Genomic DNA, 276069 nt, shown 5'->3' with positions numbered 1-276069 from the left:
AGGAAACCCGCCCCCAAGGCCGTGCCCGGGGCTGTCATACCTGTCTATCCGTCAAGGTCAAACGACCCTGTCTGAAGGGAAGCCCAGCTTTCCCACAAGGCAGGGCCTGTCTGCAGGCCTCATGGTAGCAGCTCCCCCCACAGCCTGCACCACCGCCAACTGACCTGCGCAGTTTCTCTGCTGCACCAGCATCTGTTTGAGCTCGCTGAACTCACTGGAGCCTTCCGTGGACTCCTCCAGCGCGTTCTCCTGTTCCTGCATGTCCAGGTCCGGCTGCTCTCCGCACGGGTCACCCAGCTCCGAGTCCTGGAAGCCGTGCTCTTCCACCTGCCCCATCAGGGGCTCCGGCGTCTCCAGACTCTCGGAGCCCTCGTCGTTGGTTTGCACCTCGATCTTGATCACGATCCCATCGTGTGCTGCAGAGGCGGGGGGGTGGGGAGGGGGAGAGGGCAGAAAAACCCAGAACACGTTCATTGCACGAGGTTTCTGCAGCATAGGATTTACATCTCAAAAATTCTCATTTTAGAGACCAGGAGAACTGTAATGCGGGGTCGAGTGAGCAGACACAGGTTTCTTGTACATCAGTACAAACTGGAGTAAAGTGAAAATAGATGTGGAGCTTGTATTCCATGACCCCTACAACTTTAACAACAGTATTATCAGGGGTTTTTTTTGTTTGTTTTTTTGAACAAACGGAATCTTAATTCCGTTTCCTGGGTCAGGCCAGTCAAAGTCAGCAGTTTCCCCCCCTCACGGTCCAGGTGAATAATGAAAAGGCTAGTCACCTCCTCACCCTGCCCACCTTCCTAGCCCAGGCCCCTGGGGTCCGATTCAGACAGGCCCGACACCCCCGAATGCCTTCCCAGCTCACAGTTACAAGCACGCACGCACACGCACACACGCACACACACACACACACGCACGCACTTGGAGCTCTCAGCTTTGTTTTAAAACAGCCTCTGATTACACACGTTGCCCTTTTTTTTTTTTTTTTTTTTTTAATTTGCCCAGAGGTCTGCAGGTAACTTCTCATGTCAACACACACGGGCATCATTTGACATAAATGGGACTTCGCATGTAATCTTTGAGCGCGGCATGTTTTCTCTTTCGCTCGGCCTCCTCTTCCCCTCCCTTCCCGTTTCACAGCTGCGACCTGCCCAGGCCAGCCCTGCCAGCAACCTAGCATTTTCCTCTGCACTTTTCTAGGGATTTATGGCAAACATTTATGTCTATCTGTTTTTCTCTTCTGGCCATTATTAGTTTTTAAAAAATGGGCACCTACACAGTTCTCTCCCTCCACTTCCTCACTTAGCTGTCTTGTAGAAATCGCTGCAAAGCAATTCTGGAGGCCACCGCCTTCCTCCCCAGTGCTGTCCGCCGCCCGCGGTGAGGCCGGCAGCGCGTCCCGCCGTCCGCTCCGGAGGCACCGGCGCTGTTTTGTTCCGGCCCTTCGCATGCTGAACTATCCCGCGATCACAGGTGGATTTGCATGTCTCACTATGAAACAGGGGTTTAGATTTCCATGCGAGTCCCGGGAGTGGGGCCGTAGAGTCAAAGGTGTGGTTATTTTTAATCTGACAGATGTCACGAACCGCTCTTGAACAAGGCTGCGACAATCCATGGTTCCACCAGCCCGGCGGGAGCCCAGCCTCCTCCCCGCCTCCCTGCTGGGGACAGACGCCACTGCTCTTTCATATTTTCCTCAGTCAGACGGGTGTACGTTGGTAATTTTCTGATACTTCAATCCCACTTTCCTGATGAGGGTCATCGGATATTGTTTCTTTTCCTTGTTGGCCTTTTCAAGACGATTCCATATCAACTGTGTTCTGTTCTCGTCAACTGGTGAGAGTTCTTTGGTTCCTGTGCTAAAGATAACCCGTTTTCTCTTATCAGCATTTCAAACAGTCCCCAAATCTAGCATCTGTCTGTTGACTCTGAGCCATCTCTTATCAGACTACTTTCTTCAAGTCTTCCCGTGGTCACACATGTCTGTCTGTCTTTTATGGCTTCTGGGTTTTCTTCGTTAAGAGGGTCTCCTCTGCTCCTGGAAGGTTCACAGGGTCTCCTGGAGTGTGTCTCAAGCTTTTTATTGCTTTATTATATACATTAAGGCTTTTGCTCCATCTGAAATTTATTTTTATTTTGTGTGGAGTGTGAGGTAGGGGTTAAGCTTTACTTTCTTCCCCGTGGAGAGAGCTGTGCCAGCAGAAACTCCCTCACAGCTTGAAAATCACTTTTTTGTTTTGTTTTTAAAGATTTTATTTATTTATTTGACAGGCAGAGATCACAAGTAGGCAGAGAGGCAGGCAGAGAGAGAGGGGGAAGCAGGCTCCCTGCTGAGAAGAGAGCCTGATGTGGGGCTCGATCCCAGGACCCTGAGATCATGACCCGAGACCAAGGCAGAGGCCCAACCCACTGAGCCACCCAGGTGCCCTGAAAAATCACTTTGTTAATGAAGGAAATTATAAACGTGTAGCCCATCAGCAGACGCATTTATTCCTTTACTGAATTCACTGAAGCACCGGTTACTTACTGAGCACCAACGATGTGCGACGGGGTCTTCTAATGACGTGGAAGACACCGGTGCACATAAGAGAGCTCCCCACCCTCATACACCTTACCCAAGGCAATAAACCGAATTCATACATTGTATGGGGGTGTCCGAAGGTGGTAAGTACTGTGGAAAGAGGAAAGACACCAGAAACCTCGGAAACTAACCCAACCGTCCGTGCCCACGGAAAGCCTGCCCGCTCTCAGCCATGCCCACTCGTGATCCCCAAGCTAGAAGCCGGGAAACCAGACCCACGCAGCAGGCGGGCAGCTGATGCCACAGGACCCGAACTGGGCTCTCCTTGGTGCCCAGCAATCCTTTCACTCTCCTCGGACCTGCCACCCAATCTCCTGCCGGCCACGGGGAGCAGCAAAATATAAAGCAGCTGGACGGTCCCGTCGCCTCGGCCACAGCCTTAAACCCGGACCCTGCCTGCCTTTCCCTACAACCAAGTTTCTGAAACCTCTTCCTCCTATTCTCGGTCTCACAAGAAGATGAGGTCACCCTCCCTCCATCCCTGTTCACTCCTGCTCCAGCTCCAAGTCACCCCGCTGACTCCCCTTTTCTCTCCCACCTGGGGAGGCACCATGGTGGCGGGGCGGGGGCGGGGACGCCTCTGCTCACTGCCTTAGCCCGCCCCGTTCCTGGGGCCATCGCGCTCCCCCTGCAGTGCCCGCTTCTCGCTCTGCAATCCCTACAGCCACCAGCACAACCGGGACCCCAGCATCATAAAAATGCCTTCCCTCGCTTCACAAACTCCTGAAGACATTTTGCTTGCCTTCCCCCTCTAAAGCGGTTTTCAAACACGAAGCACCCCTTCGCACTTTTTTGAATAAACATATAAAACGCTTCAGTAACTGCAAAAGATATCTTTTCTGGCGTACTATAAATATTGAGGGTTTGAAATAAACTTCCATCACTCTTGAATGTCACCAGTAGGATCTGAGAACAGCGGCAATTTTCGACCCTCTATTATTCACTTAAAACCTACATGAACAAGTTCTTCTTTGATAGTTGGAATTTTTCTATCATTCCTTTTCACCTTGAACTTCTATTTCCATTTCCACTTTGCCCACAGAATTTTATCCCAATAGAACATCTTTTTATGCTGAGAAGCCTTTTACTGGTCTCCTGGTCTACCACTCTGCTGCAAAAATGTGTATGTAAATTGAAAGATTAATTTTGCTTTCATTTCTAATAACCATGGGGCTCTAAGTGTTGACTGTTTTCCTGTCTTAAGTTATCCTTCGTTATTAGTAGTATATAATGATACACAGATACTCAAGATAGAAAACTAAAAACTTGTTGGAAACAGCTCTTATGAGGATGGAGAGGAATTTTTTGTCCCCTAATTAGTTTGCTTATCTGAGAATGAATATTCTTATCACATGATTGAGACAAGAGTTCAGAATCCAATCTGTTCCTATTTTTCATTTTCATGAACACAAGCATTGGCAAAGCTCATTTACATAGACATATAGATGGGCTGGCAGGGGCTCTGTTGTGGAATCGTCACTTGATTCTCTGAATTTGCTCTGAATTATAATGCTATGAAAGCACATGGTTAACACAGCATCAAAAATTGTTTCTAATGACCTATTAGCTGACAACTTAATTAGGTTCTCTTTCAATTTTGTTAAAAGCAAAGTATTGCAAGGGATCTAACTTGCAAAAGAATTCGCCATCCAGAGGTGCCTGGGTGGCTCAGTGGGTTAAACCTCTGCCTTCGGCTCAGGTCATGGTTTCAGGGTCCTGGGATCGAGTCCCACATCGGGCTCTCTGCTCAGCGGGGAGCCTGCTTCCCACTGCCCCCTCGCTGCCTACTTGTGATCTCTCTCTGTCAAATAAATAAAATCTTGAAAAAAAAAAAAAAAAGAACTTGCCATCCAGGCCCCAGGGCGCTACGTTTGTGGTCACGTGCCCCTACGGTCTGGACTGTCTCCATAACCCAGACGGCTTTTTATAGATCGGAGAACTACTCCCTGGTAAGATGGGGACCGGGGAGGGGTGCGGCTGATGAGGACGAGCTGCATGTGTTGTGTGCCCTCACTGAGGAGTTTTATGAATGAGAACAGATCAACTAAGGACTTACTGAACCATCAAAGCCATCTATGTCATGTCCCTCTTGGGAAGTCTCCGTGCGCCTCTAGGGGCATTGGTACTCCAGCTCGAGACTGCTGCCTTCCAGGACCCGCCCCGACTTCAAGACCTTATCGGCCAAACCTCTTACGATGCTCTCAGCTGCACGGAACGGTGCCCCTCTCCATGGTGTTTACTTTTCCCTCCCCTTGCAAGGTGCTGCATTTACTCATCTGCAAGCCTCTCCTCCATTTGTTAGACAGCAGGGAAGCCAGTGGTCTCCCACCAAAAAGGTTTCCCCACCCCACACAACTTTTGAAAGAGTACTGACACCCTGACTGCACTTCTAAGCAGCGATGTGTTCTCCCATTAAGAAAAAAATTAAAGACACATATCTTGTGTCTTCTACCTTTATGATCAAAGGTAGAACTTCAAGCCACTGGGGAAAAGTTGTCAATAAAGGGGGTGGGAATGAAGGAGGGAGGGGCGACAACTGGCGTCACGTCAAAGTAAATCACTGGTGAAACAAAACTTTAGACGCAAATAATAAACTCATCCTAGTGTCAGGGAAAAACCAGTTTCTCTCCTATTTCTTTACGACCATGAACTGAGGAACGGGCTATTCCCAGCCCCCGGGACTCTAGATCCTCCTTCTGGAAGCTTCTGGTTGGTCACAGCAGACGTCATAGGTGCCCAACACATACCAACTCTCATTTTCAGGTGTACATTTTTTTGGGAAGAATTTCTGTAGCTTTGCCTTGACGTTGTTTGGTGATAAGGAACTGATCTAATTGGTGCTTGGTTTGTGATCTCTGTAACTACATTTATTCCTGAGAACACTTGCAAGATGGGAAATAAAGAAAAAAATCAACCCTACGAATTATTTCCAAATGTATCATGTGTTTGTGAGCACTACATTTAATAGTTAATGAAGCTGATATAATGTTCTATTTCCAGACACTTAGTAAAAATACTTGACTATTTGCCTTTTGGAATTTTCTTTTTGTTTTCTGGAGCAAGAAATATTTTATTTCAGATTTCAAGTATTTTTAGACTTTTTAAAAAGCTCATAGGCCCAAGACCTGTAATCATGTTTACTGAATAAAAAGGGCTAAGTTAAGTATTTCTATACTTAATATGAAACCCAGATGCCATAAAGCTAGTTATGGGTAAATATGAATACATAGAAACTTAAAACTGATAAAATCTGAACATACAAAAATTCAAAATATCCATTCCACACACACACACACAAATACTAAATACAAAGGTAAACCATATATTCAAAACACAGGGGCACCTGAGTGGCTCAGTCGGTTAAGCGTCTGCCTTTTGCTCGGGTCATGACCCCAGGGTCCGAGGATGGAGCTGGCATCAGAGCAGGGAGCCCGCTTCTCCCTCTCCACCCTGTTCACGCGGTCTCTTTCTCAAATAAACTAATAAATAACTATATCTGCATGCATGGGATAACTTAAAAAAAAATTTTTTTTTTAAAGATTTTATTTATTTGACAGAGAGAAATCACAAGTAGATGGAGAGGCAGGCAGAGAGAGAGAGAGGGAAGCAGGCTCCCTGCTGAGCAGAGAGCCCGATGCGGAACTCGATCCCGGGACCCTGAGATCATGACCTGAGCCGAAGGCAGCGGGTTAACCCATTAAGCCACCCAGGCGCCCTAAAAAAAATTTTTTAAGACATTTTATTTCTGCAAGAGAGCGAGCAAGTGCACACCCACTCGTGTCCCAGGACCTGAGATGAAGCCAGACGCTTAAGCAACTGAGCCACGCAGGTGCCCAATATCCTTAACTTTTAAAAAGCTTTTACAGATCGATGATAAAATGATGGATAATCCAAAAGGACCATGACCAGAAGATCATTCCTAAGATAAGACATCCTTCTTATCAATAAAGGTATGAAAATAGGCGCAATAGAAGTTGAGTGAAAGCATCAAAATACTATCTTTTCTACCCATCACCATGGCAAATAATAACAAGATAAATAAAACCCACTACGGGCCCGGGTATGGGGAGAGAGGCAGTCTCACGTCTGTGTACAAACCGGAGGTGTAGTAATTAGCACAACTGCTTTGAGGGACATTTTTTTTTAATATCTTTTTTTTAAAAGATTTTATTTATTTATTTGTCAGAGAGAGAGAGTGCACAAGCAGGCGAAGTGGTAGGGAGAGGCAGAGGGAGAAGCAGGCTCCCCGATGAGTAAGGAGCCCAATGTGGGACTCGATCCCAGGACACTGGGATCATGACCTGAGCATGAAGGCAGCGGCTTAACTCACTGAGCCACCCAGGCGCCCATGTTTTGAGGGACATTTTAAAATAAATATCAAATTTTTAAATGGGTCTATCCTTGGACCCAGAAAGTCTATTTGTTTTTTGTTTTGTTTTGTTTTGAAGATCTGATTTATTATTTGAGAGACGGAGAGAGCAGGGGGAGAGACAGATGGAGAGTCTCAAGCAAACTCCGCAGTGAGCAGGAGCCTGACTAGGGGCTCAAGTCCCAGGACTCTGGGATCATGACCTGAGCCAAAAGCAGATGCTTAACCAACAAGCCATGCAGGCGTCCCCACATACCTTTTTAAAAAACATTTTAAAAATCGGGGCACCGGGCTGGCTCAGTCCAAAGAGCGTGTGACTCTTGATCTCTGGGTCCTGAGTTCGAGCCCCAGGTTGAGTGCAGAGATTACTTAAATAAATGAACTTTAAAAAAATAAAGAAAAAAAAAATTTTTAAATGCATTAAGAAAGACTTTAAGGATATGCCAAAAACTTTAAAAATCTAACAAAGCGCAGCCATAAAGATGCTGGAAAGCCAATGTCGACCATCATTTCTCTGTTTTGAGCTGGTGAAGAAGGTTAATGTGGCAACACGGTTTTTACTTTCCAGTAAGTCTCTGAAGTTTCATCAGCATAATTCAGAAGGAATCAATGCAGAGAGGGAAAGCGTCGCATTATTCTCTTCACTGAATTCCTTCCAATTATGGGCTTGAGACTTTGGCTCTGTCCCTCCCCCTGCTCGTGATCTCTCTCTCTCTCTCTCTGAAATAAACAAATAAACTCTTTAAAAAGTTACACATGCACACATGTTGAGGGTTAGTTTCTCAAAACTTGTTTTGATTTTTATTTTTAAAAATTTTTTAAAATAAACATTTATTTTGAGATATTTCTAGATTTACAGAAGAACTGTGACATTAGTACGGAGGAACTCCTTTTGTGACATCACTTTAAGCCTGCTGTGGTCTCCTTGGATTTATTTTATCATTTTCAGGTTTAGGTCACAAAGCTAATCCTCCTCTTAGGGATAAATGTGAAAGTGAACCTTGACACAGAAACTTTACTCTGTCGTTAACATCCATGATACTGTTTTTACATGAAGTTTAAAAAAAATTCTTTAAGATTTTATTTATTTGAGAGAGAGAGCGAGCTCACAGAAGGAGAAGCAGACTCCCCACAGAGCAGGGAGCCCAACAGGGGGCTCTGGGATCATGACCTGAGCTGAAGGCAGACGCTTAACCCACTGAGCCACCCAGACGCCCCACATGAAGTTTTTTTAACGTTACCAAAGCTTTAACAATTTTCAGCACTTGTTTTTAGAAAGTTCTCCTCCACGCCCAGCCGCACTTCCCCAGAGCAACACTTCCAATCCCTCCGGCTGACTCTTCTGTTATCCCCTTCATAACTCTAAGGAACACTCCTCTTGCTACTCCTTGAATTATCTTTCTTTCCTTTTTCAAAGATTTTATTCGTCAGAGTACGCGCGAGAGCAAACATGTGCTTGTGCACAGGCGGAGGAGCAGAGGGAGAAGCAGGCTCCCCGCTGAGCAGGGAGCCTGAAGTGGGGCTCGATCCCAGGACCTAGAATCATGACCTGAGCCCAAGGCAGATGCTTAACCCACTGAACCACCCAGGTGCCCCCGGAAGCATCATACTTTTGTGTCGTGGATGTATTCGAAAAGTCCCTCGAATTTTCAGGGTAAACATCACCTGTCGGCTTCCAAGAGCTGGACAGGAGGCCCTCTCTCCCCGTCCAGGCGAATCTCTTCCGAATCCCCGAGCCTTCCATTTTAGTTTGCAAGTCCGCTTGGAGGAATTTCGGGCATTTACATTATTAGATCACATAAATGTTATAAAACATTGGACCATGGAGTATACCATAGCTATTTTCTATGTCTTTTGCTTTCGCTGGAGCTCACAATTCTTTCCTTGGCTCAGCTTACGAATTTCCTTAAGTCAGCTTCAAACTCCCCCATCTCTTCTGTCTCTCCTCAAAGCATTCGGACATAATGGGTATTTCTCAGTTTCATCGACTTGGGAGAACAATTTTCTACAACCTCCTGATGTGCCCCAGTGTGGACTGGTTGCCTCCAGGTGCACAGCTGTCTTCTTGCGATCCCCCTTGGGACCACCCCCCTCGCCTCACTTCTGCTAGAACTCCCAACACATCTTTCTTTGTGTAAGCAACTTGCCTCCCCCAGTTGGAGGAAGGGTGCACAGGAGACGACCTTGAAAATGTCTTGATTTCATCTCTCACATTTAATTCGAATCATCTGGCCGATATAAAACTCTAGAATGGTTGGAAAATATTTTCCAATTTTGAAATTTTAGAGAATTTTAAAGGTATTGCTCTACTGTCCTTTCCCGATATCACTGAAAAGTCCAAAGCCATTTTAATTCTTGTTCCTTTGTATGAGCTTTTTTTTTTCCTCTCCGAAGACTTGTGGGATCATTTTGACCTCAGCTGCCCGGAAATTTCTTGCTGATGTATCGAAGGCACGAGTCTGTTTTCATCCACTGTTCTGGATATTTGCTGGGCTCTTTCAATCTAGAAAACCGTGTCTTTCAGTGCTGAGAATTTTCCTTGAATTACTGCATTGCTAATTCCTTCTTCCCTATTTTTGCTATTTTTTTCCCTTTCCTTTCCTGTTCTTTTCTTTTCTCCCTTCTTCCTTTTGTGGTTGTTGATATTCCTATTATCTGGATGTTGGACTTCCATCCTTTACTTTTTAAAATTCTGTCACTACTTTCTTTTTTGTCTTGTGCTCTATTTTCTGGGACATGTGCTCAACTTTATCTTCTAACACTGCTAGCTGGGAGTTTTTAATCTGTAGTCTTTTTAAATTCCCAGAGTTCCTTTCTATTCTTTTTTTTATAAGCATCATACTTAAAAAATATTTTCTTTATTTATTTAACAGAGAGAGAGGGCAAAGCAGGGAGCCAGGGGACAGAAGGAGAAGCAGGCGCCCCGCTGAGCAGGGAGCCCGATGCGGGACTCAATCCCAGGACCCTGGGATCATGACCTGAGCCAAAAGCAGATGCTTAACCCACTGAGCCACCAAGGTGCCCCAATAAGCATTATACTGTCGTGTCATGGATGTATTCACTTCTTTTATCTCCTTATGGAATGTGAAATACATATGTTATAGATATTACATAAACAAATATATACATATGTGTTTAAACCCAGTTTTAAAAATCTCTCTGCATAGTCTCTGTTTCCTTGAAATTTATTTTTTCTGCTTTCTTTTCCTTTGCTCTTTCTATATTAGAGGCTTTCCCCAAATGTCTGCAGTAATGGTTATCTACTTATATTTAAAAGTAGAACACTCAAAAGAGATTGAAAAGTTTGGTGCCTTTAAGTAGGGCTTACTGGTGATGGGCTTCCCACTGGGATGGCTTGGCTGAGTCATTTCCTGGGTAGATGCCATGGGCTGGTCCCCGAAGTCTCCAGGCAAAACGCATCCAGTATGCTGCCTGGGGGTTTCATCCTGGATGTCTGCTACGACTTGTGAGCCAGGTTGGGAGGAAGGCTGGAGATCTCAGTACCTGCATGTCACGCTTCACTGCCTACCTTGCAGCCAGCGTGGTGTCCTGCCCTCCAGGGGCCCGGTGTCGCCTTCAGACATGGTCTTGTTCACCTTCTCCAGAGAAGTAGGCGCAGCTGTCCAGCAGGGCTGGGAGAGGCAGATGCTGGCGAGGGACCGAGGGAGGCCGTAGAGGGAGGTGAAAGGCGTCTGCCCCATCTTCTGTTTTTAAGCCCACCTTTGCCCCATTTCCCGAGGTACCTCCGGTCTCCGCTCCTGCTCCTTCCCGAGTCTGCAGTAGGGAATGGGGGTGCAGTGCACACGGAGTTTCTCTTCTGCATTCCCCAATCCCAATTTTGGATGTAGCTTTCTAAATCAGTGATCACCCAGCCATCTCCTCGTAGGGCTTCCAGAATGTGCTTGCTGTTGTCTCCCTGCACACTCCTTCTAAAAGCCCTTCGCTCTTGCTTTAGAAGGATTCTGAGAGGTAGGAGTAAACACATGTTCAACCTGCCATCTTTAACTCGAAGTCTTTCTTCATGTGTGTGTTTTTTTAATTATTTTTACTGAATAAGTAATACATACTTACTCGAGAACATTCTACAAAGCATAAAGAAATATGATTTTGTTACATTTCCATTCAATTTTTTCCCCCTATCTTTTGTTTACATCCCGGACTTCAAGTTACATTTCCATTTCTCCAGCAGTCACTTCCCCTATCGACGGATCCTGGTCATCAGCGTCACGTGAGCAAAGCCCACCTGAAGCAAACAAGGTCGGCCCCCAGCTCAGGCCCATATGTGCGCCCCCCCCGATCACGGCTACCCTTGAAACAGCGAGGATGCGTGCTGGCTCCCTCCCCTCCCCGGCCGCTCAGCCCGCTCTGAGGGGCTTCTGCCCCATCACACCACCAGGTCACGGTTGCTGCCCACCTGCACGACCCGCGGATGAGTCAGTCTTTGCCTTACTAAGCCACACCGCGGAATTCAGCACGGCTGACCACAGCCCCTCCTTCTGGAAACCCTCTTCTCTTGAAAGACCCCACGACGCACTACCCTAACTTCGCGCGCTCTACCGCCTGAGCCAGCCAGGGCCCCAACTATCCTCCTGTCTTGCCACCTTTCTGACCAGTCCTTCCATTTCCTCCGGTTCCTCTGCCTCCTCCTTCCTTCTCCAACTCCTTCAACAGCGGTTCTCCGCCTTGGCTGCGTGTGAGAATCATCCTGGAACCATTTTAAAGAACATTAACGCCTGGGCCCCTACCCAGACCAGTATATTCCAAATCTGCTCTAAAAGTCAGGGCTCCCAAGGGGATGGCCTGTGCTCTCTCCGGTCTCCCTTTCCAGACCGGGTCTATGCTACCAATGCCCAAATGTCTGTCTCTAGCTCAGATCTCGGCTTTTAACGCTTCCAGACTTTCTTCCCTCCAGTGAATTCTCCTCCAGGCACCTGGGACTCCCACTCGCCCTTTAGGTTCCCACTAGAAAGTCGTCCATGCTGTGGGTCTCAAGGGCCCGGATGCTTGCCTTCACAGCACCACTGCCCGCCTTAATGTGCGGTTGGCGGGGGATGGGGTTAGTTATTACTGTCAGTCTCCTGACGTCCTGCCTGGTCCAGAAAAACCCCTGAAGGGGTGCCTGGGTGGCTCTGTTGATAAGCATCTGCCTTCAGCTTAGGTCATGATCTCCGGGTCCTGGGATTGAGCCCCGAGTCGGGCTCCCAGCTCAGCGGAGAGTCTGCTTCTTCCTCTGCCACTCCCCCTGCTTGTGCTTGCTAATAAATAAAATCTTAAAAGCAAAAACAAGAACTAAAGAATGAACATGCAAATGAAACGGGGTATAAAAACTTCATTGATGATTTCAGTGGCTATATGAGAGTCTGCATAATGTAATATAGTATCTGTCCATCTTAATCCACAGTTTGGATTTTTTTTTTTAAGATTTTGTTTATTTATTTGATAGAAAGAGACACAGCAAGAAAGGGAACTCAAGCAGGGGGTGTGGGAGAAGGAGAATCAGGCTTCCCACTGAGCAGGGAGCCCGAAGAGGGGCTCAATCTGAGGACCCTGGGATCATGACCCGAGCCAAAGGCAGCCGTTTAACAACTGAGCCACCCAGGTGCCCCCACGGTTTGGATTATTTTCCTAGTGCTAGAGACTCTCAGAAAGCAAAGGACATTCTTAGGTCAAGTATATGAACATTTTTAATATTTAAAACATATTTTAAGACTAAAAAAATATCAAATTGCTTTTCACAAAGACTGAGACCTTGGATTCCAGCCATGCCTTCTGGTTTGATTTTACTCTCCAGTAATTTGTTAGGTAAAAATGGAAGCTGGCTTCCCCAGACCTTCGTTACCCTCCTTCGAGGGCCATGAATGGGAGCCCCTGCTTGAGTGTTTTGAGAGCAGGGTCGATATCAGAAGCATTTTTGCCCTCAGGGATCCAAACCATAAAAAAATGGGTTTATTGAATACATTCACTTAGCCAGTTCATAAAATTGTCATGTTCAGTGTACTTGGAACTCTGGAAAAATCTCAGGTTTCTAGGCTTTTCCCCACCAGTATCGCACCAGAGCCAGTTCTGCAGCCCCCCTTCTAAGGGGTGAGATGTGGGAGCTCTGGTAACAGGCTCTGCTAAGGGCAGGATCACAGAACAATCCTGCTCTCCAGCAGCCAGGGCCCTGGTCACACACGGAGGTGCGAGCCCCCAGCTGGCCCTGTGTGGCGGGGGTTCCCATGCCCTCCCCTGTGCTCCCTCCCGTCTGGGCTCCAAGCGTCTGGGGATGGTCCGTGGAACAAATGGCACATTCCAGCCACACAAGGCAGCCTCTGTGATGCTCGGGCCGCGGACGCACGTGTACCACAACAAATCCGGCCTCAGTGGGCTGAGGTTTTTTGCTTTCGATTCTGGCCCTGCTCTGTGGGAGGCCCGTCTGTGATGAGGGTGTGAACAAGCAGACAGGGGCAGGGGACAGAGGCTGTCGTCCCAGCGTGTGTGAGAGAATGCGCGCGGAGCAGTACCTAGACCACAGAACCCCACCGGGACATCAGATTTTAGGGGATCTACCCTGACCCACTTGCCCAGATTCTCATTCTCTGCCTCCCAGGCCTGGTTCTTACTTCTTCTGCTTTGAATTTCTCTCTTTTTCCCACGTGATCCTTGTTTTTGTCTGTGGCCACTCAAACTTGTGGACACAGACTTATTTTTTTCTAAACACACACCATACTTTGTTCCCAAGTCCCCAGTCTCACCTGCTTTTATTTTTTATTTTTTTAAAAGATTATTTATTTATTAATTTATCTGACAGAGAGATCACAAGTAGGCATAGAGGCAGGCAGAGAGAGAGGAAGGGAAGCAGGTTCCCCACCAAGCAGAGAGCCTGATGCAAGGCTTGATCCCAGGACCCTGAGATCATGACCTGAGCCGAAGGCAGAGGCTTAACCCACTGAGCCACCCAGGCGCCCCTCACCTGCTTTTAAATCCTGATTTTTGTCTGCCAGAATGAACCAAGACTGGCCTCTACTCTCAACTTAAATCTCTCGCAAATCTCCAGGAAGGAGGGGTACTGGATTGCTCTGAGGGATGCCGGCACTTATTTTTCCAGAGGCTTCTGTCTCTTCTGTCACTTACAGCTCTCAGTCACCAGAGCTGACTTCACCCTAGATGTTGCTGGACCTCCTGTGAGGATCCAGCTGACAGGTCCCAGAACCAACGACATGATTTCGTAACTAGACCTGGCCTCTGGCTCTGGTGAGTTCTCCGGCTGGATTATCCTTTTAACAAAGACAGGATCACCCATGATGTCTGGCTGTGAAGGACAAGGATTGGCTTCCACTGCAGACCTTCAAGGTAGATGATTCAAGTCCAAAGGCAATTCCAAAGCAGGAGCTCCACAAACAGACCACGCTCCGCAAGAGCTCCAGCAGGGCAGGCACGTGGGCCACGGACACGGGGGCTGGCGAGGGCCGACGCCTACGCAGAATGACCGCGCCTGGGGTTTACTGGCTGCCAGTACAGCCCAGTCACCCCATCAGGCCCTAGAGACTAGGACCCGTCCTATTTTACGGATGGGGAAAATAAGCTTCCCCAAAAGGCCAAGTTATCTTAATCAGACCGCCGGTGAGCATAGAAGCCGGGATTCAAAAACGCAGGTATCTGACGCCAGGGTCCACACTTGAGACACACGCCTTTCCGCGGCCTCTGTCACACCAGCCCATCCACACACCATTCTGCACATCGCACAACGTCTCCCGTCCAGTCTGTCTGTCCCTATCCCTCCACTGACCGGCTGCAGGATGGGGGTGAGCATCTTTCTCTGGAATGCTCCACAAGGCACCATCTCTAGCACCCTGACAAGTGACCGCTTTTCTTTCAGTTCTGGTTTTGTTTCCTGCCAAGAGTGGGGGTGACACCTGGTCATGTCAGAAACTCCCCAAGATGATGAACCCAACGGTGCCCTAATTTCCCAGCCACTTGGGCCACTGGTGGGGGCAGGGGGTCAAGGAGGCGTCAGGCAGGTCTCGCGCCTGCAGGCCTCCTTCCCGCACACATCTGCTAACACAGCCCTCCGGGGTCTGCTGCGGGTGGCGACACCCCACGCCGGGCCTCCTGAGGGCTGGAAGACCTGGAAGGCAGCGCTCTGGGCCACCCAAGAGCCACTCACCAGCACTGGGATCTGCGGGCGTCTCGCCTTCCTCGGAGTCCTCCTGCTCCTGCACGGTCGGCCTCTCCCCACGCTCCATCTGCGACATGAGGTCTGGTTTGGAAATTGCATAGTCTGGGCAGAAGGAAGGAAAGAAGGCATGCTATGTGGTGAGGTTGTAAAGGTGTCACCTGTGTGAGTGGGACACGAGGAGGAGCCCCGCGGTCAGTGGCAATGCTGGAAAAGAGATGCGCCCGGTTCCCAGCCCTCCTCCTGAAGGCCCCCGCGGTGTGTAGGCCTGTGCGTGCATGTGGGAGGGGCCTGCACGCGTGCGGGGCAGGGGGCAGCAGCCACGTGCACACCAGCAGGAAGTGACCCTGTCGCTGGTGGCCGGGGCGGCGACATGTCATGCCTTTTCATGACAAAGGCACACAAGAGAGTTGAAATTTTATAGGGTAAAAAAAATGAATCCTGACAAAAATCCAGAAGCTAAAACTCTAAGCACGGATAGTGTCCCTCACATTTAAAAAAGTTTAAAGCTCTCTGGAAATGAAGTTACCGGATGAAGACACGCGGAGGAGACGCGTGGAGGAGACGCATACGCGTGTGCGCCCACACATGGCTTCTTTGTAAATGGTTAACATCCGTTATTCTATCTAAAGAGCCACCACGATTCGTACAAGATAAAAAAGCAACTGTAAAGAGGTAATTCATAGAAGAAATGCAAATGGCCAGTAAAGACAAGAAAAGATGCACTAGCTCACTACTCATCAAAAAAAAAAAAAAAAAAAAAAAAACCCATATGAAAATAATGAGGTGTCATTCTTCACTCATCAGAAAGGACGACTATTTAAAACAAGGCCATCAGTTTGAGCCCCGGCATGCAGAGACAGCACTGCCACGCTCAGGGGCGTGAAGGTCACAGCCTTCGGGAGAAGTAGCCACAATACTGTGAGCGGGCCTCCTCTTCGCCCAGGAGACGCCCTCTTCAGAAGCTGTCCTCCGGCGGTACCCAGACAGGAGCACATGGACACATGGGGACGCGGAGTCCGGACTCGGCAGCAGGCAGGAGATGCAATCAGCCTACTCCCTGTCCACAGCGAGAAGGTCAGACGCCCAGCGGCTCCCTGGAGGGCCACACATCCTTCTGAATAGGACTACCTGTGCAACTGTGGAAAGCGGCCTAGGGCCCATCCTTCGATAGAGTAAGTCACTGGTCCCCATCCGTGCAGGCCACAGGCGGCCTGTGCCCAAGCTTGTGTTTGCACGTGCATAACTGAGGATGGGAAACAACGCAGGCCGAAGGGATTGTGCTGGTTACCTCTGGGGGGGCACGGGGGTTGCTCTTTATTCTATAAATCTAAATGGTTAAATTTTCAACAATTTCAATAAACTGAAATTTCAATTATGCATATACTTTAAAAAGAAAAGAAAAAACGAGTCAAATAGAAGAAAGTTCTCTTAATGGAGAGGTATGTGGATATTCAATGAACAATTCTAGTAAGAATCCAAGTTTCTAAGCGTAGACTTGCACATGTAAATGTTTTCCTTTTATTGCATGCACAAAGAGTTCCCCACACCAGACAGAAGAATATGTATAAAAATGAAGTATATTCTCCCAGGTTTTCCTCCTGAAATACTCTTATTAATGGAAACAACAAGAATGCACAGACTTCTGGGGAAGAGAGTCCTTGGTGAGACTGTGACCTGCTGGTGGAACCCAGCATGAGCATCGACCCCCCGGGTCACAGCCTCCTCTCTGCACAGAGGAGATAAGAACCCGGGGGATGCAGGCTCTCCATCAGTGACAGTGTTCAGTCACCTGAATGGGCGAAGGGGAGCGAGGGCTCATGCCTGTCCCAGTGCCCTCTCGGGAGAAGTGGGGATTAAGTAACTTGATTCTCATAAAGCCCTTCGCACTCTGCTTTGTAACAATTTCCTGGACAGACTCATTAAACATATAGGTACAGAGCCAGGAGGAAATAATGTAGAGGTGGGACCCTGACATCTGTCTCCTTCCCACCTGTCCCCGTGGCTTCTCAGTGGAGTGGTGCTCTGTCTACACGCTCTCCTCATCTCTGCTACCCTGGTGCCTGGGGCTGTTTGTGCTAACTCGTCGTGAACCAGTTAGAAAAACTGAAATTCGGTTTTTCTTGTTTCTGAGTATTGGGAGGACTGGCACTCAGAACTCCCCACGTCTCCAAATGAACCTCAGGCTCGTGTCCAGGAAGCCCCCCAGCGTGGGTGCACCTTCTCCTTACCCATAGAAACCAGAGACTCGTAGTTGCCCCGCATCACGTTCTTGTAGAGCTCTTTCTGCCACTCGGACAGGTTCCCCCACTCCTGCTCGGAGAAGTGGACGGCGACATCATCGAAGGTGACAGGAACCTGGAACCACACAAACTCAGCTTGGACCACCTGGACAGCAGTCATGGGCCCTCAGCCGCCAAATCCCAAGGTAACAAATAGCTCTCAGCCCCAGGCCCTGGCTCAATGTCCTTCTCCCGGGGGTGGGTCTTCACCGCAGGCCTCTCTAGAAATCTGGCCTGACTTCAGCCACTGTCCTGGCCCCACAGAGTAAGGGTCTTGTTTTGTCTGGTCTGTTTTTCTGTCTAATGGGATAATCCTTGCGGCTACAAAGCATGGTCTGCAGACCAGCAGCATTGACACCGGGGAATTTGCTAGAAATGCAGACCCCCAGGCCCCAATCTAGACCCACTAATCAGATTCTGCATTTAGTAAGATCGCCACACTAACATTTGAGAAGGTCTGGCATAGAGAATGCAGTCCAAGTTCTGTCCCTACATAAGGCTGTGTATAGGGACAACACACGAAGAACAGAAAGAAAACCAGTCCACATTCCAGTTCAGGATCTTCTGGGAAAATAATATTAAAACCTAACTATTCTCTAGTTTTTTAGGATTTCTCTTGAAATCACATTTTTACTGGCATTAACATAATTTCTAAGTCAACTGATAAAAACGTGGAGCAGGACAGAGCCCCAGAACCTTCCACCAAGGTCTCCGTCCACCTCTGACAATGAACTCCCAACGTTCACACCAAATCCCACTCACTGTGACCTGAACGCCCTTCGGAACTGACCATCCCTGATCACTAGGAGGTCCTCTGACCTGTTTACCCAGGGCTTAACCAACAGGACAAACGCGATGTTGGCGTGTCTTGTGCTTGGTGAAGTCATGCTAGCAACTAGGTGTCATTATATCTGTCTCCTTAACCACCTCTTTTTCCTTCTTTTATATGAAATTCCTAAAGCACATGCAATTCGGATCCCTCCTTGGGAGGCCCCGGTTGGGATGGCTTTACCTTGGGGACCTCTCCATTGCTGCCCGGGGGCAGGCGCAGGATCCAGAAATTTCGGTTTTTCAGCAGGTTCTCCATGTTCTCCAGCCGCCTCTGCAGCAGCCCGTACTCCTGCAGCAGGGTCCCCAGGACAACCCACTTGCTCTCTAGGTGGTTTGCAAACTCCACGGCCGTCTTCTCGCAGTCCGCCAGCTTCTTCTCGGCCGTCCCCGTCCGCCCCTCCAGGGTCAGGAGCCGCATGGCCTGGGCCTCCAGTTTCCTCTCCACCGCTTGGACGGCAGCCCACACGGCCAAGCGGGTGATCTCCGCCGTAGGGAGTGGTGTGTCCTTCTGGGCTGCAGAAGAGATCTGGAAGGGAGTATCTTTTTGGGATACGGGGCTCTGAAGCAGGGGGTCCATGTCAGTCTCCGGCACTGTGGGGGAAAGGGACAGGGGGTCTTTCTCGGGAACTTCAGGCGAGTGGAGTGGGGCTTCTTGGTGGGGGGTGGAGTGGGACAGAAGTGATATTTCCTGTTCAGCAGCAGCTGGGGGTGGATACTGGGTCTCTTCTTGGGAAGTCAGGGGACCCTGGAGATGAGTCTCTTGCTCAGAAGCGGCCGGATACAGGAGTGAGGGTCCCTTCTGGAGAACATGCGGCATTCGGCCAGAGGTCTCTAGCTTGGGAGTCTGGGGCAGGGAGCCTTGTCGGGGAATGGGGGGAGACGAAGAAGGAATCTCTTTGGGGGGAAGAACGCGGGACTGAAACAGAGTTTCTCGGGGGATTCCGGTAGGGGCCTGACGTGGGGTTTCTTCTTGCAGAACACTGGGGAATGACAGAGGTGACGAGCGTTGGGTCTCCATGTCCAGCTGCTGGACCTGTGTTCAAGGAGAGAAAGGACAGGATTGAAGGCCACAGAATCCAGATGGCAAAGTAAATGCCAAAGATCGGCACCCACCGAAAAGGGTCATGGGTTTCCTGGTAATGAGATACATTGCGCGGACACGGGTCTCTTCTTGAGAGCCTAGAGCTGATTTAGGTATCAATTATGAAACTATTATTAACAACAAAGAAAAGGTGGCCACCGTCTGTGTTGGTAGAGCTGTCTCTTTCTTCACAACACACATCTCACGGGGACCACCCAGGACTAGAAGTGGACCAGAGGACAAGATACAGGCCTCTGCTCTCGGTCCTGTTCCCGCCGACTGCTGCCGGCTCACTCGGCCTCTCTGTTCTCCCTGTCCTTGCCCATAACACAAGGACAGTATCTGACACACCTGCCACCTCACGGAGTTTGAGCACAGAGCATCAAAGAAAATAAGACTTTGTAAACCACAAGAGCAGAACTGTCAGTGCCGGGCACCGTTATGACCCCCAGACTCCCAGCAAGGTGGGAGGAGACCCCAGCGGGGCTACTAAAGGACGTCCCTCGACGAGGAACTTGACATGTGGCCCCACTGCTCCTGCTTGTGTCAGGAGGCAGTCCCTGTGCCCTCTGTCTTAAGGGCAAACTTAGGGGAAACCTTAAGTTTCCCCGACTCTGATCAAAGCTGAACTGTGGACTTATCAATACAATTTCACCAAGCATGTCTACGGAGAGAGGCCAAATGGGCTTCTGGGTATCCCAGGCAGACAGAGAGAAGAGACACCCTGCCCGAGCCAGGCCAGGGGACAGTAGTTCAGCCCCTTGTACGCGGGAGCCAAAGTGCCCAGGGCCGATGGTCCCTACTGCAGGAGGCGCGCTCTGGTGGTCTGAGTTCCTCCCTGTGGTCTGTGAGGTGGGGAAGGAGAAGCAGAGGCCTGGAGAGGCTGGAAATGGAGCGGAAGTCAGCCATTCTGTGACCCTCGTCAAGACTGGTGGGGCGACTAGAACTGACATAAAGACTGACTCCTTTGGGGATTTTCATTCTTCACTCTCTCCCTGTTCCCCACCTTAGCCAGATTCGTGTTGGGAGAATTCTTGTGTCACCAGGGAGGTGAAGCCAAGATCTTCTGAGTGGCCAGCTCTGGGTTTACTGAGCCCATCAACAGCGCTATCGGAACCGAACCGAAGTTCTTCTATAACACGTTTGTCCAATTGCTCGTATCTTCCTTCAACCAATCTGCTGAAGGACCCACTGCTGGGCCACGTACAAGTGGTCTTTAATGTAACTGGAAGCCCCATTCTCTTCGTTTGAAAGGGAGCATATCCAGTCTGACCCAGAGTATATGCTCAATGAATGTCTGCTGACTGAATGAACAATATAAATGATTGGGTCACGTGAAAAAACAATGTTAGGGGACAGCATGACATTGCTTCGGTCATCTGTCAGAGCCGTCTCAACTAATTTGTGTCTCCTACCACTTTCCTTCCTTCACTTGCTCATTCATTCACTTACGAGGCCTTCACCGAGACTGCACCACACGTTAAGCCAAGAATTGGAAACCGAAGGCCTGTGCAGGCAGAATGTTCTCAAGGTAGTATGATCCAATAGTTCTGCAGCTAACCAGATGTGAGAGCTTATTAGTCAGATAACAGCTAACAGTTAGTCAGCACTTACTGTGCGCCCTGAACTGTGTTAAGCATTTCAAAGGGCTATCTCTCACGTCATCCTCAGGAAGCCCTATGAAACTGGGACTCTGAGAACTGTTACCCACACTTAGCAAAGGGAGGCGTGGAAGTTTGGAGAGGCCAACCCGCTCGCCCAAGGTCACACCGCAGGCTGGCCGCAAGACACCGTAGGTTGCCTCTGGGCCTCAGCTGTCAACCCAGGTAGCAGGTCAGGTTAAGTGTTCTGAATCCTTTCTGCCTCTAAAATTCAGAGAAGCCTGGAGAGTAAACACAGACCCGTGGGAGGGTCTATGGTTGGCAAGGCCTTACCCATAAAGACATTTCATAGACCCCTTTGAAAACTAATGAAAATTGTGGATTCTCTCCCTCAAAAAACTAACAAAACAAAACAAAACAAAAACACAGGCGGGCACACACACACACAATTCTGCAAACACTTTCAAGGGGTTCACAGACCCCAAAACCTGGAGATCATCAAGCTACGTCTCAACTTGTCACAGGTAAGGGCAGACAGGACAGCCCTCTGGGACAGGAGCCTCAGATGCCAGGGGAAAATGACCAGCATAACGGAACACAATAGGCACATTATGGCCCTGTCCTTCGAGGGGGGATTAGGGTATTTGCCTACAACTAATGGGAAGGAAAAATCCCTGGAGGCCAAGTTAGTCTCCCTGAGTAATACACGGGTTTAACTAAAACAATGAAAAAACTAATTATAACAATAAAAAACTCCAGTATAGTACCTAAAGCCAGCAGAGTAAGATACGGTTACCAACTAGTCTAATCAGAGCTCAAAGGAAAATACCATTTCTTTGCTGTTACTAGACTGGCTCTCTCCACTTCCAGATTTGGAGGACTGTAGAGGGTTGAGGGGGGCACAGGAACATACCTGTCCTCTACCCCTAAATTAAAGCCCCTTGCTATAATGTCCTCCGTGTCAGTAAACCTGTGGCTCAATTTTACCCTAAGCATAGAGGGATGGAGCTATAAATATAGTATCTAAGATTAATAAGCTTGCATTCTCAAACTGTTGTGGGCAGGGGGAGAATTCTAGACTATAGATCATAGGATTTAACCCACCCTCCCTGCCTCGTGCATCCCAAGTGGATGGGGTCCCCAGGACTCATGCATATCAGCAGAAAAAAATACATCACCATTCATACCGATTTATAAAAAAGCCATGCCATTTTCTTGAATGACCCAGTGTGGTTAACTCAGAATTATATACCATTCAAGGGCCCTGGAGACCAAAGCCCAGAGGTAGGCATTTTTAAATCTCCATTTTGCTGTATTTTTCCAATAGATGATTACTATTTTTATTGAACCAGGAGGCTCTTTAGAAAGCATGTATCCCGACCCCCTCCACACAACAGTAAACTGAGGCTCACAGGCGCTGACTCCCAGCAGCCATCCTGCTCTCCAGCACGGCCACCGCATCTCAAAAGAGCAGGTCTGCGGGGAGATTTCAGGGCTGGTTTTTCAGAATGGCCCACTAAGCAGGACCACCGGCCACGAAACCCTTAGGAGCTCGCTCCCCAGACCCCATCCGTCTGGACACCCAAAATCTGGCGGGGGGGGGGGGCTCCAGACGCAGAAGCTGGAGGCCCAGGCGCCGAGCCCGAGGGTCACCTGCTCCCCACGACGCAACCGCTCGGCCGAGCCTCTCACCACGCCGTCACCTCCCCCCCCGACGGGCCGCGTCCACCGCGCGCCGGGCCAGGCCCCTAACCCAGGCGAGGCCGCCACCAGAGCCGCCCCCTCCCCGTCCAGGCCCGCGGCCCGAGAAGGCTGGCATTTCTGGGGACGCGGGCACCGGGCCACGGAGGATTCGCTACGTGACCTTGGGGCAGGCCGGGCAGGTCGCCGCCAGGAGTCTGTGCCTCAGTGTCTCCGCTCTGCGAAATGGGGAGAGCCGCGTCAGCGCCGCGCTCCGGCCGCGGGAGGCTCGGCGGGGGCGAGCTCTGCGGAAAACGTGCGGCGGCAACCCCGACGGACGCAGCGCCGGCTCCGCAGGGAGCGAGGCGCGCCGCCCCGGGCGCCCACCTCCGGGCCCGCGAGCGTGCCAGGCCCCGGCGTCCCCGAAGCCTCGCCCGGACGGCGGCCGGATCCTCGGCCCCGCTCCCATCCCGCAGCCCGCCCCCCCCCGCCGCCCCCGTTAAGGGGCGCGCGAGCCCGCCGGCCCCCCCCAACCCCCCACGTCGCGGCGTTTCTGTCCCTTACCGAGACCCCAGGCCGGGCCGCCGAGCCCGGGACGCGCAGGCCGTCCCCCGGGCCCCGAGTCCGCGCGTCCGTGCGCGCGCGGGCCGCCCTCACCGGAGCCGGGGCCGCCTCGGCCATGGCCGTGCGCTGTCCGGCCCGGCCCGGAGTCGCCGCCGCCGCCGCCGCCGCGCGGCCCCGCGCAGGCCGGCCCCCCGGCCTCTCCGCAGGCGGCGCCCGCCCGGTCCTGCCTTCCCCCGCCCGGGCTCGCGCGGCCGTCGGGCCCGGCCTGCTCAGGGCGGGCGGGGACGGAGCGGCCGAGCCGGGCGGCGGCGTCGGAGCGGGGCGCGCGGCGGTGCGGGCGGCCGGGCGGGCTGCGCCCCGGCCGCGAGCTGGGCCCCGGCCCTCAGCACCGGCCCCCGGCCCGCGCGCGGCCCCTCTGCGGCCGCGGCTGCGACCCCGGCTCCGGCCCCGGCCCCGGCTGCGAGCTGCGCTGCCGTCCCGGCGCCTCTTCAGCAGGGGAGCTGCACAGCAGCTGCCATGTTGATACAAACTGCATCCTGGGAGGCATGTCCCTCTCAGGCCGTTTAAAGAGAAACACTCCGAGGCTCGTCGGAGGCTGCAGGAACCCAGACAGCTCCATCTACAGCCGGTAGGAGCGAACAGTGTCGAGCGAGCAGCCGGGCGGCGACGGACACGCCCTGAGCCCCGGGCCAGCCCGTCGTGGAGCCCGGGCCGAACCGCGCGGCCTGCCCCCCCCCCAGCCGCCCCCAGCCGCCCCCCCCGCCCAGCTCGGCCTCTCACCTGGGGTCCTCGCCTCCCCGGGCAGCCTCGGGCGAGACCCGGAGGCGGGAGAGCCGCGCACAAACCGCCGCGCGCGGCCGAGGCGACGTGCTGGGGTCTGGAGGCGGCTTGATTGGCTCCGACAGCCTTCCTCCCGCCGGATCCCCCTGCTCCTCTCAAACCCAGAACCCGGGTCGTTCCCTTTCAAAACCTGCGCTCACAAAGGGATCTAAGAAACCCGTCACACCAAAGCGAGCCCGGGTTCATGTGACCAGCTCTGTGCAGTCCGGGTTCCAGGGAAGCGGACTGTGGTTCCAAGGGTAACAAGGGGGTTGGGTGCTTTTGTGAAATGCCCGAGTGTTGTTTTCGACAGGAGAGGACACAATTCCGAGAATCATAGAGTGCTGGGGCTGGAAGGGGCCGGACCCGGCATTTGGGAGGAAACTGAGGCCAAGTGGGAAGGGACATGTTTACCCCAAGTTGCCTTCCAGCCCCTTGCAGGAATGCTCTTTATAACCTTGAGAGATATCCCAAAAGAAAGGGTAGAGAGCTTGGAGTTGGCGGCTCCCTTTCCTGGACAGGTTCACGCACACCCATATTTATGGAACATCTAGCAAGAGGCAAAAACTAGAAATGAAATGGGGGTGAGGGGCGAGGAAGAGAGAAAGTACAGGCAGGCCTCCTGGATACACGTGAGAAAACCCAACTGGAACTAACTTGAGTGGGGGAGGGGGGAGAAAAGTAGAATATTTTTGTTCACCTAATGGGACCCCAGGGAGGCCAGGGGTGGAGCTGCCTTAGAAGGCGGCAGGAGCAGGGCTCAGTCCGCGGGCGGTGTAGATAGATGTCTCTTTAAGAGTGGAAAGTTATGGATACAGATAAGGGCAGGGCCTGTCCATTTCCTTCCCTTCCCAGAGGTTGGAGATCCCACCTATGTCTTGGTGCATCAGTAAACAGGGCATGCCACTGGTTTGGGTATTTTAAATGTTTATGTGAATGATGTAATTCATTCCATATCAGGTTGCAGGTTTTTTTTTTTTTTTTAAGCATCATTGTTTTTGAGATACAGTCCTGTTTAAACAAGAATATCTGGTTCATTCATTTTAACCACCGTATAGTATTTCATTGAATAAATAAAGTCCAGTTAACTTCCCCCTCCACCGGGGATGAAAACAAACCTGCTGGCAGCAACATGTGTGTTCATGTCTCATTGCCTATGTTTGAGCTTCTCTGGGAACGACCCCCAGACACAGAAGAGGGGGTGACAGGAGCGCCTGCCTCTTCCCTAAATTCAACAAATTGCTCATCAGTGAGATGGTGCCCAGTGACACTCCCACCAGCGGGGCATGGGGTCCTGTTTCCACAGCCTTACCAACACTTACTGATAATGGACTGTGAACCCTGCCAACACGATGAGTTTGAATTGAAATGATAGTTATTTTACTTTAAATTGATATTTCTTTCTTTTTTTTTTTTTTTAAGATTATATCCATTTATGTGACAGAGAGAGATATCACAAGTAGGCAGACAGGCAGGCGGGGGCGGGGGGGGGCAGGCTCCCCGCCAAGGCCCGATGCAGGGCTCCATCCCAGGACCCTGGGATCATGACCCGAGATGAAGGCAGAGGCCTAACCCACAGAGCCACCCAGGCGCCCCTATATTGATATTTCTATGTCCCTGATTATTAAGAGAATGGAACATCTTTTCACATTTCCTAGACACTTGGTCTCTTCAAATTTTCTCTCCATTTCCTTTGCCAGTGTTTCTGTTGTGAAGTCTTTTCTTATTGTTGTTGTTGTTGTTTTTAAGATTTTATTTATTTGACAGACAGAGATCACAAGTGGGGGTGGGGGAGAGCTGGCTCCCCGCTGAGCAGAGAGCCTGATGCGGGGCTCGATCTCAGGACCCTGGGATCATGACCTGAGCCGAAGGCAGAGGCTTTAACCCACTGAGCCACTCAGGCGCCCCTCTTATTGGTTTATAGGTGCTTTTTAAAAGAATGTATTAGGGATATGAACCCTGTCACCAGACTCAACATGCTTACTGATAGGATTGTATTTCCATCGACTGTCTTACTAGTTGTTTACTTTGTTTTCCAGGTCTTCGGCAATTTCTTTCTCTTTCTTTTGTTCCTTCTTTCTTTGCCTACATTTGGATGGAGTATTTCTTTTTTTAGTAATTCTGTTTTCACTGTACAGTTATTATTAGTTATGCCTCATTTTTCATGGTTGCCCTAAGTTTTAACACATACAGCTTTAATTTTTAACAGCCTACCTCCTGTGAATTTTACCCCCTCACCATGCTGCGTTAATCTGTGCGTTAATCTTAAAGCAGGTTACCCACCGTCCTTGTGTTATTGGTAGCATACATTTTATGTTTCCAAATGTTACCAGCAGGAAGGGAGTCCTCTAACTTTGTTCTTGTTTTTCAAAATTGTTTTGGATCATTTGGGATGCCTTGAACTTCCCTTTGAATTTTAGGGTCAGCTTGTCCATTTCTGCAACTAAGCCAGCTAGAATTTTGATGGGGCCAGGAAATCAACTAATCAGCTCCTGTCCCACGGAGAAACACCTAGATGAATGAACGTATGATCATTCTTTTTCAGACAAATGTAAGATGAGACGTTCAGTACTAATTTTGGATTTCTTGTTACCAAAATAAAATGAAAGACTTCAATCACCCAAGAGTTAATTAACTGCTTGAATTTATTTTTCTTTGTCTTTTAGCATATGTGAAAAGTGGAAAAATAAAAATATGTCTTCCTTTTGACATGTTTAACACGAAGTTACTTTTATAACTGCATATCCTCTCAGTGTATTCCCCCCTCAAGATTACTAGTTGTATATTTGATGATATTAAATAAATATCCTGTAATCAGCTGAACTTTTTTGCTATAAACTTTTTACAGTAGGAATTGTTCCAAAAACCAGACATGTATTTTTTTTAAAAGATTTTATTTACTTATTTGACAGAGAGCCAGAGAGCACAAATGGGGGGAGAATGGCCCAGAGAGAGGGAGAAGCAGGCTCCCCGATAAGCAGAGAGCCCAGTGTGGGGTTCGATGCGGGGCTCGATCCCAGGATCATGACATGAGCCAAAGGCAGGTGCTTAACCCTCTGAGCCACCCAGGCTCTCCCGAAAACCAAACATGGAAAGCAGTGATAAGATGAAAGCTTGCAGCTCTCTTGCTTACATGTTTGTAGAGCATGCAATTTTTAAAAAAGATTTATTTATTTATTTGAGAGAGCATGAGAGAGAGAGAGAGAGAGAGAGCAGGCACTTGCACACACACAGTTGAGGGGGCGGAGAGAAGATCTGAAGCGGACTCCGTGCTCAGCGTGGAGTCCTATGCAGGGCTGGATCTCACAGCCGGGAAATCGTGAGCCGAAACCAAGAGTGCGCCACTTAACTGACTGGGTCACCCAGGAGTTCCAGAGCATGCGACTCTTGACCTTGGGGTTGTGAGCTCGAACCCATGTTCAGTGTAGAGATAACTTAAGAATAAAACCTTTTTAAAAAACCGAATGGGAGCAAAAGGTGGTTTTTTCCCCTTAAATCATTCTTCTCTTTCACAAACACTTTGTGTATTTTATTATTTCTAATTTATTACGCTGTGATTATGAGAAGGGGTCTGAATAGAATTGGTTATTTGGAATGTGTTGTGATTTGCTTTGCAGCCAGTTTTTGTAAACATTTCATATATACTTGTACATAGAATCTCTAATTGTTTGGATAAAATTAGATAGGTTTTTCAAATAGTCTAGATTCTTACTAATTTTTTGTTTGTTTTATCAAATAGAGGTATATAGAAATGTCCCATTGTGATTTTTTTCCAGAATTTTCATCATAATTCTGTCATTTTTTGCTTTATATGTCCCGAGTCCATGCTGTTAGGTACATTAGAGCTTTTTTTTTTTTTTTAATAATACAGTGATCCTTTTTATCCTAGTAATGCCTCTTGCGTTAAAGTCTGCTTTGTCTAAAGGTATTTACTAGTCCGTTTCCTTTAGAAAATTTACTAGTCCGTTTCCTTTAGATGAGTGTTTGCTACGAGAGCTTTTCTCCCCCAACTCTTTACTTTGCACCGTGTTGTACTTTCTTTTTTTTTTTTTTTTTAAGATTTATTTATTTATTTGATAGACAGAGATCACAAGTAGGCAGAGAGGCAGAGAGAGAGGAGGAAGCAGGCTCCCTGCTGAGCAGGGAGCCCGATGTGTGGCTTGATCTCAGGACCCTGGGATCATGACCCGAGCCGAAAGCAGAGGCTTTAACCCACTGAGCCACCCAGGCGCCCCATGCACCGTGTTGTACTTTCAAGTCTTACTCTTGTCTCTTGAAAACAGCATGTGACAAGACAGCAAGTGCCATTTTGTCCTCGTCTGGGGATCGAGGCGAAGGCCCCCACAGTTCACTTTCTGTGGCCAGACTGGGACAGTCACTCTCCTGCGGAGCTTTACCAGGAAACACCCCTTGGAACTGATACGCCCTCTCCATGCACGTGCACACACACAGAGGACTAGAGAGAAGGCCGTTGTTGGCCATCCTCCCCTTCCTGAGCAGTCAGTGTCCTCTGTGGAGCCCAGGACTTCGCTCATTGCTCTTTCTAGGCTCCCTCTTCCTTCATAGGGAAGAAGAGGAGCCCTTGCTCTGTGTCCCCCAAAGTCCCTGAAGTCTGCGAGCACACTGGCACATGGACGCAGATGGCTTTCTATTTTAAAAGATTTTATTTATTTATTTGACAGAGATCACAAGCAGGCAGAGAGGCAGGCAGAGAGAGAGGAGAAAGCAGGCCCCCCGTTGAGCAGAGAGCCCCATGCGGGACTCAATCCCAGGACCCTGGGATCACGACCTGAGCCGAAGGCAGAGGCTTTAACCGACTGAGCCACCCAGGTGCCCGGCAGACGGCTTTTTAAAAGTTTTATTTTTTTTAAGATTTTATTTGACACAGAGAGAGAGAGAGAGAGAGAACAAGTGCGCACAAACAGGGGGAGAGGCAGGCAAAGGGAGAAGCAGGCTCCCCACAGAGCAGAGAGCTTGAAGTGGGACTCGATCCCAGGACCCTAGGATCATGACCTGAGCCGAAGGTAGACGCTTTACCAACTGAGACACCCAGGCGCCCCACAGATGGCTTTTAATGTAGAGATTGTTGAAGGCTTAAAGACATCACAGGGAAAAGGAGGGGCTAGTCCCACCCTGCTCCAGTTCCCCTGGAACCCCAGTGGAGCAATGTACGACCCAAGCCACTTCCTTGCCCTCTTGTAGAGGAAGCACAGCAGGTGGGGGGCGGGGGACCCTTGGGGTGCCCACATGCCACAGACCATATCATGGGGGGCCATTTCTGGGAAGAGTCAGGGGCAGACATTTCTTGATATCCCTCTGGAAATGCTTCTCCATGTCAGAGGAACTGGGGGTAAAGCTGAGTACTACCCCATCCCCCCTCCCCCTCCTGGACACCACTGGACCAGCTGAGCCCCACAGTCCCAGGCGGAACCAAACTGAAGTTTCTATGGCAACACACACGAGCATGTCCTCCCTCATGTCCTTCTGGAACTCTCCATGCATTGGCCAAAAGTGAGGCTTTGTGAAGACCCAAGTTGGAATCCAGGTGAAGTGTGGGAAGACCGGAGAGAGAAAGGAGGAAGGATTTGAGGACTAGACCTCGTGCTCTCTGCACCCCAAGCTGCTGGGGCCCCAGACAGATGGAGCCCGACGGGTGGAGGGGACACGCGTTCTGCCTGAGACTGCCACTGACGTTCAAACAGGGTTCAGACTGAGGCTGGAATGAGACTTTTCTGGTGAGGGCAAGTTATGAAACATGATGGACTTTTGACAACATGTCATCATGGTACCAAACAGCCACCGAGAGGAGGGCTGACATAGTGCAATCATGGGGCAGTCGTTGGAGAATAGAAGATCTATGCCCCAACGAATATTTCTCACTACAGCTGCAACACATAGAGATGGATCTTTGTTCAGCTTTACAATCTGATAATGTGTGTTTCGACTGATGAACTTATTTTTTCTATTCATAGTGAATAGAGAGACCTATTTGGGTTTTTTCTGTCACCTTATTTTGTGATCTTTACCGTAACGTTGCTCCTTTCCCCTGTCTGTTAGATGAATCAAGTTTTCCTAATTCACCATCCCTCCCCCTGCTAGGAGCCACTCTACTCCTATTCTTTCAGGGGCTATTAGGAACATTTAAGTAGGTCTGATTGACTCACAAATATGTATGATTGCCCTTCTCTGGAAATCACAAGGACCAAAGGATGCTTTCACTGGCCGCCTGCTCTGTCTTGCACGTGGTCTGGTGTTGTAGATACTTTGTTTTATATCTCCCAAATTTATCTTTATTATTGTTTTATGAAGTCCATGTATGTTAATATACACCCATATTTACTATGTTTCCCCTCTCATGATTCTCCTTATGATTGTTCCTCCTCTGTACTGGGTTTTTCTTCTTCCCAAAGACAGTCCTCAGCCATTTATCGTTATCTATGACTGCTTCCTTCTCAGTTTTTACCTTCTAACAAACGTCTTTATTTGGCGTTGGTTGTGTGCGATAATTGAGCAGGGTACAAAATCTAGGTTGACGGTTTTCCCCTCGCCACTTTGCAGGTGTTAGCTCATTGTCTTCTGACCTCTGTTATTGTCCTAGAAGATTCTACAGTCTTCGTTGACTCTTTTTCCTTTCATGTCAATCTGTCTTTTTCTCTGGCAGCTTTTAGGATTTTCCTTTTGTTTTTGGTGGTTCTAGTTTCACCACGATTTTTTAATTTTTAATTTATTTTAATTTTTTTTATTTTTTAAAGATTTTATTTATTTATTTGACAGACAGAGATCACAAGTAGGCAGAGAGGCAGGCAAGGAGATGGGGGGAAGCAGGCTCCCCACTGAGCAGAGAGCTTGATGCGGGGCTCGATCCCAGGACCCTGGGATCATGATCAGAGCAGAAGGCAGATGCTTTAACCCACTGAGTCACCCAGGCGCCCTTCACCACGATTTTTTTAATGTGTGGCTTTGCCTTTGGGCCTCTTGAATTTGAGGATTTATGTCTTCCAAGTCTTGGAGATTGCCAGCCATTCTTTTAAAAATGTATTTCCTCCTAATTTCTTAATTACTTCTTTCTAGATGAGAAAATCTGTTTAGATAAGTGTATGGAAGGTGTTTTTGTCTATGTTTTTAAACATGTCATATATCTCCATTCATGATTTTCTCTTTCATTCTGGGTATTTTTCTCATCTGTAGCTCATTTCACTAATTCTTTTTGGCTGTGTCTTGGTCAACTGTTTAACCAGTCCGCTGAGTTTTAAAAGTTTCAGTGACTTTTATTTCCAGAAATTTTTTTTTTTTTCAAATGTTACTTTCTTTTTAACGGTATCTTGCTTTTTCTTAAGGTTTGATTTGTTTCTATTTACCAGGTTTTCCCCATGCTTCTTCTTCTACTTTCTGCTCTCTGTTAGTTTTGGGAGCATTATAAAACTATCCATGTTACATTCAATCTTGAATAATCTGTACATGAATTCAGGTTCTTAAATTTTGATCCCGGTGTTTGTTGTCTCACTAATGGTGGACTGTGTCCTTGTGGGTTTTGTAATTTGTGATTGTGAGCTTATAGTGAGCCAGACTTGTGGTCTGGACTGTGGGATAGTTCCTCCTGTTTTGGCATTTCCTCAGCCAGAAACCACAAGCACTCTCATTGGCCCTTATCCAGGTATTATGTCAATTGGCCAGCCCTGTGGGTAATGTAAATTTGGATTCCAGCCTCCATGGTGTACAAGCTGTGGTTTTAGATTCTTAATGATGATGCTGCCCTGCCCACTGCCATCACCCAGAGCCCAGCCCGAGGCATAAGCTTTTTGTCATTTGTGACGGCCATGGTGTTCTGCCACACAGATCTTTCAGAATTTACCATCTAGCTACAAGGAATGCAGTTAGACCACAGCTCAGGTCATTAATGCCTTCCGGAAATGCCTTGGCTTTCAAGCTAAGTCCATGCTGTCCTTGGGCAGCGCCAACCAGTGTGGGAGCAGGTAAAGTGCAAGGGTCTGGGTGTTTCTGCTCAACACAGGACTCCCCTAACAGGAATTATTTGCTCTAGAATCCTTTGGTTGGCTCAAACTCTGTCAGAACCACAGTGTGTTCTGTTCCTGCTGCCCAAACCTGCTTGTACTCCTCTTCCCTTCCATGGAGGTTAGGTCTGTGTCCTGGTCTGAGACTTTGTCTGCGAAATCCTGCTTCCTTCTGCCTTTACCATTTATAGTGTCATTGTGCAGTAAACGTCCTGCACTTCAGTATGTGTGTGACTGAAGCGAGCCCAGTGTCCTGTTGTCTGAAACTATGTTTCAGCATCTGCTTCCTGAGGACCACCCAGCACATCGTCTTTTGGAGTTGGGTGTGTTTTTTCTGAACCATGTATTTTCTGAAGTCGAGGTCTTTAGAGGACGTTCTCTGGATGAAGTGTCAGCTCAGACTCTGATCTTCACGGTCCCAAGGCCTCTATACCCTTCTCTTCACCCCACCCTGTTAGACGCAGCCACTGTTCACCTGCTTACGACCTGGATGTAGTTTTGTCTTCATTTCTGGTACACTAGGATTTCCCTTTATTCCTTTCTGAGCTCTGTATTTAAAATTATGTTTCTTATATCCCATCTGGAATTTGCAGATGTTTCTATCAGGTTCTACAACCCACAATATTTGCATTTATTCTTTTTTGCCCTATTTTTAAAGACAGATTATTTAAGTGTATATGTTTAATGCCTAAGTGGCGCTTCTAATGTGTTTAAGTAATCATGTATAATTTGCACAAGACTCGGGGTTAAAAGGAGCTTGACAATCACATCAAATCAGGAACTTTGTTTCTAGCTGTCAGGGAATAAAGTCTGCCTTAGGATTTGTGTAAGTGTTCTGCCTCGTCTTTATACATACACCTTTATACACATTTCCGGGAAAACATTATATACAAAGTAGGGGAGAGTCTAATGTGAAGACTGAAGGAGTGCAAACCAGGTCTATGAGAAACGGGAGGCATCACTGCCACCTGCAGAGACCGGCGACAGCTGGTGATGCTGAGCCATCTTCTGAGGTGTAAGGAGTGTACCAGGTGCACTGTGGAGCCAATGGGGCGGTCAACGCCATGAAGTGGGAACAGCATGTGCAGAGACATGGAACAGCACAGTGCTCAGGGAAGAGGTAGTTCAGTTTAGGCAGAAGATGAATATATGGAGAAGCTGCCCTCACGAGGGGTCGGCTATGCAGGCCTAAAATTGGGATTTTCAGCAGTAGGTCATAGGGGTCCTTGAAGGGCTTTAAGCCAGGGAGTGAGAGTGCTCGGATTTCCCAGTTAGAAAGGTCACCCCGGTTCTGTATGAGGGACGGAGTGGGGGCAGGATGGGCTGGGTGTTCCACCCTCGAGGTCCAGGAGGATTCTGGCGAGCCTTCAGTGATGTGGAATAAAGACTGACGAACGCCAGAGAGGAGAGAGAGAAGGTGACAGGAACCCCGAGAGGGAGGGGTGTCTGCCCGGGAATGGAGACAAAACAGAGTGAAAGTTAAAGGGGCCAGTCCTCACTGGTCTTGACGCTGTTGCAATGGTTCCGGCACGGTTGACCCCTCTTGTCTTAAGGCCACCTGGGAACAGGACAAAGATACAGGACTGCTATGGAACAACGGAAAGTCGAAAGGGATGGGGACCACCTTTGGACAAGAATGAAGTCACAGAAAGATCAAAGCAAAGAAAGCTGTCGGGAGGAGGCGGCCGCAGGTGGGTGGGTTTCCATGGGCAGCCGAGGGCGGCTGAGATGAGGGAGGGGCGGGGCATGACGACCGTCAAGCGTTCTCACTCACGCACATTACTTTGATGCCAGAACGTAGGACATTTCACGGAGGACATGGCCTGGCCTTGGACAGGAGTTGGGGATTGCCCTGGGATTTGGAATGTGTAGTAAGCGGAACACGACCCCCCAAAGAGTCCACATCCTGATCCCTAGAACCTGTGAGTATGGTGCCTTACATGGTGTGTCTGGGTGGCTCAGTCGGTTAAGCATCTATGTCTCAGGTCATGATCCTAGGGTCCTGGATTGAGCCCCGCGTCCAGCTCTCTGCTCGGTGGGGAGTCTGCTTCTCCCTCTGTCCCTCCACCCCTGCCTGTGCTTTCTCTCTCTCTCACTCATTCTCTGTCTGAAAAAAAAAAAAAAATGATAGTGCCTCACATGGCAAAAGGGACTTTGCAGGTGTGATTAATTTAGGATCTCTAAATGAAGTGATTATTCTGGATTATCCTGGTGGGCCCAGAGTCCGTTGCAAGATGCTGAGAGCGAGGCAGGTGAGTCCAGGTCAGAAAACGATGTGATGATAGAAGCAGAGCTTGGAGTGACTGCCTCAGGAGACGAGGGCCACGAACCAAGCGTGGCCTCTACAAGTGGGAGAAGGCGAGGCCGTGGATTCTTCACTGGACCCAGGAGGAACGCAGCCCTGTTGACACCTTGATTTTAGCCCCCTAAGGCTCAGTTTGGACTTCTGACCTCCAGAAGTATGAAACGGATCTCTCCTGACTTAAGCCACAAAGTTTGTGGTCCTTTTCCCTAGCAGCAAGAGGACACTAAGACCAGAAGAGACCACAGTGCTCTGGCCTAAGCGGGGGGGGGGGGGGGGGGGGGGGGGGGCCCAAGGTGCTGACCTGGTCTCCTTAACTGTTCACCGAGTGTCCCTTCGGGGTATTGATACTGAACTTAACCCTCTGCCCCCACGAAACCCCATCCTCCCCAAGTTCCCTGTTTTGAGAGTACACCCGAGCCAGGGCCTTGGGAGTCGTCTACTGAGTGGAACACTACATGGCTGAGGGCTTTGGCGTGAGGCATGGGATTCCCGCAGCACCCGGGCGTGTGGCGGGAGGGCGTGTGTGAACGGCCGAGCATGGTGGTGGGCTGGAGGCTTGGTGAGCGGGGCAGGCACCAGAAGTGTTCCTTGTTCTTTTCCCAGGACTGAAGACATGTCCTGCGGGGGGGCGGGGGGGGGCGACAAGAAGCGTGTGGGCGACATCGGGGCTGTGGGTCCCAGGAGGGATGCCATCACCACAATGGGCGTGGGTGAGACCCACTTCCACTCTCTCTCCATGTCCTACTCCCATGCCCTTGGGGCAATTTTACGCAGATTTTATTTTACATTTTCATTTTCTTAAAAAGACAAAGATCAAAATGTGACAACGACTGACCACAAGAGAGAAAACATGAACAATCATTAACTCTGGTTGATGGGAACGTGGGTGTGAGCCCGGCTCAGACGCCACCGGCCGAATACAATGACCCCAGGCATCGCTGGTCCTTTCTTTGCTCCTGGCCAGCCAAGACAAGACTCGGGGAGAGAACATCCAGCATCTGGTGTTCTCTGACATACTGCTTTTCTCTCCCAGACCTATTTTCTTCATGTACATTGTACAGAATTATATAAAGCCAAATTACACCGACATTATTATATTCTGAAGCACAGTGACCGGCTGTGCTACGGTTTTCCCCTCCACAGAATCAAACTTCTCTGGATTCTTCCACTCCTAGCTCTCAGGGACGGTGGCCTCCATGACCTGAGGTGACCTGTGCAGGGGCGGGGCGTGAGAGAGCTGGCCACCCAGCTCCCTGGTGAGAAGGGTCTGGAGGCATCAGGGCTGAAGACACGGGTCTAAAAATGCAACCAACCAAAGCGCCTTGGTGCTGGTTAGGTTTTATTTTAACAGGATGTTTCCTCTTCGTTTGTTTTTCAAAATATCAGTTATATCAATATTAGAAGTGTAAACAGGTACAAAATATACAGTACATAGAAACAATTTTCTTAACTAGTCTATTGCCTAATAAAAGTACGCACGAGGGAGCTGACGGAACGGAAGCCATGGTTTCTCGCTCCTCAGGGGAGACAAGTCACCCATTTGGGGCGAGGGAACCGGCGGCTGCTCCAACAAAACGGGAATGGATACTTGTGTGGTGGGGACGGCACTGTGGTAGAATCAAGAAACCTGGGCTGTTTCTAGCTCGACCTCGAAGATGTCAGATGGGGAGTGAGCAAGCCCTTGGCCCTTGCCCAGGCTCTCGGACCTGCCACCGAGCACACTCACCAAAGAGGCCAGCGCTCAGCGACGTCTTGACGCCCGCCGACTCTGCTCTGGCAGATGTGACACAAATCTTAAGAGGGCAAAGACGAAACCCTTCCCTCCCCCAGACTGATGCTCCGGGAAGATGAGCCGCGTCTAGTCCGTAGTCCTCCTCGCCCGTGGGCAAGGCACCGCGCACTTGACTGAGCCGGGCGGGGTGTGTCCCCCTCGAGGAATTTACTTCCTCGTCTCTAACAGGAAAGAACACTTGTCCTGCGTGCTTCACAAGGTCACAGTCATCAAATGAGATGCGAAGTGAAAGCATTTTGACAATGAAACACTACACAGAGAGAAAAGGAAAGAGAAGCATTTCTCTGGAGTGGAAAGCAGCCCCGCTCAGGGGCGGGCAGGCCAGCTTTGTTCCTGGCTCTACTGGTAGGTGACGGTGACGGCCAAGGCTTCCACTTGCCGGCCTCAGCTGCCTCGTCTCTGCAGCCCTCACACTGGGTTTTCAGGTGACTCTCCGTTAGAAGGCTCTGAGTCACCTAACAGGGTCACACCACCCAGATCCCTTTCCATAGGGGTGGCAGATGGCCCGTAATAGGCCAGCACTTTGGGGGGCCTTTTCAGATTGAGGAGAGCTGGGAAATAGGACTGGCTGCTGCTGGGCAAGTCCTTCTCCCAGCTGACAGCAGGTGCGGAGCAGGTCTCCACACTGCAGAGCAGGTGCTGACCGGACGAGTTGCAGCCCCAGCGGCCTGGAGTACAGCTTGGGGGGGGCCAGAGGTGTCTCACCTCCACCGAGCTCTGTGCAACCATCAGCCCATCCCTAGGAGTCAGTGGTGCGAGGGAAGGACCCTCCTCACCTGTGTCCCCAGTCGGCCAACTCAGGGCACACTCACTGTCAGACTTGGTAAGGACACAGGCCACACAAACACGCGCTCCGGAAACCAAAAGTACACTCTAAACTGGTGCTACGACTATTTTCCAGCTTTTTTCGTCAAGAATTAAAAAAAAAAAAAAAAAAAGTTTTCATAATTAAATTACTTAAGATTCTATGCTGCTCAGTTTCACAATCAGAGAATTCTACTTTGTTTAGAGGTGGAGGCCGGATCGTTTTCTTTTTCCAGTGATCAGTTCAATAACGTGGAAATCTGCTTCCCCCAGACCCCGTTCCCACCTCAGCCTTCCCCACCACCCCGCAGTCTGCAACAGGGGCGTCCGAGACACGCGCGGCCTGCGGGGGAGGGGGTGTGTGTGCCTCACAGGTCCGCGCCGTCGCTGGGTCCCAGGACGCTCAGGCCACAAGTCCAGTCGGTCACAAGGTCTGTGGAGGCCAAGGGTCCTTTAGAAGCCGGGCTCTTGAAGGGGTCCGGGGGCCCGGCCGGGAGCGGCGGCAGCGGCGGGCCGCGCGCCGGGGCCTTGGCCCCCGCCGCGTGGTTGCGCTGGTGCTTGCGCAGGTGGTCCTTGCGGATGAAGCTCTTGCCGCACACGGTGCAGGTGAAGGGCCGCACGCCCGTGTGCGTCCGGTAGTGGTCGATGAGCTTGGAGCGCTCGGTGAAGCGCTTCTCGCACTCGGTGCAGGGGAAGGGCCGCTCGCCGGTGTGCAGCATGCGGTGGCGGATGAGGTGCGCGGGCCGCGTGAAGCAGCGGCCGCACTCCCCGCACCGCAGCGCGCTGCCGTCCCGCGCCCCGCCGCCCGCCGCCGCCGCCGCCGCCGCCGCCCCGGGCGCCCCCTCGGGCAGCCCGCAGCCGCGCTGGTGCGCGCTCAGGCTGACCTGCAGCTGGAAGCTCTTCCCGCACGTGGCGCACGTGAAGGGCCGCCCGCCAGGGGGCGCCGCCGGGTGCTTCTTCAGGCCCGGCTTGTGGCCGAAGCCTTTGGTCCGGCCGGGGTATTTACACGGCTCTCCGAAGGGCCTCGGGGCCTGGCCGGGGTCCAGCACGGCCTCCCCGTTGTCGGGGGAGCTGTAGGGCACCCCCTCGGGCCCAGTCCTCGGGTTCAGGCCCACGGGCGGTTTGCACCGGAAATTCCAGCCCCACCGGACCCCCCCAAAGAGCCAGTCCCCAGGGGGCGCCTCTTCCTGGGCCACCGCGGGGCTGAGCTCGCCCATGTCTCGCTCGGGCCGGGCGGGCTCTCTCAGGCCCAGCCCGGGGTCCTGGCTGGGGAAGGAGCTGCCCTGGCTCTCCCAGGCTCCTTCCTGGACGGGGCTAGGGAAAAACCTCGTGGCTTGGCCTGGTCCGAACAGGGTCGCGTGAGCCTCTAGGTCAGTGGGGTGCACGGGTGTGGCCACCACCTCCTCCTCCTGGACTTCTGTCTTGATCACAATTTTTACATCTGCTGAGAAAGAGAGAAAGACCCCGTCTCGTTCTGTCCCCACACCTGCTTAGAGAAGGAAGCCCGGGCACTCTCACGGGGCCAGTCCGCAGCTACTCAAGCCCTACTCCTCTGAGCCCCTCCCGGTGGGCCTGGGGCTGCCCCAGTCGGTGGGGAAGGACCTGCACAGGCAAAGCCAGAAGCACAGCAGCTCACCACACCCCAGGTTCACTCTGGCTATTAAGGCTCATCATGCTTGTCTCCTGGGGCTGCCCACAGGTGGCCAAGTAACCAAGACACAGAAGCCCCGTGGTGGGCTCAGGGGGATGTGCAATTGTGCTGTGCCCTCCCCCCAGCTGCGGGATTCAGGCAGCTCTCCGACCTGTGAGGAACCCATTTCACAGGTCTGTCTGAGCATTAAACCGGGTGACCTGTCTGAAAACACTCAGCATGCTATTTGGAAGGCAGCAAGCATTCAGTGAACGAGGCCAGCTTGCTCATGGAAAAGGTGTCAGTGAAATAGTACCGATGTGTTTGAGTTTATATAAATGTACTTGAATCTCACATCCTGAAGTTTTAGATCATGCACCTAGGCTTCTAGCACATTCTGGGGGTGGGGCTAAAATATGATGGAAATGTTTAAGTAACAGACAACCGGCTGTCAAAACAGAAGTAAATAGAAAGCCAATACATAAATTTGGCTGTTGTTCCTCCCGATTCTGGCCTTCAGACACCTGTCTTTCGCCGTGCTGGTACCTAAGAAGCGGTTCTGGTTTGCTTTTGGTTTTGCGATGCCGGCGAGGAGCCAGGATTGCTGAGCCTGAGCAGAAGGTACGTCCTCGTAAGGGATCAGCTTCCCAGGGCTGACTGGTTAAGACCACATGAAAAAGGGACAGCTGGAAACATTCTCGAGAAAGGCTGTCCAAGCTTAAGAATTTAGAAGGTGATCAAGGACAGACTGACAGCGTCCCAACATCACAGACACCTAACAGCCTGTTGGCCAAAAGGTCAGGGCAGTTCACCAGTAACAGTGAGGGCCCCAGGCAGCCTCCCAGGAAGACGCGACCCTTTCCCGTCCTCTCTCGGCCCCGTACCTTCTGTGGAGGCCGCGGTGTTGAGCTTCAGTGTCCCGTCTGAGCACGCCGAAGAGGGATGGTGGGGAGGGAGGTCCGCCTGCCAGGAAGTGGGTGGGATAGTGGTTGAAAAGTTGGAGTGGACGCCTGCAATGAAGAGAGATCAGAGCCTGTGGGTTAGGGGAAGGAAGGGGGAACCCCTGTGAAAGGAAGGGCAGGCTGGACCCTCGGATCCCAGCGGGGCCTTTGCTGCGGAAGCATAACGGCCCTGCCCTCTCCCGCACCCAGTTCTCTTTTGCCCCTTCTCTGAGGCCCCAGGAAGCTCAGATGTTATTTATTTCATACACGCCTCTCGAATGTGAGGCATCTGGTGATGTGAAAGCCCACGGGTGGAGGCAAGAGCAGGAGTGCGGCTGGAGAAGGTCAGGCCGAGAGATACCAAGATAGGGGCATCATCAAAGCTACGGTGGGGCCTGCAGAACATCATCTGGTACAGCCCTCTGCCTCCAGGTGGGAAAACTTCCCCGTGAGTCAGGCCAGATGTGCGAGAGCCCGCAGTGCTTCCAGAAGCTCCTTCCCCACACCCTGCCCTTTGTTGTGGCATCTCGTTCCTGGTGTCTGCTCTGGGTGCGGCCACTCACCAGAGGCAGCATCTGTCGAGACGTCTCCTGCTCCCGAGTCCAGCTGGCTGAGGCCCCATGGCTCCTCCCCGATATCCGGCTGTCCGGCTGCCCACGCCTCTACCCCCAGCGCCTGCTGCTCCTGGAGCTGGAGCTCGCCCTCCTGCTTGATCTGCATTAAGAGGTCAGGGGCAGGAACTGGGGGCCCCGAGCCTAAAAAAGGGAAAGGGTGTGAACATACAGCATCAGGGTCGCTCGGGCATGGGGTGGACACACATCCAGCCACAGATGTGGACACAGGGGCTTACAGGGGTCAAGCAGCAAGAGAACCCAGTCGGAATGGAAGGCCAGAACAGCAGGGACCTAGGGCCTTCTGGGCGAAGCTTGAGGTCATGTGGTACTGAGCACAGGGTAGGGCGGGAAAGCATTCTCGGGGCTGGACCTCTGGACCATCCACGCAGAAGACTGGGTTGCTCTTGGCAACTCCTGCCCTCGCTTTTCACACAGAAATGCTACGTAGTCACCCCAAGTATAGTCCCTTCACCTCCCCCCACCTGTATATAAGTGAGCAGAAAAGAGAGATCCCAGATATAAGAATCAAAGAGCAAATGCAAAGTCAATCCAGAGTTCACACAGAAGCCAAGCGACCCAGCGAATTGCTGAAACAGGACGTGGGCCTTAGGGGCTGAGCTTTGATGCCCAAGCAAGGCTCGGAGCCCCGCTGAGTTGCCTGCCTGAGCCCAGGAGCCTCGGTCCTAGTGAGCTGAGGACTAGAAAAACTCCAGCCACCCGAGGGCGCTACCAGGAAGCTGCCACCTGTCTAGGGCCATGCGTGGGCCAGCCGCCCTGAGAAAGCGAACTTCCCCGTGTCCACACTGAATCCATACCCCCCACATGGTGCAGAGAACTGACGCCAGGAAATGCACGGAAACACTGGCTGACCGCCCCAGCAACCTGGGAGGCCACCCCCCAGCACAGGCAAATGCAAACCTACCCTCCAGGGACACCCCCACAACTCAGGTCCCCATGAAAAAAACTAAATTTACAACCAGAAGAGGAGCCAAATGACATGAGAGTCATGGCCGAACTGACTCCCAAGAACTACAGGAAAAAGGACATGCGGAAGGGCACAGGGACCGAAGTCCCAGCCTGGGAGCTGATGCACCGAAGCCTGTGCCCAAGGCTGTCCCTGCCGGGTCACACCACACAGTGGCTGAAAGCCTCCAGGCTGAGGCCGTGGTGGCCCCAAGGACCAGCAGAGTCAGACAGAGTGTCTCAGGAGGAAAGCATTTTCCACCGTTTGCAGGCGCTGCAGGGCTCACAACTACAGATCACCAGCTCAACCAGAAAAGTGGCCACCTCTGGGGGTTGGAGAGGTCCTACGCCACAGGACCTGGCCCGCAGAGACATGGGATACTGGAATTATCACACACAGACTATAAAGTTTAATATATTTGGAAAAATAAAAAGGGGGAAGAGTCTGATAGATAAGAGACTACCCAAACTGACCAATCAGAGTTTGAAAAAAGAAGAAACTCGAGCTTTGGAATTGTAAAATAAAATCACTGGAATTTAAAAATCCAGTCTATAGGGGAAACGAGAAAGAAAACAACGGAGCCAAGGATGGTGAGCTAATTAGAAGACACATAAGAAATGATGGACAGAGCCGAATATACGAAGACACGTGCGCTGTTACGAAGGGTAGTATGAAAACATTCCAAATACACAAGCAGGGAGAAGGCGGGTAAGGCGATATTCAGAGAGAGAAGCTGCAAAATTTCCCAATCAGTGTAAGGAGGCTGGACCGGCACTGTCCATTGGAGAAACCGTGCAGGCCACACCGCTCATTCTAGGTTTTCTAGTAGTTATGTTAAAATAAATAAATAAAAGGTGAAATTAATGTTAAATAATATATTTTACTTAACCCGATATGTCCAAAATGTTCACCATTTGTATATTTTGTCTTTACAGCACTTGAAAAAAAGGTTTTATCTGTTTATCTGGGAGAGAGAGAACAGGAAATGGGGGTGCAGGGAGAAGCAGAGTCCCTGCTGAGCGGACACTTGCCCCACTGAGCCACCCAGGCACCCCTTTTACAGTAGCTTTTTTTTTTTTTTTTAAGATTTTATTTATTTGACAGGCAGAGATTACAAGTAGGCAGAGAGGCAGGCAGAGAGTGAGGAGGAAGCAGGCTCCCTGCTGAGCAGAGAACCCAGTGCGAGGCTCCATCCCAGGACCCTGGGATCATGACCTGAGCTAAAGGCAGTGGCTTTAACCCACTGAGCCAGCCAGGCGCCCCAAAGATTTTATTTATTAGAGAGAGAATGAGAGAGAAAGAGCATGGGAGCAGGGAGGGTCAGAGGGAGAAGCAGACTCCTCACCACCAAGCAGGGAGCCCAATGTGGGACTTGATCCCGGGACTCCAGGATCATGACCTGAGCGGAAGGCAGCTGCTTAACCAACTGAGCCAGTCAGGCGCCCCTTTGCAGCACTTTTTAAGTGACCAAAAGCCACATGTGGCTAGTGGCCACCATTCTAGACACACTAAAAACTGGCAAGAAAACTAGCTGTATGCTGTTTGCAAAAGACGCACCTAAAACAGAAGGATGCAAGAGCAGAGTAAAAGAATAAAAGCCAGAATAAAGACTTCTTTTAAAAAAATGTAGTCAGGGGCATCTGGGTGGCTCAGTGGGTTAAAGCCTCTGCCTTCAGCTCAGGTCATGATCCCAGGGTTCTGGGATTGAGTCCTGCATTGGGATCTCTGCTCAGCAGGGAGCCTGCTTCCCCTTTCTCTCTCTCTGCCTGCCTCTCTACCTACTTTGATCTGTCAAATAAATAAATAAAATCTTAAAAAATAAATAAAAATAAAAAAGATGTAATTAAACCGTATCAGAAGAAATTGATTTTGAAAAGAGAGGTATCACAGAAATACAAAAAGGGTCACTGTGCAATGTTACACTGACCAGAAAGAGAAAAGAATTCTAAACGTTTTATCTAATAATTTGGCTTCAAAATAATAAAGCAAAACTCCAGGAGAAATAAACAGCTCCCAACTTCTCAGCGGCTGGTTTCAGCACACCTGTTTTTGTAACTGATAAATTAGCTGACTCTGGGTTATAGGAAATTCAAGTGACACTATTAGTGAACCTGATCACACAGACGTAGCAGAATCTAAAGACAAGGAACACACACGTTTTTCAAGCCACACAGAAGTCAGGAAAAATGAACGTTCGAGAGCATAAAATGAACTTTGGTAAATTTTAAAAGATTTATACTTTATGCACTTATTTTCTAACTATAATATTAAGTCAGAAATCAAGAACAAATATCCCAAACTCCTCATTGGTACTAAAACTTAAAAATATGTATGTTTTCTAAATAATCCAAGGCTCTAAGGACAAATGATAATGAAAATGAGAAGATATGTGGACCCCAATGCTAATAAAGATAATATTTATCAAAAGATGTGGGCTGCATCTACAATGGTACTTAGAGGGTATTTTATGACCTTGTATGTTTATATTATGAAAGAGAAAACAGGTAGAAAATTAAGGGTCAAGTAATCAATGCCACTCTACTGACTTTAGGATGAGAAGTCCCCCCACTGGACCACAGTGAAGGAGCTTATCCCCAGCAAAACAACAGAGAGGGCCTGGCCCCTGGGGGGAGCCGATTGCCCACGGGGAGGAGGATGGGTGGGTGAGGACTGTGCTTGTCCACCTCTGCTCCCGCACTCTCTAATGATGAGCTACGTTCCTGGTGGGCCTCCTGGACAGATGCCCAAGGGTGGGGGGCGGCGTGTCACAGAACTGAGCCCGTTGTGGATGAGAACAAGGCCCCGGGGAAAAAGGATTCCCTGCCTCGCAGCTCCCTGCAGACATCAGCAACAAACAAAAACCATGTTAAAAAAAAGGCACCACTGGGGTGCCTGGGTGCCTCAGTCGGTTACGCTTCCAATTCTTGACAGGCAGATGAGATCAAGCCCTGTGTCAGGCTCTATGCTGGGCACAGAGCCTACTTAAGATTCTCTCTCTCCCTTTGCTCCCTCCCTCCCAGCTCTCAAACTCTCTCTGAAAACAAACCAAACCAAACCGAACCAAAAACCAAACCAAAACAAAAAGACAATACCACTGACAATAGCAATTTGTTAAAAATACAAAAAAAAAAAAATCTAAAAAAATAAAAACTAAAAATGATACAAGGAACCTAGGAATACATCTAACAACAAAAAGCTGTACAAGATCTTCTTTGGAGAAAGTTCTACAACTTCATGGAGGCACATGAGACAGATATACTAAATGGAGGGGGCTTAGGACATTCCCCCCAAAACGTGCTTCAATACAGCAAAGGGGTCCTTTCTCTCCAATGTGATTAGTAGAGTGAATGCAAGCCTGAGCACTGTGCCATCTGCAAGTCTCACAGAACTTGTTACAGGGTCATTAGGAAGGTGACCCCCGAAGAGCAAAGGAAAAGAAGACCCGAAGTGCTACTGAGAAAGAGCCAGGGTCCCGGCTGCCCCTGCCACTAAGAGCTTGAATGTGAAAGGCAGACCTTTGAGAGCTGAATATGAGATAGTGGATTACTGCCTTGAGGTAGGGGAAGTTTCTTTCCTTTTTTTTTTTTTTTAGGATTTTATTTATTTATTTGACAGAGATCACAAGTAGGCAGAGAGGCAGGCAGAGAGAGAGAGGGGGAAGCAGACTCCCTGCTGAGCAGAGAGCCCGATGCGGGGCTCGATCCCAAGACCCTGGGATCGTGACCTGAGCCAAAGGCAGAGGCTTTAACCCACTGAGCCACTCAGGCACCCCTAGGGGAAATTTCTTAATTGTTTACGACATGAAAATGACAAACCATAAAGGTAAAATCCAAGTATATTAAAATCAAAAGCCTCTGTTTTTTAAATATACCATAAAGGGGGAAGATACTGGCAATACACACACCTGAGAAAGAGATTAATATTCAGAACAAGAAAGAAGCTCCAACTAGTCAATAAGTAGAGGGAAAACAAAAGAAAACAGACAAAAGGGATACACAGGTTCTTCCAGAGAAGAGAGACAAGTGGCCTATACACAGAGGATATAACGTTCAATCTCATTAATTGGGAAAATGCACATTTTAAAATAGGAATTTTCCAGGGCTGGCGAGGATGAGTGCCGGCGGGCGGCCAGGCGCCCCGTGGGCAGGTGCCGTACAGAGCGCTCAGACGTGACCTGGAGAAGCTGAACACGCGTCTTTCCTACGAGCCGGCAGTTCCACCCCCGAGCCTACACCTAGAGAAACTTCTACACATGCTTCACAATTTTCACAACAGCATCGTTCCTAAAAGGAAACACGTTAGAAACAGCACGGACGCCCACCGACAGAAGGATGCATGCCCCGTGTCGCCATCGTAAAGCAGAAAACCAGAGAGCGGTGACAAGGAACGAGGGCAGCTGTGCTGTGTCAACACAGAGCGACTCCCAGAAGGGAGGGCCCGTGAGAGAAGCAGTGTTATTTAGGAATATCTACATACACACGTAAGGAATCAAAATGTAAAGAAAAGCAAGGGACTGATCACACCTCCTTCTGAATTTTCTGGTTGTCTGGAAAAGGGAAGGGGGGGAACCGGCTCAGAGACGGACCACGGGGCCATGGAAGGTTCTGGCTGTGATCGGTTTCTGATGCTGGGGTTTTGAGAATGTGGGTGTTGACTCTTATTCTTTAAGGATTACATGGATTTTGTTCTGTACGTAGATTTTTTTTTTTAAAGATTTTTGTTTATTTGTCAGAGAGAGGGAGTGTAAGTAGGGGGAGCAGCAGGCAGAGGGAGAAGCAGGCTCCCTGCTATGCGGACTTCTAGCCCAGGACCTTGGGATCATAACCTGAGCCAATGGCAGACACTTTACTGACTGAGCCACCTAGGTGTCCCATGTCTATAAACTTTTTTTTTTTTAAGATTTTATTTATTTATTTGACAGAGAGAGATCACAAGCAGGCAGAGAGGCAGGCAGAGAGAGAGGAGGAAGCAGGCTCCCTGCTGAGCAGAGAGCCCGATGCGGGACTCGATCCCAGGACCCTGAGACCATGACCTGAGCAGAAGGCAGCAGCTTCAGCCACTGAGACGCCCAGGCGCCCCAGTTAATAAGGATATCATTAAAAGTCTATGGCAGGGGACACCTGGGTCGTTCAGTGGGTTAAGCCTCTGTCTTTGGCTCTGGTGATGATCTCAGGATCCTGGGATCGAGCCCCGCATCGGGCTCTCTGCTTAGCGGGGAGCCTGCTCCCACCACCCCCACACTCCGCCTACTTGTGATCTCTGTCTCTCTGTCAAATAAATAAATAAAATCTAAAAAAGTCTATGGCAAAAACCATCCTTACCGCCCAGACCTTTGAAGCACCTCACAGAGAAGGACGCTGGGACCAAGTGACAATATCCTGGACAAATTGCCAAAGAAGAAGAATAAAGTTATAACAATTTTAAAAGAAGAGATAACTTTGGTGTTATTTGAGGAAGGTAAAACTGTCTACAGAACAAAATCCATGAGAATCTCAAGTGACAGGTCCATTACTAGAAATAATAAGGAGGCTGAGCAAAAGGAGTCTTTTACTAAAGGAAGCTAACAGCAGAGCTATAGACTTGTAATAACTATTTAAGATACAGTGAATGTGAAAATGCCATCCACAATAGAAACCACGATTGGAGAAAACCGTGAAGCTGCTTCAGGCCACTCAGCCTTCAGTCAGTGAGTCTGCCCATGGGGAGAGGGGCTCATATGCTCACGTTGTGAGGAAGCGAGTTCTCCAGAAATGAAATGACAAAGTCAATGCAGTTCCCATCAAAATTCCCACAGGATTTTCCGAGAACCTGACATCATGATTCTGAGACTCATTGAGAACAGGTCTAAGAATAGTCCAGGAAAGTTTCGAAGGGCAAGTAGGGAAGGCTTAGGCTCCTAGATAAGAGAGCTTCTTATGAAGCTAAAACAGGGAGTGTTGGCACAGAGACAAAGACCAAAAAAAAAAAAAAAACAACAAATAAAGAGCCCAGAAACCAAGTGCGTGCACGGGAACCTGGTTCATGACCAAACTGGCGTTATTATAAATCACTGGCGAAAAGACAGAATATTCAGCAGATTTTGTTGGGAAATCAGATGTCCTTGTGGGGAAAAAAATTTAAATTCTCCCTCATAACCTACACAAGTATTAATTCTTTTTAAAAAAATTATTTATTTATTTGACAGAGAGAGACACAGTACGAGAGGGAACACAAGCAGAGGGAGTGGGAGAGGGAGAAGCAGGCTTCCCGCTGAGCAGGGAGCCCGATGCGGGGCTCGATCCCAGGACCCTGAGATCATGACCTGAGCCGAAGGCAGATGCCTGACTACTGAGCCACCCAGGAACCCCACAAATACTAATTTTTGATAGACTAAAGACTTCAATGTGCAAAGCAAAACTTTAAAAGTTTCGTAAGAAAATGGAGAAGAATGTCCTTCTGACCCGCAGTGCAGTAGGGAAGGCTGTCCTAAGATAGAAAAAGCAGATCATAAAGGAAAACACTGGTAAGTTTGATTGTACCCAAAATGACAACTTCTAGACAGGCACGACAAAGTTAAAAGACCTGCCACAGGCTGAGAGAAGATATTTGTGATGCAAATAACAGACAAAGTGTTTGGATCCAGAACCTACAGACAGAAGTCTGAATCAGTAAGAGAGTGAAAAGCAACAGTAGAAAAACAGAAAAAGACAATTCATTGAAGAAACCAGATACGTGTGAAAAGGGTGCTTCGCTTCACTGAGAGTCAGGGAAAGGCGAATTAAAACACGATGCTGTGCCAACCTCCATCAGATCGGCCAGGAGCTACTGCTGAAGGAGGGCAAGGATGTGAGACAACGGGCACTCCTGGCTGCTGACGGGAGCAGGACCAGCTGCGTAACCATGGCAATGGTGGAGGTGCAGACAAGCATGCCTGGCGGTGCAGGGGGTCCCCCGGCCTGTTCCCTGGAGAGGCCGCAGCACACGGACACAGACAGACAGGGGTGACTGCCCACTGCGGCACCACTGGTGAGAGTGAAAAACCAGAAACAGCTGAAGTGCATATCAACAGACCAGTGGAGAACAAGCTGGAACATAGTTGCTTTGGGGATACTAAGCATCTGTTAAAATGAATGAACTTGATCTATCTGCATCAACAGAGACAGATCTGAAATCCATGGTACCGAGTGGTCAATATACTGACATTGATACCATTTCTCAAAACACACAAAACCATATTATATTGCTTATGGCTACAGGTGGACCTAACAGTTTTAAATGAAAGTTTTAAAAGGCTGATGGAGAAGGAAAACATCCACTTTAGGACTACGAGTTACCCTGGGGAGGAGTGAGATTAGGAAATCTAACAAGGAATTCACCACACATATTTTTACACAAAAATATTTTAAATTACGTAACTACATACATTTGACAAATATCTGTTGAATTTCTACTCAGCGCTAGGCAGTTCGAGGTGCCTGGAATGATCACATGAACAAAAGACATAAAAGTGCTTGTCCTCTTGAAATTTACACCCTCCTGGGGAGAGCCTGCCGGCCATACAGTCATCTGCAAATGTGAAATCTATCATCTCTTCTCTCTGAAATTTACATGCTGTCTGTATCCCTATTGATTCTGTAAATGTGAAATATATGTCACAATCTAGAAATACACACAATAGATGATGCTCTCTGCTGTGGAACCAACCAAAGCAGGGAAAGGAGACTGGAAATTCTGGGTGGGAACAGGGGGACACAATTTTAAATAAGGTGATGATTTAAATGTTAAATAAGAGCTCTGAAGGAGGTAATGGATGGAGCCGGGGTCGGCGGGGGACCTGAAGGGCGTTACTGGCAGAGGGCACTGCAGGTGCAAAGGCTCAGGGACTAGAGCAGCCTGGAGCACTGGGGGAAGCAGCAGGAGGACAGTACGGCTGGAACAGGAGGAGCGAGACGCAACCGGAAGCATGAGCCAGAGTCTCTGAGTCCGTGGGAAGCCAGGAAGGGGTTTTGAAGGAAAGGGCGTAGGGCTTTCTCTGAGCGATTAGAGCAGGAGAGGGGAGGGTGGTCGGGAGGTGACCACAGGAAACGATGGGCTCGGGTGGCAGGGTAGAGGAGACGGGGTGGGACAGCATTCCGGAGTGCTCGCTACTAGATCTCCGATGGCTGTATGTGTGAGAAAGGGCCGAGGCTGACCCCTGGGTCTCGCCTGCAGCTGGAGGGTGGGCAGTGGTCTACTACAGCAGGAGAGACCTGGGGGTGGGGGACGAGGGGAGGAGGAGCTCCGCTGGTCGAGTGCTTGGCATAAGATGTCTATCCCACCTGGGTCGGGGACAGACCAGGCAGCCAGGTGTGATTTCAGGGAGAAGCCCAGCAGGGGACACACTGCAGAAGCTGTTGGCATGCAGAGCCTACCACACAGAGAGAATGGAGGGCACCCCGACGCTTAGAGACCAGAAAGAGCATTGGGAAATAGCAAAGGGAAGGTGTTAAGTAAGCCAGGAGGACACCAGGAGGGGGAGGCATCCTGTCAAAGCGGCGAATCTGGGAAGAGAGCCATCAACGGTGGCAAATGATGTCACCAATGGTTAAGACCAGACCTTTAATGCTATATGGGCCCCTGTGGCCCGACAGAGGTGCTGATGGAAGGACCTCTGGAGTGGAAGAGGAAGGGGAGAAAGCAGGCACTGAAGGAGAGCACTCCTGGGGCACGGGACACAGGAGGGCAGAAGAGGGGCGGCTGCTACAGGGCTGTGCCGTCACAAGGGGTCGGTGTTCAAATCGAGCAAGCGATGGCAGGGGCAGATGATGGGAAGGATGGGGGGTGTGGGTCCTTGCTAAGGTGGCCTGGACCGGATCTAGTGCCCAGTGGAGGGCGCCTTCGGCAGGAGGTCTGACCGTGGTGGCAAACACGCAGAATAGTGCGCGGGTGCAACCGACAAGCTGGTGGGGTAGGGGGGCTGTGAATATCGTTTCTTTCTTTCTTTCTTTCTTTTTTTCCCCAATTAAACAGTATTTGTTCAACATGAAAACCTTTCTAAGCTCATGGGCCACAGTTTGCCAACCTCTGCACAGCTGACTGGACCAAGGAGACACCCTGGGACTGCAGGTAAGAAAAAGCGAGCTGTGGGGAGGGCTCTTCAGCCATGTGCAGCTGCGTGGGAGCAGGTGCAGGACAGGGAGATGGACTTCACCAGCATTATGGTCCTGCTGGATACTGGGGTCAGGGCACTGGGCGGCTGAACTCAAAGTGAGGGGAGGTGAGGGTGCATCACTCTCAGCAAAAGGGGAATGACCTGGGTGGGGGCATGGAGAGGGAGTGGAGGCTGGGGTGTTCCCAGTGCACAGAGCACCTTCTGTGCCCTTGCCAGCCACAGTGGTAAGAGCAGGGATGCGGTCTGCAGGAGGCGGCAGGAAGACAAGAAGCATCTGAATGAAAGGTGGGGGTTTCCAGGGAGAAGGGGAGACCAGCAGGAAGCCATATGGAGGAGCAGGGACACTGCTGCCAAGGCCGGGGCTAGAGGGACATGGGAAAGGGGTGCTCTGCAGCCAATGCCAGGCCCTGGAAAGAACCAGGACTCGCGGACAAGGATGGGTGGGGATGCTCCAGGAAGAGCCTGCACATTTGAGGTCTTGCTGGGGACTGAGCTCCCCAAAGCACGGAGGGAGAATTTAGGAACCGAAAAGAAGCAGAGAGGAGGTCTGGTGGGGGGATGCACGAGCGGGGGGGGGGGGGGGTTCCGGAGTGAGCTGGGGTCGGACTTCTCCCGCAGAGGTTAGGGCAGGGGTAACGGGGCTCTTGCTATGGGGCTTGAGGCAGAAAGTGGAGTCTGTGTCGGAGGGGAGGGTGTGTGGGGGTGTCGCCAGTAGCCACCGTATTTCTGTGCCCCTCTCCACCCTCTCGATGGCAGCGTGCGAACCGGAGAGGCCTCCCCGGAGATGGTGTGGGTCAAGTGAACCAAGCCCACCGTGGACCTCCCTCCCAGGCTTGGAGGCCGGGCTCGGCGTCCGTGCCCTCTTCTCCATTCAGACTCTGCAGCGCTCTGCTGAGTATCCTTCCGTCCTCCACTTCCAGCTCTGTCCCTGGCACCTAGCAAAGTCTCAAAGGACATCCGTGGAGGCGAGCGCCCCTGGTAAGCGCGCTCGGGAGCGTGGACCGCCTGGCCAGCTCTGCGCATGCGCTGCTCGGCAGCGGGACCCTAACTTGCGGTCCCCTGCGAACCCGGGAGACGTGTGTCATTAATCACAAATGAAACACAGTGAGGCTCTTTAGCAACACAGGTGTTCGGACGCCAGGAAAAAACCCAAGGCAGGTGGGACAGACACCGCGGTTTTGTGCGGAAAGCAGGCTCGGGCCTGCAGGGGTGGGCGTGGGGTGGGGTCTCCTCCTGGCTTCTCTCACGCATCCTTCTGTCTCTCCCTTGGATTTCAGAGGTGCTGGCTAGCTCCAGAAAAATCCGAAGCAGTAATACCAGGTATCCAGATTCACCTTAAATGAGTCTGTCGCCCTAATCGTGTTGAAACATGTGGCCAGCCAATGGGACTGGCTCCTGGTCAGGGGCGATGCTGGCTCTTCATAGAACTGGAAGGAATTACATTTTGTCTCCGACCCACTCCTACCTTCCCTGTGAGTGTCCTGCCCCCTCCTTCCCTGACTGTGTGTACTGGCTCTATCTCTTTGCTAAAAGACTAAGTTTGTCACTTGCTTCCGTGCTGGGAAGTATTCCTAGAGTGTTAGGAGCACAGGTTACAGGTCATAACTCAACTATTAAAAAACTTAGATTTAAAACTTTCAAGTCTGAGGTTTCTCCTCAGCTCTTCCTGAAGAGTCATGCCCTCCCTGACCCCTGCTTTCCTGTTTCCAGCGGCCTGCCTGGTCTCCTGCCCTTCTCTCAGCCCCTCACCTGGACTCGGGTCCACAGGAACATCTGGAACCTTGGGGCCAGGGCGACGCCAGCTGCACGGCTCCTTCCCCGGTTCAGTCTGGGAGAGGACCTCAGGCTTGGAGATGGCGTAGTCTGAGGAAGGACATAAAGGTTAGCTTTCGCCATGTGGTTCCATTCAGAGCTGGTGACAGGCAGCCTGGGAATCCACGGGTGGCCCAGAATCGAAACTTCTAGATTAGTACAGAGCACTGGTTCTCAACCATGGGCAATTTTGTCTCCTGGGAGACATTCCGCAGTCTGGAGCCATTTTTGATGGTCATGACTGGGGGTTGGGGGTGAGGTGCTCCTGGCATTGGTGCGTCTAGGCCAGGATGTTGTGGAACATCCCACACGGCACAGAAGAGCCCCACGACAACCAATCATCTGGCCCCAAAGTCCGTGCCCAGGTGAAGACACTCTGGTAGGGTCTCCCGTTAAGAAGTGGTGTGTTTCTTTAAACTGAAATCTACCATCGCGCCTGCCCCTGTTCCCACCATCACTGAGCAGGCCTTACTGCCTCCAGATCTGGGGTCACACAGAAACCATCCCAAGAGGAAAGCAGCTCAGGGAGGAACAACCTCCTGGGGCCACTGCACACAGACAGTGACAACGGCCCCAGGGGTCTGAGGGAGCAGAGCCTTGAGGCATGAAGAGAGCGCTGGCACGGGAAGCATGGTCTGCCCGTCTTCTCCACTAACCACTAACTCAGCAGAAAGGCCACATACTCCTGTAAGAGAAGGCTAAAGGAATGTGGACCTGACAGCAGCCCGAGGCTTCAGAGCAGGCCCCCTGAGGAGGAGAGCGGCCCCGTCCTGGACCTGACAGCAGCCCGAGGCTTCAGACTTTGTCGCGGCAGGACGGAGATGTCCATGCTCCATGCCTGGTTAGAGAAACGCCACCACCCCTCTCTGTGTGGCCACCCACGAATGTCACCAGGTAGAGGGAGTTTTCAACTCGGGTCACCTGGTGCTCATCTTTAGTAGGAGGAGAAGAAAACTCCTTGCATGGTCAGAGCTTTCTAGTGATTTACACATTGTTGCGACGAAAACCACCAGCATGGAGAGGTAGGTCTGGGGACTCCCAAAGTCACATGTAACAGAATGAGTGTCATGCCTTACCCAGGGACACCAGCGTCTCGTAGTTGCCCCGCATCACGTGCTTGTAGAGCTCCTTCTGCCACTCGTCCAGCTTGCCCCACTCCTGCTCGGAGAAATACACGGCCACGTCATCAAAGGTCACGGGCACCTGGAACCACAAGGGTCACGCATGCTCACCCACACACTTCCAGGCACGGTCCCTCGGGCTGTCCCACCCCAGGGGCCCGAGGGATACCTTGGGGGCCTCCCCCTTGCTGCCGGGGGGCAGGCGCAGGATCCAGAAATTTCGGTTCCTCAGCAGGTTCTCCATGTTCTCCAGCCGCCTCTGCAGCAGCCCGTACTCCTGCAGCAGGGTCCCCAGCACGGCCCACTTGCCCTCCAGCTGGTTCCCGAACTCCACGGCCGTCTTCTCGCAGTCCGCCAGCTTCTTCTCGGCCATCCCCGTCCGACCTTCTAGCGAAAGCAAGCGGGCAGCCTGCGATTCGATCTTCCTTTCCATGGCCTGAATTGTGGCTGCCATCGTCCATGGAGAAATCTTTCAGAAACAAAGAGAAGTGCACCCTCATTCAGCCCCTCTCCCCTGGGTGCTGGGGAGCTGGGCGGCTGGGGGGGGGGCACAGAGCTCGGATTAAAAGTGGGAATGCCCTGGGCCACAAGCCCGATCTCAGCCCAGGATGGGCTTCTCAGGGTAACTCAGATTCGGCCATCATCTGGGCAGGTGCCTTCTTACCAGGGGGGCTGAGCTCGCCCGGACTGGGGACCTCTCGCATCTCCCCGAGCTGACTCCCTGAACCCAGCTTTTGCAGCAGAGTGCGTGGCCCGTGGAAGGTGCTCCGTGCACTTCTGCTAAATAAACAGCGCCTTTGCACTGCTGGGGCATTTCAGGGGATAAATAGTAAACTGCAGATTCACCAGCGCCCAGCCTGCACCTCCCATCATAATGGCGCAGGACCGTGTACGGACGATGACCTCGCAAAAACCAAAAAACAAAACAAAACAGCTGGTTCACTGAACCGGCACAAACATGAGCATTGCTCAACTGTTTTTTATTTTGTTTTGTTTTGAAGCATCTCTTAAAAGCGTCTCTTTTTAATAAACATAAAAATCAAACAGCTAATCCTTCTCCCCCCAGTGCCATCTGATTTTGCCCCCTCCTGTTACTTTTCCTTAAACTAACAATCACCGTTACTGCAAATCTCCGCCAGCCAAGAGTTAGACTTTTTGACCCACGTGGCAGGCATGAGTCAAGGGGACAAAATCAACACGGGTCCGCTGGGCCCTCTGAGACTCTGTTTCTCTCGATGTGCTCACCACTCCCAAGGGGAAAACTAGTCTGACATCTGTAGCTCCTCGGGGAGAAGGGACACACCTTACAGGCTGGGTGAGGAAGGTAAAACATATGCCATAAGGTCAGACTTTAATGCGTATGACTTCCTTGTTGCTGGAAACTTCACACGTAGCCTGAGTGACCTGAGAGGTGGCAGTTGGGAGACCGCGAGGAAAGGGCACATTTTCACTTGAGGAGGGGCCAAACCGGCCGACCCACCCACATGTGACGGTGGGCCCTCTGGGTCAGAGAGGAGGTCCAGATATCTGCACTTTCTTCTGGCTGTGCCTGAGGACGCATGTCTCCTTAGAACATTCTGGAAACTATTCCCAAACAATAGTAAAACTATAGAAGCGACTAGTAGGGAACAGTGTGGGCTCATCTGGAGAAAGGCTCGGAGAACTACAGCATGGGTGGAAAAGAGTAAGCGGAGAGTGTGAGCAGTGGCCCAAAACACTGTCGAGCCCAGTTAGAGCTTCCGTGGTTGTTTGGAGCGAGACCGCACGAGGTGACCTCTGACCTGAGGAAGGAAGGGGTTTCGCTGGGGAGGAGCTGGTGGGCAGAGGGCTGTGGTGGGTGAGACTCTTACTCTCAGGAGGCAGGTGTTTCTGCCCCCAGGCTGCAGGGCCTGGCGCTGGACTGGTCCCTGGGCCACCCTCCATGGCAGCCGCTACCCTTCCCTTGCCCACTTGTCCTTTCTGATCAGTCCCTGCCACCTGACTCCAGCCTCCAAGAGCCTGCTCCAGAAGTCACCCAGCTCCCCAGCTACTGAAATCCTATTCAGCCTCCGAGTGCCCTTGCCTGCCACAGGACGGCAACCTTTGTGCTGCAGGAAAAAGACACCTCCATAAACCCCTTTATAAGACGTCAGGCACACACAGTGTGCCTACCATTTCAACAGGCGCAGGGAGCCCTAGGGCCTCTGCACTATTTAGTGCGAGGTGGTGACCGTTTCTGCGCAGGCCCAGCTCCATACTAAATGGTGGGTGGGTAATATGGGGCTGCCCTCCGACTCCCGCCAGGGAAGCAGAAATCCTATGCTTGTGAGGAGCCCATGGTAGGAGAACTCAAAATCCATCCAGGACCGCCCCTGCCCCCCCCCCCCCAGGATGAAGTCCAGGCATTAAAAGCCCTTCCAAGTCTCCCTGCAGCCTTCTCTCCCACTGCCTCCTCACCAAAACCATCTTCCAAGGAGCAGGGACTGGATTCCGGTCCTTGAACCCGCTGGGCACTGCCTTCTCTCTGAGCGCAAGCTGTCCTTCCTACCTGGAAAGCTGCACCGGTCCACTCGGCCGGATGAAATCCTAGCCTTCCTTAAAAGCCCAGCTCAAATCACAGCAGCACAGGCCGCGAAGGGGTGCCAGCGCCTCCCTCTCCTTCCCCTGCCCTCCCGCAGCACCTTTCTGCCTCAGTGCCAGAACCACTCACTCACTGTTTGCACCATGCTCACCAGTGTACCTGTCTGCTTCCCCCAACACACAATGTGTCCCTGAATACAGACCAGCTGTGCCTTTTCACACACTTTCTAGCTGGGCGATCCTAGGCAAGTTAACTTCTCCAGGCCTCGGGTTTTTCCTTTGTATGACGGAACGAGCACCTACCCCACAGGTTTGTTGTGAGGACAAAATAATGCCTAACAGGGCTGGTGCCTGCCCGCTTCTACGAGAAGGAGCAGCTGTCTTCCGGCCCGACCTCGATCCTCGATCGGGCCGGGCACTCGGCGTGTGCGGAATCGAAGCCGCTTCGGACACCTCCCAGGTGCCACCAGGCCGCTTGGGGGAGCTGGGGGGTAGGGACCGCTGAGGCAGAGCGGTGGGCAGAGAAAGGAGACGCGGGGTGGGAGGCGCGGAGAGGAAGGGGCCAGCGGATGGGGCGGGGGCAGGAAGCCGCGGAGGGCTGCAGGAACTCGGCGTGGGGCGGCCTCCGCTGCGGGGTCGGCCGGGTCCGCCCTGCCCCGGCTCGGCCGCGAATGGGGGGCCCGGCCGGCGGGCGCCGTAGGCCCCGGCGGACCCCGCGCTCCGCCCGCCGGAGCCCAGGCCCGGCGGCCCGGCCCGGCCCACGGAGCCCCTCCCCAGGGCCTGCGGCGCCGAGTGCTGGGCCCGGGCCCCGAGTCCGCGCGTCCGTGCGCGCGGGCCGCCCTTACCGGAGCCGCGGCCGCCTCGGCCATGGCCGTGCGCTGTCCGGCCCGGCCCGGAGGAAGTCGCCGCCGCCGCTGCCGCCGCCGCCGCCGCCGCCGCGCGGCTCCACGCAGGCCGACCCCCGGCCTCTCCGCAGGCGGCGCCCGCCCGGCCCTGCCTTCCCCGCCCGCGTCGCCGCGCTCCTCGCTGGCCGGCCCGCGCCGCTCCGCCCGCAGACGCGCCGCCGCCGTCAGCGCCCGGCCGGTCCACACTGCATCCTGGGAGCCGGCGCAGGCCCGTGAGGCTTCCTGGAGGCAGCGCGGCCGCACAGCCCCACCTGCAGCCGGGAGAGGCGAACGGCAGGCGCGGCGCCCGCCCCGCCCCGCCCCGCCCCGCCCCGCGGCCAGCCGACCCACCCACCCGCCGGTCCACCGGCCCGCGGATCCGTGGATCTCCCGGCCCGGCCACCCACCGGCCTCCCGAATCCGCGACCGCCCGACCCCGGACCCACAGACTCCCCCCGCCCCGACCTCCCGACCCCCGAGCGCCGAACTCCCGACCTCCCGACCTCTGACCCCACCCCGACCCCCCGACTCCCCGACTCCACCAGTCCACGAGCCCGCCGACCCCTCCGACACCCTGACTCACTGACCCACAGGTCCACCGGCCTCCCCACCCGCCGACCCACTTGGATCCACAGGTCCACCGACCCACAGGCCAGCCGCCCACCAGCCTCCCGACCCCCTGAACCACCACCTATGCTGTTCGGCCCACAGGTTTCTGGATCCCCGGACCCACCGCCCCCCCCCCGCAACGCTGCCCCACCCACTGGCCCCTGCGCCCCCCCCGCCAGACCCACATGCCTACAGATCCCCCCACCCCACGACCCCTCCGCCCCGACCCACCGACCCACCGGCCTCCGGCCCGGCGTGCGCGGATGCACCGCCTGGACCCCACGCCGACCTGCCTCCTGCCCGCCTCCCGCTCCGGAGCCTACGCACCCCCGAGGGACTCGCTTACTAAAAGGAAACTCCCGGCTCCAGGGACCAGCCTCGCCGGGCCGGGTGACCGCGGCGACAGCCCCAGAAGACCCTTGCCTTCCCCCACAGGGCATCCGCCACGTCGTCTCCGAGGCTTTAGGTCTTTGCCAGGCAATTTGGGCTTTTCATGTATTTATTTGTTTATTGGGACAGCTGTAACTCAACGTCTGTCTTGGTGTGAAAGACAATAAATTCTTCCAACGACAGGAAAGTAGTTCGGTAAATCCCGGTGGACTGCCACTTCGAACTTTCCGTAATGTGTTTCTTATTTATAACAAATATTTCTAAGTGAAATGAACACAATACCATATTTATAATTGTTTTGGTGAAGAACTTGCTGTGGGAAGGCGTTCGTGGTATTTTAAGAGGAGAAGTCTGTCCAGAATGATCTCAGTTTTGTGTAAAAGAAAAAAACACCAGCGCGTCTGGAAGCCTACAGAGCAACACAAGTTAGCTTCCTTTTTCTTGCACAGTGAGACCACGGGCTGTTGTTTATACGTCTTCTAGCATTTTTTTTTCAATTCCCGTTTTTATTTTGTAGCAATAAGAATAGAATTTTTTAAACAAAAAGGAGGCAAAAATTAAATAAATAATTGGGAAAACTCCTTAAGAGGCAAACCCAGGCTAGCGGGATCGAAGGAGCCTTTGAATGGGGCCCCCATGTGGTCACAAAGACGCATTTCAAACTTGCTGAGTTTCCTCTAAGAGGGACTCTTTCCTAAAAAGCAACCTGTGCCCCACATGGTCCAGACCTCTCTACTGGGGTCTAGCTTTGGGGTCTAGCAGGTGGGGGGTCTTCTCATGCTCTTTGCTTTGTCTCCATGAGCCTGGCCGGAAGCCACGCAATGGGGATCACCCAGGATGCATTTTTCTCTATGTGAAAAAGTAGAATCTCCCCAGGGTTAGGGGGAGAGTCACTCCAGAATCTGCTCCCCGAGCCTGATTTTCTTTTTCTTATTGATGCTAACTAAGCCTGGCTGTTTTCAGATGCCCCCAGCTCTTGAAGGTTGCCCCTCAAATGTAGGGATGGGGTGGGCGAAGGATAGGGGATTGCCACATTGGAGCGCATGGCTCCCTTTTGCCTTTTGGAATAAGTCCCTGAAAGGCTATCGCAGCCGCACTCCCTGTGGGAGAGTGTTCCTGAACTGCCCATGGTCCTTTTCCGATTTGTGTTTCTTCTTATAGCTTTGTTTCCACAGGATTCCTTCCCCTCCCAAATCACACATTTCCTCTGCCAGGGTGGACCCACCTTTTATGGGCTTGAAATGGTTATATCTTATACGATTTAGAGAATATTATTAAGAAAAAAACTTCACAAAATTGCAAATGTAAAAGTAGATGCAGAGCTGGTGCCAGGCAGGTGATCTGAATCTTAAGATTTATTAGCTTCACGGTAAGGTCCTTGATTGAAAAACTACACGAAACAAAAACAGCCATGGGAACATACCCAAGCCTGTCTAAGTTGGGACGTGTGCCCTGGGGTTATTGCGGGAGGAAGTGGGAGTCAAGAGAAATAATGAAAGTTCTGCCATTGGCTGGCGCAGATCTCCAGGCAAGACCGCCGGCCTCGCATACGTACAGTGAAAGATTGGACGGGGCTCTTCTGTGACTTTCCTGGGCCTGGCCTTCCTACCACCACCAATTTGCTTTGACCCAAGTGAAGACCGCTGTGTCCGTTCCCACCGTGGGCTCCATGCTGGACCCTGCATGATAGCTTGTTCATAGTCACGATACCACACGTTGGTTCCTGGATTACTTTGGAGAAGGGGGTTTCCTCCTTTTCGAGGAAGCAGAGGTGTTACCTGCACGGTGATAGGGCCCCTTAGGGTCCTGGGCTTCCCTGATGCAATGTGTCACCGCCTCAACGTAGGGGTGTGAGTAGCGTGGGGCGGGGCACAGCCCGTGCCTCGGGAATGAATTCTTCCCAGGACGGAGGAGCTGATCGTGGGGGTTCCCACCTCCAACAAAGGGTGCCCCTTCCCAGCAGAGTTGAAAGCCACACCCATCTGAACCGGCCGGCGGTTGGACCCATTCAGCTTTGTACTTTCCAAGGCTGGCAAACTGCCTAGGACACAACAAGGAAGAAAGTGTGGGTGTGCACGTGTGTGTGTTATGTGTGTATAGTTTCCTCTGTGTTTTCCAAACAGGGCAGACCTTTTAAAGTAGATGAACATTCGAACCGGATCTTGAAGGATGGGCAGAACTTTCATAAGCCGAGAGCATTTCGGACCCGAGGGCGGTAGTAGAAATGTTAGCTGGGGGAGCCGCAGAGAAAAAAAATGGGGGCCGGAAGGTACAAAGCATGTTTAGAAGGAACACGGTCATGGTCCCGGTTGGCTAGGACTTGAAACCACAAGGGAGAAGAGGCTGGGCCATATTGTGATAAGCTTCTACAAACTTCGTTCAGGCCAAGGAGCTGGATTCAGTTGGGGCTGAGCATGAATGAGCCATCTGTGAGGCGGACGGGGACACTGACCTGCGGCCGTGACAGTGCCGGGAGGGTTGAGGACGTCTGGCTAAATGCAGCGGGAGCCGGAACAGGAAGGAAGGAACAATCGAGAGAGAGAGAGAGAGAGAGAGAGAGAGAGAGAGAACGAGCTGTAAATGATACGCAGTAATTAAGTGGAGACGCTGTGAGCAAGGATTGCAGCCAGCGCTGAGCGGCTGTGCGTGTGCGTGTGCGTGTGTGTGTGCGTGTGTGAACAGGGGGGGGGCATGCTTGCAGTAGAAACAGAGTGAGTGCGAACGAGCTAGTTTTCAGGAACGTGACTTTAAAGTTCCACTTTTGAAATGTGCCATTTCTGGGTAGAAACTGCCTATCCTAGTGGATTCTCAGACCAGCTCTGTGTGTGGGAAAGCTGGTGAAGGGGACGGATTTCTGGATCCCTCCCAGATGTACAGAAGCAAAATCCCCAGGGGGATAGGTCCTGAGTGTTGTGGGGGAATCTTTTTTAAGAAAGAAAATCTATTTTTAACAGGCTTCTAGCAGGGGGTGGGTGCAGGGGCCGGGCTGGGGCTCTGATGCCCGGCCGCGGGAAAGAATGAGCGGCCCAACCTGCCACCTAAGACAAGAATCCCTTGCGAAGCCTCCCTTGCTGGCTCTCTCCAGCCTCTGTTTAAAGAAAGAGTAAAGATAACCTCTCCCCCCGTTCGATTAAGTTTTATTTAATTAATTTATTTATTTGAGAGAGACGGAGAGAGAGCATGAGCAAGCATGAGTCGGGGTGGGGGAAGGGCAGAGGGAGAGGGAGAGTCTGAGAATCTCAAACAGACTCGGCACCAGCCATGGCCATGGAGCCCGACGCAGGGCTTGATCTCATGACCCTGAGATCTGGACCTGAGCCAAAACCAAGAGTCAGCCACTCAGCTGACTGAGCCAACCAGGCACTCCATTTTTTAAAAACTTTTTTACTTACTTATTTATTTTACCTCTCTGCCCCTTAGATTCATACACAAGACCTTCTGTCCTTCTCCCTCCATTTCCAACTTGATGGTGCGGTCTGTCTGCACATGCGTTGAAGCCGGCGTGAGGATTTCCATGCCTGTGCCTTTCCTCATATTCTTTCCTCTCCCTTTTATCCACACGGAGCGCCCCCAGTCTGTCCCAGACCAGCTCATGCCCCCAAGTCTCCTACAAAGCCTTTCCATTCCCATCAAATCTGCCGTGAACTCTGCCTTGGTCAAGCTCACAGCTTCATATTGGTACCATTCATTTGGGACTTCACGAAAAATGATAACACAAGGTCACTGTGTCCTGACTTGCCTCAGATTATAGGCTCCTGACAGCACGGGCTGTTTTTTCTTTTTGTCTCCTCTGCCATGCTTGCTAGGGTAGGTTAACAGAGCACGTTGCAATCCCATGTATTAATCTTGATTTTTTTTCTGTGGTGTGATGAGTGAGGGTCTCATGAACGCATCACCCACTGCTGGTCCATTCCCATGGCTGCTCCTGTCAACTCTCCCCTTCTAGAAAAATCCAAGGTGGGTGGTCATGGATCGTCTGCAGCTCATTTAGCAGGAGGGGGTGGGGAACAGGGGAGCACGAGATCCTCCGTCATCCCAGGGGACTGGAGAGACCTGAAGCTTGTGGTTCAGACTGCCCAGATGTAGGGGCTGCTGAGTCAGGAGCCCCTGTTGTACTGCCTATGCTGGGACAGGTACAGCCGTGTGCAGGCACCTCCATTTTTCCAGCTGCTCTCTTGGGACTAAGCACACAGCCCCAAGGTTCAGTGTTAGACCTTTCCGAAAGGTTGTGGTAGTCCTTACTGCTGGTCCCCAGATATTTCTGGCTGGCTCCCCCAAGGGACATGGCTGGATTGTGTTTCCTGCCTCTTCTGGTTGGGTCTGGTCAATGAGTTGTCATTTCTGCACTGAGCACTTCCTGGTAAGTTGGAGCCTTCCAGAGATTTCTTTCCCTCCATGATGGTGCTCAGCAATATTTGAGAAGGGGGCTGTTCTCTCAGCTTGCATCCTGGAGGGAGGAGACACTGGATAGGACCCTCAGCCAACCCAGTAACAGGAACATAAACAAACAAACAAAGAAACAGAGCCCCTTTGCTGTAATAAGTCCCACAGTTTGGGGGTCGATAGCTACCGCAGCTTAACCTCGCCCATCCTGGACCTGGTGGAGGTTGGCCAGGCACGAGCACAGGTGTCCTCGGTTGCAGGTGGTGTCTGCTCAAGGCTGACTTCTCACCCCTGCAGGGAAAAGAAGGGACTCCTGGGCTCCTACAGAAAATGCTGCCCTGTAGGTCCGAGCAGCAAAGTGCTGGAGGATTCACAGCTGCCTCTGGACTTCCTCCGAGGGGCCGTGCCAGGGCCTCTCCTAACACCAGGACAATCCATGACAACCTTGGAGTTCCTTTATAACACTCCGATGCTTGTTTGAATTTTAAAAGATTGTTTGGACTTATTGACTACTGGAAAAAAAAAATATGATGATTCAAAGCTTCAAGGCCTTTCTCTTGTTCCCACCCCCTCATCACTTGGGGCCCCCAGTAGTGGTGGTGGGGAGGGCCATGCTTCGGAGAGAGCTAGCTCTGGGGTCTCAAGTGCTGCTGAGTTTCCGTTCTTTTTTTCTTTAGATTTGCTTATATATTTGAGAGAGAGTGAGCGAGGGAGAGAGAGCAGGGGCAGAGGAGAGAATGTCCAAGCAGACTCCTGCTGCGTGTGGAGCCCTACACGGGGCTCGGTCTCAGGAGCCATGAGATCAGGACCTGAGCCGAATCCAAGAGCTGGATGCCTAACCGACTGAGCCACCCAGCCGTCCCTGGTTTCCATTCTCAGCCAACCTGGAGGTCAGCCCCTGAGGTGGCTTAAGAGAGCTGGGGTAAGGGACACCTGGGAGGCTCAGTTGGTTAGGCGTCTGCTTAACGATCCCGGGATCGAGTCCCACATTGGGGTCCCTGCTCAGTGGGGAGCCTGCTTCTCCATCTGCAGGCTGCTCCCCATGCTTGTGCTTTCTCTCTAATAACTAAATAAGATCTTAAAAAGAGAGAGAGAGAGAGCGCGTGAGCAAGCTGGATTAAGGTGGGTATGTAGCAAATGTGTAGAGGAAGTTTCAGGGCCCTGACATCTGTGATTGCCCTTCATACTTTCTAGGACCTTTTGTAGCCTCAGTTATTCTAATACACTGATGTCAGAACTTGTCTACGCTGCGGGTGCCAGTGACTGATGACAGCCGAGAGAGTGACCCCTCATCCCAGGGCCCCTGCACCTTCCACGGGGACAGAGCTCTCAGCCTCAGGAATGAAGGCTTGAACCCTAGAGCATTCCAGGCTTCCTCAATAGAGGGAAAGGCTCTGGATCTGGGTTCTCTGGGGCAGAAGTGAGGTCACTCGGAGCTGGTAAAAATGAGGAGCATAGCAAAAGAAGGTAGGTGGGCCTTCCTTTAAGCAAACTCCACATGTGGAAAAATCCAGACTTATATGAAACAAGCATCAGAGTTTGTTTTTAAGTTTATTTTAAACAGTCAGTAACTGAAGTTATTGAATAGTTCCCCACAGCTTTTGAAAATAGGAGAATTAGATTTCTCACCATGTACATTAAAGAACACTTACTGTGCAGAACATGGCCCACCCCGGGAAAGACATTATTAATTACAATAGAATCAAGCTTATTACTAGATTCTGACTCATTTTTACGAGAGATTTTGAAGTTTTATAAGGCTAACCCTTGAGTCATTCATTCTGGGTGACCTCGTAATGAATACAATACTGCCTTATGGTTTTTGGGGGTGGGGGGAACCTGTCACTTCAAAGACTAGTCACCTCAAATTAGGAGTATTTTATAGGGACACCGAGTTATTTCTAGCTTGGCCAGGGACAAAAGCCACTCAGTAGAAATGAGTCAACAAGTCCATACTGAGTTACTAGCAGAGTCTCAGCCCGGTACTGGGCAGGAGGAGTATATAGTCAAGGTGACCATATTTTCTAAACAAAACCCCCAGGGTTTTAGTATCACAGAGGATTTTTATGTCACTTATGGGCGCTAAGAGATAGTCTGGGAGGTATAATTTGGACCTCAGCTCTAGAAAATCTGGAAACAATTGAATAGGTTCCTGTGGTAAAAGAGTATATCTGAAAATATAACTGTCCAAGGGGGACACCCGGGTGGCTCAGTGGGTTAAGCCTCTGCCTTCGGCTCAGGTCATGATCCCAGGGTCCTGGGATCGAGCTCCGCATCAAGCTCCCTGGTCCACGGCGAGCCTGCTTCTTCCTCTCCCTCTGCCTGCTGCTCCCCTGCTTTTGCTCTCTCTCTCTCTCTCTAACAAGTAAATACATAAAGTCTTTTTTAAAAAACCTCAAAAACTGTCCGAGGAAAACCAGCACACAAGTTTATTTGTTCAACAAAAACCACTTGGGGTTCAGCACAATGATGACAGGTGCATCACTACCTAAAAGGAGCGCCCTGTTCGGTGCGGGACGGATGTGGACATGAGCAATGAGAAGAGGATAAATCCGGAAACAAACCCGGGAGAGGGAAAGGGGGCTACATCTTGCCTGGAGGGTTGGGGTGGGCAGAGAAGGCTTCTCGAAGCCACTGCCTGAGCCCAACAGTGAAGGGCCAGCAGGAGTTTGCAAAGCAGACGAGGCTGGGGAAAGAACATTCCAGACAGGAATCAGAATGTCTGAAGCACGAGGGGGCAGAAAATTAAACAACACACTTCTAAATAATTCATGGAAACTGGAAAATACTTCGAAATGAATGATAATTAAATAGAATGTATAAAAAGTTTGCATTTTCCAGCTCAAATCACATTTAGATAGAAATTTAAATCCTTAAATGCACATATTAGAAAAAGAAGAAAGGCGGCGCCTGGGTGGCTCAGTGGGTTAAAGCCTCTGCCTTCGGCTCAGGTCATGATCCCAGGGTCCTGGGATAGAGCCCCACGTCGGGTTCTCTGCTCAGCGGGGAGCCTACTTCTCCCTCTCTCTCTGCCTGCCTCTCTGCCTGTCAAAAAAAAAAAATCTTTAATAAAAAAGAAAAAGAGGGCACCTGGGTGGCTCAGTAGGTTGGGCCTCTGCCTTCTGCTTGGGTCATGATCCCAGGGTCCCGGGATCGAGCCGCACATTGGGCTCTCAGCTCGGCGGCGAGCCTGCTTCCCCCCCCTCTCTGCCTGCCTCTCTGCCTACTTGTGATCTCTCTCTGTAAAATAAGTAAATAAAAATCTTTACAAAAAAGAAAGAAATAGAAGAAAGGCTGAGAAATCAGTAATCTAAATGACCATTTCAAGAAATTAGAAAAAGAACAACAAATTAACCCCCCCCAAATGCAGAAAGAATGAAATCATAAAGATAAGAACAGAAAACAAGTGTTCCTGGCAAAGCCAAAGTTGGTCATTGAATAAGCCAAAAAAATCGATAAGCCATTAGCAAGAGTGATCAAGAGAAAAAGAGAGAAGGTACATATGGATAATATGAAGGCTGACAAGTGAGGGCTCCCTGGCAGGCTCAGTCGGTAGACCTCAGGGGCGGGCTCAAGCTGCACATCGGACGTGGAGCCTGCTTAAAAAAAGCGGGGGAGGGGATGACAAATGAGCGAATACTTTAGCTCCCGGAGACACCAAAGCGGTATAAGAGGAATATTACGAACAACTCGATGCCAAGACATCTGAAACATTAGATGGAATTTTCAACGAATTGTTGAATTCCCTGAAAAACACAATTTATTAAAACTGACCAAGAAGAAATAGAAACTTGAAAATTTTCATATCTATTAAATAGACTCCTGAACTAGAAATGTTCCCAGAAGGAAAACTTGAGGCTCAGATGGCTTCACTGGAGAATTCTTCCAAATATAAGGAAGAACTAATAGCAAACACATATACGGTCTTCCAGAGAGTTAGAAAAATGGGGAACACTCCCTAACATATTTTATGAGGCCGATGTAATGCTGACATTTAAACCCAACAAGGTCAGAATGGACTAGTAGAGGCCAGTCTTTCTTATGACCTAGATGCAGCTGAGAATATCTAAATGAATAAAACATCGTGACCAATCAGATTTAGTCCAGGAACAAATCAAGGTTGATTTACCATTGATCAATAGAATTCATCACATTAATAGAATAAGGGAGGAGAATCACACAATCATTTTCATAGACGCAGAAACAGCATTTGAAAAACTCAACGTCTCTTCATGATGTAGAAGCACTTAGCATACTACTCATGGGCAGTGTAGTTTCTTAGAGCTGCTGTAACAAAGAGCCTCAGACTTGGGGACTTAAAACAACCCACATTTATTATTTTATACTTCTGTAGGCTGCAAGTCCAAAATCAGTTTCACTGTGCTGACCTGAAGGTATCCCCAGGCCCCAGAGAAAGAATCCATCCCTCGCCCCTTCTGGCGTCTGGTGGCTGCCTCCCTCCAGTCTTGGCCTCCAGGTCATATTTCCTTCTCCTATTTTGTCCGTGTCACGTCTTCTTCTGCCTCCCTCCTATAGTACACTTGTGATTGCATTCAGGGCCACTCAGATTATCTAGCATAATCTCCCATTCCAAGACCTTAACTTAATCACCTCTGCTAAGACATTTTTTTCCCCATATAACATAACATTTACAGGTTTCGAGGATTAGGACTTGTGATCTTTGGGGGCCTTTACTCAGCCCTCCGTGGAAGGTAATGTTATTAACCTGATAAAGGGGGTTAGAAGATTTTCATAGTAAGCATCACATTTAATGAGATACTGCAAGGTTTTCCTTTGAGACTAGGAAAGAGGAAAGGACCTCCACGGTCACCACTTTTATTCAACTATGTTTCCAAGGTCCTGGCTAGTACAGTAAGGAGAAAGAAAAAAAGAAAAAGCACAGATAATAAGAAAGGAAAAAATAAGATTGCCATTAATTACAGTTGATAGTATTGTGTGTGCGGAAAATCCAAAAGAATATACAGATGAGGACGCCTGGGTGGCTCAGTTGGTTACACGTCTGCCTTTGGCTTGGGTCATGATCTTAGGGATCAAGCCCCGCGTTGGGCTCCTTGCTCAGCGGGGACCCTGCTTCTCCCTGCGCCTGCTGCTCCCTCTGCTTGTGCTAGCTTTTTCTCTCTCTCTGACAAATAAATAATAAATAAATAAAATCTTAAAAAAAGAATATATAGGGGAGGAGTCAAGATGGCGGAGAAGTAGCAAGCTGAGACTGCTTCAGCTAGCCGGAGATCAGCTAGATAGCTTATCTAAAGATTGCAAACACCTGAAAATCCATCGGCAGATCGAAGAGAAGAAGAACAGCAATTCTGGAAACAGAAAATCAGCCACTTTCTGAAAGGTAGGACCAGCGGAGAAGTGAATCCAAAGCGACGGGAAGCTAGACCCCGGGGGGAGGGGCCGGCTCCCGGCAAGCGGCGGAGCAACCGCGCACAAAATCAGGACTTTTAAAAGTCTGTTCCGCTGAGGGACATCGCTCCAGAGGCTAAACCGGGGCGAAGCCCACGCGGGGTCAGCGTGGCCTCAGGTCCCGCAGGGTCACAGAAGGATCGGGGGTGTCTGAGTGTCGCAGAGCTTGCGGGTATTGGAACGGGAAAGCCGGCTACAGAGACAGAGCCGACAGTAAGCTCCCAGCTCGGGGTTACCTTGAGCCGGTCGCAGGCTCGGTGAGCTCGGAGCGCGGCCGGAGGTCAGGCAGACGGGAGTAACTGGGCGCTGTTCTCTGAGGGTGCACTGAGGAGTGGGGCCCTGGGCTCTCGGCTCCTCCGGGCCGGAGACCAGGAGGCCGCCATTTGTATTCCCGTCCTCTGGAACTCTACGGAAAGCGCTCAGGGAACAAAAGCTCCTGAAAGCAAACCCGAGCGGATTACTCACCCCGGCCCCGGGTAAGGGCGGTGTAATTCCGCCTGGGGCAAAGACACTTGAGAATCACTACAACAGGCCCCTCCCCCAGAAGAACAACAAGAAATCCAGCCGAGACCAAGTTCACCTACCAAGGAGTGCGGTTTCAATACCAAGGAGAGCAGCAGAATTCCAGAGGAGGAGAAAGCCAAGCACGGAACTCATGGCTTTTTTCCTGTGATTTTTTTTAGTCTTGCAGTTAATTTAATTTTTTCTTTTTCATTTTTTTTTTTTTTCTCGCCTTCGGGTAAAATTTTATTTTTTTTAACTGTTACCTTTTCTCTTTTTAACGATTTTTTACTAGTTTATCTAATATATATATATATATATATATTTTTTACATTTTTCTTAGGTGTTTTTTCTTTTTTTAAAATTCTTTTCTTTTCTTTTTTTTTTTTTCTTTTTTTTTTTTTTTTTTTTTTTTTTTTTTTTTTTTTTTTTTTCTTTTTTTTTTCTCTCTTCCTTTTTGAACCTCTTTTTATCCCCTTTCTCCCCACTCACGATTTTGGATCTCTTCTAATTTGGTTAAAGCATATTTTCCTGGGGTTGTTGCCACCCTTTTAGTATTTTACTTGCCCCTTCATTTACTCTTATCTGGACAAAAAATGACAAGACGGAAAAATTCAACACAAAAAAAAGAACAAGAGGCAGTACCGAAGGCTAGGGACCTAATCAATACAGACATCGGTAATATGTCAGATCTAGAGTTCAGAATGACAATTCTCAAGGTTCTAGCCGGGCTCGAAAAAAGGCATGGAAGATATTAGAGAAACCCTCTCGAGAGATATAAAAGCCCTTTCTGGAGAAATAAAAGAACTAAAATCTAACCAAGGTGAAATCAAAAAAGCTATTAATGAGGTGCAATCAAAAATGGAGGCTCTCACTGCTAGGATAAATGAGGCAGAAGACAGAATTAGTGATATAGAAGACCAAATGACAGAGAATAAAGAAGCTGATCAAAAGAGGGACAAACAGCTACTGGACCACGAGGGGAGAATTCGAGAGATAAGTGACACCATAAGACGAAACAACATTAGAATAATTGGGATTCCAGAAGAAGAAGAAAGTGAGAGGGGAGCAGAAGGTATACTGGAGAGAATTATTGGGGAGAATTTCCCCAATATGGCAAAGGGAACGAGCATCAAAATTCAGGAGGTTCAGAGAATGCCCCTCAAAATCAATAAGAATAGGCCCACACCTCGTCACCTAATAGTAAAATTTACAAGTCTCAATGACAAAGAGAAAATCCTGAAAGCAGCCCGGGAAAAGAAGTCTGTAACATACAATGGTAAAAATATTAGATTGGCAGCTGACTTATCCACAGAGACCTGGCAGGCCAGAAAGAGCTGGCATGATATTTTCAGAGCACTAAACGAGAAAAACATGGAGCCAAGAATACTATATCCAGCTAGGCTATCATTGAAAATAGAAGGAGAGATTAAAAGCTTCCAGGACAAACAACAACTGAAAGAATTTGCAAATACCAAACCAGCTCTACAGGAAATCTTGAAAGGGGTCCTCTAAGCAAAGAGAGAGCCTACAAGTGGTAGATCAGAAAGGAACAGAGACCATATACAGTAACAGTCACCTTACAGGCAATACAATGGCACTAAATTCATATCTCTCAATAGTTACCCTGAATGTGAATGGGCTAAATGCCCCTGTCAAAAGACACAGGGTATCAGAATGGATAAAAAAAACAAAACCCATCTATATGTTGCCTCCAAGAAACACATTTTAAGCCCGAAGACACCTCCAGATTTAAAGTGAGGGGGTGGAAAAGAATTTACCATGCTAATGGACATCAGAAGAAAGCAGGAGTGGCAATCCTTATATCAGATCAATTAGATTTTAAGCCAAAGACTATAATAAGAGATGAGGAAGGACACTATATCATACTCAAAGGGTCTGTCCAACAAGAAGATTTAACAATTTTAAATATCTATGCCCCCAATGTGGGAGCAGCCAACTATATAAACCAATTAATAACAAAATCAAAGAAACACATCAACAATAATACAATGATAGTAGGGGACTTTAACACTCCCCTCACTGAAATGGACAGGTCATCCAAGCAAAAGATCAGCAAGGATATAAAGGCCTTAAATGACACACTGGACCAGATGGACATCACAGATATATTCAGAATATTTCATCCCAAAGCAACAGAATACACATTCTTCTCTAGTGCACATGGAACATTCTCCAGAATAGATCACATCCTCGGTCCTAAATCAGGACTCAACCGTTATCAAAAGATTGGGATCATTCCCTGCATATTTTCAGACCACAATGCTCTAAAGCTAGAACTCAACCACAAAAGGAAGTTTGGAAAGAACCCAAATACATGGAGACTAAACAGTATCCTTCTAAAGAATGAATGGGTCAACCGGGAAATTAAAGAAGAATTGAAAAAAATCATGGAAACAAATGATAATGAAAACACAACGGTTCAAAATCTGTGGGACACAACAAAGGCAGTCCTGAGAGGAAAATATATAGCGGTACAAGCCTTTCTCAAGAAACAAGAAAGGTCTCAGGTACACAACCTAACCCTACACCTAAAGGAGCTGGAGAAAGAACAAGAAAGAAACCCTAAGCCCAGCAGGAGAAGAGAAATCATAAAGATCAGAGCAGAAATCAATGAAATAGAAACCAAAAAAACAATAGAACAAATCAACGAAACTAGGAGCTGGTTCTTTGAAAGAATTAATAAAATTGATAAACCCCTGGCCCGACTTATCAAAAAGAAAAGAGAAAGGACCCAAATAAATAAAATCATGAATGAAAGAGGAGAGATCACAACTAACACCAAAGAAATACAAACTATTATAAGAACATACTATGAGCAACTCTACGGCAATAAATTTGACAATCTGGAAGAAATGGATGCATTCCTAGAAACATATAAACTACCACAACTGAACCAGGAAGAAATAGAAAGCCTGAACAGACCCATAACCAGTAAGGAGATTGAAACAGTCATTAAAAATCTCCAAACAAACAAAAGCCCAGGGCCAGACGGCTTTCCGGGGGAATTCTACCAAACATTTAAAGAAGAACTAATTCCTATTCTCCTGAAACTGTTCCAAAAAATAGAAATGGAAGGAAAAACTTCCAAACTCATTTTATGAGGCCAGCATCACCTTGATCCCCAAACCAGACAAGGATCCCACCAAAAAAGAGAGCTATAGACCGATATCCTTGATGAACACAGATGCGAAAATACTCAACAAAATACTAGCCAATAGGATTCAACAGTACATTAAAAAGATTATTCACCACGACCAAGTGGGATTTATTCCAGGGCTGCAAGGTTGGTTCAACATCCGCAAATCAGTCAATGTGATACAACACATCAATAAAAGAAAGAACAAGAACCATATGATACTCTCAATAGATGCTGAAAAAGCATTTGACAAAGTACAACATCCCTTCCTGATCAAAACTCTTCAAAGTGTAGGGATAGAGGGCACATACCTCAATATCATCAAAGCCATCTATGAAAAACCCACCGCAAATATCATTCTCAATGGAGAAAAACTGAAAGCTTTTCCGCTAAGGTCAGGAACACGGCAGGGATGTCCATTATCACCACTGCTATTCAACATTGTACTAGAGGTCCTAGCCTCAGCAATCAGACAACAAAAGGAAATTAAAGGCATCCAAATCGGCAAAGAAGAAGTCAAATTATCACTCTTCGCAGATGATATGATACTATATGTGGAAAACCCAAAAGACTCCACTCCAAAACTGCTAGAACTTATACAGGAATTCAGTAAAGTGTCAGGATATAAAATCAATGCACAGAAATCAGTTGCATTTCTCTACACCAACAGCAAGACAGAAGAAAGAGATATTAAGGAGTCAATCCCATTTACAATTGCATCCAAAACCATAAGATACCTAGGAATAAACCTAACCAAAGAGACACAGAATCTATACTCAGAAAACTATAAAGTACTCATGAAAGAAATTGAGGAAGACACAAAGAAATGGAAAAATGTTCCATGCTCCTGGATTGGAAGAATAAATATTGTGAAAATGTCTATGCTACCTAAAGCAATCTACACATTTAATGCAATTCCTATCAAAGTACCATCCATCTTTTTCAAAGAAATGGAACAAATAATTCTAAAATTTATATGGAACCAGAAAAGACCTCGAATAGCCAAAGGGATATTGAAAAAGAAAGCCAACGTTGGTGGCATCACAATTCCGGACTTCAAGCTCTATTACAAAGCTGTCATCATCAAGACAGCATGGTACTGGCACAAAAACAGACACATAGATCAATGGAACAGAATAGAGAGCCCAGAAATAGACCCTCAAATCTATGGTCAACTAATCTTCGACAAAGCAGGAAAGAATGTCCAATGGAAAAAAAAAGACAGCCTTTTCAATAAATGGTGCTGGGAAAATTGGACAGCCACATGCAGAAAAATGAAATTGGACCATTTCCTTACACCACACACAAAAATAGACTCAAAATGGATGAAGGACCTCAATGTACGAAAGGAATCCATCAAAATCCTTGAGAACACGGGCAGCAACCTCTTCGACCTCTGCCGCAGCAACATCCTCCTAGGAACAACGCAAAAGGCAAGGGAAGCAAGGGAAAAAATGAACTACTGGGATTTCATCAAGATCAAAAGCTTTTGCACAGCAAAGGAAACAGTTAACAAAATCAAAAGACAACTGACAGAATGGGAGAAGATATTTGCAAACGACATATCAGATAAAGGACTAGTGTCCAGAATCTATAAAGAACTTAGCAAACTCAACACCCAAAGAACAAATAATCCAATCAAGAAATGGGCAGAAGACATGAACAGACATTTCTGCAAAGAAGACATCCAGATGGCCAACAGACACATGAAAAAGTGCTCCATATCACTCGGCATCAGGGAAATACAAATCAAAACCACAATGAGATATCACCTCACACCAGTCAGAATGGCTAAAATCAACAAGTCAGGAAATGACAGATGCTGGCGAGGATGCGGAGAAAGGGGAACCCTCCTACACTGTTGGTGGGAATGCAAGCTGGTGCAGCCACTCTGGAAAACAGCATGGAGGTTCCTCAAAATGTTGAAAATAGAACTGCCCTATGACCCCGCAATTGCACTATTGGGTATTTACCCTAAAGATACAAATGTAGTGATCCAAAGGGACACATGCACCCGAATGTTTATAGCAGCAATGTCCACAATAGCCAAACTATGGAAAGAACCTAGATGTCCATCAACAGATGAATGGATCAAGAAGATGTGGTATATATACACAATGGAATACTATGCAGCCATCAAAAGAAATGAAATCTTGCCATTTGCAACAACATGGATGGAACTAGAGCGTATCATGCTTAGCGAAATAAGTCAAGCAGAGAAAGACAACTATCATATGATCTCCCTGATATGAGGAAGTGGTGATGCAACATGGAGGCTTAAGTGGGTAGAAGAATAAATGAAACAAGATGGGATTGGGAGGGAGACAAACCATAAGTGACTCTTAATCTCACAAAACAAACTGAGGGTTGCCGGGGGGAGGGGGTTTGGGAGAAGGGGGTGGGATTATGGACATTGGGGAGGGTATGTGATTTGGTGAGTGCTGTGAAGTGTGTAAACCTGGTGATTCACAGACCTGTACCCCTGGGGATAAAAATATATGTTTATAAAAATAAAAAAATTAAAAAAAAAAAAAAAAAAAAAAAAAAGAATATATAGAAGAACCACTGGAATTAAGTGAATTTTCCAGATCACTGGATACAAGATGACAAGACAAAAATCAATTCTATTTCCATATGACAGAAATTTAAAAGGTAGAAAAACCACGAACAGTGCTATTCCAATATCATACAAAAAACCAACTACTGAGGAATAAAAATAAAGATGTATAATCTCTACAGAAACCTGTAAACCACCACTGAGAAAAACTAAAGACCTAAAAAGTAGCGGGATATACTAAGTTAGTAGAATGAAAGGCTGAGAAAAGCAACAAAAACAGTTCTCCACCCATCTTTACAGATTTGAATAATCTCAACCAAAATCACATAATTTTTTTGTGGATATTGACACATTGATTCGAAAATTTTTATGGGCGTGCAGAAGGCCAGGAAGAGTAATGCACTCGTGAAGAACAGAGCTGGGTGAACTGTACCACTAGAGTTGGCATATACGGTAATCAGATGGCGTGGTAATGATGGGCGAGAAATTATGTGGATCTATGGGGCAAAAGAGAAAGTCCAGAAAATATGTGGGGACCTGGTGCACTTGGTGCACAGAGTAATGAGGGAAAGACTGGCTTTTCTGACGTGCGCCGCTGGGTTAGTTGGATAAACCATGTAGAAGAAGGTCTACACTCTCATCCCGTACATGAAAATCAATTCGCGGTAGACCGTAGCTCTGCATGTAAATAAATAAATAAATAAATAAAATAATATGTTTCTGGAAGAAACCTGAAAAGCATATCTTTGTGATCCGATGAAAATGTAATGATTTACTCATGAGAATGCAGAAAGCATGAAACATCAAGGGGGCTACTGATAAATCAGACCATCGCAGTTAAGAATTCAGTTCATCAAAAGACAGCTTTAAGAAAGCTGAAGGTCGGTGTCGGAGCCGCTGCTGCCAAGTCCAGATTCAGTCTCGCGCGCCGCTGACGCTCGCCCTCCCGACGTGCACTCCCGATTCCTTTTGGTTCTAAGTCCAAAATGGCAACTCTCAAAGACCAGCTGATACAGAATCTTCTTAAGGAAGAACATGTCCCCCAAAATAAGATTACAGTTGTTGGGGTTGGTGCTGTTGGCATGGCTTGTGCCATCAGTATCTTAATGAAGGACTTGGCAGATGAACTTGCTCTTGTTGATGTCATGGAAGACAAACTGAAGGGAGAGATGATGGATCTCCAGCATGGAAGCCTTTTCCTTAGAACACCAAAAATTGTCTCTGGCAAAGACTATAATGTGACCGCAAACTCCAAGTTGGTTATTATCACAGCTGGGGCACGTCAGCAAGAGGGAGAAAGCCGTCTTAATTTGGTCCAGCGTAACGTGAACATCTTTAAGTTCATCATTCCTAATGTTGTCAAATACAGCCCAAACTGCAAGTTGCTTGTTGTTTCCAATCCAGTGGATATCTTGACCTATGTGGCTTGGAAGATAAGTGGCTTTCCCAAAAACCGTGTTATTGGAAGTGGTTGCAATCTGGATTCAGCCCGGTTCCGTTACCTAATGGGGGAAAGGTTGGGAGTTCACCCGTTAAGCTGTCACGGTGGATCCTCGGGGAGCATGGAGACTCCAGTGTGCCTGTATGGAGTGGAGTAAACATTGCTGGTGTGTCTCTGAAGAATCTGCACCCTGACTTAGGCACTGATGCAGATAAGGAACAGTGGAAAGAGGTTCACAAACAGGTGGTTGACAGTGCTTATGAGGTGATCAAACTGAAAGGCTACACTTCCTGGGCCATTGGACTGTCTGTGGCAGATTTGGCAGAAAGTATAATGAAGAATCTTAGGCGGGTGCATCCAATTTCCACCATAATTAAGGGTCTCTATGGAATTAAAGATGATGTCTTCCTTAGTGTTCCTTGCATCTTGGGACAGAATGGAATTTCAGATGTTGTGAAGGTGACTCTAACTACTGAGGAAGAGGCCCGTTTGAAGAAGAGTGCAGATACACTCTGGGGGATCCAAAAGGAGCTGCAGTTTTAAAGTTTTCTAATGTACCACTTCCCTGTCTAGACTACGACAGGGTTTTAGTTGGAGGTTGTGTACATTGTCCTTATTATCTGATCTGTTACTTAAATAATATCAAAATGGCGTAAAGAAAAAAACATCAGTTTCCTAAATTTCTAAATACGAATGGTTCAGTAAACCCTGCAGCTATACCCTGATGCTGGATGATACCTGCCTTTATAGTCCTAAATGGGTTCATCTCAGAGGCACCACTGCCAATATTGCATATGCAGCAGGTGCTCTTCAAACCAGATGAATATTTCCTGTGTGTTCTAGGACTTCAGGTTCCTTCACCCAACATGCCTAGTCCATCTTTTCCAGTCAGTCACATCCTGGGCTCCAACGTATAAATTCATTATTGCATGTATCGTGCGTAACTGTTCGAAAGGATCTTCGTGTACCATGTATGTCAGAATATAGTGTACATTGCCATATAATGTAAAAAGACCATACAACCAACTAAGTGTTGTTGTACCAACTAAAATACCAAATAAAATTTGAACAGTAACTTTAAAAAAAAAAAAAAAAGAAAGCTGAAGGTCAAAGAGAAGATATTTGCGATGCATATAATTAACAAAGGACTTGTATCCAAATATAAAAGTAATGCCTACGAATCAGTGAGAATAAAGACAGACAACCCTACAGAAAAATGGGAGTGGAGCAGGCATTTCACAAAAGACACTGTCCAAATGGCCAATAAATTGGTAGATACAACCATCCAGGAAAGTTGCATGTCATTAACTACGGAAACAGAACGGTTGCCTAGCTGTGATCCAGTAACTGTGCTCCTAACAGAAGTGCACATACGAGTTCATCAAAAACAGGCACAAGAGTTTTCTTAGCTGCCTTTTCGTAATAGCAACAACTGGCCGGCAACAACTTAAATCTTCTTTAACAGGAACTTAGATAAATAATGAATATTCCTCTAGCAGAATACTATACAGCTATAGCAGGCAACAAACCTTTCTTACACGTGCTGGTGCGGAAGGATACCACAAGCAAGAAAGGGAGGCAGACGCGTCAAATCCAAAACTAGGACACGGACGGGGCCAGAAGTTAGAAGAGCGGTTGCTTTGGTGAGAGGCTGTTAACAACTGGGAGGAGGTACAGGTGTGGGTTTTGGGTTACCGGTAATGATGTTTCTTCTTTTTGTTTATAAAGGAAGTTCTAAACATAATCTAACTTTTTATTTCAAAAAGTCTCAAATCTATAGGAAAGTTATAAAAAATTGGTACAATGAACATTTTAATACCTACCGGGGTCACCAGTTGCTAACATTTTGCCACATTTGCTCTATGTGTGCGTGTGTGTATGTGTGTATGGGGTTTTGTTCCTGACTCCTTGGAGAACTAGACTAGAGTCTAAGAACAAAGGCGTTCTACCTAATCACAACACACACGGGAGGCTCGTCAATCTTGCGATCCAGGATTTATCACGCAATCCATAGTCTATATTTCTCAATTCTCCCGATGACATCGTCATTAGCTGCCTTTTCTTTCCAGCATAGGCTGCCGTCAAGGCTCGCGTACTCTATGTGGTGGTCCGCGAGTTTAGAGTGCTTCCATCCGGTCTTCGGTGTTCTTTTGTGAAAATGACAGCTTTGAAGAGTCCCCCTCGGGCGATTGGCAGAATGGTCCCTGCGATCAGCTTTCACAAGATAGCATGGCTGGATCTCGCCAAGAGTATGTAAAGTCCACGAAGAGGCCCAAGGATGTGTTAACAGTTAGGATAATGGTTTACTTTTAGAGAGAAGGATTTGTCTGATCGTTTCCTCATTATCTGAAGTTCAATATTTTGGCAAAATGACTACATAGGTGATACTATGTCCTTCTCACGTTTTATGTTATATTTATGTCTATGTGTTATATGTGTGTGTGTGTGTGTGTACATATATATATTTATCTTATGTCCGTGCGTTGCCGAAAAAGGCAATGATGCCACTTGGCTCCGCTACTGATGAAGCTGAATTTGATGATTCTGTTAAAATGATGGTTGACGGATTTTTCTGTACCCTGTTTCCCAACCATCCTCACCTTGCAAAGTTAGCATCCTTTAATCATTCTTACCAAGATCGATTACTACACTGATGGTCATAAAATGGTGATTTGATATTTCTATCAGTCCTTTTACATCGATTAGTTGACGTTTTGGGAAAGAACAGCTTTCCTTTCTCCACCTACAATTTTTTAAAAACCCTATTCACGGATTCTTTGATGAGCTATCACAATTCCTATCTTTGTTCGGATGCTCAAATTGTTCCAAATTGAGCTAGCACGAGGCCTTTTCATGTGAGCCCTGCATTCTGTTGACTTATACTGACTAGTTGGGACCTTCTCAAATTTTGTGGCATGAGATGTTGCATTGTTCACTTGCTGGGTTTCTTGCCTGGAAACCATCCATTTCTCCAAGAGTTTCTGGTTCCTTTTAACGGTATTTAGTAACCACAATACAGGCATTAGGAGTGCTCATTGACACCATGTCATTTCCAGCCATTTTTGGCGGGGTGTGTCAGGAAATGCTTGTGTGCACACGTGGGCACATCCGTGTGTATCACACTGTTGTTGACAATTCCAGTCCCTCTCTAGGGGGAATTCCAGTTCCTTGCCTTCCTCCACTCCACATTAATATCTCCTGCCCCCCACAGTGAGAGCCCTGGTTCCCCCAAATATCAATATATTTACTCGTTTGCTCAAAAATAGATTTTGGAAGTTATAAAGTAACTTGCCAAGTGAAGTTCAATGTCTTGTTGTAGTTCAAAATCTATCTATCTATCTATCTATCTATATAGCAGTGAGAATTTTTTTTTTTTTTTTGTGGTCCTGTTATCAATATGACATACCACTAGGCTTTTGGGTTTTGTTTCTGTTTGTTTTTAGGTTTATTCCCTTCTACTTATTGTGGGGTTTTTTTGTTTGTTTTTGAAATGTAAAACATTAAAATGACTCACAAGTCAAGGCATTATGACCATGTCCACTCGGGGAAGAGTCAGGGAAATGAAAGCATATATCCAAAGATTTGCCCATGAATGTTTATAAGAAGCTTTATTTATGAGATCCAGACACTGGAAGTAACACAAAAGACCAGAATAGGTGAGTGGTGAGTGTTAATAGAGCCCTACCATAGGACAGTACCCAGCAAGGGAAAGAAATGAACTATTGACACACATGACAACAGGGACAAATCCCAAAGCATTTCTGCTGAGTGAAAGAAGCTAGACAAAAAAGTACATAAAGCGTAATTCCACTTTTATCCTAGAAAATGCAAAATAAGCGAGAGCAACAGAAGGCAATTGGAGAGTGCTTTGTTTTGCTTGTTCCTGCCAGCGTAACCCTAGGGATGATCCTTTCCACACGGACAATATGGGTTCTGGTTGCTGGCTTTCTTTGGGCGCTCCTGAACCAGGCTGATAGGTAGTGCTCCCCCGGGAGATGCCCCGGTAGCCCTGAGATCCCAGCACCCCATCCTGAGACACCAACACCCCTTACGGGCCAGTCTGAGCCCCCCCCCCCCCCCCGCCCTCTCCGGAGCCCCGCCTCCAGCCTTCTCCATCCCAATAACTGCAAGCTCCTCCCTGTTTCCCTCCCAGCTCCTGGGGTTAGAAGCCTGCCTTGCCCTGCTCTTCTCTATCCTTGAGCGTCCTAAGAAGGACTGAACCAATTCCCCCCATCAGGTTCTCTCCGTTGAAATGCCCAGTGTAATTTCTGATTTCTGACTGTACCTTCCCCCAGCAAATCTCTCCTGATGTGTGACTCGCCTTTTCACTTTTTTTCTGGAAGCTTTGAGTACAGAGAAGGTAGTTCATTTTAATGAACTAGAATGCATCATGGATCCTTTATTCATGGGTTCTAGGCGTGTGTCTTAAGGAAGACATCCTTCTACGCCAAGTTCCTTCAGGGTGTTTCTCTTATATTTTCTTCTAAAAGTTTAAAAGCTGTGTCTTTTATATCCAAGTCTTCCATCCACTTGGGGATTATTTTGTGCATGGGTATCCCGCTGTCCCGGCGCCCATGTTGGGAAGCACATCCTTTCCCGCTCTCAGCCTGCCATGCCACCTTCCCCATAGAGCAAGTTTCTCTCTATGGATGGCTTCATTTCTGGAATCTTCAACCTGCTTTATTGGTCTTGTGTGTCTGTCCTCGTGTCAGTACTACACACTGCCTTGCAGCTCTAGGATAAGTTTTCATATCTAATAGGGCTAGTTTTCATGTCTAGCTCATTTTCTTTAGGAAAACCCCTATCTGTCCCCAGCCCTTTCTCTTCCTGCATAATTTTTAGCACTAGAATGTCAAACACTATGGTAATCCTGATTGGGATTTTGATTGATATGGCATTAAATCTACAGATGAATTTGGGGAGCATTAACATCTTTACCAAATTATTATTTTGTCCTATCCAAAAACATAGCATATTTCTTTGTTCACTTAGGTCTCCTTTAATGTCTTTCAAGGAAACTTAAAAATGGTCTAAACGAAGGTTTTGGGGGCACCTGGGTGGCTCGGTCGGTTGGGCATCTGCCTTCGACTCAGGTCATGGTCTCAGGGTCCTGGTCTGCTTCCTTCTGCACCTCCCCTCTGCCTGTGCGTTCATGTCCGCGCGCGCGCGCGCTCTCTCTCTCAAATGAATAAATAAAATCTTAAAAAAAAAAAAAGGATTTGTACAGCTTAAATTTGTTCCTAGGGATCCTGTATTTTTCTTACAGTTTTAAATGACATCTTTTCAAATATTTTATTTCTAATTCTTCATTACTGGTGTACAGAAGTAGATTTGATTATAATACCTTTATGTTTTATCCTGAAGTTTATTAAACTTGATAATTCAAATAATTTGTGGTTATTTTCTGGTGGGAAAATCATAGTATCCATGAATAATGGCCGTTTCATTTCTTCCATTCCATTCCCCGCCCCTTCTTTTGCCCTAACACACGGTCTCTGGGTTTAGGTACAATCCTTTCCTTGCTTCTCGCTCTTGAGAGAAGGCTTCCAACATTGCCCCACGGAGTATCGTGACTCGTGGAGGGGGTCTTTGTTGGTGTATTGTTGTTGGCGCTCTCCTAATGGATTTTGTGAGTCTCTCTCTCTCTCTTTTTTTAACAAGAGGAATTTTAGTTTGGGGATTTCTCTGATTCCTTCCTGCCTTTTCCCTTCTCAGTAAGAGGAGAAAGTTGCTAAGAGAGCCGGAAGACCAGCAAAGGGAGAGCCGCTGGTAAGGGCGTGGTGTGGCCAGGAACCAGCTCATCTCTGGCTAGAATGAGGGGCGCCCCAACTTGGGGGAAGGGGGTGCCGAAGTTTAAAGGGACAGACACCAAAACACCAGCGGTGTTGCTTTGGCTGGTGGCGTCTCAGATAATCTGTATTTACTCCATACTTAAATGCCTTTGTGAAGTTTGCTATCTGTACATCCATCCAACAAATTTATCATCTGCTAATTTTGATGCTTAATGTCATGGTGGGCGCTGTAGAAAATGGGGAGGTACTGCTTTTCATTTTTTCAACAGGAGGGTTTATTACCCATGGAATAAATGTAAGGACTAGACTCCATTGGAAGAATGACAGGGAGATACTCCTCTTCCCCGGGGCTTTCCTTTGCAAGTCTCTGTGCCCTGCAGAGTGCTGGTTTCCCCGACACACACAAGCCAGGCACTCTCATGGCCTCTTGTGGCCCTCTGGGCGGGTGTCTTTTCTCTATGCTTTTGAAGTCAATGGTCTTTTGATCTTGGTGGTGTGTTGGCCAGGGGCCAGCCAGGTTCATTCGCTGGGGCTGCAGTGCTGGGCCTCAGGGCAAGGGTCCGTCCAGCAGAGGCATCTCGGGCCCTGGTTCTCGTGCACAGTCCCTGCTACTCCTCTCCAGCTGTGCTGACCTTCTGGTGGGAGGCTCCTTGGGACAGTTGGGACAGCTTCCTGGGTCCTAGAATGGGGGGTTGAGACCTCTCTGGCTAAATAATTCCAGTAATTTGTCTGGGTTCAGTCCGGACCCTGCCAAAGGTCAGGAGGTGGTGGTGGCGAGAACACAGAGCAGGGGGAGATGAGCAAAGAAGCCGGGACCCATCCAGCGGTGAGGGGGAGGGTGCAGAAGGCAGGCTACAAGGAGCCGGAGCTTGCTGCCGACCACCAGGAAGGCAGAAGGGGTCCAGCTCTTCGCAGTGAGTTTCCAAGTAGCGCCTTCAAAGTGGGGCTAAGAAAAACCAGGCTGCAAGATTGTGAGCCAAGAAGTTTCTGGGAGCTAGCGTTAGGTAGGGGTGATCTCTGTTGCGGGGCGGAACAGGACCAAAAGGCGCTCATTTCTTAAAGGGAAACTTTCTAGAATTCAATAGAAATTTCAGTGCATAGGGAAGCTGGATGTTGCAGCGCAGGTGAAAAGGAATTTATTAGGCTCCTAGTAAAGCAGGGGGTATAGCTCAGGGGCAGAGCATTTGACTGCAGATCAAGAGGTCCCCGGTTCAAATCCGGGTGCCCCCTGACTCAAGTTTACTTTTAGTAGCTACACCAAATGGTACCTTCAGCCTGGCCCCTGATGTTTGGCAGACTGGGACAAAGGAAAGTCCCAGAACCAGGAATGTGGTACAAGCCATGGTCATGTTGTGCTGTTAAGATGATATAAAGACTCAAGGTGTCTGAGCAGGAGAATTACCAGGGAACATGGGGAAACACATTCAGTTCCCAGGCCCCCAGTCCAGAGAGTCTGGCTTACTGGCCTGAGCTGGGGCCCGAGGAGCTTGATTTCTCAATGACCCCCTCCTCCTTCCTTTTCATCCACCCACATCACGGAAACACTAGATAATTCTTCTGGGCTGCACCACTTAGCAGCTGCTGTTCCGGAGCATTCTAAATGCCTTTCTAGGGTAGCATCGGGGCATGTAGATGTCTTGGTCCTACACTGGGGGGAGGGAAAGCGGCAGGGCTGCCAGGAGGAGATGGGCAGGAATGGATCCAGCCTGCGGTGGAGCTGGTCTCATGGGCTGACCGAACAGAAACAGAGGTGTTGATGGGGCGACACAGGTGCTTAGGAGCCAGCTAGAACTGGGGCACAAGAGGAGACAGGGGGTCTATCTACAGATCAAGTGGTCTCTCATTCAATCCACATGACTCCTACCCTATTCAGGTTTTTACTTCCGAAGAACTGCCTTTCCGCCACTGGGTCCTGCGAACTTGAGTTTTCCTGCAAGGAGAGAAGGGAGCTCGGATGGTATAGATCTTGGCCAGAGAGCCTCTCCAGCTTCTTGTGGCTGCAGGTGAACTTCTCCGGGACTGACCGAGACCCCCTGTTAACACTTGCCCTTAGAGCCTTGCAGATGTCACCACACATCTGCATACCTGCACACCATACCTCTGTGGCAGGGAGAATGGAGCTTCGACTCCTGCACGCACTCCATCCCTGCTGAGCACAGGACTGTGCCCACAGCAGATCCCTAGGGCTCCGGTGGCTCTGCCCTGGATGCTCTGCACGGAAGTACGTGCACAGAGCAAGGGACCTTAAGGAAAGGCAGCGAGGGGGCCCTTCAGGGAGCATGCTGACTGCCAGGAGCTGGCTTCTGCCTTCGAAGGGCTGTAAGCCACCTCACTCATGAGGCCCTGTGCCACCCTGGGGCTACTTCTCTGCCCCCTGCATCCATACAGGGACTCCGGGGAACGCATTGTGGGATATCTGCTTTCCACGTGCCTGTCTCTGCTGCTAAGATGGAAAGCCCCCACCAGGGTGAGTACGCCGCAGCATGTTTTCTCAGGAAGATGAACAAGGTGACCCGGTTAGGGAGCTCTTTAATGCTGGCTGGTGGAATTTCGGAGGCAGACTGGAAAGGCAGTGGTTTCAGTTCTGTTCTAATTAATGCTCAGTTATGTTCTGTGCCGGCATCTAGATGGTGGACCAGTTGTCCCTCGAGGGCGTTCACATTTCAGGTCAATATTCCCACGTCATGATCACATGGCGGGGTATTTCTCGCCCAGTCATTCCTGCAAGCTGTATCAGACTTCAAGGTGTCAATTTACTGCTCTGTTTCATTCCACTTGAAATTCTCATCCAGGACATCAGGAAACCTCTCACTCTATTTGACCTCACTCTAATTGACCTCTTCAGACTCAAAGGCAACAGCTAAAAGCAAAAATCTAAAGTCAGTCCTGCATAATCCCTGGCAGGTCCCCCCCCCAAACAAGGGAATGATAATAGTCCGTCATAATATCATTGTAGCTACAATCTGCTTAGTCCCATAAAATATTACCCTAAGAGACAAATGCCGTTATGTGGTAAGGGGTAAGGTGGTTTCTTTGCATGTTTTGAAGACTGTGGAAGGAAGCTGGTGCCTCCTCCAGGAAGCCTTCTTGGTTCTTACAGAGATGCAGGAAGGGGTAATCAGGGCGGGAGAAAGAGCTTACACAATGGTGGGACATAAAGTGCCCCCAGGGGTGTCCTAAGTGCCTGGGGACAAAGAGAAGGAGGGGTGGGCTGGAGCTCCAAGGGAAACAGGGACCAGAGGTTGAAGGGCTTTATATTCAAGGCTCAGAATTTTGTTTTAGTCTACTGAAACCCTCCATCCTTTCTCAGCCCTCCAGACTTTTCTTTCCCGCCTCTGCTCTTTGCAACCATTTTTACTTCTCACTGAGGTCAGGTCACTCTGCTCTGGTGGGAGAGACACTGCATTGCCCCTCAGACCACTCTGCCCTTTCTCCTCCAGAGGAGAACCTGGTGGTACTATTTAATCAACATTATTTCCTGAAGGCCCAAGGCATAAACGTGTCTTTTTAAGATAAGCCAGGAGTCTCTGGGAAGCTACATTTGTTGGATGAGGGCCCATGAGTGGAGCCAGGAGGGAAAGGAGTTTGCCACAAGGAACTCATCTTTCTGAGGCCAGAGTAGACCTTGTCAAGGTTCCAAACTGTGTGGTTTTTATTTGTAAACTTTACGGATTCATGATGCAGAAGATGCAAAGTAGTGAGATGTTCAGAACCGTCTGTGTGCATGTTAAGTCAGACTACATGAGAGGCACTCGGAATCGAAGCAGACCTCTTGGTCTGCACTCTTACCCTAGAAGCCGAGACCCAGGGTCTTGTTGTTCTGTTGCTTTTCCTTTGTTCTCAGTGTGCCTTCCAGCTCACCGCAGGCCTGTTCCTTTGCTAGGCAGCCTCCTTACCTGCCCTCCGCTCCACACCCCCGACCCCCAACCCGTGTCCCCATCCTGGCCTTCAGCAGTCCCTCCTCATCCCTGACATCCCCATCAGCCAGGAGGGAGTGGGGGGTGGAGAAGCTAGAGTTGCTTCCTTGGAGCTCATTTTGGCTCTTGGGGTAGCTAGGGAGTGATTAAAGGTTGTGGAAAATCTTAGATATTCCAAGAAAACTAAGCAGTTGAAACATGAGGTTATCACTAACTCCAGGAAAAACAAAAAGTTTTACCAGAATTCTTAGTTCCACTTAGCACTATGAAAACTATTAACTAGTAACAGTGAAAATATCAAACATGGAAACATAGAAAATTATTTATCCAAAAGTTGAGATATAGTTATAACAGAAAATTGAGAAAGGAAGGAGACATATAAGTTATAGTCTTCATCATAAAAGTAAGACAATTGATGTTGAAACTTGATTAAGTTAGATGTTGCATATTAGGAGATATTTATATTATTTGAAATCATGGCAGCAAAGAGACTAAAAGAAACAGACAAAACAGTAAAGGGTGGTTGCCTCTGGGTGGCAAGAGGGAGATACAAAGAATTGAGTGTTTTGTGAAAAGCTTTAAAAACACTATCTGACTTAAAAATAATTTCATAAGATACTTCAATAAGGGGTTCCTGGGTGGCTCAGTGGGTTAAGCCTCTGCCTTGGGCTCAGGTCATGGTCCCAGGGTCCTGGGATTGAGCCCAGCATTGGGCCCACTTCTCTGCCTGACTCTTTGCCTACTTGTGATCTCTGTCTGTCAAATAAATAAATAAACTCTTAAAAAAAGATACTTCAATGGGCGCCTGGGTGGCTCAGTGGGTTAAGCCGCTGCCTTCGGCTCAGGTCATGATCCCAGGGTCCTGGGATCGAGTCCCGCATCGGGCTCTCTGCTCAGCAGGGAGCCTGCTTCCTCCTCTCTCTCTGCCTGCCTCTCTGCCTACTTGTGATCTCTCTCTGTCAAATAAATAAATAAAATCTTTAAAAAAAAAAAGATACTTCAATAAAAGCACAAAATATTATATTAAAAACATCCGTGTTCTGTGGGTGGAGGTGTAGCTCAGGATAGAGCTTTCCATTGTAGCTCAGGAGTTCTCTGGCTCTGTGTAGTCCTCATGTCTCCATGATTTTCTAGGACAACGCCTTGGTCCAGGTCAGGGACTGGAAATTTCACTAACCTCTCCAGCTATCACCCTCCAGGTTTGGTGAATAAACACGCACACTGGAGAGACATTTTCAGATGTAAGTACTGCGTGTGTCTCCAAGAGGATAGGCGGATCTCTTCAAGTTGCTGTTTTGTGGTATAGAATAAGAGAAACTCAGACAAGTGAATCTTAAAAACCCTTCCAGTAGTTAAAGTCAATGCTCCTTCTGGCTGCTGCTGTCATCACAGACTGAAGAATAGGGGGACATGCAGGCGTGTGGAGGGGAGAGGCTGGGGGCTCTGGGGACTGGGCAAGGACCTTTCTGGGGTGAGTTTGTGGAGGAATAAATTGCTGGTTTGATCAACTCTCTGGAGACAAGTAGAAACTCCCCATGTGTTATAGGAGTTGTGGGTGTGACTATGAAGGTGAAAGGTGCTTATTAGATACCCATACAAAGCAGGGGGGTATAGCTCAGGGGTAGAGCATTTGACTGCAGATCAAGAGGTCCCTGGTTCAAATCCAGGTGCCCCCTGCCCTATTGTTTTTCCTATTCACAGCTGTTGCCCATATTCCAATTTCCTTTCACCCATGCTAATTATGACCCTTCCTGAAATTGGAAGCCACAGGTCAGCCCTTGCACAAAGGCAGTCTAGGTGGATTGCCCCTTACATGTTTGCCTATACCAATGCTCTGGATATCTCTCTTGGCATCTATCTTTTTCTCCTTTCTCTTTATATCTAATTTCTTCCACTCTATTGGGTCTTCAAAGAGAAGGCAGAGACACATGCTGGGAATTCTGCTGAGCTTTTCCAGGGCAGACCAGAGATCAGACAGTACTTCTCAGGATCAGACAGTAAATGGTAACCTTAAATAATCGCCCTCACCTCTCCTTCCCAGCAAAAAGAGTTTGGCACAGTGGAGTCATGGTGAGCCCTACAGAGACAAATCATAGCATCCAGGTTCTCTCCATGTATGATAGACATTTCCCTCTGGGGATCTGGTTTGTCCCACACCAGTGCCCACTTCAACCTTCTGGGTCTAAAGCCTGGCTTAGCTACTCAGACAAGGTTTGCTCCCAACTCTTGGAGCTCTGCAACACTGTCTGAATTAAGAGTCCATTTCTGCTTTCACTGAAGGGAGAAAACTAAAGAGTGGGGACCCTGATGGGGTGGGTAGTTTTGGAGACAGCTGGCCAGGTCCTGGGCTAAATAAAAAAGGCAATGGGAAATGGATTGGAGGTTCTCCAGGCAGCCTCTCTCCTTTTTTCCTCACCAATGATGCACAGGGGACGGAGGCCTGGGAAGCCGCAGGGCTGAAGGAAGATGTCTTGCCATGAACCAGGTCTGGCAGTTTCCAGAAAGCCAGTCCTGGAAGGGGGCCATTTTCCAGAACTGAGTGTTATAAAACAGATGATGAAAGGTATTACTTATGAGGTTTCTGTAGCCTGGGGGTATAGCTCAGGGGTAGAGCATTTGACTGCAGATCAAGAGGTCCCTGGTTCAAATCCGGGTGCCCCCTTATTTATGTGTAAGTCCATCCTCCTGCTTCCCAGTTAAGAAGAAAGGCACCAGGAAGCTGTGCACGGATCCATCCATACTCACTGACCACCAGCGATTGGCCAGTGCCAAGCTCTTTGCCATGCTTCAGAGTTGCGAAGACAAGTTATTCCTTGCATACATCCAGCAGCAATAGGAAGACCCCAAAAGTTCCTGTGGGAAGTCTGGTTTGATTCTAGGGGTCACTGCTGGGGTGAGGTAGGGAGTGTCACCCCAGGTAAGTGGCTCCCAGTCTCCCTTGTGCCTCCGGTTTTACATCTATTAAATGGGGGTAGTACCACCTCATAGGGGGTGTGTGTGTGTGTGTGTGTGTGTGTGTGTGTGTTAAAGAGAGAGAGAGAGAGAGAGAGAAGTTAAAGCATTTAGAACACCACCTAGAACACAGATGTCAGTTGTTATTATTAGCTGCAAATCTGCCCTCAGGTAAATGGACAGATGGCGGCTGTGTGTCCTTTCATTATTGAACTATTTTGGAGAGTGTCTGCTAAAGACAAGGATTTTGGTCTTTGTGGATATTGTGTTATTCTTTCCAGTGGATGTGGAACTCTAGGACCAATGTCCTCTAGAGAAGTTCATAAAACCAGGCCACCAGGGATGAGGGGGTCCTTGTCTCTGTTCCCTGTGGCAGAGATGCTATGATTGGTCGACTAGAGACTTCTTTCCAGTCTCTAAAGAGTTGTTCCTATAAACCCAGTTTTTTGTAATAGAATCCCTGAATCTCTGTTGAGCTCATAGCATTTGGACCAACAGCCCACTTATGTCTGTGGACTCCAGGGCCAGTGAAAGATAGAGACCATCCTCTACAGTTTCTTGTAAACATTAAGGGAATGGAAGCGTGTTGAATGGCAGTGTGGTTACACCTGACCTTGTCTGCTCTCCTTGAATCAAAGTGGCCGGGGGGGCCTGGGTCTGTGGTTTTGATGGAGAAAGGGTAATCTGGTGCCTGCTGAAAACCAAGCAAGCAAGTCAGAACCTTTTCTTGGTAACAGGTTCGCCAGCTCTTGGGCTAAACTGAAAAGGCAATGGGTTGGGGGTTCTTCAGGTGGCTTCTCTCTTTTCCTTGCTAATGACCTCACCAGAGACTGAGGCCTGGGAAGCTACAGGGCTGAGAGAGGATGTCTTACTATGAACCAGGTGTGGCAACTTCTAGAAAGTCAGTTCTGGAAGGGGGCCATGATTTCATTTTGCAGAGCTGAGTGTTACCAAAGAGACAACGAAAGGTATTAATTACATAGAGTCTACAGCCTGGGGGTATAGCTCAGGGGTAGAGCATTTGACTGCAGATCAAGAGGTCCCTGGTTCAAATCCAGGTGCCCCCTTATTTATGTGCCAAGGGTTTGCATTGGAACTGGATTGCAATGGGCATGGCATCCTGCATTCTGGTCTGCAGGGTTCCTGCAGAGACTTATGTTCTTGTCACATAGGACTCTTAGGGACCGGTGTGTTTGGGGAGAGACTAGGTGAGGGAGGTCTTGGGTTGACACAGCTGTGGTTCAAGGCCATGCTCTCTCCTCTGAGCCTCACACATACCCAGTCAACCTATAACACACCTCCAGTGATCTTCGTTTTCTCTTTTTGCTGCTCTCTCTCCCATTGCCAAGGCCAAGGCCAAGGTAGACCTCAACTACTTCCTGCAGGCCTTCTGAGTCTATTAGCTTATGGGAATAATTGTGGGCTGACATCTCAAACAGATCTCCTGCCCACCTCAGAGAGCCATGGAATTGGGAGAAAAGTCACCTGGTTGTTGAAGAGGCCCTGGGCTCCTGAGTCAGACAAGGACTCAGAGCTGGAAACTTACCTGGGTGCAGAAGTTTCCTGATCTCCACAGCTCACCCACTTACTGAGGGAGAGAGATCTTGACATTGAAAAACAGTTCAATGAACAGAATGTAGAGTGAGTAGTGGGCATGAAGATGAGATCCAGAGACCTTTCAGTCTCCTGTCTTGTGTACTAGATCTAAGCTATTAGGTGTCCTGTCTCCCCACAGAGGAATGAGTATATGTTCCCAGCAAGTACCTTTCCTGTGTTGAAGCCACCTAGGTGGTTTTCCCATCCTGAGTAAGCAGGGCTGACCTGTAGGGAGCAGGCATGCTGCCCACTGAAAATGTGCCTGTCTTTCTGGTGCATATGCCCCCTTACCCCTGGGTTCCCCTGGGCCACCTGGGAGCCCTCTGGCAGCAGCTCTGCAGCCTCCCCTCCCCCAACCCTCTCTCTCCCTGGGGCAGGACAAAACCCCAGAGAGCAATCAGCCCTCTCAGTTAAATTCCTCAAATGTTTCTTATGCTGAGCAAGAGGCCAGGCCTGGGGGTCCAGAGATGAGGGAAATCTACTCAGATGTTTTCCTTCCTCACTCTTTTTAGAGGCTCTCCTTCTTGTGAGGAAGAGTGATTTGCAACATAAAATATATTAGCTAGAGAGGAGCCTGGCCACTCCGGGCTGACTCAGTGAGGGCTCTGCAGAGATGGTGGGGTCAGTTGGGTCTGGATGGTGAATGTCAGGCAGTGTGTGGGGAGCACATGCACAAAGAAACAAAGATGTCATGTGTTTGGAGCATTTTATGGCTCTAGAAGGTATGCAAGGGTACCGGTTTGCAAGTACTTATGTGTGCAGAGTGGGTGCACACGTGTGTGTCTGTGCACATGGTGACTATGCAGGGGACAGGGTGGAGGGCACATGACTGTGACCTAATGTCAGACACGGACATTCAGCAGAGGAGGGTCTGTTTGTAAGGGAGGTTTTGGAATTCAGACTTCGTTCTGTGGGTCATAAGGAGTCCTGCAGACTGCCAAGAAATAGCAAGGCCAGTCCCTTCATTTCAGGACATCACTTAAGAGACATTACAGAGAGTGCTTACATGACTGAGTTTGCCAAAGGACCCTTCCTTATCTAGTATTATTTTTTGAGCACCTTACTATGTGCTAGTACCATGTCTAGCTGCTTACCTGAAGTTAACCATATTTGTTGCAAGAAACTTGTCCTTGTTTAAGATGAGGAAACTGAAGCTAACAGAGTTAAAAAAAAAAAAAAAAAAGCCTGCCCAGTGACACAGATGGAGTAAGGAAGTGGATGCAGAAAAGAAAAGGAATTCCAGAGAAGCTTTCAGGATAAAATATACAGGTCCTGGTGACAGATGAGATGTACAGGATGAGGAATCGTGTGAGAAAGTAGAGTTGGAGAATGAGGACTACTTTTGTCCAGAGAGAGAAGTAAAGAGGAGCTACAGGGAAGGTGGAAAACCTAATCTAATTTAGGCTAGAGATAGGAGCAGGTTTTTGGCCAGGGGAAAGAACAAGATGGAGAAAGAATTGAGTCAGTTCAGTCATGGGGACCAGAGTGCGGATGGAGTGGTTTACTTGGAAGGGGGGATGGGCATGCTTTCCTTGAGACGAACAGGAAAGAAGAAAGGTGAAGACAGGGGCCTCTGAGATGTGGTGGGAAACCAAAGAGCTGCTGTCTTGTTGCTTCTGTCCTGTCTGTTAAGCAGGGGTAGCGTCTTATGCTGGAATGAGGGGCAGAAGGTGGGGAGGGAAGCATGTCCCTGTAATTGAAACAAAGGAGTCAGGTATCTGCTGTGGGGTGGGGTGTAGCTTAATTGGAGCTATGATCGGGTTCTGCATCTCCGTGAGTCCACTGTTTGTGGACAGTGAGAAAATTGCTGTCCCCTAGAGACACTTGTCTCCACCCAGGTCAGCACAGGAAAAGTGCTAATGATTTTATTCTCTAGCTCCTTGTTTTTTATTCTAGGCAAAAGCCAATCCCAAGAGTCTAGGTCACTCTCAGTAGCAGATAAAGTTGCTGGTTCCCTTGCATACACTCTGGTTCCAGGGTCTGTCAGCCCACACTCACCATCTTTTGTGTGATCCTATCATCAAGAGAAATCTGTTAGCTCCATGGACTCCTGCAGATTTTTACCAGTTCCATTCCATGGTGCAGGGATCTCATCTCTCAACTCCCGGGGTCTCTTCCTATAGTTGCCAAAAGGAGATAGGAAGAGAGAGCAAAAGAACCTAGAACTTGAAGGACAAAGAAGATAGACAATTTAAGCCAAACTGTTATCAGTACTAACATTAAATGTAAATGTATAAAATACCACAGTAAAAAGACAAAGAATGTAACTAGATTAAAAAAAAAGAACAACTATAGGATGTTCCCATAAGATAGGTAGAAAACATAAGGATATAAATATATTAAAAATAAAAGGACAGAAAGAGATGTAATTATAATAAATATATATCAGGTAGCTATATTAATACCAGACAAATAATTTTTGAGGCAAAAATTATTACAAGAGATAAGGATGATCATTTTGTATTGATAAAAAAGTTTAATTCACCAACTAGGTACCACAATTCTAAATCTGATGCACCTAAAAAAAAGTCTCAAAACATATGAAGCAGAAATTAACAGATTAAAAAGGAGAGATGAACAACTTTCCAATTGTGTGAGAGATCTTTAAAACCCTCTTTTGTGAACTGAAAGGACTTGCAGAGATAATATCAGAAAGATATAAAAGATTTGAACAACATGATTAATAAACAGGATTAACACATAAAGAACCTCACACTCAACAATTAGAGAACATGCATTTTTTTCCCCCAGTCACTCATGGACATTTCACACAAACTGACCATATTCTGAGTGTAAAGCAAGTCTTAACTAACGCTAAAGTATTTCAATCACAACAAATGTGTAGCCTGACCAAATTAAATTAAAATTCAAGTAACGATAAATAACGAGAAACCTAACAAATAACTAGAAAATCCCCATCTTCTTAGAAATTAAAAACTATACGTCTAAATAATCCAGGGGCCAAAAGAGAAATTGCGACCGAGTCAGAACTACATGATGATGAATATACCAGATACTGAAACTTGTCAGCTGCAACAGTGACAGTGTGCAGAGAGCAATTTAAACCTTTCCTGCACCCACATCTTTGTGAAAAGAAGAAGGTGAAAATTAATTAACTCTGAATCTATCCCAAAAAAGATAAAAAAGGGCCATAAAGGGGTGTCTGAGTGGCTCATTTCGTTCAGCAACTGACTCCTGATTTTGTCTTAGGTCTTGATCTTGTGGTCATGAGATCCAGCCCCATGTCAGACTCACGTGCTGGGTAGGCATGGAGTCTGCTTGGGATTCTCTCTTGCTCTCCCTCTGCATCTGTCTCATCCTCTCTAAAAATAAAAAATTAAAAAATTAAGCAAAAATGGAAAGGGACAATAAAGCCAAAGGAAAAATAAAAAAAGTAATAAATATGAATTAATGAAAGCATAAATTGATTAAATAGAAAACAGAGAAGTAAGAGATTGCGCCAATGAAGCAAAAGTTGTTCTTTGAAACAAATAATAAAAATGATAACCCAGACAAGACTGACAAAGGAAAAAAAGAAAACGCTAATAATCAATATGAGAGATATTTGAAAGGATACATTATTACAATTTCTAAAGACATTAAGAGGATCATAGGATTATGTTATGAATGACTTTGTGCCAATAAGATATAATATTCAGGTGGAATGGAAAATTTTCTAGGACAATACAACTTACACCAATAGAATGAGTGAGTTTAGCTGGCCTGAGGTGGGTCAGTGGAAAGTTCCACAATTTTAGCTGATTGAGGTGCCAGTATATTGACTTCCTACCCAATGAATGGCAAAGCTCCTCACTCTCCTGTCCCCCAACAAGATCATTTCCTACACCAAAACTTCTGCTTTTCTGTGGTCCCTCCAAACTTCCTTGTAAATTCATGATATCCATATCTACATATAGCCAATGAAGGGTTTGTATCCACAACAAAAAGAAATTGGACAAAACAAGAAGAAGAATACAGACAACCCCACAGAAAAACGAACAAGAGATTTGAATAGGCCCTTCACAAAAGTACACACCCACATGACCCATCAGGATATGAGAAGATGCTCAAATGTTCATTAGTCTTTGGGGAGATGTGGTGGAAATCACAAGGAGATAGAATTAGATTCTCACCAGAATTGTTAAAATGGAGAAGACTGGTGGTACTGAGCATTGTGAGAATATGGAGCAGTAGTAAGTTTCCTATGTTGTCTATAAGAGTACAGTTTGATATAACCGCTTCAGAAAACTAGCATTATCAGTTAGAGTTGAAACTGTGAATGCTCTCTTATTCAGCAAATCTATTCCAAACTATATACTTTAGAGTGCACGTACATAAAAGAAGGTTCATACCAGCATTTCTCTTAATAGCTCCCAACTGGAAACAGCTTGAATGCCCATCAGCAGTAGCACAGATAAATAAATCACGGTACAGTCATACACTGGAATGCCAAACAGGAATCAAAAAGAACACATGACTGTCATGGTGGCCAAACATGTGTGAGTCTTAGAAACCTAAGGTTGGGTGAGAGAAGCCAGACTCAAAAGAATAAATCCAAAATCAGGCAAAATTGATCCCTGGCGAAGGAATGGTGGTTATCTTTGGGGAGAGGAGGCAGTTGGGAGGGGTGCAAAGAAACCCTAAAAATGCTAGAAATTTTCTGTCTTGATTTGGGTGGTGGTTTTGGATGAACGTGTATGTCAGCATTCATTGAGCTGTACGTTTAGAATTTGTGTGCTTTGCGTAAATCACACTTCAACAGGAAGTAAGTAAAAACAAGTTAATTGCATCTTTCATTTTGAGAATGTCTTGATTAGTTTTTCAAATATATGTGATCATTTCTGAGTCTTCTGCTCCTCAGTTTTGATCTCATTTCTCTCTTTTAAGATCCTCATTGATTTATTCAAATGTCAAAGGTGGAGTCTTTGCAGGTCCAAGTCCAGTGTTTCCTATTTCATTGACTCTCACGGATATTAGGTAGTTTCCTTGTGCATTTTTAAATTTGCTCAGCAAACAGTGACATAGAGCTTCCCAAGTGCCAGTCCTGATTCAAGTGTTTAATGTGGACTAACTCATTTGATCTATCCACCTGTCCATCAAGTATATGCTATTATCATTTCACAGCTTATGCAGTGAGGCATAGAGAGGGGAAGTAGCTGGCTAGAAGGCGCACAGCTGGGGCAAGACTTGGAGCAAGGCTCTCTGCCTTCAGAGCCGATGCCGTGGGCCTCTAGGCAATGCTGCTTCTCACACACTTGGGTTTGTTAAAACCGGGGATCTTGCTGGCACTCAGTCTCTGGCCTCTGGGGAGTTCTGCGCTCTTGCAGGTTCATGAATCTTTCCATTTGACCTGGCAGTCAGCCCTTTTGGGCAGAAACAAGAAATCCTGGGGACTTTAGCATCATGGTAGAAATCAGTGTAAAGATGAGAGTTTCTGCAGCCTCCTGGCCAGGACGGGGAAAGAGAAGCTTCCAGTGGACTTTTGAGGAGATTGCCAGACATCCAGGCTGGTGGGTAGGAGGGGGAAATGCCAGTAGTGGGGAGAGACAGTTTGCAGAAGAGAAAGTTTGACAGCTCCCATGACAGCAGTGGGGGCAGGGACTTGGGATGGCTGGTGATGCAAAGATGCAAATCAAAGTAAGTTTATCTCCTGGACAGGATCAGGCATGGCCCACAGATCAGAATGCTGCCAGGTCAAATGGGGTTCTTTTCTAGTAACATTTCTTGGTCCTTGAATTACATTAGCATAGGTCGGTTCGTGCTTTTGGGGATGCCTAACTCTTCTGCCGTCTACTTCTGACCACTTTTTGGAGTGGTTCATTCTCCGTCTATACTAACTGAAGAAGGGGTTGCTGGGAGGGTCACCTTGTGTCCTAGACCATGATTTGGTAGAGAGTACCCTGAACCAAATGTCAGCCCACGAGGGTGGTGAGGGTCAGACCTTCATGACATGGGTTTGGACAGACACTCAATCATGTTAAGTTTCTGGTTTTCAGGTTCTCACCAGGACGGGCATGGGGATCTGCCTCCCCATGCCATTCTAGCAGCCATCTTTAAAGCTTCTCCAGGCTGCTGCCTGCCCCTAGGGGCTGTAGGCCAGGAGGACATAGGCTGGGGGCTTTTGGGGGAGGGAGCCCATTGCCTGATATGCAGCATGTTGGTGCATTTTCACCCAAACAGGCCAGGCAGTTCCTGAGAGAGGTACTTCAGAAGGCGTTACTCATCCCTGTACAGGTAGTCTGGGTGTGGCTACACAGATGAAGAATATTAATTAAGTCACCCCATAGCAGGAGGGGGTATAGCTCAGGGGTAGAGCATTTGACTGCAGATCAAGAGGTCCCCAGTTCAAATCTGGGTGCCCCCTATTTATTCTTAATTTAAACTGAAGCTGCATTTTTAAAAGCTTCCTCTTCCTTATTAGACGTCAATGTGAAGTTGTTTTCCCCTGAAACCATCCAGTGGTGGACCTTAATACCATAGTTGCTCTGTCTGCCCAGCTCCTTGTGTTCTGGGTCTCCTCTGATTCATCCCTAAGTGGGCAGCATCAGTGATCTGATGTGGACAGTATCTTCCAGGGACAGTCCCCGTCTCTGCCTTTGTGTCCTCAGGGCTCCCCCTTCTCAATTCAGGCTTTCTGTGAATGGGGTGGATGGGGTCTTCTCTTTCCAAGCCAAAGGGCTGGGATCTGTGGCTCCCATGTTCACGTGCACGTTGAGGAACTACTGAAGACGTTCGTATGTCTTCTTCAAGCTTTACAAGTAAACTTCTGCATAAGGGACCACTGAATTATATCATCCATCTCCAAACTAGAGAGTGTATTGACTTTCTGTGGTTTGGAAAAGGAGCATCTGGGCATGTGGGTAGACAATCTCAGAGTTCATTCTGAGTTCTGAGATACGGCATGGGATTCACAAGTGATTTCTATGACGTCTTACACCAATCATCTTTTATGACCTTTCTCCCAACTCCCTAAAACACATTTCACCACCCTCTAGGCTTTGATCAATAGCAGAATTCTACACTTTTGATGGGCTAAAAACGGGTTTTCATAATAAATTATTTGACAGCAAGAAAGCTTCAATCCCTTTACACAGGATGGTGGGAAAAGGCAGCAGAGAAGCTACTGTGGTTGGACTTTGTCTAACTCGGTCAGCTGGCCCAGAGCTCTCTGTCTGACACCCCGGGTTGAAAATATTCTCTATCCTGAGTTCTGTTATCAGCATTACAGCATGAGGGCCTGAAAAAACAAAACTTCTTTTATCCTCAGGGATGTGTTTTGGAGTTTCCCTTTCATTGAAGCTGATTCTTTTTTGTTAGAGAAAGACTCAAATTTCTGACTTAGTGCTTATTTTTCCAGTTCCATAAACACTTAGAACTTTGGCCGAGAGCCGGGTGGCTTGTCCCTTTCCTGTCCCTGCCCTCCCACGACACCTTCTGATACTGAAAATGACGTCTGGTGGCAGCCTCTGTCCATTTCCTCCTCCTCCCCGTGGGGCCTTCCATAATTGTGTAGGACCTGTTTCTGTTTCTTGCCCTTCCCAAGAGCTCCCGAGTGGCCCCCACCCCCGGATTGAGCCCTTTTCCTCTTATGGGAGAGAGCCTGTGTATATGAGGCCATGTATATGATTTTCATCGCTAAGCTGGGGCTGGTCCCTTCTTCAGTTGTCTTGCTCTGACTGTGAATATGACAACCTTTCTCTACCTTTGGAAATGTCATTCTTTGACTTTATTGTGAGTCTCTGATGGCCTAGGAGGCGAGGTTTCTCCTCATTATTTTCAGACTCCTACACAGTCTGTATGCCTGTTGGGAGCACCCTCCCCATACCCTGGGAACCGTATACTTGGATCATAGAGGCCTCTGGGGAGGCTGACAGGTCAGGGCGGAGACGGCAAGTGTGGAAGAGGGCAGTGTGGCTGAGGGGCTGGGCTGTGCTGGGGTCCCCAGAGGTAGTGAGCTAGTCCTTTGCTCTCAGAACTACCAAGGACATTATGCATCCTAGCTGAGTGGACAGTGGACTCTTGCTATGTGAAACCACAGCAACAGTGCTGGAGGGGAGGGGTTAGAAATGACAAATTCCTGCAACCACCACAGACAGAAGTGGAGAGGGAAGTACAGGCCAGGAGGGGCTTGGGGTTTGGGGCCAACAGGAGTCTAGGCTTCCCTAGAGGGAGATACAAAATGATCATCTTTATCTCTTGTAATGATTTTTGCCTCAAAAATTATTTGTCTGGTATTAATATAGCTACCTGATATATATTTATCATAATTACATCTCTTTCTGTCCTTTTATTTTTAATATATTTATATCCTTATGTTTTCTACCTATCTTACGTGAACATCCTATAGTAGTTCTTTTTTTTTTAAATCCAGTTACATTCTTTGTCTTTCTACTGTGGTATTTTATACATTTACATTTAATGTTAGTACTGATAACAGTTTGGCTTAAATTGTCTATCTTCTTTGTCCTTCAAGTTCTAGGTTCTTTTGCTCTCTTTTCCTGTCTCCTTTTGGCAACTATAGGAAGAGACCCCGGGAGTTGAGAGATGAGATCCCTGCACCGTGGAATGGAACTGGTAAAAATCCGCAGGAGTCCATGGAGCTAACAGATAGCTCTTGATGATAGGATCACACAAAAGTTGGTGAGTGTGGGGCTGACAGACCCTGGAACCAGAGTGTATGCAAGGGAACCAGCAACTTTATCTGCTACTGAGAGTGACCTAGACTCTTGGGATTGGCTTTGCCTAGAATAAAAAACAAGGAGCTAGAGAATAAAATCATTAGCACTTTTCCTGTGCTGACCTGGGTGGAGACAGGTGTCTCTAGGGAACAGCAATTTTCTCACTGTCCACAAAAGGTGGACCCACAGAGATGCAGAACCCAATCATAGCTCCAATTAAGCTACATCCCACCCCACAGCAGATACCTGACTCCTTTGTTTCAATTACAGGGACATGCTTCCCTCCCCACCTTCTGCCCCTCATTCCAGCACAAGACGCTACCCCTGCTTAACAGACAGGACAGAAGCAGCAAGACGGCAGATCCTTGGTTTCCTCCCATAGGACAGGGACACTGATGACCAGGACACTGATGACGCCCACTTAGGGATGAATCAGAGGAGACCCAGAACTCAAGGATGGTTTCAGGGGAAAACAACTTCACACTGACGCCTAATAAGGAAGAGGAAGCTTTTAAAAATGCAGCTTCAGTTTAAATTAGGAATAAATAGGGGGCACCCAGATTTGAACTGGGGACCTCTTGATCTGCAGTCAAATGCTCTACCCCTGAGCTATACCCCCTCCTGCTATGGGGTGACTTAATTAATATTCTTCATCTGTGTAGCCACACCCAGACTACCTGTACAGGGATGAGTAACGCCTTCTGAAGTACCTCTCTCAGGAACTGCCTGGCCTGCCAACATGCTGCATACCAGGCAGCGGGCTCCCTCCGAGGGAGGAATCAGGATGTGTGTAGCTGCAGAACACAGGAAAGGAAAGAATATTTTTAGTGCTTTCTCTCAGTTATTTTTAGCCACTCAGTACCTACAAGGCTGGAGTGTGTAGGCATGTGGGTTATTATTACATGTGTAAATTGGAAAATGAAAGAATCCCCCCCCCCTCATTGGCAGTAGTTGTTTGGTTTATTTTCTCCCACAGGAGATTATATATATATATATTACAGATATGCTATATATAACACATACATAAATATAAAAATTTATATTTAAATATATATTTTTAGGGCTGCCTGGGTGGCGCCATTGGTTGTGCGTCCAACTTGGTTCTGCCTCAGGTTGTGATCTCTGGGGAGGGGAATCAAGCCCTGCGTCAGGCTCCCTGCTCAGCACAGAGTCAGCTTGAGAGTCCCTTTCCCTCTCTCTCTGCCCCTCCCCACCTCTCTCTCAAAAAAATTTCTGATACATATATATAAATTTAATGTATGTTTATATGTAAATACCTTTGTATGTGTGTATAATCTTTTTTAAAGAAGATTTTATTTATTTATTTATTTGAGAGAGAAACAGAGACAGAACATGAGCAGGGGGCAGGGGCAGAGGGAGAGGGACAAGCAGACCCCCCAGTGAGCAGGGGGCCCTACGAGGGGCTCCATCTCAGCACTCTGAGATCATGATCTGAACCAAAGGCAGGCGCTTAGCTGACTGGGCCACCCAGGCGCTCCTTAATATATAATAATATATTTCTATGGTATCTTTCTAAAGGTCCAAATGAGTTCACATCATACATATGCCAGGCAACTTGCCTTTGGCCCTTAGTGATATTGTTTAAGCGTCTTTCCAAGATCGTACTCCGGACCTCTGTCATCTGTTTCTGTTGTATCATACCCTATCCTGTGACTGCTTTGTGACCTACTCCCAGTCAGTGGAGAGTTAGGTGGTTTCTAGTTTATTGCTAAAGCACAAAAAGGCAAAAGTTGTAACGAGTCTCCACAGATGTGGATCTCTGTGCACTCACCTGAGTATTTCTGATGGATAAATCCCCAGGAGTGGAACTTTCCTAGAGTATAATTTCTCCTCAGTATCTTTTCTTTTTTTAAAACAAAGGTCACAAGCTCAACATGGAAAACTTGAAAGATAAATAAAAGTGCAGAAAAAAAGCTGAGATCATCTACAATTTCTCTCAGACACACTGTTTTGTAACCTGCCTTTTCTTTTTTTTAATCTTTATTTTTTTTATAAACATATAATGTATTTTTATCCCCAGGGGTACAGGTCTGTGAATCGCCAGGTTTACACACTTCACAGCACTCACCATAGCACATACTTTCCCCAATGTCCATAACCCCACCCCTCTCTCCCGAACCCCCCTCCTCCCAGCAACCCTCAGTTTGTGAGATTAAGAGTCACTTATGGTTTGTCTCCCTCCCAATCCCATCTTGTTTCATTTCTTCTCCTGCCCCCCTAACCCCTCACATTGCATCTCCACTTCCTCATATCAGGGAGATCATGTGATAGTTGTCCTTAGGGAGATCATGTGATAGTTGTCCTTAGGGAGATCATGTGATAGTTGTCCTTCTCCGATTGACTTATTTCACTAAGCATGATACCCTCTAGTTCCATCCACGCCGTCACAAATGGGAAGATTTCATTTCTTTTGATGGCTGCATAGTATTCCATTGTGTATATATACCACATCTTCTTGATCCATTCATCTGTTGACGGACATTTAGGTTCTTTCCATAGTTTGGCTATTGTAGACATGCTGGTGCACGTGCCCTTTCGGATCACTACTTTTGTATCTTTAGGGTAAATACCCAGTAGTGCAATTGCTGGGTCATAGGTAGGTCTATTTTCAACTTTTTGAGGAGCCTCCCTGCTGTTTTCCAGAGTGGTTGCACCAGCTTGCATTGTAACCTGCCTTTTCACATGGCATATTAACACAGATGTTCTTTAAAAAAAAAAAAAAAAAAAAAGATTTGTTTATTTATTTGAGAGAGAGTGAGCACGAGCCAGGGTGGGCAGAGGAGGAGGGGCAGAGGGAGAGGCAGAATCCCCCCTGAGCAGAGAGCCCAATCCCAGGACTCCAGCACCCTGATCTGAGCTGAAGGCAGACGCCTAACGGATTGAGCTACCCAGGCGCCCCTTATGGGCGTTCTTCTGTGTCATTAAGTAACCATTGGACATGGGCTCTGAACCTTTGAACCTTCCCTCAGCACAGGGAAGGTGCTGTCATCGGCCACAGTTATGTCACCGTCCCAGTGTCCCTGACATGCTCAAAAGCCCTTAGTGTTGAAGAGAGTGATCTGGATGGTTTTAAAGCTCTGCCCACCTGTAAAGGTCATCAAGGCGACTGGGGGCGTCCTCAGACAGGTGCATATAGTAGAGAGGTGGGAAGAGGGAGGGCTGGGATCCCCCACGAGGAAGACACGAGCTGAGAGAAGCAGAGCTGTATGGGAAATGCCAACCAGCAAAACTGAACCGTGATGTAGCAACACAGGTAAAAGTGTGACTTAGACCATCCTATCAGGTGAGGGGGTATAGCTCAGGGGCAGAGCATTTGACTGCAGATCAAGAGGTCCCCGGTTCAAATCCGGGTGCCCCCTTTACAAACTTTTACTCCCAAATAGGCTCTTTTCTCTCTGCCCTTGGTGTAGAGTCCTGGGCTTCAGTGAGGGAAAGAGAGCTATAGCTGCACCCAAAAATCAGTAAGAACAGGGACAGCTAAGGATCATCTGTCCTTAAAAGCTCACCTCACATTGATGGGAAGACGTCTGGCCTCTGTCATTAATTCCAGAACTCCTTCAGACACTGACGTAGCCCCTCATGTCTAGCCAGCCTCCGAGACCTGCTCTGGGGCAGGTGGAAGACATTCCTGTCCACCATGTCCTTCTGCACCCCCTCCGCCTGTGCCAGCCATCCACGGCCAAGGACGTCAGTGTCAAGGCAGGGCTATGTCAGTGGAGGGCTCTGAGCTTCCCTAAGGCCAAAGGTCCCCTGCTGGACGGCCTGTCACAACCCCTGGCGTGTGAGATGGTAAGAGCCGTGGCATGCGCTGTCATGGAAATACAGCTTACAGGCTCCGGGTCAGGCTGCCTGGATCCGTGCCCCCTTGGGCATGGGGCCAAGGGACTCTATTTTTAACAAGCTCATGGGATGATCCCAGTGGAAAGTCAGAATTGGAAACCACCAATTTTCTTTGTTGCCCCATGTTACAGGCTTGAAAAGAGGCCATAATTAAGAGATGTGTCCAAGCACACACCTGATTAATCATAGGGTTGGGGCCAGATCCCACATGGCTGGTCTTGGGTTCTTTCCACTTCCCTAACCTGGGACAAGATGCGACGGGGCCCACTGCCTTCAGCTGCTTCCCCCTCCCCATAGCTGAGGCTGCCCTGGGCTGGAGGAGAGAGGCCTTCCCTAATAATGGCCCGAATCATGGCCACCGAATGTCCAGTACTAAACCAGACGAGCTCGCAGTGGCCCTCCCGGCCTGTAGTCAGGTCTTTCCCCCTGAGCCAGGGTTCCTTTCACATTGTATCCTGGTTGACACCACTTCATGGTTGTGGCCTCCCCCAGGGAGGGACCCCCCCCCCCAGGACCCAGTAGTTTCTGTTTATTCCAGCAGGCCCCATGTCCTGGCGACTCACCCTCTCCTGGCCATGAGCTCCTTGCCCTTTCCCACGGACCCCTCCTATCAGTGCCCTGAAGCCGCCCTGTCCCGCCCAACCCCTCCCCTCCTTCTGTCTCTCGCTGGCACACTTTCGTGCTCCCCCTCCTTCCCTCGTCACTCCACGTCTTCCTGGGCTCCCTTCTCCCCCAGCTTCCCCTGTTCGACCACCGGCTGAAGGGTGCTTCCTTTTCCCCTTCCTCATCCCAAGGCCAAATCTTGGGGCTGAGCCTGGGGGAGGCATTTGGCCAGGAAGACGGACGCCGCCCTCGCAGTGAGCAGCCCCATCTGCCTTGAAAGGCCTTGTCTGGGCTCAGCACATCTGGAGGGGGCAGGGATGGGGTTTAAGGCTGCCTGTTTGGGGGTACCAAAGCCCCAAAGCCTTCTGAACTGGCATGGGGACTCTTACTTTGCTGGCTGAAGCCCCTGACTAGGACAGTCAGACCACACACCCTCTCCCCAGTGGGGACCCCTCCCTGTCCCCTCCTGGAGCCACAGGCTTTGTGGGTTCCAAAGCACAAAGATTCTGATGGGCCGGAAAGCTCCCCACTGGGGGTTTTCCATTTCTAGAGCGAGTGGACAGCTACTGCATTCAGTGGGCAGGGGCGGGGAAGCGGACCCTCTGAGAGCAGTTCCATCAGCCTGGATATAAGAGGAAATCTGGAGGCATTGGTGGCATTTGGAGCTGGGATTGATTTCTCCATATCCTCTCATAAATGTCCTTTACAGTTTTAGGAGGACTATTCTTCCCTGATAAATGCCCCAGTGCTCACCAAAGAGACCACAGAGGCTACCAGTTTCAGGGAATTTAGCACCGGCTGGATTCAAGTTTGCCTCTGGAGTTTGGCCCTGCCACGGGGTGCCTTAGGCAGATTTTCTCGGCAGGGTCGTCGGAAGCCCCGTGTGTCCTTCTGAGGGCTGGATATAGAAGCTGGACCTCTGAGCTGGTCATGCCTGGCGTGTTAGAATCAGCCACCGGGGTCTTCCTCTCCACGGCCATTTCAGCCGACAGCAGGCAATAAGCTGTTTGGCTGTTTTGCGTCTGTTAACCCTGGTCTGCCGCTTCCCAGCCAGGTGGGACCAACCGGTCCTTTCCTGACTTCAGCACAGGAGGTCTGGTGGTTAACCCTTCATTCCCACATACTGCTTCTCTCTGAGGATCAGTTACTCAGAGGACCAGTTCCCGTAACCAGGCACGCACACAGGTGCAAGCCCAGAATGCACTTCTGTTTGATGGAAACAGACTAGATGGTCCCTGGCAGCCTGTCGGGAGCCCATGGCCCTGGAGGGAGGGTGGGAAGGTCAGGCTCCAAGGGACCCTAGGGACCCCCATCACAGCCGGAGCCACAACAGAGCACCATTTGGGGCAGGAAGCCCTGTGGCCCCCAGGAGGTGCTTGAAGAACCATCAGCTCTGCCGAGGAGCCAGAGGTCTAGACCCTGGAATGAAGCTCACTCTGGAACTGCTGAGCCGGGCCTTTAGCCAGCAGTCGGGGGTGTGGGGTGGGGGTAGCAGTATTGGCACACCTGTTTGGTAGAGCAGGTCGCAGAGCTGGGCTTCCCACCAAGACCCACTATTTTGGGTTGGGGTTCTGGTGCTGGGCAGAGAATAGCAGAACACCCCATCTGCAGCCACCGAGGGGGCCCGGCCAGCACAGCATGGTGGGCTTCGGCGGTGGAGCCCACCTGAGTCTGTGAGAAACTCTGGAGGTGAAACAGAGGGGTCCTGGTTCATCTCTTCTCTCTGAGGTTTCACTACCAGGGAGACAACAGCTGTTGGAGGGGGTAAAAGTAAGTATAATAGGGGGCACCTGGATTTGAACCAGGGACCTCTTGATCTGCAGTCAAATGCTCTACCCCTGAGCTATACCCCCACTTGCTCATAGCTGTCTAATAAGCACTCTAATCCTGCAGAGCCACACCCTGACCGTCACCTTGAGATGAGCTCTTGGTAGTGCTCTCCATCCTACACCCCCAGAAGCATGTCCTACCTGCTATGCCCATCCCTGCCTCTTACCTCTGCTTAGAGCCAGTGTTCTTCCTACGCTCAGCCCCTGGGGGTAGGCACTGGCCTTGAAAACATTGAAGATTGCCACTAGAACATTCTGGACTCATCTGGAAGAGCTGGCCTCAGAAATGGCTGCTCAACAGACCTTCTGAGGTTAGGGTTGAGGAGAGCTGGGAAAAGTCAAAGTTCTTGGGCCCCAAGAACTTGGGCCCCTGGGAAGCCCTAAACCAGACTCTCTGGGCAGGGGCCAAGGGACACCGGGAATCTCTAACAAGCTCCTGATGATTTCGGAGCGATCAGTTTACTTTGTGCCCTGCATGGCATAGATCTGGAAAACAAAAATAAAGACAGTCACTAAAATCGTGCCCCCAAAACTTGGTTTAATGACGAGTTACCACTAGGATCCGTGTGTGTGATTAAACGCCTCTTTGCGCTAAACTGGGCAGATGAACTATCCCCTTCATCTCTCTCCTTTTGTCCCTTTATTCTGTTTGTTACTCTTTCCCTGTGTCAGACAGACGGGGTGACCCGAAGAGAGGGTGGAAAGCGTGGAAAGGCAGTGAGGTGGTCATCGGAGCCAGACCCCGGACAGGGTGACTGCAGATGTGTGGTCAGAACAAGAGGAAGGGCCACCAGGTGACGCATAGACTTGAACCAGGGACTACTTGATATGCGGTCAGAGGCTCTTCCCCTGGAACTCGGCCCCCTTATCGGTCTGGGCATTGCTGATGGTCCCCGTGTCGCCTGTGAGCCATTGCGCACTATAACTCCTCACCTCTAGGGAACCAGGGAGAACTGGCTGACTAACCCGCACCTAGGTGGACCTCTGTCTGACTCTGAACTTCCTCTGTCCTTCTCCAGAGACTTCTAGAAATCTTCCCTGCCCACAGCACGGCCACGTCCTCAGTCTCCTCAGGGGACACGAATCACCCTTTACACTGTAGCCACTAAGACAGGTATCCTAAAAGCCTTTTAAAAATCAGCATGAAAAAGTAATCAATTCCTTTTACTGTTAAACACATCATAGAAGAACAGTTTTATCTTTGTAAGAAAGTGATATGCAAATTATAAACACATTATCTCTGAAATGACCTATTTGCTTTTCTCCACACAAGTTAGTTTTGCTTAAAAAAAAAAAAAAAAAAGGCAACAACCCCAATCATTTCTGTCCTTAAACAAGAGATGGTTTTATCCTGAAAAGAGACTGATTCCAATAAGATTCGAAATGGGCCGGTGGAGACAGGTCCCAGCTGCCCCCCGAGCCCACCAGCTCCCTTCCGGATTGTGTTGAACCAAAGACCCTGTGTCCAGACTGGTGATCTCACAGCACGGGGACATCCAGAGTCAGGATATCTGACATCATTTTGGCGGCTCCAATGGTTTTCTTATTTGAAACAGTTTTTGCATTTCTGTAGAACTAGATGGATTTTTCTTACAAAGCTTCTGTACCTCATCCACCAGGCCAGTCCAAGGATGTCATCACGCCGCATTCCAATGGCTAGAAAGCAAGAAGAAGGTGAAGACCGTTTTGTCAGCTGATCTTTGTCAGCAAATTGTCTTTTTTAATTTCAGAAAAGGGCTCATTGGAAACACATCACAGAATTGCTAGGAAGCAGAAGATAAGGCTCGGGAAGGGCTTGGCCACACGGACTCATGGCAAGAGGCCAGAGTCGAATTCCATCCACATGACCCAGAATCAGCTGCTCTGGGCACTTTGTCTCCTGTCCATGGCTGGAATCCCGAGGAGAACATCTACACGAGATGCCTGCCTACCTGCGTAGACTTCCGTTCTACCAGCCTGTATCCACGGAAAACTGGGATGTTATTAGGAAGGGAGATGGGTTGGGAAGCCAGAAACAATTCCTACATGTCCTCAACACCAGTTTTTATGGAAACATTTGCACCAGCAAATATACAGGAATGACCAAGGAAATAGTTGTTGTCACATCTGAACATGTGAGAGAAGGAGGCTTTAAGATAAGTTCAGGGTTTTCCTGTTCTCTGTCTTCTGCTGAGACGTCTGCTAAATATCCCCTTGACTAAGGAACAGGGCTGTTTCTCTTCCTACAAAGCTCAACTCATTATTGAATAAAAAGCAGAAAGGCTAGATCATCATATACATTCAAATGGGAGATATCAAAGTGCGTGTGTGTGTGTGTGTGTCTATGTGTGTGTCCTCCAGTGGGAAATTTACTCCAAGAAGGGCTGGTACTCAAAAGTATTTAGCCATTGTTAAAGCACGGACACTGATCAATCAGAGAAGACATCGGCCATAAACAGCCATTAAATGCCCACTGGAAGGAAAAGCTGCCTCCAATCCATTGGTCAATTGAATCTGTGTAACTGATCAATCAGCTCATTGACCACTGAGAGCCCATGGGTTCTCGGATTTCCAGCCCAGAAGAATCCCCTGGATTTCTACTTTCTTCTATCCCAAGCACAGCAAGAAATCCTACATCCACCCCACTTTCTTTAAGGTCTTTTGCCTGCAACCGACTCCAAATGTTGTATCAGCCTAGGCACATTGTTGCAGAGATAGGAACTGGCTCTGCCTATGGGAAAAGGTGAGACCGTCCTTGTCTAGGTGGCAGGGAGCCTGCAGCACGGAAGGGAAGGTTCGCGAGGCAGGGGTGATCTAAGGGGACTCCGCCTGCTGGGTTCTCGGCCAGCCATTAGGGAGCTGCTGGACGATGCCTGAGCTCTGCCAACCCTGGAATTTGTGTCACTCGGTCTGAGTGCAGTGTGAGTCAGGAGCACCTGTTTGGCCAGAAATACTATGGGACGAAAAGGGAGAAAATAGCCACAAGCTATTCTGCAGCCACAAGCAGAGCCATTTCTTCCAGTAGGGCTCACACAATGGGGGAATCCTCAGAACATGGAAAGAGGGTTCAAAGTTTGCGAGGGAAAAAGAATTGGAATCAGGGACCTCTAGGTTGGCAATTAAGCACTTTTCTTGGTCTCATCTAATAAGCGTGTTTAAATTCTGAACTTTAATGCGGAGTCGAGTTATTAATTATGGGCTGTCACCATGCTTCGCTGGACTGTGACCGTGCGGTCTGTCACCACGCTACCATAGCCACATTCTCTTACCTCTGCACCCTGGCTACTCTCTGGGCTTACAGCCCATCTCTTACAATTCCCTCAGTCCTGGGCAGAAGGCACTAACTTGAAAAATCATTGGTGTTTACCACTAGAATGTTGTTTAAAATGACATAGTGTTGTAAGTTCCAAAATAATTTTCCAGCTACTTGGAATGCCTGGATGTTACCATCAAATTTAGCGGGGGGGGGGGGGGGTCTGTGCCTCCTCAAAACAGAAGCTCCCGGGCATCTCTTTAGCCCTATAAATCCCAATTCCTACAGCTGATTTGTATTTTTACTAAGGTCCCTAAATAATTCCGGTGCAGACAGGCTGGGTAACTCCTGATCATAACGTAAATTTTAAGGAGTAAGAAACTTCTGACACACACATCATTAATGACAGTACCATGATATGTGCTGTGCCCCAGAAGTCACTTGTGGAAACTGACACAGACCCAGGGAGCTTGCTGATGTAGATGACTTTACAATGAGCAGGACCCTGAGTGAGGTTACCTATTTGCACTTGGCAATAAGGTAAGACATTCATAGGGGGCACCTGGATTTGAACCAGGGACCTCTTGATCTGCAGTCAAATGCTCTACCCCTGAGCTATACCCCCTTGCTGAAATCATGTTCCTCTTTAGCATAGTTCACCTGCACTGCCACACCCTAGCATTACATGGTGCACTGGACATTCTATTCTCTTTTGGTCCACCTGTGAAACTGGTAAGCCCACCACAAACTGGCTGGAGACCACCCTCTGGCCAGGAGTTGGCCCTTCCATTCCCCAGAGACCTTCCCTTGTCTAACAGCACTCTTCTACTCTGTAGCCACAACCCGAACTCCTTGGGTAAAGTGTAGTCTCCTGCCCTCCCCTCACTCAGGAGGTGGGAGGGGAAGGGAGAGGAAGTGTAAGACTCGTGCCTGGATTAGCTACGTCCACAGTGATATTTCATAACAAATCATCCCCAAATTCAGATGCGTGCCACAATAAGGTCCATAGGTCATCAAAATGCGTGGCAATCAGTGGATCTAGTCTGGGCTTGACCTGGGGGCCCTGCTTCAAGCTGAGGGTCCATCTGGGCTTGGATCCTTGATGTGAATCGTGCCCAGGTTTGCTCCAAGTCTGTTTATTCCTGGATCCAAGTCGGAAGAGTGGCAGCTCGCAGGGAAACTTTTCTCCCCGGAATGGCGGAACTGCAGACAAATCCTGCCCAGCTACACAAGCAGGTTTCAAGCCCCGGCTTGTGATCCAGGTGCTAACATCCCATCAGTGAAAGCGAGTCTCAGCACCCAGACTGACATCAAGGGCGAGGAAATCTGTTCCGCTTCTATTGGGAGCATCTGAAAAGTCTTGCGGCAAAGGGCTCACACAGAATAAGTTCAGAACTGGGGCCAACATTTTAATCCACTGTGGTCTGCCCTCTTGGTCATAATTACTTAATCTCTCCTGCACGCATAACATACTCAGCTTTACCCCAAGGCCCCCAAAGCCTCATTCAGTCAAAGTCCAGGATCCTATGATCTGCACTAGATCAAGGGGAAGCTTCTCTTGATTCAGAGACCTATAAACTTAAAAAACGAATTACCTATCACTCACACACCCAAAACCCGATGATAGTACAGGAACAGACTTTAGGGCACTAAACCCTTTTACATTCAAAGACTGGTCACGATGGGAAACACATGGTCATAGAAACTGGTTCACAGAAATCGAAAAGCTAGACAAATGTGGCCATGTTCCTCTCTTACCTCTTGTTCCAGCCAGAGCCCCCTTCTGGATCCCAGTGTCAGTATTTGTCAGGCTTTTCACAATAATATTGTCTAACAAACCACCCCCAAACTCAGCATGATTAGGCTCTGATTCTGCGGTGTCAGGACAGCTGCCTGTCCACTGTTCTGCCCGAGTCTGAGGAGTCTTCCTTTCCCTTCAGCGTCCTCTGCAATTTTTGAAGGGATCATTGGAAAATTGTCCTTTTTGGTGGCCGAGCATTCTTCCGAACTTGCTTCCCCCTGTAGAATGCGGGAAGCCCAGGTCCTTTTACTTCCCAGTCTTCGTTTCTTTTCATCCAGGCTAGTAACGCTCTTGGCAGCACAGGTCTCTCAAGCATCCTGTGGGTCTTCTATTTATTTGACTCCCTGGGCCAAAAGCTACACGATCACAATTCTTTTCGACATTTGCTCTGCCTCCAGCTCAAGGATAAGTACTTGGGCATATTCTGAGTCTATGAGCGCATTAAGCTCCATTCGGTTTGAGGCTATGTCTTACGGGAAGGCTCTGGAGTTAGTCTTTTTCCTAGAGTGATGTAATAACGGCCTCACCTTTCTTTTGGAGCGGATGGTTTCATTTTTCTGACCATGCAGCTATCTAGATTGCCTCTAAATTCTGACGGAGGTTCTCTTCTGAACTCAAATCTTTCTCTGTGGGACCTTATCAGAAACAGCCTATAATCGCTCCGGTATTCAGTATTTTTCCGTGAAACATCCTAGCCCACCCACTACAAGTTCAAGGGCACTTTCTGCCTCCCAGGCTGTCGCGCGCCTCTGATCGCCCTGTGGGTAATCGGTTCCCATTCCCCCCGCTGATTCTGACCGGTCCCTCGCACCTGTTGCTTCCCTGCGAAGGCACGCCCTGTACTTCAGGCCTTTTTATAGGAGGCGCCCCCTTCTGCACGTCAATTTTAGTATTTGCCAGTCGATTCCACAATAGTGTCGCAAAACAAGCCGCCCCAAACCGGTGACACACAACAATGGGCATTTACTGTCATGCCCGCGGGGCAGAATATTGAATGTGATTCAGTTGATCTAGGCTGGGCTGGGCCGGGCCGGGTAGGTCCGCTTCAAGCTGCGGGTCCAGCCGGCCTCGGCTCCGCTAGATGAGCTGGGCTGGAGATGCGGCCGGGTGTGCTCATTGCTGGGGTCCAGGCGGAAGGGGCAGCGGCTCGCAGGAGGGACACATCTCATGGTACTAAGAGAAGCCCCAGAGGACAAACCTACCCTGGCAAGCTGATCTCAAGCCCCTCGCCTGAATACCCCCGCTAACGTCCTGTTGCCCCAAACAAGTCACACGCACACAGCTACCGAGTTTTTTGACTCTCGGGTCCAAATTCAGGCCCCCATGCCCGCCCTGCGACAACGGAGCGGTTTCTAGAAGCGTTTCTCCTGTAATGTGAGCAGCTGTCAGTAGAGGGCGCTGGAGGGATGTTGCGGGAGAAAAGGGGTTTGTCTCCCCAATTTCGGCTACCTGGTGGTGGTGGTGGTGGTGGTGGTGGGTTTTTTTGTTTTTGTTTTTTCCATGCGCTTCCCCTTGGTCTCCGCTGCACGGTTGGTTGGTCAGAGGTGTGGGTGCGTGAGGACCCAGCCAGGCACCCAGAGAAAGAAATCCCACCACGGCGATCTGGCAGCCCCGGCTGGGCCGGCGACCCCCACCACCCCCAAGCCCCGCGGGGCCCTCCCCACTCCGCCCACGCACCTGCGCGTGCCGGCCAGCCCCGCTCGCCTTGCCCGGCAGAGGGCTGGTCCCCGAGCCCTTCAGGCGCCTTTGCTGCGCGCTCCAGACCCCTCGCCTCCAGGGGCCTCTCCTGTGCCTAAGAGGTTTGCTCGCTGCTTGCCCGGAGACGGTGAACAGGTCAGGTTGCTGCAACCACACCTTCCCCAGGGATCTACTCCCAGCTTTGGGGGGGGGGTCCCCCTTCCAAATGTGCCCTTTGGGTTCTTCTCCCTCGGATAACTTTGGAGTTTTCTTTGCACCTGTGTGGTTACTCTTTTCACAACACAATAATTCTTTATATGAAACTTCCCACTTAAGTTACTGTGTGGGTTTGTCTCCTGGTTGGTCCAGATTGATCCCTACGATGGAGCCCAGAGCGCCCTCACCTCTGGGAGTGAAACGGCAAAGTTACCACGGGAGGTGACCAATGGCTCATCCTGCCACTTCAATATGCCAGGGGACAAAAGCCACCCGAGACAGTGGTCCCTCCGTGTTCAGCAATAAAGCGAAGGCCCAGTAGGGGGCACCCGGATTTGAACCGGGGACCTCTTGATCTGCAGTCAAATGCTCTACCCCTGAGCTATACCCCCCTCTGGGAGGTTGGCTCCTCTTTACATGACTTCATCTGTGATGCCGCACCCAAGCGTTCCAGAGCCCCGCGCGCGTTCTAGTCGTTGCTGGTCGCCCTACGAAACTCGCAGGCCCAGCAGAAGCTCACCAGGGACCACCCTGTGGCCAGGAGGCCGCCTTCCGGTTCCCCAGAGACTCTCTCTTGTCCAATAGGCACTTTTCCTCTAGAGCCGCGTCTGAACTGCGGGAGGCACCAGGTTTGGGGGGGACCCCGCGCCCCATCCTTCCTTCCTTCCCTCCTCCCTGAGCTCCATCGACCCTTGCCTGTGACCCCACCCTCACCCCTCCCTCGCTCCCAGCTCGCAGACCTTCCGTCCTTCCCACAAGGCATCAGGGCAGTAACCGAAGGGAGGTTACCTGACATCAGAGACTGCTGAGGTTCACTTGCCAAGACCACGGGGGACACTGGGCTATGCAGTGGGAGAGAGATAGAAAAGGGGAGATTCTTTCCTCATTTCTGTGAGGCTTACCTACAGCATTCCTTTGTTGCACAGGTAACCTGCTTCACTTCAAAAACGTCATGTAAACTCAAAATAAGTATTCCAGTGAGAACAAAGCAGCGCCCCATCCAGGAGGTTCCTAACATGACCAGCTGGCTTCCACATTGCTGGCTGCTTGCCCGGCTTCTAAAACACCATCTTTTTATTAGGGGATTTAATTGGAATGTTAGGCACCCTTCCCTGGCATGGCCAGGTTCGGGGGGGTGGGGTGCACACAATCCATTTGGTGGAGCTGGCTCCTAGCCTCCATGCCTGAAGTGTTGACCTTTGTTTCTGAGTCCACTGAATAAGTGCCGAGTGGGTACAACAATCCCACTCTTTTCTGATTAGTGTCCTATCTTTCAAGCATGAGACAAGGATACTGTTCCTTTAACTGACATTATAAGTCAGTAACCTGCAGGATCAAACCCCACTTTTGGTTGGAGGCCTTTTCGGTTACTCAGGGGTAAGAGATAAGTCTCTCTGCACTTGGCACCAGCTGGAGTAGAAGGTTTACACGTTTGGGTTTCATTTTCTTTAAGTTCCTGTGCCAACAGTATTAGCCACTCTACTGTATAGTGCTTCCTGGTGTTCTATGGTAATTTAGTATATTGGAGCCTAGCCCTCCCTGGGCACTTCATTCCAGGTGACCTAGACAATAGTCAACTTCCCTGCTTGGTCACTGTGTCAATAACTGCCAGGTTCCAATTCCTGAATAACGGGTCAGATGGTCACTGCTTTTAGCCCCAACCAGACCAGAAAACCAACATCATGTACCCCTCACTTCCTGCACCTGACTTCTAGTATCAGTTTTCACACTGCCAGCATTCTGTCTCCCAAACAGAAACTGATAATGGCTAATTGAAGCAAACTAGGAAGTGACTGGCACAAAGACAAAAATCTCAGACCACCCAAGGAAACCTAACTATCTACATTCAGAAAACGGGCAGAGTTAAAGCGTAGCCAGGGGGTCACGAGCCTTCGCCCCAAACAGCATCCTAGTTGGGGGGCTTGTGATGCCCCCACTGCATGCCGGCTGCAGCCATGAGCCCCACCACCGATGTCAGAGCTCCCCTGGAAGAAATGCCAACTCTTCCTGCCTGTATGTCCCTCATTGTGTGGTCCAAGTCTCAGTCACGTGTGTGTGAGTGGCTGAGCTTAGGGCATTGCTGGCGGTGGGAGGGCAAAGTCTGATACTTTTGCCTTTGGTAGTGCAGAGAGGTCCTGGTTTCCACCAGTCAGGCACACCTGCAGATCCCCCCCCAAATGGAAAGGAATTTCAAATGTTGAGGGTGTAAGAAAGATAGTTGCATTTGCCTCCTCAGGCATCCTTCTCTTCCTCCTCTTCTTCCTCCTCCTCCTCTTCCTCTTCCCATTCTTCCTCCTGCTCTTCTCCTCCTCCTCCTCCTCTTCTTCCTCCTTCTTCCCCTCCTCCTCCTCCTCCTCCTTCCCCAGTGTAGTTAACATCCTGCATTATATCAGTTTCAGATGTACAGTACAGTGATTCAACACTTTCCTATATTACTCAGTGCTCATCAAGATAATATACTCTTAATTTCTCTCTTCCCTTTGTAAGGACCTATTTAGAAACTGTCCCTGCTCCCCTTCCCCCAGGGGATTTACTTGGAGACAAGTCCCGGAAACCAGCTTCAGGTAACAAAGCCCAGATACAAAGGTGGGTCAGGCCAGAAGGAGACATCGATCAGTCTGGGGGATGCATACTGTCTCCCTGGTTACCAAGGAGTATGGGCCCCGTCCTTTGGGAGCCTTTTTGGCGCCAAGCCCAATCAAGGTGTAATAGGCTGGTTCAGATGTCTACTAGGGTAAATTGTAACTCAATTGGTCACCTAGCATTACTGTGGAGTTTCCTGTGTGTGTTACAATCTCATCGGCCACCTGTGCGTGGCCAGGCCTGACCGCATGGCCTTTGCCCTTAAAAGCTAGTCTGTGAAACAGAGAAGGGTCGCCCTCTCTTGTAAGAGGTGTGGCCCCAAACGTTTGGTTCGATTCTTGATGCTTGGTGCAAAATAAAGCTTTACTTGACCTTCGCTTTGTATCAGTCTCACTCCTTTAATCATGGACCTATTATTGGGGCATAACACCTTCCTGCAGGAAGAGACAGTTACCTGGAATGGCAACAAGTCTAAATAAATATGGCAGCAAGTCCATACCATGGAGTATTATTCAGCCATAAAAAGAAACGAGCTATCAAGCCACAAAAAGACATGGAGGAATCTTGAATGCCTGTAGCTAAGTGAAAGACGCAGATCCGGAAAGGCCTCATACAGTATGTTTTCAAATAGATGACATTCCGGAAAAGGCAAAACAGGCACAGTAAATCCTGGTCATCAGGGATTGGCAGCGAGGGAGAGGAATGACTAGGTACAGCAGGCCGGATTTTCACAACAGTGGGACTATCCCTATGATGCTAGTTATTGTGGATATGTGACACTATGCATTTGTCAAAACCCATAAAACTGTAGGAACCTTAATGTAAACTATAGGTGTCAGTTAATAATGTGTCGATTGATAGTCGCTCACTAGTATTTACAAAGGCAGCACATTAGTGCAAGATCTTAACCACAGGGAAACGGGAGTGGGGAGAAAGTGAGGGGCGGGGGTATAAGAGAACTCTGCACTTCCTGCTCAGTTTTCCTGTCAACCTTTAACTGCTCTAAGAAATAAAGTCTACAATATACATATTTTTAATGACAGCAGGTGGGGGCTTTCTGGATTAGGCATCAGAGACCACGTGATTGGTGTTCAAAGGACCCGCCTAGGAGCCTGGGCGCCTTTCCCCCAGCTGCGCTGTCCGGAACTCTAACACAGCAAGTCGCCGACGCCTTCTGTGGGCTTGCCTGAGTCCGGTGGGGTCTGCTGCACCAGGACAGACCCCTTTCCTACCAAGCCTTCTTCTGCACCTGGCAGCTTCTCGGGCCCCTGCCCAGGGCACCTGCTTTGAGAACCAAGCAAGATCAGGCCAAGGGCCATTTAGAATCGCCCACGTAGTCCTCCCCCAGATGCGCCTGTCAGATCCCCTAGTGCGCCCCGGGGTGGAGGGGGTAGGAGGTCCGCGTCGGGGCTCCTGCATTCAGGTCCGCGGGGCTGAGGTCCAGGGGACATGCGCACGAGCAGCGCCGCCCCGCGGCTGAGCCCATGAGATCTCGCATCTACTGCCGACTTAGGAGAACTCACCAAACACACCCGCAGGTTGGACAAAACCTCCGATTCTGGAGGAGCTATCTTCCATCTTCCACCGGGAAAGAAAACCGACAGGGGGCACCCGGATTTGAACCGGGGACCTCTTGATCTGCAGTCAAATGCTCTACCCCTGAGCTATACCCCCCAACACACTCTAAACTCCTAGCTAGCATCTTTTCACTGTGTTGCAATAGCCGGGTATCCTCCAGTACTCTAACCGCCATTCATTCCCAGTGAGCCTGCAGAGCCGCCCCCCTCTGGCCATCAACCTCCCCTACAAACTCCTCTATAGACTATATTTCAGCTGGAATGATTTTTTTTTTTCCTCTTCTGTGTGAAACTAGTTACCAGACATCCATTTCGTCCTGTGGGTCTATACTGTCTTTATTGCTTTATTATATTCAGGAAAACATTCTTATTTTTAAAAGTTGTATATTTAAATGAAAATACATACATAAATAAAATTAAATAGATCTAACAGGCAGCTCTATGTATTAGTCAGAACTCCTCCCCTCACACCCCCCTGGCCGCCAACATACACATATTTTAACTGATGGAAGATAGGGACAAGAGGAAGATAAAAGAGTCATTGGTTCAGTAACAGGGTTCTAAACCCAAAGTCAGGAAGAGTGGATTCAGGCTCTGATCTCACCAGTAAGGCTTTGTGTGGTGTAAGACTAGTAATCTTGAATGTCTGCAGATGCCCACTGTGAATGGCACAGATTAGTGACTCTGAAGGCCCTTCCAGCTTTAAATGCTGGTGTCAGTTCTCTTCCAGAAAAATCAGGGAGGCGAACCTGTTGTTTGCTCTGCATCAGAGAGAGAAAATGGTAGGGAGGGAGGCTTGGCTGCTTCCAGGAGGCCTAGCCAATGAACATTTGTCACAAATTTATAGGGGTGTTGGGTGTAGCTGCACAGGTTAAAGGTATTACTTACACCTATAGCTATACCAGGGGGTATAGCTCAGGGGTAGAGCATTTGACTGCAGATCAAGAGGTCCCTGGTTCAAATCCAGGTGCCCCCTGCTGTGGCTTACTTTTTGTTCACTGGAGCTGATATTAAAGATTCAGCTCCTTTCCCTAATACTGAGCTTCGGGATATTGAGACTTCCCAAATACGGAAAGTAAAAGAAAAAAAAAAAGTCAGGGTAACTTAAGCACCACAGCCCCAGAGTGACAGGTTCCCCCAACTCTGACTTCATATTTCACTCACCATGGGTATTGTTCTACATAGGCTTAGGCTTACTTTTTCTACACATTTTCATTGCTCCACATCAGTAGTATGCTGCTAAATATTTCTATATATTTATTTATTTTGCTGCTAAATATTTAACAACCAGCTCTTGGGGGAAGGGCATTGCTGGTTTTTAGTGTTTCACAGTTTCGAGGTGCAAATAATCTCACCGTCATCAATTTCAAGCTACAAACATAAGCTCGCCTAACATGGAGTGGGCGAGCCAACTCTAGCACACCACTGTCGCTAATCCATCTTCCCCAAAGAGGCATGGGGAAGCCTCACAATGTTTTCTGACATCAGAGCAGTGGCTGACATCCATCCATTCAACCATGGAATCATCCATTCACTCAAGATGTATTTGATTCCCACTGGATGCCAGTCACAGGAATCACAGAGCTGAGCAGGAACTGTCCATGGTGGGTAAAACAATCCAATGAAGAAATGGTCACATGAATGATAAGGACAGTTTGACAAAAGAGAGGGATATTCTAAAATAAAAGGATTTCTGTTATCAGAAATATGTTAGACTAGATCATCTAAAAACTCCTTCTACCTCAAAACACCCATAAGTGAAGCATAAAATATCATTTTATCAAATGGTATCAAATATCCAATCATGAGTATAGCTGAGCTCTCATGACAACAAAGGATTATCTTGGGGGCGGGGTAGAGGATGAACTAAAGTTCTGACTCCAGGAATGCCTGTGGTTTGAGACGGATGAGGTGTTGAGTTTTAATAGCCATGTGGATCCAGGAGTTAGGTCTAGACCTGAAACGCCCCTCCCACATGTAAAGTCAGACTCCCAGAGAGCCACACCATTAGTAAAAGGGTGGGTTGGTGAAACACTAGCACTAGGAGATAAGAGGTCTTTCTCTTTGGGTGGGTGGGACATCTCCCCTGAAAATTCATAACCACAGGTCTATCTATCTTCACATTTGTTAGAATTTTGAATTTACACTACTTGGACAGTTCAGAAATTCCCCAAGCTAAAAGTTGACATAAAAAGCATGCGTAGGCTAACCGTGATTGTGGGGTGCCCAGAAGAAGCAGACACAAACTCTGAAGGGTACATCTGCAAGCCAGGCTCCACAGAATTCCCATGATGAAACCTGGCTTAAAATGGGTTCATAATTCAAAATAGTAAAATTAACAACCACAAGTGAAAACCATCAGACAAAATAAAGAATGTCAGATAGGAGAAATATATAAGTAATATGAAGTAAGTGTGGTCAGAATTATTAAAGAAATAAGAAATCAAATGTATGACAATATATGACTTTTTCAAAGAGGAAGCAGACTCATGGAAGATGAAAAACACAATAATTGACATTAATAGTATAATAGCAGATAGCGGATTAGACAGAAAGGTATTTGTGAATGAAATAGAATATAAATCTTAAAAAAACTACCAGGAATGAAGCACAAAGTTCTAAAAAAAATTACAAAACAAAAAAAAGAGTCGCTAAGAGAGGTGCAGAATAGAATAGAGTTTTGATAAATGTCAAATATGAGTTCTACAAGGATAAAATATAATGATATAATAGCTGATAAATTTCCAGACTTGTACAAAGACCCCAGATTAGGAATGAGTTCCAAAAAAGAAAAATCCACACCTAGGCACATAGCAGTGCCTTCATAATACCACAGACAAAGGGATGATCTTAAAAGCAGTCAAACAGAAAAGACAAATCATATCCAAAGGAAGCATAATTAGAATTACAGCAGACTTTTCAACAGAAGAAATGATTGGTAGAAGACAATGGAATAAAGTATTCTGAGTGAAAGTAACGTAAAGTTAGAATTATCTACTCAGTTCAACTGTCATTCAGAAGTGACAGAAATATAACTGAAAGCTTCTACTTCTAAGATATCCTTGCTGAAAAAATTTTAAAACTTTTAATTCTGGAAGAACACTGAACCCAGAAGGAAGGAGAAAGAGACAAGAGAAGAAGTGGTGAACAAAAATACTAGTGAGTATATTGGTAAATATAAACAGCACTGATTATTACATAAGACAGAAAGATGAGTTGAGGGGGGCTTATAAATAAGATTTAACCAAAGAGAACAATTCTATAGAAATCAGGGCAATGATGTGATTGAATTAATGCATTCAAGTTCTTCTTTTGTGTGGAAGGAGGGTGGGAATACTAATTGTTAGACTATATCAAATCAGATATTTGTGGAAAATTTTAAAGTATAGAAAAGGAAGAATAAATAATTTTCAAATTAGCAGAAAGAAGTGAATCAAGGGGAATTCCTCAAAGGTGAATAAAGAAAAAGTAATTGATCCAATAGAAGAATAGAAAGAAAGGCATAGAAAAAAATCAAAATCAATAGAAAGCACAAAATAGATGGTAGAAATGAATAAAAATATATTGCTAATCACAATAAATGCAAATGGACTATTTGCTAATTGAGATAAGAGATTCAACAACAAACTCTAGTTGTAGGCTCTTATAAAACCACACTCCTGAAACATAAATATTCGGAAAGTTTGAAAGCGAAAGGACGGGAAAAGATATACCAAATGAATACTAACCGAAGGAAAGTTAGTTTTGCTGTATTGGTATCAGATCAAATGAGTTATAGATTAGAAGTATTATTAGAGCAAAGAGTATAACATGATAATAAATAAATGTTAATAAATAATAAATAAATATTAATAAATAAAATTAACATGATACTAAAATGCATTTTCCCAGGAGAATACAACTATATATTTGTACACACAGTGTCAAAATATATAAAGCAAAAACTGTCAGAAATACAGGGAGAAATTGACAAACGGACAATAATAGATTTTAATACATCTTTCTTAGTAACTGATACATCAAAAGGCAAAAAGGGGTAAGATGGAGAGGAAACAATAACACAATCAATAATCTTGATTTAATAGACCTAACTAGATCCCTACAGCCAACATTAGAATATATATGGTCTTTCAAAGCAAACATGGGAAAGTTTCATTTATTACATAGTTGATTACAAAACAAGTCTCGGAAAATCCATAGCAAAAAGCAACATCATATATTCTCTTACTATGAAGTGAAACTCAACAACAAAAAGAACTTTAAGAAGGACCCTTACGTTTTGAAGCTAGAAAGTACTTTCAAATAACCTCATGGATATAAAAAGAAATCACGAAAACTAGAAAATATTTTTAAATTGCAGCCACTTTCACATGGAGGAGTGGATAGCACCATTTATCTTTAAGAGGACGCTAGCCAGTTTGCTTGGGAAAACTACAGCTGGCTGATTCATCCAAAGCCAACTCACCCAATACCCCGGTGGCCAAAAGCCAAATATGATGAAAATTAAGCCAGTGGATATTGATTTGCTGCAAACCCATCTGAATTATTGAGAATTAAAAAAAAAAAAAATCTGTTCTATATACCCTCTGCCTTTTTTTTTTTTCCTGTCCAGAACTGCCAAATAAACACTTTAAATGGAATTTAAGACAGTTCTCCACAATCATCTTGCAATGCAGATATAGAGGTGGGGGTGGGGGGCAGGAATGGGGTCAGAGGTACAAATAAAACTTTAGGGTAGAGGGGTAGGAAGGTTTCTCAATCACTGGGAGAGCTGGTCATTCAGCAAATCGGCTGTTGGTGAATTAATCTTAGCCACTGCTGGCCTAGAGCCTACAAACAGGGTCTCAGGCTGGTCAGGTAAGGGGAGGTTGAGTCAAAGGTTGGGTCAAGACTCTGTATACCTCCAATAAAGGTGTGTCTTGGGTGGAGATATTACTTTTTCTAAATGAAGGGATTTTAAAGCCTAGGGATCCTGAGACCAGGGATGGGTGTGGAAACGCTGACTGGCGGGAGCCGCAGCAGGAATGAGGGTCACACAGCATAGGGAAGGGGCTGACCACAAGGCTCTATGGCCTTTAGGGACCCTGAGATCAGGTGCTGGGCTTGAAGCGTTCCTTTTTCCTGCCCTGAATCGCCTGTGGTGTCATTATTTCTTCCTCCAGCCGGCTACACAGACGCCCTGCCCTCCTGTGCCCGCGATTCTTTGTGTCTGAAGGAGGGAGCTTGGCGGGCGCATGAAGCTGGGCAGTGACTGAGTGTCTCCCCCCACGCCCTTCCTGGAGGCCAGGCCAAGGATGTGAGCACTGTACCCCAGCGTTCTGGGAGGTGACCAGCAAGGCCAGCGGACACCCCCGGAAGGCCAGAGCTGCTTCAGGGACCAACACTGGGACTGCTGGGCAAAAAATTCTCTTTCCCTAAATGTTCCAGAGACCCTACGGGGGAGGGAAGCGGGGGTAGCGGGCTCTCCGGGCGCCGGGCCTCTCCGCTTCGCTGGACCCCTGCTTCCACCTCGCAGAGCCCGTTCAGCTCCACACGCCCAGCGCCCCTGAGCTGGGAGCCGCCCCCACCCCCAGCCCGCCGCGTCCGGACCCGGACGATGGTGGGGGCCACGCCTGGTTCACTCATCACACATTTATTTCAGGGCCTCCTATGTTCCAGGAGCTTCTGGGGTCACCTAAATCGACCCACTAGACCAGCGCTTGGTCACACGAGATGTCTTGACCCGGACCGATGCTCTGGTGAGCGAGAGAGCGCGCCGGCAGATCTGGGGACGCGCGGGGCAGCCACTCCGACCCACCCGCGAGCGCGGCCCGCGCAGTCTGCCCTGCAGCCCCCTCCCCATCTCGGCGGCCGTTCCGCACCCCACCCCCCTCCACACACCTCCCCGCGGCCACGAAATGGTCGGTATACGGGACGTGACCTCTGGGAGAGGCGGGTCCCGTTCATCCGAGCATCTCCACCTGGCACAGAGGATGCGCTCAGTAAATGCGGGATGATGGGTGGATGATGACGGATGGATGCGTACCTCCGCGGAACACATCCGCGAGCTGGCCACCAGGCCGGACCCCGCGCGGAGTCCCTCCCGGAAGCTTCCCGGGGTCCTGAGCGAAGCCGGTGGGGAAGGGGCTTCGAGGAGGCGGCCCTGGCTCCGCCCCCCGGCCCGCGCCGCGGCGCCCACTGGGACATGTAGTTCGCGCCTGCGCCCAGCGGGCCGCCGAGGCCGGGGGTCTCCGGGCGGAAGCCGGACCACCCTTCTCGGAGCGGGGGGCGCCGGGAGGCGGCGGCGTGCTCAACCTCGCCTTTCCCCCACTGCCCGCAACCCCAGCCCCGCTCTCTCGCGGGCCGATCTCGGTCGCCGCTGTCGCCGAGGGTCGCGGCACAGTCTGCGGCCGGGGAGCGGGCGCCGCGGGCCGCGCCGGAAGCTGAGAGCGGAGGCTGAGCCCCGGAATGGCGCGCCAGGTGAGGCGACCGGGGAGGACAGACGGACCGACGGACGCCTCTGCGGGTCAGCTAGGCGTGGCGTGGGGCGGTCTCGTGGTAGGGGGGCAAAGACCCGGGGGTCCAGCAACTTTGGTATCGGGCTGTGCTCGCCCCGGGGGGCCTGGTGCGCAGGATTTCGTGCGGAGAAGTCGAGGTCCTCCGACGACCCCCGGTCTCCTCCCCAGCCCTCGCCCCCCCACCCCCGTCCCCTGTACGTGGAGCCTGTCCCCACCTTCGGGAACTCGTTCCTTTGGGTTACGCATCGACCTCCCCGTCCTGGTTCCTTTTAATTATTAGTTAACCAGGGAGTCGTGGGGATGAAGGCCTCAGGGGAATCTGATGCTTTTATTCTTGTAGCATCCTGGACCCTTGGGGGAGGGGGCATGAAACAAGGTCCCAGGTGTTACCCATCTGATAGGGTGCGTAGGTTCTAGAGCTGGAGGAAGAGCCCCATCTGTCCTAGTCTGGGCAGTCCTGGCAAGTGTGTGCGGGGCTGGGAAGATGCCAGGAAAAATATGGTGATACCAGTGGAGAGTTGCTGCCCTTCCTCGCCTGGAGCCAGTTCTGTAATTTTGGTGGCCATGAACTTGAGCCAACCTCAGCCAGTTGTAGCCTCCATGGTTTGGAGGTGGGTGGATATTGGGATAGAGGCTGGGCCGTTCTGTGGCCAGATCTAGCCTCCCAGAATCAGAATCTCCAGGCATTCATGACCCACAAGCTCTTGGGAGAAGCCAGGAAAAGTGGATGTTGTGGGAACGGGAAGCAAGCCTTCCTTGCTGCCCTGGCTGTGCGTGAAGCAGCGCAAGGACACCCTTGCTCAGGTGTGTCCGCTGGTCCTGTGCTAGGCTTTCCTCTGGCTGCAGTTTCTTCTTCTACAAAATGAGGGATTTGGACCAGCAGTCTTTCAGGTTTGATGTTCCAAGAAGGATGCTTCTACCCACAGTGTAGCTTCGCGGAGAAGGCGGCTTGGAGTAGCTTGCGGGGTGGGTAGATAACAGATGGACAGTTACCGGGAACGCCTGTCTCTCTGTCTGTTGTGACTCCCCAGAAGCCCAGGGATGTGCGAGTGTCATAGCCTAATAAGTGGGAGCCGCAGGGTGCAGGGTCCAAACGGAAATCCAAGCCTGAGGCATGCTGGGAGACTGGGTCCAGGCTGGGAAGAACTGTGGAGTATGGACGGGTCCTGTGCGCACGGAAGCTGGGGTGTCCATGCTGGGCTAGTGACAGGGTAGAGGGAGTGTGTTACGAGGAAGAGCACGGCCGCAGCGGGCTAGGAGGCCGCGCAGGTACAGCAGTCCTGGGGCAATCCAGAAAGCTTTTCTGCCGTTGGTTGAGGGAGCGAGGCCTGGGAGCCACGGAGGAGGTGAAGAAAGGCCTGAGGGGACAGTCTGTCCAGACTGCAGGCCAACGGTGTGTGTCCCTCCCCCGGGGCAAGCACTGGTGCCTTACTTGTTTGCACACTCACGCGTGCTCACTCCCTCACACACGCATGCCTCACTTTCCCTCCGCTTTTTCTGGGCAGAGAGAAGCCATTGATGGAACTCCTCCTCCTGCCACAGTCAGGTCCTGTTTCCATCTTATGCGAACTTTGTCTTGAAGAATGTGTCTTGAGGCTGAGATGGTGACAGACCTGGAAGCCGCCTCTTCTGGTGTCTGAAGAGTTGGGTCTGTTGAGGCAGGAGATAGAGGCCCTCAGAGTCAGGAGTGGTGTGTGAGGTAGAGCCCAGTCTGTGGGGCTGTGGGGGGCTCTGACCTGCCCGGGGCCATCAGGCAGACAGACTCGGCTGCTCTAACACCAATCAGAGCACTTCTGGCTTCCCAGCACTTGCTTCCTACGTTAATTCATTTACTCTTCACAACATGCCTGCACTGGAGGCCTTTATGATCCTGATTTTCTAAATGAGTTCACCGAGGCCCACGCAGCTTAAGTAGTTTGGCAAGGTCCCATAGATGGTATGAAGCGAAGCAGGGATTGGAATTCTGGCAGCCTGGCTCCTGAGGACCAGCCCTATGTCCCCTGTGGGGGGAGAGAGAGAGAGAGAGAGAATGCAGGGGGGCGGGGCAGAGGGAGAGGCAGACTCCCCGCTGAGCAAGGATTCCCACCTTCCCTGTGACATGGAAGTCACAGGGCTTCATCCCAGGACCCTGGGGATCATGACCTGAGCCGAAGGCAGACGCTTCACTGACTGAGCCACCCAGGCGCCCCTGTGTCCAGGACTTCTTAAATGCCAGATTGGGCCCCTGATATCCCAGCTGCTGGGAATGTGATGAGCCCGCCATTACTGAAGGCATTTAAAGAGAAACTGAAGAGACCTCTCATTTTGGGCGGAAATCGGCATTAAATGATCCCTGCTCCTTAAAGGTCTAGGCAGTCGTCTGATTTCTGGTTCACAAATGCAGGACGTTTGCGAGCTGGCTCCTGGGAAGAAGGAGGGCTGAGCCTGTGTTCGGGGGGTCCGCTCCCCAGTGTGCTTTCCATTTCCAGCAGGGCTGGGCAGGACTCCAGCCTGGGACTGGGCTGCAGTGCTCCCCTGCCCTGTGGCTCTAAGCTGAGAATGTGTCAGAATCACGGGTGGCTGGAAAACTGTCGATTTCTGGGCTTACTCCTGATTTAGTAAATCAAAGACGAGGCAGGGAAATCTGCCCTAATTAAAAGGAACCTGAAAGAAATCGTTTGACCCTAAAAGTGCTTTTATTTTTCAGTCATTATGTTGTAAAAAGCTTCTGATGGGAGAAGCTGAAGAGAGAGTACTTTTCACTCAGGATAAACCAGCACCCCTACCCGCCCGCCCCCCCAGAACTGTCTCACGGCTCCGCTGGGTCCTTCTCCCACATTCCCTGGCCCAGCCAGAGCAATACCATTTGGATGTGCTGTTCAGCAGCGTCTACAGGAACATTTCTTTGTTCAGGTTCTAGCACTTCAGACTTCTCTGGGGAATAATAGTTTTAAAAAATGAGATGTTTGCTGCATGTTTTCTTAAGGTTTACCAAGATCACTGGTTTTATAGTCACAAGCCCAGCAGAAAAAGCACCCGCTCTCAGCTCTAGAGGTCCCAGTCTGAGACTCGGCGCCGCGGGGTCTACCAGCTCAGTTTGCTGCTTCCCCCCTTGGTGCTGTGGAACCCTCACCCACACCGAGGGTGACAGTGTGGCCAGCCGCCTGCAGAGATCCGCTTTGTTAATTGTTGAGAGCTCCGAAATGCCCCAAAACAAAGGATCCCACTTCTGACATCTGGGCCCTTGAGCGTAGAGCCTGCAGGGGACATGGCTCACTTAGCATTCAGCAGAGTGTTCAGGGGAGAGGGGATGAGGAGAGGCAGACGGAGCCGAGGTAGGCTGAGCGTCTCACGTAGCTGTCGCCATCAGGTGGGAAATGCCCAGGCCGGCTGCCGTCCATGTGACCTGTGTTCCATGGAGAGGGCCCCGGGAGAGGGTCAGCGGGGAGACCCTCCTGCTGGCTATGTTTTATGTGTCCAGAATCCAGTAAGAAATGGGGTTGGCTCTTTGAGCGATGTTTCTGAGGGTGTCTGAGCATGTTCCTGAAAGGGAGCAACTGTCCTTGGGCCAGAGGGGTGGAGGTGTTGTGTGGAGGGTCTGCCGGCTGTCCGAGAGCGTGAGAACCTCGGGACCAGAGGCAGGGGGGCTGTGGGGAGGCTCCTCCAGCCAGGTGCGGGTCTCCACTGGTTCAGCAGCAGAGTGGGGGGAGGGGCTGTGACACCATACGGTGCCCGCGGTCAGAGGGTGACTGGCAGAGGAGGGGGCAGGTGCCGGAGGTGACAGTGCCAAGAGTCAGCAGCAGTGACGGTTTTTAAAATCACTGACCTGAGTTGATGAAACAAGGTAGTGGATTAACGTCTTTGCTTTATTAGGAGTGTTTTCATTTTATTCAGTCATTTTTCTTACACCAGAAGGATGCTTCCCTTAGTTTACATTCTGCTGCTTAATTTGCACAAAGTTAATTTTTGCTGTAATTTGAAATACGTGCCTTTCAGATGCTGGTAATCTTGTAGGGTCTGATGGCCATTTTAAAGCCCACTTAGTGATGATTTTTAAAGAAGTCAGGACACGACAGTTTTTGTATCTTAGAAAGCAGGGGATGTGTCCAAGGATGATTCCAGGTCTCTTCTGAGCCCTGCGGGGTAGGCCACACCGTGCCCGACTGCACGGCCACTGGGGTGCAGAGTGGAGAGGTCCAGGAGGGGCTGGGATGGGGGAGTGGGGATGGGGGCAAGGAGGCCTGGATGGTGGCCTGGAAAGGCTCCCATGCGCTGCACGGGCTTGGGGGTCAGTGCCACGGGTCACGGCCATGGGGATCACTGTGGCCAGCCAGGGCCCTGAAGGTCAAGGGAGGCCGGGACAGTGAGCGCAGGCTCAGCGCAGCACAGGCCTGGAGTCTGGCAGAGCAGCTGGGCCAGAGGTCTACGGAAGCACCGTGACTGTGGGGTTTGGGGTCTGAAGATCAAGGGCTGCCAGTGAGGACAGGTGCGCCAGCTGCTGTTCCCCATTCCCGGTTGCACGGTCCTCTGCCCTGGTGCTGAAGGGTCTGCCTCCTCTAGACGGGCCAGGCCGTTTGGCACACTCTGCTCACTTGTCTTCCTTGGGGCGGGGCTGTGAGGAGCCACAGGAACATCTCCCTTGCTTGATTCTTGACTGTTGGTGTGGAGAGTTTTGTTCTTTGTCCTACTTATTACCCGTTTTGTTTGTTTTAATGCGGTCGTGACCGAACCTCAGGTCCTTGCTCATTCGAGGTGAAGTTTGCTTGTTAACTCTAGTGACTCTCTCCCGTGGTGAATTCAGGGCTGGCTGGGCTTCCCAGCCTGGAGTGGCCTTTTCTTGGGCCCATACTGGGGGCCACGGACTGTACAGGCTTCTGTGGGGCGCTGAGACTGGGGTACTGCGACAAGGCGCCACGACACAGTACCCCCAGCTGGCAGGTTTCACCAGCAAGTGGCTTCTCTCGCTGTGCTGGAGGCGCAGGATCCACAACCAGGGCAGTGGGGGCTGTGCCCCCTCTGAAAGCTCCAGGGGCCGGATCTCCTTGCCTTCAGCCTCTGGTGGTCCCTCGTGTTCTTTGGGGTGTGGCTGTGTCATTCCATTCTCTGCCTCCATTGTCACCGGGCCTTCTCCCTGTGTGACTGTCTCTCCTTTTCTTTTCTTTTCTTTTTTTTTTTTAAGATTTTATTTATTTATCTGACAGAGAGATCACAAGTAGGCAGAGAGGCAGGCAGAGAGGGGGAAGCAGGCTCCCCGATAAGCAGAGAGCCCAACATGGGGTTCGATGCGGGGCTCAATCCCAGGACCCCAAGCCAAAGGCAATGGCTTAACCCATTGAGCCACCCAGGTGCCCCTGTCTCTCCTCTTCTTATGAGGACACCAGTCATACCAGGTTAAGGGCCTGCCTGACCTACTCCATGACGTCCCCCTGACTACATCTGCAAGGACTCTGTTTCCACCGAGGGCCACGTTCATGGGGGATGAGGGTAGGGACTTGAGCATTTGTTTTTGTGGACACGGTCCAACCCCATCCCTGTCTCGTGAGCAGATCCCCCACCCCTTCACCTGCCCTCGCACGTCAGGTGCCCGCCACACCGTCACTGCGCCCCACTCCCTCGTGTACCCATGGAGACACGGCGAGGGGGGTGACCCTGGGCGGGAATCGCCAACTCCCCGGAGACTGTGCCCACAGGTGTCCGTGGCCTTCCAGGACCTGGCCGTGAGGTTCTCTGAAGAAGAGTGGCAGCTGCTGGGGGAGGGGCAGAGGGCCCTCTACCGGGACGTGATGCGGGAGAACTACGAGACGCTGCGCTCTCTGGGTAAGGAGCCCGCTCCGGCGCCTGGGAATAGTGAAGGGAGGCAGGATCCAGGACCAGGCAGGTCCCGAGTCACCTTGAGCCCGCCAGGCCTGAGTCTTGTCTACAAAATAGTACTATGAGAGGTGGTGTTCCGAGAGCTTTAGGCCGAGCCGAGGGCCTTCTGGTTGTTTTAGGCCGTTGTTGTTTCCGTAGTCTGCACCAGGGTTCTGGTAAGACTCAGTCCGGGCGCCCCAGAATGGGCAGAACGCTGAGCAGCCTGGGCTCTGAGCATCTGGTGGGCCCGTGCTTTCGGGGGTCTGGGTGATGGCGCGAACACACGTGTGACAGGTGCGTGCGTGCGGCAGGTGGAGGCTGGCTTCCTTTCTCAGGAGGCTGCCCTTCCCTCTTTGCTTTCCCAGGGACAGACGGGCTGCTCCCTCTCTCGGCCTTCCTGTCGCCTGCGGAGCCCGGAGGAGCCGTGGCAGGCAGGCGCTACGCTGGTGAGGGGCAGGAGACTCCCAGGGGAGGAGGCCCCCTGGGTGAGTAAACTTGGTAGTTGAGGGTCAGGCGCTGCTGGGTGTCCTGGGCCCCGGCGGACTCACTCTAGCTCCTTCCACTGGGCAGTGCTCGGCCCCTGGCTCTACTCCTCAGGGAGCACTGTGACCTCAGCCCTTGAAATACTCTATACCCAAACCTCTCTGTGACCTTTCCCCCTTTGCCCTCAGGGCTGTGAACTTGGCATACTGTTGCCCGTTGTATGCCACGCTAGGAAGAAACTTGGTGTCACCGTGGAGAGCACCCTCTACTCAAACCCCCTTTCTGCTACTGACATGGAGAGCCAGCCCGTGGCTCCCGAGGGTGCTGCCGTGGGGCTGACCGCTGGGGGCCTTGGATGGTGGAGGTGGCCCACGGGACTAGCTGGATGGAGCCGGGAGGGTAGGGGTGCCAGGAAGGGCAGAGGACCCGGCCGGTGGGAGGGGAAAGGGAGGCAGCCCTGGTGGCCTTCCCCTCAGAGAGGTACTGAGAAATGAGGGACACTACCTAGAGTCCCCAGCCCCCAGTCCCGGCTGGATCCCTTTCACTTCCCGGACATCAGTGTTTCCTCGGCTGCTACCCACGCGGTAGGAGGGAGACGCGGAACGCGGGTTGGCCATCGTGCGCAGAAGCGTGAGTGCTGAGCTGACCGAGGGTGTGGGGGTTCACTGCGGCGTCTCTGGCAGGAGGAGCACCCCCGCACAGCCTGCACCTCACTGCCCTGGTGCAGCTGGTCAGGGAGATTCCAGAGTTCCTGTTCGGGGAGGTCAGCCCGGAGACCGAGAGCGGGAGCGGGGCCGTCAGCCTGGACGGGGAGCAGGGGAGCCCTGAGGGTAAGTCGGACAACGTCAAGTTCAAGCTGGGTGCCGTGGGCCTGCCTGTGCCCTGCCAAACCCTAGGTGGGGTCGTCTGGGTCACAAATGTCCTGGGAGCACGTCTGCCCCCGAGAAGGCATGGGTAGATTGTGAGACCGTGGCTTCTGACCTTTCTCATGCTGCTTCTACGTGTCCCATGGTGCCCTGTGTGGCAGGGGAGGCCAGTCTCTATTCTGGAGATGAGGAGGAAGAAGCAGTGCCCAGTCTGCATGGCCACTGGGGCTCAGTCCCCCGGCCTGTGCTCTGCCCACATCCCCAGTCTCTTGGTCCTTCTTCCTGCTCTGCTCCCCGGCTGCTTTCAGCTCAGACCGCACTTCCTTGAGAAGTCTGTCCCCACCAGCCCTGGCCTTTGAGCCTGCCCAGTGGATGGCAAATGACACAGAAAGTGGGGATGGGGGGATCCTGTCAGCACAAGACTGGGGCTGTGAATCTATGTTTCAGAGCCCGGAATGACCATGCAGGGGATACTGGCATCGGGGTCATTGTCAGCGGCACAGGACAAGGAGGGGCCTGGAGGGGCAACGTTGGGGGCATTTTCCCTGCTGCTGGGCTTCAGTCTATTTTGTGTGTTCTCTCCTCCTCCCCAGTAGCAGCTGGGACCGTGGAGGCTTGCCCGTTCCGAGGCCTTCTCAGCTGCCTTCCAGACGCGTCCACTGGCTGGCCCCGCATGGCCACCACGTCTAGCAGCGGCTCGTCGTCCAGCAGCCCGCCTGGAGCCGGGGGCCAGGGGAGCCCCCTCCCCTTCAGTGAGTACGACCTAGCAAGGGCAGGGCTCTGACCCTGGAGGAAGGGGGACTGGACTCTGTGCTGTCCTCCTTATCTTTAGGACTCAGTTTCCCTTATTGCTCAAGCGGGCTGCCTCCCTAGAGAGCAGGACAAGGGCCCCTGTCTGTAGAGCAGAGAGGAAGTGTGATTCTCAGTCCCCGAGCCGCTCTCGCCCAGCCCTGCTTGCAGAGTCCTGTGTGGTCACGGACAGTGAGCGGAAGGCGGTTTCCAACACGCGGGCCCATCAGCGAGGGACACCCCTGTGCGCACCTGACCTGAGTCTCAGACCTTCTCACCAAGGCAGCCCTAAGAGCAGAGGCCGGCAACTAGAATTTCTCTGGGGTCTCATTGTATTTCTAGAAATTCTTGCAAATTTTACCTTTGTTGGAATGTCTTTTATTTAAAATGTCTTAGAGGAATATGGACTAAAATTGGCTCTCCTGAAAACAGACCCTAATCAGCCTGTGATTTTAAGTGCCATCTGGCGGATTGGCTCTGGGTGTCCCCACGCTCAGGTTTGAGAAGCGTGAGTACAGGACCGGGCCCTGCATGTCAAGGCTGCCCAGCTCATTTCTTGAGCCAAAGTCAGAGGCTGGATTTGGGGGGTTCTGGGTTACTCAGCACAAGCAGTCTTGGTGTTTACAGTGACACCAGAAGGAAACCGGGAAAGGAGCCCCAAGCCGGACTCCTAGGACAAGCTTGCAGGAGCTGACTCAGCCACAAGTCCAAGTTTCTAGGACTTGGCCGACCCCCAGGGATGTGTGGGGGACTGAGAGGCCTGTCCTCTATGGGGAACAATCTGGGGCAGTTCCTCAGGGCCAGGAGCCAGGGCTAGAAAGACTTTCTGTCTCTCCTGTAACAGAAACTGCTGACAAACCAAGATCTACAGAGAAGGACGGCCCAGAAGCCCCAGGTGGGGAGCCCAGCCCTCTTATCTGTAGCCCCAGCAGGAAGAAGGGCCATGGAAGACAGGAGAAAGGGACCCTGGGGACAGGTGAGAGGCTGAGAGTGGGGCGTGCCCTGGAGCGGAGCAGGGAAGGGAAACAGAGGCACGCGCGTTCACACAGGCCTGTGGGGCGGCTCTCTCATCTCGGCCTCCTGACAGCCGGACGTGGCAGGTGTCCTTGTCCACACAGGTGGGAATCTCGGACCTTCTGGGATTCCCATCGCTGCCATCATCAGGGTGGCCCTGACCTTGGCTGGTCTTGTAGGTGCCGTGGGAATCTCCCCCGGGAACAGCCCCTTGCAAGGCCTCATCAACTGCCTGAAGGAGATCCTCGTGCCTGGGTCCCAGCACCCTGAGGTGTCCCAAGGCTTGCTGCCTCCTGTCGCCAGCCAGGGCGCCTCTCAGCGAACCAGAGCAGAGCTGGGGCCTGAGAGCCTGCCCTGGGAAGGTGAGTCCCCTAGGATCCTGTCTCCTCAGGCCAAGGTCTGAAGCTCCAGAAAAGCTCAGGTTGCCTTTCTGTGGCCGTTTCTCTGTAAATACCATGTCTTCCCAAAGGAGCGGCTGCTCCCCAGTCATCGGTGGCCTATTTCTGGAGGCAGGCGGCTTTCTTAGGAGAATGACATTTGGTCAGCTGGTAGAAGGAAACTCGGAAACAGACGTGGCCCTGGATCCTCCTGTCTTTCACTCGTCTTACTGTGGGACCCCTGAGGAGGTGCTACTGAGTGTCCCTTTGCTTTGAGTCCAAGTGGCTGCTTAGGGGGGCGGGAGGTAGTATCGGGCAGCGGGGCAGGGGCAGGAGCTGTGAAGACTGTGAGAGGCTCCTTTGAGCCTTGGTTTCCCCATCTGTGAAAGGGGCTCACTGATCCCACCTTCAGGTACAGTGAAGCTCAGATACAGGAAGGTACTTGTGGGTATGTGTGTGTGTGTGTGTGTGAAAAGCTCGGTCCTCCTCAGAGAGACGCTCCGCTCAGCGCCCGGGGAACCATAGGCAGGAAGGGACCTGTCCGCTCGCTTCCTTCCCTGTGTCGTGCCCCATCTTGATGCTGGCTTCTCTTCCCTCCTTCCTGCCGTCTGCTTCAGGGAGGTGTGAAGACAGGACTTTTTTTTTTTTTTTTTTAAGATGTATTTATTTATTTTAAGAGGCAAGGGGGAGAGAGAGAGAGTGGGGGTGGGGAAGGGGCAGAGGAAGAGGGGCAGTCTTCAGTAGCCTCTGCGCTGAGCACAGATCCTGGGGCTCCATCCCGTGATGACTGCGCCCCCCATGAACCCCAAGACAGGCATTTTTAAAGCAAGCACCAAGAAGATAGTTGCCAGTGCAGGTCTAAATGAACCGTAAGAAGACCCACATTCCCAGATTTCTGGACTGTCTACTTTTTGTCGTTTGTCGTGACTGGGCTCAGGGTGACAATACGTTCCTCTTTCCTGTAGTGAAGACAGAGGCAGCTTCCGGGGCTTGTCCCCTGCAGGGTCTGCTGAACTGTCTGAAGGAGATCCCGGAGGCCCGGCACAGGCATGCCATCCCCTTGGGAGTGGGGGACCCGCCACTGCAAGAGGACCCAGGGGCTTGCCCAAGGAATTCTGGAGGTAAAGGCTACTGGCTGGTCCGGGAGGGCCCCAGGACGATAATCTGTTTGCTTTTCCAGCTCCAAGCGGGCCCCCACATCAGGCCCTCGAGGCCTTCCCTCTGCGTGTAGGTCACAGTTGCCGTGCGTCAGGGGCTGTCCCTGTAAAGGCAGCTCAGCATGTAGGAAGTGCTCCATCAATCCGTGGTCGCTATCCAGCTTGACTGTTGGAGTAGCGCTGCAAGTTCCAGAAGGGAGGAATGGAGCATAAGGAAGAAGAGGCCGAGAACAGAAGCTAGAGCTCTGGCCCAGCAGACAGAGAATTGGGTGTTCTCATCATGGTCATGTGGGCTGGGGTCGTGTTTGCACACACTGTGGTGCTGATGTGGCATTCCTCAGTAGAAACGTCTGGAGGTGCCCCACAGGGGCCTGGGGCAAGATGGGGGTGTGAGCTGCTCCATGTACTGGTGTTTGAGCCATGACCGCCTTGGAGCCAGGGGCCTTTAGAGCCCCGTCCTGACCCTGTATCGGCCTCACGGGGGCTTCCCACAGGGCCCAGACCCCTCCAGACCCCTCCTCCCGGCCCTGGTCCGGGAGCTGGCAGCGCGCTCTCCACGGTGAAGCTGGAGGACGGCTGGGCCCGGAGCCCCCCGGTGCCTGCATCCTGTCAGCTCAGCAAGTGGACCCGCAGCCCCTCTGCCCCCAGCAGCCAGGGGGGCGATGGAGAAACCAGAGGGGTCCAAGTGCCCAGCTGGGGTCCCCTAGCTCAAGGTAAGGCCGGGGGCATCTCTGAAGTCCTCTGGGTGGGATTCTCTGCCCCACCAGCAAGGTTCTGCCAGCCCGAAGGGGAGGGAGCAGGTCCAGCCTGCAGGGGGAGGACCTGGCGGGCCTTCTTAGGGGTGATTCCCTTCTCTTCACCCGCGTCCTCTCTAATCTGGGCCCCTGCCTGGAAGCTGTCCATTGTGGGGACTTCCATTTACAGAACTGCCCTGCCCGTCAGGAAGCTGGCCACTGCGTACATGTGGGTATCTCCATGCCACCCTGGGCTGGGGTACAGACTTGTCCCTGTGGGAACAGGGAGTGATCCAGAGTCCCCCACAGGGTGTTCTGCCTGGCAGGTCTCCCCACCCGTGTGGGCCTTGTCGGCCCTGCAGAAGGCAGGTTGGGGCAGCCAGCCTGGGGCCGGGCCGGGGGCACGTGCCCGAGATGGTGATAGGACCATCTCCCCTGTCCCAGCCGGCAGTGCCTCGAGCTCACCCCTGGAAGCCCTGGAGGCCTGTCTGAAGGGCATTCCCCTGAGTGGGTCGTTACCTCCCCAGCCGCCGGCCGCCTCTGGATTCCGGAGCCCTCAGCCGGGAGACCCCGGGTCTCAGAGGCCCGAGCTACAGCCCTGCAGATCCCACAGTGAAGGTAGACGGGCCCCTGGGCCCAGGGGTGCTGAGGACATCGTTAGGTCCCCTGTTCCTCCTCCTGGGCCTCTGCAGCTGCAGGCCCTTGTGTTGCCCCCTTACTGGTGCGTCCCCCTGAGCAGTTCCCGAATGGTGTGGGAGCCCAGCTCTTCCTGCTCCCTGGCCCCTCGGAGGGCTCTTACTCACCTTCCAGCCCCACGAGACCTGCAGTTGGGTTCGCGTGGGTTTTTCAACCAGTGCTTGAGCCCCTAACCTAAGGGGAGACCCTTGGGGGAGATCCTTTGGGGTCGGTGTTCTGGGTGCCTACCCCTAACCCAGGGCCCAGGGGACCTCTTGGCCAGTGGCTTTCTCGTGATGTCAGCTGTGCTGTTTCCTGCAGAGGCGGCTGGGGGTCCTCTTCTGGCTCTGAGTCTGCCGGCCTATGTGAGAGGCAGCCCTGCCCTCCCGTCAGGTCCCCACAGCACCCCTCCCAGCTTCTCCTCATCCAGCAGCACCGATGGGGACCTGGACTTCCAGAGCCCTGGGGGCAGCCACGGACGTCCACGGGGAAAAGGTGAGCTGGGAAGCCTGAGGCTGGGAGTCGGTCCTGCGGAAGGATGAGAGGCCTCCGTGCCCACCGTCATGTCTGAGCCAACTGGGGCAGACTGCCGTGCCCGGCGTCTGGAGCAGAGCGGGGCAGGAGCGGACACGGGACTTATCACAGGCTGGCAGTGGCACTTAGCTCCGAAGGGGCAGGACTACATCTAAGACCCCTTACAAAATAGAAAGAGGTCCCCTCTAGTGTCAACTTTTTCCTTATCCCAGCCACAAAGAAATGCCTGTAATAATAGACTGACCTCTGACCTAGGAAAAAATATTCCGAGGTTCATGTAAAAGCACTTTAAGGAGTGTCAGTGGTGACCTGTGGCTCGTCAAGTGCCGCCCGCCTGCCGCGGTCTCGGTGGGGCAGGGGCGGCCACGGTGAGCTGTCACACGTCTTTGGAATCCCGTAGGACTCTATAATGTCCTCTCTTGACCTTTGTCCCCACTTGAGTCATCCAAGCGCTCTCGGTCTGCCATGTCCACAGACACTGGGTCCCCCCGTTGCTCACCTCCGTATCCTGCCACATCTGTTGTTGGCAGAAGGCCTAGAGCTGCCCCAGGACTCTGCCACGGGCCTAGAGCTGCCCCAGGACTCTGCCGCGGGCTCACCGGGGCCTCCTGTGCCTGTGGTGGCCTGGATTCCTGCGCCCGCCGAGGCCAGCCCCTTACTCTGGGGGCTCTTTCCCCCCAAATGCAGCCAGTTTTTCTTTTTAAGGTTTAGTTTTTAATAGGTAATCAGTGCCTCGTTCAAAAGCTATAAAAGGGTTTGGAGGAGAGATGGTGCTGTCCTCCGTCCTGAGTCACCACCGCTGGCCACACGTTCTCTCAGCTTCCAGGGGTGTTCTCCGTGCGGCCCAGCTGGCGGTGGAACTCTAACCGCAGGCCTCCCACCTGCTTTCTGTTTGCCATCTCCCTGTGGCACCTTCCTGAATTTTGCCTGCGAGTTTCTCGGACACTCGCCGCAGCCCGTTCCCACTGACCGCCGCTCGGCACCGCCCGTGGGGGTTCGCACGTTGCTTGCTTGTGTGGCCTCTGTCGGTGCACTTCGCTTTCTAAGGAACCCAAACCACAGGAGAGTTCATGCTGCCTTTTAGAAGCTTCCAGCCCAGCTCCCTGTGTGGCTGTAGAACCCAGGGAGACTGCCCCTGGGGCTCCTGTGGTTCAGCTTTGCTGTTCCGGCCCCCGCGGCAGCCCGAAGCGCTGGTCCTTCTTCCTGCCCCGCCGGCCCCGCCGCAGCGCGCGCCTTCGGGAAAGAGTGTGGCCACGATGTCCGCTCACCCAGGAAGGGCCTTTCCGTTTTTTTTTTTTTATTTTTGGTTCATCTACTTCCTGCTGCTTCTATAGCTTTGTCACTAGAACTGCAGTATTTTTGATGTATTTGTGTTTTTGCTTTTTTTTCCCCCCAAGTTGTGACCGTGCTAGTGTTGGCCTTCTCAGCCGGCTGCGTCGTATCTGGAGGTGACGTCCCCGAGCGTTTCCCTCTGGCTGCTGCAGGGAGCCTCAGGGCTGTCTGTGGGCAAGGCAGCAGGGTGGCCTCCCTCCCAGGGATGGGTCGCCCTTGTCACAGCCCACTGACCAGGTTCTGTGTACACGGCTCGCACAGGCTGGCCTCTTCCAGGGCTGGCCCAGGCAGGCCTGCCCAGAGCCAGGACTGACATGTGCTGGGCTCCAGGTGCCTGCCGTGCCAGGCCCAGTGCTCTGAGCCTCCTCCCGTGGCCCCAGCTGCCCTGGACAGAGGGGTGGAGGCAAGGCTCCCAGGCTTCGCAGCTACTGAGCTCTGACCCTCCAAGGTTGCAAATGTGGGCTTTTCACAGGAAGCCCAGTGGGAAGCTCCCCGCTCCAGGGCCTGGAGAACTGTCTCAGAGAGATACCTCTGCTCAGGCCGCAGTCAGCCTCGTCCTGGTCCTCAGCAGGGGACAGGGCGCCCCAGAGAGGGGAGCCCAAGAACTGGACGGCAGACAAGGAAGGTAAAGCATGACTGCCCTGGCATGGGTGTCGAGGAGCGGGGAAGGGTGACCGTCACACGGCCAGCCCCGGCCCTGCCCCCCTAAGCAACTGGCCAGACTCCAGTCAGCCCTGAGAGGAGAAGATGCCCTGGAAATGGCGTAGGCAGAGGCTGTGTGAGGCCAGGAAGCCGGACAGTGCTGCCAGCCTCTCCATAGTGGGTGGAGTTTGGGCAGGGTACCTAGGGCTGCATCAGGGCCGGGGCTGGGGCCAGGGCTGGGGCCAGGGCTGGGGCCAGGGCTGGGGCTGGGGCTAGGGCCGGGACTGGGACCTGCCAAGGAGATGGATTGCAAGTCCCACCTCCTGCTGCTCCGAGTCCAGGCCTGAGCCCGGGCCTTGGCAGCAGAGCATCTCTCGATCCTGGCTGTGTTGGGCCCGCATGCCTTGGTGTCCAGCACATTCACTGAGCTGTGGGGCCCCCAGGAGTCCAGGTATGGGGTCTGGGGATAAAGAGGTCCTGGAAGATTTGGGTGGCTCCTGGGAACATCTGTAGGCCCGGCATGTGTCCCACAGCTGGTGCTCATGTGACCCAAGAAGCCAGCAGTGGCAGAAGCTACGCTCTTGTCTGGTGACTTCCTTGTCTCAGTGTTCCATGGGGCTGACGGGCCTCTTCCCGTTTAAATAGGACTGAGAGGCGAGGCGGGGGAGCCAGTTCATCTGGGACAGAGTCAGGGGGAAGCAGCCACCAGCAGCTTCCGGCTGGCCAGCCCCCAGGCGCTTACCTCCAGCGGTGTCTCCGTCTGCTACCAGCGAGGGCTCAAAGACCACGGGGCTGCCAGGCCGGGGCCGTGGAGGTGGCTCCAAGACGGTGAGCTGCCAACCCCCCTGGTGTTTCCTGGCACGTCTTCCCTTCCAGTAGAATCCTCCCCTCTTCTCTGCTCCTTCTGTCCCCACCCAGGGCCCGGGCTGCGTGCTGGAGCGCGTGCGTTTCCCAGACCGCTGCTGCCGCGCTCTGACGCGTGCCTGAAGAAACCCGTAAGCCGGCCCGCTGGACGGAGGGGGATGGTTTCCAGCGGCCGTGGGGTTTCTCCGGGGGATGACTGGTGGCTTCCCTTATTGTAGCTGTTGCCTGCGGTCCCGGGCGGGCGGGGACCCCCTGCTATTTCCACTGCTCATTTGTCCTGACAGCGCTGCTCCTTCCCGGCCCTGCCCGAGTGGCTGGCAGGGTCTGGCTTATTTGGATAAATGTGGTATTTCTAAATATTCCCAGCAGAGGAGCGCTGGCTCTGGGGGGCTTCCTGTGGACAGGCCTGTGTCCCCGCTCTTGGACCAGTGGTGCTGAGTGAAGCAAGTGGTGGGGGGGGCGGCCCGGCTCTCATACCCGGGGCCTGTCTGCAGCCAGACTGCTGGGGCTGGTGCCAGGGACTTGGGACTTCAGGAAAGCTGCGCGCTGCCTTTGCTCCCCCGTAGCTTCCATGGCCAGAGCGGGAGCTCTACAGGGTCTCCCAGAGCTAGAGGGGCCTCCTGCCTGTCATCCAGCCGAGGGACCGAATGTTCTTCTGTTGCCCTTTGCCCAGGTGCCGCCCCGAAGCCCTCCCCGCTCCGCTGCCTGGAGAACTCTCTGAAGGGGATCTTGCCAGGGAGGCCCTTGCGCTTCGCCTGCTTGGCGGGTCCCAGCCCCAGCCCCGGCTCCAGCTCGAGCTCCAGCTTCAGCAGCTCAGAAGGAGACGAGCTCTGGCAGCTGCTCCCACAGGGTGAGCCGTCCCCACCCCTGTGTTGCCAGAGAGGGACCGCCCAGCTGCAAGGCTCCTGGCCCCTGTCCCTGGGCCCAGGCGGCGCCCCCACTGGCAGTGGCCCCGGTGAAGGCCCAGGGAAAGCAGAGTTCGGGGACCCCTGCTGGCTCCGTGCCAGTGAGCCCAGGGGCTCTTGCGAGGGGGCCTGGATTCTCTCCTGGCCTGACTCTTGCTGGAACTCTCTGCTTTGGTCACGCTTGGGTTCCTGCAAGCTGAGCCTCCTCTGACAGGGAGGGTGGGGCGGGGCATAGGGCCCCCGCGATGGTTGAGCAAGTTGTGTTGAGTGAGGAAGCCGGCAACGAACCTAATACGAATACATTGTCGCTATATCATGTGCGCGCCATATGCGCTGATACCGTCCGTCTACGCATGTCCACGTCCCTGTCTGAGGGGATGCTCTCAGCGAGGGAAGCCCGAGGCGTTCTCCCAGCCCATGTGACTTGTGGGGAGCCCTGTGGACACTTACCCCCCCACCCCGGGCTAGTCCTGTGGTTCCTATTATCATAGGATGTGTGTTGGCAAAAGCTGTTAGGGGACTTGGAGGAACTGGATTTATAACCCTCAGCCCCTGTGGGGCACGTGGTGCGGGGTCAGGAGGCACCCGGGACTCTGCCTTTCTTGGTCCCCAGGGTGGGGTGTCTGAGTTTGGCACCCTTTACTGGGGAATTTAAAGCATCCGAGCAGGAGTTAGGGCACACAGAGAGAGAAGCAGGGTTTCGAGTGGCTGGTTCTCTAAACCTTGATGCTGGGCCTTTTGGCCGGGGGCATCCGTGGCTCGGGCGAGCCAGCCTGGCTCCTTGTCCAGTGGCTTTGCTTGTGGCTGTGCCGGGCCTCCAACAGTACGTTTAGCCGAGAAGGAGGTCTTCGGAGTGGACGGCACGGCAAGCAGAAGCTTTAAGTCAGGGTGTGTGTGTGTGTGTGTGTTGGTAGTAATATAAATTGTCCAGATTTTTTTTTTAAGATTTTACTTATTTATTTGACAGACAGAGATCACAAGTAGGCAGAGAGGCAGGCAGAGAGAGGGGAAGAAGCAGGCTCCCCGATGAGCAGAGAGCCCGATGTGGGGCTCGATCCCAGGACCCTAGGATCATGACCCGAGCTGAAGGCAGAGGCTTAACCCACTGAGCTACCCAGGCGCCCCTAAATTGTCCAAATTTGATGATAAACAAGAACTGCCCACAGTGAGATTCTCCCATGTGGGAGAACTTAGAGGTTGTCCTGTCAAGAAATGCTGCCTGCTCCCCCAGGCAGCCTCGCTCCTCAGTCCAGGCCTGACCTGGTGTTTCTCCCTGCAGGAAAAGCAGAAGAGAAGACGGGGGGCAGGTTCCAGTTGCCCTGGAGAGACGTGTCCTCGGAAACCCCGGGCCGGCCTGCCCCCCCGGGCAGTGCTGGAGGAGGTAGGGGTGCGGTGAACAGTTGGGAAGGGAGTTCTCCGCCAACGCAGGCCCGCGGCTCCACGCAGTCCTTGGCCCCAGCACGGGCTGGACCACACCATGTTCCTCACGTGGGATACGGCAGAGTGGGCTGGGCACGGGCCAGTTCCCCATGGCCCATGGGGCGCCCCCAGCGCATGCCTGGAGGAGCCTCACTGGGTTGGGGCCTGCAGATCACGGCCCTCTCCGTCTGGTCCCTCCGGCATTCGGGGGAGAGCAAGAGGTGTCACTTCCTGGCTGCAGATGATTCCAGAACTAATCCAGTCCACCCACATCACACGTGCCCTAGCGAGCCGTTCAGCTGGGGTCAGCCTCCCCGACAGGCCGAGCACGGCCATCCTGCACCCCCGTTTCACCAGTGTTTGAAAGTTGAAAGTTCCATTTTTTAGGCCGTGTTCAAGTATCCGCGTGTCAGAAGGGGTGTCCACACCCCAGGTGGTCTGTGCTTTTTCCACAGGGGCCTCTGGGAACCCCTGCCCTGCCGCTCAGCCCGAGAAAAGGCCTGGCCCGGGGCCCTGCCAGCCTCTTGGATCAGTCCCTGGGTCCCTGGCCTGGAAGCCCAGGGTCGGTGAAGAATCCAGGGGTCTGGGGCCTGGAAACGGGAGACCCAGTGTTGCAGGTGAACTGGTGGCTTCCCCGACCCCTTAGGTCGTCAGGGACCCTGCGGGCACAGGGTAGGCAGGGGGTTAGCATCTGCTGTGGTCTCCGCCTGCCCTGCCTGCTGTTAGCTCCTTCCCGCGGGGCAGGCGGTCCAGAAGCGGGGGGCGGCTTGTGCCCGGCGGCCTCACAGCTCGTTCGGGTCAGAGGCACGAGGGCTCTCACCTCGAGGCCCGGGTGGTTATTTCGTTCACTGTTTTCCCACAGAAAGAGCTGACTTTTTCCTGAATGTAGTTTCTAGAGACAGACCTACTGGTAGATCATACCCAGAATCAGAGTCTGGGGTTTGACGAGACCGCGCAGAGGGATGAGGAAAAGGGCCCTGTAGTGTTGAATGACCTGGCCGAGGGCATCTGGGGAGATGGGGTCCGTGTCACACCTGGCCCCGGGAAGCCCTTCCTGTACCTGGCAGGGGCATGTGGAGGGCGCATGGGGCTCAGTCTCCTGGCTCACCGGGGGACCTGTGCCGGGACCCTCCCCCCAGTAGCTGGGGTTGGGGGGGCTTCGACGCCAGCTCCCCACTTCTGCGACTCTGGAGGCGCAGCCGTTTTACCGAGGGTGCCGAGCCAGCCCCAGGTTGCCGGCCCCGCTGCCTCTCCCGGGGGAAGCGTGCCTGCCGCGCCGCCGGCATCCTAGCCCTTAGCCCTTTGCGTGGGATCTTTCCCGAAGAAGCTGACCAGGCAGCATTCCAGCCCACAGGGTCAGAGTTAGGTTCTCCACAAGTGAGGGCCTTCTCCCCTTCCTTCGGGCTGAAGAGGGGACAGAGCTGGGCTGGGGTGCGGCGAAGTGGGGGAAGGCAGGTGGGCCCCACCGGTCTGGGCTGGTACGTGCGCTTTCCTGTGAGGTCCTGGAGACCCGTCCCAAAGGGCCTTAGGGGAAAGGATTAGGTGATTTTTGTAAAAATAATTTAAGGTCTAAAATCCTGTGCGTCTGACCTCAGAATAGGGCGGGTAGAGGTCAGGACGGATGTGCTGGTGAGCGCGGCGCTGGGCACTGATGCTGCCTCGGATCACCCCACGGGAAGCCACCCTGCCCCGGGCTGCTCTGGCCCTCCTGGGCCCCTTTCCCAGATACTGTCCAGGGCCTTGAACTCTTGCTGTCCACTGAGCTTTCTCCAGACCCTGCCCTCTGATGCGGTAGGGCAGGGTTAGGTGGTTTGGGAGGTCTTAGACTGCCCTGAAAGGCAGTCCTTTTCCTAGATGCTGGGAAGGCTACTTGCTGCTCCGGGAAAGCTCGAGACCCGGTCCAGGGTTTATCCTGTCCACGAATGTGGGGAGTAGCTGGGAGGCGTGCCACCGCCTTTGATGCCCGGGGCACTGGCATCCGTGTCCTCAAGCCAGAGCCAACTTCTGTCCCTTCTAAAGCCAGGCCTGAGTGGCTGGGGAGGATGCTGAAGGGGCCCTGTCGGGGGAAAGAAAGGTTCTGACAGCCCATGAACTCTGACCCCATGTCCCTGCTTTGGTTTCAGCGGGGACCCACGGGAAGCCACTTCCCAGAGGCCTGCCAGATCCGCCCGCTGCGGCTGCTGTCCGGCCGGCTTTGCTGCAGGCGCCCCCACCGCCATGCCCCTGTGGAAGCTGTCTGCAGCCCGAGCTCCGCAGCCTGGGCGCCGCCCTCTCTGAGAAGCTGGATCGGCTCGCTGCGGCCCTGGCAGGCCTGTCTCAGGAAGTAGCCACCATGAGGACCCAGGTGGATCGGCTGGGGAGGCGCTCTCGGGGCCTTGGGCCCAAGTGCCAGGCGTCCTGGCCATGGGCCCCCTCCCGGGGCTCTCGCTGGGCTCATGGCCCTGCGCACAGACACCTGCCCTACTGGAGACAGAAGGGCCCCACCAGGCCGAAACCAAAGATCCTGCGTGCTCAGGCGGAAGGCGGCAGGGCTGGTGACACCTCAGGCCTTTCCTGCCGAAGGTTCCGCCCAGCATCCCAGCTGCCTCCGGACACCCCCACGGCAGAACCTTCTGGACCCAGTTCCAGCCCTTCCCAGCAGCCGCTCTCCTCAGCATGCAGCTGCCGCGCGGTGGTGCCTCTGCATGCCTCCCTTGGACACTCTGGGGGTCCCCGGAGTCCCCCCACCCCTACAGTGCCTACTGCCGCCTTGCCCCCACAGATGGCGTCTGCAAGCAGAGTCGAGGCAGAGCCGCTGTTCGCGGCTGCGGTGCCACCGGGGGCTCAGAGCCGGCCCAAGGATCCAAACAGCCTGATGGCGGGGGTCCAGAGAGCCCTTGAGGAGCAGCTGTGGGGTGGGGAACACAGGGTCCCGAGGTGGGGCGCCCCTAACCACCTTCTTCATCAGCTCAGTCCCGCTGAAGCTGTCCAGAGCCTGGTCACTTCTCCTAGGGGCTGTCCCACGCCCTCACCCTGCTCCGGCCGAACCTTCCCTGCTTCCGGGCCGTGAAGGTGCTGGGAGTTCCGCCGTTGGCCTGAGCACCCCTGACTTTGTACCGCTGATTGCTCAGGGAGGCCACTGTTCGGGGCGCAGTTCTCAGCCACGCCTGTGGCCTTCTTGGCTCAGGTTCATTCAGATGCCGCTTCCCTGTCTTGTCCCTCCCACTGGGATGGCCCTAGCCGGCCGGGGTCTGGGGGACCCACAGGCACATGCACACCACGCTTGCCTGGCCACTGCATCGGCCACAGAGGGACCAGGACCGCCCCATTTCCTAGCATCCGCCCTCCCTGATCTCAGCCCGGAGGAGGGCTTGGCCCTTGCTTTCCTGGTAAATCGGGGACCTGGGTTTCATTTGGAGAGAACTCTGCCCCGTGGCCGAAGCTGGATTTGCCTGTGTGGAGTCAGTCTAGTGTGAGAGGAGTGGGGTGTGGGGGTCCTGGGCTCCTAGGAAGGGGCTGCCTGTGGTTCTCTTCCCAGGACGAGTACCTGGTCAGCTCCGCTGCCTGCCTCTCCACACCCTCGGGAGAATTCAGCCAACTCCCAGAAGGCTGGGGAGATCATCTGCCGAACGGGATTTCCTGATGAGTCCTTGGAAGAGCCCCGAACATTATACCGCGAGCCCAGACCACAGACCACAGCCCAGTCAGTGTGAACAGCAGACCCTCACTCTCAGCCTGGAGGCCAGAGTCCAGGGTCGGGGGGTGGTCAGGCCTGTTCCTACTGACGCAGTGAGAGAGACTGTGCCCCGGGGCTCCCTCCTGGCTTCTCACTGGTCATCTTCATGTCCACATGGCTTCTCTGTGTCTGCATGCGTCCAGATTCCTGCTTTGTGTCGGACAGCAGCCATGTTGGACCCCAGTGCCCTCACTGTGACTCGATCGCCTCTTTAAAACTCTGTCCCCAAATAAGGTCACATTCTTAGGTACTGAAGTTAGGACTTCAACATGAATTTGGGGAACACAATTCAAACCGTAACACGTGTAAGGGGCTGTTAGCTTTGTTGACTTCGTCTTGGGAGACGAGGGCTTGACTAAGGGGTCTCCAGACCAGAAGGGCCTGCTGTGTACCCCTGCCCCTCGCAGGTGGCCCTCAGCGGTGTACCGGGAGTGCTGTCTGTGGCTTACCTGCCTCGTGTCTGTCCCCAGGGTCAGATCTCTTCTCCCAACCTTGTGTTCCCACTTCTGTCCTTATTGGATGTGAGGAATCTTCGGGAACTGTCTGTGCGCACATTTCCTAGGAGGAGCTGCCCGGCAGGCTCTGCCGTCAGGGAACACGGGTGCCTGAGCTGAGACCCAGGCCAGCTCGGGGCCCAAAAGGGGCTGTCGCCTTGTGGCTGCCGTGCCTGCTCAGGGCCGAGGGACACGCGGCTGGCTACTGAGGCGGGAGGGAGGGGAGGGGCTGGACTGACGGTGCGTCACGGAGCGGGTGACAGCAGTGTGTTCAGGGCTGAATAAGTCCCAGGAGGACTGTCTCAGAGGCTCATGTCCAGAAGATCACGTCACTGGATAGGCCGACTTCCCAGGTAGCCATACTTGATAAGAGTAAGGAACAGAAGACTTCTAGACATTCTACTCAGAGACCTCAGGAAGATGAGTCTGTTCCTCTTCAGGCTTCTGTGAGCGAGGCTGGGCACGTTTCGGAGCCCCTGAAAGGGACAGACAGGGCTGGGGGGAGGGGGTGGAGAGTGTGGTCAGGATGACGAGGGTTCTGGGCGCCCCAGCTCAGCCCTCCCTTGGTCCTGCCCGCTGGCCTCCTGTCCCTTCTCCCCTTCTCAGCAGCGGTCACAGAGAGGTCAGCACCTACCTTGGGCATTTTAGGGTTTTGTTTGGTGAACTTTCTTAAGTATCAGCACCCCGCAGACCCTGCAGCAGGTGTGAAGGAACAGGTGAGCTCAGAGGGCATAGGTGACCTTGAAGTAGCACAGCTTGTCCTTGGCGGAGCCCGCAGGAGCTCCGCACCCCTGCTGGTGCTCGGCAACGGGGCACATGCCCTCCCCTGCCAGGGAACCCTCCTTCCAGCCATCTCTGCTGCAGACAAGGATGCTGGGGGCCAGCCCAGGCTCAGTGGTCCACATCCAACTCGACCATATAGGAAGCTCAAGTCTTTTTTTTTTTTTTTTTTTTTAAGAATGTGGAAAACAAGTAATAAAATGAATGGTAAGAAGCTTCCTGCCCTGTGTGTTTGCATCACAGGCCTACTGCCACACGAGCACAAAACCCTTTCATGGTTGGTAGCTGGAAAATGTAGACGGTAATTTGGTGGAAAATCTGTGCCATTTAGTCCGTGTGCATCTCCTTCACCTGCTTCGCGAGGAAATGTGGTCATTGGTGAGAGGAACAGAGCGAATTCCAGGGGCCCAGGGAGCGGGCTTGCAGGGAGAGAAAAGGTCTGGCTCTGCGTGTGCCCATTGTGGGCATGAGGCTGACGGCCCGGGCTCCCTCCGTACAAACCTCCCCCACCCCAGGCTTCGGGGAGTTTGCCTTACGCTGCCTGCCAGCCGGACGCCTAAAGCGGGAAAGTGAGAAGGGGCTTAGCCTGCCAGAGTCTGAGCAGGCTCCCCGCAGCCTCCAGGCTGGCTGCGGGGTCTAGTGGGAGGGGGGCTGCTGTTGGCTGCTCGATGTGTCCCCTGATGTCACCACTCCCTCCTGGAGGAGCTTGGCACACTGGCAGGCCAGGCTTCACCTTTTTTTTTTTTTTTAGATTTTATTTATTTATTTGACAGAGATCACAAGTAAGCAGAGAGGCAGGCAGAGAGAGAGAGGAGGAAGCAGGCTCCCCGCTGAGCAGAGAGTGGGATGTGAGGCTCGATCCCAGGACCCTGAAATCATGACCCGAGCCGAAGGTAGAGGCTTTAACACACTGAGCCACCCAAGAGCCCCTTCACTCCACCTTTTTGTGTGTTTCTGTTTCAGATGTGGCTTCTGTAAAGAGCCCACAGTGCGATTTTATTTTTTAATCCAGCTGGTCAAATTTTGTTCTTTTTTTAGGGCTCTTACTCCATTTGTGTGTAATTATGATAGATTTAGATTTTTAATACACAGTCTTATTTTGTGCTTACGTTTGTCTCACTTGTTCTGGGTTTTTCTCCTCCTGCCTTCTTTTTATTTTATTATTTTTAAAAGATATTATGTTTTGGTTTTGGTTTTTTTGAGAGAGTGAGCAAGGGAGGAGCAGAGGGAAGGCGAGCAGATGCCCTCCCAAGTGCAGAGCCCAATGCGGGGCTCGATCCCACGACCCCCAGCTCATGACCAGAGCCAGCTTCGAACCAGATGCTTAACTGATGGAGCCGTTCCTCCTGCCTTCTTTTTAATTAGCAATGTTGTGGATATTGTCTGAATTTAATAATTTCGTCTTCCTTCTATTAGCCTCAACATTTAAAGAACTAGGAGGAAAAACATCCAAAATTACAGTCACATTTGGAAATGTTTAGCATGTCTTTTTTCAGAAATTGGTAGAACAAAGCAGGAAAGATACAGATCTGAACAAGCCAACTAGTAAACTTGGCTTGATGGATGAATGTATGGAACACTGAGCCATAGGACCACAGGAGGCTATCCTGATCCTGTGTGTTTCCAGCTCCTGCGGCCACCTTGCTGGGGGGTGGTACGGGGCAGCTCCCCCAGTGAGTCCCCAGAGGGCACGGAACCGAGTCCTAGGCAGTGGGCTGGCATTCTGAGCTTTCCGTAAGTGGCCACGGCCGGCAGGACACTTGCCACCCTGCGATTGCCCACGGACTTCTGTTCCAGCTGGGCTGGGCTTCTGGCCGCTCCCTGGGCAGGCTGAGCCCGCGAGGGGCCTTGGTGCTCCCTGTCAGAGTACCCTTCCTCGATGGTCTTGCTTTGACTAAGTTCACTTTACTAGCAAGGTCCAAAGTGGGTGCCTCCACTGAGACGCCTGCCCTCTGAAGGGATAAGTCACAACAGGAATGGCTGGCACTCAGTAAGCACTCCCTGCGTCCAGGAATGGTGCCAAGGGCTTGCAAGGTATGAAATCCTCAATCTTTTTTTTTTTTTTAAGATTTTATTTATTTATTTGACAGAGAGAGAGATCACAAGTAGGCAGAGAGGCAAGCGGGGCGGGGGGGGTGGTGCGGGGAGTAAGCTCCCTGCCAAGCAGAGAACCCGATGTGGGGCTAGATTCCAGGACCCTGGGATCATGACCTGAGCCGAAGGCAGAAGCTTAATCCACTGAGCCACCCAGGCGCCCCTAAATCCTCAGAGCAGTCTTAAAAAGTAAAGCTTGTTATCCCCATCTTATGGGTTCAAGCACTGAGCTTTGGGGGTACGGAATTCAATAGTTTGTCCTAAATCACAAATCTCAGGTAGCCAGCACGGACGGGGCCTGTCATCGACTGCTGCTCTCTGCTGCCCCCTGGCTTTGATGTATTCTCGGTGTTTCCCCGGGACCCCGTGGGCTCCCATTCGGTAGGATTCTCTCACCAAACCATGTTCCAGGCAACTGAGGCCCCATCACTTATGTAGACGCCTTACGGGGCCTGTCATCGACTGCTGCTCTCTGCTGCCCCCTGGCTTTGATGTATTCTCGGTGTTTCCCCGGGACCCCGTGGGCTCCCATTCGGTAGGATTCTCTCACCAAACCATGTTCCAGGCAACTGAGGCCCCATCACTTATGTAGACGCCTTTCTACTGTTTGATGTTTGCCTTGCGGTGAACAACTTTGTGCTCGTGCCTTTTCCCCCCTGTTTTCAAATCTCCAGAAAACAGGACCCCTGAATGTGCATCTTAGGAATCTGGACAGGGAAAGTCTGTTGTTTCTCAACATGTCATTTCTTTGGCATTAACAGTAGCTAGCTGTATCAGTTTTACAAATGTGTATCACGGAGTGGAACTGATATTTCTCCCTTTAATTTCAACCCTGCAGAAAATGTGAAAGACTAGTCCAGTGGACGTCTGTATACCCTCCACCCAGAATTTACTAGATGGTAGTATTTAGCCACAGCTGCATTTTCTGTCTCTCTCAGTCTCTAGCTCTCCCTTTCTCTTTCTGTATATATGTAGATATTTTTTTCTTTTATGCTGAATCATTCGTAGGTATATTTCAGACATCGGGGTATTCCACTACAAAATATTCCATCATAAATATCTTTAGAGGGACAGTGTCGTACATAGTCATACTACTGCTGACACCCCACAAGAAACTGAGTATCGATATAATATCATCGCTGCCCGGGGCACCTCGGTTAAGCATCCAGCCCGATTTCGGCTCAGGCCCTGATCTTAGGGTGGTGAGATTAAGCCCCACGTCAGGCTCTGTGCTCAGATGTTCTCTCTCCTTCCCCCTCTGCTTCCTCCATGTACAGTCTCTCTCTAAAATAGTTAAATCTTTTAAAAAAAGATCACTGCACAATGCATAGTCTATATTTAGATTTCTTAATTGAAATTGAAATTCTTCAGCATCAATTCTTCGATTGTCCCCAGAATGATTTTACAGGGCTTTTTTTGGTCCATAATTCAACTAAGAATCATGCATTGCATTTGATTGCCATGTCTCTTTTGTCTCTTTGAATCCAGAATTGTTCCTTACTCTTTTTTCTTCCATGACATTAACATTTTTAAAAAGATTTTATTTACTTATTTGATAGAGAGACCTTAAGCAAGGGGGGAGCGGCAGAGGGAGAGGGAGAAGCAGGCATGGGGAGCCCGATGTGGCGCTTGATCCCAGGACCCCAGGATCCTGACCCAAGCTGAAGGCAGATGCTCAACTGACTGAACCACCTGGGCACCCCAACGCTGACATTTCTTAATAGGTCAGAGAATTAGCCTTGCACAACGTCCCATTACCCAGATTTGCCTGTTTCCTCATTATTGGATTCAGGTTCAACATTTTGAGTGAGTCTATGACAGAGGTGAGATTGAGCGCTTCTCCCCTTTTCTTTTTCTTTTTTTTTTTTTTTAAGATTTTATTTATTTATTTGACAGAGATCACAAGTAGGCAGAGAGGCGGGCAGAGAGAGAGGGGGAAGCAGCCTCCCTGCTGAGCAGAGAGCCTGATGCGGGGCTTGATCCCAGGACTCAATCCCAGGACCCTGGGATCATGACCTGAGCTGAAGGCAGAGCCTTAACCCATTGAGCCAACCAGGTGCCCCCTCTGAGCACTTTCTATTCAAGTCGGGGAATCTAGTGTTTATTCAGAGTAGTCTGCGAGGGAGGACACCGTAGGGCAGGTGAGGAGCCAGGTTTAAAGAGAGAATTTGGGGGCGCCTGGGGGTCTCAGTCGGTCGAGCATCTGACTCTTGGTGGCATCTTGGGTCGTGATCTCAGGGTCATGAGATGTGGCCCTGCAATGGGTTCAGAGGGGAGTCTGCTGGGGGTTCTCTCTCTCTGCCCCTCCCCCAAGAAATAAATAAAAAATAAAGCCTAAAAAGGTCTGTTTGGTCTGAACCATGTCCCCCCACACCGTGCCCCCCCCCCCCACCAATTCACATGTTGAAGGAAGCCCTAGAGCTCAGTGTGACTGGATGTGGAATAAGTAATGAGGGTCACAGGAGGTCATGATCATGGGCCTGGTCAGACGGGATTCGTGCCCTTATTAAAAAAAAGAGGCCCCAGAGAACTTGCTCCCTCTGTGAGAGGGAGTGAGACCTCACAGGAACCCGGTCAGCCTAAGCCTTGATCTTGGACTCCCAGACTGTGAGAAGTAGATGCCTGTCTGAGCACCCAGTCGGCGGCGCTCTGTCTGGCAGCCCGGGCGGACCCCGGCCCCCGACTCTCATGCCCACTGTGCAACTGCAAAAGGGATGTTTTAGACAATTTTAAAAAAATATTTTATTTATTTTTGAGAGAGAGAGAGGGAGAAGCAGACCCCCGGCTGAGCGGGACTCAATCCCAGGACCCTGAGATCATGACCCGAGCTGAAGGCAGAGGCTCACCCAACTGAGTCACCCAGGCGCCCTCTTTTAGACAAATTACCAGGACTCTGCGGTGGAAGATGGGACTCCGTGTTGCACAGCATCTCAGAGAGCATTTGTCTGCGGTTCTCAAGCCCGACTGCGCCCGGGGATAAGGGAGGCAGCTCTGGTGCAGTGCGTCCCTGGTGCACCCGCCCTCTTGATGGACGTCAGCAGTTCTGGGACAGGCCTCAGGAGTGGGTGCCTTCTCCCCACCCTCCTCACCCGCAGGTCCTCTTGCTGGGAGCTGAGTCCTCAGCTTTCTGGGGCTCCCGGGGAGGGGAGACTGGTCTCTGAGCTAGCCGCCTCACAGCCCTCCAAATGCTATTGCCTATGACATACACAGTTTAAAAAAGGTCTGAGGCTCCCGGGTGGTTAAGTGTCTGACAGCTGATCTTGGCTCAGGTCTTGATCTCAGGGTTGTGAGTTCAAGACCTGTGTCGGGCATGGAACCTGCTTTAAAAAAAAAAAAAAAACAAAGTAGGTTTGCTGTGGGAATTAGACTTTATGTCATCGCTACTATGTGTGAGAGAGATGCAGCCTCATCAGAGAGAAACGTCCATGGTGCCGAAGTACTTCCACTTCACGTGAACTTGTGCCACCTGCCTTCACGTGGCGCCTGCGTGATCCACATCCCACCTGCGCCTATCGTTCATGGACCACTTTTCTCCTCAAATCCGCCCACTCCTCTTTCGTGCTATGTCCTGCTTCTCTCATTACCACGGCCCTTCACTTTGGGCCTCTCCACCTCTGCGGTGACCCCTGTTTATAGAGCCATCCCAGGAAGGGGAAGAGAATATTCTGGAACACTCATGTAGGAGGCTTTTCCCCCTGTGAGTTCGCGGTTAGACTGATGACAAAAAGCCCATGTCCAGAATACCAAGCAAACCAGCCAGTGAGGACCCATCCCCTCCCCAGTCCTAGGCTAGCTGGGGCCATGCCCTTCTGCACTTACCAACTCTCTCTCTCTCTCTCTTTCCCAGGTGCCGTGGTCATACTGCATCTTCTTTTCCCAGACCCCAACCTGTATAAAACCCAGACCCCTAGCCCCAGAGGGTCTCCATTTTAGATTAAGAAATTATGAGTTTAGAACTTCAGCATTTATCTCAGAACCACTAAACCGACCATGGAGGACAGACACGCAGGTGCCCCCGTGATCCCACCTCTTGGTGTTTAGTCCTTGGTATGATCCCCTCCCCTGAATGTGGGCAGGAACCTGTAACTTGGCCTTTGACCATTGGAATATGATGCAGGTGACGGATGTCACTGCCATGGTCACGTGAGGTTTTACAAGACTCTGTCTTATCAGTGGACACTATCTTGGCTGGTGTGATGACGTAAGCACCGTGTTGAGAAGCCCACAAGAGCATAGCCACCTTCAGAAGAACTGCAGGCGACCTAGGGTCTGGGGGGGCTTCCGACCGACACCCAGCACAAGCCACAGCCCCCAGTCCAGCAGCTGCAAGAAACGCATCTGCCAGGCTGTGGGAGTCCGGACCAGATCCCTCCCAGCTGAGCCTCAGCTGAGAAAGCAGCTGGGCTGACACCCTGATCGGACCCTGGGGACCCTGAGCAGAGGACCCGGCTGGGCTGTGCCTGGTTTCTGACCCACAGACACCGTCAGATAATGTGTGTTTTCTCCAGCCACTGACCACGCGGGTATCGGTCGTGCAGCAACAGATCAGAAATATACACAGGCCCACACCACCTTCTTTCCATTCACAAACCTTCATTCCAACAATTTAAAAACTGTCATTACAAAAGATCTGGGAAAGGCAAGAGTATGAAGAAGACATACAAATAGCCCACAATATCTCACGCTTCGTCAGTGCTGACCATGTGGCAGGCACCGAGGACCCCGATTAAGACTGTGTGATCGCGTCCCCCATGACAGCTGATCAGAGTGGGGGAGTGGGGGTAAACGTGACCTTCCAGTTCTAGGAATTTGGAACTGAGGTGGTCATTTGACTGACCACCCTGGTAACAGGTGAACGTGGAAGCCGTGGGAGGCCACATTCCCCATGCCACGGGAGTAAAGAGGCAGGAAAGCTGGTCTGTGGAGAAGAGGAAATGAACAGATGCAGAGAGACAGGGACGAGAGAGCCACGTGTCCGGTGTGTCACCCCAGCAGAAAGCAGCTGTCCTGAGGGGGCACTGCCCTCGCTGGGGAACAGCTCGGACCGATGGTATCTCTGCGGGGAGCCAGTGACTTGGAGGAGCTCAGTGAGCACCTGTGAGAGGAAAAGCCAGAATTGCAGCAGCCTCCTGCCCCTCAGAGGACACTGTGCCATGACACCACCCCCAGCCTAAAGAGAACTTTCCTCCTCCCTTCTACACAGCCAGCCCCCTGCGGAGCCAACTGAGGCTTGGAGAGTGAGGAGGAGGGAAGGTCGAGGTGGAGAAAACTTGAGACCTGGGGAAGGAAATGAATGAAAGTGCATATCGCAGGTTATGTAAGTAACCGGTTAAAGGAAGACCAACCTGCCACTTGGACAAATTGCAAGGCAGGAACAGCTGAAGACCAGACCAGAGAGGAGAAGATATCGAAAGTCCAGGTGGACCACAAGCCTGGACCTGTGTGGATGGCCAGTGAGGACCTGGTGCCACAGGGGGACCGTGCATCCAGCGGTACAAAGATGCTATGGCGGCGAGGCCCATTGTTCTGGAAGAAAGGATCCCCACAGCCCAGCCTACTCGGAGAGAGTCAGCCTCACCCTCCACAACCACACCATTCCTGGGAGGAAGCCACGGCACCGTGGTGGTCTCCGAGGGCCCCCTGAGTACTCTCTGTGGAAACCTTGGGCGGAGCAATCCCAGTGAGAGAAAGGGGGCTCTGAGCTAGGCAGGAACTGCCTCGCTGAGCTGGAGGCAAGCCCAGGGTCTGGCTTCTGGAGAGCCCGAAGTAGAATCCAATTTGCCTGCTCTTAATGATGTTACATAATGAGGTTACGTAAGCCCATGCCATAAATCCATGTCCTGGTGTCGACCAAGAATGTCCCTGAGGCTGACCTAAGCCCAGCCTTCCGCTCTGGCCTCTGTCGGGGAGTTGGGAAAATTGGTTTCCTGAAAGCTTTCCCTGACAGCAGCGCCTCTTCTGGAAGAGCCCAGGTGCGCTCTGCTCCCCAGTTGCTGCTTCTCGACTCCAAAGCCACTGCGCGCACCAGCCTTTCCCCAGACCAAAGCTCTCTGGAGAAGGTAAGACGTCACCTGTTCATGACAGAGGGTCCCCTTTGTGAAGTATAAGACTCGTCTCTGGTTAAAGAAATTCCAAGGATCAGTAGGGAGTGGAGAGTCGTTTCTCTCACCCCAGGCAGGGGGTTGTCTCCCTTCCGGGCCCTCGGAATTTCTTTCCTCCCGGACAGCATGTGCCGCACTGTGACCACAGGCCAGGTTCTGCCTCTCTCTCTGCTATTAAAGATTTTATTTATTTATTTATTTGACAGAAAAGGGTGAGCACAAGTAGGGGGAACAGCAGGCAGAGAGAGAGGGGAAAGCAGACTCCCTGCTGAGCCTGGAGTCTGGTGCGGGGCTCGAACCCAGGACTCTGGGTTCATGACCTGAGCCGAAGGCAGATGCTTCAACAACTGAGCCACCAAGGCGCCCCCCCCCCACACACACAATGAGGGTTCTGGAGTAATGAGGGGCAGAAAGAATTTCCACTGTTGGAACCCAGCCTGTCCTCTGACCTCACTGCCGCACCCTGTCCTGCCCGGCTTCAGTCTGCCCGTACTGTCCTCCAGGATGCTGGCTGGGAGCGCCCCCACCCCAGTTCCACCATCTGTCCAAACCCATCCCCGCAGCCCCTCTTCAAACTCGCTCACCCCTCGAGGGAAGCCTCACCCCTGTGTGACTCCTCCATGCTTTATCTCTTCACAAATAAGCCCTAGCGTGGGCAGGTTCTCGCATGTGTGCGTGCGCACACACACACACACACACACACACACACGAGTGGTTTACAGAAACACTAGACAAGACAGTCATGTTTGGGGGCGCCTGGGTGGCTCAGTGGGTTAAAACCTCTGCCTTCGGCTCAGGTCATGATCCCAGGGTCCTTGGATCGAGCCCCACAATGCTGGTTTCTGTTGACCACTTTATTCCCAGGGCCCTGCAGCATATATTCTGCACAGTGCATGTGTGCAGAATCAAACGGTGAATGAATGGAAGAGAATGTAAAAAGCATGAGTAGCTTTTTAAAAATCATGTCCTTGGGGAGACTGGGTGGCTCAGTGGGTTAAGCCTCTACCTTCAGCTCAGGTCATGATCTCAGAGTCCTAGGATCAAGCCCCGCATTGGGTTCTCTGCCTACTTGTGATCTCTGTCAAATAAATAAATAAAAATCTTAAAAAAAAAAAAAAAGCCAGTCATGTTTGATGGAAGACTGTTCTCCTATAGTCACCTAAAAGTCAGTTGTGCCTTTTTGTTTATGGATGTCAACGGTATTTCACTGTTAGAGAAGTAAAAATATATATAAATTTAAAAGCCACTTGTAAAATAAAAGAACACAAAGCAAAATTTTTATATTTTGGCTTTTTTGAATGCCGTGATGCATCTCCAAAAACCTCCAGCCCATTGATGTGCAAGTGCAAGAGCTTGGGGGAGTGTGAGCTGCGGAGGGCCCAGGTCTGCCACGGCCCACATTGGATCAGAACTGTGCTGCCGGCCGCCCTACTCTGCCAGACTGAGCTGGCCCCGTCCCCAACCCGGTCACGTCCCTGCCCAATGCCAGGACCCCAAATTTCCGTCTCTCCTCCTCTAGTTGTGGCTTGGTACTCTGGTGAAGCTCTGTATTCTGGGTTGAACGCTGTCCCCTAAAGAGACAGCCTAATCCTCCATCCCTGTGAAGGCGACCTCATTTGCAAACAGGGTCTTTGCAGATGTCATCAAGTTAAAATGAGGCCCTTAGGCTAATCCAGGGTGAGTGGATCTTTCTAAGAAGAGACATAGAGACAGACACACACACAGAGGAGACCACGTCAGAGATGAGAGTGAGGCGTTTACAACAAAGAGTATCTCCAGCAGGAAATGAATTTATTTGGGAATAACACAGGAATTGAGACTTGGAACACACGAAGGATGGGGAACCACAGGCAAGTCTAGAGAGCAAAGGTGGACACTGACTTTTAGAGAGGAAAGGGGAATTTGGGCGGGCGTGCTGTGAACAAGAGTTCATTGGAGGAAAATAGGAGCGCAGAGTGCTTGGCAGCCTTTCATTGGCTGCAGGCGATTGAAGCCTTGGCCTCTCATTGGCTGAAGGTGAGGGCAGCTTGCGGTTGCTAGGCAGAGAGGAAATCTTCCTTCTTCCTGCTGTGCTATGTGAGCTAAGGCGGGCGGTGGTGCCTGAGAGCCCTGAGAGGCCTCCCTTCAGGGCTTTCGGACTCCATTTTGAATACGGTTGCCTTCATGCATTTTCACAAAGGCAAGGAACAGGCGGTGAAGACTGCCGGTATCCCCAGAAGCTGGGAGAGAGGCCCGGGACGCCTCCTGCAGAGAATCTTCGAAGGGGCAGCTCGCTGACTGCGGACTGCTGTCCTCCGGGACTGGGAGAGAACACGTTTCTCAGTTTCCCAGTTTGTGGGACTTTGGGACAGCAGCCCTGGGAAGTAATCTAGCACCTGTGGTCCAGAAGGAGCCCTGTAGCAGACTCTGGTGTGTGTGTGTCTGTCTGTCTGTGCAGGGGAAGCAGGCGGATCCCGCGAGCTAGGCAGGCAACTTGCACACAGTTCTCAATCCTGGGCCTGGAGCTGGGCCCGACCTGGGCAGCTTCACCAAGTTGGTGACGCACAGGCTCTTGTCCTAGGTGTCTACCCACCTGCCCCGCGAACGCGCCCTTCCTTCCTTGTGCTCCTCACAGCCTCTCTCCACCCTCTCCCGTCCCCTCCGAGAGTCACTTGCTGGACGCCAGCCCCTCTTCCCACTGCCTCTGCTCAGGATGTTACAATAAGTGTTTACTGTGGGGACTAAGCTTCATCCTGTGACAGTTCCTCGCTGCTAAAGATCACAGGGGACGGCCGCCCTTCCACACAGACGTCCTTCTCACCACTCAGTGTGACTCCCGCTCACAGTCGCGCCCGGAAGGAGAACAGTTTGCAACAGATGCTCAAGCCCGCTTTCAGCAGCTTTTTCTCAGGTCTGGGCCACCCGGAAATGAGGCTTCCAGCCTTGGGCCCCTGGGGCAGGAGCCTTTTTCTCTCTCCCAGGAGACAGACAGGCACTAATGCAGTGGGGCAATGTGGCCACAAGGCTGAGAGCCTAGTCCAAGGGACATGGTCACAGCGAGTTACCTCACCTCCTCAGAGAGGCCCTCCTGACCCTCTAGGTCTAAGTCATTGTTTCGTTCATTCCAGGACCATTCATATGACTTCCCTTATACCTGGACCCACTGGGTCCACCCACTTGAGCTCCTTGAAGACCAGGAATGTGAGCACCCTCTCTGCAAGGAAATAGCAGAATCTGGTGTACAGAAGTACAGGCTCTAGGAAAATGCAAACCAAAACCACAATGAGAGGTCAATTTACACTCATTAGAATGGTTACCATTAAAGACTGGAAAATAACCCCTGGGGCTAATAATACATTATATGTTTATAAAAAAATAAAATAATAGAATAAAAATAAAAAGTAAAAGACTGTAAAACAGCAAGTGTTGGCGAAGATGTGAAGAAACGGGAACCCTTTTGCGCTGTTGATGGGAACGCAAAATGGCGCAGCTGTTGTGGGAAGCAATGGGGTTGTTCCTCAAAAAGTTAAAAATAGGGGCACCTGGGTGGCTCAGTGGGTTAAGCCTCTGCCTTCGGCTCAGGTCGTGATCTCAGGGTCCTGGGATCAAGTCCTGCATCAGGCTCTCTGCTCGGTGGGGAGTCTGCTTCCGAACCCCCTCTCTCTCTGCCTGCCTCTCTGCCTACTTGTGATCTCTCTGTCAGATAAATAAATAAAATCTTAAAAAAAATTAAAAATAGAACTGCCCTGTGGTTTAGCAATTCCACTCTGGGGTGTGTATACCCAAAAGAAATGCAAACAAGGACACAAAGAGCTATTTGCACTTCCGTGTTCCTAGCGGTATTAGTCACAATAGCCAAGAGGGAGAAGCAACCCAAGCATCCTTTGATGGACGACTTGATAAACAGAATGTGATGTATACCTACACTGGAATATTATTCAGCTCCACAGAAGGAAGGAAACGCTGCCATATGAGACAACACGAAAGAACCTCAAGAACATTATGCTGAGTGAGCTAAGCCAGTCATAAAAAACTAATATTGTGAGATTCTACCGCTCTGAGGGACTTTGGTCAAATTGTAGAGACAGACAGTGGCGTGGTGGTTGTCGGGAGTAGGGGGTGGGGAGTGACTGGGGAGCTGTTGTTTTCAGAATTTCAGCTTTGCACCATGTGTCAGGCAGAGTTCTCCAGAGAAACCAAACTCACAGGATGTGCATAGAGAGAGAAAGATCTGTTACAAGGAGTTTGCTTACGGGATTATGGAGGCTGGCCAGTCCGACCCTGTAGGGGAGGCCAGGAGGCTGGAGCCCCAAGGAAGCCCCAAGGAAGAGCCTGTACTGCAGATCGTGGCTGGAGGCCTGTTCCCCAGAGAAGGTCAGTCTTGCCTCTACGCATGTCTTCCGCTGGTTGCGTGAAGTCCGCCCACATTCAAAAGGGCAAGCAGCTCTACTCAAAGTCCACCTATTTCAAGGTTAATCTCTTCCCAAAGCCCCCTCCAAGAAATATCCAGAACAATATGTGGCCTACTATATGGGCACCATGGCCCGGCCAAGGTGGTACATAAAATGAACCGTCACACAAGACGAGAGGAATTCAGGAGGTAGATGGTCACGACAGTCGCTCAGTGGTGTGAGCACGTTGAATGCCACCGAACCGCGCCCCTGAAAAGGGTTAAGATGTGCATGTTCAGGAGCGCCTGAGTGGTCCAGCCAGTTATGCATCTGCCTTTAGCTCAGGTCATGATCCTGGAGTCCTGGGATCAAGCCCCACATCAGGCTCCCTGATCAAAGGGGAGTCTGTGTCTCTCTCTCTCTCCCCTTGCCATTCCCTCTGCTTGTGCTCTCTCTGTCAAATAAATAAATAAAATCTTTAAAAAAAAAAAAAAGATGGTGCGTGTTCAGGCTATGTGTGTTTCACCACAACTCAAAAAAATCTTCTTTTTTTTTTTAAGGACATTCTCTAGAACCAAAGCACTGGGTTGCTTTTATCACATACTGCTATGCGATTGTGGGCAAGTGACTGAGCCTCTCTGAAGCCCTTTTACCTCCTCAGAAAAACAAAGCCAAGGACAATGGTGCCCACTCATAGGGTGGTAGTGAGGAAAAGGGAGCTGCTCCTACAAAACCCTTAATCTGGGGAGTGCTAAGCAGAAACTATGTGTTCACAATATTTCAGTTTATGATTGTTATTCCCAGCATCTCATAGTGCCTGGCACATAACAGGTACTCCATTCATGTTTGTTGAGTGAATGAATGACCTCATTCAAATGACTTATTTGCTCTATGCCTCAGTTTCCTCATCTATAGAGTGGGGATAATAATGGTAGTTACTGTGAAGATTGGCTGCATTTACACACACACACACACACACACACACAACTCAGGTCAGGGCCTGGCACATAGCAAGTATTAGGTGAATATTAGCTATGGTTATTGCTGGTGGAGGTAATGGTAAACCCTTCTCACACTACCTGCCCCATCCCTCAGTAGTTCTGGGGTACTCCCTTTGGAGTAGTGGACAGAGGGCCGTGCGGTGTGGCCGCCTGCACTGTGAAGTGCGGTAGAAGGAAGGACTCCCGATTATTCGATGCCCCACCAGAAGAGGGACCAGAGAGGCAGGTTTGCTGGGCACTGGCGCCGAGTGAGACAACCCCAAAATACCTGCCCTCCGGGGGCAGCACACCTGTCTGTGCAGCTCAGCACTTAGTTATGCGCCATCTTGGATGGTTCTGGAGTCTCCCAGCTCCTCTCTGTCTGCTCTGGTCCTAGTGTCCTTCCAGACTCACTCAGGAGCCTCCTCCGTGCAAGTCGACCCTGACTACTCTGGCCCCTGCCCTCCCTTGTCTGGACCCTTCCCGTGCCCGTGGCCATAGCACCCCGCGGGAGGGTTTGGGTGCTTCATGAAGCTAAAGCCTTCCCTCCCTAAGGCTCAGGTTTGTGAGTTGGCTTCTATTGCTTCGGTGTCTCCAGGAACAGCCAGAATGCTGGGCCCCGGAGCTACCTATGGCTTGTCTTTCCTCTGGACTCCAAATGCCACGAGGGCGAGATCTTTCCTCGAATTCCCTCCCGTGTTTGCACGAGGCTGGGCAGACATTACAGCTTAACCAGTCTTAATGGGTGGATAATGAAAATGCCAGAGTGTCCCAGCCTGTGGAGTTGACCAGGCTCGGGACACCCGGAGTCCTTGACATCTGTAGGGATGACCAGCCCTACCGATGGAGAGGGGGAAGAAACGGGAGGTCAGGCCTCAGGCTGCGTGGAAGTTTCTCTGTCTTACTAACATGGGCTAGGCAGACCCCACTGAAGCCTGGATGAAGACTCTCACGTTTACCCACTTCGTTTGTCCATTTCGTTGCTGCCAGACGCCCTCTTTGTCACTAACTTAATTTCCCAAGCACAGAGTCACCTAGAAAGACAATAGGAAGAGTCTGAGCGTCTGAATCTGCCGGGCACCGGGCTGGTCCCTCACCGACCCTCTCCCCTCCTGCTCAATGCCAGAAGCAGCAACAGCACAGGAATGGAATGGGGGGGTGTGCGGGGCTGGGCGCCCCCACTCACTGGTGTTCATCCTAGAAGAAGCAGTGGCGCCATCGGGGTGGTCCAGACGTCCCAGGCCGGTAAGAAGCACCATCTTCTGTTCACCACTGGGATCTGATGCCAGAGGCCAGCGCCGTTCTCTGTCTTTCTCTGCCTGCCCCAGCAGAATGGCTCTGGGGTTGCCTTCTGCCTAAGATCTCCCAGTTAGATCATTTGGAGGTTAGGAGATTGGGCTGGGAGCGAGGTGGGAGCCCAGGAAAAGACTAGAGGAGGAAGGGTTTGTCAGTCAGGACTCAGTCAGAGTCCCTTGCTCTTATGCGTACGGGTCACCTGAGTGGGGACGGCCATGAGAAAGCCTGGGAGATGATAGTGATGAAGTAGTGTCCCCAGCCCAATCTGAGATGAGTGCGGCGGGGGTACAGAGAGGCCTGAGGACTCTGATCAAGTCTAGGCCACGAGGAAAGGCGAGGGGGACGCCTCGTGGGGACCAGGCCTCCACGGTGTTCGTCGTCTCTGTGAACTATCCCAATTCATGGAAACTTGCTGGATATCCATGAATTCGGTGGGAAGTGAATTTGGATCCCATCTCCTTCACATGCCAGATCTCGGGTCTGCGGGATGGAAGAGAGTTTTCTAACGTGTTGGTAGCTACAGGGACGTGGAGCTCATTCCCCCAGCTACCAGGACAGTGGGCAGGCTCTAGGGTAGCCCCCCCCCAACCCCTGCTAACACCGCAGGCCTGCACTGGCCTCTCCCCTATTCCAAGAGTAACCTTATTGACCTGTGCCATCACATAAAACACAATGCGACAGAGTTTCTGTTTGGGATGAAAAGGTTCTGGAAACGTAGCAGTGATGTTTACATAACGTTGTGAATTAACTTAATGCCACCAAAGTGAGGACTTTAAAATAGCTTCCGTGGTCGATTTCACATAATGTAGAGTTTCCCACATTAAAAGAAAAGTTTGGGAATCGCAGTTTCCATGGCTGTGAGGAGAGAAGGGGGAGGGTCGCTGGGGCGAGGGAGCAGGATAAGGAGACCCCACGGGGGTTGGGGGCCTCGAGGATCGTGGGAGGGAGACGTGTGGGGAGAAGGCAGGGCTGGAGCCGTCTTCTTCCTCCCTCCTTGCCTGGGAGCCGGGCCCCTCTCTGCTCAGCTCTGTGTTCAGGCCCCACCTTAGAGCCATAGAGCCATTCAGCCCTTATGTGGCATTTCCTTGACATTGAACTCATGTCCAGCGTAAACTCCTGAGGGCCACGTGGTGCGGTTAAACGCCTCCATGTTGTTCCGTGGCTGGTACAGGCCAGGGGTGGGCGCAAAGACTGGGTTCTCTACCTGGTGGCTGCTGCCAATCTTGGTTTGGAACACGATCAGGGAAAAATAAATAAATTTTAATGAGTTAATAAAACACTTCATCTTCTACAGAGAAATAGTACACTTCTGCTTTACTTCGCGGAGCCCTGTCACGTGCTGCGATGTGTTTCTGAGGTAAAAAGTTTGCTGCTTTCCCAGGATGGTCATACCTGGGCTGGCTCCCTCCGGGGATGGCGTCGGGGGCGTATATTGTCACTGAGACTGTCACTGTTCCACTCTGCACTCCTCCCTGGGAGCCGCCCTCAGGAGCTCGGTCTCTCCCTACAGACTCATTTATGTTCTCAGCCTCGTCTCCTGTTTTGATGACCACCAGACTTGACACTAAATGCCTTGACTGTTTGCCACCAAACTCAAAGGATTCAAAGATACACCTTGCCAAGGAGATTCAAGAGCATGGGAAGTCCTATAAATGTCTGGGACGTGGAAGGTCTCCCCAGATATGTTGCAGGGTCTAAAGCTTTTCTTTTTTTTTTTCTTTTTTTTAAGCAGAGAGAGAGAGACAGAGAGCACGAGCAGAGGGGGAGAGGGAGGGGCAGAGGGAGTGGGAGTGAAGAATCTTGTGGGTTTTTTTTTTAAAAGGATTTATTTATTTACTTGAGAAAGAGAGAGAACATGCGGGCTTGCATGAGCAGGGGGAGGGGCAGAAGGAGAGGGAGAGGGAGAATCGCAAGCAGACCCCCTGCTGAGTGCAGAGGAGGGGTCTGACCAGAGATCAAGACCAGAACCAAAAGGAAGAGTCAGATGCTCAGCCGACTGAGACATCCAGGCCCCCCGGGGAGCGAAGGAATCTTAAGCAGCCTCCATGCCCAGCATGAAGCCCAACTGGGGCGGGGGTGGGGGGGTGGGGGGGAGCTTGATCTCAGGACCTGAGATCATGACCTGAGCTGGTATCAATAGTCAGATACTTGAACCGACTGAGCCGCCCAGGCGCCCCTAAAAGTTGTTCTTACACAAGAATTCTAGAATGTTTAGAGAAATATAAACATTGGTATGACCATCCTAAACGTCGCTTGCATGTGTTTGATTTTCAAAGTCTGTGAGATGACTTTTGTTTCTCAGGAATCACAGGTTCAGTGCCGGGGAGGCCTGGGAGGCAACTCAAGAGAGCACGGCCGATGGGCGGGCAGGGGACCCAGCACACTCTGCCTCCTCTCCTACGTCTGAAGAGGCCAAATTTCGCTCAGCGCCAGCCACTAGCTTTTTCCAGCTTCTCCTAGGAGAAGCTGGAAATCCAGAGTTTCAAGTGAAATTTCCAAGTATTTCAAATGCTGCTGGGGCCAAACTCAGTGGCTCCTACTTACAGCCTCACGGCCACAGTCCCCTGGAATCCCCCACTCATTCTTGGCCACAGAAGCCAAACTCCCTGCATTCAGACCCACACGTCCTCCTTCCTCTGCGTCAAGGTCAAAGAGACCTCCTAAGACACCTCAGTCGTCCACCGGCACCTTGGTCTAAATTTCTTCTCCCTTCTGGGGGACTGTGCCTTTGAGATTCATCGTTGCAACCTGAAATCTGTCCCCACGGCCCCGGAAGCAGGTCACGGCAAGGCTGCCAAGGATCTCCTTGTTGCAGAATCCAGAGGATTGGGAAGTTCTTGTGTGGTCTCTGGACACCCTTCAGCTGCGGACTTCCTCCTCTGTCCGGAAACACAGCCTTTCCTCGGCCCCGCCGGGCGCCTTGGGGCTTCCCTTTCCACTCTCTGGCACCACACGCCCCATCTTTCTGGGCTTCTCTGCACGCCGTCCCCTGAACGGGACCGTCCCGAGGGTTCTATCCAGGGCCCTCTTGGCTCACTCTACACGTGCTTCTCGCCAATTATCCACTGCCCCACTGCTTGACAAACATGTTGATGGGCCTCGGACCTCTCTCCAGCGCAGACCCCCTCCAGAGCTGTGCACCCACGTGGCCTGCTTCCTGCTGGTTCCAACCCCTCAGCAGATGCAAATCTGTGCCCCCAGGGCAAGACAACTCCCCCTCCTCTGTTCCTGAGGTCAGCAGAATGCTGCCGGGTAGTCAGTCGTCAAGCAGAAACCAGGCTGACATCGCCAGCCTCCCTCTCCGTCTCCGCATTGGGCCACTCATCCGGAGTCTGGCGTCTCTTAGCCAGTCATCTTTCTTAAAATGCATCCATGTCTACATCAGCCTAGTGATGCCCTGCCCAAACCCTTCCACGGCTTCCTGCTGCCCCTGGATAAAGTCTGAGCTCCCTGATCTGTGCTGAAGGCTTTTCTAGTCGGCCCCTCCTAGTCTTCAGGCTCCTGGCCCTCCCATTCAGGACTCCCTCCCCGAGCCTCTCTGTGCTGGACTTTGACCCCTGCGTGTACCATCTTTCCCACCCCCCACCCCTTCACCTGGTCCCTTCTCCAGGTGTTCATTCTCCAGGCTTCACAGTAGAGATGTCTTCATGCTGGCGGCGCCTGGGTGGCTCAGTCGTGAAGCGTTTGCCTTCGACTCAGGTCATGATCCCAGCAGGAAGCCTGCTTCTCCCTTTCCCACTCCCCCTGCTTGTGTTCCCTCTCTCGCTGTGTCTCTTTCTATCAAATAAATAAATAAAATCTTTAGGAAGAAAAAAAAGATGTCTTCATGCTGCAAACCTCCCTTGACTTTCCCTAGATTTGGGATGCCCTCATCACATCCCCGCCCAAAGCCTTCTGAGCTTGCCCGAGGATTTCTGATATTTCCTGCAAGTATGTCTGTCTCGCTTACTATTCTTTCCCAGTGCCCCAGTGTAGTGCCTGGCAGGCAGGAGGCACCCCAATATCTGTTGGCGAGAGTTATTTTTGGTGATGGTAATGCTAGAGTTGGAAATGGCCTCGGCCCTTATCAACCAACAATCTATGGTCATTAGAAAGCAGAGTTGCAAGAAAATGGATTCTCTGCTCCATGTCCTGTGAGAGGCCCAGGAGTGGTCAGACCGGGGCCTTCTCCGAGTCCAGCATGTTCTCCATCATCCTCCTCTCCATCTCTAGCCAGCCGGCTGGGCACACGCAGCTACGGAGACGTCTAGATCAAGCATCTCCCTTAAAGACCGAACTTAGGGGAGATGGTGCTGGGAAAGTAACATTCAACATTCATCTGCTGCTCATGTCCTTCACGCTGCCAGGCAGGGTGGCGGGTGGGGCTGCTGTTCTGAGATGCCCTGGGGACAGTTTCAGAGCCCACGCCATCTCCATGGCAATGGCCACAGGGCACCCTGCCCCTCTCTGCGTTCCCTGCCGTGGTAGCCTCAGCACCTGCCATGAGACACGCATGTTCATGTTTCTTCCATCAAGCGTCTAAGCTAAAAGCAGGGAGCAGGATAGTGGCTTCTCGGTGAGCTCTATTTTATTTTCATTTCCCAGAGCCCATTAGCAGCGCCTGGCTAAATTTAGCCCACCCCAGGGGTAGGAAGGGGGGGTCCTCTGGGGGAGGACTGAGAGGGGCAGTGGATGAGAAGAGTCAGGGATTCCCCGCCTCCCGCGGTGCTCATTTAACAGCCCCAGAACCTTCAGATTTTGGTTTTAATGACACTGGAAGTACACACATTCTCATTCTTTTCACTCCCCCTGGAGAGGCTCCTGACCCAGCCGGTCCTCGGCAGGCTGCGGTCTAAGAAAACAAACGTCTGCTTTCTGATGGGGTCTCTTGGTGGGATTCTTTCCAGGACTCACGCCTGAATTGTCCCCAGCAAGGGCTCACTCTTAACATTGTCTTTGTCACAGAATGCCAAAGCTGGTCATCCTGCCCGGACTTCTTCCTCTCCAGCAAGATAAAGAGGGCAGAGAACAGCCATCGGGGCCCAGGCCGTCGGGCTTACCGCCCAGAAGATGTCGGGCATGGGTCTCTCCAACCAGCGAGCTCCTGGAGAGAACACGGCTCAGAAGAAGAGAGGGGGCGCCGCTGCCTCTGCGGCAGTGGGCCAGGCAGGGGCCGAGAGGTCGGCGTCGGCGGCCGCGTGGGCGGCCTCGCCGTGGATGCGCTGGTGCCGCACCAGGTGGGTTTTGCGGCTGAAGCTCTTGCCGCACTGCGGGCAGGAGAAGGGGCGGGAGCCAGTGTGGATGGCCTGGTGGCGCACCAGGTTGGTTTTGGAGCTGAAGCTGCGGGCGCAGACGGCGCAGGCGTGGGGCCGGCTGCCTGTGTGCACCGCCTGGTGGCGGCCCAGGTGCGACTTGCGGCTGAAGCGGCGGCCGCACTGCGCGCAGGCGAAAGGCCTGGCGCCGCTGTGGGCTCTGGAGTGCGCGACCAGATTGGGCCTCGAGCCGAAGCGGCGGCCGCACTGCGCGCAGGCGAAGGGCCGCTCGCCCGGGTGCACCCGCCGCTGCCGCGCGGGCTGCTGCCCGTGGGCCAAGCCGCGCCCGCAGTCCGCGCAGGAGGACCGCTCGCTGGCGGGAGCGCCCTGGGTCGCCGGCGTGTCACCGGGCGCGCAGGCCAAGGGCTCGGCGGCTGCGGCGTCCACGGTAGCGCCCAGCGCGCACTCGTCGCACCCAAAGGGGCGCCCCTCGCCGCGGTGCAGGCGCTGGTGCGTGGCGAGGTTCTTCTTCCAGCCAAAGCTGAGGCCGCAGTCGGAGCAGGAGAAAGGCTTGGGTCCGGGAGGGGACGGGGTCGGGGACGGGGCCGGGGAACCCGGCGAGGCGGACGCGTCGGGAGAGGAGGGGGCGCGGCCGGCCGCCTCGTGCACCCTTTGGTGCCGCACCAAGTGCTGCTTGTGCGTGAAGCTGCGGGAGCACCGGACGCACTGGTAGGGCCTCTCGCCCGTATGGATGCGCTGGTGGCGGATCAGGTGTGTCTTTTTGCGAAAGCGCTTCTCGCACTCGGTGCAGGGGAAGGGCCGCTCGCCCGTGTGCGTCTTCTGGTGCGAGCCCAGGTGGATCTTCTGGCTGAAGCGCTTGCCGCACTCGGCGCACGGGTAGGGCCGCTCGCCCGTGTGCGTGCGCAGGTGGCGGGTCAGGTGCGCCTTCTTGCTGAAGCGCTTGTCGCACTCGGAGCAGGGGAAGGGCCGCTCGCCCAGGTGGCTGCGCAGGTGCAGCAGCATGTGTGCGCGCTGCGCGAAGCTGCGGCCGCAGTCCGGGCAGGCGCACGGGCCCTCGCCGCGGTGCAGCCTCTGGTGCAGCCGCAGAGTCAGCTGGTCCCGGAACCGCCGCTCGCACTCCCCGCAGCCGTAGGGCTTCTCCGAGGTCGGGGTCCACCCGGCCAGCGCGAGTCCTTCCAGGGCCCCTGGGGGCCCAGGCTCCAGCTTGTACGCAGCGGCCAGAGGCCCCAGGTCCGGCGCGGGAAAGGGGCCGGGGAGTAACGCTAGATGCTGCGGCCACTCGACCTCCTCTTCCGCCTCCTGATCCTCCTCCTCCACCTTCACCTTCCGTATCATCCACTCATCCCCTGGAAAGTCAAAACCAGACGAGCCAATGAAGCCCAATTTTTATTCCTGCCCATAGGAGCCTGGTTCTACTGGATGTTTCCAGAGAGTGTCCCCGCCCATCCTCCCCCTCCTCCTCGGCTCCTTGCAGCCCAGGAAGCTGGTGAGCGCCCTCAGCTCCTCCTGGGGGCTGTCTCCTAGGCTTCTGCAGGGCTGGGGAGTGTTTTCCCTGCCTGTACTTTTGTGGACCCTGAATATAAAGGTTGCTCCAAGTTCAGGCCTCAGGCTTGCTTCCCTCCAGGTTCACCTGCTCAGAGTGGCTGCCCCAGATCTTCCAGCCCTTTCTGGAACTGCAGTCTCCCATCAGCTGAGCAGCTGGAACTCCCTTCTAGTTGCCTCTCCAAGGTTCCCCCTACTCCTAACTCCCTTCCTTCATTCTGGCCTCTGGAGCCAGGCAGGAAATCCCAGTTTAGGAAGAAGAGGATGGAGTTTGCAGGAACTGGGGAACCAGTAAACAATGCCAATGTTCGAGACGCAGGGTGCACCCTCTGGGGGAGCAGGTTTGAGGTCGGTCCCACTGGAGCTTTGTCCCTCCTGAGCCCTGCAATGGTCCAGCCAAGACGAAATAGCTCAGGGCCCAGACTGGGAGTGTCCACTTGGGTTCTCCTCTGCCACTAGCCAGTAGTGTGACCTGTTAACTTACCTCTGTGAGCACTCCAAGCTCACTGCATTTGTTGGCTTAGGTATAAGGGTTGTGTTAGTTCATGGTTCCTAATCTCCTGGCGACTTTTACCCAACTGCATCTCTGGGAGCAGGATACCTAATCTGTTCCCTTTCTCTAAAGCTCCCAAAGTCATTCTTGTTTAAGAACCACTGAACCAGAGGATCTGAGTTCCTGTCCTAGGCATAAATGCTCCTCTGTAGCCAAGCTGGTCTGCTCAAACCCCGGCCACACGGCAAATTTTCTGTATTAAAGTCTCTTCTCAGCCTAGAATGTTTTCCCATCCTCTGCCCCACCATCAGCGCTCATGTCTACACCTCCCTCAAAATGCAGCAAGGGTCGCCAAAATCTTTGAAAAATCCAATGCATGAGCATCTCTTATCTACCTACAACACTCACTGGGAACACGGTTATACTTCCTTGCAATGTGGCCTGATTGCTATTTGTTCTTTTAATTCTTTATTCTGGTTCATATTGTCATCTCAGCTAGATTTTAGCTTCTGAAAGGCAGACGTCTTGTGCTCCATTTCTGTATGTGTCTCATAGAAATGAGGACTGCCACCACTTATTGAGTGCCAACCGCCAATGACACACGGTCTATCCGCTGTCACAAAGCTTCACAGCAACCATGAAGTGCATCTTCTCCCTGCTTACAGGTGGGCAGACAAGCTCCTGCACGTGAGGGCCTATCTTAGGTCACTTGGCTGGGACATGGGGAGGCAGGAGTCAAACAGGGTCTGTGTCCACCAGGGGCAATCTCATTCCCTTCTACCTAACACAGCCTGGACCGAGCAGGTTCTAAATAAACCCCTGGAATAAAGGACATCAGTCAGGTAGAAGGTGCCAAGTGTGGTGGGAGCTGGAGGGTGAAGCACGGTGAAGAGAGAAGTCAACTGTTCCGTCCCCCTGGGTGTGGGGGACATGGGTCCAGCACCACAGATTTGGGGCATCGGGGGACCACCGAGCCCAGTGGAGATTTAGGGGGAAGGGAGCTTGTCTAGGGGGAAGGCAATGAAAAGGTAGGTCTTCATGGGAATGGCAATTCAAGTCATCAGCAAGTACACACGAAGACAAGGGGAGGCAAAAGTTAAGACTTCGAGAGGATGTTGAGGTGAGGGTCAGTTTCTCTGGGAGACCCGCCTCTCTGAGTCCTGTCATCTGTGCTGTGGAGTTCCCTCTGGGGGCCCAGGCTTTAGGGCAGAAAGGTGCCAGGGGGCAGATTCGTCCTAGGTTGGAAGGGCCTGGAGTGGCTGCCTCATTCTAATAGCAGCTGGGAGTTGACAAGGCCCCGGTCCCCTCCGCCTGGGCCCCCGGTGGCCTGGGGAGATGGAAAGACTCACCTGGGCAGGAGCCCATGGGCTCGGCCTTCTGCGGCGCGCATGCCTGGCCTCCTCTGCCGGGGCCTTGAGCTTCTTCAGTGTGGGCGCCTTCCTCTGGTCTGGGGGCCTCGTGCCCTGGAAGAGAACAGGCTACCTCAAGGACTCCAAAGACATCACAGAAGGACAGAGGTCCCCACTGGGGCCATCAAGCAGGGGCTTTTGAAACCCCAGTCCCAGTCCCCCTGGCAGGACTGTGTCCCACATCATAGCTGCAGAGACTGGATTCCTTGCTGCCCCCGGGGGGGGGGGGCAGCCTCAGGTGCCTTCAAACCTGGGCAGCTGCAAGCAAAGGCTGTGAAGGCTGCAAGAGCCACAGCTGTGAGGAGCTTCTGGAATATGTGTAGGAGGTGGTGGAAGCAAGGAAAGGTCCCTGCCCTGAGGCTTGCAGGAGACTTCTACAAGGGGGCTGCAGACCTCCCAGATGCCAGATGGACCCAAGTTCCAGGCAAATCAGTGGGTAAGACCAGAATGTCAAGAAGCCAGACACGGGCCTGCTTTCCTTGTCTTCTCCCTCTGGGAGCTACTCGGCCACCTTCCTCACCTCTTCCGAATCTTGCTCAAATCTTACCTTCCCAATGGGACCCACTCTCACCCTCCTACTATTTAATCCTGCAGCCCGCCCCACCCCCACCTCAGGCCCTTCCCCATAGCACATATCCCCTGAGACAGTCTATAAGTACATTTTTATATTTGTTGGCTGACTTTCTGCCCTCCCTAAGATTAAGCTCCTGGAAGGCACGGATCTTCGTTTTTAGCCACTGAGGTATTCCAAATATGGAGAAGCCTACCGTGGCACTTAGTAGGTGCTCAACAAATACTTGAAGAAGGAAAGGTAGATGCCGCCCCAAGCCACTGCTCCTGGTCCCCACCTCCTTACCAGAGCATGTGCCCAGCACGCTGTCTTCCCTGGAAGGGGACATCTGCTCCTGGTTATTATGGGACCCTTCCCCAGGCTCACTTTGGGGGGCCATCTCCGTCTGTCCCACAGAGAATCCTGTTATAGGCAGAAGGATGGGGCCAAATAAAGCATCAGAGTATAGAACAGTGATCAAAGGAAGGGGCTCTTCCTCTTCACCGAAACAGCTAAGGGGCTTTTTCCAACTTGCTCAGGAAGGAAGGGTCTCTAAACAGCATGAGAGGGGAGAGCCAGGCTTCCCAGCAGCCTGGCCAGGTGTCCTTTGTGTCCTCAGTGCCCCCTTGCACTGAGTCAAGAGCAGGTGAAGGAAGAGAAAGTAGATTGAAATATCCGGGTATTCCAGACAGGAGTCCGGGAGTCCGCAGGTGCGCAGCGGCACCTACAATCTGCATGCGCGCTGTGCGCAACGGCCCGGCCGGACTTGAAAATAGACCCCATGGAACTGAGGCTGCCCTACAGGCTCCCCGGGGTCTATGGGGTCTCAGGGTGGCCATCTCTTGAGAACAGCCGGGCTGTCCGAATGGTAGGGAAGCAGCAGGCCTAGGGGGCCCCTGGATCCGGCCTCCCACCCACCCACGTTCCCTGAGTGTTGCGGGCTCACCCAGGGAGCTGAGGGCCTCAAAAGTCTCTCTCATGGCAACCCAGGGTAGCTCCTCCTGGGAATCAGGCCACACACCCTGAGGAGAAAACACATCCTTGTTCACATTCTTCTCCGGACAGCTGCCACCTGGGCCTTGGCTCTGCCCAACTTCTCCCCATCAGCGATCCCCAGGAGCTCCAAAGATGACGTCCCCAGGGACAGGTAAGGGCATGAGGGAAGATGGGTTTCAGAAAGCAAAGGGATCTTTGCAGGGCAAGGCCAAGGCGTTGAAGCCACTTCTGCAGGCTCTGGTCAGTTCCAGAAATCAGCTGCAACCCTTCCCTCACCTGGCGGGTCTCTGAACCGGGCCCAGCCCACCAGTGCTCCCCACCCCCCAGTGCCCTTGCCTGGGGACGTCAGGAATCAATCGATTCTCCTTCTGGGGGCGGGGAGAGGGTGGAGAGTGGAAGACCCCCGTGGGAGCCGGGAACTTCATCTCCTAGGCCCTCCAGCTGTCACTGCGGGAGCTGGCGAAATAGGAGCCAGCCGGGGGGGGCGGAGGTGAGTGCACTACTGGGCAACTGGTGGGGGAGGCCCTCCAAGGAGGGTCTTTGCTGAAGCAGGAAATGACTCTAGCTTCCTCTCCCCAAAACCCTACCTCAAAACCCTCGCCCCTCCCCCCTCAGGGCCTCCCCAGGCAGGGACACCCGGCCCTCGAGCCCCCTTCCCAGCTCCTCTACCAGCGGGTTCCCTGCCCCTCCCCCATCAGACTCCCCTCCCCCCCCCATCTCTCTGGCAGCCTTCCCTCTGCCCCTCCCTTCTCCGGCTCCCTCTGCCTTCCGCCCTCTCTCCCTACTGAATCTGGCCGGCTCCCCAGCTCCACCCCCTGCCCCGCCCCTCCGGCTCCGCCCCCAGCTCCCGGCCGGGCCAGCCCCGCCCCGCCCCCTCGGGTTGGCCCTCCCGGGCCACCGCCCCCCTGACCCTCTCCTCTGGGCACACTCGGCGACAGGGTTCCCCTCCTCCTCCCTCCTCCCCCCCCCCCCCCCCCCCCCCCCGGCTCCGGGCCGCCTTCCCCTTCCCTCCCGGTTCTCCCCCATCCTCCGCCCCGCTGCACACCCTCTCCCTTCCTTCCCCCTCCTCTTTTCCTTCCTCCCTAACGCCGCCCTCCTCCTCCCGCTTTCCTCCCTCACCCCGCATTCCCCTCCCCTCTCTCCTCCCCCACTCCGGTTTCCCTTCCTTCTCCTTTCCTCTCTTCACCTCCGTTCCCTCCCTCCTCCCCCCTCCCCAGTCCTCCTCCCCGCTCTCCCCACACCGTCCTCCTCCCTCCCTCCCCGCCTCCCTCCTGCAGCCCGCCTCCCCCTCCGCGGCCCCCGTCTCCCTTCCCCCTGTGCCTCCCCAGCAGGCTCTCGCTACCCGACCCTCCCGGTCCCCAGTCCCCAGCACCGCTCTTCCCCTCCCCCTTCCAGTCCGCTCCCGAGCTCTCTCCCTTGTCCCCAGGCTCCCCCAAGCCCGGGAGTCTGTGGCTTACGGCTGGCTCTGGACCTGCTCACGGAACCAGCTCCTCCCCACCCCTGCCTCCCAACACACCTCCGCTTCCCTCCCCTCTCTCTCAGTGGCTACCTTCCCCATTTCTGCTCCCCACGGACTTCTGCCGCCCCCCAAGTTTTCCTCCCGACCAGACCCCTCCCCTCCCACCTCCCCGCCTCCCGCCCGTCCCCCGGAGCCTCTCCTCGCGGACCCGACTGCACAGCCCGGCCCCTCCCCGGCTCCCGGGCTCACCTGTCAGCGCCCTCCTCTCCCGCCCCTCCCCATAGGCCTGATCCCCTGGCCTCGTTGCCCCCTTCCCCTGCGGCCCCCTCCCACACTCCCTCGCCCCTTTCCGGAGACTCCTCGCTCCCTCCCCTCGGGAGCCTCCCAACCCTCTCCCACCGGACTCCCACCCGGGCCCCCCTCCCCAGCCGCCGCCCCTCCCTCCAGATCCCCGGTCCTCCTCTCCTCGACTGCCGGGACCACCCCCAAGCCAGGCCCTTTCCACCCCGCCCCTGCCCTTTCTCCCCCCCCCCCCTACCAACCCCACCCCACCCCCTCCAGCGCTCCCGGCGCCCCCACCCCCGGGACTGTCACCTGCGCGGAGCGGGCAGTGACTGAGTGTCGGTGTAGACGGGGAAGCGGGCGGAGCCGCCTGCAGCTGGGCGCCTCCACCGCCCGTACCTGGCGGGCTAGCCGGTCGGGTCTCCCCGCTGCTGGCGGGACCCAGGCGCCCCGGCCTTCTGCCCCGGCGGGTTCTGCTCGCAATGGCGCCCGCTGCCTGTAGCTCGGGTGCCGACTGCCCGAAAGACTGACAGACTGACAGCCCCGAAACTTCGCGGGGAGGGGAGAGGAAAAGACGCGGAGGGAGCGGGAGCGGGGAAGCGGCGCCCGGCAGGGGGGAGGGGAGCGCGGAAGCGGGAGGGGAGCAGCCGGGCACCCCGTGGGGGAGGTAGGGGCAGGGGGGTGCCGGAGTGCGGTGGCAGGAAGGCGCTCGGCGGGGACAGGCGTGCAGGTGATGGTGTGGAGGGACGGAGGCCCCGAGTAGGTGATGGAAAGTGGGAGCCTAGGAACGGGGTGGGGGGAAGAGGGGGAAGGGAAGGGAAGGGAGGAGTGTGGGGGGAGGGGTGGAGGAGGGAGAGGAGGCAGGGAGGAAGGGCCCGCGGGCTGCGCGGGAGGGTGCTCGCAGGCGCCGAGGGAGGAGCCAGAGGAAAGGTGGAGCGCGAGGGGAGGGGGTGATGAGGAGTGGGGAGGGGAAGAGGAGGGGGCGTGCTCGGGGGAGGAGAGCCAGTCAGTGTCTGCGTCGCTGTCTTTGAATCGCGACCCCCCCACCAGTGTATCTGTGCCGCGCTTCGCGGTGGGATCGAGTCTCCCGACTGTCGGTCCGTGGGGCTGGTCTGGGGAACTCCGACCCCGCCCCTGCTCTCCACCCGGATTCCACCCGGATTCGCTCAGACCCACAACCCCCGACCCCGATGCCGGAGGACCCGATGCTACACCCGCGGCGGGAGTCGGGTCCCTTGGGGCAGCGAGGGGTGGCCGGCCGAAGGAGACAGAGCTGGGCTTCAATGCGGGCCGAGAACGGGCCCTTTGAAGCAGAAGTTGGGGTGGGGGTTGTTTGAGCCGGGTCCCCAGAGAGAAGGCAGGACTGGAGAGGAGGCCCGAGGGGAGGGGGTGAGGCTGGAGACCCGCTGGGCCGAGACTCTGAGGGCGGGGTCCTGAGGAGGGGGCTGCGGAGAGGGGGTGCTGGGCGGGGTGGGCCTGGTCCTCCTACTGGCCTGGGAACCTGTAGCTGTCAGGTGAGGAGGGATGCCCTCAGCCCTCAGATCCGGTTTCTGGGGGACTTGGTGTCCCCACCCGGGTTATGATGGTTTTCTTGGGTCTTGCCAGCCGGGCACCTGGCTCCTTCAGAAAGTTCCCTGTGTCCTGTCCTTGTCCCGCTGAAATGTGGGCTGTCTATTCCAGGCCCCCCTCCCATCTCTGGCCTCCAGCTTCCTCCTTCCTGCCCCCTTTAGGGGAAAGGGACATGGTGACTTGGGTTTCTCCCCAATGCAAGTGTTGTTACCTTATCACCTCTGGTTAGAATCTGGAGCTGAGACTGGGCCCTCCCTGGAGAAGTACCGCGCACAGCAGGGCACCATCAACTTTCCTACTGTTTTGGAGAAGGGTGGGGAGCAGGTGGTGCCTGGAAAAGCACGGGGGGGGGGGGGAACCTCAGAATCAGCTGGGAAAGGCTCTTCAACCTCCTGGATGGGCTCCCTCAGCTAGTCAGCGCCCAGTCGTCTCCTGGCGGTGGGAGTAGAATGTGTCTCTGTGCTTTCCATGAGCACTTGGGGGTGTGAGCATGTGAAGCAACAGGGGGAGAGTGTGTAGGGTCTGCGTGTGAGAGATTAGGAACAGCAACGTGCCCATGGCCCAGCCCTGGCCTTTTCTGATGACCCGTCCTGAGAGCTCCCTGAGGGACTCACCGCACCCTCTCTGGGCCACAGGGCCAAGGGTGGGGGCCAGGAGAAATGCCTAGTGTGGCTCTGGTTCCCAGCAGCTTCCTTGCCCGAGGTGGGGTAACTATGTGCGATAGATGGTCAGCGGGACAGCAGATTTAGGGGATGGAGGTTTGTGGAATCTGAGGGTCAGGCCACGTTCCAGCCCGGGTGTCCTGGGAGTTGGTAACCAGGATTTACCTGGGCCACCTGCTGCCCCTACCGGATACTCGGATCATCCCATCGGACTGCTTTGCCCCCAGGGTTGGGGGGGCTGCCTTTCCAGGCCCCTCTGTCTCCTACCCCCCCATGCACACTCACACTTTCCACTCTTGCCTCTCCTCCCTGAGGCTTGCTCTGTTCCCCTGCCCAGGCTTCCTGGTTCTGGACCCTAGGAGACTCTCTCAAAAGGAAACCAGGATGGACCCAGCCATCCACACATAATCAGCCCCAGTGAGAGGTCAGACCACAGAGGAAAGGGCACAGGCTCCCCCACTGTCTCCACACAGTTCAGCCAGCCTAGAAACTCAACTCCTTCTGCTCACTGGTCCTGGCTTCTCAAGTGCCTACAGGGAGAAGGGGCAGCAAAGGGAGCAGGGAGAGAGAATCATAGCCAGAATTTGGGGGCTAGAAGATCATATCAGTCATTTGGCACAATAACAGCCGTTTTGTGGGGTCATAGTTCCTTTTGAGAACTTAATAACAGTTATAGAACTATCCTCGGGAAGATGGGTACACACACAATTTCTTTCTTTCTTTTTAAGATTTATTTATTTGTGAGAGAGCTTGTGTGCGCAGGTGCAAGGTGGGAGGAGGGGCAGAGGGAGAGAGAATCTCAAGCAGACTCCACGATGAGTGCTGAGTGCAGGGCCCTAATCTAGGGCCTGATCCCATGACCCCGAGATCATGGCCTGAGCCCAAACCAAGAGTCTGACACTTAACCAGCTGAGTCGGCCAGGGACACCAGCACACACACAATTTCAAAGGGGGGCCGCCAAGCCACCCCCCCAACACACAAGCATCCCTGGGAAGCCCCTAAATTTTTTACTGACAAGGAAATTGAGGCTCAGAAAGAAAAGGTGGCTTGTCCAGAGTCCACCTGAATTTGTGGTACAGCCTAAGTGGGGTGGAATATCAGAGGCTCAGATATCGTCTGAGCTGGGTCCTGGGGCACATGCACTCCCCCAGTGAGCATTCAGACCCGTGCGCGCACACGCATACACACGCTTACACACACACACACACACACACACACACATACATACACAAAAGGGCAGGAAGGGGACTGCTGCCAGGGAGAGCGGTCCTTTGCGGGGATTGCACAATGTGAGGGCAGGTCCAATCTGGTTCCGAGCAGCTGGTGCCCCAGGGCGTGGGGCTGAGATAAAGCCTCCCCAGGCTCAGGGGCCTCGTTCTAGTTGTCTGGGCGGCCTTGGACACGTTGACGCCTGATTGCTGGAGACCGCCGCCGTGTGGGGCGGGGAAGGCCAGCACTGGCCTTTCTGCTCACCTGCCACTGTCTTCCCCCCGCCCCAAGGCTCTCAGCCCCGCAGAGGACCTGGGCGGGGAGCGCCATGCTTCTCCCTGCTCTCCTCTTTGGGACGGCCTGGGCACTGGCTAACGGGTAAGCAGCCCAGCCTGGGGTCCCGTTCACTAAGATCCTCTGCTCCGGCCTCACGAACAGGACCCTCTGCGGCAGCCGGTGCTTCTGGCTCCCACCAGCTTCCTCTTCAGTTCACTAACCTTTCCCCGGGAGGGGCTTCATTGGGAGTGGGCTCCCAGGACAGGGCTTCTTGGCAATAGAGGGGCTGGTGGCAGCAGCTGTCCTTCCCCGTCTGCGGGCAGCCGGTGGTGTGAACATACAGAAACCTTCCTGGTGGAGGAGGAAGTGACCCCCCGCCAGGAGGACCGGGTACCTTGCACCAGCCTCTACCATTACCAGCGCCTGGGCTGGCAGCTGGACCTGTCCTGGAGTGGACGTGCCGGGCTCTGTCCCATCTACAAGTGAGTGAGGGTTGGAGCCTGGGTTAGCTGCTGAGCAGGAGAGAGCAATGGGGCCAACATTCTGAGTGGAAGGGGACCCGGGTGGTGTCCTGGAGAAGCAGGCATTTGGGCAATAGGTGTGGCTGGGCTCAAGAAGAGTCAGGAGTGTGGGATTGAGGACAGGCAGCGCAGGGAGAGGTAGGATGCCTGTTCCCCGTGCCCCCCCTCCAGTCTGCCTTCCAAACATCATTCTCACTTTGCACAAGGGGTAATTAAGACCTAGCAGGGATGGGGCGCTTGGGTGGCTCAGTCAAGGAAGCATCTGCCTTGGGATCGAGCCCTGTTTGGCATCGGACTCCCTGCTCAGCTGGAAGTCTGCTTCTCCATCTCCCTTTCCCCCTCTCTGCCCTCCCCCTCCCCCCACTTGTACTCACTCTCTCTCGCTCAATCTCTCTGAAATAAAATCTTTACAAAATATATTAAAAAAAAAAAAGAAGAAAGAAAAAAAGGCTTGGAAGGGAAATTACACGAGAAAGTCACTCAGAGAAGAAATGACCAGATTGACCGTCCCAGGCCATCCTCAGGGACAGGCATGGGGCTGGGCTGGATACTAACATCTTCTCCCTGCCCCCGGTTCGGTGGACCCAGACCCCCAGAAACCCGGCTCGCTGCAAGGAACCGGACAGTGAGGACTTGCTGCCCAGGCTGGGGGGGCACCCGCTGCACCCTGGGTAAGCACCTGCTATTAGCCCAGATCTGTGGCTTCGGGGAGGCTGTGGGGGAGGGAAGCTGGGTCCAGGCTGACTGTCTGGGTCGCCCCATTCTCTCCCTCCCCCACCACAGCCCTTGCGGAAGCCACCCCTGGGGGCCACTGCTTTGGCACGCGGCAATGCCAGCTGCAGGCTGGCTCGGCTAACGCTTCTGCGGGCAGCCTGGAGGAGTGCTGTGCTTGGCCTTGGGGACACAGCTGGTGGGATGGCAGCTCCCAGGCCTGCCTCAGCTGCTCGAGCCGACACCTCCCAGGTCGGTCTGCAACGGCGGCCCTCACTTTCTCCCCCTGACCAGGCACTGCCCCATAGAATTCTTGAGCTCTGGGCCTTTTTGCAGGGCCCAGACCCATTCCCTTGCGCTCTCGGATGAGTCACCTCCCACCCCTCCCGCCTCCAGAGTGACCATTCCCTCTCCACCTCCCTCCTGCTCTGGGAAAGCCCCAAGTCCCCCATTCTCCATCCTCCTGCCGTCACAGTCAGCCGCTCACCACAGCTTGTGTGTCTCCTCCAGGCAGTGCTCCCTCTCCAGCCGTCCTGCTGCCCCTGGCGGGGGCCGTGGCCCAGTTCTGGAGCCAGCGCCAGCCGCCCTCGGCCACCTGTGCCACCTGGTCAGGCTTCCACTACCGCACCTTTGACGGACGCCACTACCACTTCCTGGGCCGCTGCACTTACCTGCTGGCGGGCGCTGCCGATGCCACCTGGGCGGTCCACCTCACACCCAGGGGGCATTGCCCCCAGCCTGGGCACTGTCAGCTGGTGAGGGAGGGGAGGACGCAGGAAGGGAGCTGGCCACAGGGAGGAGGTGAGCCACCGAACGCCTCTTCCACTCTGTGTCTCCTCCCAAGGCCCGAGTAATGATGGGACCTGAGGAGGTGCTGATCCAGGGCAGAAACGTCTCTGTGAACGGGAAGCTGGTACCTGACGGGGAGTCTCAGCTGCTCCACGGTACTGTAGGGAACAGCAGGCTTCCCAGGGCCCCCTGTGTTCCTCGGGGACAGCCTGCCTATCTCCCGGGGCAGGGGACAGCAAAAGGGGCAGCTGAGTGGGAGACGGTGGGCCCGCCCCCACCGTGACTGGGAGGTTTTGGGACAGGAGGGAGGGAGGGAGTCTGCTGAGGAGGCAGGTCATGGACCTAGTCTCCAAGGTGATTCCTGCAAGCCACACACCCCCCCTTAGCCCCTCACAGCATGGCTTGGGGCAAGGCCCACGGCTTAACCTCTCTGAGTGTCTGGATGCCTGGCATCTCCGTCTATAAAGCCTGGGATTCTCGATCCCAAGGTTGGGATTTTGAGCCCCACGTTGGGTGTGGAGATTATTTAAATAGAACATCATTGGGGCACCTGGGTGGCTCAGTGGGTAAAGCCTCTGCCTTCGGCTCAGGTCAAGATCTCAGGGTCTTGGGATTGAGCCCCGCATCGGGCTCTCTGCTCAGCAGGGAGCCTGTTTCCCGCCCCCTCTCTCTGCCAGCTTCTCTGCTTACTTGTGATATCTCTGTCAAAAAAAAAAAAAAAAAAAAAAAGAACATCTTTAAGGGGCGCCTGGGTGGCTCAGTTGGTTAAGCCTCTGACTCTTGATTTCAGCTCAGGTCATGATCTCAGGGTCTTGAAATGGAGCCCCCGTAGCAGGCTCTAAGCTCAGCCGGGGGTCTGCTTGGGATTCCCTCCCTCCTCCTCTGCCCCGCCCCCTGCTTGCATGCATAATCTCTCTCAAATAAATAAATCCTTTGATAAAATCTTAAAAACAAACCTCTATCCCAGCCTGCCTCCCAGTGTGCTGTGAGGAAGGTCATTTGTGCTGTTAGGTGGGACCTTTTCTCCTGGTCTTGGCTCTACCAGTTGAGGTGGAGCTGGGGCTGTGTGTGTCCTCAAGGGAGCTTTGAAGTTTACTTATCGCTTGCAGTCACTTGCTCAAGAGAGCATCTGTAGTGTTCATGAACTTCTCAAAGAGGGCTCTGATGGGAAAACCAGTTGTTTCTCCTTTACAGAGTATGAAGTGCAGAATTCTGTAGAATTGTCAGATTCTCTCTCCTCTCCCTTACCTGGGCAGTCTGCGCCTGGGTGTGATGGTAGGAGGGGCACGGAGTGTGACTCCCGCCTTCCCCTGCCCAGGGCTGAGCCTGCAGTGGCAGGGGGACTGGCTGGTGTTGTCTGGGGGCCTGGGGGTCACCGTACGCCTGGACGGGTCCAGTTCCGTCTCTGTTTCTGTGGACTCCGAGCTCCAGGGACAAACTCAAGGTCTCTGTGGAGTCTACAATGGCCAGCCTGAGGGTAAGTGGGCGTGACTCGGTTGCTGGTGTAGGAGGGAGGGAAAGAGTGGAGAGCCCAGACCGGGCACCTCTCTGGCTTGCCCTCCCCCAGATGACTTCCTGGAGCCTGGAGGGAGACTGGCTGTGTTAGCTGCCACCTTCGGGAATTCCTGGAGGCTCCCTGATTCAGAGGTGAGTCAGGGAGCCTCAGGGAGCCCAGGCTCACTGCCTGGCTTCTGGTTGCCCCCCTGCCCATTCCTGGCTTCTCTGATACCTTCATGCCTCTGCTCTTTGTTTTTATCACTGGCCTTTTCCCTGGGACGGGGCCTGGCCTGCTCCAGATCCTTGGTGAGGGGCAGGCTCAGAGTCCCATGGGATTTAAGTGGTGAACCCACGAACCAGAGGACACACCCAGCAAACTGGTCACTGACCAATTTTGGGTTAACTGGCTAGTTATGAAACCTCCTGCCTGTGGGTTGATGTGACACCCCCCCCCCAGTTCCCCCAACCCCTACCAGAGCTGACAATCTAGTTGCCCCGTCCCCCAAATCCCAGGATGTCTGGGCTGGCAGCCATGACAATGGGGACTTTAGGCACCTATGAGGGTCGGGTCGTGGCTGCTTTCCTGGTGTCCTGGTTAATGTCTCTTATCCCCCATTGGCCTGAATTCCCGTGTCTCCAGCCTGGGTGTCTGGATTCAGCAGAGGTGGCCCAGGGCTGTGAGGGCCCCCTGAGCAGCTCGGAGGCAAGCATGCAGGCTGATGCCCAAGATGTGTGCTACCAGCTGCTGGACAGTCCCTTTAGGGAATGCCATGCCCAGGTACGGGTGGGGGTATCAACCGCCGGAGGGGCGGGAAAGAGTGGGTTCTGGAGGGGTGCCGAACAGGGAATCGGGTCCTGTCACTGCTTTGTATGTATGATCTCAGAGGTCCCTTCTAGTGCTCACTGTGTTTGATTATAAGTCAGGGCATGACTGAAGCAAGAGCAGGGAGTGCTGGTGACTCAGGGGCTGTCCTTTCTCTGAAGGTCCCCCCTGCTGAGTACCACCAGGCCTGCCTCTTTGCCTACTGTTCTGGGGCCCCAGCAGGCAGTGGGCGAGAGGCCCGTCGGGAAGCCGTGTGCAGCACCTTGGCCAACTATGCCCAGGAGTGTGCCAAGCAGCACATCCACGTGGGCTGGAGGAAGCCAGGCTTCTGCGGTAGGGCTGGTCCCTGGCACTCCTTGCAGAACCCCTGACCTCCCCACTCTGCAGAATCGGAACCAACCGATAGCAGCCCTGTGGCCCCTGCTTCCTGAGTGCTGGACCTCCTCCCAAGCACCCTCTCTGCGGGCTGCGGGCAAGGGGTGGAGGTCTGGCGGGGGTCTGGCGGGAGGAGGGGGAACCTCGGACCTCACTGCCCACTCGTGTGCCCACAGAGCGTCTGTGCCCGGGGGGCCAGCTCTACTCAGACTGCGTCTCAGCCTGCCCACCCAGCTGCTCAGCAGTGGGGGACAGAGGGCAGGGGTCCTGCCGGGAAGCGTGCGTGAGCGGCTGCGAGTGCCCGCCCGGCCTCTTCTGGGACGGCGCCCTCTGTGTGCCTGCTGCCCGCTGCCCCTGCTACCACCGGCGCCGGCGCTACGCCCCCGGGGACACCGTGCACCAGCTGTGCAACCCGTGGTGGGTCCCCGGGTCTTGGGCTGGGGTTGGAGGCCGCGTGGTCCCCTCGGAGCTATCTCCTCAACCGCCTCCTCTTCCGGGGGGGGCCTCTCACATGGGACCTGTGACCTCTCCTGGCATAATTGATGGCCGTGCTTAAAGACCTAGCCAGTGATCTCCGCCGGCTGACCTCCAGGCCTTGCAGGGTTGGAGAGGCGTGGCTGGGGGAGGGAGGGCCACGGGGTTGGTTGCTGGCCGGGGGTCGTGGGCGCTGCATCTGAGCGCGCTCCCTGCCCCGTGTGCCCGCAGCGTGTGCCAGGACGGCCGCTGGCTCTGCGCGCAGGCGCCGTGCCCAGCCGAGTGCGCGGTGGGCGGGGACGGGCATTACCTCACCTTCGATGGGCGGAGCTTCTCCTTCCGCGGCAGCCCGGGTTGCCGCTCCAGCCTGGTGCAGGTGGGTAGGGGGTTAACGCCGGGAGGAGCCCTCGCTGGGGTGCTGTAGGGGAGAGGTGACTGTCGGGAAACCTCTAAATAAATCGATGAGAAACACACAGCCATTCCGGGAAAAGCTGAGAGAGAACCGACCCGGGAGGCGGGATGGCTTGCCGCAGACCCGTAAACCTCCCCTTAGGTTCCGCGACGGCTCCTACCCTAGCCCATGGGCACAAGGCAAAACCCATCCTCACAGTCCTTTCTCACAGATGGCACAGGCTGGGCGTATCACAGGCTATTTCCTGCAAAACAACCCGAGGAGAAATATGGGTTCTCCTTCCTCCCCAGCCCTCTTCCAGCCAAGTTAGGTGACTTACCAAGTTCAGGTTCATGGATACAAACAGATGTGTACTTTACTGCAGATCTAGCGCGTGCACACACAGAGACAGAGAGCAGAGCATCCATACCCACCGGGAGAGGGGAGGGGAAGGCATCTTGCACCAACACACACACACCTGCACATACTTGCACACACCTGTATGCACATGCATGTAGAGATACTCAAAAGTGCCAGCGCTTGCCAGGGTTAAGCCCTACACCTGCCATCGTTGGGTAGAGCAGGAGAAGGTGCAGAACAGACACTGTTCTCTGGGTCTCAACCACCCCCACCCTACCACATTCCTCCCCATCTGCCCCAGGACCTGAAGGGGCAGCCGCTGATTGTGCTGGAGCACGGGGCTTGTGACGCTGGGAGCTGCCTACACGCCATCTCTGTGTCCCTGGGAGACACGCACATCCAGCTCAGAGACTCAGGTAGCTCTCTCCTGGGATGTGCTCACCCCCAGTCCTCCTCAGCCCCGCCCTGCAGGAGCAGCCCCTCACAGACCCCTGTTCCAGGAGCTGTACTCGTCGATGGGCAGGACGTGGGCTTGCCGTGGAGTGGGCCCAAGGGCCTCAGTGTTTCCCGCGCCTCCTCCACCTTCCTACTGCTGCGCTGGCCTGGGGCCCAGGTCCTGTGGGGAGTGTCTGACCCTGCAGCCTACGTCACTCTGGACCCCCGCCATGCCCGCCAGGTATGCTGCGGGGCCGGCGAGTGGCTGGACCAGGCCACAGTGGGCCCCGATGTGACTGTCCCATGCCCACTCCTCTGGCCCAGGTGCAGGGTCTGTGCGGCACCTTCACCTGGAACCAGCAGGATGACTTCCTGACACCTGCCGGCGATGTGGAGACCAGCACCGCAGCCTTTGCTAGCAAGTTCCAGGTGGCAGGGGAGGGAAGGTGCCCCTCAGAAGACAGCGCCCTACTTTTCCCCTGCAGCACCCACGCTCAGCGCCGCGTTTTTGCAGAAGCAGCGTGTGCCGTCTTGCATGGCCCAACCTTCCAGGTAGCCAGACTCGGGGGAGGGGACTGTTCCCGCATGTAAGATGGGGTCAGCACCTGCTCTGCCCTCCTCTTGGGCTCTGGGGAGGGCCCAACTCCCTGCCGTGGCAAGGGGTACCAAGCACAGAAAGTTGGCCAAGGGCGCCAGAGGGGACAGGGGAATCTGTGGAGGAGGAGCCAACCCAGTTTTTCCCTCCGCTCCCCCCTCAGGAATGCCAAGGGCTGGTCGACAGGGAGCCGTTCCACCTGCGCTGCTTGGCGGCCGTGTGTGGCTGTGCTCCTGGCAAGGACTGCCTGTGCCCTGTGCTTGCTGCCTTTGCTCGTCGCTGTGCCCGGGAGGGTGCGCTGTCTCTCTGGAGGTCCCAGACACTGTGCCGTGAGTCTGCTCAGCCAGCCAGCCCCTTCCAGGAATAGCCCAGAGAGATCCCAAGGAAGCCCTCTGACCTGAGCACATTGCTGGCTTTGCCATCTCTCAGAGGCCTGCGGGGTGTGAATTCCAGAAGGGTGGGCAGAGCAGTGGCAGTCATGCCCCTGACCTGCCTGTGTCTCTGTGTCTCTGCATCCAGCTGTCCCGTGTCCCACCGGCCAGGAGTACCAGGAGTGTGCCCCAGTGTGTGGTCAAAACTGTGGGGAGCCAGAAGACTGTGAGGAGCTGGGGAGCTGTGTGTCTGGTTGTAACTGCCCTCCAGGACTGCTCCGGGACCCCGAGGGCGAGTGTGTGCCCCCCAGCTTGTGCTCCTGCCAGCTTGGAACTCAGCGTTATGCACCTGGCAGTGTCACCACAAAGGACTGTAACCACTGGTGAGGGCGGTGGCCTTGGGGGAGGCAGAGGGCTGGGGGGTAAAGAGATGGAGCTTAGAGAAGAGGGCCAGGCTTGTAGCACTGCGGGTTAGGACCTGGCATGCATACGGGGGGCGACGGAGCACTCCTAGCTTCGCCCTGGTTGTGGAGCACTTCAGGCCCAGAAAGCACTCCAGTATGTTCTCTTATTTAATTCTGATGAATTCTTACAATGACCTGATAAAGTAGGAAGGGGAAGAATCGTTCCCATTTTGCAGATGAGGAAACTGAGGCTCGCAAAGGCTACATGGCTTGCAGAATCACATAACGATGAAGGACTAGAACCCAGATCTCTAGATTCTGGTGTAGTGTGGTCCAGAGGCTCCTCCAAGGGTTAGGGAGAAGTAGAGGCCAGCTCTGGACCTGTGGACACAGAGCCAGTGGCCGGGGCTTTGTGGGTGAGGACGAGACTTCAGGGAATCCCTCTCCCACCCGGCGGGGGGTGGGGTTCTTCAAGAACCTCAGAGCCCAGAGAATGGCCCCACTGGAGCTGGGGTCACCATGACCATCCCAGGTATGGCTGGTGCTGGGAGCAGCCCTACTTCCTGTGCTGATAATTGGGCTGTGGGGGGTGAGATGCTCAGATCTCCCGAGTCAGCATCAGGGGCTCGGACCCCCTGGATTCCTGAGACTCTCCCAGGTCAGACCAGAGGTGCCTGAACCCTGCCTTGGGCCTGCTTCTTACCTGGCTCCTGTCCTCCGCAGTGTCTGCCAAGAGAGGGGCCTCTGGAATTGCTCTGCTCAGCATTGTGGCCCCCAGCGGACATTCTGCCCCGGTGACCTTGTCTATGTCCCTGGTGCCTGCCTTCTCACCTGTGACAGCCCTGGTACCAACCACTCCTGCCCCCCAGACAGCATGGGAAGCTGTGTCTGTCCCCCGGGCACTGTGCTGCTGGTAAGTCCGGGAGGGGGCTGCATGGGGCACCGCGGGGCCTGCTGTACCCCAGGGCACTGCCCCAACCCCACTGGCTGTCTGAAACACTGGGTGGCAGGTCAGGCAGCCCTCCAAGGTGCCCTTTGTCCCCGACCTCTGCCCAGCACGAGCGCTGCGTGCCTCCTGAGCTCTGCCCCTGCCGTCATGGCGGGCAGTGGTATCCGCCCAACGCTACCATCCAGGAGGACTGCAACGTTTGGTATGCCTAGCCCCTTGAACTGGGATGAACTGGGGTATCCAGACTGGTCTGGGCAAGGGAAGCTCTCCAGGATTCCCCCCATGCTGAGGGTCGGCTGCTCAGAACCTGGACAGCTGCTTCCCCAGGATTCATCCTCACGCCTCTGTCTCCCCACCCCACCCCCACCCACAGCGTGTGTCAGGCTCGGCAGTGGCACTGCACAGGCCACCGGTGTGGTGGGTGGTGCCAGGCATCGGGCGCCCCCCACTACGTGACCTTTGATGGGCTAGCTTTCACCTTCCCTGGAGCCTGTGAATATCTGCTGGTGCGAGAAGCCAGCGGCCGCTTCACCATCTCCGCCCAGAACCTGCCCTGTGGGGCCAGCGGCCTCACCTGCACCAAGGCGCTGACCGTGCAGCTGCAGAGCACCGTCGTGCACATGCTCAGAGGTGGTGCGGCATGGAAGGGCGGCACTGCGGGGAGGGGGGCATGCTGGCTGGCATTACATTTCTGCACGGGGCGGGGGGCTGGGGCAAGGCCTGGGGTCCCCCACTGCTCACCATCAGTACAACGGGGCTGGTGTCTCTCCTCTCTCTCTTCTTGGGTAGGAATCTGAATTCTGGAAGGTTCCAAGAAGTTAAGGCCCAGGGAGGTCTAATGACTTACCCAAGGTCACATAGCTGAAGATGCGAAAGGAAGGCTGGAGGCAGGCTGGGGAGGGGCTCCTAGGGATCTAGGGGCCCTTTGACTCCAAGGCAGAGCCCTGACACTTCTCTCCTTCCATAGGCCGGACAGTGACAGTGAATGGGGTGAGCATAACGCCCCCCAAAGTCTACACGGGCCCTGGGCTGAGCTTGCGTCGTGCTGGTCTCTTCCTGCTGCTCACGACCCGCCTGGGCCTCAGCCTGCTGTGGGATGGAGGTCAGACCCCCGCGCTTCACCCTCTGACCCGGGCCCGCCTTAGCACCATGAGGCCGACTCCCCCCACACTCTTCCCCTTCCGCAAGAGTGGTGGGAGTTCCCAAATTATGTTTTTAAAATTATGTTTCTCTTCAATGTAAAAGCAATACCTCCTCGCCAAGGAAACATTTAGAAAATACCCTGCTTGGGAAAGAAGAAATGAAAATAAATCTAACCTCCCACCACCCAAACCCAGGCAGTTGGCATTTTAGAAAAACAGTTACTGAGAAATGGAGGAAAGTTGAGGCAACCCCTGGCACGGGAGGCGGTTGCCTGGTCAGCACAGCAGGGCTGCCCTTGAACCTCCAGCCACCAAGGCCTCTGGGGCTGGGGGGTGTCCCAGTCTGTCTTGGAGCCCGGTTCCCACCTGGAGCCCAGCCTGCTGGGTCTGGTTAGGAGAGTAGGCTCCCCCTTCTGCCCTGGCCCCCCACATGTATGCCCTCGGTCTCCTCCCGCCCCTGAGGAAGGCCCATGGGGTCATTGCTCCACCATGCTGCCCCCTCTGCCCAGGCACCCGGGTCCTGGTGCGGCTGTCCCCGCAGCTCCACGGCCGCGTGTCTGGGCTGTGTGGAGATTTTGATGGAGATGCCAGTAACGACCTGCGGAGCCGCCAGGGCGTCCTGGAACCCACTGCTGAGCTGGCCGCCCACTCCTGGCACCTGAGTCCACTCTGCCCTGAGCCAGGAGACCTGCCACACCCCTGCACCGTGAGCACGGGCAGGCAGCGGGAAGGGTATGGGTGGGTGGGGGGAGCTGCAGGCAACCTGCGGGGCCGGACTGGGTGCTGTGGGTGGGGTGGGGTCTGGCTGGTCCACGGCACTGTGCCCGCAGGTGAACGCCCACCGGGCCAGCTGGGCCCGTGCCCGCTGCGCGGTGATGCTGCAGCCCCTCTTTGCCCGCTGCCATGCAGAGGTGCCCCCGCAGCAGCACTACGAGTGGTGTGTGTATGACGCCTGCGGGTGAGAGGGGCGAGCCGGGGGGTGAGGGGACAAGGGCAGGGAGGGGGCGGGGAGGGGGTCCGGCAGCTGAACAATGCCTTTCACAGCTGCGATTCGGGGGGCGACTGTGAGTGTCTCTGCTCGGCCATTGCCACCTACGCAGACGAGTGTGCCCGGCATGGGCTCCCCGTGCGCTGGCGCAGCCAGGAGCTCTGCCGTGAGTATGCCCTACCCTTGGTCCCCAGTGCCCAACCCCACCGTGCCCTCCGCTCCTCCCTGATGTTCCTCCTGGCCTGCAGGCAAGCCCTGTATGCTTTCAAGGGCAAATATGTGTGGTGCACACACTCTTCTAGATGAACCAAGCATGCTGAGCTTGCTTTCCTGTAGAACCTTCATGTTGCAAACAGCCTTGGGAGGGGTTCGGCGAGAGTCTACCCCATGCCCCCCGCCCCGCCCCGTGTGTATCAACTTGGGCTCACCTGCTGCTGTTGGATCCTGGTGCCCTCGAGCCACCGTGACCAAGCCGCTCTCCTCTCTCCCCAGCTCTGCAGTGTGAGCGAGGCCAGGTCTACGAGGCCTGTGGCCCCATGTGTCCGCCCACCTGCCATGACCATGGTCCCGAGCCCGGCTGGCACTGCCAGGCCTTCGCCTGTGTGGAGGGCTGCTTCTGCCCCGAGGGTACCCTGCTGCATGGTGGGTAGCATCAGAATCTGCAGGAGGGAGGCAGCGCTGGGACGGGGAGGAGAGCCACATGGCTGTGGTGACAGGGCTGGCACTAGGGGCTGCTGTGTCCCCTCTTTTTAACATATTTTATTTTTTTAAGACTTATTTATTTGACAAAGAAAGAGATCACAAGTAGGCAGCGAGGCAGGCAGAAAGAGAGGGGGTAAGCAGGCTCCCTGCTGAGCAGAGAGCCCGATGCGGGACTCGATCCCAGGACCCTGAGACCATGACTTGAGCTGAAGGCAGAGGCTTAACCCACTGAGCCACCCAGGCGCCCCTGCTGTGCCCCTTTTGCTCCAGTCCTGCCCTCTGTAATCCCAGGAGGAGTCTGCTTAGAGCCAGCTTCCTGCCCCTGTGAGTCTGGGGGCAGCTTCTTCCCGCCGGGGACTGTGCTGCAGAAAGACTGTGGGAACTGGTGAGTGGAGGGGGTGGGGGTTCTGGAGAGTCCCCTGACTCCAGGCTGGCAAAGCCCAGCACTGTGACTGATCCCAGCTTGCTGTGTGCTCAGCACATGCAAGGAAAGCCAGTGGCTTTGTGGGAGCAACAGTTCCGTCTGTGAGGAGCCAGAGCCCGGCTGTGTGGAGGGAGAGGCCCCATGCCGCGAGAGTGGGCACTGTGTGCCCCACAGGTGGCTTTGTGACAACCAGGATGACTGTGGCGATGGCTCAGATGAGGAGGGTGAGTGTCCTTGCCCATGTGGGGCAGTGGCTGACGGACAGGCCAGTCCTCGCATGTGTCACTAAAACGTGTCCTTAGCTGCTGCCCGTGTGAGCAGGTGGTGGGCAGGGCTGGTCTGGTCTTTCCGGGGTCGGCGGAGGAGTGTGACTCCTCTAGGACCTTTGTCATCCTGACCCTGCCTGCTTGCCCCATGCCAGGCTGTGCCACGCCAGGCTGTGGGGAGGGCCAGATGTCTTGCCGCTCCGGCCACTGCCTGCCCCTGGCCCTGCGCTGTGATGGGCGGGACGACTGTGGAGACGGGATGGATGAGCAGAGCTGCCCCTGCCCCCATGGCTCACTGGCTTGCACGGATGGGCGCTGCCTGCCCCTGGCCCTGCTCTGCGACGGGCATCCCGACTGTCCAGATGCTGCTGATGAGGAGGCCTGCCTGGGTGGGTGGTCTTGTTCAACACTCCAGTCCACCAGGCACCCCCTCCCACAAGGCCTGACTTGTGAGCCCCAAGCTTCCTGCTGCCCCTCCTTCCCCTGAAATTCAGGTTCCTGCTAAGAAGCTGGCACCTGGAGATGTGGGAATGGGGCACCCCAAACAGCAAACTTAAGGGGCAGGGCCCTGGGACCAACTTCCTCTTTTCTCCGGCTGCAGGGCAGCTGAACTGCACTCCCGGGGAACTGTCCTGCATTGATGGCTCGTGCGTGGGGGCCGTCCTGCTGTGTGACGGAATCTGGGACTGCCCAGACGGAGCGGACGAGGGCCCTGGGCACTGCTCCTTGCCTTCGCTGCCCGCGCCCCCAGCTGGCTCTCTGCCTGGCCCTTCCACTGGCGTTGGGGGGATGGCCCCAACTCCCCCGGCCAGCGCCAGCCCTGGTGAGTGTCCTGGAGGGAAAGGGGGAGAGCTGGAGTCCTGGGGAAGAGGGTTGGGGGGAGCATCACAGAGGGAGGTATTGGGGCAGGTGGTAGGGTGAGGAGTTGGCACAGACCAGCCTCCTGAAAGGGGTTTGAGAGGGCCTGGAAGAGTCCCGACCTTACTTCCTGACATCGGAGGTGCTCCCGCTGACGTGAGGGGGGTGGGGTGGCCCATGGAATTCCTGGGTGAGGGGAGACCTTTTGGGAAACCAGTGGGGTGGGGTGTGAAATGCGGGAGCGCCTGGACTTGGGGAGAGGCTGGAAGTGCGGGAAGTCTGGGCACAAGAAAAGGACCTGGTGGGCCGGAGTCCCTCACCCCGCCAGGTCTAGCGCGGGTGTCCCCGCAGCGCCACTCTGCGGCCCCCTCGAATTCCGGTGCGGCAGCGGCGAGTGTGCGCCCCGGGGCTGGCGCTGTGACGGCGAGGCGGACTGCGCGGACGGCAGCGACGAGCGGGGCTGCGGCTGGCTCTGCGCCCTGCACCAGGCGCCCTGCGCTCGCGGCCCGCACTGCGTGTCCCCCGCGCAGCTGTGCGACGGCGTGCCGCACTGCCCCGACGGCTCGGACGAGGGCCGCGACGCCTGCGGTGAGAGCCCGGCTGGCGCGCGGCGGGCGGGGCCCGTCTCTCCCCACCCCCACCCCCAGCCGCACCCCTGCGGCCCCGGCCCGGGGGGAAACAGCTACTTAGGTCTGCGGCTTCAGAGCCTTTGATCTTTTTCATGAAATTCTCCTTGAACACTGTCAAAGCCCACCCAGGCCCAGCGGAGAGAAGGGGCTTTTTTCTTTGCCCACATTTGGGCAAGAAGGGATGAGAATGGGTCCTGGCTCCGCAGCCGGGAAGGGGGCCTGTTTGGAGGGTGACCCCTCCAGCCCCACCCCAGCGACCCAGGAGTTCCCTCTGTGCCCCTGCAGATCAGCCCTTTCTGTCCCCAGGAGGAGGGGACTGCTGTCCACAGGCTCCTCCTGGACACCCTCCCCCCACCCCCCCAAAGGTGTTTTTGAGCTAGTTTCAGGTGCAGTGTTGGCTCTGCCTTCTGCTTGCCCTCCCCTTCTGGGGGCATTTTGTCCCCTCTGCCAGCCCTTGTGCAGACAGAGGGTGGCAGGTGTAGAGGCTCAGCGGGACACTCTCCACACCCCCCACTGCGGTTTGGCTGTGCCTGAACCCCTAGCAGCTCTGCGATGGGGTCTCTGACTGTTCCCGGGCTGAGCATGAGCTGGGCTGTGGTAGGCACACCGGGCCCCTGATGGAGGCCATGGCTGGTTGGGGGGAGGGGGTGGGCCGTCTGACTCCTGGCCTGATTTCTTTTCTCTTCCCTTCCCCACAGAGGGGATGACAGCCCTAGGAGGCCCCAACGGGACCAGGGCTCCCTGCCCGGAATTCTCCTGCCCTGATGGCCTCTGCATCAGTTTCCAGCTGGTGAGTGGGAGAGGGGAGTGGGTGGCATAGGAGGCAGAGCCATCGTGACAGCCCGCTCAAAAGGAACCTTGCTCCCGTCTCTTCCCCAGGTGTGTGACGGGCAGCCTGACTGTGAATCGGTGGGGGAGCTGGGGCCTTCCCCAGAAGAGCAGGGCTGTGGGGCCTGGGGTCCCTGGAGCTCATGGGGGCCGTGCAGCCGGACATGTGGGCCGGGGGTGCAGGGCCGGAGCCGCCGCTGCTCCCCCCCTGGTCTCCCGGTGCTGCAGCACTGCCCAGGCCCGGAGCACCAGACTCAGGCCTGCTTCACGGCTGCCTGCCCAGGTGAGGGGCCTGGGGTGCCTGGCAGGGCCAGCAAGAGCGAGGGAGAGGAAGACCCAGCCCTGCCTCCTGCCCCCCCCCAAACCCCAATCTGTCCTGCCCCTCCTGCTCGCAGTGGATGGCGAATGGACCCCCTGGTCTCCCTGGTCCCTGTGCACTGAGCCGTGCATGGGAACTGCGACCCGTCAGCGACAGTGCCACCCCCCCCAGAATGGGGGCCGGACCTGTGCCATGCTGCCTGGGGACCCTCCCACCACCCGCCAGAGCAGTGAGTGCAAGGAGAGGGCGCGGCGGGCTTGCCCGGCCGGCCGGGGCTTGCGTCTGCAGGGGACTCACCTTGCTCAGACTCTGGTTCTGATTTTCTCTCAGGGCCCTGCCCTCAGGCCGGCTGTCCCAATGCCTCCTGCTCTGGGCAGCTGGTGTTCTGGCCCTGTGCCCCCTGCCCTCTGACTTGTGATGAAATCTCTGGTCAGGTTGAGTGCGCGGCTACCCGGCCTTGCAGAAGCCCTGGTAAGGGGGACTCGGGGCCCAGGGGGCAGCAGGGGTGTCTGTGCCGGTGGAGCTGTCTGCAGGGAAGCCTCACCCCGCGCCTCCCCTAGGCTGCTGGTGCCCTGCCGGCCAGGTGCTGGACAGTGAGGGCCGGTGTGTGGGGCCCCAGCAGTGCCCCTGCCTGCAGGACGACACCTGGTACCGGCCGGGGCAGCGCATCAGGGCCAACTGCCAGCTCTGCACCTGCCAAGACGGACGGCCCCAGCGCTGTCGGCCTGACCCAGCCTGCTCCGGTGAGGCCCCACCCTTGGCTCTTCCCTGGGGGGCCCTCGTCCCCTCCCAGGCCACCCAGCTGGGCCCCCAGCCCTCCTCTGGCACCTGACTCTTGGTCCTCCCTCAGTGAACTGTGGCTGGTCCTCCTGGTCCCCCTGGGGGGAGTGCTTGGGCCCTTGTGGGACCCAGAACATTCAGTGGTCCTTCCGGAGCCCCAACAACCCCCGCCTCTCCGGCCAAGGTCGCCAGTGCCGGGGTATCCACCGCAAGGCCCGCAGGTACGGGAACCCACCCCGGGCACCTGCAGGGACCCTTACCCCTCACTTCCGACTCCCAGTTTGGGAGCTGCTGGGGAGCTCTCTCTTACTTGAGATGCTTCCATATGCAACATGGAGCCTGATGAGGAGCCCCCCAACTCTGAGCCCTATTAATCTCAACGCCAGGACTCCAAGTGCAGTTTTGGGGAACCCCTGACCTTCTCCTGCATCAGTTTATGCCCTCCAAATCTGAAAGGGGGATGCGGGGAGCCCAGAAATCTAGGGGCAGGTATGGGTCCTCTGGTCAGCTCAGGGGGAGGGGTTGCAGGGGTGTAGCCGTATCCGCCTGCCCAGCCCCCTCTGAAATGGGCTCCACAGGCCAGGGTTTTGGCACAGTTTGCTCCCACGCCTCTCTCCGGGGCCAGCTGCAGTTTCTCATGGGCAGGGGAACATCTGGGTGACAGGGAGACTACGCATCCCAGTGGACCCAGGGCTTTCCCGGGCCTGTCACTGGAAGTCCCGAGTCCTGGGAAGCCACCCACTCCAGGTAAATCAGGACAGGCTGGTGGCCTGGGGGAGCCCACTGGGCGGGCAAGCAGCGGCCCTTCTTCCAGGTGCCGGACGGAGCCCTGCACGAGCTGTGAGCAGCAGGGCCGGGCCCACACAGTGGGGGAGCGCTGGCGAGAGGGCCCCTGCAGAGTGTGCCAGTGTCTGCACAACGGCACGGTGCGCTGCTCCCCCTACTGCCCGCTGGGCAGCTGCCCCCAGGTGAGGGGACCGAGGGGGCGGAAAAGGGCAGCGTGCAGAGGCCAGGGCTGCGGGCAGCTGATAGATTGGGTCAGAGGTTGGCGGGTGGCCAGCTTGACCCGTCCAGCCCGACTCTTGTGTCTGCAGGCCTGGGTCCTCGTGGAGGGAGTAGGAGGCTCCTGTTGCCACTGCGCCCCGCCTGGTGAGTGGGTCTGGGGCATGGCAGACCTGCTGTGCTCTGAGGGTAGGACGATGGCAGGTGCTCAGCAGCAGCCCCAGAGTCAGGGGTCCATGGCTACCCCCGTGGCCTGGGTGGTGGGAGCCTGGGTCCTGGATGCTGAGAAGCAAGGGGCGGTCTGGGTGGGAAGGGCTTGTCTCTGCCCTCCTAAGGTCAGGTCTCCATCTCTGCCTCCTCTGTCCTCGGGGGGCTTTGTGCCTCCTGCCTCGAGGGGGTCTTTCTCTTCTCTGGTTCTGCTGGGCCAGGTCTGGTTCCTTCTCTTTCCCCTAAGAGCGAGTAAGACGAAGTTGAACTTTTTTTCAAGAGTATCTTTTCTTGGAAATTGATTTACAAATGAAACTGGAAGGGGCGCCTGGGTGGCTCAGTTGGCTGAACATCTGCCTCCGGCTCAGGTTATGATCCCAGGGTCCTGGCCCCACGTCGGGCTCCCTGCCCAGTGGGGATCCTGCTTCTCCCTCTCCTCTCAGCTCCTGTTCTCTGTCGTTACCTCTATCTCTCTCAAAGAAATAAATAAAATCTTAAACAAACAAACACGCAAATGGAACAGGAAAACACAAAGGCTTGAAAACTAATGCATTTATGGGTCCAGATTCCATGTATGTAAAGTGTACCTACAGGCAGCTGAGGCTAGAGGAGAGTCAGTATACACAGTTGTACAGGTTGTTCACTGCACAAGTTAGTTGGCAAATGGGAGCTAGACTCCAACTCCTGCTTCCATCCAAAGATACCCATTTATAGTGCCCAGAAAGGTCCCCTATTAGCATTGGATTGGGAACTGCCCCTGCTTGGTCCTGGTCCTGAAATGGTTTTAGACTGGCGGCCTTATTCTACGTTCTCTAAATATTCGGTGGAAGTAGAAACCCCCAGCTCACTCCAAGGGAAGGAGGACAGGCCTTTCCCAGCTGGGAGGTTGTTCTGGGAGCTCTTGGGAAGTCTAGCAAGAGAAAGCGCTCCAAGAACTGGGGAGGGACTGGGTGCCGGGTCAGGGGCCGTTGTGAGCCTATTTGCAGGTCTCTCCCTCCTGAACCTTGAGTTTCCCTACATAGGTGAGAACCAGACGGTCCACCTCCTGGCCACTCCTGCCCCCTCTCCAGCACTCAGTGCCCAGATCGGACGCCCTCTGGTCACCTACGTTCTGCCTCCGCCTGGAGGTGAGGGCCACTTGCTGTCGTGGAGCAGAAAGTGGATATGACCCAGGGGTAGCCCAGCCGGGAGGGAGGCAGGCTCACTGGGATTTATCCCCACCTGCCGTGGGAGGACGGTTATCCTAAGGATCTGGAAGTCATCCTAGCTCAAGCTGACTCTGCCCTTTCTGGACCTCCCTTCCATCCCGGGTCAAGGTCAACACGGGGCCCTTGGCCTCCCTCAGCTCCTCTTGGGACTTCCTGACTGTACCCCTGGCAGGGTCCGGCCACCCTCTGCCCTTCTCCAAGTCCATCCAGCCCCTCTCTCCTCTGCACCCAGACCCCTGCTATTCTTTGCTGGGCCTGGCCCGACTTCCAGAGGGAAGCCTGAAGCTGGAGCCCCCCACCCAGGCTGTCCTCCTGGGGGCTCCCACCAAGAGGCCTGGCTCTCAGGGTCGGGGCACTCGGAGGCACACCCGTCCCCCCTTCCTGCAGCTCAACCTGCTGCGGCCTAGGAACCTCACTGGTCAGTGTGGTGGGGGCGGGGCTGGGGGAATGGGTGGTGCTGGTGGGCTGGGGGCGGGGCTGACTCTTTCAGCTCTGTGCTGCCCCATCCCACAGGCATCATGGTGCAGGGGGCTGGGGCCTCCGCCTCCCTCCAATTTAGCAGCGACGGTCTACACTGGCACAACTATACTGACCTCGTGTCCCCAGCCAAGGTAGGGCTACCCGAGCCTCCTGGGCCAGGGACCCACCATGCCTCTTTGTGGGTCCCACTGTCCTTGTTCCCGAGGGCCTTCCAGTCTCCCCGAGGGGCATTCCTACCTTAGAGGCCTGTTGAACACCTGTCAGTAGAAGGGACTGTCAGGGTGGTGTCACAGCCATTGCCGTGGCTGAGCTGCAGGGCAGCTGTGCAGAGCTCTGTGGGGGGAGGGGAGTGGGGTGACATCAAGTTCACTGAAGATCTCAAGGACCATGTCAGGAACTGCTGGGACACAGCCCTGACCTTAGGAGGTTTGTATCCTCCCTGGGGAGACAAGCCTCACAGAGCAGGAGGAATGAGTCTATAACCACATATTTACTCTGAATTCTCTGTGTCCCTGGGGACACATGAACGGACACAGCCTGGTCGCCACCCTCAGGGCACCTGGGCCAGAACCCGCAGTCTTGAAGGAGCCTGATGATGCCAGGAGAGCATGAGCTCTTTGTGCCCGGAAGTTTGGGGGGCTTGAACTGGGTGTGGCCGCTCAGTGGGGTCAGGGCAGTGGCCCAGAGAGAAGGCCAGCTCAGACCTGGTGCACACCTGTCCCTACAGCTTTCTGCTACGAACTCGGACGACGGGGCCCCCACAGTGCGGACTTTCGGCCGGATGGTGCAGGCACAGCATGTCAGGGTGTGGCCCCACATCAGCCATCGTGACGCCAACCACAGCATCTCCCCATGGGTGGAGCTGCTGGGCTGTGCACCAGGTACCGGTGGGCTGGGGGTGGGCAGGTGCAGGGGGCGGGGCAGACGGGAGCCCTCAGCCATGCCCTCCCACCAGTGTCCCCACTGGAGGCGCCCCCGTGCCCAGGAGGTGGGCGCCGCTGTGCGGGTGCTGAGTGTGCCCCACGGGGGGAGCCGTGCAACGGGGTGAAGGACTGTGAGGACGGCTCTGATGAGGAGGGCTGCACGCCCCCGCCCACCGCCACTGGCAGGTATGGGGGTGCCCTGCTGCCCAGCTTATCTGTGGAGGGGCTGGCCTGTGGGAGATGCCCTGCGCCGCCTTCAGCCCTGAGGTACCCATGGCTTCACCACGGGATTCTCAGATGCTAGGCCCTTTCCCTATAGTCTGGAGGTTAGCGGTTCTCAAAATGTGGCCCCGGCCCAGCAGTAGCAGCAGCAGCAGCGTCCCCCAGAAGTCATGAGCCACGAAGGTTCTCAGGCCCCAGCTCAGGCCTACTGAAACAGACCCTCAAGCCTGTAACAGAAATCTGCTTTGCGAGCCTTCCAGGGGCGTGAATACGCTGAAGACCAGTGGGATGCGTCCCCTTTGTCTCATCTTAGCGGGCAGTGCCCTGCTGGAGTGCCCCAGCCCTGCCCTGCTCTGGGCCTGCCCGGAGAGGACACTGAGCGCCCTGCCTGGTGGCGGGGTGGGGGGCTCTGAGTTGGAAGAGCCCCTGGAGTCCCTCAGTGATTTGTCTTCTCAGAGTCTGGTCCGCAGCCACGACCCCAGCCACGACCCCAGCCCCGACCGCTTCCACCCAGCCCGGACCGCTGCCCCCGCAGCCCACGGAGGTGAGTGGGGAGCAGCAGGCCCAGCAGTGCGGGACATGGGGAGCCCCGGCCCTGGAGCCTCAGCAGCCACGTTCGCTTGCCCCGCAGTCCTCCCTCTCTGCCCTGTGCTTCCCTGTGCATCCCTGGTCGGCTGGAGTCGGCCTCAGCCCGGGAGCCTTCTGGGGGCCAGCCCAGTACTGGATGGGGAGCTGGAGGCCGGAGCGGCCGAGAAACACAGGGCAAAGGCCTGTGCTGGAGAATTGGGGCGATCGGAGGGGTCTTCACCGCTGGCTAGTGAAGTTACACCCGCCGGCCTGGCTCCAGGCCCTCAGGCGCTCAGAGCTGGGAAGAGCCCTGATTGTCCCGGGGACCCCCGAGGATTCCTGGGAAAGGCTTGAAAGAGGAGGGAGTTCTGTAATGTGGAGCCCCCTGAAGAAGAGCCCCGTCAGGAACCCAGAGGGGAGAGTGATCGCGGTGCTGAGACCCCCATGCATGGGTGCTAGGGAAGACAGAGGTTTGGGGGGGCACAGGAGCCGAAGCAGAATCCTAGGCAGTGAGAAGAGCCCCTGAACTCCCAGTACCTGGGGTGTCCAGCCCAGAGGTGTGCAGGGCAGTGGGGCTCCTCTCCCTAACTCTGCCCTGCACTTTGGGGACAGGGGAGCGTCTGGGGGACCAAGGAGCACTCCAGTGGGAATAAGTGGGTGCCTAGTCACCTAGTCATCAGGCAGAACTGCCCTTGGGGCCCAGGCTGCATGGGTGACTGAGCTCTCTCCCTTTACAGGCTCTGGCAGAGGCTGAGCGCTGGCGTCCCTTGCGAGCGTCACCCACACCCCCCACAGGTAGGTGCACAAGTTCCCGGCCCCCTGTCCCCAGGCCCCAGGGGGGCTCCTGTGCCCCCCCAAACCTCTGTTACATCTCAGCAGTCAGTCTCCTGCTGACCCCTGACACCGCTCAGTGGAGCAGGGTTGCCTCCAGGAGGAAGACCTGGTCACCACAGACACCTGGGCCAAATCCTGCCCTGCCCACTCTCCTGGATTCCAGCGTTGGACATTCCGGGCTGGCTCCCTGGGCCAAGCCCGGGCCCTTCAGCATGGCTGCTTTCCGCAGGCCCCTGGCTGGGACAGCTCTCCCTGGGGCAGTGGAATGCTGCCTGCGCGCCCTCCGCTCGCCCACGAATGCGGCCAGGCACCCCTTTCGGAAGGGCTTGCTGGCGGCAAATGACAGGGAGGAGGGGCTCACCAAGTCAGCGTGGTCCTAAACTGGGCGAGGAAGGAGCTCCCGGCTGGTCACGTACAGGCCTTCCGGTGGCTGCCCGGTCTGTCACCTGCTCCTTAGCCCGAGAACAGGTGTCGCAGAGCGAGGCGGGGAAGGGTGGGCCGTTCCTCTGTGAAACGCAGATGAAGCAACTTGTACCATCCCTTGCGTCCCTAACACGCAGACCGGGGCATGAATTCTAGTATGGTTCTAAATCTGCTTCTAGAAAAGCAGCTGTCGTTTAACATTCATCTTTTGTCAGCAAAGAAGTCTCAAACCCCTTTCCGTGTCGCTGCCAGGAAGTCGTCAGGTGCAGGGCCTTCAACAACGTACTGTCCCCTTGACTTGGAAGCAGCCCCGTGTGTCTCCTTGAGAGGCGGGGACACATCTCAGCTCCAACCTAAGTGCTTTTTTACTTTCGTGTAAACCCTCTCATGCTCCTTGGACTACAGAGTCCTACTTCATTGGTGGTCCGAAGCCCCTCCGAAGGGGGGGGGGGTCTGGTCTGTCCTCACCCTGCAGCACCCAGAGCCTGGATGCCCTTCCGAGAGCATGGGTCTGCTTCGTGTCACGGGAGGGGAGCTGGCGGGCCTCAACCCTCCCTCTCCTGCACCCGCAGGGAAGGGGCCAGTGACTTGGGCCCCAGCCTCCGAGCCTCCTTACTTGAGTCCTGGGGAGCCTGTGCAGATGGTGACCCCCACCCCCACATCCCAGATGACCCCGGTGGCCCCTGCTGGTAAGATTCTGTGGTCTTCTGCTTGCTCAGCCCGTGCATCCCACAACATTCCTGTTGGAGAAACAGAGGCTCTGAGGGGTTAGCCACTTGGCTCAAGGTGGCACAGCTTGAGGTCAGGGTTGTGGAAAGACTTGGACCATACCTCCTGAAACAGCTCACGACTTTTCCATGGTCCGGAGAGAGGGAGGAAGTGGGGGCACACCAGACGTCGGGAGGAGGGAGGATGCGGTGGGCAGGTGTCCCGTCAGCCAGCTGCGGCGGTGCCCACAGGCCAGAGCGTCGCCCCGGAGCCCTTCCCACCTGCGCGGTGCAGCCCAGGCCAGGTGCCCTGTGAGGTGCTGGGCTGCGTGGAGCAGGGACAGTGGTGTGATGGCAGGGGGGACTGTCTGGACGGCTCTGACGAGAGGCACTGTGGTAAGCAGGGGCCCCCTCAGGGTACCCTGGAGGGTTTGAAGTCATGGGAGTGATAGTGGCCAGAGGGCTTTAAGCTTGGGGAATTCGCTGCTTCCTATTCGGAGCTCATCTGGGAATGAAATGTGAGAAGGCGGTGGGCAGCAGAGAGTGAAAAGAAACAGCCAGGAATGTGTGTGTTTGGGGGGACGGTGCAACGGGGAAATGGGACAGTTTCCAGTCCTAGCCTGTTTCATAAACCGTGTCTGATCTTTGAGGGGATTCCTCTAACTATCCGTCCATCTACCCATCCACCATCCAAATACCCCCCCCTCACTTGCCCATCCTCCAGCCTTCCAACATGTCGCTCATTCCCCTTCATTCATCATCCATCTGTCCGTCCGTCCATCCGTCCATCCATCCATCCAAAGAGGATCGCTCTGCTCAAAACCTAGTCTCGCAATCAGGGAAGGAGCACCCCTAGGAGCGCCCGTTGAAGAAGAGGGTCTCTGAGGGAAGGAGCTGTTCTTCTAGACACCCTCTCTCTGGACACTCAGAGCCCTTAGCAAGCAGTGGCTGTGTGAGGGCTTCTAGCAAGCACAGTACCCCCCACCCGGCCGCCGCCATTCTCACCCACACAGAGCAGAGAGAAGCCTGCATGGGGCACGGGAAGCTTCAGGAGGCACGACCTCAGCCAACAAGCTGCAGTGTTCTTGGCCTGAGGTTGAAGGGGCTCAGTTTATCACCGGGTCAGGAATCACTCACGTGGCCCCCTTCCCTCAGCCTCGCAGGCCACGAGCCCTGTGCCCTTCACGGTGCCCACCATGGCCCTGGCCGGGCTGCTGGCCTCGAGAGCCCCCTGCTCCCCAAGCCAGCTGAGCTGCAGTAGTGGGGAGTGCCTGCCGGCTGAGCGGCGCTGTGACCTGCGGCCAGACTGCCAGGACAGCTCGGACGAGGTCGGCTGTGGTACGTGCCTGGCTGGGGGACACCACTGAGGGCCCTGCCCCTGTGTGAGCCTCCTCTGAGTCCCCCCATTTCCCCCTACAGTGGACTGTGGGCTGGCGCCCTGGTCTGGCTGGAGCGGCTGCAGCCGCACCTGTGGGCCGGGCCTCGCCTTCCAGCGCCGGGAAGCTGCTGCGGCCTCCCCTGCCTGGGGGCAGCTGCCCGTCTGACAGGCTCCGCAGCCAGCCCTGCTTTGTGCAGGCCTGCCCAGGTAACCAGCACCCGGGCCTCCTCAGGAACCCCTGGGGGGCACGGGACACCTGCCTTGGTCTCCACTCCAAGACCCACACGAGGGGGATGCCCTTGCCCTCCTGGGGACACCAGGTCCAGGCTCCTCTCCGGGGCTCTAGGAGGACAGCCCCTTCTGATGTCCCAGCCTCATGCCTCCAGAAGGCCAGTCTGGAAGCCTGCCCCTGGCCCTGCCCTTTGCCCTTTTCCTGCTTGAATGGTTCTGGTCCATAACCTTGAGTGTGGGAACTAGAGCCGCAGACCCTGTCCCGCTTCAGAGTGAGGGTGTTAAGAGACTGTGCCCAGGACCTGGAGCCCTTCTGTTCTGTTGACCTGAGGGAGTAGCACCCACTTGCATCTGCATTGCAGAGAGGGGCTTCCTGCATGGGGGGTGGGGGGGCGGCTTGTGAGCCGCCACTCCTGGACTCCTAAGCTGGTTTCTGTCTGCTACCACCGAGAGGGGCCCTGCTCCAGAAGTCCTACTGTCCCAGCTCTTTCCCTGCGACCAGATCCTTTATCCTGGGAGGCAGCGAGAGCTCTTTGCTTCGGTCCGCCCATCTAGGGGAGGTTTCCCGGGACAGGAGAGGAAGCTGTGGCGTTGCCCAGGCCACCCAGCTGTGGCCGTTGTCCAGGCTCGTCTCTGCCGCTTGCTCTCTCCGGCACCCTCTGTGTCTCCCTGGGCTGACCTGGTCCACGTCCGTTCTTTCTTCCCGCACAGTGGCTGGGGCATGGGCTGACTGGGGGGCCTGGGGGTCCTGCAGTGTCTCCTGTGGGGGTGGCCATCGGAGTCGCCAGAGGAGTTGTGTGGACCCCCCGCCCAAGAATGGTGGTGCCCCCTGCCCTGGGGCCTCGCACGAGAGGGCACCCTGCGCCCTGCAGCCCTGCCCAGGGGATGCAGGTAAGGGAGCTGGGCCGGGCAGGGGCACCCGAGAGTGGGGTCCCATGGGGGTGGGGCTGTTGGGAAGGTCACTGGGCCTCCTGTGATACGCACCCCACCTAGCGTCCATCTCCCGCCAGGCTGTGGGCCGGGCCGAGTGCATGTTAGTGCTGAGCTGTGCCGGAAGGGGCTGGTGCCACCGTGTCCGCCCTCCTGCTGGGACCCGGAGGCCAACAGAAGTTGCAGTGGGCCCTGTGTGGAGGGTGAGGCACACCCAGCAAGCAGGAATGGGGCGGGCAGAGCCCTCAGGGGGAGCGTGGGGTGCTCGGAGGCCCTCCGTCTCCAGCCCCCCCTCCCCATTTCCTCCCTTCTTGGGGCTGAGTGCCCTCCTGGCTACACCCCAGGATGCCGCTGCCCCCCTGGGCTGCTCCTCCATGATGCTCGCTGCCTGCCGCTCTCCGAGTGCCCTTGCCTCGTGGGTGAAGAGCTGAAGAAGCCGGGGGCGCCCTTCGTCCTGGACAACTGCAGCCGCTGGTGAGGGTGTCTGCCGTGGTGGGGAGGACCTGGGTCAGGCCACCAGCCGGTCCGACCTCCTCTGCCTCCTCCTCCCCTGCAGCGTGTGTGAGAACGGGGCCCTGCTGTGTGAACCTGGGGGCTGCCCCGTGCCCTGCGGCTGGTCGGCCTGGTCCTCCTGGGGTCCCTGTGACCGCTCCTGTGGCTCTGGAGTGAGGGTCAGGTTCAGGTGCGCAGGGTGGAGCTATTGTGGGGAGGGGTGGGGGAGTGGGGGAGGAGGAAGGGAAGGAGGCAGCACAGGGAGCCCGGTCGTTGGAGGACAGGGGTGCGGGCAGGAGAGGAGCGGGGCTGTTCAGGGGATGCCTCTCCCCCCAGATCCCCTTCCAACCCTCCGGCTGCTTCCGGGGGTGCCCCGTGTGACGGCGACAGACAGGAGCTGCAGGCCTGCCACGTGGAGTGCAGGACAGGTACGGCCAGGAGCTGGGACAGGAGCCAGGATGCAGGAGCCTGCTTCCCCCTCCCCTCCAAAGGACCACGGGCTCTGCCCCCCCCCGCCCCCCCCCCAGGCTTGCCTCCCTCCTCTCAATTGCTGCCCTAGGAACACAGCACGATCTCCGGGGCCACTGGTCACCTGCGTGGTGGTCAGTGTGGCCTTCTGGTCTCAGAGGCAGCCCTGGAAGGAGCCTTGGTGCCAGGGGCCTTGTCGGGGACCAGACAGAGGGTGGGGCCCAGGCAGCATCCTCCTCCCACTCAGACAGCCCGGGTGCCATCAGCAGGCAGGTCTTGGGGGAGCAGGGTGTCTGAAAGCGGGTGAAGCTGCTCCTCTGGCCAAGCCTATGAGGCTGGGGCAGGGCAGGGTGGCAATCAGAACACAGACACCAGACGAAGGAGCCCAGACTGTTTCCCGGGGTCCCCTCCAGCAGAGCAGGTGAGGCAGACACTGCCGAGCAGGCGGGGCCCGGGGAGGGTGAGAAGAGGAGTCGGGGCGCGGTCAGGGGTCCGTGGGTCTGGGCCAGGCTCTTGCAGCAGGGGTGGGAAGAAGGGGCCAGCGGAGCATGTTGTCCGACTGACAGGTGTCTGCGGGGTCTTGGGCTCCCAGCGTTGAAGCTGAGTGAAGGACCGGTGTTCAGAAGACTCTGGAAGTCTTGATCTGGGGGAAGATGTGTGGGTGGGTAGGGGACATGAGGTGCAGCTGTGCCCACAGACGGAGGTGGCCTGGGCTGGAGCTTGACTAAGCAGGAGGTTGTGCTTTGCGAGTGAGACCTGGCCCCGGGCTGGGGTCCCAGAGGGGCCGAGACCGCGCCTGAGCCCAGAAAGTCACTCCCCGTCTCCACGAGTCCTTCCCTGGCCCCCACAGCTTCTCAGCCCCGACCCAGCCTCCCAAGCCTCCTAGCCTTGCCAGGACCCCTGTGTGGAAGGCCTGCCCTTTCCCCCTCCAGAGCGGCTGGGCTGGACCTCCTGGGCACCCTGGTCCTCCTGCTCCCAGAGCTGCCTCGCCGTGGGAGGAGGCCCTGGTTGGCGCAGTCGTTCCCGGTTCTGCCCCAGTTCCGGGAACACGTCCTGCCCAGGAGAGGCCACCCAGGAGGAGGCCTGCAGCCCCCCTGTGTGCCCAGGTATGTCCCCCGCTGTCCCGGGAGTGGCTGGGGCACCAGGATAGGATGAGGAGCAAAAGGGAAGAATGACCCTTGCACAGGTTCTAAACACCTGGGGCGTGGGGGGCACAGGGACTAGAGCAGACCTGTTGTCCCGAAGCGTCTCCTCTGCCCCCGGCCTGTGACTGACAGGGTGGGTGTCACCTGAAGGGGTGTTTGGGCCAGCCCAGGGTGGGGACGCAGCAGGAAGCTGCAGTTAAGATCCTGCACAGGGCACAGCCCAGCCGCCTGCGCCCCACCCCCTGCCCACACCTTCGCCGGCGCCCACCGTCTCTTTCTGACAGTGCTAAGCGCCTGGGGTCCGTGGGCTCCGTGGTCCGCCTGCTCGGCCCCCTGTGACGGAGGCATCCAGATACGTGGGCGCAGCTGCTCTGGTTCCACTCCCGGCGACCCCGAGTGCCAGGGACCTCACAGCCAGACCAGGGATTGCAACACGCAGCCCTTGCGCAGGTGCCAGCCTCTACCCCCACCCCACCCCCGCCCTTCTCTACAAGCCCTGGGGGATGCAGACCTCTCTTCACCCGACCTTCCCACAACCCTGCCCTCCAGCTCCAAGGATAGGCCATACCCTGAGCTAACGGGCTGCCGAATTTCCTCGTCTTTCTCCTCTGGCTCCTGTACCCTGGGCACCAGGCATGGGCTGTGGCCCAGGGCTCAGGCTCTTTGCCCCTCCCCGCCCAAGGTCTCCTTCGAAGGCCTGTGGCTCAGAAACACAGAACCACTCACTGCAGGAATTGCGAGAAGCAGAGCTTGCCTGTCTTTAGAAGCCCCTGGCCCCGTCTCCCTCACCTTTCTCCATTGAGCCCCATCCTGTCCCAGGGACTGCTCTGCTTTCAAAGACATTTGTGTTGGGGGAGCCTGGGTGGCGTCGTGAGTTGAGCGTCCCACTCTTGGTTTCGGGCCCTGGAATCGAGCCCTGTGTCAGGCTCTTAGCTTAGCACGGAGTCTACTTAAGACTCTCTCTTCCTCCCTCTCTGTTCCCCACCCCCTGCAAATAAAAATAAATCTAACAAATAAAAAAAATAAAAGGATGTTTGTGTCAGAGTTAGGCAAAGCTGTGAATCTTTCCTGGTGCAGGAGTGAGCCTGCACAGGAGGGAGGTGGGGGGGGCTTCCTCTGGCTTCTTGGTCCCCTGCCTGCAGCTTCCTCTTGCCCCTCCCTCTCCTGACCCTTTCCTCCTGCCCATGCTGAGACCCACTCTGTCTTCCCGTCCAGCTCAGTGCCCGGGGGACATGGTGTTCCGCTCCGCAGAGCAGTGCCAGCGGGACGGGGGCCCCTGCCCTCAGCTGTGCCTGGCTCAGGACCCTGAGGTTGAGTGCACCAGCTTCTGCACCTCTGGCTGCACCTGCCCGCCTGGCCTTTTCCTGCACAACGCCAGCTGCTTGCCCCGCAGTCAGTGCCCCTGCCAGCTGCGTGGGCAGCTCTACGCCCCGGGAGCACAGGCTCAGCTGGATTCCTGCAACAACTGGTAGGCCACCAGCGTCCGGCGGGCATGGGGGACGGGGCTTGGTGGCCCAGGGCTGGACAGGCGTGGACACCCACCCTGGGGGTCGGTTCACCTCCATGGTGCCAGGCCTGGGCCCCAGGAATACCAAAGCCTGCTCTCCAGGCTGGGCATCTGTAGGGAGACTGAGGCTCAGATCAGTGCGGAGATTTGTGAAGGAAGCAGGGGCTGGAGAGGGTCTTCTAGCCTCCCCCTCCAGTCACCTGGGCTTCCCTTTCCTGGATGTTCTTCTCTACCTGGGATCCCCTTGATTTCTGCTCAAAAACCTTGAAGCTGACACTGGGCTCTTCCAGCAGGGGGCGCCCTCCCCCTTTCTCCCCACACTTTTGTTTCTTTTTTCTTTTTCTTTTTTTTTTTTTTTTTAAACTTCCAATTCATTTTCTCCATTCTTCATGTTCCTCTTCCCAATCTCGTGCCCCCCCCCACTCTCCCCTACACGCTTCCTGTCCTCTGCCCCTTTTCTCTTCTTCTTTTTCTTTCTTAGATTCTTTTTCTGGAATTTCCATGTATTTGAGCGGTGGGCTTCAAACCACTGGAGAGAAGTAAAAGGGAAGGAAAGTGCACAGTTCTTCCCAAGAGGCTCAGGCTAGGGTCTTCTCTTTCTAAATCGCTCCTACCTGGCCCTAAGGAGCTGTTCAAAGTCCTTTCCAAACTGTAGTAACTAGCAACAGAATGAAGTACGTAAAGGTGAGTCTTTGATCAGAGTGAGTGAGGAAGCACAGCACAGTGCCCGGCAGCAGGGAGCCCATGGAGGGCGGGACTGGGTGGGAGGGACTGGAGGAAAAGCCTCGGTCACCTCCTGAAGTTCGAGGGGGACACGGACCAACTTGCTTTACTTTCTAGATCGTCCCTCAGGTTTCTCTTCTGTGCGGGGGGCATGGTGGTGCTGGCCGTGTCCCCTTGGGGACAGGTGCACAGAGCCCCACGGGGCAGGGCCTGACTGTGGCCCCGACGGGTTCTCTCTCTGCAGCACCTGTGTCTCTGGTGAGATGGCGTGCACCTCAGAGCCCTGCCCAGGTACCCCCGATGCCCAGGAATCTACAGTGGGTCCTCAGGGGTGTAGAGGATGCTGGCTGTAAAGGATGGTGCTCTGGGGAAGCTGGGGCCCGGGCACAGCTTGGCCTGGCTTCACAGCCCCTGTGCCCCTCCCCACCCCCACCCTGGCAGTCTCCTGTGGCTGGAGCCCCTGGACCCCGTGGAGTGTTTGCAGCCGCAGCTGTGATGTGGGCCTTCGGCGGCGCTTCCGGGCAGGCACTGCGCCCCCCGCTGCCTTCGGGGGTGCTGCGTGCCAGGGCCCTAACATGGAGGCCGAATTCTGCAGCCTGCGGCCGTGTCGGGGTGAGAGCTGGGACCAAGGCCCCCAGAATCCTCTGGACAGGAGCCAGTAACACCCCCAGTCACTTCCCCTAGACCCCAAGAGAGGTGCAAGGATTTACCCTTAAAGACGCCAGGAAGGTCCCCAGAGAGCGCCAAGAGTCATTCCCCGCTCTGGGCTGAGAGGGAGTGAGGCCTCGCGCGCGGTGGGCCATGATGCCGCGGGTGTGAGAAGAGGGGGCCCTAGGGTGTCTGGGTGGAGGCGGGGGTGTGGTGGGCATGGGAGGTAGGGCTCGCAGTGACCTGACTGCCACCCCAGGTCCCAGTGGGGAGTGGGGCCCCTGGTCCCCCTGCTCTGTGCCCTGTGGCGGCGGCTACCGGAACCGCACCCGGGGCGGTGGCCTGAATGGCCGTGTGGACTTCTCTGCCTGTGGGCTGCAACCCTGCGCTGGTGAGGACCGTGCCCGCCTGCCACACTGTTCCCCGAACCTCCATAATCATCCCGCCCAACCCAGGGTCCTGTCAACCCCTCCCTGTCACCCCAGAGACCCCTCTCTCAGAGCTCCTATGGGTTCCTGCGACCCCCTCCCCCGCCACTCCGGCCACACTTAGAACCAATGCCTCTCCTTGGTGGGGAGCCCGGGGCAGAGTTGACTGTGCCTGAGCTGGGCTGTCAATTCCTGTGTCCCCAGGGCCCGTGCCTGGCATGTGTCCGAGGGGCAAGCGGTGGCTGGACTGTGCCCAGGGCCCTGCCTCCTGTGCGGAGCTCAGCGCCCCTCAAGGGACAAACCAGACCTGCCTTCCTGGCTGTTATTGCCCATCTGGAACTCTTCTGCTGGTGAGTGTCTTCCCTGACCTGACCACAGGACCTGGGCAGGGGCAGAACCAAGGTCATGGGGCTTCAGAGTCAAGGGAAAAGCACTGAATTCAGGGGTCACGGCTCCACTCTGCCAGCAGCCAGCAGGTGACCCTGCATGAGTCACATTCATGCTTCCATGAGCCTCTCTTTTCCTATTTGTGAAATGATGATGGTCGAGAAGATCTTTACAGTTCGTGCCTACCTGAGCGCTCTGTTCTCTTACGTTATTGGCTTTTTACGAGCGCCTGGCCTGCTTAGTCATAGGGGGGCTACACCGTGGGGAGGAAGTAGACTCTGCCCTCCAGGAGCCTCTAGTCTGGGGAAACCAGACCAGGGCGCCTAGAATGAAGATGGGACCATCCCCACACAGGAACTGAGCTTTGCATAGTGTGGAGCTCGGGAGGCAGCCTGGCAGGGGCTGGGTCAGTGGCAGCGGGCTTCCTGGAGGAGGTGTTCCTGACTGGACTGTTGGAGATTGCAGGGTGTGGAGAGCTAGAGGTGGCACTACTGTTGGAAGGCAGTGGGAACCAGGCTGGAAGTGAGGCGGGGGCCATGGAATCTGGACAGAAGCTTGTGCGGCAGTGGGGAGGGCTTAGAGAGGTGCCACTGAAGCCGGGGCTGTGGGCAAGGGGCCGGACTCCAGTGGGGTCTGAGTTCAGATCAGACTGTTCTACTAGGAGCTCTGTGACCTCGGGCTGTGTAGTCTTGTGCCTCTGTCTCTTCATCTGTCAAATTGAGGTGATAACGGGCCTCACCATTGGGGTACGTAAAAGGCTGTGGTACCTCCCAGGACCTGGCACCCACCTCAGTACGTTTGACTTTGAATCATGTGCTATTGGGTGGCAGTTTCTTAAACTTTAAGACAGTAGCAACTTTTGTCCAAATTCCATGTATGTGTAACTTCATCAGTTTCTCTTTTCTTGATGAAATGTGCAATTGTTTTTTAAACACTGTTGTCCTACACATCGCAAGGTGCGTGTTCTGTTAGCTGGTTCCAGGGGCGTTTGACAGTTCAGTCCCTGTCCTGCAGTCGGAGATGGCCTTTCGCTCCAGAGACTGGGGGTCCACGCCCCTCGCCACGGTTCCCATAACCGCTGGTGGCGGTGGGAGCAGGAGGGCTGATTGTGGAAGGAGTGTGGGTAGTGTTGGAGGGTGGGAGCCTGGGAAGGGGTGCTGGGTTCTGACTGTGGGGAACAGGCCGGACCAGACCCACCTGGAATCCGGAAGATGATGGAAGGTTTTTGGTTCCAGAACAACGTGTGTGTGCCCTCCCAGGACTGCCCCTGCGCCCATGGGGGGCGCCTTTATCCCCCGGGCAGTGTGGTGCTTCGTCTCTGCGAGAACTGGTGAGGACCCCCCACCCGTGGCCGTGACCCGTGAGCACCTTGCTTCCCCCCTCAGCGCCCGGGGATGCCGGCCTCCAGTGGAGCTGTCCCCTGCCCCCCAGGCAGAGCTGTCCCCTTCCCGGAGACCCTTGCCCATGCCCTTCAAGCCCATCCTTTCTCCTCCCACCTGTCTTGGTCCACTGTGCGCCGCAGACCCGGGGTGGGACCCCTCACACTCCAGGGGACCAGAAATCCCAGATCAAGGAGTCAGCAGTGTGGGTCCTGCTGCGGGCTGTGGGGCAGAATCTGCTCCAGGCCCTGCTGTTCTGTGGCTGCTGGTGATCCTTGGCTCTTGCTTGGCCTGGGCCCCACCCCTGCATGCCGCCTTCCCGGGGCCACCTCCTCCTCGTGGCCCCCTCCTCACCTCGGTCCCTCTATGCACATCTGCGCTGAGTCCAGATGTCCCCTTTGTAGGACACAAGTCATGTTCGACCAGGGCCACCCTAGTGCTCTCCCTGTAACTTGAGCACCTCTGTGAAGACCTTTTCACCAAATAAGGTCACATTCTGAATCCTGGGTGTTCGGGCGTCAACGAAGGAATTTGCGGGAACACGCGTCCGCCTGTGACAGCCCTGTGACCTTTTGCTGTTTTCTTCCAGCTCCTGTGTTTCTGGGCTTATCACCCACTGCACCTCCTGGCCCTGTGAGGAGGGTGAGAAGGGGGCCCCCACGCCCTACGGTGCCCCCCTGCCAGCTCCCTATCAGGGGAGGAAAGCTTGGTTGGAGTGTGTGGGGGGGGGAGGTACGCTCTGCCTAGGCCAGTGCCTCCAGCCCACGCTCACTCCGTCCCCGCTCTGCCTTTCCCTCCTGTGCACCCCAGGTCAGCCCACGTGGTCACCCTGGACCCCATGGAGCGAGTGCTCAGCCTCCTGTGGCCCTGCCCGACGCCACCGGCACCGCTTCTGCTCCGGGCCTCCCACCATGGACCCGTCCGCCCTGGCCCTGCCATCCCCACCAACCTGGCCTACCCCACTTTGCCCAGGCCCTGATGCTGAGGAAGAACCTTGCCTCCTGCCAGGGTGTGACCGTGAGTCCCCTGGTGCCCAGGATGGTGCCCTCCGCGCTCTGGGGATACCCGCTGTCTTGTACCGGCTGGCCCCCCGCCGACCCCCACCCCCACCCCAAGAACGGCTTCCTTTGTTGTCTTCCCAGGAGCTGGGGGCTGGGGGCCCTGGGGGCCCTGGTCCAGCTGTAGCCGGAGCTGTGGGGGAGGCCTGCGGAGCCGGCTGCGAGCCTGTGATCAGCCTCCACCCCAGGGCCTGGGGGATTACTGCGAGGGGCCTCAGGCCCAAGGAGAGGTCTGCCAGGCTCTGCCGTGCCCAGGTACCGGCCAGGATGGGGGGACAAGGGGCAAGGAGCATTCTGGAGAGATGGGCTGGAGTGGACCACCCACACAGCTCTCAGCCCCTCCTGTCCCTTCCCCAGTGACCAACTGCACCGCCATTCAGGGGGCGGAGTATAGCCCTTGTGGCCCTGCCTGTCCTCGCTCCTGTGACGACCTCTTGGTGAGTCCAGCTCCCTCGGAACGAACCTCCACCTGACCTCCGGCCCCAAGGGTTCCTTTTGCAGGAGGGGAGGTTACAGCTTTGGGTCATGACCCCTTTGGACCTGGGGCCGCCTCACACTGGTGGAGAGGAGTGGGATCTGTGCCCACCGGGCTGGCTCCTGTTTGTTCCAGAGGCTGTCTGAGTCTCATCCAGCAACCTTGCATTCACTATGTCAGGCCTTCCTGAATTTTATTACAAAAAGAACATAAACACCTATGAAGGAATCATCCCACTAGATCATCCTAAACACCACGAGCATTTCAGTGTGTGGACCCCGAGTGTGAGAGTACGTGTGCACGCGTGTATGCATTGGTGTGCTGGTTGGGGCGACGTCCCTCAACGCCTGGCCAGCACCATGGAGAGGGACAGAGGCACGCAGGCGCACAGGGTCCGATGGCACCAGGGAGCCTGCAGTGTGGAGAGGAACAGACCCAAATCAGGGATGTCCGAGGGATGGTGCCATGAGGCCCTGCGCGGGCGTCTAAGAGCGGTCAGGGAGGCGCTACAGGGGCTGAGCAGGGAGGGGAAGAGGGCCTGGGCCTGACTCCTGGCTTCCCCAGGGGACCCCAGCTCCTTCCCAGGTGACCCCGTGCCCTCAGCCAGCTTTCTGTGGTGCTGTCCTACGTTCTGGGGAGGTCTGGGAGATGCCTTGGTTCTCAGGTACTGGCCAGGTCCCCCATGGAATCCTCCACAGGGTTCACATTTGGAGGACACCCTCCCCCCAGCCACCAGGGCCTTCCTGAAGGCTCTCGTCCCCCCTCCCCACTTCTGTGCTGGGGTGGGGAGGAGGGAGAAACTGTGTTTGAAGGTAGTGCCTGTGAGCCAGAGCTCGACAGCTTCCCCGCCTGCCCCACTCTGCCTCCTTCATCTCGTGCCTCCTTCCCTTCATCTTTCCCTGTGGCTCCGCGCCCACTCCGCAGAGCACCCCTCCTGGCCCCCTCGGCCCTGTCTCCTGCTCACCCGGGCCTTCCCTTGTGGCCTCCCCAGCACTGTGTGTGGCACTGCCAGCCCGGCTGCTACTGCCCACCGGGCCAGGTGCTGAGTGCCGACGGGGCCCTCTGCGTGTCGCCCAGCCACTGCGGCTGCCTGGACCTGCTGAGCGGGGAGCGGCACCGGCCGGGGGCTCGGCTTCCCGGGCCCGACAGCTGCAACTACTGGTGAGGCGGACTCGTGGGCAGCTGCGGGGGCCTGGGAGGAGGGCAGGCTGCACCTGAGCTCTCCTGGGTCTCAGCTGCTGCAGGTTAGACTCCCATGATCCCCGAGGAGATGCAGGCAGGCACCGATGGGTGGGGAAACCGAGGCAGCCAGATTGCTGTGTCTGCCCTCTGGGAGACATGGCAAGCTGCGTGTGTGCTCAGAGGGGACGGAAGGGTGGCAGGCACGGTGTTCCTCCTCACTGTCTGGCCCCTATCAGCAGCAGATGGCCTCTGGTCATTCCTCAGTAGGACACACCGGCCAGTGACCAGCAGGGAGCCCACGGGACAGCTGAGGGGTCCCTGAATAGGACAGACAGTAGGGTCTAGATGCTCTGGAGAGTGGCTGGCGGGGGCATCTGAGACCCTGAAGGGAAAGGGGAGCATGGGGGGAAGGGGAAGGGAAGAGGCAGCTTAGGAGGGGTGCGCGTGGAGGCAGGGGCAGGGCTGAGCTGTTGCTCTCCTTCCCGTGCCTGTGTGCCCTGCCCAGCACCTGCTCAGAGGGGAGGCTGAACTGCACAGACCTGCCTTGCCCAGGTACGTATGTCCCAGCTCGGAGGGAGGCGAGGAAAAGTGGCCAGGGCCACTGAGAGGGCTGGAATTGGGGAAGGCATGCCTGTGCCCCAGTGCCCTTCCATGTCCCCTGCAGTGCCGGGTGGCTGGTGTTCGTGGTCGGAGTGGACAGCGTGCTCCCAGCCCTGCAGGGGTCAGACGAGGACCCGCTCCAGGGCTTGCGCCTGCCCCGCTCCTCAGCACGGGGGCACCCCATGCCCTGGTGAAGCAGGGGGGGCAGGGGCCCAGCATCAGAAGGAGAGCTGCCCCACCTCCCCTGACTGCCCAGGTGAGATGCCCCCACTAGTCTGCTCAAACCTCAGTGGGCTGGGCGCCTCCTAGTCCTCCTGGCACAGCTGGTTCTGTCTTCCTGGCACAGCGGATGGAGTCTGGAGCCCATGGGGACCGTGGTCTCCCTGTGACCCGTGCGTGGGGCAGTCCCAGCGAAGTCGGGAGTGTATCTGGCCCCCCACCCCTGAGGGAGGCAGGCCCTGCCCTGGGGGCTACAGGCAGAGTCGCCCCTGCCAGGATAATTCCACACAATGCCCAGGTGAGGGCTTCTGCGGAGGTCTGGGAGGGTCCCTTAGAAGGCTAGGGAGACACTGCCTCTGACCGTTGGCCCCAGTATATACCTGCACGTCCTTTCCTTCTTGGGGTTGCCCTTAGATCACTCACCCTGTAATCCTGGGGCCAGGTGGAAGGCCAGAGCAGGTAGGGGGGTGTGGCCAGAGGGCTGGCCACCTGCGAGCGGGGATCCTTCCGGCTGGGCCCCGCTCAGCATTCACTGTCTTTGCTTCCTTCCTGCCACAGACTGTGAGGGTGGCCAGAGTCTTCTCCCATGCGGGTGGGCCTGTCCCCGCGCCTGCCAGGACCTGTCTCCTGGGAGCATATGTCAGCCAGGTCCGGCGGGCTGCCGGCCCAGCTGTGGGTGCCCCCCCGGCCAGCTGTCGCAGGATGGCCTTTGTGTGCCTCCCGCCCGCTGCCGCTGCCACTACCAGCCTGGAGCCATGGGTCAGTGCTTCCCCTTGTCCTCTCCCAGGGACCCTCCCCCCCCGAGGCACTGCAGTGCCTGCCTGCCTGGCCTCTGCCCATGGGGCCCAGCCTGGAGCGGCAGGATGGGGACGGGCCGCCTGTCCCCTGCGATGCTCCGGGCGTTCATCTCCCGGACCTCCCACGGCGTCCCGGGCCTGCCCCGGGTTCGGGCTTCCATCTCCCAGGCCCAGGAGCACCAGGGGCTGAAGAATGATAGGGAGGGAGGTAGAAGGCAGTGGGCTAGGTGGAGGGACTCAGGGTGGGGGGCACCCTGAGCTATCTGGAGTCCTACCCCCCACTCATGCCTTCAGGGATCCCTGAGAACCAGAGCCGGTCCGCAGGGCCTGGGCTCAGCTCCTGGGAGAGGCTGGAACCCGGAGAGGTGGTGACTGGGCCCTGTGACAACTGGTGAGCCCAGGGAAGCAGGGTGGGGAGTAGGCTGCCGAGCTGGGCAGTAGGGCCCTAGGGGGGAGGTGGCCGGGGTCCTGTCTTCTGAGGTCCCCCTCCCTGTCCCCAGCACCTGTATGGAGGGCACCCTGCAGTGCCGGGAGGTGCCTGGCTGCCCTGGTCCTGGGATGTGGGGTTCCTGGGGGCCCTGGGAAGACTGCAGTGTCTCCTGCGGAGGGGGGGAGCAACTCCGCTCCCGGAGATGTGCCCGGCCCCCCTGCCCTGGGCCTGCCCGCCAGAGCCGCACCTGCCACACCCAGGTCTGCCGAGGTGAGCCCCAACCCGGTTCTGCTCTTCACGCTCTGACTTAACTCGGATTCCCATGTCGGTCTTTGACATGGATTCAGGGGTGTCTTTGACCTCTTCACCCCATCCCTGTGGGCTGCCCTCTCCCTGGGGCAAGTGCAGGAGGAAGTAGCCAGATTCAGGGAGGGGAACCTGTAGGAGGGTGTGACACTGGTCCTGAGGGGCACACCCCAGGGAGGCTGTCGTGGGCACAACTGGGGAGCCATGGGAGGGTGGGTGCTGGGGTGAGGAAGCAGGTCATGGGGGCATGGGGTGGGTATAGAAGTAACCGCTCTGGGCAGCACAGGCCAGAGCTGGGCCCTGACCCAAGTGTTGCCCCAGAGGCAGGCTGCCCGGCCGGACGTCTGTACCGGGAGTGCCCGCCCGGCGAGGGGTGCCCCTTCTCCTGTGCCCACGTCACTCAGCAGGTTGGCTGCTTCTCTGCTGGCTGCGAGGAGGGCTGCCACTGCCCCATGGGCACCTTCCAGCACCGCTTGTCCTGTGTCCAGGTCAGAACCCATGCAGCGGGGAGCCCAAGGCCCCCCTCCCTCCCCTCCCCTCCACTGCCTTTCCTCCCTCTCACCTGCAGCCGCTCACCCCTGCAGAACCTGTCCTCTGGACAGCACCCCTCTCCCTCACGTGACCCCAGGCGAGTGTTTGGCCTGCGAGGCTCTCTGTAGCCTCAGCTGCCTGGTGGGTCAGGCAGTGGACAGCTGGGGTGACACTGCCGCAGGATGTCGCTGGCTTCCGGAACGGGGCCTGGTCTGGGCTCCTGCTCTTCCGCAGTGGCTCTCCCTGGCGCCCGGCTCCCGCATGGCATCCACCGAGGAGCCACCCGTGACTGGCGTGTGGCCGGGTGCTCCCCCTGCTCCCCAGGCCAATTTCCTGCCACGCCCCATGTGTCCTGCGCCATCGAGGCCGCAGCCGGGAATTGTGGGTCCTGACTGCCCCCTGCGCCACCCCACTGGGGAAGCATACCCTCAGCTGGACTCTGCCTGGCCCCAGATTCCTGGTCTCCTGCCATGGGGTCCAGACAGCAGGCAGGTGCCCGCTGCGCTCTGCTGAGCTCTCCAGGGGCGTGGGAATTTCGTTCCCAGTCCTTTTTTTTTTTTTTTTTAAGATTTTATTTATTTGACAGAGAGAGATCACAAGTAGGCAGAGAGGCAGGCAGAGAGAGAGAGGAGAGGAAGCAGGCTCCCCGCGGAGCAGAGAGCCCGACGTGGGGCTCGATCCCAGGACCCTGGGATCACAACCTGAGCCAAAGGCAGAGGCTTTAACCCACTGAGCCACCCAGGCGCCCATCGTTCCCGGTCTTTAATCCTAATCCTGAAGCCAGTGTCCAGTGGCTGCCCCCACCCAGAGTTCCAGAATGCCATGCCCGGAAGAGTCTGAGCAGCCACCTGCTTGACATAGAGCTGATGCTGCCGCGAGAGCCACAGGGAAGGAAGGGGACCCAGTTACCGTAAAGCTAGGAACGAGGTGTCCGATTCCTGGCTGAGGCTCTTTCCACTTCCCTGACCCCTCCAAGTCCCACCCCGTAAGGGCCTCTGCTGACCCTGCCTGGGTCCTAGCTAAGTGCTGTATGCAGGAAAGCCGCTGGCTGTCTCGGGTCAAGCTTACGGCCACTAGTCTCTCACGTTCATGCCCCCAACTCACAGAGCCCCACTTGCTCTTCTGGGAACCCCCCAGCCTCCCATGCACCTCCTCCCCGCCCCCCTTCGCAGCAGTGCCCAGGTGCAGGGAGCCACCCTGGGCCTGTGCAATGGCCACTTCCCCTCTGCTCCCACCCTGCCAGGAGTGCCCCTGCGTGCTCACCGCGGCGCTGCTACAGGAGCTGGGAACGGCTGGCGCTGACCCTGCGGCTCGGCCCCCCATTCTGGGAGAGGGCGGTCAGACCCTTGGGCCTGGGGATGAGCTGGGCTCAGGCCAGAGCCTTCGTATGGGCTGCAGGAACTGGTAAGGGGGTGGTGAGAGTGGGGGACATTTGGAGCCCAGGGAGGGGGAGGCACTGGCTGCCCTGCCCCTGCCCAGCCAGACCGACCGTGGCTGTCTCTTCACTCTTCGGGGTGGAGACCCTTGCCCACCCCTCTCTCCCAGGGTCTATCCTGCCCGGCCCCTCACCCCCATGTCTTTCCGCAGCTCCTGTGTGCATGGGAGGCTGTCTTGCTCCATGGCGGACTGCTCCAAGGCTAGTGATCACTTCGGTCCTTGGGGGCCATGGGGCCCATGCTCCCGCTCTTGTGGTGGGCTGGGCACCCAAACCCGCAGCCGCCAGTGTGCGCAGCCCTCCCCCGCTCCAGGCAGCCAGGGCTGCGGAGGACCCCTCCAGGACCTCAAGTACTGCCCCAGCCCGGACTGCCCAGGTGAGGGAAGCAGGAAGGGCTAGTCTGGCTGTGCTCGGGGCCTGGACAGTTCATGGGAGACCCAGCGGAGGGAAGGACTGAATCAGGTAGTGGTGGGTTTAGAACTCGGCTTTTCTTTGGCACAGGGGCTGGAGGGTCCACAGTGGAGCCAGTGACAAGTCTTCCAGGTAGCCCAGACTCCATGGGATCCCCCCCCACCAGGCTTCCCTTACCACTCACACACGGCCACCTTTTGGGAAAACAAGCCCAGAGCCCCCTCCCTCCCCAGCCCTGCTTTCTGGGAGGCCAGGAGCCCAGGGCTGACTCAACAGGAGATGCCTCTCCCTCCTCTCCCTGTAGGCGGCTGGGGCCCGTGGTCCCCGTGGTCCCCTTGCTCTCACACCTGCACAGACCCCACCCACCCTGCTTGGCGCAGCCGCACTCGCCTCTGCCTGGCAAACTGCACCAGCGGGGACCCTTCCCAGGAGCGCCCTTGCAACCTGCCCTCCTGCACAGGTGTGCCTTCCAGCCTTGAGCTCTGACCCTGACCCATGTCGGATCCCCGGCCGTCCCCTCTAAGCCCAGCACCCTCCCTCCAGCAGCTCATTCTGACCCCCAAGCCATGTCCAACCTTCCAACCCCAACATCTCATACCCTTGGAGCAAATACCGATTTCTCAGCCTGAGGTCGAGTCAGGAGTCCATGTGTGACTCTGGACCCGGGGTGCTCTGAACCAGCCCATGCAGCTGATGGGGAGCCCTGCCCACACGGGCCAGTCCTCCCCCGCCCCTCAGCATCCTGGTGAGTCTGGGACCAAGGCCCCCTGAATCCTAGTTGCCAAACACCCACAGCAGCCAGTATCAGATCCGAAACAAGACCCTGAAGGTCTGGAGGAGGGCCCGGTGGCCTAGGTGATGCGGGGGTCTGCACTCGGGCTAAGGCGGGGGAGTCAAGGCTGGCTCCAGCTCTCCCTTCCGTCCTGTCCTGTCCCCGCCCGCAGAGCTGCCGCCATGCTCCAGCCCTGGCTGTGTGGCTGGAAACTGTTCCTGGACCGCCTGGGCCCCATGGGAACCTTGCTCCCGAAGCTGCGGGGTAGGCCAGCAGCGCCGCCTGCGGGCCTACCGTCCCCCGGGGCCCGGCGGGCACTGGTGCCCCGACATTCTCACCGCTTACCAGGAACGCCGCTTCTGCAACCTGCGGGCTTGCCCGGGTGAGGAGGGCTGCTGGGGACCAGTGTGTGCCCTTCCCGGGCCCCTCCCTGTGGTGCTTCTGTGTTAGCGCAGGACCCTGTCCTGGTCTCCTGGTACATGGTGGTGGTGGGGGCACCTGTGCCTGAGCCAGACCCCTCATGTGGCCTTTCTCTCTGCCATGCAGTGCCTGGAGGCTGGTCACGCTGGAGTCCCTGGTCCTGGTGTGACCGGAGCTGTGGAGGGGGCCGATCCCTGAGGAGCCGCAGCTGCTCCAGCCCCCCACCCAAGAATGGGGGTGCCCCCTGTGTTGGGGAGAGGCACCACGCTCGGCTCTGCAATCCCTTGCCCTGTGGTACGGCAGTGGGGACATGGCATCCCTGGTGGCCTTTGCGCTCTACACAGCTCTTCCCTCCCAACCCTAATTCAACTCCCACAACACCTCGTGATGGAGACACTCAGTGACCAGCTGGGAAAACCAGGGCCCTGCAGGGGTAGATGGCAGGAGGCAGCGCTAGGCGGGAGCTCGCTGTGGCGGAGGCAGAGCTGCTAGCATCCATGCCCCTGCCTGCCTCCGCCCTGCACTAGAACTCGTTCTCCCAGTTTTGCCCACCCTCCAGCTCCCGAAGGATCGCCCAGCCCCACACCCAGCCCCAGCCGGTGGAGATTTCCAAAGGATTTGAGGGTTATAGTGAGGAATGACGCGCCTGCTCCTGGCATGTGGGCGGAGCCCGCCCAGCTTTGGCTCCTTATTGGTCTTTCTTTCTTTGCTTCTTTTTTTTTTTAAGAGAGATTTTTTTTTTTTTAAGATTTTATTTATTTATTTGACAGAGAGAGATCACAAGTAGGCAGGGAGGCAGGCAGAGAGAGAGGGAAGGAAGCAGGCTCCCCGCTGAGCAGAGAGCCAGATTCTGATTCCGGGGCTCCATCCCAGGAACCCTGAGATCATGACCTGAGCTGAAGGCAGAGGCTTTAACCCACTGAGCCACCCAGGTGCCCCCTTATTGGTCTTTCTGAGCTCCCTGACCCCATGGACCTTGGTTACTCTAAGACCTTCTGCTCTCCTGTCCCCTCCAGCCGGACACGTGTAGGTGAACATGTTCTTAGATGCACAAATTCAGTCCAGCTCAGACACTTACTGGGTTCTAGGCTGGGTGCTAGGACCCCCAGGTAGGTAAGAAGGGCTCCCTGTCTTACAGAACATCCCAATCCCAGGGGTCTCCCCAAGGCCCCATGTTTCCATGGTCACCAACATGGGGAGAAGGATGAGAGTATAGCTTCGTGGAGGTTAAGAGTGGTTCCACGGCAGGCAGGTGGGGGGCTTCTGAGCCCCGGCGCAAATGAGCCCTTTTGACTCTGGTCCTTCCCCTCTGCTTAGAGGAGGGCTGCCCAGCAGGCATGAAGATGGTCAGCTGTGCCAACCGCTGTCCCCGCCGCTGCTCAGATCTCCAGGAGGGGCTCGCGTGTCAGGACGGCCAGGCCTGCCAGCCGGGCTGCCGCTGCTCTGACGGTAGGGTGGGGGCGGCCCCACGGTGCGGTAGGAAGGCAGGTGGGACCCGGGTGCCGGCACAGCTCTGGAGGGCTGCCTCCCCCACAGGCTTCCTGGAGCAGGACGGTGGCTGTGTGCCGATTGGGCACTGTGAGTGCACAGATGCCCAGGGCCAGAGCTGGGCCCCGGGCAGCCGGCACCAGGAGGCCTGCGGCACCTGCACCTGCCATGCGGGGCGGCTCTCCTGCACGGCTCAGCCCTGCCCGCCACCTGCGCACTGCTCCTGGAGCCGCTGGTCATCCTGGAGTCCCTGCAGCCGCTCGTGCGGGCCTGAGGGACAGCAGAGCCGCTTCCGGTATGGGGTTGGGCTAGGCTAGCGTCACCTCCCCCAGCCCCAGTCTCCCACGGCCTGGACTCAGTCTCCCTCTCTGATACAGAGCTCCTGGATCCCCCCCCCCCCCCCGGTGGCACATCCTCTGTGCCCTGGCCCCAGCTTTTGTCCCTGGTTATCCTTGCTTTCTTTAGCCACCCCAGGTTTGTGTGTCACATGTGTCACCAGGAGATGGAGGAGTGGTGAAGGCCCCGGGGCCACCTCTCAGCTTCTCTGCCCTGGGCCCCACCCAGGTCCTCCACATCGGGCTCATGGGCCCCGGAGTGTCGGGAGGAGCAGTCCCAGAGCCAGCCCTGCCCTCAGCCCCCGTGCCCGCCCCTGTGCCAGCACGGTGCCCGCCTCCACACCCTGGGGGACAGCTGGCTGCAGGGCGAATGCCGACAGTGGTAAGCCTGGGGCGGGAGCCCGGGGGGGGGGGGGCGTCTGTCAGGTCCTGCTGGGGGACAGCAGACCTGAGTCCAGCTCCCTCCCCTCAGCTCCTGCACCCCAGAGGGCATCATATGTGAAGACGTGGAGTGTGCAGGTTTGGGGTTTCATCCCAGTCCCCCCCTCCCCCAGCCTCAGGCAGCCATTTGCTTGCTCCCTATCACATGTCCCTCCCAGGAGGGAAGGAAGGGAGGTGCTGCCACTCCCTCGGCCATGAAGGGCCCAACCGTCCCTGGGGACCTCTGCTCCTTCTGGCTTCTCTAACCTCACCTGTGCCCTCCCACAGTACCTGGGGCCTGGACGCTCTGGTCCCCCTGGTCTGAATGTCCTGTCTCCTGTGGAGGTGGAAACCAGGTTCGTACCCGGGTCTGCACGGGCTTGGCCCCCAGCCACAGGGGGACCCCCTGCGTGGGCCCTGACACCCAGACGCAGCGCTGTGGTTGGCAGCCTTGCCTGGGGCTGCTGGAGGCTTGCTCCTGGGGCCCGTGGGGACCCTGTTCCCGCAGCTGCGGCTCAGGCCTGGCCTCCCGCTCTGGGTCCTGCCCCTGCCCACTGGCCGAAGCTGATCACACTTGCAACGGCACATTCCTGCACCTGGACACCCAGGCCTGCTACCCAGGGCCCTGCCTGGGTGAGTGTGCACTGGGCAGCAGAAGCCCCCTGCCCTGATTTCCTGCCTCGGGAAAATTCAGGGAGTAACGTGGCTCCCCAAAGCCCAGATCTCCCCCCGCAAACACGGAGCTATCTCCCCAGTGCTTTGTCTAGCTCTTTCCTCTTCTCACCATCTCTCCCTCTGAGCTCACTGGGAGGTGCCCCTGGGTGACAGGGCGCACAGCGGACTAGGACTTGTCTGAATTCCTGGCTCCCTTTTGCCCTTTTCCTGTGCAGGGTGTTGGCTGGGGATGAGAGGGGAGGGGAGGGGAGGGCAGGGAGGGGAGAGGCTGGAGGAGCCTGGCCAGCACCCCCCCACCTTGGTCCCTAGAGGAATGCGTCTGGAGCAGCTGGAGCAGCTGGACGCGGTGCTCGTGCCAGGTGCTGGTCCAGCAGCGCTACCGGCACCAGGGCCCGGCACCTGGAGCGGGCCAGGCCGGGGCGGGCTCTGCCTGCACACGACTGGACGGCCACTTTCGGCCCTGCCCCACTGCCAACTGCTCAGGTGAGGCTCCCCGGGAGTGAGAAGCCAGACAGCTGAGCCCTGGCAGGGCCTCCTGGCTCCTCTCCATGCCCCCAGGCCCTCAGAGCTGGTGTCCTTGCTCGCCCAGACCCCTGCCCTCCGCAGCCCAGTTACTCGTCCGCCTCACACTCCGCTCCTCTCGCGTCCCCCTGCTCCTCTCCCCGCCTGGCTCTGCTGTGATTTCCCCCACTTGGGAGCTGCAGGCTTTGTCCCCTTGGACCTGCACCCCGGGGCACAGACCTGCCCACGTCCTGTGGTAGCCACTCTCCTGCCTCCCATCCGCCCACCCCGGGAGCGTCTGGCCGGCCCCTTGCTCCCCGAAGGCCCCATCCTCCACGCAGCCACCTGGCTCTCAGAGCCCCAACCATCATGACCCTCCCTAGAGGCCACCCTGGGGGCCGAGTGGGCGGTTGATGGGGTGACACCAGACAGTCCTTAGGGCAGTACGGGGGCAGGCTTGCACTCCAGGGGGCCCCGAGGGGATCGTGTACTCTGTGCTCGGGGCTTGGGCGGTGGATGGTGTCTCCAGACGGCCCCCCATCAGCTCTGTTCCCCGACAGGAGACAGCTGCACCCCTCCCTTTGAGTTCCAGGCCTGTGGCTCCCCCTGCACCGGGCTCTGCACCACACATCTGAGCCATCGGCTCTGCCAGGACCTACCGCCCTGCCAGCCTGGCTGCTACTGCCCTGAGGTGAGGGGTGGAGCTGGGGGGCACCCCAGGAGAAGGGGGAGCCTGCCGCACTCCATCCCCTCTGCACGATGCCTCTGAGGAGTCCCTCCCTTCTGCCTCGTGGCCACGTGCCCACCCATTTGCCGGCAAATCATCGCGTGCACCAGCCGTGAGCAGACACGGTATGGCGCTAGGGGAGGTAGAGATGGCTGCCACGCAGCCCCATCGCAGTGTCCCCTTCTGCTGTCAGGGGCTGCTGGAGCAGGACGGGGGCTGCATTCCCCCAGAGCAGTGTAGCTGCCTGCACCTCGCAGGGGAAGGAGCCAGGCTGACCCTGGGCCCTGGGGACCGCCTGCGCCTGGGCTGCAAGGAGTGGTGAGCGAGGGGGGCAGGGAGGCGGCTTCAGAGGGCTGGGGCCGGGGAATGGAGGCGAGCAGGAGGCCCCACAGGGAAATCCCCCAGGGCCCAGGTCCAACCCTAATCTCATCGGGCTCGGGTCACCTCCCACCAGCCCCCACCCCCTGCTCTGGGCTGGGTCTTGCATCGCCAGTCTTACCCTGAGCTCCCCTCCCACAGTGAGTGCCAGCGCGGGGAGCTGCAGTGCACCAGCCAGGGCTGTCACGGTAACGCTCGCTGCACTTGGGAGACCAGCTGTCCCCAGTTGCTGGGACTGGCAGGGGGTTCCCGAGTCTGGAAATCTAAGTACTAGGACCTGGACAGTCCCAGGCAAACCAGGACTGTGGGCCCCCCACCCTAGCTCTGCAACCTGCTACAGCCTTTCCCATTTCCAGCCCTCCCTGTTCATAACTCGGGCTCCTCCATTCCCATCCACTGGGGTCTGGGGTCTGTGGTCTGGGGTCGGGTCCCTGGGAACCGTGCCCACTCGCTGCCCTTCCTAGGTCTTCTGCCTCTGAGTGGGTGGTCCGAGTGGTCACCCTGTGGGCCCTGCCTGCCTGCTGGCCTGCTGGCCCCTGCCTCCAGGACTGCCCTAGAGGAGCGCTGGTCTCAGCACCCAGCTGGCCCCTCCCCGACCTTGGCCCCCTGGCTGGCTTCGGAGCAGCACCGCCATCGCCTGTGTCTGGACCCTGAGACAGGGAGGCCATGGGCTGGGGACCCAGAGCTCTGCACCGCACCACTCAGCCAGCAACGCCTCTGCCCGGACCCTAGGGCCTGCCATGGTAATGAGGAGCGGCAAAGACCAACAGGGCAGGAGGGAGCCTGAAATGAGAGTAGGGCTGGGCCATGCTGTTTATTGGGCTGGAAGCAAGAGGCAGAGGGCAGGTGGGCACTGGGTTCTGACTTCCATTTTATCTCCCCAGACTTATGCCAGTGGAGTCCTTGGGGGCCCTGGAGCGCCTGCCAGGTGCCCTGCAGTGGGGGATTCCGACTGCGCTGGAGAGAGGCAGGGGGCCCCCCTGGAGGGGGCTGCCGGGGGCCATGGGCTCAGACTGAGAGCTGCAACGTGGGGCCCTGCCCAGGTAACCCCCGTGACGGCATCTGGGGGAGGAGCTGGGGGCTGTGCGGTATAAGATAGCTTCCCGAGGGCCGGGGCAGTGCTGCCTCTGCTCCTGGAGGCATGCGGGGGAGGGCAAGGGGCTGTCCTGGGGCCTGAGCATTGGCCCCCAACACAGACATTTACCTTCCGGCCCTCAGGGGAGAGCTGCGAAGCCCGGGACACCGTGCCCACCCTTGACTGTGCCAACCGGTGTCCCAGAAGCTGTGCTGACCTCTGGGACCGCGTGCAGTGTCTGCAGGGACCGTGCCGCCCAGGTAGCCAGGCCGTGCTAGCAACCCAGCCTGGGGCCTCTAGGGCCCCTGACCAGGGCAGCCCGCTTTGCTGCCTTTCTGCGGCCAGAGAGCAGGAGACCTGCGGGCGGGTGTGCTCATATACCGGATCGTGGGTTATAGGGCAGGAGAGTGGATCCTTGGGTCACTTTCAGCAAGTGAGTCAGGCTCTCGCATGGAGCGAGCCTCAGCCAAGCCGGGCTGTGTCCGTGAGGACACTCTCAGTCAGCCTCAGGGCTTCCTGGGGTAGTGCCCACACAGGGTGGGCTAGAGCAACCCCTTCCTGTGCTCCCGCAGTGGAAAGAGTGTGGAGAACAGGTCAAGTGGGGACTGGGGCGTGGGAGAGGGTGCTCCAGCATCAGTCTGACGCTTTGGACTCCCAACTGGCTGCCGGAGGGAACCAGGGATCCTTCGTGTGCCTGCTGGAGCCGGGTTGTGCTTGTCTTCCCCACCCCCACCCCAGGCTGCCGCTGCCCTCCTGGCCAGCTGATCCAGGATGGGCTCTGCGTGCCCATCTCCTCCTGCCGCTGTGGCCTTCCCAGCCCCAATGCCTCATGGGTGGTGGCCCCCGGCGAGGTGGCACAGCTGGGTTGCAATAACTGGTATGGTTGCCTGCTGGTGGCTGGGGGGGCGTGCTAGGGAGCTGCGGGTGGGAGGCTTGGGGCAGGTCAGGGTTATGGGCATTCCTGGGAAACAAAGACTCTGTTTTCCGTGACTCATGCCCTTGACTCCTGTCCACAGCACCTGTCTTAATGGGTCCCTGATGTGCCCACGCCGCGAGTGCCCAGTCCTTGGGCCATGGTCATCCTGGAGCAGCTGCTCTGCTCCCTGCGGTGGGGGCACCATGGAGCGGCATAGGAGCTGCGAGGAGGGACCTGCGGGGGGGCCATGCGAGGCCCAGGACACAGAGCAAAGGCGGGGATGTAACCTGCAGCCCTGCCCTGGTGAGCGCATGGATGGTGGGTACCTGCCCTTCCCTCTGGGGTGGCTGAGCTAGACCCCCTGGTCCCGTCTGGCGCTAGCCAGGGCAGGGGGCCAGTGGTGAGGCAGTCCCTTCCCCAGGACTCCATCCCACTGTCTGTGCTCCCCCCCCAGACTGCCCACCTGGCCAGGTGCTCAGAGCCTGTGCCACCACGTGCCCGCGCCTCTGCTCGCATCTGCAACCTGGTGCCCCCTGCGTGCAGGAACCCTGCCAGCTGGGCTGCGGCTGCCCTGGACAGCAGGTACGTCTGGGTGCCATGTCCCCAGTCCTGTCGTGCGGAGCCAGCAGGTGGGGGAGGAGGAGAAGTGGGTCTGAGTCTAACTGCAGCCTGCGCTGCCCCAGCTGTTGCACAACGGCACATGTGTGCCGCCCGCCACGTGCCCCTGCGCCCAGATGTCTCTGCCGTGGGGCCAGACCTTGCCCCTTGAGGAGCAGGCCCGGGAGCTTCCCCCAGGGACTGTGCTGGCCTGGAACTGCACCCGCTGGTGAGGGCAAGGGGGGACGAGGGTGGGGAGGGGTGGAGGGCAGGGCTGCTGAGAACGGGGGTGGGAAGCAGGACCTGGGAGGTATCCAAACCCAAGCTTCCGTCTTCCCAGTATCTGCCGAGATGGAGCCTTCAACTGCTCTCCAGCTGACTGTCACGGTGAGATGTGGCTGTCCAGGCCCCTGCCGTCCTTCCAAAGCCAGGGGTGGGTGGTTGCCCTGCTGAGGGCAGAGGCAATGCTGGCTCTTTCAAGAAGCCCCTTCCCTGTTCTGTCCACACGATGTGGGCGGCATTCCTGTGCGAGCCCAGAGCAGGGCTGTGAGCAATGCAGGAGGCGGAGGCTTCCTTTCCTGCAGAGGTAACAAAGGTTGAGACGGTGAGCTAAAATAGGACTCTTGCCTGGCAGTCCCCACTGCGCCAGTCCCCTTGGGGTCTGCCCTGTGCTGTTTTGCCCCCATCTGGTCACAATCAACAGGCTTTGCTAAGGGCTCATCTGAGCCCAGCCTTGTGCCAGTGCGCTCTGTGTGGTTTCAGAGACACACAGGAAAGGTGAGCCTTGAGCACTCAAGCCTGGCTGCTGAGGGCAGACTCACCCACCAGAACAGAGACAGGAGACTGTTTCTGGACCACTGACAAGCAGGCTGCACCCACAGGATGGGGACTCGGTGCTCAAAGAAGAGAGGTCAAGGTGGGCAGGACTAGTCAGGGATGGCTTCCTGGAGAAGGCAGGATGCGGGTTAGGCCCTGCTGGTATTTGAAAAGGCAGATAAGGGCAGTGTGTGGAGGCCTGGAAGTGCAGAGGCTGCTGGAACCGAGTGGGCAGCACTAGAGGAGGGAGGAGGGACTCTAGGGGTGCCTGGTGTGTGGGGGGAGAATCAAGCCCAGGACCCAGGGCTGACCTGAGTGGTGGGGTGGGTGGGGTCTTCCCTGGCAGAGTGCCCTTCTGGAGAAATGTGGCAGCAGGTGCCTCCTGGGGAGCTGGGGCCATGTGAACGGACGTGCCAGGAGCCCAACGCCACAGAGACTTGGGGCACCTGCCGCATGGGGCAGGCCCCGGGGTGCGTGTGCCGGCACGGGCACTTGCGTAGCCACGCGGGCCACTGCGTGCCCCCGGACCACTGCGAGTGCTGGCGCCATGGGCATCCCCACCCGGTGAGACACCACAGCCCCCTTGTGCCATCCAGCCCTCCCCCACCCAGGCCTCCCTCCTGTCCGAGGGCTCCGCCCCCTACATCAGACCCTGCAGCAGCCGGCTGCTGGGCCATTGGCCACGGACCATCCTGCTGGGGCAGTCTCTGGGCTCCATCGGCCCACCTCCCTCCTGAAACTCCTGTTGCTGACTCCCGTCTCTGGCAGCTGGCTTCAGGGAGGGGGGAGTAGTGTAGAAAAGTCTCACCAGCAGAGAGATGGAGCTGAAGATGGAGAGGAGGCTCTCCTCCGTCTCCGCAGCCTGGATCTGAATGGCAGGAAGCCTGTGAGAGCTGCCGCTGCCTCCACGGGAGGAGTGTCTGCACCCAGCACTGCCCCCCCCTCACCTGTGCCCAGGTACCCACCAGCAGCCCGCTGCCTTCGCAGAGCAGCTCCTTGGGTTCCTTCCTGGGTCGCTCCCCAGAGGCGGGTCTTAGGGGGTCCTGGGGCCATCCTCCTGAGGGGGCTGGGGACCACTCCCTCTGCAGGGTGAGGTGACCGTGCAGGAACCAGGGAGCTGCTGTCCCACTTGCCGCCAAGAGACTCTGGGTATGCGGGGGACCTGGGGTACTTCCCGCGGTGCCTCTCCCTGCTCTGGGCCCTTCTCCCAAACTTCCCCCATGCCCAGCCTAGGAGGCCTGCCTTCCTCAGTGCTGCCTGCCATGGGGATCTGCGGAGCGGAGACCCCCAGGGCTGCCTCATGGTCCCTGGCCACCCCTGCCCCAACAGCCACAGATGGCCCTCAGGCCACATGCTCTGTCCCCTTCACACACAGTCCCCTCTGTTGGCCTTCACTCTGTGCCCTGCCCCCACCTCCTGCACTCCCTCCCTGCCCCCACAGAGGAGCAGTCAGCCTCCTGCAGGCATCTCACCGAGCTGCGCAACCTCACCAAGGGCCCCTGCCACCTGGACCAGGTAGAAGTGAGCTACTGCAGTGGGCACTGCCCGTCCAGCACCAACGTCATGCCTGAGGTGCGCCCCTGAGGGCCTCCCAAAGTGGGCCTTGGCCTGGGCAAATCCGGGGGACAGCAGGGACCCGGTCAATCTCAAGAGGATGCGGTCAGAGCCAGGGCTGAGTTCACCACCATGGTGGCCTCCACCTGCTGCTTGGCCCTGTGACCCTCCCCTGGGGTTGGGCTCCCCCCCTCCCCCACTGCAGGGCTCCATCCCTGCCAGGGGCCTCTTCTCCTGCTGTGGGCCCACCAGGACACGAACAGGAAAGGCATACATTAGGAGCTAAGTTAGGCTCTGAAATCACAGCCCAGCCAGACCGGGGACACAGCCTCGTCCCAGACATTCCTGGCAAGGCGTTATGAGCACGTCCCAGAAGACAGAGCTTTGCCCTGCACTTGCTCTCCTCGGACCCAAAAGGCCCACCCCTGCACCTCCCCGACTTGGCTGCCCTGCTGGGCGCGGAGTGCTGGGATCTCGCCCGCCCGCTGGGAAAGGCCGCAAGAGGGAAGGCAGGTGTTTTGGGCAAACGAGTTTGGCCCCGACCTAGCTCAGCCGCCCCCCCCCCCCCCCCCGCAGGAGCCGTACCTGCTGAGCCAGTGCGGATGCTGCAGCTACAGCCTGGACCCGGAGAGCCCCGTGCGGGTCCTGACCCTGCGCTGTCCCGGCGGCCGCACGGAGCCCGTGGTGCTGCCCGCCATCCGCAGCTGCCAGTGCAGCGCCTGCCTCGGTGGGTCTGGGCGGGGCCCGGCTGAGGCGGGGGCTGGGGGTGCTCCTGGGGGCGGGGCCGGGGCGGGGCTTCCGAAGGGCGGCCCGTTTCCCAGCTTGCGGGCCCCGGCGGGATACCTCCTTCTTCACCCTTCTGACGCGCTTCCTTCCCCTTCTCGGCTCTCTCGCTGGGTTCTTCTGCAATCGTACGCACGCTTGGGGGTTTGGAGTCCGTCGGGGCGGCCTCTTAGCAGCCCGTCTCTTCCTTCCATGCCGAGCGTCGGTGCCCTCGGTCTCACCGCCTGGCTGACCTCGTGCGCGGGCTTGTTGGGAGGGTTTGGTGAGAGCGCAGGTGTGAGAGGTGCCTGGTTCTCGTTAGGTGCCCGAGGCCGCACAGGGCCCGGTGCGAGAAACAGGTGCAGGGCCAGTGATGCGGCCGCGGGGGAGGGCAGAGCAAGAGCTGGCCTTTCTCCGGCCTTCGTCCCTGCGGGTCTTCCTCTCCTGCCAGCTTGCGCCCTGCCCTCCCTCTTGCCGCATCCCTTCAGGGCCTCCTAACCACTGTCTCCTTGCTAGTGCCTGTCCCCCTCATCTGTCCTCCAGGAGGGGATTTCTCAAAGCACTGAGGATTCCGCTGTTCAAGGCCGCCTCCACCCTTCATGCCATCACAGGGCTCAGAGGCACTGAACCCCTCCTCCTCTTGTACCGACCCTCCCACTCCTTGCCCTGGTACCAGCATTTTCCAAATAAAGTGACATTGGCAGCAAGTGTGTGTGTAGAGTCTGCTTCTGGGGACGGGGGGGGGGCGGGTAGGGGGGGCGGAGTAGGGGGTAGGGGGGCAGGGTGCGTCTGAGCCCTGTTCTCCACCAGCCTGAGGACTGTCTCCAGGAGGCTTGTTAGTCTGCCTGCTGGTGAACTTGGGTGAGTCACTTCCCATGCATATCCTCTGTTCGCACATCAGCAGGTTGCACACAAAGTCTGAAGTTCTCTGGTGCATGGCTTCATCGGACCAGTTCTGCCCCACTCTCTCCTGTGTCCAACTGCCATTCCCCTCATCCAGAGAGGAGTTCAGCTCGTGGCGCCATAGTTTTTGTTGCAGACACTGTGTCCGTGTGGATGATGCATTCAGTTCTCACCCCCTTACGTCCAGTGACCTTCCCCTTCACTCCACAACTCTGCCCTTTTCAAATGCTTCCACATATTTACTTACGGATCGGGACTTCCTGTCCTTCCAGCCTGTTTGCTCGGGCACCCCACACTGTCCTTTATTCCAAATTCACTGAGCCCACCAGGGCCTCACTTTTGAGTAGCTCCCTCCTGTCTCCCCTTAGGAGTCATGGTCTGCGTGGTGATTCTCAGCATCCACTGCTCATTGGAACCACCAGAGTGGCTTTTGAAACCCTGCCAAGGCCCAGACCCCATCCTGAACCCATTAAATCAGATTCTTTGGAAACCTCGTGGGTAATTCCACATGCCCCTAACTGGGACATGTGAGAACCACTTTTCTAGCATTACGAATCACTCCAGGGAAAGTCCCATTAAATCCCTGTTTTCTAACCCCATTCATACTCCCCTGGCAACATTCCAACCCAGATATCTGCCCAAGTTTCTGCTTCTAGACAGAATTTTGCAGATAGACTGTTCTTACCTTGTATTTGTGATCACAAACCTCAAACAGGCCTTTAATTCAACTTGGCCATCCTACCTCTTCTGTTGCCCCATAAACTCTGTTTCCTGTTCTCTGCAATGACAATGCATGCCTTCTCGTTCCCACCTCCCCTCCATTTTCATGAGATGACCTTGTCCCACAGAGATGTCATCAGGTGGGAAAATCTATAGCAAATCTACGAACCAAACCGACAACCACTCTGTCTTCTCTTTCTTCCCTTGTGATGTCATCTAGAAGTATCCCTACTCCTGGAAAGGCCCTTGGTACTGTGGTCCTGGATCCTCTTGGTCTTGGGTCCTTGCATTGCCAACCCCACCCCGCCAACCACCGGGCGTAACCATCAGTTCCCTTCCCATCAACAGCAGAAAGAGGCTCTCATGTCTCACATCTTAGTCTCCTCTTTCGACCCATTTCCCTCCAGACTGCCCCATCTTTCTGTACCTTTCATGCAGAAACTCATTTTCCAGCCCGAGCTGTCTCAACCACCTCACCTCCAATGTTTAAATCCCAAAGCAAGAATTTATTATAAGAAGACCGGGATAACTCAGGGCAGAAGCGCAGCTCTCCAAGGTATGTACACAGATGGATAGCTATGGCTGCGCTGGGAGCTAGAGATCTCACCTTTCTAGAAAAGGTATTCTCCTTCACCCCTGCCGAGTTTAGCACTATTCAACCCTGGCTGGAAAAGCAGAATTCCATAGTGTAATGGAAAATGGTTACTCAGACCTGCTCAGGGTTGGTAATCCAAATAAGCAACGATCAGTGAGGCAATAAAGTATTAATAAAAAATTAAAATATAAACTATATTTGCTTGATTTTTTATTTAAAACTGAGCTGTGACTTAAAACACACACATGTAAAAATTACACAAAACATTTTTATATTTAATTTAACCAACACTGTTATCATAATCACTTCCTTACTTTCTGTTACTTTCTCTCTGCGTATATATAAAGGGAGGGCCAAGAGGGGGTTTTCTGGAGTGCTAGGAATTTTCTGTATCTGATCTCAGTGGTGACTACCTGTTACCCATGTAAAAACACATCCAGTTAAACAGTTAAGGTTTCTGCACTTTATTATTTGTACTATGATTATTATATATATTACACCCATATTGTTTAGAAACTAAACAATATGTTGTTATAACCATGTCATGTAATTGTATGTCTGTAACCAGGGCACAGGGGTGCAAGAGGCATCTCGCTCTGGGGGTCCCCAGCAGACCAGGTTAGCCACTCACCGCAGACAAAATCCAAAAACAAAGAGATGAGCAGAAGTGAAAAGAGAAAGCAATTTATTTCAGTGAGGCCAACACCGGGAAGACAGCAGACTAATGGCTCAAAGACTGTCTCCAAAATGCTGGAAACACTTCTAAGTTTATAGAAAGCGAAAGTGGGACAAACGTTGGTGGGTACAAGCAAGTGGGATGGGAAAGGTCTGGTCGATCGGCGTGTTGAGGTCAGTCATGTGGGGTCTTGCTGGCTCAGGGTAGTCATTACTGGTCGAGGGAATAATTGTGGTTCCCATCACAGAATTCTTTGCCTGAGTTAAGACATGGGCTGGAAAGAACTGAATCGGTTAGAAAGGATAGACTGAAGTCAAAATGGCGACAGGTGAAGTCTTCTTTCATGTCTTTAAAAGAAGATGAGAGAAGAAAGGAAAGCAAGTGTATTTTTGTAGTTTGGTCTTCTTTCTTCCCTCCTTAAATTCACCCTCTGCTCTGCAGTAGGACTGATCCAACTAAAGTGCAAATTTGCCCACATTATTCACGGCTTAAAGCTCATTTCAGATTGAGGGAGCATACACTGCCTTCCACATCCAGCCCTCAAGAATGTCTCCAGTGACGTCTGCATAATTTCCTGTCTTACACGATCCCTGCACACGCCATTTGTGTGGCTGTCTGGCTTTGCTTATGCTATTTCTTATGGCCAGTGGACCTCTTTGCAACATCTTTCTCCCCATTCTGTCTTAGTTAGCTCGGCTACCATAACAAAATACCACAGACCAGGTGATTTAAATAACAGACATTTATTTTTTCACTGTTCTGGACAATGGGAGTTCAAGACCAAGATGCCAGCATGGCTGAGTTCTGGTCAGGACTCTCTTCCTGCCATACGGACAGCTATCGTCTCACTATTTCCTCCCACGGCAGAGCGACAGCAAGCTCTCTGGTTTTCTCTTCTCACAAGGACACTAATCCCATCTCCATCCTCATGATCTCATCTAAACCTAATTACCTCCCAAAGGCCCCCCCCCCATCTAAATACCTTCACATAGGGGCTACATACAAATTTGGGGGTCCACAATTCCATCCATAGCGCTTCACCTCGCTAACGCCTACCCCTTAATTCATTTCAGGAGCCACTTCCTCAGGAGATGCTTGACTAACTATCCCGTATACTCCCACCACCACAGCGCTTGTGTCTTTATTTTAGTTATGTGTTTCTGGTCTGTTTCCCCGATAGACTATAAGCTCCTCGAAGGCAAAGTTTTGTTTCATTCAGCTTTGCATTCCCAAACCTTGCACAGTGCCTGGCATGTGGTAGGCAAGCAATGATGTTTTTTGAATGAATATTCAAGGGAAAAAAAAAAAAAAAAAGCATCTCACTCCTATGTTAAATAAAATCTGAAACCTTCAAGGCTGACACTGGCCCTAAAAGTGCGAGGAAAACAGACGCAAGGACAGGCACTGTCATTGCCCAGGGAGGACGGTGTGCCCTCCGGGCCGGGTCTGGGAGAGCGTGGCGCGGGAGCTACCTGAGAACTGCGCTCCAGCCAGGTGGGAAGAGCAGCGAGCGAGCTGCTCGGCGTCCAATCAGGGCCTCGCGTTTCGGGAGCCAATAGCGGTTTGAGAGCCGCTTAAGCAGGCCGGACTACGCTTCCCGTGATGCCCCGCCGCCTGCGCCCGGCGGCTGCCGTAAAGCGGTTCGCTCCGTACGGCGCTAGTCCCCGCCGCTCGCCTCCCTGGGCCCCGGGAGCTTTACCGCTCCCCCGACGAGGAAGATCCCTTGCCCGGCCGTGCGCGCTCTCCGTCCGGGGGCCCCGGTCCCCAAGGTGGTCGCGACGGCGGCATTCACAGGCCTGGCCGCGGGGGGAGGGGGCGGACTGGAGGCAGTGGCGGGGTCAGCACCGGCCAGCGCAAGCGGGGCCCTGGAGCCCAGGGAGTCGGGGAAGGGAGGCCTGGAAGGGCCCTGGGGCCGCCCTCTCCCCTCCGGTAGATGCCTGACCTGGGCTCCCGCGAGACGGGCGGTGCGGGCGGAGTCCCCCGCAGATGAGCCAGCCCTGCAGGGAAGCACTCGCCCGCTCGCCCGCCGCCTCTTCCTCCGCACCCGGACGGCCTTTTCCCCACGGGTGCCGCACGGAGGACCGACCGCGCTGGCTCCGAGCCCCGAGCGGCCTCCTTGGCCCCCTCCCCCTCCCGCTGGCCGAGCTGCCCTCTGCCCAGGGCCCGCTCGGCTGATGCGGGGGTGGGTGACCCGCGCAGTGTAAAGGTGCTTCCTGTTTTCCCACTCCTCCGTCGGGACTTTGGAAGAGGCCCTGCGTGTTTTAAGGCTGGTTAAGACGTAGCGGAAGCCAAGGGGCAGGGATTAGCCCTGACTACATGGATCCCCCTAACCAGGAAATGCCCAAGAAGAAAAAGAGAAGGCATCTGGCATATTTCCGGCCCACTTAAAGTTGCTAGCCTACCTCCTCCTTGTAGCATCGCCCGGAAGCATCTTCCATAAACGTCCTTCAGGCTTGGGGCAGGAGGCTGTGAGTTGGAACAAAAGGTGGGAGAAAGTGCTTGACGGTAGAGTTAAGGGGGTTTGACAGGACTGCTAGAGCTCAGAGGCAGTGTCAAAAGACCCCTTGGTTGTAGGCATTTGACTGGGAGACAGTGGCAGCCTTTTGGGACTAAGATCTTTCTGGATGTCCTTTGCTGCCTCTTGCCAGTTCTTGAGGATTGCTTCTTTGGCAGGGAGGGAATTCCTTCCACATTATTTTCAAGTGTGTATTGAGTCTCTCTTTTAAAAAGAAAAAAAAAAAAAAGGTTGATAAATACGTTATCAGTGGTTTATCGTGAGGAAGGTGGCAGGATACAGGATGAACATGAAGTGACCACATTTCCCAAGGAGTTCTCCCCCAGATTTGACTTCAGGAACTAGGACAAGCCTGGAAGGATCGTCCCATAGACAAAAGAGAGAAAGGATAATAAGGTTATTTTCACGCTGTAGCTTCTCCTGAAAAGGCTGGGAAGGACTGAGTTAACAAAAGAAGTTGCTCTTTGCTTAAGCCTCTCTTCCAGACTCCCTCCCCTTACAAGCGGCAGTGATGCATTTAACAGTTGAAACAAAGTAAACAGTCTAAGACAAATAAAGCTCAATGGAAACTAAGTAAAGAAAGATCGAAGGTGAACTCTGTGCCAGCCTCGTGTTAAGCACTATAGGGGATATCAAAGAACTAAAGGAAATGGCTCTTACTCTCAGGTAATATCCCCTGATGAGTTCCAGTTAATCCTAGTTTGGGGAGCAAAATGTAATTTCAATTGGCATTGAAGATTGGAATTAGTAACTTGAGGTTGATGTCAAGCAGTTTCATTTAGTTGTAGGCTTTCTTAGCTTTTGTTACCACATTTTATTTTATTTTTTGTTTTTGAGAGAGAGCAAGCGGGAAAGGGGCAAAGGCAGAGGGAGAGAGAGAATCTTAAACAGGCTTCATGGGCAGAGCCTGATGCAGGGCTCAACCTCAGGACCCTGAGATCATGACCTGAGCTGAAATCAAGAGTCGGTCGCTTAATTGACTGAGCTACCCAGGCTCCCCTAGGCTTTCTTGGCTTTTAATGGGAGAAGAGAGAAATGCAAACATTTGGAAGGTAGGGAAGAGATTTGATGTCTGTTTAGCCCCAACTGCTAATTGAAAACACTGGGGACTGGAACTTTTCACTCTTGATTCTAATCTTGATTGCAAGGTGTCTCAAAAAGTGCTCACCCTTCCCAAGTGCATCAGTTTTCTAACCTGGGAAACGAGAAGGTTATCCAAAGATGAAATAAAGTGATTGAAAAACAAAGTGGCAGGTTAGATATCTTGCAAATGAGTGGCAACAACTAGGCTGGATGGAATGTCTTATTCTAAGACATTCTTATTCTAAGAATAAGACTTATTCTAAGTCCCCTTGTGAGGATGTATGTCCATGTTTGGCTCCAGCCTGGAAGACTGGGGCTCCACTGGAGGTAGTAGCTTGGTCTATTATTAGTATCTTCCTTTGTTGCTGTTTTGTGGTATTTATTAACTAAAAGCAGTCTTGACCTAGGACTGGGTGTGGAGTATATTGCTTGCCATTGGCAGAATAGTGGTTAGAAGTCCAAAGATTTGCTCCCATTACTCTATCCCATCATCCTGCTTTATTTTCTTGCCAACCCTTAGTACTATATAAAATTCTCACATTTATGTATTCACATTATGCTGACTTTACTGTTTGCTGTATGCCCAGCTAGGACAGTGGAGCTGCACCTGGCATTTCATAAGTTCTCGGTATTTTTGGAATGAATGACTCATAAAGTAGCATCATTCCGGGAGCCCTTCTGCTTACAGGGTGTGATGCTCTGAAGAACACCACAGTCTGACACCTCCTGTACCCTCTGGGAGACATTTGATTTGGGGGCTGCCAAATGGGAGTATTTATTGTGTATATATTTACTACCTCAGCATTTCTGGTTCCTACTCCCTCTGTCTTTTCCATCGAAGTGCTCATTCGGATCTCATTTTTCTCTGGACCCAGTTCTATCATTGCACTGTGTCACTGATGCCTGTCACCTCCTGCTAGATTTTAATCTCCTTTAAAATAGTGGTTTTGTTTTCCATGTCTTAGGATCACTGTGCACCAAGCACATACAAAACAAACAATAAATGTATATTGAATGAAGTAATTAAGTGCCTGTGAAAAACTTACTGCATAGTGTGTGTGTGTGTGTGTGTGTGTGTGTGTGTGTGTGTGTTGGGGGAGTGGGTGATGGTGAAGGAATTTTATAAAATAAGCCAATCAGCATAGGCTTCCTGAATACCTCCAGCTCCATGAGGGATGCAAAGTCTTCCTTGCTCAGGGGAAGGAGAAATGCTAAGAGTAGGTGGTTAGGAAATTCCTCCCGAAAGAGACAGAATGTGAATAGGAACCTGATGGGCGGGTAGACTAAGTAGGTAGGAAGAAATAGGCAGAGTCGGGGAATCTAAAGGTTGGGTTTGTAGAGGGAAGAAAGGTGCAAGATATGTTCAGTGATTGCAGTTACACTAATCTGTCTGCAGTGGAGATTCCAGGTCTGGCTGAAGTTAGGAAGGTGAGTTAGGCTCAGATGGAGGGAACCTGGTGCTGGGCTGAGCCGGAATTCTGCCCTATAGACAGTGGGAACCACTAAAATAGAATAGTCAGGGACACTCTTTGCTTTATATGTAAGATAAGAAATTGCTCTTATTCAAGATTTGTGTTTCCTTTACATTGAGGTCACTTGGAATCAGAAGGCTCTTGCCACAATATTGGTTAAAAGAGAAATCCCGGAGTTAGGGCAGTCACTCTTGTTGGGAAGACACTTCTTTATTGTCTAAGCATTCAGTCCTAGCCGTACTCTTTGTCCTTGTGGAAGCTACCGCTAAAGTGATGGGTCCCTTGGCTTTCATGATAAGCCCACCTGTTACCTCAGGAAGAGAGGGGGAGGTGAGCAGGAATAGGGAGCCTGCTTGTCCTTGGTCACAAGTTTAACCTGTCCCAGTCGGAACAGCTTGCTTGCTAGTCCTGGGGTACAGTAATCATCCCGGGATCTGCCTTCAGCATAATTTCAAATGTTCTCTCCCCACCTTCCCCATGCTGGCTCTCCTTAGCGCATTTCGTATGTCTACCCCTTTCCTGTCCGACTGCCTTGTTTAGTGGAGCCCATCTTCCAGCAGAATTTTGGAAATATAATCATATTTTGCCTTGGAAGACTCTCTGAGAGCAAATAGTTATTTAAAACACATACATCTGGGGCACCTGGGTGGCTCAGTGGGTTAAGCCTCTGCCTTCAGCTCAGGTCATGATCTCAGGGTCTGGGATTGAGCCCTCCATCGGGCTCTCTGCTCTGCGGGGAGCCTGCTTCCTGCCCCCCTCTCTCTCTGCCTGCCTCTGCCTACTTGTGATCTCACTCTGTCAAATAAATAAATAAAATCTTTTTTAAAAAAACCATATACATTTGGCAGGACAGTTCTATTCTTTTTTTTTTTAAGATTTTTATTTATTTATTTGACAGAGATCACAAGTAAGCAGAGAGACAGGCAGAGAGAGGAGGAAGCAGGCTCCCTGCTGAGCACCCAGGACCGTGGGACCATGACCTGAGCCGAAGGCAGAGCTCTAAACCACTGAGCCAGCCAGGCGCCCCAGGACCGTTCTATTCTTAAAAAATGTTATTATTGGGATGTAGTTGCCACACAATATTGTATTTGTGGCAGGTGTACAATGTAGTGATTGGAAAATTCTTTACATTATTCAGTGCTCATTGCAAATGTCACCATCTCCCACCACACAACATCATTAAATATTTTTGCCTGTATTCGCCATTCTGTATTGTTCATTCCCATGTCTTATTTGTTGTATTACTGGAAGTTTGTACTCTTAATCACTCTCACTTATTTCTCCCACCACCATCTCTCCATCCCTCTGGCAACCATCAGTTTGTTCTCTGTGTTTATGAGTCTGTTTCAGTTTTTTAATTTGTATTGTTTCTTAGATTCCACCTATAAGCTAAGTCATATTCTCTGTCTTTTTTCACTTAGCATAATACCCTCTGGGTCCATCCGTGTTGTCACAAATGACAAGGTCTCATTCTTTTTCATGCCTGAGAAATGTGTGTGTGTGTGTGTGTGTGTGTGTGTGTATGTATAATTTTTTGTTTGTTTGCTTATGGTTTCCTTCACCACTTTAATTTTGGTATGGTCCCAATAGTTATTTTTGCTTTTAATTCCCTTTCCTGAGGAGATGTCTGTAAATATATTGCTAAGGTTGATGCCCAATTACTGCCTATGCTTCGTCTTGGGAGTTTTATATGATTTCAGTTCTCACATTGAGGTCTTTCATCCATTTTGAAGTTTTTTGTGTATGATGAAAGAAAGTGGCCCAATATCAATCTTTTGCGTGTAGTTTTCCAGTTTTCCCAGCACCATTTATTCAAAAGTCTGTCTTTTACCCCCTGCATATAATTGCCTTCTTTGTCGTAAGTTAATTGACCATATATGAGAAGATTCATTGCTGGGCTGTCTATCCTGTTCTATTGATCTATGTGTCTGTTTTTGTGCCAGTAGCATACTGTTTAGATTACTGTAGTTTTGTAGTATATCTTGAAATCTGGGATTGTGTTACCTCTAACTTTAGTCTTTTTTCTCAAGATTGCTTTGGCTATTCCAGGTCTTTGTGGTTCCATACAAATTTTAGCATTATTTGTTTTAGTTCTGTGAAAAGTGCTGTTGGTTTTTTCATATGGATTACACTGAATCTGTAGATTGCTTTGGGTAATATGGACATTTTAATGATATTCTTTCAATCCATGAGCATGGTATGTCTTTCCATTTGTGTGTGTGTGTTCTTCATTTCTTTCATCAATGTCATATAGTTTTCTATTCCTATATATTTTATTCTTTTTGTTTTGATTTTAAATGGAGTTTTTATAATTTCTCTTTCTGCTACTTTGTTAGTGTAGAGAAATGCAACAGATTTCTGTATATTAATTTTGTATCCTGCAACTTCACAGAAGTCATTTATTAGTTCTAATAGCTTTTTGGTGGAGTCTTTAGGGTTTTCTGTGTGTAGTGTCACATCATCTGCAAATATTGACAGCTTTATTTCTTCCTTGCCAATTTGGGTGCCTTTTATTTCTTTTCTTGTCTGATTGCTGCAGCTAGGACTTCCACTGCTACGGTGAAAAACAGTGGTGAATGTGGAGATCCTTGTCTTGTTTCTGATCTTACAGGAAAAGCTTTCAGTTTTTCATCACTGAGTGTGATGTCAACTGGCTTTTTCATATATGGCCTTTGTTATGTTGAGGTGTGTTTCCTTAAACCTACTTTGTTGAGAGTTTTTATCATGAATGTATGTTTATCCTGTCAAATGCTTTTAATACATCTATTCAGGAGATATGACTTTTATCCTTCCTTTTGTTAATGTGATGTATCACATTGATTGATTTGTGAATATTTAACCATCCTTGTATTTCTGGAGTAAATCCCACTTGATTGTGCTGAATGATGCTTTTAATGTATTGTTGAATTCGGTTTGCTAATACTGGGGATTTTTGCCTGTGTTGATCAGGGATATTGGCCTGTAGTTCTCTTTGTTTGTGGTGTCTTTGTTTGATTTTGATTATGCTGGTTTCACAGAATGAGTTGAGAGGTTTTCCTCCCTTTTCTATTTTTTTTTAGAATTTTGAGAAGAATAGATATTAACTCTTCTTTAGGTGATTGGTAGAATTCACCTGTGAAGCCATTCTGGTCCTAGATTTTTGGTTTTGGGGAGTTTTTTGATTACCAAACAAATTTCATTGCTAGTACTGAGTCTGTTCAGATTTTCTAGTTCTTCCTGATTCAGTTTTGGAAGATTGCATATTTCTAGGAATTTATCCATTTCTTCTAGGTTGTTCAATTGTTGACATTTATTTTTTCATAAAATGAATAAGTAAGAGAAAATATTCCCTTATAATCCTTTCTATTTCTGTGGTATCCATTGTTACTTCTCCTCTTTCACTTCTGATTTTATTTATTTGAGTCCTGTCTATTTTTTTCTTGAGTTTGGCTGAAGGTTTATCAGTTTTGTTTATTTTTTCAAAGAATCAACTCTTGGTTTCATTGATTCTTCCTTTTTTTTTTTTTTTTTTTTTTTTGCCTCTTTCATTTATTTCCACTCTGGTCTTAATAATTTTGTTTCTTTGGGCCTTGTTTGTTCTTCTTTTTCTAATTCCTTTAGGTGTAATGTTAGATTGTTTGAGATTTTTCTTGTTTCTTTAGGTAGTCCTGTATTGCTATAAATTTCCTCCTTAGACTAATTTTGCTGTGTCCCAAAAATTTTGGATCATTGTGTTTCCAAACCACTTTTGTTTTTACTATTCATTCAGACATATTCATAGACAGAAGATGGGAAGGTTATACACCAAATGTCAATAGTAATTCTTTTTTTTTAGTAAGGGGATTGTGGGTGATCTTAAAACATTTTTTCTGCTCACTGTCTAAGTTTTCTGCAGTGAACATGTATTGACTTATAAGAAAAGTACTCCTTATTTTTGTAAGCATGCAACTCAACAGTGAGCGGTAGGAATTATCTGTATTGTTTTTCTCAAGAAGCTTCTATTGTTAAATTTAAAATAGATATTTCATGTGCTTGAAATCTGACTGTAAAGTTACAGGACAGTTTTAGAACAAATATGCTAGAGCTTGTCATAGATGGAAATGCATGTGTCCCTTTCACAGTTGTCACTCTGGAAGGACTTCTGTTTACCCCAAAATACTGTTTCCCAAGATGTTGTTTTGCTTTGGCAAAATTTATTTTTTGTTAGTAATTTTATATATTACACTAGGTGATAAATGTTCGTGATATGAAATTAAAAGGATAAACAGGCAATGTGCTCTGACTATTTCCTTTTCTGGTTCTTTCTTTTATAATGGTTTGTTGCATGGCTGCAGTGGCTTACCTCTCTGAGGCTATGATAATAGTTTTATTTTTGTAAAGTTTTCTTCTCCAAGCCTCATGCTCATTTCCTCAGTTCCTACCAGCCTCCTACCCCTGCAACTGTCTGTTTTTGGTCTCTTTAGCCCTGTGAGATCCTTTCCTTGCATGTCGGGTAGTCCTGCTGTTAGCTAACACTAATAGTCGGAATCCCAAATTCTAACCAAAGCTCTGAGTGCACAGAAGGGGGCTTGTCAGTGCAGAGCTGTGCAGGGGAATCTGGACAGGCATCTGTTGAAGAATAGCATCCTCTCACCCCCTTCTCATTGTCTGAGCCTTACTTACTGCCTTTACTCCTAGACTGGAGGTTCTTGGTGCTGTAGATTCTGAGCCTTTTTTGTGTTTTCTGGTATAAATTGGGGGTTTCTCAATTATTGTTCTGCTGGGTGAGGATTTGATTTTCTTGGATCAGCTCAGTTATTACTTTTTCAGTTTCCAAAATTGTATTACTTTTGTCCCCTTATTTTCTTTCCCATCCTATTGGGGGTTTTGCTTTGGATTGTTTTGGTGGGAAGGGTGTCCGTTAAATTCACAAGGAGGATGTAAAATTCAGTGTAATTATTTGATCTGCCATCTTACTCTAGTACTTCCCGAAATATTTTCTGACCCCCATACTCTTTTTTGGCAGAATGGAACCACTTTACAAGCCCCATGGGATATAGTTTTCCACTCCAACCCTTTCCCTGTCTTAATCACTGATTTTATTGACAGACAGCTCTGAATGGCTTTCAGCTCTTTCTAGGAATCAGATACATCCTCCTTACCAGGTTCAAGATTTTGCACAAGACTGTGCCATAAGTTGTTGCTGAGGCCCTGGCTGAGAACTGCTGGGTACTGGGGCGGGCAAAGAGCATGTAGGGAAAAGATAATGGAACTCTGGAGTTGGCTCTCTTAATGACTCCTGTTTCAGTGTGTAGCCCTTCCTAGAAGAGAGTCTCATTCCTGCTGTGATTTGGACCCAGGAGGTGAGAGTAGTGGGGTGTTGCTCTTACATGGAGATGGACAATGCCCCTCTCCCGATCTGTTAGGTTTCCAGAGTACAGGTGCCCTCAGGTGGTCATGAACTCAGGTGTGAAAGGCAAATTTAAGCAGGAAGTTGGTGCTTAGTTGGTGTCATTTTCCCCTCCAGGCTCCTGTGACATTTGATGACATCACTGTATACTTGCTTCAGGAGGAGTGGATGCTGCTGAGTCAGCAACAGAAGGATATCTGTGGTTCGGAAAAGCTGGTGGCTCCACTAGGTATGGGCTTCTGTTCGCTTCCCTACCACCTGAGTCTAGATCAGCATTCCAGACTGTATCCAACTATGATACACTTGAGAATTTTCTGGACTCCTACCATTTTTTTCAGATCTGTTTACATTATTCATCTGCTCAGTCCCATATGTAACTTAACTGCGTGTGGAGTCATGTCCCACCCTTTCTCTTCTCCCCTTCGATTGGGCAAGAGAAGTGGGGGAAGTCATGCCTGTCCAGGCTGGACCTCAGCATATCACAGTGTGCAGGTGGGAAGCCCCACCTGTGGTCCGTGCAGCCACAGGGTGGATTTTGTGTCAGGCACCCTGACACATAGGGCCCTGGAGGTCGTGAGTGGTGGTCAAAAGAGCATCATCTGGCCTGTGGGAATGTGCTCTCAGTCCCAGCCTCCACCACGTGACACTGGTGTGCCTTCCACCAAACCCTTTCACTTTTCTTTTCTTTTTTTTTTTTTTAAGATTTTATTTATTTATTTAGAGAGAGCCCAGAAGGAGAGGGAGAGAGAGAACCTCCAGCCGACTCTGCGCTGAACACAGAGTCTGATGCCAGGCTTGATCCCACAACCCCGAGATCATGAGCTGAGCCGAAACAGAGTCAGATGCTTAACCAACTGAACCACCCGGGCTCCCCAAACCCTCTCTTATAAGCCTTGGTTTCCTTCAGAGAACTGTCATAGAGGCTCACTGAGATGAAAACAACTTCAAACTTGGTGCCCGTATAGAGATTTTTCATCTTTTCTGTATTCTGAATGTCGTTTCTCTGTGGATAGACTTTCGGTACCATGGACAGAGGCGATCGTTGTTCAGCCTGTGGGTACAACATATGTACATATGTACAACATATGTACCTCGATGGCCACCTGCCGTTCCTGTCCAAGGCTAGTGGGAGCAACAGTCTCAGCTCTCTGTGGGTTGAGGGATTGCAACTGGCTTGGGTCTTCTCCCATGCCTGCCAACACCAGTTTGGAAACTTCTGATTCTTTTAAACCAGAAGTTGCAGAGTAGCAGCTCATGGGCCTTTTTTGGCTTTTATCACTTTGTTGGTTTCTTTACAATATTTAAAAATTTTGGGGGGGGGGATGGGGCACCTGGGCGGCTCAGTCGGTTAAGTGTCTGCCTTTGTCTCAGGTCATGATCCCAGGGTCCTGGGACAGAGCCCTGCATCAGGCTCTCTGCTCAGCGGGGAGCCTGCTTTTCCCTGTGCCTCTACTTCTCTTTCTCTGTCTCTCATGAATAAATAAATAAAATCTTAAAAAAAATTTTTTAAGTCTATTTAAGTAATCTCTACACCTAACGTGGGACTTGAACTCACAACCCCTAGATCAAAAGCCACACTCTCTACCAACTAAGCCAGCCAGGAGCCTGGTCTCTATAATATTTAATAAGTTGTCAATATTTCACCAGTGGGAGCTTTCACATGGAATTATGATTTCTGGTTTTTCTTGAAAAGTGGGACAGTCTGGCAGTGCTGACACTGTGTTGCCCATGGTGGCCTCCCCCTGGTGAGGGAGCAGCAGCCGCCCCCTAACACAGGTCACCGCAGCCTCCTCATCTGGCCTGTTTCATCAGCTATGTTATCAATCTGACCCCTCTCAGCATTTCGGTTTATGAGCCTCAGTGAAAATCAGTATGAAATCAGTAGTTTTCATACCTTTTCATCCTCAAAAGGGGCACAGGTCCTTGCTTGTGCTCTCCATTGCATTCAGATCCCCATGCTTTTAGGGCCCTCATGGGTATTCGAGTTTCTGTCTGAGTTTCCAAACCACTATGCTAAGGCATTGAGATTCCCATCCATGTCCCTGACCAATTATCTCAAGTGTGGAGAGGATGTCCCAGGTGGACCTTTCCTTCATATTGAGATGACGTGGATCCAAGACTTCATAAGGGGCTTCTCTGTTCCCAACTCAGGACCAACTGTTGCCAACCCAGAGCTGTTCTATAAGTTTGAGCAAAGGCCAGAGCCATGGCCAGGCAGTGTAAGGGACCAGAGGAGTGTCCCAAGCCAGCACCCAGGTGAGTGTGGATCCGCATGGGAGGAGGGCTGCTAGCTGGGGAGGAGCAGAAAGATGGGCACCAGGACCCCTGTCTTGGCTCACACTTGGCTTCTCCCTGTTCTCTGCCAACTTATACATGAATGCTGTCCTTCCCCAGCAATGCTGCCCCCTTATTGGAAATATGCATACCACCCCCAATATCATTCTCTGAATTTTCCATCTCACTTCATTTTATTCCTCCTGAGAGTATATGTTGATTTATAACTCTCTATGCTAGTTCCACGAAGGCATGACTTTGTCGTGTTGACCCCTGTAGTCCCAGTGCTGAGACCAATGCCTGTCACAGAGCAGTTACACAATAAATAACCACTGGATGAATGAACAGATGTCTGCCAAGTTTTAGGGATTTACCTTGGCTTTTCTCTGAGAAGCCTGTCCTCTTGATGGACAGGCCAGATGACATCTGGTCACTGGATGGGATAGTTGGGTGCAGCAGCCCCCACTACAGGAGAGAAGGGAGGCCAACAAGCTCTTAGAGGAGCTGGCTCACAGGCACCTGCTCTCCCCTGGGATCTGTCTCAGGGGATCACAGGGAGCCCAGGACTTCAGAGACACTAACTGACTTTGTTTTCCAAGGCATGGCTTTATAAAAAAACATTTTATTTATTTATTTGACAAAGAGGGTGGAGAAGGAGAGCACAAGCAGGGGGAATAGCAGGCAGAGGGAGAGGGAGAAGTAGGCTTTCTGCCAAGCAGGGAGCCTTATGTGGGGCTCCCTCCCAGGATCCAGGGTTCATGACCTGAGCCGAAGGCAGATGCTTAACCAACTGTGCCATGCAGGTGTCCCCAATGCTTGGCTCTTAATTTTGACTCTGCTTTCTCTTTATTAGCCACTTTGTGCTCCTGGGTTGGCTACAATTGTATAGATTGGTCTGTTGGCCTGGACTGAAAAGCCTTGAGTCCTTGGCCACTGGGCATCTGCACTTGATGCATAAGAAGTTGCTGCATAAGAAATGGCTGTGGAGGGGTTTAAAGCTGCCTAAGCTGTGTTTCATATAAGGAGTGAATAAAGAAACTTCTAGTTTAGCTTGAAAGAAAAATCTTAGTGAGTTCATGAATGTTGTTTCCTCTTTGGAAGGGCTGTGGTGTGAGAGAGGACTTGAGTCTCTCTAGGGGACTGAGGTAGCGACCCTGAGTGGAAGTAACTCAGAAGTGGATCACAGGGGCGCCTGGGTGGCTCAGTGGGTTAAAGCCTCTGCCTTCAGCTCAGGTCATGATCCCAGCGTCCTGGGATCGAGCTCCGCATCGGGCTCTCTGTTCAGCAGGGAGCCTGCTTCCCCCCACCTCTCTCTGCCTGCTTCTCTGCCTACTTGTGATCTCTATCTGATAAATAAATAAAATCTTTTAAAAAAAAAAAGTAGATCACAGCTTAAGGCAAACTTGGGACCAAGCGCATCTACCCAGGAGGTAGGTCATCCCCTTACCCAAAAGACACAGGCCAAGTGCAAATGCCTGTCTGGTAGGGTTCCTAGAGAAGGGCATTCCTGCTGAGGACAGAATTCCAGTATTTGGCTTTAATTATCTTCTTTAGCCAACATTTTATTAAATTCAGTGTTCCTATCCATAAATAAGTTGGAACTCCTGAAGACGGTGCCACTGTCTTAGGTTGCTGAGATGAAACTACAGGGATCTCTTTCTGGCCAGGTTATCTGCCCTTTAAACTTCAAACAGGGGGAGATGCTTAAAGCTCATTTGATTGTCTTCTGTGTCAGGTCCAGTGGGCCTGGGGAGCTGGGGGTCTGAGAGAAGAGAATTCCAAGTACAGCCTGGGCCACTCTTGCGTGATTTCCAGCTCTTGTATTGCTACACCGAGAGGCCTGTGAGGTACAGTGACCCTAACTATAGGATTTCCGAGCAAATTCCATTGGTCTCTTTTCTCTAAAGGGAAAAACAAGATGGGCCGCATGGAAGAAAGGGACTCACGAAGTCCAGCAGGAGAAGCCAGACGGGACCTGCCCCCACAGAAGAAAGCCTGCCTTTCCCACTTCATCACTGAGCATGGCACCACTGAGGTAGACTGTGCAGAAAGAAGCAAAAAACCCTTGAAACCCCACTCTATCCAGAAGTCTTGGTTTACGCAGTTCCCATGGTTGGTCATGAATGAGGAGCAGACGGCTCTCTTTTGCTCTGCCTGCCGAGAATATCCATCTGTCAGGGACAAACGGTCAAGATTGATAGAAGGTTATACAGGACCATTCAAGGTGGAGACTCTCAAATACCACGCCAAGAGCAAAGTTCACCTGTTCTGTGTCAATGCCTTTGCAGCACGGGACCCCATCTGCGCAGTCCGTTTCCAGAGTGTCCGAGAGGAATGTGGAGATGTCCTGGCCAGCCCAGAGCACCTCTTCACGGCAAAGTACCCCATACTGTACTCCCCGGGGGCTCTGGAAGCCTCTGATAACATGGCCCAGCTCCTGCCAGCACAGGGGCTGAACTGGAGGACCCCGGGGGGAATGGAGCAGTTCCTACACTGTATCTAGACTGCATTCCCGAGTTGAGGCAAAAAGAAATTGCTGATGATGCCCACAGCTCCTCAAAGGTCAACATTTTGCACGATGACACTGCTGAACCCTGTGGCCAGGTAATGTGTTTGTAACGATTGCTGTGTCTCAAGGGGGAAAGATTCCATGCTAGCAGCAACAGGTATCACAAGACAATGACGGAAAATTAATAGTCATATCTGCTGTGAACATTATAACATTCCATACACTAACATGCTTAGGAGGCACTAGGTGTGGTTTTGGGTGCTTAACTAGTGTTATCTCATTTATTTAAAGGTTTTCTTGTTTATTTTAGAGAGTGAGAGAGTACGCATGGGGGGAGAAGCAGAGGGAGAAGGAGAGAGAGAATCTCAAGCAGACTCCACACTGAGCGTGGAGGCCGATGCGGGGCTGGATCTCACCAGTCTGAGATCAGGACCTGAGCCGAAACCTGCACTTAACAACCGAGCCACCCAGGTGCTCCATGTTATCTCATTTATTTAAGACCACAGCCCTATTATTTTCATCTCCTTTTGCAGATAACAAAACATAATTAGTGGGACAAAACATTCCAGCTTCTGATAAAAAGGAAACCTCTAAGTTCAAGACAATAATCTTTATCCAGAATCCCAAACAGTCACAGAACTCAGTAAATAATACACGAGCACAAAACCCCAGAGCTCTTAAATAATTTCTAAAATGTTTTCGACTTTAACTTAAGAATCACGCAGCGCTGTTAAACACTGCAGTTCCCTCACACAAGCTGTTTTATGTGATGATTCCGATGCTGCTCTGAGGCCCACGGAGCAAGTCCGATTGAACTGGGCTTGTCGGGAGGTCACAGAGCATCCAAGGGACGGATGTGGCCAGAGCCCGAGGGCTCAGGGGCGCCTGAGCCTGGGCGTGGCCACAGACGGCACCGCCCCCACCCTGCGCGTGCGCACAGCTGACCGGAAGCTCTCGCGCTCACCTCGCGGGTACCTCATTCTTTGCAAAGTTGGCTGTGAGGAACCTCTGTGAACTGCAGTTTTGTGTAACGAAACTTCACCGTTTCTGAACTATTTCATGCAAGCGGGATTTTACTAGAAACCATTCTGAGTGCCTCTCCGGGATCCCCGTGAGAAAAGCCTAGCTGTTCGTACATCATAAGGGCCCAGCTCAGGTTAGGAAGCTTGGATTTTTCCGGAATCTAGAAAAGTGAAGCAGCTCATTTCTCTTCCCGTTCATGTTCCTTCTACTTTTCAGTGTTAGAACCTGCTGAGTAGGTCTGACCGTTTGTGATTTGAACTCCTTGAGGAACAAGGCGTGCGTCCGCCGGTCACCGGTCACCGAATATAAGCGCCTTCCGTCCGGCATGTCTCCCAGCGGGGGGTCGCGGCCGCGGCTAGAGGCGCAGGGTCGCCGCGGTGGTCACGGCGGGGTGCGGGGCTGCGGTTTTCAGCCCCGGCATCCATCTCGCCGGCCATCATCCATGCTCCACCGAACCCGTGTTCACTTACCTCCTCCGCCCAGATGAACCCAAGCACAGCAAGGGCTCACTTTCGGGGGGGGGCGGGGGGCTAGCAGGTTTTCAGGAGGGACAGACACTTGAGTAAGAAACTCTGAATAACACGAGCTCGGTAACGGGAGTTCAGAAAAGTGCCCTGGGGCTGCTGGGAAGGGTGATTCCATTTTGCTGGGCATGGGGGGGGGGGAGGTGTCAGGAAAGTCTTTACAGCGCACAACATGTTTGAACGGAGTCAAAGGACAGGACAGGTGACAGGAGAAGGAAGGCCATCCGGACATGACAGACGAAGGGACAGCATGACCAGAGGCGTGGAGGCACCTCTCCTTCTGCACCAGGCCTGCTGCCTCGTGCCTGGGGGTCAGCAAGGGTCAGTGGGCTCAGCCGAGGGGTCACTAGAGGGGGCTCTGCAGAAAGAGGAACATGATGGTGCTGGTTACCTTCTCAGAAGAGTGCTCTCTCTCGAATCTGCCTCCCGGTCTCTTTGCCTCCTGTATACGGGGTTCAGGGTTCAGGGTTCTCGGGGGCATCAGGAGGGAAAGACAGCTTTTCATCTTAGAAAGCTCTCATTTACGTACTAGCATGTCTGATGACAGCAACCTTCCGGAAGAGGCTGCTGTACGTGACCCAGGAATACAGCAGCCATCCGCACTGTGGCTTCTACAGGAAAGGACCTAAGAATATTTGTGATTTCATTGATGTCCTAGCCCTCGGTCTCTACTGCCCTTTCATGCGCAGCTAAGATATGGATTATGTTCTGCACATTCCTGACCCGTATGCTTGTTTTTTATCATTGTTCATCATTTTTAAATGGCTCCCCAAACATTCAGAAATGATGTAACTGGTTTCTTTTATGATGATAGAGGTATTGTCATCATGCCCTCAGTCCAGGGCACTCGTACGAAGTACATCTTCAAAGAGCATCACTATCCCTGTTTAAAAGCAGTGAGAATGGGGATGCCTGAGTGGCTCAGTTGGTTAGGCTGCTGCCTTCGGCTCGGGTCATGATCCCGGGGTCCTGGGATCGAGTCCCGCATTGGGCTCCTTGCTTGACGGGGAGCCTGCTTCTCTCGCTGCCTCTGCCTGCCACTCTGCCTGCTTGTGTGTACTCTCTCTCTCTCTCTCTCTCTCTGACAAATAAATAAATAAAATCGGTGGCAATGAAGGGAAATTCATTTTTGAGAAGTGCACACTCACTTAAAGTAAGTTGGCTTTTCCTTGAAAGGAATGTGCAGTAGTGATGCGCCTTGCCCTCGGGACCCGTGGAACGTGGCGGGTGACTGGTGTGGAGCACGGGGCATCTCTGGACGCTGGGCTGGCCGTGCTCCATGTAAGCACTGGTCAGTTTCTCTTTAACTGACATGAGTGAGGAATGGGGAAAACTTTGCTCCCTGGGGGAGATCAGGGATGGTTCGGTCTGGGTTAGGTTCTGTTTGGATGAACGATAAGTATCATCAGAGGAAGGGCAATGAACTTTGCGTGAGGGTTGCAGCAGGAGTCAGGAAGGCTTTGTAGAGAAAGGGGGCTGTCCTAGTCAGTTACCTGGGGGACTGAAACAGGTGCAGAAGTCTAGAAACAGAGCTGTGTGTGCGACCCCTTTTTGTGACTTTAATTAGGTCTCTAGCAACTATCCTTTAATTGCTGTCTGATTTGGACACTTTTCATGTGTGAGGTATAAAACTTTAAGGAGCCTTCAGAATATAACTGGGGACAGGGCACTTGGGTGGCTCAGTGGGTTAAGCCTCTACCTTTGGCTCAGGTCATGATCCCAGGATCCTGGGATCGAGTCCCCCTCGGGCTCTCTGCTCAGCAGGGAGCCAGTTTCCTCCTCTCTCTCTCTGCCTGCCTCTCTGCCCACTTGTGATCTCTGTCAAATAAATAAATAAAATCTTTTTGAAAATGCAAGAATATAACTGGGGACAAACAAAAATGATTTTTATGGTTAAAAATGACCTTTTGAAGGGCGTTGAGCTGATCACTGGGAGGCAAAACAGAGTTGAAATACAGTGCAGGTGCTCTTTTGCGTTGGCGAGTGTTTTTTCTCCCATGCTTCATCCTCCCGTGACAACCACTTCAAGAGTTGAGAATCAAATAGTATTTGGTACTTTTAATTATTATTATTATTATTATTTTATGAATAGAACTTCTCCTTGGAGGGAACTTAAATTTTGAAAAAGGAAGCCCCATCATGATTTTCAGAGCCAAGAAAAGTTCTGTTGGCCTTTGAACCAAATCTTCTGTCCATTTTTAACATTTCTTATATTTTGTCTTGAAATACTATGGTCTGCTTATACTGGGTGTTTGGGAGGCTTCTGTGTCTTTCTTTTAGTCTTATGTCTGGAAATCGTAACAGCGCCTTGTGCTGGTTCCTGAGTACATGCCTCGTGTGGGTCCTGTGTTGTGTCTCCTGTCTATATCCTCTCTAATCCTTAAACCAGTCCTCCCAGGCGGGTGGTAGTCGTCTTTACAGGTGAGACCTGGGAATCCCAGCCATGTAGCCGGAAAACAGAGAGACTGAATTTCTTCCTAGTCTGTGTGTTGCGTGTGCCTTACGCTCCCGCTCGTGGGTGTTTATTGCCGGCTGGACTCCCATCTCTTTCCGTTTCAAGATTTGCACAAATCATGTTGTTAATATAATAATAATAATAATAATAATACTCCAGGTATAAGATGAGATTAAGACTTCAAAGAGTATCAGAGTTTTCTAGTCTCGGCTCCCACCCCCAGATCCCCCCGCAGGAGGCTGCTCGTTTGCCCTGCCCTCTCACACCTTCCGGACGGGTCACCGTCAGCTTCCTCCCTCTGCCAGAACTGGCTGGAGCAAGGGGACTGGCTGCGCCTGGTGATCAGGTGATCAGCTCGTGCTGCTACAGCTTAGCAGGTGGGGCTCCGGTGGTGGCGGTCACCGGTCATCGCGCTGTTGATTTCCTGTTGCTCGTCTCTGCTGAGGAAACCCAGCTAATGTGTCCATTGTTCTGGTTAGGGTTGACAACTAGTAGATTCGTTCTTTTAGATTTTATAATTATTTTACCTGTTCTTAAAAAGACAGTCTCAACTTGATATAGTCAGACTTAGTATTACTTTCTGTCAGATGTTTGGCAGTTAAGTTGCGTAGACGGAAGCTTTTCAACAGATGGAGTGTTTGCAGGGCGAGTCCGCTCACCTGTCACCCCGTCCTTGGCCTCAACAGCTGTCTTTCCAATAGGACTGAACATGTAGAGGACAGTCACTTTGTTTATGGAGAAAAGAAGAGGCGTGTGTTTTGTTTTTAATGCTTTCCTACTTCAGCCTTTTCTAAAGTAGACTTGCTTATTGGAGCTATTTAATTTATCATGCTACAGAGTTTCCAATTGTTCTTTTATTTCTGTACTTTAAATTCTGGTTTCAGACTTTGGTCATATTTGATGACGTCTCTCGCTTTCCTCCAGAAAGAGAACTCAATGAGATTCCATTGTTAAGAAATTAATATTGGGGGGGCACCTGGGTGGCTCAGTGGGTTAAAGCCTCTGCCTTCGGCTCAGGTCATGATCCCACGGTCCTGGGTGCTCAGCAGGGAGCCTGCTTCCCTTCCTCTCTCTCTGCCTGCCTCTCTGCCTACTTGTGATCTCTGTAAATAAATAAATACAATCTTTAAAAAAAAAAAAAAAGAAACCAATATTGGTTGGTAACACATTGGCAAAGTAGACATGCCAATATGGGGACTTTGTGGAATCCCTTGTTTTTATTAGTAAAGGTGTCATCATCTGCTATGTGGCAGGTCATACACTTCAGGTGGGCCGGACCAGGCCTTTTCTATAGGTGAGGTCATCAGCTACAGCTAGACCTCACGGAGCAGGGGCCAGAAGTCACACCTCTAGGGAGAAACCAAAACCAAGTGAGCAGGCCCTCAGTGAGAGATGAGCTGGGGTTCAAATGGCTCATAAGATGTGTCGGAGGCCCCTGCTGCGTGGTGGGCCATGCGATGGCCCCCACATGGGGGCGCTGCAGGAACTAGGAGAGAACCAAGGCAGGGTGCCCGGGCAACTGTCTCCCAGTGCTTCATGGGTGTGGCCTGCCAACCTTGGGATGGCGTGAGCCTGGAAGGGTTAGAAGTCTGCGTGTATTTTTATGGACTTTTATGGAATAGGTGTGTGTGTGTGTGTGTGTGTGTGTGTACGTATATGCGCCCTTGCTATAGTCAGGTCCCCTTTGCCATTTTTCCATTACTAAGACTTAAAAAAAATTGTTTGAAATTTCCCTCTGTCTCACTTGTTCTGAAGGGAGCAGAAAGGAAAGGTTTGGGGCAACATTTTAGCCACAGCTTCCAAGAAGTCCAGTTGGGGCCCACTATTCCCCAGGGCCAGCGTGGTGATGCGGGGGCAGGCAGAGGGGACCAGTCCCGAAGGAAAATATAAATGAAGTGCACAGATTCGGGGATAGTCAGTGTCCTGTATGTTTCCAGTTACTTACAAGTATTTCTTCATAATTACTTTTTTTTTTAATCTGCATAGTTCTAACAAGACTTAACCCAAGTCCCACCTTTCTGTGTTGCTGGGTCCTCCTCCCCAGAGGCTCTTAGCTGCTTCCTCAGTAACATGCCTCATGATTTCTAAGAAATACACACAGACGTTATTTTCAAAAGAGTGAACCTCAGAGAACGCACTCAGAAGACCGCTCTATTCTTCCCGATCACTACTTGCCTGGGTCAGCTCTGTGCGGCTTTTTTTTCCTCACCCTTTGGGTTGTCAGAAGAAAATTCCAGGAGCTTTACTTGATATGAATATCACAGGGAGCAAGAAAGGAGCTGTTCACGAACAGGGAGACTTCAAGCCCAAGGTGGTTAAGAGTGTGGCTGTCAGCCTTTAAAGCTCAGGTTTTAAACTATGTCCGGGGGAGTTGTTTTGTTTTTGTTTTTGTTTTTTTATTGTAATTGGTTACTAGAAATTTACATTCTTTCTGGGGTAGTAGCACTGTGGAAGTTTTCTTGTGCATAGTGACTGGCTTGGAAGTTGTAGTAAGTCACACTGTCATGAAGAAAGCTTCAGTTTCCTTTAAAACCAGTGTCCCTGTATAGGCGAAATGAGGGTGGTTTAAGATTTGATGATGAGTGTTCGGTCTGGGGCTCTATTCAAACTGTGGCCTCCATTCTGGTTTCTCTTGAGCAGGTGACTTCAGTTGCCATACAGTAAATGATCACAAATCCAGTGGCTAGATATCTGACTCATTTAGAACCTTACCATTCTGGAGGTCAGAAGTCCAGATGGGCTCAGCTGGGTTCTCTGCTTAGGGTCTCACATGGCCAAAGTCAGGGTGTCCATCAGACTGGCCCGGCGGCTCTGGGAAGAATCACTGCCAGCCGCATTCGGGTCATTGGCAGAATTCAGTTCCTTTCAGTTGTAGGACTGAGGTCCCCGTTTGCTGGCTGGCTTTCCCCAGGCAGCATTCTCAGCTCCTACAGGCCGCTCTCTCGTCCCCTCCACATGGGCCGGCAGCCGTGTGTCAATCACTGCTAGTGCTCTGAAGATCCACCTGGCTCTGCTTTTCGAGGGCTGATGTGGTTGGCGGAAGTCACCCAGATAGCCTCTCTTTGGCCACGTAACGTCACATAATCACGGGTGTGGTGTCAGGGCACACGTTCCAGCCCGACCGTAAGGAGCGGGGGTGAGGAAAGGCTGGGGTCTGGGAGCTCGTGTTAGAATTCTGCCCACCCCAGGGGAGAATGTCCTTTTTCTGGAGTGATGCGTGCCGAAACATTTCAGGGTAAAGTGGGCATGAAACAATTTCCTCTCAATGGTTTAGAAAAACATTGCCTCTATATTATTTATATATGATTCATTCACATACACAGAGGGGGCAAAAGGGGGGAAAGGCACAAGAACGCAAGAGCATGATAGGGCAAATGAGACAAAATGTTAATGATTGGAGTTCTTCGTATTACTATTGCAGCTTTTTAAAATTCTAAATTTTTTTTATTATTGAAACTTTTAAAAAAGATTTCTACTTATTAGTTGACAGAGAGAAAGAAAGCACGATCAGGGGGAGGGGTAGAGGGGTAGAGGAGGGAAAAAACCCAGGAGGGTAGAGGAGGGAACAATAGGCTCCTCGTGGGGCAGGGAACCCCTCGTGGAGCCCATCCAAGCACCCCGGGATCATGACCTGAGCCGAAGGCAGATGCTTTGCCGACTGAGCCACCCAGGTTCCCTATTGAAACTTTTTTAATGGGTTTTAAACGCTACAGAAATGTACACCCTCCCCCCAAATTAGGAAACAAAAGTGTAGTCTTTGTGTAGTAGTTAAAAATCTGGCCTTCAGCTAAAGCTAAAGTTTCTCTTCTCTCCCTCCTCCTGGCCCAGGTGTGGAATCTGGAATGTTCTGGTAGGAAGGAGGAGGTCCTCCTCGTCCTCCTCGTCCCCCCGGGCTGGTTCCATGAGTTCTGCTGTGTCCTGGCTGGGAACAGTGGTGGGTGAATGGGGGGCAGAGGTACACAGGAGGTTGGGACTGTGGAAAGCTCATTCTCTGGGTGAGTGTGGGTTCTCCGCATCCCCGCCATCACTCGCCGCGGTCCCCTCTACACCAGCGAGCGTCTCCTTTGGCAGTCAGCCCCACGGGGGCTCATTCTTGGGCTCCCAACAGACAGTCGGGGGGCAGAGTCCTTTGAAGTGTGAAGTGGCTCCAGGCTTCTCTTTCCCCCTGGGGCCACATCCGGACCACGGAAGACATATCCTTTCCTTCGACAGACCCTGGGAATGTAGGCTGTTCCCAACATGGCCACCACGAAGGAGCCCATCTGTCAGATTCTGCCTTCAGTCTTCTGCAAGCCTGGATTCACGAGGAGCCCCATAGGCCAGGGGACAGGACAGGATGTCATTCCTTAGGCTTAAAGTCAGGGGAAAGCAGCCCACACCACCGCTCCCCATGGTGGTGAAGGGGGCTCACGGTACAACAGACGTCTCTTTCCAGAAACATCTCTAATATCCAGCTTCCTGACCTCTTCACTTCCAGTGCTCCGACTACTTCTTTCCGTCGAGGGCTAGGGTCACAGCCCCGTGTTTCGGCCACCCTCTTATCCAAGTCAGGCCTCGGTGATCTAGCTTTTGGATGGGGGACAGTTGGCTCCTATCTTTTTAGACCTTGAGCAAAACAGGCAGACAGACTGACTCACACTTCAATTTCCTGTTGCATGTGTTTATCGCGGCTCCTGATTTGTTGATTTTACATGGATACTCGCTCTTGATTCCTACCATGGAAGGTGAAGATCCAGCCATCTACCGTTACCCCGGGCCCCCACTCTGTCCCTCCACCCTCTCAGAACGAGAACATCGCACTTTCTTTTTTTTTTTTTTTTTTTTTTTTTTAAGATTTTATTTATTTACTTGACAGAGAGAAATTACAGGTACACTGAGAGGCAGGCAGAGAGAGAGAGAGAGAAGGAAGCAGGCTCTCTGCTGAGCAGAGAGCCCGATGCGGGACTCGATCCCAGGACCCTGAGATCATGACCTGAGCCGAAGGCAGCGGCCCAACCCACTGAGCCACCCAGGCGCCCAACATCGCACTTTCTTGATGAGTTCAATGTAAATTGTTTGCCTGATTATGATTATGATTACTTATTTCTGATCAAAGTGACATATTAGGATGATTTTCCTTTGTTGGAGGATGTTATCCCCCCGAATTGAAATATTTTCTTATTTTTTACTTTGCTAGTTTTCTGTCTTCTCCACAAATTTTTTAGTATTATTTTTAATTAACATATAATGTATTATGTGCCCCAGGGGTACAGGTCTGTGAGTCATCAGGCTTACACACTTCACAGCACGCACCGTAGCCCATTCTTCTCAACGATTCTTCTCCGGCTCTCCCAGGGAGTTATAAAATTCCTCTGAAGAGTCTTTGTGCCTTGATCAGGCATCCTGCGATGGATCAACTTCCCTTTCCCTGGGGACGTCCGTTATGGAGTCCAGTCCTCCCACTCCGTCTACACTGGTTTTTCCTTAGGTCTACACAGCTGTGGCCTCACACTTCCCTTTGTCCCACTCCCGTCCCCCGGCTTCTTCCAGGTTTATATCTTCATTTCACTGGAGCTCAGCCTCCAGGAACTTCCCAAGAAAGGGCACGCGGGAGGCATGCCTTACTCTGCCCTTAGAGTTGGAAGGTTGGGCATAGAATTCTAGGTTGGAAGGAGTTTTCCTCAGTATTTCAAAAACATTGCCTTCAGGTTTTACTGGTGTTGAGGAATCTAAATGCCTTTTTATAACTAAATCTTTGAACACAGCTGATTTTTTCTACTCTGAAAGGCTCTAAGATTTAGTCCAGTGTTCTGAAGGGTTTAATAATATCGGCGACGTTTCACTTCTCGTCCTGGGCGTCTGGTGCTTCCCTTTGAAGCGAAAACGCGTTTTCCAATTTGGGGAAATGTTCTTGTAGGACTTCTTCTTATCGATTTTCTCTTTCTTTCTTCCAGAAAGTCCTGTTAGATATCAGACTTCCTAAATTGAGCCTCCGGTTTTAGTTTATTTTTTTCTCCTTCTATTTTCTGCTTCTGTCTTTTTTGTTCTACTTTCTTGGAGATTTCTCAAGTTTATTCTCTAACAATTCTGTTGAATGTTTTAATTTCTTCTGTCATATTTTAATTTAATTTAATTTATTTATTTGAGAGAGAGTGTGTGTGCTGGGGGAGGACCAGAGGGGAGGGAGAGAACTGCCAGCAGACTCCCGCTGAGCACAGAGCCCCACACAGGGCTCAATCCCATGACCCAGCAATCACAACCTGAGCCAAAACCAAGAGTCGGCAGCCTAACTGACTGAGCTACCCAGGCGCCCCTCTTCTATCTTACTTTGAACCTCAAAGCCCCTGTTGCTCCTTTTGCAATTGACTCTCAACACTTTTATATCTGGGAACATGAATTCGGCTTTTTAATTCTTTTTTTTTTTTTTTTTTTTTTAGTTCCGCTTTGTTCCCAGCAGTTTCTTAGGTCCTCTGATCCCTTTTCCTACTGATTTCATGTTAGAGGCTTGTCTTAAATAACTGTCCTGTGGCTCACCCAGGTTTCAGAGTGAAGCCTTGAGAAACCTGTCTAGCGGCTCTGCGTGGAGGCTGGGGCTCGTGAAGACGCAGATTTCCCTGCAGGTCTCACTGGAGAGCGGCAGGAGTCAGTGCCCTGTGCGCCCCTGGGGCAGCGGGGAGTGCGGAGGGGCATTTCTGTTTCTCCAAAGACGACTTGCCCCCCTGCTTGGGGTGGGCCGCCGAGCCTGGGGAGTGGCGGAGTAGGCACGCATTCTCCATCACTACAGTTCTCCCTCCAAAGCCACCCCCACTCTCACTGGTCTAGAACCTTTCTGGTTCAGTTTTTCCAGGAGCTAAACCTCCATTCTCCTCCTCGGGTGAGGGTGGGCAAAGGTGGTGGCATCCTCGGTTCCCGTGGAGTAGGTGGGAAGCCCCGGGCTGGAGTGGCGTCTGCAGACGGCGCGCTCGCCCTTCCCATCTGCTCCGGGCGCCTCCAGGCCCTGAGTCTTTCGGATACCCTGCAGTCAGACTCGCTTCTTTCTCCATGCTGACCCCTTTGCCAGCTTTTGGTGTTCAGCTCTGTTCCTTCTTCTCCTTCCCTTCTTCCAAAAATGCATTAACATTTCTTTGTATTATTTTATTTTATTTTACTTTATTTTTTAAAAAGATTTTATTGAGAGAGAAATAGTAGGCAGAGAGGCAAGCAGAGAGAGAGAGAGGAGGAAGCAGGCTCCCTGCTGAGCAGAGAGCCCGATGTGGGGCTTGATCCCAGGACCCTGGGATCATGACCTGAGCCGAAGGCAGAGGCTTTAACCCACTGAGCCACCCAGGCGCCCCCATTTCTTTGTAGTAGTAGTAGTAGTAGTAGTAGTACTACTACTACTCCTTGGCCCTCATCTTAGAGATGTTTTAAGAAGGATGCGTGTTCAGTCTACGGCTCTTTAACAATGTATGTAATTACATTTTTATAAGTGAATATACGGATACACACATGCACATGTAACAGATATAAATATATACATGCATTCCCGTGATCTGAAACCTGCGGGGTGACAGTGATGACTCTGGCCCCAGAAGCCACAGTTTGCAGTCGCTGCCATGTCCTTCCGCAGAAAGTTTATGCACACATTCACGCACATACCAAAGCACGTAAGTAGATACTGGTGGATTTTACTTTAAATCAAGAAAGCAATTTCTTTTCATACCCCTGAGAATATTTGTATCTTCAGTAAAGGGCAGTGGTTAACCCCAAGGCATGAATCTCTTCTGGTCAGATTTAAGATTCCGTGGCAGGTGTGGCCATTTTTAAGGGGTCTTTCGAGTCTCGTGTGGCTCTCCCATCCCTGCCCTCTCCTGCTGTTGCACCCCGTGTCCTCTCCAGATGCACTCAGCTGACTCCTGGCCCCCACGGCTGGCCCACGGAGCTGAGGCTGTGATTTATCCTGGCCGAGGGCTGCACCTGAATCTGACCGCCTGCTGGGTTTCAGGGCTAGACTGGCACACCAGATGGGAATGTTTTCATTGTGGCCCTGGCTGAGTAGACTTTATTACGAGATAGACTTAGAGGCTGAGCTGAACATTTCAGTTTCCACGAGTAGCTCTGGGCGGGCTACCTGACTTGATGGTTCAGAGCAGTGACGTCAGTGTGACTCTCCATCCCCGCGACAGGGCCCACCACTGCCAAACCTAACTTGATTTCAAAACTGGAACGCCGAGCTGCACCCTGGATCAGGACCCAATCGGGCCGAAGTGGGGGAAAGGTTGTCCTCCAGGTGAGTCTTGACCTACCGACTTCTGAAGGGCACATCCTGAGGCCTGTGTGGCCACGGCAAGTAACCCCTGTCCATTCGGTTGTCCCTGTCCTGCTCCTGCGGCACACCGGGCCTTGTGTCAGGCTCTGCTGGGCAAAGACAAGCAAGAGACTACCTCTGTCCTCCGAGTGTCAAGTAGGGGAACAGGGACAGTGCGGGACAAAGGGGGCCCTTTGATGAGCAGATGTGCTCACAGGACCCATGGTGGAGCTCACGGGGGCTCATGCGGGAGGCCTGGTTGCAAGGAACTGTGTGACCCTTGGGCCTGGAAGCCACCCTTCTTCCCTCCTCCTCTGGTTTCCAGGGGTAGTACCACTGGTCTGTGCAAGCTCACTGTTCTGCGTCTCTTAGTTGGGTTTTATTGGCTCGCTGCTGCTGCATAGAATCCTTTCTAAGGCTCATGAGACTTACAGATATTTAACCTCATTTCTTTGCTGCCTCAAAAGAGGATTAAAGTCACCTGTTTATCCAGTAGCAGCTATGGCCAAGGTGGCTGATTAAGCTTATGAGCTGCTGATGTCACATGATCACAGGGGGGCTGCGTGGGTAGAGACGGAGAGCCCACAAGGATAGCACACATGTCCTCGGGAGCAGGCTGACTTGCACAGATGATAGTGAGGAAGGGTTTAAAGAGAAGTCATGGATGATCTCTAGAAAGGTAGATAAATCACACTCAACTCTGCATGAGGGACACTCAGTAAATTGGGATGTCTTCACTGAGGGGAGGCTGCAGAGTTCTGGGCAGCAAAACCAAACTCATTTTTATTTGTTGCAAAGGGAAGAAGAAGATGGGGGCCGGAAGAGAGGCAGACACACAAGCCTTGCCCATAGACTCTCCCGTGCCTCCAGCAGCTCCTCTGGAGACACGTAGCTCCTACTGCAATTCCAGCCTTTGTGCAGTCGGAGCAGATGGCCCTGGAATGATCAAGAGAACGTACAGACCCCGTTCCATTCAGAGGTCATGGTTTGGGCAGTTCCCGTGGTTAGTAATCGACCCAAAGGAGACCAAGCTCTTCTGCTCAGCTTGCAAAGAAAGACCGAGTCTCCACGACAAGTCGTCCCGGTTAGTCCAAGGTTACACGGGGCCTTTTAAAGTGGAGACTTTAAAATACCACGAGGTCAGCAAAGCACACAAGCTCTGTGTCAACACTGTCGAAATCACGGAGGACGCGCCTCCCGCCGCACTGGTCCCGGAGATGTCCGGCGACCTGATGGCGAGCATGGGCTACCTCTTCAACGCTGCCTACTCCATCGCGTACCACTCGCGGCCCCTGAACGACTTTGAGAAGATCCTGCAACTCCTCCAGAGCACCAGGACCATGATTTTGGGCAAGTACCGGAATCGCACAGCCTGCACGCAGCTCATCAAGTACATCTCCGAGACCCTAAGGAAGGAGATCCTCGAGGATGTCTGAAACTCACCGTGCATGAGCGTGCTGCTGGACCGCTGCACGGACGCCTCGGACCAGGCCTGTCTGGGGATTTATCTCCGCTACTTTAAGGGGACGGAGGTGAAAGAGTCGTACATCACCTTAGCCCCTCTCTACAGTGAGACGGTGGACGGCTACTTTGAGACCGTGGTCTCTGCCCTGGATGAGTTGGACATCCCCTTCCAGAAGCCCGGCTAGGTGGTGGGCCTGGGAACTGACGGCTCCGCCGTGCTGAGCAGCAGAGGGGGCCTGGTGGAAAAGTTCCAAGAGGTCATCCCCCAGCTGCTGCCTGTCCACTGTGTCGTCCACCAGCTGCACCTGGCCGTGGTGGACGCGTGTGGGGGCATCGATCTGGTGAAGAAGTGTGACCAGCACATTCGTACGATTTTCAAGTTCTGTCAGTCCTGGAGCAAGAGGCTGAGTGGGCTGCAGGAGGGCGCAGAGCCCCTGGAGCAGGAGATCCTCCGTCTCAAGGACCTGAACGCCGTGCGCTGGGTGGCCAGCAGGAGGCGCACGCTTAACGCGCTCGTCATGAGCTGGCCGGCCCTGGCTCGGCACCTCCAGGCTGTGGCGGAAGCTGGGGGCCAGACTGGGCCCAGGGCCAAGGGCCTGCTGAAGCTGATGAAGAGCTTCCACTTCGTCAAGTTCTGCCACTTCCTTTTGGACTTCCTGAGCATCTACAGGCCCCTGTCGGAGGTGTGCCAGAAGGAGATGGTGCCGATCACAGAGGTGAACTCGGCGCTGGGACGGGCCTACGCAGCCCTGGAGGCCCTGCGACACCAGGCAGGTCCCAAGGAGGACGAGTTCAACGCCGGCTCCCGAGGGGGGCGGCTGCACGGCATCTGCCTGGACAGACAGGAGGGGGCGGGGCAACGCTTCCGGGTCGGACCAGGAGAAGGTGATGGTCACGGGGATCGAGTACCTCCAGCGAAGGTTTGACATGGCCCGGGCCCCGCAGCTCAAGAACATGGAGGTATTTGACACCGTAGCCTGGCCAAGTGGGCTGGAACTGGCCAGTTTTGGGACCGAGGATATTCTGGCCCTTGCCAGGTCCTTGGCGAGCTCTCGCTCCCCGCGGGATACAGCAAGGAGGCGCTCCTGGAGGGGTGGCTGGGCCTGAAAGCCCTGGGCAGGAACCTCCCGTTCTCCATCCTCTGTAAGAACGCCCTGGCGCAGGGCTGCCGCTTCCCGCTGCTGAGCAGGCTCTTGGCCATCGTGGTCTGCGTGCCCGTGTCCACTGCCTGCTGCGAGCGGGGCTTCAGTGCCATGACCCAGATCAGGACCGATGAGAGGACCAAGCTCTCCAGTGAGGTGATCAACATGCTTATGATGACAGTGGTGAACGGGGTGGCTGTCACGGAGTACGACCCACAGCCTGCCATCCAGCACTGGTACCTGACCTCCTCGGGCCGGCGGCTCAGCCACGTCTATGTGTGCGCCCAAGTGCCGCCCCATAAGCACCAGTGACAGGGTCTCCCGGTGCAGGAGAGCAAGGGAAGCCAGTCTGAGCTTCGTGATCCCACGCTGACCTTGCAGTCTGGGACAGTCTGGCAATGGCAGCTGTCACCTGAGGCTTGGTCTTGGGCGTCCCCAGTGGGTGCTCCAGAGGTGACCCGTGCCCTCAGCTTCTAATCCAGAGAGGGAGTCGGGGCACGCGCGCGTGCACACACACACACACACACACACACACACACCCCAACCGGCAGGGCGTCCGGCTTGGAGTGTGTATCTTCCTAGCCCGTCTGCCCCAGGCTCAGATTCTGGCTCTGCTCACTGCTGGTGACCTCGGGCCAGCTCACCTTGTGCTTTGGTGTTTCTCCGGCCAAGGACATAGCATCTGGCAGGGGATGCCAGTGGCACCCTGTGGAGGTCCAGCCCACTGCCCCAAGTAACCGGAGCACAGAACAGGGGACAGGCGAGGGCAGCGAGAACACGTTCTCCACGGGGCTGGGTAGACTCTTTCGGGAAGGAAGAAGTCAGTGCGGTGGCCAGGTTGCGGAGAGGCCTGGGGCTTGCCGGATGGCGAGGCGTCCTTGACGAGCGGGACCTCACAGTCCCCCGGGAGCGCTAGGCTGGAGGGCCGGCGTCGGACCTGGCTGGAGGGGAAACTACTCTCTGTGGCAGGGGAGGTACTGGATCTGAGGCAAGACGTTTTCCTCAGTCCAAGTAGTCCTGGAAAACCAAAGAGGCTCTCCAGGCTGTTCACGTTTTATTTCCCAGCGACAGCAGTGAAGTTTCTTCCTTGACACTTTCTTATTTCTGGAAACCTTCCAGCACTTGTGCTCTCGTGGGCTGCTGCCGGGTCTGTGGTCAGCAGGGGACCGGGTCTCAGGATTGACAGAGGCTCCTCAGGAAGCAGGGTGCCCCGGCCCCATTGCTGGGCAAGGCGAGGGGCCCGGGCTCGAAGTGGAGAGAAGAGATGGGGGGCCCGGGGTGGGGAGGCAGGCGGCGCGTCCTCCACACACGCATTCGCTGCGTGAGCTGCTCCCCGCGTCCAGTCCTGAGGGGGTGAAGGAGAAAGACCTTCTCGGGTGTGTTCTCACTGGCGTAGAGGGCTTGGTACCCCTGAAGCAAATAGAGGACACCACCCAGTTGGATAGGATAAGGCCCTCCTTCCTAGGCTGGGTTCTCAACCTCTGCCCTGTCGGCACTGAGGGCCGGATCACTCCTTGCCGTGGTACCTGGCCTGTGCCTGGTGGGATCTTCAGCTTCCCTGACCTGCACCCTGTACACCCACTGGGTCCCCAGAGCACTCACCCAGCTGTAGTGATCAGAAGTGTCTCCAGGCATTGCCATGTGTCCCCGGGAGGGCAGAGTCGCCCTGGGTGAGACCGACGCCCCAGGGTGAGAGAAGACCAGAGCAGGACTAGAGCCGGCCCGCCGAGGGCAGCCGCTGTCCCCTCTCTAGCCTGTTCTGCGTGCCGTCCTCACCAAGCATACCTTGGGGTACAGCTGACATGGGAAGGGAATCGTCATCCAGTCTGTTCTCCCCTCGGGGTGACTGTGGGTTCTCTTTCCTCTCACACAAGGAGCGGGGCTCAGGAAGGAGAGGACGGGGCCACTCTTTATGGAGGAGGCTGTGACCCAGAAGCCACCCATTCCAGCCTACAGGGAACCAGCGGAGATCCCGAAGGACTGCACTGTGGACCCTCCTGACAGATTCCTGTACCCCCACACCAGCCAAGAGGCCCCTGAGCTGTCCTGAGAGAGAGCTCCCATAGGACTCCTTGGGATTGCCTTGGAGACCCCCCTACTGCCCTGCCCCTTGGGATCGTGGTGACAGGCTCTCTGTAGAATCTAGGCTGCTCTAGAATCTTCCTTTGCGGGGACTCTGTAAGTACCAGGAAGTGGGCAGTGACAAGCCGGTTAAGCCCACCTCCCAGAGACGCAGGGTAATCAGGAGCAGAAGCCTGTTCACCAAGGCCCCCCTTGAAGCAGCGGTGACCCCACAGCACTGAAACAGGCAGAAAGGTTCCCATCTCAGATTCATCTGCAAGGTGCTTCAGGAAATGATCCTATCAGGAAAGACGTCACCCCATATTCTGGGGGCAAGAGGACTTCTCTGAAATGGGAGAGACTATTGGGGGTAAGGGCTAAAAGGAGCCCCTCAGCCCCCCAGGATGGGGCGGGAGCATTCCAGGGAGGCGGTGGCACGGAGGAGGTGCCTGGGGACCGGCGGAGGGTGACCAGGCTCTGGGGACAACTGGCCTGGCTCTGGAATCTATCACCCCGGCTTCATGGCAGACACAGGGAAGCCTCCACTGCAGACGGGAGACACAGCAGAGAATTCCTCCCCCTCCTCCAGGGCCTCCCTTAGGATGAGCCAAGCAAAACCCTCTACACAATGCCCTCAAGAGAGGCCGCCTTCCTGTAGCCCCAGGACCACGGAGGAAAGTCTTTCTGGGGGTGAGCTGCTTCCTCTCAGCGGTGGCAGCCCTTCTGTGTGACCTGCACCAGTGCTGGACGTGAGCCCGGGCTCTAGAGGGGCGGACACGTCCACGCTTGCCCCGGGGAGGCTTACAGTCCAGCCCCAGCTCTGCTGCAGGCAGAGGTTCAATCATAATTGATCCCTTCCTCTTTTCTGTGCCTCAATTTCCCTCTCCGTGACATGGCAGCAGAGAATCCAAGTGCCTGCTGGCTCCTGGTCTGCAGGCGGTGCCTCCAGCTCCCATAAAGACAGACATCAGGTGGCACAGAACTGACTTAGCTGCCTTCAGCCCTTGTCCTTGTCCCTTGGTACCAACGTCCTTACTGTGGGAAGATGAGCTCCCTAAGTGTGCCACTCTTCCCAAAGTTGCTCTGGGTCCCAGCCTAGGAATCACTAGGGGTGCTTGTTAAATATGGCCCCCCATACCTGCCTGATCAGATCCGTGGAACTGAGGCTCAGGGATGGTCCATTGTCCACAGGATCCTCCAGGAACCTTGTGGGCCCACTCAAACTTCAGGACCCCCACCCCATCTCCCCTGTCTCCCAGAAGTAAAGCACTTTCCCCTCCAGGGCAGCTTCATTTTAGGGGCAGGATCTGAGGCTGCTCACCTGGTGGGGAAGATGTGGGGCCTAGGTCCTGCCTTCCCAACCATGGGTGGGAAATGGGTTGGTTAGAGGGAAAAGCTTCTTCACACACACCCCCCACTTTTCGAGTTTCAGACAGGCCAGAAGTGGTGCTGCGTCCCAGCCTCGCACCTGGCGTCCCTGTCCTGTGCTCCAAGTACAAGGTGTCTGGCCCTCAGCCAGCAGTCTGTCCTCCTCCCAGTCCTAGGGTGGTGCTGGGATCCAGTGTCCCCCAGTACCTGATGTTTCCGGCTCCCCCTTCCTGCCCCCCAGCCTTAGCACTTAGCCTTAGTGCCCTCGCCTTCCTGTTTTCAGCCGTGGGCTAGAATTCGCCCTCACTCTCTGCCTTTGATTTAGCCTGTGGAAATGTCTCTCTCCCAGTCCCGTGGTCTGAGGTATACCACGGGCCCCTGCAGCTGCAGCTGTGGCCACCCCATGGAGATAGGAGCCCGGCCCTCCCTCCCCCATCCACGTAAGGTTCTATGGGGAGTTCAGGGATCTGCCCGAGGCTAGGTGTTGTGGGTGTTGAGTTGGTGGGATGGAAGAGAGAAAGACCCTTCAAAGTGGGGGTTGTCACCCTACACCCTATTCCTAGATTCCAAATTGAGGTGACTTTCTGGCAAGCCTCCTCCCCATAGCCTCTTCCATTCTTTAAGAATCCTCAGAGCACGAGGCCAGTCCCTCCAGCAGTGTTGTGAGTTCCACACACACAATGCCCTGTGCCGCTCTAGGCACGGAGGTGGAGGCCAGGTAGGGAAGCATCTGGCCTCCACATCCATGTACTAAGGAAGACCGCACTGCCAGCTTTTGAGAAGGTTGGGCCCCTTGGAGGAGGCGACTAAAAACACTGTTTGTCATAGAGATTTGCACTATCCACATTTCTCGTGGGGTGCAGGCGTGCTAGCTAATGGCGAAGACGACTACCCACCTTTTTGTGCAGGACCCAGGACGGACACACGGTGAGCACCAGCCTGAGCTCTGTTTTGTTTCAAGACACTCCCTGCATTTCAAACCCAGGGCCTGGAGATGCCCTTGTTGGAGAGCCATCCTATTTTTGCCTTGCAAGAGAGCAAACTGAAGGGCATGGGGAATAGAAGGGGTGAGGCGCTGCCAGAGTCCTAGCTACGCCCCCACCCTCCTTCCCCTCCTGTAATCTTCATAGCATCCCCTCGGATCCTGGCATTCCCCCATCCCTACCCCCACCCCATAGCTGCTGCCCACAGCGTCTGACGTTCTGAATTAGCCCGCAGTATAACCGATGGTTGATTCCAGTAGCCATAGAGACGGGGCGGGAGGGAGGGACCTCAGCCCCCACCCACCCCCTACCCACCCCCTGTCCTTGCCAGACACCTTAGTGTAATCTACTCCCGACCTCTGCTTCTCTCTCAAGCACATGTGGAGTTCCTAGGGTGCTAAGTATTCGGCAAGACAGTGTGAAGATGGGCCAATTGCCTGGTGCAGGTGTCCGTCAGCAAGGGATGCTCAGGGCGATTGGCAAGGGGAGGTCCTCTCCTCTTCTGGTTTCAATGAGGGGCAAACGAGGTTTAAAAAACCATTTTAATCCTCAGCATTTTGCTACCTGAATAAAGCTGAGTTTATTTGGACACACGTCTCTGCCCTGTAAATCCCGCGGGTCAGAGCTGATCAGAAGCTGATCCAAGCTGCCTAAACCCCGCGGCGCGGAAGGCCCGCCCCCGCCCGAGAGACGCGCTCGCGCCTGCGCGGGGCCGACTGCGCGCGCTCCCGTGGGCCGCCGGGTCCTGCTGCGCATGCTCGGCGCCCACCGCCCGTCTGGGACCCCGCGCACCCGAGCGTCTGCAGTTCGGCGCTGCACCCCAGCCTGGGCAACCCGCGCCCGGCCATGACGGCTCATTCCTTCGCCCTCCCGGTCATCATCTTCACCACGTTCTGGGGTCTCATCGGCATCGCCGGGCCCTGGTTCGTGCCCAAAGGACCCAACCGCGGGTAAGGATGGCGCGCGGGCCCGGCCTCCCTGCGGACCCCTCCCCGGGCGGCGGCGGCCCCCTCCCAGCCAGTGATGCTAGAGGCCGAGGCTGGCGTCTGATACGGTTTGCCCACCCCTCGCCGGCAGTGACCTTGAGCGAGTGTTACCCCTTCAAGCCTCGCTTCCTTCATAGGTAAAATGATGCTGATACCTGCCTTCTAAGGCTGCGGTGAGGGTTACCCGAGATAATGCTTGCAAAACCCTTACCAGCGCGTCGCACGTGTTATGTATTGAATAATTTTTAGCCGGTATTACTGTTTTTTAAAGGGCCCCTGGCAGATTTCTGTATCGGTTGCACCGTTTATCAGCGTCTACATCATTTTACCCTTGGTTAGGAAGTGCTGTCTCCTCTTGATTACAAGTTCCTCTGGATGAATTGTCTCCTTCGTCACTGTAGATCCACGAGGCTTAGTAATGTGGAAGGAATGGATCAAATGTAATTTTCTGGCACTTTCAGGTGCTTTAGACCAGGGGTCCTGGGGTCTGGTCTGGATTAGGTTAAGCTTTGGTTGGAGGCTGCTTGGACATATGGGCGCGGTCTCTGGTCTTCAAGATCTGCAGGGCCCAGGGTCCCACCACATCACTTTGTGAACCACTTTAGTCTCTCACCTCTCCTGCAAACCCTGGTGAGTTCTGTCCAACCGAAGTCTCTCCTGCTGCATCTTAAGCTTCTGTCTCCAGTCCTCTTTGTGTGGACACAGGTAGCTAGTCCCTGCTCCCTTTATAACCACTAACGCTGCCTCAGAAATGACTCGCGAGCTCCTTGCCTCCTGCCAGCTTCTGTTTTCCATGCCCGTGCCCCATGAAGTCTGGCTGCATGGTGGGATGCTGCCAATGCAGCTGGGGGGGACGGGCTGGGGGTGTTACACGAAGATGGAGAAAGAGTGGGTGTGGAGAAGGAGATGAAGGGAGTTCGTAACACAACTTGGATGCGGGCAAGACGTGTTTCCCCTGAGGTGACCCTTGGAGTTTTTATCTTCTGTCTTAACAATTCTCACCCTGAATAGAACTCAGCCTCCTGTGTTCAGCAGCATCGGGAAGGGGCAGGAAAGGGGCCAACCCCAGGAGCTCTTTCTCTGGCCCCGTCCAGGCCTTTGGAGGGTGCTGGTTCCACCCATCCTGACCTGCCTGTCTCTTCCATTGCAGAGTGATCATCACCATGCTGGTGGCCACCGCGGTCTGCTGTTACCTCTTGTGAGTACTACTCCCCGGCTCACAGTCGTCCCTCCTCCCCCTAGTCCCCGTCTCCCCTCTGTCCTGGTGGTGACAGATTCCACTTCTTTTTTTTTTAAGATTTTATTTATTTATCAGAGAGAGAGGGAGAGAAAGCGAGCACAGGCAGACAGAAAGGCAGGCAGAGGCAGAGGGAGAGGCAGGCTCCCTGCTGAACAAGGAGCCCAGTGTGGGACTCGATCCCAGGATGCTGGGATCATGACCTGAGCTGAAGGCAGCTGCTTAACCAACTGAGCCACCCAGGCGTCCCCAGATTCCACTGAGTCCATAAAGCCTGGGAGAGAAGGCGGTTGGAGACAGCAGAGAGAGCGATGGGCTGGAAATCGTGGGCCCCGGGGTCCACTTGCAAATGTGTCACCTGAATAGGCTTTGTCTGGTCCGTAGGCTGCAGTGGGCCAGCTGGGTCCAGGCATCAGAATCTCCTGGAGAGAGTGTAAAATGCAGCTTTTAGGCCCACGCCCTAGACCCACTCAATCACAGTTTGCAAAGGTCTGCACTTTGGAGTCCGTATTTTTAATACTTGCTCCTGGGTGTCTGTGACACAGCCGGTTTTGAACCACCAGATGGGGCGGTAGTCTTCTAACTTGGGACAGGGGGGCCCTGGGGATGTCGAAGAAGAGTTCCAGGGGATCCAAGGACCTGGACAGAGTGAGGGAGTCAGCGTTCAGGTCCCGAATGTCCAGATGTTCTCTTCCTAAAACTGCCATTCACCATAGCCCCTCCCCCATTAGAAGAAAGGACACCTCTCCTTCCACCCAGGCCTCTCACGTCACCTTGCTGCATGTTTAAATCATCCTACCTGCCAACCCAGGGAATAAGGCCAAGTTCTGGTTTTGAGGGAAGCCCCTCCCGTGAGCACTCAAGCCACATGAAGCCTGTGTGGCTTCCCATCATCCTGGGTCTCAGCCACTCTTTTTGTGGGTCAGGCTTGACATAGCTGGACTGTTCTGAATTCCGAACAGTCAAAATAGGACAGGTAAGAGCAATGGGCTACTGATTCTTCGAAAGGTGACAGACTGTTTTAAATTAAATGGAATAACAAACCGATAAACGAAAGTGCCTAGAAAATTTCTCAAGACTACCAAATTCATCAAAATGCATAGCATAAGGCCCACCCTTAAAAAAAAGTACATGACTGCTTTCAGATTTGGGTTATGTTTTTTAGTTAAAACCTGTTTTATAGGGGCGCCTGGGTGGCTCAGTGGGTTGAAGCCTCTGCCTTCGGCTCAGGTCATGATCCCAGGGTCCTGGGATCGAGCCTCACATCAAGCTCTCTGCTCAGCAGGGAGCCTGCTTCCTCCTCTCTGCCTACCTCTCCGCCTACTTGTGATCTCTCTCTGTCAAATAAATAAATAAAATCTTAAAAAAAAACCCCAAACCAAACCTATTTTATCTAATTGGATCACGAACTATTTATTGCTATTAGCTGGTTCTCTCCTTTCACTTTATCTAATGTTAACGATTTTCGACCTCCTATTAACAACAAAAAAATTAAACTTGTTAAAAATAATGATGACTGTTAGATGTGCCCTTACATACACAGGAGTGTACGGTTTTCACAGTTCTCCCCAGACAGAGCATCTCTAGACCTGTTGTGCTGTTCCTCGGTCCTTCGGGGATTGGCAGAACGTCCTCATCCGTCCCAAGGAAGGCCTCGGAGGGGCTGCCGTTCGCTGGCTCGGAGACCGGGACGGAGCGGGCGGGGGCTGGGAACCGGGCCGTGCTCTGGCTGTGCGCGATCACAAACACCGAATGGACATCTGGGGAAAGGAGGCTGGCTTCTGAGCGGGACATAGAGGTGGAGGAGGGGCAGCTTAAGAGAATGCTGGGCCTAGAAATTATGTTGGCAACATATCAGCTCGGGGATGATGCTGATGACAAAACCCGTGGCCGGGTTGGCATGTGACCAGAGGCAGAGCCAGGGTCCCGCCGCGTCCTGGCTCACCCTCGCTGTGCTGTCCCTGGCAGCTGGCTCATCACTATCCTGGCCCAGCTGAACCCCCTTTTCGGGCCGCAGCTGAAGAATGAGACCATCTGGTACGTCCGCTTCCTGTGGGAGTGACCACTGCCGCTTCGGCCGCAGGTACCGGGGGCCCAGGCCGTGCGGGTGGGAAAGGGGACTGAGGTGTGGGAGAAGAGCTGGCAGGGCAGTCATTAGAGTTTCTGTTCGCGTTCTTTTACTCTGTTTTTTTATTTGAGAGCGAGATCACAGACCAGGGGGTGGGGGAGGCCGAGGGAGGAGTAGCAAGGAGCCTGATGCGGGACTCGACCCCAGGACTCTGGAATCATGACCTGAGCCCCCAGGTGCCCTAAGAGTTCGTACTTAGACTCAGGCACTCATTTACTGGGCGAGAAAAGACAAAGACGCAGAGCACCTGGTACTGTCTCCGCGGGGTGCCATACAGGGCGTCAGGGACCGAGGGAAGACCAGGGTCCTCGGGCAACAGCTGAGGCTGAGCCATGGTGGTGGTTTCGGGCGCTGCAGACGGGGGGGCGGGGTGCAGCATCTCTTCTGGGTGAGGGAGCGTTGGGGCACAGGGCCATGAGATGCTGACCGGAGAGAGGGACAGTTGAAGTGGGCCGAGTGGCCGAGGCGGAGGCAGGAACAAGGAAGTTCTCCAGGGAGGATGTTGGGGGGGGGGGTCTCCGCAGCCAGGAGGTGACCTCTTCATGTGATGTGCTTTTCAGGTGCCCCAGCTCTCTGGATGACTTTGGCTGTCCTGTCCCCGACGACCCCTTTGTCCCCACCCTCACAGCTGTATCTGGGTCCCTCCCTGGCTTCCTCCCCCAGGACCTGCCTGGTTCTAGCAGTTCCTGCCTTCTCCATCCGGTCTGGGCCTCGGGAAGCCCGGAGCTGAGTCAGGCTGGAACAGAAGATACCAGCCCTCAGACTCCCCCTGCTCCTCCCGAGGAGACCTTGGGCAGGAGCTGATGGGGGTGGGACTTGCCTTTTACCAGCGAGACAGCCTGTCCTGTGGAGAAGCGGTGTCCAGCCCGGGATGCGCCAAGCCCAGGTCGGGCTGGACCAGGGAGAAAGCCCCGGACGGGGAGTCCTCTGGTTCCCATCAGCTCTGCCATGGTCCTGTTGTGCGACCCCGGGTAGCATCTCTGCCTCCGGGGGCCTCCTTGTCTGTGACACGGAGAGACCCGATCGGGGTGTCGCAAAGGCCTTTCCTGGAATTCTTTAATTTTCAGACACAGATAGATGTGAAATTTCTTAAAAAGTTGAAGTAACGGAAAAAACACTCATACGCAAAAAGCAGCATAGTGATTTGGATCAGAATTGAAACCAGTATGTTTAGGATTCTTTATCGTCCTAAAGTCACTAAAATGGGCTTGCTACAAAAGTTCTATCTCCTTAGAATATTCTCTCCCCCCTGTCTCCGTCCCTCCTCTGCGGGGAAGCTCCGTGCTGTCTGGAGCTGTCTGAGCCCGGCCCCAGGCCTGGAGTCCCTCACTGGACGGCAGGGGAGTGGGTCTCAGAGCCCCCTCCTGCCAGTGGCAGCAACTAGGTCGCCTAGAGTCAGAGAGGCTGAAGAGAAACAGGCGTGGGTGAGCTTTGGGTGCCCCTGTGGCCCTCTGGGCCCGTCCTGGCCCCGAGGCCTGCACCAGACCTGTCCGCCCCAGAGTGGCCTGGGCTCTGCGCTGGGAAGGGGAGGGTGGCGGAGCGCCAGCGGACGAGGTCTGGAAGGCAGAACGTACAGGCACCAGACCAGAGGGAACCCAGGACCCCCCACCTGTGCCCTCCTCCCAGGAAATTTGCAGCTGAGAACTCAGGCACCCCGCACCCCCCAGCCCTGCCGCATTGCCCCCCGGGGGAAGACGCCAATCTTGAATATTTATTGACTGTATTTATGGGATGCGCGTTCCGTTTAGTGGGCATTATCTTTGGAACAGTGGTCAGTTGCGATGCGTCTCACATAAATTTCTTGGTTCTGGGCTTGGCCTGTTGCTCAGAACTCTGGCTCGGGCCTCCCTTTGACATCCCGCCACGCCCCCTTTCAGACTCCCTTCCTGTCCTGACCTCTGCGGGCCTCCTGGAGTGGGGGATGTTGAGTCTGGGTGGCCCTGAGAATCTGATTGCGTCCAGTGGCTCGTGAAGGTGGCCAGGTCCTGGCTGAGGCCGAGTTTGCTGGCTGCCGTGCCCCTGTCCGCCCAGTTCCCACGTGCTCAGTGGGTAGATCGGGGGACATGGGGATGGAGGCTTGGAGCTGCAGGTCTGGATCGTGGACACTGAAAATGACATTCTCCTGCGACCTGGAGGAGAAGGTACGGCCATCCCGGCTTCTGCCCAGAATCTGTCTTGGCAGAAGGAAGACACAGCAATGTTCCAGCAGGTCTCTGACCCCGACTCATCTGTACCCCAGATACAGAGCACGCAGCCCCTGAGCCTGGGCAATAAAGCAGGTCTCCAGATCTCCAGAGTGTGGCCTGCCTCATTCCTGAATACCTGAATGCACCCACCTGCCTGCTCCCGGGCAGTGACCAGCCACCTGCAGGGGGCTGGAACCCAATGAGCAGGAAGGACTGGCCCTCCAGGGCTGGGGAGTGCAGTTCACGGGCAGGGGTGGGGGGCAGTGTAAGAGGTTTGGGGGTGGGGAGGCTTGGGGACAAATGAGGGACTAGACCATCAAGGGCCTGGACACTCTCTGAGGAGCTTGCATTGATCCAAAAGGCAGTGCAAAACCACGAAAGGGTTTTAAGGCAGGGGAGTGACATGACCCTATTTGATTTCTAGGATGATCTCTGTAGGGTGTTCCATGGACAGGAGCCTCTTAATAGGGTGCCTGTGGGAGGACGGAGGCAAGGGGCTGGTGGAAGGTCTGGTTAGAGCTGAAGGTAACCGGCCCGTGGGCTGTGGATGGCTCCGGGCTGGGGGCCCTGTGGGGAGCGATGGAGCAGGGGGTCTCTGGTCCTGGTGGCTGGCCAGGCTCCGTGAGGGGCCACAGAGGAGCAGGTTTCCGAGGGGAAATGGTGGCCTATGGTTCCCTTTGTCTCGGGCAAGTCAGGTGCGCCCCGGGCATCCACATGGAGATGTCCAGTGAGGTCCAGTCGCGTGGGAGGAGGTGCCGGTCTTCAGCATAAAATAATGTGGTCCCTGAGGCCACAGGGTGGAGTGAAGTGTGAGACAAGGCCGGGAAGGAGCCTTCAGGGACACCAGTGATAGGGGACAGGCAGGTAAAGATACAAGAGGTCCTCGGGGAGGCAGGAGCGGACCTGGGTGCCTGTAATTGTCACAGAGTTCCCAGAAGTGATTCAAGAGGAGGGAACGTCCCAGGCATCAGAAGGGCCCCTCCCAAGAAGTCAAGGGAGTGGGGAGAAAGACAACAGACAGTGGGACCCTTGGAAAGACATAGGGACATAAAGGGAATAATACAAGGAGGGGACCTTATTGGGTCGCCTTTCCTGGGTCCCTGCGGGGCAGGCCCTGGCCCTGGGGACAACTTGTGAGGCTGCGTGGCATCTCCCCCCTGCTGCTGTAACTGAAGCTAGGGACCCCTGGGACCCCTGCTGTCCCTGCAACTCCCCCTTTAGGGCCTCAGGTCTGGGATGCTGAAGATCACTGGCCCCAAGGCCCCGGGTTGGGGGTGGGGGGTGGCGACATGTGGTTGCTTTCCCCACTCGCTTGCCCTTCCCTGGCTTCCCAGTGTTGCTGGGATGGAATGCTGCATGCAGCTCCTCCCAGACCCTCCTGGGAGGTGCATCTGTCCCCCTGTTCAGGTGGAGTCCTGGGGAGCATCCCCTGCTCTCTAGGCCACCTCTGAGCAGCTCGAGTCTGGCAGCTCCTTCCCCAACTCAGTGACTTTCCCACTGATTCCTTCCTTTCTGCCTGCGCAGCTGTTCGGGGGCAGAGGAGAGCAGCCCAGACCGTGGGTGTGTGACTCCCTCCTGGGATCTAGGGCTCCCCCCACAGCTTGGTGAGGACTGCATGCCTTTCAATGCCTCCAGCCCCACACCCACGGCAGAAACTGCAAGGTGAGCAGGAATTGTCCAACATAAACACAGCCAGACATCAGTTAAAGCCGTGAAGGCAGGTTTTATTCTGTAACTGCTGACAGCAGGGAGATCCGAGCTCAGTTCCATCTGTGCTGAGGTGAGGGGCAGTTAAAGGGAGAACGGGGGAGGGGGGGGTAAAGCGGGGGCTCAGGTAGAGTCCGGAAAGTGGGAAATCACAAAGGGTCGGTCAGTGGAAGGGTCACAAGGTCAGCTGTGTCTCCCATAGCCACTGGACTGAGGCCCGATCCTTCCTGATTTCATTTTGGAGGAAAGGACATCCCTGGATTGCAGGAGATCCATACAGCCATGCCTCATGGGGACAGAGGAAGGATTCAGAATTGGAAGTGTTTTTTTAAGTAAATGCTCTAAGAAAGGGCAGTAGGTCAGAGATCTGAGGTCGGGTACTGGCTAGAACGGACAGTAAATTCTTCTGACAGCCCAGAGCTTTTTCAAACAAGAGCCCAGAGAGGCTCGGCTGTGCCAGGGAATCCAGCCTTGGGCTGCCTAGAGCCATGCCAGGCTGGCTGAGTCTGGGCATGGGGTCTGGACTGAAGCATGTGTGCCGAGATCCCGTCTTTCACGGTCAGTTTCAAGCACCCACCACCTGCCACCTAAACAGCACGTCGATTAGTGTCAGCCTCAGACAGAGACGCTTGGAGAACTCAGTCGAAGCATAAGAACCCTACGGATGGGCGGGGGCAGAGAGTAGGATAACCCGGCACCATACTTCGTGGCAGAGTGGGTTGGGAAGCAGCTTCAGCGCTGGGACGGGACAAGCCAGGAGAGAAGACCCAAGGTGGCCAGGGTAAGCGAAGCTGCACGCACAGAGGGTGGCCGCCAGGGGGCAGTGCTCCAGCGAGGGATCGACACCTCCAGAGACGTTCATGCCACCACCGGCAGTGCCTCCAGAGGTTGCAGCCTTAGAACGGGGCTGTTAGTGGATGGGCAGAGACAATTCCCCAGAGGAGATCACAGCCTGGGTGAAATGTCCTTCAAGAGTATGTGAGCGTGACCACAGCCCATGTTTACTGAGCAGTTGCTTCGTGCCAGGCACTGCTTGGGAAAACCAAAGGGCAAGGCGCTAAGGACACTTGCCAGCTTGATGCTGCTCTGATGCCAGCCTTCCAAGCCATCTCCCAGCTCAGCATCCCTGAGAGATCAGGCATATTCCAGGCTGTAGAAGGGATGCCTCTCAGCCCAGATTCAGAACAGGGAAGAGGAGGTACAGACGGAAGTGTACCTTTACCACAGGCCACAGAGTCACACCTCCTTGATGAAGACCCTCACATGATCCCCTTGGTGAGTTTTAGTTGCTTGGAATGGAATCAGGATAGTTGGTAGCAATGGGAGTGTGAGGAGCAGAAGTGAAAGCCAGTGGGAGGGCTTATAAGTTCCATATCTGTATGCTGGGAAATGACCTTTGTTTATAAACCTTGGGGTTTCCCAGAACAAAGTCATCTGGCAGCCACCAGAGTTTTGCTTCACATGTAATAGCAGAAAAGTGAGGGCAGATGGCCAAAGTCCAGCCTAACTCCGACCACGTTCTATTCATGAACCTACCATCGAATGCTAGGATCCAGCCAGGCAGCGTACTGCAGAGTCTCTGGGGATGGAGTGAGGGTCCCAGACTTGACATATGCACTCCGGGTGCTTCTTAGGCAGGCCTACACAGGTCTGGGGGCCAGAGTTTTTGAATCAGGTTGGAAGACAATCCACATAAGAGCATTATCTGATATGCTGGAAAATGCAGATTCCTGGGTCCCATCCCAAAGCCTGCTGGATTAGAATGTCACAGAGGAGACGGGATTTTGCGTTTTAAACAAGCCTCCCAAGGGTTCTTGTGCTAGCTGAAACCCTCTAGGACAGGGTTTCCTAACCTCGGCCCTCTCCATAGTTCGGGCTGGATAACTGTTTGTTGGGGCAAGGGCTACTACCCTGAGTTGAGGATGTTTAGCAGTACCCCAGACCTCTACCCACCAGATTCCAGAAGACCCCTGTTCCCAGCTTCTGGGTGACAACCATCTATGTCTCTAGCCTTTTTGAAATGGGGGCAAAGTCCTCCCCACTGCTGTATTGAGAACAAGTACTCTAGAATCTCAACCACTCAGGGAATTGAAACATTTTTTTAAAGATTTTTATTTATTTATTTGACAGACAGAAATCTCAGGCAGAGAGGCAGGCAGGGGGCAGGAGCAGGCTCCCCAGTGAGCAGAGAGAAGGAGGTAGGGCTGGATCCCAGCACCCTGGGATCATGACCTGAGCCAAAGGTAGAGTCACCTTTGAGTCACCCAGGTGCCCCGGAATTGATACATTTTAATCAGTTTAGCAACCCAGAGCTCTTGCAGAATGGGATTGGAAAGCTTGAGTGCAGCTGGTATCCTGAGCCCTTCCCCAGCAGGACCTGGAGCTCCTAACCTGGAGACCTCAGCCTGGGGAGAAGGACGCACTCAAACTTTAGGGGATTCTTGGGGATCTGAGCAGACCCTAATTCCAGTGCTGTTCAGTACAGCAATAAGCTGGTGGCTCATCAGAGGCCAAGTGAGTGGGGGAGCTCTCTGTTGCACTGAGCCCAGCAAAACCTTGAGCTCACCCTGCCAGGATCTTCCCTGAAAATCATAGGTGGGATGTTTGGAACGGATGTTACCAGAAACTCACGGGAACTACCGCCTTAACTCCTTAACCTCAGAATTAAGTACTGTGACAGCAACAAGGCTCTTTCCTTCATCTGAAAAGAGGTCAGTCTTTCCGGTCAAGGTCAGCCCTGAAAAAGACGTGGGAGACCCTGAGGTGGTAAATCTCTGTACCAGGCCTTCTGTGGCTCACACAGCAGACACATTGGGCCTGGAAAGATAAATGCAGATGCTGTGGTCTTGACCAGGAGCAAACAGCTGTGTCCTGGGTCTGTAGGATTTGATTCAGCAAGCATTCTTGTCTTTATTTTTTCTGCCCAGCCTCCCAGAAGCCCTCCACCTTGCCTGAGCGGCTCAGCTCAGCTCAGCGTCAAGGTTGAGAATGCACAATCAAGACCTGGGGTGCCTGGGTTCAAATTCCCATTCCACTGGCGGCTAGCTGAGTGCAAGTTTATCTTCAGGACGTTTAGTTTTTTTTTTTTTTTTTTTTAAAGATTCCCATTCCACAAGTGGCAGGCAGAGAGAGAGGAGGAAACAGGCTCCCTGCCGAGCAGAGAGCCCGATGCGGGACTCGATCCCAGGACCCTGAGATCATGACCTGAGCCGAAGGCAGAGGCCTAACCCACTGAGCCACCCAGGCGCCCCAGGACGTTTAGTTTTATTGCTCAGATGGTATAGTAAAAATATAGGGCCTGCCTCATCGAGATTGTGAATATGGGCCAAGAGAATGGATCAAAAAGTGACTGGTTCACCAGTAAGTGGGAGCCATAAATCACGTTATTTTATATACGTTAGTTCCATGCCGCTCTTTACTCTGCCAGGATCTCAGCTGCCTTTGCCTGTTTTATTCCCATCACGGACACCATGCCAATCCACTTTGTGGAAACGGAAGTGACAGCACTGTGAGCCCTCTGATATCTAAGGGACCCAGGAACTGAGGGCCATGAAACCTGGGGCCTGTTTCTGTTATCTTTCTGTTTCCTGTCAAATGTTCATGACGTTACATGCAGTATCATGTATGCAGTATCACGTACTGCATGAAATTACACATGCAGTATCAATGAAAACACCAAAGATCTGGGGGGAGGTTACTAGAATACACGTGCTTATTCTAAAGTTCTCAGGAGGGGCGTCTGGGTAGTTCAGTCATAACCCCAGGGTCCTGGGATCCAGCCCTGCATCCAGCTCCCTGCTCAGTGGGGAGCCTGCTTCTCCCTCTCCCACTCCCCCTGCTTGTGTTTGCTCTCTGGCTGTGTCTCTCTCTGTCAAATAAATAAAACCTAAAAAAAAAAAAAAAAGAAAAAAGTTCTCAGGAAAATATAAACATGGCAATAAATAACCGGGAAATTACTGGGGGAAAAAAAAAACAAACCCACAGTATTAAGGATACTCCCAGATATTTGAAAGTATGATATAGTCATGATTTGCAGAACCACAGAAATGAAAGCAATGCAGAGAGACATCTCTGAGGCACGGAAAGAATCAAGAAAGATTAAAAATGATTCAATAAAGTATAAAGAGGAGTACTCTCGTTGCAGAGGTCCTGATTTTAGCCCAACCTGGAGGACTGGCCCAGCCTGGACTTGACTTGCTTGGGGCCAGATGAGGGGCACTGGGAGGAGGGGGCAAAAACCGAGACCACCCCGGGGAAGATGGATAGGTAGGACTGCCCAAGTCCCGATAGTGACCCTGGCCTTCGTCCTATCCGTCCGGCTCTAGAGGTGGAAAGAAGCTCAAGGGAGTCTGCGGACAAGACGTGGGCATTTTGGTCGGGGGAAGGGTCCGCCTCTGCTCAGCCCAGGGAACGCGGCCTCTGTGCCCCTTAACAATTCAGTTTGGGGAGGTGGTGGAGAGCGCCCCAGGGCACATGGGGACGCACGTCCCCTGCGCCGTGGGCGAGGCCTTCGCGACATCAGCAAGCAGCGGGAAACTGCCGCGGAGACACCCTGGTAGGGCTTCCCCTAAGGCCGGGTGAGCCTTCCAGGCTGCGGCAGGACCATTACGGTGGTTGCGGGCCCTTCCGTCTGTGCGCGCGCACCAGTCGCGGATCGC

The 276069-nt window shown here is 53.6% G+C and overlaps 7 protein-coding genes, 12 non-coding genes and 2 pseudogenes across 35 annotated transcripts in view; 13 read left to right on the top strand and 8 right to left on the bottom strand.

The window, feature by feature from the left end:
* ZNF777 (zinc finger protein 777) overlaps positions 1-24039 on the bottom strand; it is a 28501-nt gene extending 4462 nt beyond the window's left edge. The window contains exons 1-5 of one of the 2 annotated variants that reach the window (XM_013063181.2): positions 23931-24039; positions 18406-19257; positions 17343-17469; positions 15103-15216; positions 165-416 (exon numbers count right to left, since the gene is read on the bottom strand). In XM_013063181.2, coding sequence (XP_012918635.2) covers positions 165-416; positions 15103-15216; positions 17343-17469; positions 18406-19242 — 1330 coding nt within the window. In that variant the 5' untranslated portion in view covers positions 19243-19257; positions 23931-24039. Of the gene's footprint in view, positions 1-164; positions 417-15102; positions 15217-17342; positions 17470-18405; positions 19258-23150; positions 23460-23930 lie in introns of those variants that run through there. The other variant, XM_045086429.1, reaches the window with a different exon arrangement.
* An 11569-nt stretch (positions 24040-35608) lies between these two features.
* ZNF746 (zinc finger protein 746) lies at positions 35609-56797 on the bottom strand. Of its 7 annotated transcripts, none has more exons than XM_045086425.1 (7): positions 56499-56797; positions 53264-53563; positions 53050-53176; positions 51911-52024; positions 40017-40208; positions 39397-39522; positions 35609-38326 (listed from the first exon to the last, which is right to left on the bottom strand). In XM_045086425.1, exons 1-7 carry the CDS (start codon positions 56520-56522, stop codon positions 37251-37253), a joined length of 1959 nt encoding a protein of 652 aa, XP_044942360.1. In that variant the 5' UTR covers positions 56523-56797; the 3' UTR covers positions 35609-37250. The 7 variants fall into 7 exon arrangements, with proteins under 7 accessions (XP_044942360.1, XP_044942361.1, XP_044942362.1 ...); XM_045086426.1 differs by having other exon boundaries at positions 35609-38323; positions 56499-56796; XM_045086427.1 differs by having other exon boundaries at positions 53050-53131; positions 56499-56796.
* Positions 56798-74452: 17655 nt separating this feature from the next.
* On the top strand, positions 74453-76080 carry LOC123393656 (annotated as a pseudogene).
* A 5875-nt stretch (positions 76081-81955) lies between these two features.
* TRNAC-GCA lies at positions 81956-82027 on the top strand. The gene has a single exon. It is a non-coding gene; the product is annotated as a tRNA-Cys (tRNA).
* Positions 82028-86318: 4291 nt separating this feature from the next.
* TRNAC-GCA lies at positions 86319-86390 on the top strand. The gene has a single exon. It is a non-coding gene; the product is annotated as a tRNA-Cys (tRNA).
* Positions 86391-87304: 914 nt separating this feature from the next.
* TRNAC-GCA lies at positions 87305-87376 on the top strand. The gene has a single exon. It is a non-coding gene; the product is annotated as a tRNA-Cys (tRNA).
* Positions 87377-88661: 1285 nt separating this feature from the next.
* On the top strand, positions 88662-88733 carry TRNAC-GCA. The gene has a single exon. It is a non-coding gene; the product is annotated as a tRNA-Cys (tRNA).
* Positions 88734-95554: 6821 nt separating this feature from the next.
* TRNAC-GCA lies at positions 95555-95626 on the top strand. The gene has a single exon. It is a non-coding gene; the product is annotated as a tRNA-Cys (tRNA).
* A 2861-nt stretch (positions 95627-98487) lies between these two features.
* Positions 98488-98559, bottom strand: TRNAC-GCA. Its single transcript has one exon. It is a non-coding gene; the product is annotated as a tRNA-Cys (tRNA).
* A 2689-nt stretch (positions 98560-101248) lies between these two features.
* TRNAC-GCA lies at positions 101249-101320 on the top strand. Its single transcript has one exon. It is a non-coding gene; the product is annotated as a tRNA-Cys (tRNA).
* Positions 101321-104185: 2865 nt separating this feature from the next.
* TRNAC-GCA lies at positions 104186-104257 on the bottom strand. The gene has a single exon. It is a non-coding gene; the product is annotated as a tRNA-Cys (tRNA).
* A 3761-nt stretch (positions 104258-108018) lies between these two features.
* Positions 108019-108090, bottom strand: TRNAC-GCA. Its single transcript has one exon. It is a non-coding gene; the product is annotated as a tRNA-Cys (tRNA).
* A 3389-nt stretch (positions 108091-111479) lies between these two features.
* Positions 111480-111551, bottom strand: TRNAC-GCA. Its single transcript has one exon. It is a non-coding gene; the product is annotated as a tRNA-Cys (tRNA).
* A 3793-nt stretch (positions 111552-115344) lies between these two features.
* Positions 115345-115416, bottom strand: TRNAC-GCA. Its single transcript has one exon. It is a non-coding gene; the product is annotated as a tRNA-Cys (tRNA).
* An 807-nt stretch (positions 115417-116223) lies between these two features.
* Positions 116224-116295, top strand: TRNAC-GCA. Its single transcript has one exon. It is a non-coding gene; the product is annotated as a tRNA-Cys (tRNA).
* A 5203-nt stretch (positions 116296-121498) lies between these two features.
* Positions 121499-145109, top strand: KRBA1 (KRAB-A domain containing 1). Of its 5 annotated transcripts, none has more exons than XM_004765908.3 (17): positions 121499-121778; positions 127504-127612; positions 128011-128130; positions 128812-128958; positions 129588-129746; positions 130628-130759; positions 130977-131159; positions 132140-132295; positions 132826-133044; positions 133510-133683; positions 134062-134235; positions 136079-136231; positions 136894-137076; positions 137786-137962; positions 139297-139398; positions 139892-140053; positions 141560-145109. In XM_004765908.3, the coding sequence occupies exons 1-17, from the start codon at positions 121767-121769 to the stop codon at positions 142483-142485; spliced, it is 3288 nt and encodes a 1095-aa protein (XP_004765965.1). In that variant the 5' UTR covers positions 121499-121766; the 3' UTR covers positions 142486-145109. The 5 variants fall into 5 exon arrangements, with proteins under 5 accessions (XP_004765965.1, XP_004765964.1, XP_004765963.1 ...); XM_004765907.3 differs by having other exon boundaries at positions 127486-127612; XM_004765906.3 differs by lacking the exon at positions 121499-121778 and having other exon boundaries at positions 127108-127612; positions 129591-129746.
* An 18886-nt stretch (positions 145110-163995) lies between these two features.
* ZNF467 (zinc finger protein 467) lies at positions 163996-172134 on the bottom strand. 5 transcript variants are annotated; one of them, XM_045086416.1, is made up of 5 exons: positions 171562-172134; positions 169459-169534; positions 168819-168935; positions 167903-168016; positions 163996-165864 (listed from the first exon to the last, which is right to left on the bottom strand). In XM_045086416.1, the coding sequence occupies exons 2-5, from the start codon at positions 169490-169492 to the stop codon at positions 164366-164368; spliced, it is 1764 nt and encodes a 587-aa protein (XP_044942351.1). In that variant the 5' UTR covers positions 169493-169534; positions 171562-172134; the 3' UTR covers positions 163996-164365. The 5 variants fall into 5 exon arrangements, with proteins under 5 accessions (XP_044942351.1, XP_044942354.1, XP_044942352.1 ...); XM_045086419.1 differs by having other exon boundaries at positions 171649-172134; XM_045086417.1 differs by lacking the exon at positions 171562-172134 and adding an exon at positions 171058-171268.
* Positions 172135-173176: 1042 nt separating this feature from the next.
* SSPOP (SCO-spondin) lies at positions 173177-226473 on the top strand. The gene is given in 104 exon segments (XM_045086263.1): positions 173177-175068; positions 175290-175448; positions 176076-176158; positions 176271-176450; positions 176709-176953; positions 177043-177142; positions 178306-178464; positions 178555-178634; positions 179125-179262; positions 179469-179640; positions 179859-180099; positions 180388-180532; positions 181209-181323; positions 181408-181583; positions 181667-181894; positions 182101-182266; positions 182457-182691; positions 183436-183625; positions 183769-183863; positions 184035-184291; positions 184629-184763; positions 185313-185509; positions 185634-185761; positions 185848-185957; positions 186284-186433; positions 186785-186878; positions 186972-187141; positions 187339-187572; positions 187785-188006; positions 188393-188629; positions 189369-189460; positions 189550-189781; positions 189894-190046; positions 190148-190288; positions 190378-190560; positions 190668-190818; positions 191412-191565; positions 191692-191746; positions 192829-192933; positions 193247-193432; positions 193528-193625; positions 194222-194375; positions 194450-194603; positions 195096-195183; positions 195944-196413; positions 196848-197152; positions 197423-197566; positions 198326-198508; positions 198590-198672; positions 198674-198755; positions 199491-199670; positions 199790-199912; positions 200054-200183; positions 200266-200391; positions 200538-200629; positions 201602-201775; positions 202099-202257; positions 203024-203282; positions 204289-204335; positions 204486-204656; positions 204952-205083; positions 205325-205470; positions 206743-206837; positions 207476-207528; positions 207697-207903; positions 208029-208199; positions 208302-208381; positions 209411-209580; positions 210107-210153; positions 210266-210457; positions 210548-210718; positions 210979-211179; positions 211512-211608; positions 211718-211917; positions 212275-212441; positions 213728-213888; positions 214072-214295; positions 214421-214462; positions 214635-214790; positions 215275-215484; positions 215649-215816; positions 216840-216971; positions 217059-217305; positions 217575-217727; positions 217818-217864; positions 218054-218398; positions 218750-218923; positions 219502-219632; positions 219862-219986; positions 220188-220234; positions 220511-220789; positions 220931-221089; positions 221265-221381; positions 221860-221998; positions 222138-222340; positions 222492-222619; positions 222721-222863; positions 222975-223021; positions 223797-224014; positions 224312-224407; positions 224539-224599; positions 224892-225022; positions 225581-225731; positions 226310-226473. Coding segments are annotated over 104 exon segments (15951 nt in total). The 5' UTR covers positions 173177-175018; the 3' UTR covers positions 226333-226473.
* A 3831-nt stretch (positions 226474-230304) lies between these two features.
* On the top strand, positions 230305-256132 carry LOC101674467 (zinc finger protein 862). Of its 2 annotated transcripts, XR_006608496.1 has the most exons (5): positions 230305-231145; positions 239216-239327; positions 241250-241354; positions 243280-243976; positions 256028-256132. XR_006608496.1 is itself a non-coding variant. In XM_045086415.1 (4 exons), the coding sequence occupies exons 2-4, from the start codon at positions 239267-239269 to the stop codon at positions 243873-243875; spliced, it is 762 nt and encodes a 253-aa protein (XP_044942350.1). In that variant the 5' UTR covers positions 230305-231145; positions 239216-239266; the 3' UTR covers positions 243876-244114. The 2 variants fall into 2 exon arrangements, 1 of the variants encoding a protein (XP_044942350.1); XM_045086415.1 differs by lacking the exon at positions 256028-256132 and having other exon boundaries at positions 243280-244114.
* Positions 256133-258501: 2369 nt separating this feature from the next.
* On the top strand, positions 258502-263756 carry LOC123393655 (annotated as a pseudogene).
* Positions 263757-263885: 129 nt separating this feature from the next.
* On the top strand, positions 263886-268245 carry ATP6V0E2 (ATPase H+ transporting V0 subunit e2). The gene is made up of 4 exons (XM_013063274.2): positions 263886-264117; positions 265304-265351; positions 267359-267473; positions 268079-268245. The coding sequence occupies exons 1-3, from the start codon at positions 264014-264016 to the stop codon at positions 267450-267452; spliced, it is 246 nt and encodes an 81-aa protein (XP_012918728.1). The 5' UTR covers positions 263886-264013; the 3' UTR covers positions 267453-267473; positions 268079-268245.
* Positions 268246-276069: the final 7824 nt, after the last annotated feature.

This window comes from Mustela putorius, unplaced genomic scaffold, assembly GCF_011764305.1.
Source record: "Mustela putorius furo isolate JIRA1106 unplaced genomic scaffold, ASM1176430v1.1 tig00000929_pilon_pilon_pilon, whole genome shotgun sequence".
Classification (NCBI taxonomy): domain Eukaryota; kingdom Metazoa; phylum Chordata; class Mammalia; order Carnivora; family Mustelidae; genus Mustela; species Mustela putorius.
This window is presented reverse-complemented; position numbering and strand designations above follow the sequence as displayed.

Bases quoted from the DNA above. Each gene is read 5' to 3' on its own strand.
- ZNF746 (XM_045086422.1), bottom strand. From the start codon at position 53,908: ATGCCCCAGCAGTGCAAAGGCGCTGTTTATTTAGCAGAAGTGCACGGA. The intron at 53,564-53,758 runs GTAAGAAGGCAC...TGTTTCTGAAAG, and splicing joins GGGCGAGCTCAGCCCCCCTG to ATTTCTCCATGGACGATGGC. The intron at 40,209-51,910 runs GTGAGGGGCTGA...TCCCTTTTTTAG, and splicing joins TCCTGTGGACCCGAGTCCAG to GCTCGGGGCCCCCAGTTCCT.
- KRBA1 (XM_004765905.3), top strand. From the start codon at position 127,267: ATGGGGGATGAGGGTAGGGACTTGAGCATTTGTTTTTGTGGACACGGT. The intron at 129,747-130,627 runs GTGAGTACGACC...CTCCTGTAACAG, and splicing joins GGGGAGCCCCCTCCCCTTCA to AAACTGCTGACAAACCAAGA. The intron at 139,399-139,891 runs GTAGGGGTGCGG...CTTTTTCCACAG, and splicing joins CCCGGGCAGTGCTGGAGGAG to GGGCCTCTGGGAACCCCTGC.
- ZNF467 (XM_045086417.1), bottom strand. The intron at 168,017-168,818 runs GTAAGGAGGTGG...GTTCTCTTCCAG, and splicing joins CGTGCTGGGCACATGCTCTG to GGCACGAGGCCCCCAGACCA. The intron at 165,865-167,902 runs GTGAGTCTTTCC...TTGACTTTCCAG, and splicing joins GCCCATGGGCTCCTGCCCAG to GGGATGAGTGGATGATACGG.
- LOC101674467 (XM_045086415.1), top strand. From the start codon at position 239,267: ATGCTGCTGAGTCAGCAACAGAAGGATATCTGTGGTTCGGAAAAGCTG. The intron at 239,328-241,249 runs GTATGGGCTTCT...TTCCCAACTCAG, and splicing joins AAAGCTGGTGGCTCCACTAG to GACCAACTGTTGCCAACCCA. The intron at 241,355-243,279 runs GTGAGTGTGGAT...TTTTCTCTAAAG, and splicing joins TGTCCCAAGCCAGCACCCAG to GGAAAAACAAGATGGGCCGC.
- ATP6V0E2 (XM_013063274.2), top strand. From the start codon at position 264,014: ATGACGGCTCATTCCTTCGCCCTCCCGGTCATCATCTTCACCACGTTC. The intron at 264,118-265,303 runs GTAAGGATGGCG...CTTCCATTGCAG, and splicing joins CCCAAAGGACCCAACCGCGG to AGTGATCATCACCATGCTGG. The intron at 265,352-267,358 runs GTGAGTACTACT...TGTCCCTGGCAG, and splicing joins GCGGTCTGCTGTTACCTCTT to CTGGCTCATCACTATCCTGG.